The sequence below is a fragment of the Amphiprion ocellaris genome, chromosome 16 (assembly GCF_022539595.1).
Source record: "Amphiprion ocellaris isolate individual 3 ecotype Okinawa chromosome 16, ASM2253959v1, whole genome shotgun sequence".
Taxonomy (NCBI): domain Eukaryota; kingdom Metazoa; phylum Chordata; class Actinopteri; family Pomacentridae; genus Amphiprion; species Amphiprion ocellaris.
The window spans coordinates 24,194,946-24,483,303 of NC_072781.1; the positions used below are offsets into that span (position 1 = coordinate 24,194,946).

Consider the following 288,358-nt stretch of genomic DNA (forward strand, 5'->3'; position numbering starts at 1 on the left):
ACCAGCTAGAAAGGTTATGCTAACAGGGTTGCATGCATGTTGTGGGACACACGTTCCATGCATAATAATTATTATTTAAAATATTATATTAATTACATTTTTTTCCCACAGTTACAAGAGACATTAATGAAAAAACAAGACCAAAAAAAGGAGATTTAAATTTCAGTTAAACTGTTTTATTTAAGATTCAATTTGGTCGTTATCGGGATGGGACAAGAGAAAAATGGCATTTTAGGGGGAATTCCAGACCTATTCTGTATTTTTAAAAATATTTTCAAATTTTCTTTTCTCCTAGTTCTCATAGATTTAGTATCAGGACAAATAAATTTACACACCAACTGTATGTTTTAGTATTTCTTACATGAATTATTTGAAATTTGATGAGTGGGATGTAAAATGTCCTCCAATTCTGGAAAAACCCACACATTTTTAGTCAAGGGAATATGCTATGTCTGCAAACATGTTAAGTAGCATGTTAATAATAAAGTTTTGCAGGTGAAGTTGCACACACTGTAAGTGTCATGGAACCTACATACATTCAGCTGTTGATGCAGACAAGGCATAAATATGTTTACATGTTTGGTTGCTGCCAAATCTGTTTTACACTGCAAATATTGCAGCTAAGAGAAAACAGATTTGAAAATTAATTAGTCATTTTACAGAGAATAATCGATCCATAATTAGAATTTCCCTTTGATTTGGCCTAAAACAATAGTGAATTCAACAAATCCTTCATTATGGAACAATGTCAGATTGAAATGCACTTCTTGAGCATCACAACTGACTATATGAACTTTGAAGTTTAACAACTCTAATGGGAGGCTGTTGTGTTAGAAATAGGCAGTCGCACTTATTCTTTTAAATAAATGAATAAGCTTACGTCTTCCATCATTGACAGTACATTAAACCATCATAGATTGTTGTAGTCTTCATAGCTCTTCATTATAAGAGCTTGTTCCTCTTGGCTGAAGTAGGCAGCGTGTGATTGGTCCATTATGTGTGACTAAATAGTCAGTTCATTTGGAGCCTGTTGTGCTTAACAAAGACAGGTGATAGACTGGTTTACCACCATTGTGATACCTGTTATCTCTGACTGGGGTTTCACTGAGCCAGCTAACACAAAGAAAACCTGATTATGTTAAACTTGCTTCATAGGAGGGATCCCTCAGGTTGCAACTTCATGTTTGATGGACAGCTATAAGACTGGTATTGATGTTGTCATCTGTCTTTTGTCAAAGCATTTATCCTAACTGTTAAACAGTTCCTTTAATATAATAATCTTTAATTTGTCTACATTTAGAGCAAGAAAAATGGCATTAGTGCCTTTATGAGTCATACTGTCATTGTTTCTGTTCTCTTTTCTGTTTCTTCCTCTCCCTTTTGTCTCTTTTAACCTAGTTGTTTATCCTGCTTATGCATGCATGTACGGGTGTAGCCTGCGGTTCTTCTTTGCAGTCAGTCACCTGGCACACCGGAATTTCTTCCACTAATCACCTGCTGCAGTACATTAACTCCGGCTCATCACTCTGCTCCTCTTGAGATTGTTCTGCCTGTTACCTTGATACTATCATTGGCCAAACTCTGCCTATAGTATATGTTCTATGTGTTTTGCTCCATCCTCAGCTGTGACTTCCTCCAGTCTTCTCCAGTCATCCCCTTGCTGTTGTGCTCCCATTAAGCAAATCATCCAGATGGCACCTTCACCTCCTTCGTCTCACGATGGTCAGTCAGTCCAGGTTACACACCACACTCAGAGCACCAGCCATCAAATGTTATCCATTTCAAGACTCCCACGGCAGCAACTCATCAACAAGAGCCTCCTCACATGCAAGACCTATTAAACTTCATTTGGGTGCAGAAAAAACAAAACAATACATTATGATACCTAACGAAACTTAAAAGCATGCTATTAACTTTACAAAGGCATTCTTTCTGTCAGCGGCCTCAGGATCAGGGCCTCCTCAAGAGGGAACTGTGAGATCCCACACAGAAAAACAGCCTTTGGACAAAATTCTGGCATTCAAACACCTACACAAGGCTACATATACAGACAAACATTCACATTCGCATTCGCATCTACAGACAATTAAGAGTTACCAATTAACCTCAGCATGTTTTTGGACTGTGGGAGGAAGCCGGAGTACCCAGAAAAAACCCACGCATGCACAGGGAGAACATGCAAACTCCATGCAGAAAGATTAGGATGATGCAAACCAGGGATCTTCCAGCTGTAAGTCGAAACTGCTAACCACCAAGCCACTGTGCAGACCAGACAGGCAAGTATGTACTTTATGCAACATTGTGATGTTTCAACTGTGATATTATTATTGCTCGAGTAAAGTCATAGAATAAAAAAATACTGTAGCATGAGTTTTAATACTGTAACATTAAAACACATTGGGTAAATTGATAACAGCAGTTTTTACTCTACTTGAATGCGCTGTTGTTTCAATGACTGTTGTTTCAAATGTTTCACAGAAATAATGTTGACTTGACCTGACTTTCCCTGACATATTTGACTAGTCTGACAATGTTTTCCAGTTTTTTTGCCAAAACCAACTACTTGGAAAAGATGTGTGTTTTAATCAGGGCTATCTTACATGCAGGTCCATATAGTAATTAATAGAAATCATAACCCAACTGTAAAATACCTTAATAATTCAAATGTGCAGGATTGCAGAATGTCCATTTAGGAGACCACAAGCTCACACTGTCCTGAAAACACTACTCTGATTTTCTAGCAGATATGAAAGTTTCCTCAGACTTAAGCAGGAACTTTGACTTTACTCAGTTGAGCAAATCAACCAAGGAGAGTCATTTGAAATCATATTTGCTTTGTACTCGACACTGATTTCTCTCCCTTTGACTGAACACCTATTGACTTTGCAGGCCTCCGGTATGTGAAGCAGAGATGACCTATGACAGTGTCAGTATCATTTCTGCCTCAGCTAATTTTTCCCACTCTGTGGACCTTTCAGACATCAAAGCCATGACCCTCACTGTGTCTGTCTGGTCTGAGAGAGGAGGAAGGTGATGGAACTAAGAAAAAAGATTTTGGTGACTTGTTTTGATGACACTCATTCTGGGACCTTTCTTCATATGCCAGTCTGCCAAATGGCATTACACGTCTCTCTCTCGCAGTTTATTTGCCTGCTCTCTTATCTGGCACATGAAAGGCCCAGACAACCCCCCATCAGGAGACGAATGATAATTGTCAGCGCCTTTCCAGGAAAGCACAGGTAAGGGAAATAGACTGGCATTTATCTCCATTAGTTTGTTGGTCAAGCAGGAGAAGATGGAAGCAAGGCCACGGACAGCTGGAAACAATCTGATTATGCCACTCTTGGAGACCACAGGAGTATAAATCACAACCTCAGCAACTACATTTCTTTCATGAATAAAAAATGAAAAGCTGTGAAAGTTCAAATTCTTGCCTTCATCTGATATTCATTCTAAACTATTAGATTTCATGTTCAACACCAGAAGTTAATTATCCTGTGGAGGAAACTGGCATAATAGCAAAGTGAGACATAACTGAATGTCCTCATTAAGTCACACTTGTCTGTGGTAATCAGACCTCAGCCTTTACCTCTCTTGTAGTTATCTTAATCATGTTCCCCTGCCACACTTGCAGCCTATATAAATGCTAATTGCTCTTTTGTAATTGTACACAATGGCAAATGTTCCCTGCACATGTTAATAATATGCAACAGTCCCATGAAGCTGCAGCAACCTTTGCGATTGCACAGATAAATGACTTTGGTGTTAAACTGTTCATTTGCTGTAACCTTTTAACACTACGCTGAATCCGGGAACATGGCATTATGCTGTTCATTGGGTGTAATGTGACACTCTCGCGAACAGGCTTCCACTGGTGCTGCAGTGGCTTGACCTTTCCAAACCAGTCTCCAGGGGCATGTCTGTAAATGTCGGATCACTTCCTATTATGAGGAAAAAGTTATTCGTGTCTTACTTCTTGTTAGCCTGCTTTTGCATAGAGCAAGTTGACACTACATGCTAACATGGGGCAGAATTATGTGCACAAAGAGAATCCCATAAATCTGGTGGTACAATCTTTGTTGGATTTTCAGGTGTGGCCAAGGTTAAGTTTTAAGTGCAGTTGCCGTCCGTTGTATTGACATTCTATATCCATACCTAGAAAACTCTCTGTATATAATCTTTGCAGTTCTTTCACAGACTGGCTCTGACAGAGGGGTGTCAATCAATTTGTGGATGATTGTTTGGAATCCTTCAGTTTAGCATTTCACCATCTTGTTTTTTTGAAACCAGACATAACAAGCCAGAGGTAAATCTGACTGGAGAACCTGAGGACATTATGCACAGTGATACATTAGAGGCCTGTCAATCACAAAGCAGCCCCTCGCTTAAACATATCTGGGTTTATCGTCTAATTTACTTGAAAAGAAACCATGATCATGCTGTATTGAAGGAGATGTAACACTAGCAAATGAGACCATAAACTCATTAAAAAATGTTTACTGAGGTAACAGATGAGGTGAGAAGCAGGATCATTTACATATAGACTTTCATACAATGAGACTTCTTTTTGTAACCAGAGTATTTGCCCCTTGCTGGCCATTAGAAAGAGTGCAGATGTAATGTATTTTAATGCTGACTCAGATTAAACAAATGAATCGTGACAAATTAATTGGAGAGCTTTTGAGGTGCTGGTAGGCAGACTTCATTCTGGCAGTTTCCCTTCTTAAGACTAACAAAAATCAACTGCTTACTTTACATTTAACTTGAAGACACCATAGTGTGATGTGAGTGTGTTCATTTGTCTGTCTCTCTGTGTTGCCCTCCACCAGACTGGTTACCTGTCCAGGCAGCCCCTGCCCTCACCCTAAGTCTGATGGGATAGACCCGATGATCCAGCAGGGAGCTAATCACAGCACAGAGCTTAAATAGCTGGAGGTGAGGTGGAGAACAGGTGAGCTGATTGTCACACCTGACTTTCATTGCAGCAATCAGCAGTTCAGGCAGTGAGAGACAGAGAGAGAGAGAGAGCGAGACACAGAGGCAAGAGCGACAGGGAGAGAGATGACAGATACAGAGGAAGACAGACAGGTCAAAACAGACGTGGAAAAACGAGGAAGAAGGAAAGGGGGAGAAAGAGGGAGAAGGAACAGGGACAGAAGCAGAATCATAACACTAACATACTTATGCAAGGGTTTTCTAATCATCAATTAGTCTTTCAACTTGATTAGCTAACACAATGTAGCATTAGAACACAGGAGTGATGGTTGCTGGAAATGTTCCTCTGTACCTCTATGTAGATATTCCATCAAAAACAGCCATTTCCAACTAGAATAGTCATTTACCACATTAACAATGTCTGGACTGTATTTCTGATTCATTCAATGTTGTCTTTATTGAAACAAACTGCTTTTCCTTCAAAAATAAGGACATTTCTAAGTGACCCTAAACGTTTGAACGGTAGTGTACTTTATGCAACATTTTCCAGATTGACGCATTTGGTATCTTCAGAAACTTCAAGATATCCACCAGAATTTAAAACAAAGATCTATGCGTTTGAACAGAATTCAGCTGCACAGAATGATTTTGTAATGACGGACCCAAATGTGGATCAGTGAGGTATAAATGAATAGCAATGACCAAATGAGGTTAGTAAACATGACAGCAAAGGTGAAAACACTGATTAGATGAATGTTAGCTCCCAATGTGACTGTGAGAAGTATCTCAGTGTGGCTAAATGAGCATGGCCTGAGGTGAGGAGTGTGATGGAGCAGCTGGCTGTCTGTTGGGACCTTCAGCGCCGCTGGAAATCTAGACTGGATGCCCCTGATGCACGTCTCCGGCTGCAGACACTTCCAATAAAGTCGTCACTCCCCCACCGTCACCCATCCCCTCCCTCCCGTGTGCATGCTCACATGTGTGCTTGCTCATGCTTATGCACATGTACAACATGGATGTTTGCTTCACGTGTAAGCATATGGTGTACTTTGTGCTAAGACTGACATTTCTAGGTCTTGAAGTCAACTGAAAAATTATGCAACTTTTACAGGAAAGTTGAAAAGACTTTTCCTTAGGTCTTTCCTCAGAAACATTTATTTTTTCACGTTCCATTTGATATTCTGGCCACTATGAGCCATTTATTGTATAAACTATACTTATACAAAATTTAAATAATTGGTAGAACACAGGAAAAAAAACATAGAATTATCTTTGCCGGAGACATTTTTGCAGGAAATGAACAAAGCCCTTGATATTTGGAAGTAGATATACATTACTGTTTTAACATTAGTATGCTTGTGTTGATGTGTACGCACATATTTTTCATTTCATTATCAAAACTATGAAAATTCTTGATTTTCTTGATTGTGCATTTTTATTGTAATGAGTAAAATTTTACAGAAAACTGTCTTTCTGCACCTGTTTTGCTTGTTCCCTCCTTTTAACTCTCCAATAAAGGGAAAAGTAGAAGAACCATCATGAGAACATCATGTGACTTAAACAGGATCTCCATTGAAACCTCACAGATTCTTTGAGGGTTAGCAGCTCCCTAATGCTCCTTACAACAAGGTCACAAGTTTCCCCGTTCCTCCAACGAAGCGTGCTGCAAATTGAAGATCAAACGCAAATCATGTCAAAAGGGCAGTGGGAAGGGCGAGGCAGGCGAAGGTGGAGCTCCTGAAATGAGGCCAGTCTCAGCTGTTTGCCTGGAGACTTGTGAGGGCCAGGAAGATGTTGATCTGTCTGTGCTGAGAAAAACCATGTGTCACCTCACACACATAGCCCTCCTCCCCCTTCATCCCACTGTGGCCACATGGGGACCGGGTAGACATGATGTTCTTCACTTCTTTCCTCGGTATTACACAACGTGGCCCACTTTCCAGTCGTCCAAATAGGAAAAGGTCATTACTGGCAACAGGTTGTGTGCGAAGCAGAGTTCCTGAATGTGAAACATCAGATGGACAGAAAGCTGGAATTAATTTATGTCTTCATCTTATATCTTTTTAGATTTCGGTAAAGGAAAACATAAACAGTATTATACATCATTTTGTCAGTTACTGGTTAATTAATATTATTCATGCCATTAATATTGAAAGCATCTTCATAATATTTCTGGTCTCAAAAACCTGTGGTTCTATGTTCGGATCTACTTATCACTATGGGGCCTTTTCTTTGTGGAGTTTGCATGTTCTCATTGTGTCTTTGTGGGTTTCCTCTGGCTTCCTCCTACAGTTGAAAACATGCAAGGTATGTTAATTGGAGTTTTTCTTGTGTTTTTTTGTGATGAACTGGGGACCTGTCCAGGGTGTCCCCACCAAAAATCTGTGCATTTCCTGACTATTAGCATCGGGTAAAGCTCCATAAACAACAGATCCTACATTTCCCAGAATGCAACTCATTAGTCTTTTTCATTAGACCTCCTGTCATCAAGGGACTGGGTGCTGGAGTAAAGTAATATTGTGTCGGGGTATGAAAGTCAAACAAATTAGATAAAAATCTTGGAATGATTCAGGACTAGTCAATGATTTATGAAGTATAGCAAAATATTTACAGTACACCTCCCTCTACAGAGGCATAATAAGCTATGAGCTTATGTTTTTCACAGTGTTAAGACTGCTTTGCATTGTAATTAAAACAAATGTTTTGGCCTTCATCTTACTTAATAATAGTAAGTTAGAAATCATGACTGTTACCAACTAAGGTTAAGTCATTAGAAAAACCTGACAAAAATATGCTATAGTGATAAATACTGGTGTTTGAAGAAAAGGCCTCATCTCAAAATTTCACATTTCTAACACAAGAAATGTTACATGTATGACTACCATTTGTGTTACCAGTCATACATGTTATATACAGTTATATAAACAGAAGATATTTATTAGTAGTTGAGGCAAAATTGACTTATAATTGATAGGAGGCTATTATATTGATATTCCAAAATGAGCACTTTTAGTATTTATACAACAGTATACACATTTTCCTAAAATGTTATCAGATGTCCTCAAGTTGCTTCAGTTTTTTTTTTAAATGGAAAACAAAAGTTCACCAGACAGCATCCTGACAGAAAGAATAAATGACTGCAGTTCTTACAGTGTGCTGATATAGCTGAAAATAAGAACTGATGCAATGTTACATCATTACCTACATATATCAATCTTGTCTGATGCAATCTGAGAGAAATAGGACTATATACTTTGCATATTCATGTGACAATTCCATTTTATGGGTTGATGCACTTTTAATGCAGTTGTTATTCAGGAAAAGACAATGGTGCTACATCATTTTCCCAAATCCACTGTTGTGACCTCACTGAAACCCTGCAGTTTTTAGCAAATCATAACATGTGAAATATGTTAAACCAGTTTCCACATAGGCATTACTATTTACAAAAATACTTGAACTATACATTACCATGCTAAAGTTTTGGGTCACTTAGAAATGTCCCTATTTTTGAAAGAAAAGCAGTTTGTTTCAATGAAGATAACATGAAATTAATCAGAACTCCAGTCTAGACATTGTTAATGTGGTAAATGACTATTCTAGCTGGAAACGGATGATTTTTAATGGAATATCTACATAGAGGTACAGAGGAACATTTCCAGCAACCATCACTCCTGTGTTCTAACGGTACAATGTGTTAGCTAATTATGTTGGAAGGCTAATTGATGATTAGAAAACCCTTGTGCAAGTATGTTAGCGCATGAAAAAAAGTGTGAGTTTTCATGGAAAACATGAAATTGCCTGGGTGACCCCAAACTTTTGAGCGGTAGTGTAAGCATTTAAATTTAGGTAGTCCTTTCTCCTATTCTTTAAAAAGACTTGTTCCCTTGTTTTCTTTCTCTGTATCTCCATTCATGAACCAACAGGAACCGGTAAATGTTTTACTGTCACCCATTTAAAACAAGAAAACTGTAAACTACAAGCTGTATTATTAAGTGCCAAAGAAAACTCCATGATGAAAACACACCAAGTGCATATTATTGTTGCACCACCTTCCTGGGAAGAAGCTGCCTCAAAAAGCCTGGTTCTGAAACCCACAGTGTCATGGGCAGACATGTCTATATACAGTGTGAGAAGGAAGACTGAATCATTTCCCTCCAAAGAAGGATGCAATGGGCTGTTTAAAAAAATAACATGACCCCTATTCACTCTTCTGTAAAACCGCTGTAGGAGAATACAGATACATCAGCAGCCTAACAGATTGGTAGGATGGGCGAGTGTCCAAGTTTGGAGTTGAAGAGAACAGCTTAAAGGCTAATGAGCCAGTCAAGTGGAGATCCTCTAGAAAAATATGTCAGGAGCTGCTCTCATCTCGCCAATGTTCTTAACTGAACTATGGCTTAATTCCTCTTTAGAATCACAGACACTTCGTGGAATCTTCCGATGACTGAAGCAGAATAAACCTATTAACCTGTTGGACAACATGTGAAAAATACCACATCACTATGCTCAGCATCTATCAGATTCAGAAAAATCCATGTAAAAACACAGAGCGAGCACTCAGCTGTGTGAGACTTTATCCAAAATAAGCAAAGCAGAACATATAGAATCATTTGCTCACTGTTACACAAACACATTGGCAGGCTCATAGCGCCACTGATTTGTGATGGTTTTAATTGCATCAGTTTTTCTTAACATGTAGTTTTAAATAATAAATAATGAAAATATTTGGTCATGTATTAAAGAATTGCAACATCACTGTGAATCTTGCACTGATTAAAATGAAAAGCCCTGTTGGCCCCCATCTCACAGACAAATAAACAAGAATGATGTAAACTGTCCATAGTTCCTTCTGTCTGTTATGTGTGCACTCAGCAGAGGTTATAACCTGCTCTGGAGATCACAAGAGGAAGTCTACCAATTTAACTGACAGACAACACTTCAGCCTCTGACACATTTGAAGCCATTAGTGAAGTGCTGGGCTAGAATTAAGTGTGTGTTCATGCATGCACATGGATTTTGCATGAATACGTTGAATTACTCTTTCTCTTTCTTCTGTGTGACTTCCACACTGTGTCAGTGAGTTTGACCAGTAGGAGTATTCAGTGCTCTTCAACACATGACCTGGCAAAGGATAGAAAACCACTGCATTCTTAGAGTGAGCCACAGTCTGCAGTTATTTTTCTTTTTCTCTTTTATTGATCAGCAACCAACATGTAGTCTGCCATTTGTCTCTGCCATGAAGGTGTGTACCTACAAAATCTGACACAGAGAAATCTCTAAATCTCAATCAGCTTTAACACATTTGTTGTGAAATAAAATAACAGATATTGCATTAAGAGCTGCACGGTAGACAGCTTCCTTCCACAGTCCAAAAACATGCTGAGGTTAATTGGTAACTCTAAATTGTCCTTAGGTGTGAATGTGTGTGTGATTGTTTGTGCAGGTTGACAACGTAAAAAGCACTTCATCACAAACCTCACAACAAGGTTTAGGAGTTTAAGAGTAGTTGAACAGATACACACGAAATTAAATAAAAGCATTATATTTAATATTTTGTCAGAGGCCCAGTTCAGTCATTGACAGCCTGAAGTATTTGACCCACAGATATCAGCAGATGGTTCGTATTTTCGAGATTGTATTTCAAACAAGAAAAGAACTTAATTCCACAACTCCTTCAGGACTGCACAGCAAATCAAGACTGCTTTCCTTTTACTTGCTGTGCCGTCGTGGAGGGATTTTCTTCTTATCATCCAAAAGACGCATGCTCATCACTCTACCAGCTTTTTTTCCCCCTTTCCCACTTTTTCTGTGCTCACCAGTTTTTTTTTTTTGTTGTTTTTTTTAGATTGAACTGTTAAACTATTGATTTTGGCAGACCAACCACCTTTGATATCTCTCTGATGGATTTCTGCTTTTTTGGGGCTTCTTTCTGTCATCTTCACATGTATGATCACTTATCTTGTGAGACAGCTGGGTTCTTGCAAGATCACGAGAGAATCCATCTTGCCAGGTTTCAAGTTTTGTGCTTGTCAACCCACAGTGGTTCAGATCAATAGGTGTCCTGTGAAGAACTACTTGCAGTTGCGGGTTTTAGGTGCGTTGACACTTGAAGTTAGTCTGTCAGAGACAGTGAAAGATAAATACTTTGTCCAATCAAGATTAACAATTCAACACCTTTATTTATAACAAACACACATATATGTTATAAGGCACAGTGAAATGCATTTAGCACCTGAATGAAACAATGAGAAGAAGAGAAATAAAAACACACAAGAAATGGAGATTGAAATAAGCAATATATACATTTTATATATATATATATATATATATATATATATATATATATATATATATATATATATATATATATATACACACACACACATTTATACTACCAGTCAAAAGTTTGGACACACCTTCTCATTCAATGTTTTTTATTTATTTGTATTATGTTCTACATTGTAGATTAATACTGAAGATTGACATTTTTTTGTTTACACCGTAATTCCATATGTATTGTTTTCTAGTTTTGACATCTTCAGTATTAATCTACAATGTAGAAAACAATCAAATAAAAACCACTGAATGAGAAGGTGTGCCCAAACCTTTGACTGGTAGTGCATATAAAAGACAAAGAATAAACAGTATAGTGGATAGGATTTGCAGGTCGATTGTCAATCAATGCTTTCTTAGATGATTCCGTGTGACAAACCATCTGATGCATCAGATTTCATGTTTTTTCCTTTTACTCCTCACATTAACCAACAACTCAGCTTCAACTTTAACCACAACTCTCAGTCACTTCTGAGCCGCATGGGGGTTAATTCCTTAATGAGCTAATACTGGAACATCACACAACTGCCAAAAAACACTCATGTCAAGCCAAAGTTGAGACTTTGTACTTTAATGTAGTATCCATTTTTTATTTTTGCTAAAAGAGCCTGAGGACTGCACAGTGGCTTGGTGGTTAGCACTTTCACCCTGCAGCAAGAAGATCTCATGTCCCTGTTGCGGAGGGTGCAGAGGCTCAAGAGCAGGGAAATGAGACAGCAGACGAGCGACTCAATTTAAACAAGATTTTACTGTACAATGGCTAAACCAAAAACTACAACCAGAACTCTATTACCAGAAACGGAAGTAACTTAGAAGACACAGTAAGCGTAACAAAACAAGACTTTCTGGAGGGAAGGCGTAAACACTACATACAGAATAGTTAACCCACCCTTGATAACTCCAAGCAGGAAAACTACAAAACTTTAACTACTACACACAAATCACACAAATCACCCAAACTTTAATCCCAGAATCCCACTAAACAAGCAGGAACAACAACTATACAAAACAACAATGCTCTATTCTCTGATGCTGCTAGAACAAGAACTTAGCTGAATAGTCTCTCCTTGGTATGGAGTCGGAACCAATGATTCTTGTTCTAGGTGTTCGGCAGCAACAGTTGGAATCCTAGGCTGCAGGTAAGTGGACTGCGACAGTGGCTCCAGCTCCCAGTGGAATGGCTTTCCTGTAGTGGCGTGGCAGCAGCCAAAGTCCTCCTTAGTCTCTTGAGACTCCTTGGAGAAGGCCCCAGTCCTCATTGAGCCAGGAAGCCTCAGCCAGGTGGCTTTCCAACCAGAAGAGACGGTAAACAGAAGCAGGCAGGAGTCAATACTGCACAGAGAGAACAGGGTTAGATGCAGAACTAGGAAACGTAGTGGCTCAGACAGATCTAGTTGCAACACTAACTGTTAGTTAGGAAACAGTCCAGCACCAACTGACAAGATGAGTCACTCTTTATAGTGAGCCCAGCCAGCCTGATGAGCGACTCCCACCTGCACCCAATCAGCTGATTGGTAATCAGCCACACCTGCTGCCCACCACTGCCACACCTAGAGACAGAAAAAACAGACCGGAGGAGGAGAGAGCACTGCCACCTAATCACAGCCTCTGCCTGTGACTGTGACAGTCCCAGCCTTCCCATGATCTTTCTGGAGTTTGCATGTTCTCCCTGTGCATTCGCAGGTTTTCTCCAGATACTCCAGCTTCCTGCCACAGTCTAAAAACATACTGAGCTCTGAAACATGCTGAACTCTAAATTGCCTATACGTGTGAATGTGAGTGTGATTGTTTGTCTCTATATGTAGACCTGTGATAGACTGGTGACCTGTCCAGGGTGTCCCTTCCTTCACCCTAAGTCAGCTGATTGGGATCCAGCCCCCCGCAACCCTAATGAGGATTAAGCGGTGTATAGATAATGGATGGATGTACCAAAGATGTGCAACTGTCTAATTATATATGTTCTGGACTGAAATGTGGTGATGATGCATTACTTTGGTCAGTTATTTTAAGAAAAACTTGAAAAATGTGAAGCTATTCTGTAATGTCAATGCAATTTAATCTTGATTTTCCTGCCATGATCAAAAAAGATAAAATGCACAAAGTTTACTTTCTGTGAGGATACTAAGAGGAAGTTCTTGCCCATCATTAGAATTATATATTTCCTGATGAAAGACAATTACTGCCATGTTTAAAATCAATGTGTTGAAGAAAGAATTCAGTCCTCCGCTGAGACACTTGAAGGTGTGTGGAGGAACTCCTCAAACTGGGACTGTCTGATGAATACAGGCAGTGCACAGCAGCCTCATGTGAATTCATGAGTGCAAAGGAGAGGGAGTGATACTCCTCTCATGGTGACAGCTCTCCTGGACTGAATCACTAAATGGGCTGTGAGCAGCAACCTCAGGGGAGAGAGTCCACTGAAACACATCCACAGCTCCCAACAGAGGGTCACCTGGACGAGGAAATTCAATCTAAATCCTGACATTGTTTTATAGTAAAGCAAGGATAACAGGCAGTATAACTCTCTCATCTCAGTGTCAAACCAGACAGCCACACTTGTAAAGGAAAATCTCATGGGAACCATGGGAGAGAGATGGCGGCAGGGATTAATCGAGGTTCTGTATGAACACTTTTACGGCACCGAGTTTTCTGCTGTGGACCATCACCTGCTCTCCTTCTGTGTCCACATGCAAATGTCACCTGGCAAACAGGGCAGCATGTGATAAGTCAAAGTTACAACCTTGATTTATCGCTCTTTGTTTATGGAGATGAAGCAGCAGAATTTTCTTTTTTTTCCTTCCTATTTAATGAAAACCTGGTGCTGAGGCAAGCTCTTACACTGAAAGTTTGGTAAAATAAAGAAGACATCTTCCACCAGGATCAAATACGAGTTTACTGTATGTCGTAAAATGATGGAAGTGATTAATGATACATGATATATTTCACATCATGAACTGTTCAGGTACATTGATAAAGCCGCATTAAATGATATTTTGGGGGCAGAGGAACAAACTAATGACAATATGTCACATAGTATCACCATTTAGAGGTTGTATGTATGAGCAGAGATCTCCATTCACATAAATGCACTCCCCTCTAAAAGTATGTAGGAGAGTGCATTGGAACAGCAAGGCCAATTCCTTTATTTTTGCTGTAGATTGAAAACATTTGGGTTTGACATTAAACAATGAATTTGAGACAAGAAATCAACATTTCAGCTTTTATTTCTAGGTATTTACATCTGGATCTGATATACAACTTAGAAGATACCATTATTTGTAACAGAACACCAGTTTTTTAGGTGAGCAAAAGTATTGGAACAGATAGCCTTAAAATTATGGCTGGGGCTTTAACACGTGAATGTTGATTAATTAATGACAGAAAAAACAAGAAAAGCACTCAGAGAGCACAGTACTCCACCAAGGCTGTTCATTCCCCCATATGGCATTGTCAGAAATGCAGCATATTTTTTTGGTAGAAATGCAGCATTTTATTATTATTATTATTATTATTGATGATCAGATATCACGACAACATAGAATGTGTCCATTTAATATAGATGTACCCACAAACAAAATGACCTGAGCACAGGCATGTGTTATGCATGTGTACATTATGTACGGATACTGAATTGCATGACCTACATAAGTGTAAATTACTCTTACAAAGGTCTGTTGATCAGTTCATCACTTTTTACAAGGCTTTGTTTTGCTAGTGTTAAAATAACCGTTCCCTACATGCTTTTATTTTGAAGGCGTATTTTTTCACAGGAAGTGTTTATATAAGAAGTGGTTTCTTGACATGAAGAAGAAGCTGTCGAAAAGTCCGAAAATTCACGTAAGAATGAAAGGGAAACTCAGAAACACCCCCACAATTTAATCAATTGTTTCTTGTATAATTTCTGACGGATAAGTCCCGAAAAGTCAGTAGTAGTATGGTAATCATGTAATCATCATCAGACAGTTCACTTGTTGTCATGGTTAGGCTACAGTTACGCCATGCCGGCCGCTATCTCGCAATGGGAAATCCTTAACAAATCTGTGGAACCAGTCTATAAGCCGCATCACTGCCAAAATCTAATGAGGTGGTCCTTGTGTCATGTCTGACCTTCCCTGAAAGTTTCATCGAAATCTGTTTGTCCGTTTTTGAGTAATGTTGCACACAGATAGACAGATTCACAAACATATGCCGATCGTCACATGACTCCGCCGTTCCTTGACGGAGTAATAACAACGCATTAAAAACAATAACACATGAGCACATCCTTTCTTTCTCCAAAGTTTAGCGTTTCCATCACTTTGGTAAAGGTTCATCATTGTATAATCAGTCCATGAAACTTTGTCCCAGAAGTTTTGAGGCTCATTCTGTACTTTTTGGCAAATTCCAGCCTGGCCTCTCTGTTCTTCTTGCTAATGAGTGGTTTGCATCTTTTGATGTAGCCTCTGTACTTTTGTTCATGAAGTCTTCTGTCAACAGTAGATTGTGATATCTTCACTCCTGCCCTCTGGAAGTTCTTGCTGATGTCACTAACAGTTGTTTTAGGTTCTTTCTTTACAGCTCTCACAATGTTTCTGTCATCAACTGCTGCTGTTTTCCTTGGTCTCCCCGTTGAACGTCTGTTACTTAGTCCACCAGTGGTTTCTCTCTTCTTCAGGACATTCTAAATGGTTGTACTGGCTATGGCCAATGTTTGTGCAATGGCTCTGATTGATTTTTCATCTTCTCTCAGTTTCATTATTGCTTGTTTTTCACCCATAGACAGCTCTCTGGTTTTCATGTTGGTTACACCTCTAACTATAGATGCAGTCTGTACAGGCAAAACCCAAATCTGAAACTAAATGTAGACACTGAGACTATTTATTGTTTGAATAATCAGTGTAATAGGACACACCAGGGCAACAAAACACACCTGTCAGTCCCATGTTCCAATACTTTTGCTCACATGAAAAATGGGTGGGTTTAAACAAAAGGTGCCATCTTTTAAGTTGTGTATCAGATCCAGATGTAAATACCTGGAAAGAAAAGCTGAAATGTTGATCTTTTGTCTCATTCATTGTTTGATATGAAACTCAAATATTTTCAGTCTAAAGCAAAGATAAAGGAATTGGCCTCACTGTTCCAATACTTTTGGAGGAGAGTTTAGAAGAGATAGCAAAAATTCATTCATTTCGTTGCAAGAGGCCAGATGACTGCCAGTCCAGTATTAGCTAACCATTTAGCTCATTTAGGGACAAACTACAAAAGGACTAACTCAAACTAATGACATTTCTTTAAAATTAATTAAAACAATGATCAAATTGACATTGCCATCTATTAGGAAACCTAGGATCGTTAAAAAAAAAAACCACCTTAAGAAATATTTAAAAAGTACCTGGTTAAACATTGAAAAAATGCCAAAGTAGAGAAACATAAGTAATGTCACTTCATTAAAAAAGCTTAGAAGTTTACTAATTAAAGAAAATAAAAAGTCTCTGAAGCAGAAAAACAAAAGAGGAGCACCTTAAGTATTGAATCTCCTTCCAGTGCTGTTTGTTCTTGCTCCATCCCCAGTAACCTGAGGCCTAAATACAAAGCAGGATTTGAGGATATCAAGGTAACCTCAGGTTTAACCCTGAGTTTTCAGCGCTATGATGCTGCCTCTTATCAGGATATATCACCATAGTAACTTAGGCTTCCCACCTAACCTGAAGGTTATGTATGAGAAAATATGTGTGGAGAGTGAGAGGGTTTTTAGAGACTGTAAACCCCTATTCCCCCTGACAGATATGAAACATACAGATTCTCAGTGCAGGGAACGCTTGTCTTCTATATTTCTTTCCTGCTGCAAGAAATTTCTGTGCCATTTCATTGTTCTTTAGACTTTTGTACAGTGATGTAATCCTAAAACAGAGACTGATTAAAGCACTAAAGCCTTGTACTTATTGACCTATTAAGATTTGCAGTTAACCTTGTCAGCAGTTCAAATTATGTTTTCCTATTTTCTCTTTCCTTGCTCCTAAGAATGTTGAACACACAAGGGCAACAGCGGAATGAACAAGGCTAAAATTATCTTACAGACTATAAGATTTAAATGAAGTACACAATTATGGCCTAATAATAGTCAGATCTACTTGCAGTAATAGTGATAAGCCAGTTAACATATTAACACAGTCATTTTTATGACCAGCTTTCCTTCCTGGCTTTGATTGCAGCAGCTGAATTTTCAAATTCCTCATATATGTTTAGAATTATAGTTTGTTCTCTGAGAAATATGCAGCTCTGAATGTCTGTGATGGGACATCTGGTGCCAGTGCTGACCCTTTTATATGAACAGGCTTGTAGCTGGAGAAACACTGGGCTGACGAGTTGATAACTAGCATTGGGCGGTCCTCACGAGAGCCAGTTTTGTCGTAGGGCTTGATGGTTTTTGCGACTGCACTTGGGGATACATTCAACGTTTTTGCAAATTTCCAGGCTAGGAATAGGGCTGTCAACTGTGTACCAACCTGACTTCTGCACAACACAACTGATAGTCTCAACTCCATTAAGAAGGCAAGAAATTCCACAAATTACCCTTGACAAGGCACACCTGTGAAGTGAAAACCAACTTATCCAGAGAATGCCAAAAGTGTGCAAAGCAGTAATCAAAGCAAAGGGTGACTATTTTGAAGAATCTAAAATATAAAAACAGTTTTGACTTATTTCACACTTTTTTTTGTCTGTGTGCAGCAGCTCAGGGTTATTTTTTGAGTGAGATACACTGATGTACATGTGACATAACTTGCACTGTGCAGAGGATTATAGGTCAGAATGCCTATAAAAGCATTGCTGGCTTACATGCTGCAAAATCTAACCGGATGTAGGGATCCATCCTGGTGTTTCTGGCATGTTACCTTTGACATACAATGTATTGTGACATGCTAAATTGTATTCTGGCATATTACATACTATAATAGTATGGGCACTGGATTCCAACCACATACTCTTTTTCAGTTTGGCCTCCCCAGCTGCCTCATTGGCTCATTGTTGGGGATCACAGGCAGGTTAACATAAAATATTTGCATGAAAAAATACAAAGTAAACCACATAATGTGAGCAAAACAGCAAACAATAAGACACTACTGGACAAATTACATGAATATCCAAAAATAAACATCCATCAAATGACAGTAACAGCACAGACAGACTGTGTTTTCTCTCCAGCATTGTCGTCTGTGCATTTCTTATATTCAGTGTGATTCCTTTCTTCTAGCTGAGTTTCTGAAACAATAACAGCACAACATTGCAGAATTGTGTGAGTCATGTTTACACTGTCTCAGTCACAGCATTCAGAGCTTATTGCTCTCATTTAGAAAATCTGACCTGTGGATTAGCTAGGATATTGTCATAATACTGAGTTAGGTTGTAGCCTGCTCAGTGTGCTTACTGTGCATGCCCTCTGCTTGCACTGCTTGATTCAGGCTTATGGTAAATTCCACCTTATTAGAGTGATAATCTGAATCAAAATGAACCCCTGATATTTTTCTGCTGGACTTTTTTTTCAGAATTCTTATTAAGAGCTGTGTTTGGGAAGGGAATATTATGATATTGTTTACTGACAGCTTAAATATTTCTTTGTCTGGATATTTGTAAGCAAGCACTTATCAGCCACAGCATTAAAACCACTGACAGGTGAGGTGAGTAACAATGATTATGTCATTACAATGGGTAAAACAGCAGGTCTTGTGGGGTTTTCCTGGTATGCAGTTGTTAGTACCGATCAACAATGATCCAAGCATGGACGACCAGTGAACCGGCTACAGGGTCACTGATACACATAGGAAGTAAAGGTTGGCCTGTGTGGTGCAGTCTCACAGAAAAGCTACTGCAGTAGAAATTTGTCAGAGCCTTTAAAAAAATCCACCCGATTATACCATGTATCAGAACTGCTTTTTTATCACTCAGGGACACTGCGGAGTTATGTGATGATCAGCGTTGGTTTGTCTGTTAGCAACATTAGTCAAAAACAGACTAACAGATTTGGATGAAATTTTCAGGGAAGGTCAGAAATGACACAAGGACCAAGTGATAAAATTTTGGCAGTGATGCGGCTTATAGTCTGGAGCCACGGATTTGTTAATGATTACGCTATCATTGTGAGATAGCAGCATGGCGTCACTGTAACTATGACTACAAGTGAACGCTACGTCAGCTGCCTGCTGACGATCACATGATTGCGATCCTACTACAGATTGACCGCTGTGGACTTATTGGGACTTATCCAACGGAAATCACACAAGGAACAATTGGTTGCACTGTGGTCGTGTTTCTGAGTCCTATCAATTCCCGCCGCCCGCTACATATCTAGGTCATGCCATTCAGTATCCATACATAACGTACACACGCATAACACACGCCTGTGCTCAGCACAAGGTCATTTTGTTTGTGGGTACATCTATACTAAATGACCAGATTCTATGTTGCTGTGATTTCTGATCATCAATAACTATTAAACAAATGCTGCATTTCTACAAAAAAATGCTGCATTTCTGACAATGCCATATGGGGGAATGAACAGCCTTGGCGGAGTGCTGCGCTCTCTGACTGCTTTTCTACTTTACTTTGTTATACTTATTGTCTACTGACTGCCAACACATTTGTATTTGTATCTATATGTTACTGCTATGCAGTGAAACACTGAGTCAAATTCCTTGTATGTGAAAACCTACTTGTCAATAAAACCTTTGCAGTTCTGATTATGATTCGGATTCTGAACCAGAAACTGTAAAAACAGAAAGTATTGTTGGATTTTCAACTTTTGAATGTTTTTGGAGTGAATCATATGTGACCTGCATTTCTGATTATCCAAATCTAAGCTTAAAATTCTGATGTTTCATCAAAAACATTTTATTCCACATTAGTCTCATTTAAAAATTTGGAAAAAATAAAATGTTTCCACCAGATCCTGTAAAATACAAAAAGACTCAGGGTTTGTTGGTGCGACTGAGAATCTGATAATGATTCAGTTTTGTCCCACAGTCACATAACAAAAATTAAGAGACTTCTCAGGTACACTGTAAGCAGTGTTTGCTCAGACCAGATAGGACAAGAGTGAATGACAGGGGAAAAATGGATTAATGAAACAAATGCAAAATGTCTCATGGAAAATGATTTGCAGTGAAAAATAAGCCCCCAACGAGTGACTTAGTTACTCTGAGTTACTTTGACACCTACCACCAACTTAAGCATTGCTGCAGACCACATACATCCCTTCATGGCAGCAGTATTCCCAAAGAGCCATGGCCTTGCTCAGCAGGATACTGAACGCTGCCACACTGCAAACGTCATTCATTAATAGTTTGAGGAACATGACAAAGAGCTCAAGGTGTTGACTTGGCCTCATATTTCCTCAGATCTCATCTGAACAAGCATCTGTGGGATGTGCTGGAAAAAGGTCGAATCTATGGAGTCTCCACCTTTACCACCTTTACCAACTTTACTATTGTAAGAATTTTTTTTCTAAAAATGAAATAATAGCTCCTTCTGTTGTGGAATTAGAGTATTTTTAAATGTATTATTTCGAGATGGTAGCTGCTTTGGTTCTCTATCACAGCTGTGTTTGGGCCTCTGAATCTGTACGAGAAAATCTCATTTCCTACCTGAAGCTTCAATGCTCATTAAGAAGCTGACCTCATACAATTGCTGACTGTGCAGTATCGTGCAAAGGCGGTTTATGGATCTGTTGTCACTGACGACACATACCCTCCTGTGGTCATTACAGTAATTGCATAACAAAGCCACAGGGGTACAGAAACAAAGAAAGAGCTCACAATGAGGTGTATGGATTATCCTCCTGAGTGACCAGGATGTTGTTTCTGAAATTCGATGTTCACATCAATTTTCAGTGTTGCGAGTTCACAAGCCAACTGATATTTCAGACACAAGTAGCCTGAAGTTTACACCGATCAGCCACAACATTTTGACTACTGACAGGTGAAGTGAATAACATTGATCATCTTGTTATAATGCAATGTTCTGCTGGGAAACCTTGAGTCCTGACATTCATGTGGATCTACCAACCTCCTAAACATTGCAGGTTAAGCAACTGCCTCCCATGGCGACAGTTTCCACCCTCAGCAGGACAAAGCACCCCGACACACTGCAAAAACTGCTCAGGAGTGGCCCAGGGAACACGACAGAGCTAAACTGTTCACCCAGGTTCCACACTCCCCAGATCCAAATCTTACTGAGCATCTGTGGGATGTAACAGGATAAGCTTGATCTACGTTGGTCCCACCCTGCAACCCACAGGACCCACAGAATCCACTGCCACCATCCCAGCGCTACAGGACATCCCCAGAGGTCCTGTATCCATGCCCCACTGGGTCAGAGGAGTTTTAGCAGGATCAAGGAGACCTACACAATGTTAGGTAGGCAGTCATAATGTTATGCCTGATTGGTGTATCTATGTATATGGCTTGTTTGCTTGCAATCCAGTACAAAAATGTAGGCCAATTTGGCACTAATAACAAGCTGTGAATATGGTTAGTTTTAATGGCTAACATGTTAGTGAATTGGAACATTTGCATTAAATTGCCACCACCTGAGGAAGGTACATCTAATATTCACTCTATTTTAGCTCTGTTTTTGGTCTCAACCAGGCCCGGAGAGAATTTTCTGGCACTTTCTCTGATACATGGTGCTGTATGTTTTAGCTCGTCACGAACTCTGTCTGCTGTTTGGCTCTGGACAGGTAGTCTGTATTGGGGTTTCAGAGCTTTTCCCACTGAAAACAGCTGTCTACTGTGGCTAAAACTACATAACCAAAGCTGTGAGAGTGAACCAGCTCAGTAAAGCTGTGAGCTGGAAAACCCAATAAATGAGCCAAAAAAACACTTAAACGCTTCAGAGAGCTGAAGAGAGCTGCAGAGGTCAGGTGGAAATTCTCTGTGAGTTCCTCACCACCTGTGATCTCTTTCACATTTATATAGCAATGTGACTCGCCATTGAAAACAAAATATTCATTAAAGCCTCTTTAGGATTTTAAAAAATCTAAATTCACCAGTAGCTCCAACATTTATACCTACTTCTGCCTTAACACAGATCCTTTAAAGAAGGAGTGACTGCAAATATCCCAGAATATTTGCAACTAATTACTACAGAGGCGCAGAGAAGGTGGTGAGGGAGCTGTAATCTCCACCTGGCTGCTGAATGCATCAAAGTCAAGCAATACTTCAGTAGCAGTTTCACAGTAATGCATGCTTCAACTGGCTGTTCTCTTGTCTGCATTGTCCTTGAATTTATATGCTGACTGGCATAAATCAGGAGGTGAATCTGATTTCTGCTTCTGAGGTTCATCACAACAGAGTGATAAGCAGAGCTTTGAAGGACGACAATATGCTCTGGAACCGTTAAGGAAACTCATCACGTTATTTTTTTTCTTCTTTGACACCCATTTCTCTTTTTGTTGTTGTTATTGTATTAGCCTCTGTGTATCCTGAATGCATGCTTTGAGCAGCAGCTCCATTGGTAAGGTCAAGCAGGATCCTATTAAAATATTGCAGCTGATGGGATTATTTCAGTCGGTGTAAATTTCTCTTCAGGTTTGGATGGCTCACTGACAATGCGAGTCATTCACAGTGAGACTAGATGAAAAATAATAACTTCACTGTGGCACAAGAGGCTGAAAGGAAGCCAGGTCACTGTGTGGTTACAGTCTAATCCTGATTTAGTCCTCAAACCAATTTTGGATGTAAGAGCTGAGGCTAGTAATTGGTCTGAATGGTTGCACAGTCATTGTCTGTGAACAATACTTTCATTTGTTCCTACTTCTGTGTGGTTGGATGTTTACCTGTCTGACATGAAGGACTCGGTCATGGTCTAATTACAGTCTCCTGCTTTTCTGTTCTTTCACAGTGAGATCATACAATGAGGTATCAGCCTGAGCTCAATGGTAATGAGAACATCAAAAAAAGAGCCTCCTTGTGACAGGTTGTCATCATCTACTGACCGTTATCCCGGACACACACCCGCACACAAACCCCTTTGGGCCTGCTTCTATAATCAACCAACCACATTAGAGCTCATCACACTAACAAGGAAAACAATTAGCATAAATGGCTCCCTTGCATAATATTGATTTGTATTGTATGTATTATTGATAGCACAAAGCACAGTGACCTTTAACCACATAGATATTTGACATGGATGGATCTGGAAGGGTTTGAACAGTTTTTTGTTTTTTTTTCCTGCCACCTAATATGTCTTCATTTGAAGGCTGACACGAGTAGAGCAGTACTGTAAGACGCCGTGACATGTTGTGATGAAGGTAATTAATTACGGTGGTGATGGTAGGCAACCTGCCGCCAATATGCCTCCTCCTTGCTCTCCTCTCCTACCTGGAGAAAACATCCTCCTCCTCTCCCTCCGACTGTCCCCACCAGTTCATCTCTATTAGGGAGCAAATGAGCTGTCGAGCTGCCTGCAGAAGTGCTCCGACAAGCAAAGAATGATACTCAGTCCTCCTGAGAGGCCGCTGTCACCCCAGTATGGGCATCTACCTTCCACTCTCTGTGTAGAAGCTACTGATCGATCAAAAATCTAGACACTAATTGCTTCTTTAAAAGAAAAACTAAGCCTTTATAAGCCACTTAAAGTCATTGATTAAAAATTTAGTTCCGCCAACTTGCTCATTAGGAATGACTTGGGTAATAGAATTGGGCATTGCTCATGAAATATCCCTGTTGTCTGGGTAATTGTAAATTCTGACCCAGAAACAAAAGCTTGGAGAGCAGACAATGCTCCCAGGCCCGGTCACTCATTTGTCTTAATCCGGATAAACTTCTTATCCTTCATATGCCTTTATTTCTCTCACTTCTTATTTGCTCTGTCATCAATACAACAGCCAAAGCTGGCTGGCCGGCTGCCAAAGAGAGCAGGCATTGACACTCCGCCTCTGACAAATGTCCTCGAGAATAAAAAAAATGCTAAATGTTTTCAGGAAAGTGAAGAAAATCCAAGCTGCAGAGGCTGCTGAGACCTTCAGGCTACATCAGAGGCAGGAGAACCCTAGCAGGGCTGACCTTTGGGTGTCTGGACGATCAATCAGCATGACCCTGTGGGCGCTCCAGCTCTCCTACAGACCGGTCTGCACCCTTGATATCTGCCTAACAGGAAGCATTGCATTAATCTCAATGCTGACACTGGGTTTAAGAGCACCAGACACTGGGTGAAAACTCTCAGGTGCTCCAGCTTCACCTTCCGGCTGCTTACTTCAAATCACACTTCTGTTCGTCATCAAAGAACTCACCACCGTAAGCACAGAACTTGTTTTTCTGGATGTCAATACTCATGCAGTCTGTCATATCGACTGGCCAGCTTCTGTTCGATCAATAAAATCATCATAGACAAGAAATGTTTTTCTTCCCAACTGGGTTTGTTGAAACACTGCGACTAACGGAAAGGACACACACATCATTTGTTGGAAATCACTGACAAATGAACTTTCAGAATACTCTAAACCATGCTTTTTTCAAGGCATTAACATTTTAGGAAAAGGTTAATGTTTCGTGATCGACTGATATTTCATTTCAATGCTCAACAGTCAAAAAGAGCTACATTGAATCACCCTGAGCCCACCCACCTGGGCGGATGGGGGTGGGGGGGGGACACGTGCTGTGATCATCCGCTGTCTTGTCGCTGTATAAACATTTAAATGGCCTGGTGTTAATCACAGTTGCTGATTACTGGCCTTCATCCACACAGGAGGTTTGACGTCAGAGCTTTTCCCACTTCATCCGTCTAGCTGTGTGTGATCTCGTCGGCACTGTAGCTTTATAGCATAACAACATCTAGAAACACGTCCGTACTCACTATTCATGTTGTGAAAATAACGCGATGATGTGGAAGTTGCTTGTAGAGATTAACCTAAAGAGAAATATCACCTAAATCTGTTGCTCCCTTCGGCTTGGTGCAGCTCTATAGTGAGTTTCACAGTGACTGTTCACCTGTCCAGTGGTGGAAAGTAACTATTCAAGTACTGTACTTCAGCATAGTTCTGAGGTTCTTGTATTTTTTAAAAAAATATTCTACTTTCTATTCCTCTACATTTGTCTGGCAACTTTAGTTACTTTTAAAACGAAGCTTTTACACAGTGGAAAATATAACAAGATTGCAGGCATGGATATAAATTTAACCCATGGTTTCTTGCAAAGAGCAGTGTGTGGGCTCATAATCCAGACATCCATGAGTTGTTGTCAAATAGTGGCACACATGGTTTCATTTAAATAAAGGTTAAATAGTTCAATATCTCACCAGAAATCAAAGATTACAGAAAAAGTCCAAAAACTTTTTTCCTCTTTCCTCTTCAATAATCATCAGACAATCCTTCAGATATATCTGTTGTCTGTGGATTTAAAACTTCTTCCACCACTGCCAGCACACAGCTTTACTGGTAAAGTTTAGTCTATTTCAGAGAATGGTTTGATAAACACTGTAAAACACATACCCTGCAGCAAACAGCACCACAGCTACTATTACCTCTTTTACATTTAGTTTTTTAATGGGGTTAACAAGCACTGTTTTAGGTGTATTTATATTTCCTCAGATGTAGAGATAAATTCCAGTGATAGTACAAACATGTGAAGCAGAAATAATCTTTTCTGAGCAAATATATTTACTCTACATACATTAAAGTTCAAAGGTTAAAAAAAAACTCAAATTAAAATTAATTACCTCAATGAAAAACGGAGCATAACCCATTTATATTTTATTAGGATTTTGATTAATTATAGTCACATAGAGACAGTCCCTCTGTCAAGAGTTTATCTACTTTTTATTACAATTTATTAGCAATTTGTTGTCTGCTTTTCCAATGAGTCACTTTTGACACATTTTCATTTTCGAAGCATCCATTACTGTGTTTGTAGTGTTAGTAACTAGACTGCTAAAAGAAACAGCATACTCTGGCAACAGACCCAAAAAATTCCTCAAACAGTGGTGGAAACCAAAAGAGGTAGTAAATACTGTATTCATATCCATCAGGTAGCCAGAAGCACACCTCCAAAATAATTTATAAAAGTAAATATGTGTGACTATTGAACACTATTACATCGTTGTAAGATGATAATATGTTGGTGTTGTATTTAAAGCTTGATCTCAAGTATCTATTTAATTAAGTCTGTGACAGTATCAGCTTCACTGGTCATTGAACACTGGACAGTTGATTTTACAAATTTCATCCCAAAAAAGTGACACCTCTGTGATTCCAGTTCTTCCAAAATTCAAGAGCTCTTCATTCCTCCTGCCACTATCATTAGAGCTGATAATAGTGTGCTCCTGAACCATTTAGGATTACAGCCTTGATACTATTGCACAGCACAGCAGACCTCCTTCCTGTCCAATAAAACCTAATGCGTGGCTCACATCATCTTATCTAAACACTGAACAAAGTTCACTTAAGGTTTAGAACTTGCCACATATGTTTTAGCAAATACCGACCATAGTGACCTTATTGATTTATTGTGTACTGGTGTTTCAGAGACTGCACATGACTGAAGAGCATAGTATCTGAGCATTCACTGGAATCCAATCAGTGGAGTCTATTGAAAATCTCTAATTTAAGTTATCAGGAAGACAATACTGAGTCCCATTTAGCTCTAAATCAGTCCAGTCTCTTTAGATCACTGTACCCAAGTCGCTCTATCTCTATACTCACTTTCTGTATGCCATCAGATCATAGTCCAGCTGTGTCTGCTAACTGTATGACTGTGCACTTGGATGAGTGTGAGTATGTGAACAACTGCGTTTGGATTACTCATGCTAGAGACATAAATCTGTTTAGACAGCCCAGCGGGTCTTGACTTCCTTTTAGAGACAAACATCAAGTCCCCTAAGATACAGTACCTATAAAAAGTACCATCTCAAGTGATTGTAGTATAAAGACATTTGCATCTGAACGTTCCAGCCACTGGTGAATCAGAACTTCCGGTTATAGCCACATCATGAAGACAAAAGAACACTCCCAGCAGCTCCATGAAAAGGTTATTGAAAAGCATATATCAGGGGATGGATACAAGAAACTTTCCAAGCTTTTCAATTTCTTCAAACTATCATTTAGAGTACAGTTTAATTCATAATTATGAAATGTAAGGAATATGGGACATGCAAAAATCTGTGCTCAAAACCTGAGAGACCTTGCAAGTAAGAGAGATTTTTCATACAACTGCTGCCCTGGTTCTTCTACAGTTAAAGTTTTTTGTTAGAGATGCAAAGAGACAGCAATTTTTGAAAAAATCTCATATTAAAACTCAACTAGGGTTCACCAGAAGGCCTGTGGGAGACCTGGAAATCAACTGGAAGAAGACTCTTTTGGTCTTTGATTCTTTGATGAGACCAAAATTTAGTTTTTGGCAATCAAACTAGATGTTATGCTAGGTGGATATCAAACACTGCACGTCATCACAAACAACTATCCCCACCACCAAGCATGGTGGTGGCAGCATCATGATGTGGGAATGTATCTCGTCAACAGGCCTGGGAAGTAAAAGCACCGTGACTTGGAAGAAGATAGTTTTTTTCTGCAAAACAATGAAGCAAACAACCAAAGCTACACAGAAATCTTTTCAAGACAACAGGGTGAATGTTGTGTTGTGACCCAAGTCACAGCCTAGACCTTAATCCCACTGAGAATTTTTATCTGGGCTTGAAAAAGGCGGTCAGTTTACAATCCCTGTGTAACCTGACAGTGTTGCAAAGAAGAATGAGGTAAAACTGCAGCATCCAGATGTGCAAGCCTGACTGAGACCTATCCATACAGACTCAGCTGCACAATTGCAGGCAAAGTAATGCTGTCTTGAATGGCTCGTTTTGTACTTTTCGTTATTTGACATTACTTTGAAGAAATCTCTTTCCACATTGACTTAAAAAGGACGTTTTTTGGGGGAAATTCTAGTCAAAACGGCATATTAAATTGACCATGTTTCAATGTTGGAAAGCAATTCAAGTGAAGTTTTATGGAAATCTTAGGGTAGAGACTTGAGTAAAAATTAGTGTTAGAGTTAGGGAAGTATTAGTTAGGATAAATCTGCAGGAAATTAATGCAAGTCAATGTAATGACTTCTGTAGCAACGGAAACATGACAGTGTGTGTGTGTGTGTGGGGGAGATCAAGTACAAGTTGATGTGGGATCTTTATAGCAGTGGCTCCTGCTGCAGATGAATACAGATTCTGACACTCACCAGACACCCATCAATCTACCTGACTGCATGTCTCATCCGGTCAGACTCACTGTCGCACTTATTCCAGGTTTTACTGTTTTGGCTGATAGCTACACGCTCAGCCATCCAGGTACACAATTGCTGTAGTAAGTCAGCTGGCTCATTTTTTCCTGTGTGCAGGGCTGAATAAGTGGTAGAAATTGGATGGAGCTATGTGCATATAGCAACATTGGGGCTGTAAAGCATCTCACTGTAACAGGTGCAACCTAACAGCAGAGTGAGGAGCTATCACTCAAGCACAGACTGCACAGCCAAGAGAAGATGTGTTATCAGGCAGCATGAGTGAAAATGGATGGACTATGAGTTGACCACAGAGATTAAATCTTCACCACATCCCGTTAACTCTTAGTCCAGTTTTTCAAGATGTTCCCAGCTGCTTCCAGAGTACTGTCTTGTTTGATGAAGCAAAAGTGGACATATTTACCCAACTACCAAACCCAGTCCAAAACCCTTTTCTATGTTTACATTTTTCAAATCAAATCAATTCTTCCCTCCAAGATTTGTCAGCTTTTGGCACCCGACTAAGATGAACAGATGCAAAACGAACCCCATTTTCTTCAAAGCGATTAGGTTGGTGCTGAGATGACCCACGCTCTAACAATGCACAAATATCTGTTAGAATTTACAGTCAACAACCATTCAAATAACCAGCTTTTATCAGACAGTTGGGTTTTCCAGAGGTGTATGATCCAGTGTTCGCTCAATACAAACATCTAGAGGAGTGCTGCTTCCTGGAAAACTGTTGAAAAGTACAATTGTAGAAAAGCAACAGTGGTAAACAGTAGGATTCTGGTTGTAGTTGTCTTTTGTAGGACCTTCATCACTTACATTTTGAGGGAAATGTTATTTTTTTCCCTGTAATCTAACAGTGTGACATAGCAGGAAAGCACATGTACTGTACAAACAAATATAATTCAGGAGGATTTTTTATTTCTCAAAATGTAATATAGAATGCAGTTTAGTCGTAGAGAGATTTATTTTGACGGGAGATACAGAGCTCTCACAGTCTTGGAAATGCATTTTGAATTTTCAACACACCTTTCATTCTCCATAGGTCCAAGAGACAACAGGCGATTGGTCGGCAAACCACAGGAGTGCACACAAACTAGCAAAGAGATACACAACAAGTGTATCAAGCACTGATATGAATTCAGTGACTGCAGTTCATCTGAAGACACAACTCATCGAGACCAAAAAAATATTGCTTGAATTAAACCTTAATGCTTGGAGCCAAACAATGCCTTTAGGAGCCAGAATAGAATGTATTCTATGTGCAGTATCAAGAGTCTACATGGAATTTTCACTCTGTGGTGCTTTAACGTCCTTCAGATTACTGTGAAATTGCTCACATGTACAGTGCCAGGAGATGAAACAATGTAAGTTGCTGTCAGTCAGTTGTAGCTCTTATTGAAGTCAGATTAAGATTTAAGCAGGGCAGCTACATTTCATCATTAAACTGCATTTGTAGACATACAGTATAGCAAATGAATAGTTAGCTACAATCATTTTATGATCACTTGTTGTGTTCATGGACAGCCACTTGATTATACACCGATCAGGCATAACATTATGACCACCTGCCTAACATCGTGTTGGACCCCTTACGTGGTCAAAAATGCTCTGAACCATTGGGCCTGGACAATAGGACCCATCAGGGTGTCTAATGAGGTCTGGCACCAGGACGATGGCAGTGGATCCTTTGGATACTCTGGGTTGTGCAGTGGGGCCTCTGGGACTCAAACTTGTTCCACTGCATCTTGTTGAAGCTTGATCAGAATGGGGGCTAGGAAGTTTGGAGGTCAAATCAACAGCTTTGGTGACTGTCATGTTCCCCAACATGTTCCTGCTTGTTTGATGTTTCTGTGATGTAGTGGGTGTATTTTCACTGGAAGGCTAGTGACATTTAGGATTGCCATTTGCATGAGGGAGTGTGTTTGTTCTAGGACAATGTTTATTTGGGTGTCTAAGTCTCATTAACATGGATGTCAAAATCCAAGGTTCTCCAGCAGAACTCCACATAGTACCAATATGATCAATGTTATTCACTTCACCCATTAGTGGTCATAATGTTGTGGCTGATCGGTGTATGTGCGCACTGATGAGTTTGAGCAGCTGGGATGCACCAGGGTTCAGGCAGCAAATGTGTGTGTTATCTCAGTAGCTCAAGGTTGTCGGCTTTCTTTTGATCTCACAGAGGAACTGATTCTAGTACAGATCTGTCAGGTCAGCTACAATATTTCCATCTGTTGTGTGAAATGCAGCCTTCAGACAATTCAGCCATATGAAGAAATCATGAATCAGATGCTGTTCCCCATCACAGAATAGCAGTATTGACAGCTACAATGCAATCCACAACAATATGACATCCAGCACACCTACAACAGCACTGTAGTTCATTCAGCATCATAAATAGCACATGCAGTACATCCAGAAATATGATGGATCGATTTCAGAACCTGAGCTAATTGCAATTGTCAATACCTCCAGTTTGTCACATGCTGTATACAGCTCGTTTGTCACTGGTGCTGAAAACACAAAGCAATAAACTGACCGTGCAGTCTTTGTAAAACCAGCATTCATGAGAAATTTAATGGGATCATCTTTCAAGATCCTCAGCTATCCGCTAAGGTATGGTTCTCTGCTGTCCAGCATCATCGAGCAAATAGGCAGCTTGAGAATTTGGCCAAAAACAATGTTTTTCTAAACTACGGTCACTCGAGGCCGAGATGTACCACCCAGCGCTTTCATTTCCCTCAAGACCCCCAAGTTATTGCCTGCTGATCTGTACTGTAATGCAGCTTCCACTCTCTGTTTTCCAAACTGACACTAAACATGAACATTAACAAAGTGAAAGACAAACATGTGTGTAGAAAGATATGAAAGTACAGAGGGAAGAGGTTTGTGAATGTCATTCACACAAATCCACAGAAGTGAGTACACTCCAAATGATTCAAAACTGTGTCCTATTACATACCTGCATTACCTCTGGAGAGGTGTTGATGTCTTTGCTGGAGGGGTAGTGTTGCTCTACTTTTCTCTTTAAAATACTACAAAGGTTCTAAGAAAAAGGTTTTACTGGCTTGACCTCAGGTGACAAACAGGTCATAGTTTCCATTTTGTTCTTCTTTAGAAACTGTGATTTTGGCAGTATGTCTTGGATTTTTATCATGCTGAAATATTTAGCTTCTGCCAAGCTTATGCAGGCTTGGAGTCATCTGATATGTCAGTGTTTTGGTACACTACCATTCAAAAGTTTGGGGTCATTTAGAAATGTCCTTACATAAAGCATATTTTTTTCAGTGAAAATAACATTAAATGAATCAGAAATACAGTCTAGACATTGTTAATGTGGTAAATGACTATTCTAGTTGGAAACGGCTTATAGGATAACGTTATTTCTTTTACACCGACAAATCAAAGATGGTTTTACCTTGCTGACATGTTTCAACTGCAACTGCAGTCTTCTTCAGAGCGTCATCTGACGTGTACTGATGTGTCCTTTTTTATCAGGTGACCGGTCTGACAGATCTGTCAGAATCTGTCAGATAGGCCACGCCCCCCGCCGTCCAGTGCTCTCTGGAGGATGGAGTCCCAGGTATTAGAGGGTGTAGGACCCCTCGTCCCGGTTCATGGAGCAGCTCACCCACTTTCTGATCTCGATGGCCTCCTTGATCCATCGTTTATGCTTGTTGGTCTCCGATGTTACAATACTCCCCCTGTCCCAGTCCATGATGTGGTTGTTTCTTTTGCAGTGATCCGTGATGGCTGATTTTTTGTTTTCTTGTTCGTCAGCACACGTCAGATGATGCTCTGAAGAAGACTGCAGTTGCAGTTGAAACATGTCAGCTAAGGTAAAACCATCTTATCTTTGATTTGTCGGTGTAAAAGAAATAACGTTATCCTATGATAGTCAACGACAAAATAAACATCATCCAAATATGGAAGCAGCTTATCTTTAATGGAATATCTCCATAGAGGTACAGAGGAACATTTCCAGCAACCATCACTCCTGTGTTCTAATGCTACATTGTGTTAGCTAATGGTGTTGAAAGGCTCATTGATGATTAGAAAACCCTTGTGCAATTATGTTAGTACATGAATAAAAGTGTGAGGCTATAAATGTCTTCTCCAACACGTTTTACTCTCATGCAGCCTCACATCCTCACACTCCCTCCTCTGTGCTTCACTGTCAGGACTATGCATTACTGTGGTAGTCCTGACCAGGTTCATACCAAACATCTGAGTCAAAAAAATCTATCTTGGTCTTATCTGACCAAACAATGTGCTCCAGATATTCATCAGGCTTTTTCTACTGATAACCCATCTGTTATATCTAAAGCACTGTTTTTCAGAGATATGTTGTGCAAGTAGTGCACTGTCTGTGCCATCATGTTAGGAGGATGGCTACTGCACCTCTGATTAGTAATACTATGACTGATTCTATACCTTCTGATTACTGCTGCTACTGTGCTTATGCTGATTCCTAGTTAGTCACTGATCTTCCAGTAGTACAGGTTTTTCAGTTCCTCAAGCAATTTTTTTTTTTCCACATGGAGCCATGATGATGCAGATTAACACAGTCCATAGGTCCAAAACTGAGAAAGTCGTACTTTTTCCAGCACATTTTCCAATTTTGTTCATGCAGTTTGGCTGATTGAAAATGACAGGCGGTACCCAGTTTTATTTCGGTGATCACAGGTGTATTCACTTTTATTGCAGTGAGTTTCTGCTCTGGGGCCTGTATTTTCAATATACTCTTTGTAGTCTGAAGTCTTTGTTTTTGATTGTTCCCAAGAGTGAATTCTCTGCTTGTCAATATAGAAATGATGCAGTTTTTAATAATTTGACATTGCAAATAATATTGCACATAGTTGTATTTGCTGTTGTTGTATATTGTACCTCAAGATTTACTGTAGTTTTACCCATAGACTGTATTTTTACCAGACTAATGTCAATGTAATGTCAATGTCAAACTTTGCTAAAATGAAAAAAAAAAAAACATGAGGTCACCCAGCAGTCACTGCAGCAGAAGGCAGAAACACACTGTGTGACTGATCTCACTTTACTACACAGACTGAGAGAAAAGTGGAACATCCAAAGGAAACCCAGGCAAACTGGAAATTGCAAGATGTTGGAAGAACATACTTACTGCATACAACAAACTCTGCCTGGTGCAGACAATGCACGTATTTAATCTTTAAAAAAAAAAAAAAAATACTGAATATAAGTGTTCCACATTCGTGTTGAACAAAGTGAGTTCAGGATCTTGCAATTTAGTACCTGTTTCTCTGAGATCCAGAATCAAATGCTTGCTGGTGAAAATATTTTCATTTACATATAACCACACAGCACAACCATTAGTAAGTTAAATTCTTAATGCCGTTCTGTGTGGAATATCTGAGTTACTGTGGTGACTTTCAAACAATCTTAGTAAAAATGTGTGGGTATTTTTTTCTTCACTCTCTCATCACTGCAGTCTGAAAATGTCATTTAAAAAAAAAATCCCCCCATAAAGTGTCTTTAATTTCACAACTTCTTATGGCTTCTACAGTGTGCATTTCTTCCATCCCACAAAGAAGTTAAGCTGTACACTAAATGTATGTGGACTGTTTTTCATGCAACTGTATCACCTAAAAGTCTTCAAGAATCTTTGTAGTCACTTTACACTCAGTAACTATAAGCTTCAAATTTGGATTATCTTAATATTGCATAACCTGAAATGTACTGTTCAGTCCATGATCCCAGCACACAAGCAGGATGTTTCTTGGAGCAGAGTTTCTTGGCCTTCTCCTGGATGCAGGTTGCCATCTAGTGGTGTTACTGGGTTCACTGGCCTCCTCGTGGGTTTAATGCTCCTTGGGGGAGAGAAGATTCAAATTACAGAGGAATTAACAGTACAGTTTTGATTAGATCATGGCCAAACACCCTGTGAAAAAATAAGAAAGAAAAAAAAAGATAAACATGAATACATTCAATGGATCCTAAAAGACATTTCAGAGTGGTCACACCCTTTTATTTACAACACCAAACACGTAACTATTGAAATTACTTTTAGCCCAACTTTCCTGCTATGATGTAATGCCAGCAAGATTATTGGAATTTGGCATGCAAAGATCACACAGTCATCTTCCTCTGGAGTTCCGTAAAGGAGAAATCTAGTGTGTTTTGATTGTAAAAAAAACAATTTGATTGTCAGTTTTTTATAGGTTTAGACAGAATTTGTACTTGTAAACTAAAACATCCTTTTTACACATAAATAGTTTGATAATCTCTGTGATACAAGAAATTTTAAAGGCAAAATCAGAGAGTTCTTGTTCTGTGTGGTAAATTCACATAAAACGTAAACAATATATTAATTTAGACATTAAAGAGCCTCTTTTTTAATCTCAGCTAGTTGGAAACAAATGTCTGGATTTTCTGGGTTTGTTGAGGATGACATAGAATTAACTCAGATTTTTCAAATGTCAAGCCAAAGAAATCACTTCATTCAAGACCAGAGCTGACAGCAAACGCCATGCTGACTTGGCTGGGAAGCTCCGGCACCTGATCGCTACTGGAAACAACCACGTCTGCCAGCCCTTGTCTCTGCACTCTTGGATAAGATGCTGGTACTTTCAGGCCTTCCTCTCATGGACCTCTTCGCAGCCTTTCTCTCATGGCACCGTCAGTTCGACCACAATTATCTTCTGGTCTTTAGTTGACCACAGCACAATGTCTGGCCGGAGGGTTGTTTGAACCACTTCCGGGAACTGCAACCTCCTGTCTACATCAACACTCATCTCCCAAGAGCTTGCAGTTTGAAGGGTGTTGGGCTTTGTTCTTGTGATCTTAATAGGTCTAGCTCCTTCCTTAAGGAAAGAGATCGCTCTCCTTATGACTGTGCCAGCTGACCTCTTCTTGCCTCTCTCCTGCTCTACAGTATCAGTGAGTGAGAGGAGAACTTTGTCGTGGCACCATCTATACCGCCCTTGGGTTAAAGCTATTTTGCACCCAGACAGTATGCGTGCCAGAGTCAGTCTGCTTCACTGCATCAGCAACATTGCCGCCATCTGTCAGTGACACGGTGAACCACTTCTGCAGTCACTTTATTGGATTGTCTTCAATGGATGGAATGACCTCGCCCTAAACTCGGAGACTGAACTTACTGGTAACTCTGCCCTTCTTAGTAATCAAGCGCCTGGACTTCCTGGCTTTGAACAGCATCCCTGCCCACGAAGCGACGCTGCCCAGAGTTTTCAATACCCATCTTGCTTGGACATGAGTCACTGTTGTTACTGTGATATCGTCCATGAAGTCTCGCAGCACTGGCTGGACAATGCCCAACTCGGATTTAGGGCCCCGGGTTATGCCCTCTGCTGCAGATATCAGTAGGTTCGTTCCCATAATGAACAAGATGAGGGAGATAGTACACCCTGTTGGAATCCCCTTTTTGGAGGTCCAGCCAACTGGTGGTAAAAAGGGCTGAATCTGAGTCTGAACCCAGCAAGATAGCTGGTGACCATGTCTTGGATCGCTACTGGGATGTAATAGTGGTCAAGCCCTTCTTGGATAAGGTCATGTGTGATTGACCCATAAGCATTGAAGTTATGTCCAAACTTTTGACTGGTAGTGTACCTGTTAATATACTCCTATACAAAATTAATACAGTTAAGCTTTAATCTTAATCCCATAACCTATATATATATATATATATATATATATATATATATATAGTATAGACACTGTATATTGCCATAGATGGCACAATTGATGAATTTACTCATGATTTAGTGATGGGGCCTTCTGTGTAAATAAGTAGCACCCATTAAAGCCCAGTGTTGTATTTTTGCAATATTGAAAGAAATCCCTCAACATCACATGTATTATACTTAAAAAAAAATTACTCGAGTTGTGTCACTAAACATCTTTAAATAAATGTTGCAATTTTGCAACCGTGGGTCTCAGACGATTAATCACTCACAATGAATTTTCAACAATTCTTGTAAGACCGCACCCATTTCCCACCAAAGCTCCATCAGATCTTTTGCTATTACTGTTGTTGCATGGATGCATAGTTTTTAATGAGAATTTTACAATTTTAGACTACTACACAGAAAAAAAAAATATTATGTATGTCGTAATACCGTTGGGCGCTAAAGTTGCACTTGATCCGTCAGCCATGTTTTTACGTCTGTTGCCAAGGGCAACTTAGGCAAAATTTAAATCGGCATATTCATGAAATCAGTTAAGCACACCATAAACATCCAAAAAGTGCAATATGCCATAAGCTGAAGAGAAATGCCTTGGGATGTCCACTTTCTAGAAAATGGAACCAGTCTAATTGAGGGGGAAACTAAACAAGACCTAATACTAAATATCCAGAACTACAAAGCCGAAACAAAAACCAGCTACACTCTACATAGGAATACAAAGAAAGCCCTAAACTGAATAACAAAACTAAATCAACAAATGGTGTACTTACAGCAGGGAACAAAATTAAAGGGGCAAGGTAGGCAGACATGAGGAATCCAGGAGCTGATGGGGAAACAAGACAGATAGGCAGCAGATTGAGGACAGGGAGGGGACTGGTAGGTATCCAGGATGAGGGAAGACTAGAGTCCAGGTGGGGTTATGAAAGACTGGAGTAAAGCTAGGATCAGCAGAAAAACTGAGTCCATGAGGGGATCCGAGACTGGAGGAAAGCAGGGATGTGACAGTCAATGGTCCAGGGGGGAGTGAGTGACTGAACTGTGCTTATATAGGAGGAGGTGTGATTGTGAACAGGTGAGTTGGGTCAGCTGATTGCTGTAGCTCAATCTCATAGGTGTAATCAACAGAGTGCAGGCAGGTGAGTGAGAGACAAGTCAGGCAGGCATAAAGACACAGAGACCAACAGATGCAGACAGGGGGAGCCAGAGGGACAAGACAAGGAGAGAGAGAAAACATGGGAAGAGTTAGGGAGAGATATAGGAGAGACAGAGAGAGAGACAAGGAAGAGACAGAGACAGGAAGAAAGGAGAAAGGAGGGAGAAGGAAGTAGAGGAACAGGGTCTGGAGCAGGGATCATAACAATCCAGGTATTACAGTGGCCAGTTCAATCCCCGGACATGAGCCCCATTGAAAATCTGTGGTGGATCATCAAAAGGTCTGTTTCAAAGTGTAAACCAAAGAATTTAGAAGAATTAAAAGCAGTAATTCAAGAAGAATGGGCCAACAGTGTGAAAGGCTCATGGGGAACATGCCAGCCAGGATTAGAGCTCTACTGCATGTTAATGACAGGATGGACACATTCTCTGTTATTTGTTGACTCTGACACTGACAATGTTGAGAAGTGACATGTTGAAACTGTCAAGAATTTAGTTTTGTTTGTTTTTCTTGTGAATAATAAACAACAAAAATCATTTGTATTTGTGTCTATCTAATGCAGCCACACCTTTTGAAACACAAAGAACATTTTCCCACAAATATTTCATGACAATATTTGAGATTGTGTAAAATTTTAAGGGTGTCCGAAAACTTTTTTCCACCAATGTATATATGAAATACGAAAATAGTAAGGCCACTAAGAGCAACCAAAAGCCATTTAAAACATGTGCATCTTAAGTTTTCCTAAAAAGTATAGACAGAGGAGGGACATTTAATTGAATAAGGAGCTTTGGAGCTTGGAGCCGCTATTTGCTACAGCCTTGATAGTGGATCAGTTAAACTTAGTTGTTCTGAGGACCTAAACCAGCTGGAGCTACAGCAGGACCACAGGTTTTTAATGGAATATCTACATAGAGGTACAGAGGAACATTTCCAGCAACCATCACTCCTGTGTTCTAATGCTACATTGTGTTAGCTAATGGTGTTGAAAGGCTAATTGATGATTAGAAAACCCTTCTACAATTGTGTTAGCACATGAATAAAAGTGTGAGTTTTCATGGAAAACATTAAATTGTCTGGGTGACCTCAAACTTTTGAACAGTAGTGTATTTCAGTGATGTGTCAAAGGTGATGATAAGATTCCTGACATGAAGGTTTGCTGTCGGTGGCTTTATAAAAGGCTGATCGCTGCTTCACTAGTTTTTCCAAGAGGAGCTACACACATAATTTAATAACTCATGTTGTTTCCAAACACCAAGGGAAATATTATTACCACACAGAGATTGTGTCTTTCGAATTTTTCAAGTGGTTTCAGTTTAAAGCACTAGAGGGCGCTGCTGGCCAAATTATGCAGCTGTTCATGCTGATTTCCTGACTTTAATCAAGTTTGGAGGAGGGTCTCTGTCCTGTTTCTTCCATTAGACTTTCCCTGTGTGCTTAGAGCCCTGAAATAGCATTAAAACAGCTGTGAAAATATGTGATGTGCTGAGTGATCACATTTTGGTTTTGTTTTTTTTTCTTTTATCTTTAACTTTTACTAATTTAATTGCCACGTATTCTGCTCTTTGAACTGCATTCATGTGTCCATATTTACTGTCCGTGACCACATGAATAATTGAAAGTGCAGAGAGACAGTGACAGGCGCTGAAGCAGCTGAACGCACCGGTGACTGGACACATCCAGGCCTTCACTGACTCCAACAAGCGTCTTTTTGTCCAGACATCTGCTTATCTCCGCCGCTGCTGCTCTGTCAATTCCCATTTGTGTGGAGGTTACACTCAGATAAGATTATCTTTTCGCTGTTTATGAACCTATTTCCTTTGGATGGAGGGACAAAGGGCTGCGGTTCGCGCCATCAGCGGGCCAACGAGCCTTTATTCAAAACCACAATAGAATTTACTTCATAAATCAGCCTCAGACTGTCAGTGGTGAGCAACAGGTCTCACTGCAAATTTAATTACGAGTAATAAAGTCAAATGAACCTATTGAATTTATTGTAAAGACATGTTTAATTCCATAAATGCCGCCATTTGTTTATTCTTCTTATTTGACGCAGTGTGGCTCTGATTTTATCCTCTTAATGCTGCTGTTCAGTCGTAGAGAAATAAATGTTAGGCTCCTTTCACTGGTTTCATAAATTTCCCAATAATTATCAGCGCAGATTTTTACCTTCCATTCCTGTAGATAGGGGCCACGTCCATGTCTGTAACAAATCTGAGTTTAAGAGTTTAAACTTTGAATTACCCTTAAATTTAGGAGATAAAAAAATTCCTTCATTATGTTAAATTGCGATTATGGTTTTTACGGTGACGGGCTGTTTGGCAGCTCTCGGCTTTGGCTGCAGATGAGCTGGAAAAAGTGCCAATCTTTCCGTCATTGATCTCCCTGCGGGTCAGGCCCCAAATACTTTATTTAACTCACTGATAAATTACGAAATACTAAAGGCACCGACTGAGCAACGCTGTGCTGAATAAAGTTACAGGATTTTTTTATTTTTTCCCCAATATTACGCAATGATCATTTTGGAAAGAGCTTAAAACAAGATAATAAAATGAATGTATACAATCAGAGGAGAATATACGCATATAAATCAGAAACAGAGGAGCCATTTGCAGGATTAGAAGCCGTGTGCGGCCCTGCAGCATCCCTTCAACATCAAGAAATACAGGCAAAATTGTGAATCACCTCGCGTTTGAAAGCCTTTTAAAATCCACAATCTTCCCCCGGTGCGCAAATGGGCAGCAAGGTGCATTTGCTGAAGCCTTTCAAATGCTAACGTGGCCATATTTCACTCTTACAACCTCCTCACATCTCCATAAAATATTACAGCACTCAGAGTGATGACTGGAGCCCGCAGACGGATTTTTTCTTTTTTTTTTCCTGTTTCTCACACACACTTTCACCATAATAACGCAGTTTGTCTGGAAAACACCAGATTATCTGAGTCAGATTAGAGTTCATGCTTTAATGACACACTTCGGTTACATCTCAAATTCCAGGGGCTGTTTCTCTCATTCAGAGCTCTCAAATAGCAAATAACCAACATTAAATGATGCTGATGTTAGAGACTAAAGTGGGAGAAACAGTAATCTTTTACGAAGGCAGCGCTGGAATAACTCATTTTATTCCTTGAAAGTACCATCTGAAAATACAGAAATAATAAGACCTGCTGACTTCCTGAAAAATCCTAATAATCACAAATGTCAACGAAAAACAAATTGGAAATACAAAATAAAGTCGAATCGAGTTATTTTTTTTTATTCGAGATTAAAATGTCATATTCGATCTGCGTCAAATTCAGCAGAAATACGCAGAATCTCTCCTCTGACGCTGTTTAATACACTCACAGTGTTTCAATGTAAATGTATATTCTTTGTCAAATGTGGAAACAATGATTTCCACAGTGTGAAACGCATCATTAACAGCAGCGCTAAAGATCTTAATAGAGTGGGGCTGCTGGTGCGTTCACGGTCTCATCAGACACCAGGGTTTCTGCAACGTTAAATCATTTATTTCAGCCTGGTGCAACATTTAAGTAATTTCAGCTTCAGTGCATAAAAGTCTAAAAATCAGATGTGGTCATTAATATTGTAAGATTTAGCACAAATCTGAAGAAAAAATAAAAACGCTAGCATTTGGAGCCGCCTTCCTCACCCAGCCGCTCTAGCATGCATAGTAATATTAATAACTCAAGCTGTTCTAACACGTCTCCTATCACCATCATCTTACAGAAACACAGTCAGTCCTAATCAGCGCTGAGGAGCGTAGTTCTTAAGAACCTTTGCTGGAGTGCAATATTTCCGACAGTACGTCAATGCAGCACCCGTCCGGCAGAGACGCACATGTGAAGCAGCGGAGCTCGCGTCTCGTCCAATCAGAATGCAGCTTCACTCAGCTCTGTCCAATGGGAGCAGCGCGCCCGCAGGTGGCTGCGCTGTTATCAGAGAGTCCCGTTTCCCTCCCAGCAGAGCGCCAGTGAATTTATGGACGGACCAGCAACCCTTAATGGTTCCCATCAGAACCACTAAAACCGTCATCAGACCGGCGAGGATCCTACGGCGGCCGCATGCAGCTGACCCTCCCCAAACACTCAGCGGAGACACTGTGACCGAGCTCCCAGGAGAGAACAAGTTCGGCTTTTACTCAAGTTTCTCCACTCCGCTCGTCCAGCTCCTCCGGGATACTTTTGTTCCTGACTCTTCCTCTCGTTTCACTTCCACTAGTTCATCTCCAGTTTTTATTCGAGCGAGTTTGGCGGTTCATGATCACAAATGTTAGCGGTCGGGCAGATGGAGGCTAACCGGCAGAGTGCTTTCGTCCTGGGCAGCACCCCGCTGGCGGCCCTGCACAACATGACCGAGATGAAGACGTCCCTGTTCCCGTACGCGCTGCAGCAGAGCCCGGCCGGCTTCAAGGCGCCTCCGCTCTCCAACCTGAACTCCCAGCTCTCCGGGGGGACCCCGCACGGAATAAGCGACATCCTGGGGAGACCCATCACCACCGCCGGGCAGCTGCTGTCCGGGTTTCCGCGGATAAACGGCCTGGCTACCACCGCGGCCGCTGCGGCGGCGGGGATGTACTTCAGCCCGGCGGTGTCTCGGTACCCGAAGCCCCTGGCCGAGCTGCCGGGGAGGGCGCCCATCTTCTGGCCCGGGGTGATGCAGGGGTCTCCGTGGAGGGACCCGCGGGTTCCTTGTCCAAGTAAGTCGTGCGTGTTTGGAGTTAGTTTGTGCAAGTTCGAAAATCCAAGGCTGCTCTGTGAGGCTGCTGATTTTAGACTTTATTCAGGCCAGTAAGAGAGAGGCCTGCAGCTGTAAACACAACTAAACATACACGGCGTTTTACACAACCAGGACAACAAATCTAGATTCTTCTCTTATTATAGATGCTGCGCTAAAGAGCTCCAAATATTGAAGGTTCTATGGTGACCATAAAAGTATATTAGAGTTGCTCAAACAGAACATTTACTATGTACACCATGCCTGCCCTAACTTTTAAACTGTGAGAATAATAATGATATTAAAAGCATTAATTGTGAATAGTTGGTCAGTGAACGCCTCATGAAGCTCAGATGAATAAGAGGAATTATTATTTGAGCCTCATTTAGACTCAGATGTGTTACAGAAGCTTCACATTTAAAATAGTTTGATCAGGATCTGTCGCCCACATTTAAATTCTTTCTGTCCGTAACTTTGCGTCCTTGTGTTGTTTCTCCAGCTCAGGCAAACCTAATGGTGGACAAGGACGGCAAGAAGAAACACTCCAGACCGACTTTTTCAGGACAGCAAATTTTTGCACTGGAGAAAACTTTCGAACAGACAAAATACCTGGCCGGTCCAGAGAGAGCCCGGCTGGCCTACTCTTTAGGAATGACCGAGAGTCAAGTCAAGGTAAAGAGTTCAGATTTTTGGTAAATGTGGAACACCTTATTTGGCCCACTGGTTTATTATTATTATTATTATTATTATTATTATTATTATTATTATTATTATTATTATTATTATAGTAGTTTCTAATGTTATTTATTCTGTACATCAGTGATTATGTCGACCAGATCTCCTCAGTTTGACTCCGTGGATCATTTCAGTTTCTCCTCTCCGGACCTGTTGAGCATCTGTGCGCTTCTCTTTCAACAGGTTTGGTTCCAGAACAGAAGAACCAAATGGCGGAAGAGACACGCAGCAGAAATGGCCTCGGCCAAGAAGAAGCACGACTCTGAGACGGAGAAAATGAAGGAGAGCTCGGACAACGAGGACGACGACGAGTACAACAAACCACTGGACCCAAATTCAGACGACGAGAAAATCACGAGACTGTTGAAAAAGCACAAGGCCACCAACCTGGCGCTGATCAGCCCCTGCAGTAACAGCTCGGACACCTTGTGATGCCCACAGCTGGGGGGCAAAGTCGGGGGGACCGGAGGGTCCAAGAGACAGAGACTTGTCGCACTCTTTCTGACCCCATTTCCACCTGACACCACCGACATGCGTCTGAGGGGAATCGCATTTTGCTCAGACGAATGCGTAAAAACCAAGCGTGCGCCAAGACGCACGGAGGACTCGCTCAGCAAAACGTGGCCAGAGACGCATTTGATTGCATCCAAAGCCACATGCAGACTCTGTGAACACGGAGCTATAACTCCTGTCAGAACTGGACTTCAAGAAGACTCACAATGACGAGCTTATGCCAGTTGAAAGGACAATTAATTTTGTGGAAGGAAATAGTTTTGGCGACGCAAATCGGTTTTTACGCATACAAAGTGGAGTTTTAACAAGAGGTGTAAATGTAAACAAAATATTATATACACACAGTCCGGATCAGTGTTGACCTCATCAGCGTGACTTATTACTTTTAGGCCACAAGTAAAGCTGAGTTCATCCAGTATAATTCATGACACTTGTTACATTATTTTCCGTTAACAGCCAGACACCTTTAGAAGTAAAGGAAGGTATTCCTTTACTCTGACTGAGATCCACTGAATATTTTTTTTATTAATTTGAGATATATATATTTTTTAGTATTTATAATAATATCATTTAAAGATAAATGCTCATTCTTTTTTATTTTAAAGTGAACACACGTTTCAGATAATTCAGCGCTATTGCGATTTGATTTGTTTAAACAAAAGCAGACATTTGTTTAATGGTTTTAAAAGGTGACTCGAAGTTTTTAATGATACATTGTGAGCCAACACTGATCCGGATCCCAGACGCATGTTTCACTCGGCAGGTGTAAACGGGGCCTGTGATGCTTCTAAAGCTCACTTTAACCAGGGTATCCACTGTCCTACAAGGCAGGAGAATAAAACGTTCTGGAGTGGGCGCAGGTTGGACATGAGGAGATGATTCGTTCTGTAGCCTGCAGATGAGGTTGTATATATTTTTTACTGAATAAATTATGTTGTGTGAAGCAGTGGAAACGTGGCAGCCCTGACGCGCTTATCCCCCTCAGATATACCTGCTGCTTCCTTTTCATTCCTGCAGCGTCACGTCGCCTCTTTTTTTTTCTTCACCCCTTTTCTTGAATTCTCCACACCGGCACACAAATGTATAGACGCAAGAAAAAAAATATGCTGTAAATAATCACTGTTTAAAAAAGAAAAGAAAAGCAGCTTGTTTTAACGACATCACTTTGCTTTGGTTTCATTTGGAAGATTGTTTTACCTCATCACGCAGCGGAATAGAAAACTGGAGCTTTGTTTCTGTTTGATCTAAAGAGAGTATTATTGCTTCCCTGAAGGTTATTGGAAGAAAAAAAACTTTGTATTATGAATAAATTATTTAACAAGCATTTTAGTTTTATTATGTTTTTTTTTTGTTTTGTTTTAATGTATGGGCTTATTATAAATTAAAGATACATTCATGACTATCGCTAATTGAATTTCGTTACTGGCAACAAGGATACTTTCAGAAGATTCATTAATATTATATTATTATTATTATTATTATTATATCATTAATAGAGCATCTCTTAATATTATTAAGACTTTTATATGAAATATCAAATGATACGTATCAAAAACAAAGTTATTACTTTTTAAATTTAGGTTCAACTATGACTTTGTTTTCGAATAATTACGTCTATAAATGAATTAAGATTTTATAGAGCAATATATAACTATATTTTAGGAAAACGACGAATGTTAAATATTTATTGTAGCATTTATTGTTTTAGAATATTATACTCTTTATTATAATTTAACAGACTGCTGTATAGTACAGGTTCACATTTCACAACAAATCTAATTGTAAATAAGTGAGTAAAACCAAACTATCAAATTTAAGGGCATGTTTATTGCTTTATTATTATTATTATTATTATTATTATTATTATTATTATTATGTGCTTTTCAACTTAGAAAATTGCACTACAAATGTAGTCAGTGGGTGCATGATTTCTTCAGTTAATTATTTTGCCAATATATGCATTAATGTGGTGTTGCTCAATGATTTCAATAGACAGAAAGTAATAATTTAGGGGTTCTACTGCTTAATGTTTGGTGCATAAACCTGGATGTGGAGCTGGTGATTAGCAGTGCGCCCCCTGTGTCTGTGAGGCGGTACTACACTTGCTGTTAGTCCTCCCTGTAGTCCCAGTCAGCCAATCAGAAATCAGTAGTCATTAAACTCAAATCCCACTGTGAAGTCTTTGATAATCCTTGCATGAAGCGAACACCTGCCGCCGTTTAAAAAAGGCTCTGGAGGAGGAAATAAATACAAATGTAGGGCTGATGGAGGCCGCAGTGATGGAGGAGTTCCTGAAGATGCAGAACAAAATGAGGAAAGCACTTAATAATGCATTCATTTGGATTTTTGTTGTATTTTAACTTTAATCTTCGCGTAACAAAAGTCGTCTTCATTCAAATTACTACGAGGAGAATTGTTAAATTCCCAGAAAGGTTTAATATTTATGTTTAAGGGAGTCAAAATGTCAAACTTTCTTCGTGCCCTTTTTAAATGCTAGTTAAATTTGAATTTATTTGAAATATTTCTGCTGTGATTGTTGCTCTTGCCTGGATTCGTGCTCGTACCTGGGCTTTAAATTGCACTATATATATATATATATATATATATATATATATATATATATATATATATATATATATATATATATATTTATTTATTTATTTTTTTTTTTAAACTTTCGCAGAAAGTGATGGTGTATTTAAACCAGGCTATGGGAATATTGGGAAATATGGTCAAACTACAGTCGATATTACCCAACAGAAAGCCAGAGGAGAGTCAGTTTTGTGGTGAGCGTGTTTAGGCCCATGCGGAACATTTCTTCCTCCTGGTAAAACTTGTGTGTTCATACGGGGAGGATCCCGCGGCAGGAAAACCGATCAAAACGTGTTTATTCAGAGATGAAATCAGACAGAATGAGGACAGAACAGCGGTTGAGCTCTAATGGTTTTTATTGCTTGAGAACTGCATCACGTACAGTAGAGGCCAGGCCGTCCAGAGGGCTAGAATAAAATCTCTATCTGCTTTATAAGATGGAGTGAAGATAAAAACTGCGGCTTATACTCCTACAGTATACTCACAACGAGCAGCGGGAACAAAAACAAGCAGGGCTTCTCTCTTTGTTTTTTTGTTTTTACACTTTTTGCCTACGAACCAAATCACACAAGACGACATAAATTCTGCAGCAGGCACAAAATCTTTTCCACTTGCGGTGATTTAGATGAAAAATAAAATAGAATAAAATCGCGGAGGATCAATGTGACGGCTTCACACTGTCTGAAATCTGTAGTGTAGTAAATGAAATCGATGGGAAAGAAACGCTGGCATCTTTAATGCTCCAATTGTTTGCAATGAAAGCTGCTGAAGGCTACATTTAGAACAAATAAAAACACTCTCCCTGCCCTGTCCCCGCGTTTAGAGTTTCTCTTTTTTAAAACATTTCAAAATCAACACCTCTTACCATCTGACTTAAGTATTTTAGACTCTTACACACTGTCTGTGTAGGATACTTGGCACCATAATGCAGTAACAAAAATAGACAAAAAAAATAAAAGAAACAGTTTACATTTTAAGGACACCCAAGCCTATCTAAAATATCACATTCAGAACCATAATATTATAGAAATAAGTTAGAGTAAGAATAATAATGACATAATGTGAGAGTGCTATATAGGAAACATTATCTTATATACTTGCATGGTCTATGGCACTGCTTAAAACATTCTTGGATAGGCGATAAATCACTGAACAGTTTCTCTGCTTCTCTCTCCTTATTCAAAGGTCACTGTGGCTGCAGGAACACAGACCCAGTCTCTCCGAGTCTGCACACACTTCAGCATAAACATTTTGGTAAGAATTATAAATTATCTCTTTAAAAAGTACAGCATATAAAATGAGACTCAACTGATGTGTCAGGCATGGCCGTGTGTTGTGCACACAACAACAACAACAACTCAAAAACAAAATGAAACAAACCAAAAATTACATATATATATATATATATATATATATATATATATATATATATATATATATATATATATATATATATATATATATATATATATATATGTATATATATATATATATATATATATATATATATATATATATATATATATATATATATATATATATATAGTTGAAATAAAGTCAGAAGTTTCTATCTATTCCAACAAAGGGACCACAAAGTTTGGTCAGAAAAGAGAACAGCACTAAAACCATCAACAACTCTATGTTATACTGTCCAATTTACAAATAAACCTAACAATATAGATATACAACTTTTTTTGCATTGCACTTTTCTTTTTTTAAAACACCTTACATACTGTATGGAAAGTAGCTTCTATACATAGAGGCATACCTAAAAATGGCAAGTACGGTGTCTAAAAGGATGTAGTAGGACTGATTTCAATTAGAGTTTTGGCAATGTGGCTGTGGCATGGAAAAGAGTCGTCCGTCCGTCCGTCCGTCCTGTTTTTTCTTCTCTGGGGAATGGGGTTGCATGGCAACGGTGAGGTCAGCGATGTGTGTCTTGTCTGGAGCCGGGCCCTCGGGTGCTCGTCCACATCTCAAAAAGTGTTTTATGGAGAGAAAACGGCTGTGTTTTCATATGGATGAGGTGTCCGGACAACTGCAACTGGTCAGCACTACTGAAAAAGTTTGTCTTCAGTGTACGCTTGTGCAAAGTGTGTGTGTGTCTGTGTGTGTGTGAGTGTGTTTGTGCAAATGTGTCTGTGTGTGGTGTTTGTTTCTCTTGTGTTCTCACAGAGGCGCTTCACGGAATATGTTCTCCCCCCTTTGGCAAGACTTCCCTGCGGAGGAAAACAAAATAAGAAGTTTTACTCCTTAACCGCATCTCGACGTTTCAATCAAAGAAATATGATCTGAGCCTGTTCTGGTTACAGTTAAGCTACAAGATGTCAGTAGTTTGTCAGTAAATGTCTTAAAATGTCTCAAGCATTTTAAGCAATCGGCAAACAGTTTCTTCACTCAGGATGTTTTATTTGTTTGGAATAAAACTCTTCAAACAGGCACGTTGGCCCGGTGAAATGTAATGAAAAATCAAGCAAATCAAAGCAAACAGTGGCAACAATGGGAAGAAATATAATAAAGAAAAAAATAATATTTACCACGACATCACTGCACCACACAACACTTGTGCTTATTTGCATTAGGTTTACCTGCCCCCGCTGTTATTCGGAAGGACAGGAAGACAGGCTGGCAGGGGGACAGAGACAAAGAAACCACGGTGAGTAAAAATCAGGTCGAACACTTTCTCTTAGTCCACACTCGTCTCCTCTGAGCACCCATGACACGCAGGTTAAACTCACATACCAGCGCGGTGCATTTTTGGGCCTGCCTGCTAACTACCCTGGATATTTCTTAAACATAGGCAGCTGTGATCGCAGCAGTGCTGTGTGTTTTGGAGCTGAGGCTGCTGCAGTAACTGTCCGAGTGCTCAGGTCACCTCACACACACACACACCACTTTCTCTGTCACACTGTGTAATGATGAAAGACCTGACTTCAGGCGCCTCTCTTTCACTGGAGGACCTCCTGTCTGACACGGCACAGACTGAAGCGACAGTGTTAAACACTTTCTATACAGTCACTTCTACAAAAAAACAAGAAAAAAAGCCCTGACCTCTCCCAGTTTTTTAAGTTTCCTACAAGAAGTTTTTCCTTAAGAGGTTGTTTTGGAATAAAGCTGCTTGCAGGTGAACATTTCTCTGTCTGTCTGGCAAATTGTCTAAAACCGTGTTTCCATAAAGTCTTTTTATCCACATTTTGAAGTTTTCACATTAGAAAAAAAATTATTGGAAATAGTAAAATTTGAAAAGAAATATCTTAAGTTTCACAAATAAGTTGTTATGCTTGTTTGAGATGCTTTTTGGGAGTTGTTTTAATTTAGAATGATGGACATAAATGATTAAAAAAAGGAAATTAATGCATATAATGTAAGAATACGCTACCGTTCAAAAGTTTGGGGTCCCTCAGACAATTTCATGTTTTCCATGAAAACTCACACTTTTATTCATGTGCTAACATAACTGCACAAGGGTTTTCTAATCATCAGTTATTAGCCTTTCAGCATGATGAGCTAACACAATGTAGCATTAGAACACAGAAGTGATGGTTGCTGGAAATGTTTCTCTATGTATGTAATGTACCCCTATGTAGATACTCCACTAAAATCAGCCATTTCCAGCTAGAATAGTCATTTACCACATTAAAAATGTCTAGACTATATTTCTGATTCATTTAATGTTGTCTTCATTGACAAAAATTGTTTTTCTTTCAAAAATAAGGACACTTCTAAGTGACCCCAAACTTTGGAACGCGAGTGTAAGCATCTTTTTGGAGCAGGTGTTTCCACTTTTTTCATTGTATTGACCTTTAAACAGCAGGAAATATGGCCGATACCAGCTGACATGAAGGACGAATGACAGTTTTCCTGATTGAAAACAATTCCTGGAGACTTCTCTCCATTTTTCTCTCAGAGGCCAATTTTCTTCTTCTTCTTCTTCTTTGAAGATTTTTAGCAACTGGCTCACAACTGGTCTTGTGTCCAGCATCTTCTACTGTGTTTTTACATCCAAGTGTAATACAGGATATTATATAGTGCCACCTCCTGAGACAACGCAGCCTCCTTTATTCACTCATCTGTTATTAAATTCACCTGACAAATACATGGAAGCACAATTTACACTCTTCCATTTAAATCTGAGGTATCATTTTCCATTAAGATGGAAACAAAGTGTAATGAGTTGACAGTTCTGTCTAAATAAATCAAGAAGATGTCAGTAGAGGTAAAAGGAACGAAGCTTGAGAGTTACCATGACAACACTCCAAATGGCAGTGAGGCTTTTAGAAAGCGAGGTGTTAATACATTAAGTAAAAAGATACACACTACAGTTTATTCACACAAAAGTACGTTGAATGAAAGTTAACATACTGAGTATTTACAACACAGTATGGAACGCTGCTTTCAGTTTCTTCCAGTTTGTCACGTGTAATGTAGCTTATATCGCCACCCTCTAACAATATTACATGGGTCATTCCAAAATTAGAGGACATTTTACATCCCACCCATCAAATTTCAAATAATCCATGTACAAAATACTAAAACATGCAGTTGTTGTGTAAATTTACTTGTCCTGAGACCAAATCTAAAAAACTAGGAGAAAAGAATGTTTGAAAATATTTTCAAAAAATACCAAATATGTCTGGAGTTTCCCGTAAAATTAGTTTTTCTCTTGTCCCACCCCCCCCGATGACCAAATTGAATCTCAAATAAAACAGTTTGAAATTTAAACCTCCTTTTTTGGTATTATTTTTTTCATTAATGTCTCTTGTAATTGGGAGAACATTTTTTTAATCAACATAATATTATAAATAATAATTATTATGCATGGAAATGTGTCCCACAACAACCCTGTTAGCATAGCCTTTTTAACTGGTAGAAAAAGAAGAACACAGTGAATCACATGATGCGCTGGAATTAACATCATCTAACAGTTTTCCAAAAGAATGAGTAGAGCAAAGCTATGTCCTCTCTTCTATATTTCATATTTTCATAACATTGTCAGCCTTGACTGAATGTCTCACTCCACCTCATACTATCAGGATAAGACAAATTCTTTTTACTGTTTTCCATCAGTAAGTTTGTCCTCTTGGTCAGCAGTAACATCTAGCTAAATATCTAGCTTCTACTCCTGAGAAAAAGCTAACATTAGCTTTAGCTACCCTGTTACTGTGATTAGAGTAGGGTTAGCAGACAACAAATAAAACATGAAAGAAAACTTGTCCCATTGATGTGTAAGCTGAGCCAATCACGCCTCTGATAGTTTATTAGCTATTATTGATGAATATGTAGCAGAAAATTGTAAAAGAGAAGGTTTATTTTACAAAAATGTTAAAGCCCAATTGTTCTCCAATTCTGGAATGACCCACACAGCTTAGTTTATTTGCTCCAAAGCAGTAAAGGAAAGCAAGCCTTCGCATTTTACTTTTTAAAATTCTTTTTGTGACATTTCAAAAGTTTCCTTCAAATTCATTTGACAGTAGTCGGAAACACGGTTTGAAATCAGGGAGTTAATTATGAAATGTGTTGATAATTGAGGACAATTCAAAGCAAATATGGCAATAAAATCAGTGTAGATGTAAGCCAGCAGAGCACTGACTAGTGTTCTAGTACATATGCAGTGAGACAAACAGTACAGTGATTGTTACAGAGGCTGAATCAGACTCCAACTAAACCACATATTATAGCCTTTAATCATCTATCAGCTCATATAGTTGTAACATGTTTATATGCCCCAAACCCATTTCACCTCCACACTCTGATTCACAGAATATCAATTTCAATCACATCACAGCACAATGACACACAGTGAGGTTGTGGGCAGAGCCCCTGTTGTTACCTTGTGGTCCCCCATGCAGACATTGGGCCCAATGTTATCATAGACTATAGACTTCTCCTCATTTTCAGGCTGCAGAGACACAAAATCAAACGTTGTGTGATGGAAACGTGAACAACAGTTGTATTTGTTGCATGAAAGGAGCGTTGGACATCGTGCTGCAGGGTTACACCATAAAAACACACAGGATGCAGCGTCAGCAGTACAGTGTTTGTGTTTACATGGTACAATCATTACAGGCTCGTGTCACGTTTTATGACACGGTCATGGACGAGCAATCAAAGCAGCAGCTTCATTAAACGCAATTAGCAGGATCATGTTGTTGGTCTCAAAATAAAAGTCACCTAGAATCGTAAAACGGGGAGATTAAAGAACGTCTATATAACCAGCCACAGCAGCAGCTTCACTTTTTGTGTGCGGTTGTGAAATTAACAGTCAGGACAATGACACTTTGTTTAGGTGCCGATAAAGTCCTTATTATTTTACCAATAATGTCACTCTTTGTAGTTAATCTGTCATCTGGATAAGATTTCTGGTCAAGATACTGTATACACTATGACCTGTTCAGTCTGAGTCATGGTGGAAGTATTAGGAAAGGAGTAAGGAAGACAAATTTAAAGTGAAAACTTAATGTAACTGCTAAGTAAGTTAGATTTTACTCAGCACTTTAGATTTACCTCAGGAACAGCCATTAGTGAAATTGAGCCAATTTATAGTTACAAAAAGGAAACACAGTGACCGACAGAAAGTGAAAAAACTGACTTTTCTAAATCATGTTACACAACCATTTAAACAAACTGGAGTTCTCATCTGGAAACAAGTCAGGAAACAGACATTTGTTTTCCTTCAAAGTTAACTTAGGACAGATTCTCCCAGCAGCACCTCGAGGATCTCTGCAGTTGTAACTTCAAACTTGTGCACGGTGCAGTGGAGAGAAATGAAAAGCAGGAGTCATTTACACTCGCACTGGAATCTGAGAGCACCTGTCAGAGAGAATCGCGTTTCACAATCACTTTCTGCACACAAAGAAGCCGTTTCCCCACTCATACATGGATCTGCACACCGAAGTATAAATCACACTTGTCTGGTTGAACTAAAGACTTTTTAAACAGCCCCCCACTCCCACCCCACACACACACACACACACACACACACACACACATACAGAGAGAGGTGATGGGTGCTACCAGTTGTGACTTGGTGAGCTGCTTCAGAAGAAAGAGACAGAGGGGTTGAGAATGAACCATAAAGCGAAATCCAAATTAACTTCAGACCAATCCTGCAGTGGAGCGGGGTCAGCACACGGTGTGCCTCCACCTCACTACCTTTTCAAGCGGGCCACGCACTGCCACCTCTCTATTTGTCTGGCAGCCGGCCCCGTGCCGCTGCCTCCCACAGCCCGAGATACATTCATCAAACACACACTTGATAATTTACAAAGGCAGCATAAAATTGTGGATTTTCGGGCTGCATAATCTTTAGACAGATAAACAAATTACCCGGGGCCCTCCGGCAGAGAGGGAGCGCTCGCTCGACTAAACATTCATTACCGGCGCTCCCGGAGCTGGTGCCGCGGCGTACAGCCAGCGGGTAACCTTTGGCGTGTTAGGGCTCGGCAAGCAGAAAATAACATGATGGCGAGTTAACCGACCGTGCCATGATAGATGACGCCTCACGCCGGGCTGTTTACAGGCCCATGTCTCAACAATCTGTAATGCTCAGAGCCAGAGAGTGTGTGCTCAGTGAATCATCAGCCAATCTGTGAACACACTAACTGTTCCACTCTGTCCCTGCATTACAAGCAATTAGCCGGCGCTTGAGGGGAAGAGAAGCAAACAACAAACCAGCTGCGTGTGTGAATCACCTTTTACATAATTCTGACACATTAAGTGGGTGAAACAAACATTTTAAAATGCTTTACAGGCTCACTGTTTTTAACAACTCACTGTAATGCAGTGAGCAGAGTTATTGTTCCAGTCCAGTCCTTGTGATGCTTCGGTCAGTAAAGAAGAAAGATCAGGAAGGAATTTCTCATTTATCAAGGACAAAAGAAAAGCAAACTTCCCAAGCAGCCCCCCCTGCTGTGGACTGGTACTGTACAATACACTGCTGCATCCCTCTCACACACATTAACAGATGAAAGCCTGGGTGTTCCAGCACTGAAAAGACTCAGGCCTCTAAAGACAAAGTTGAGATTCCTGAGTTCAGGGATCTAAAATGCTAAAATCAGAAATCATGCTGGTGGTGATAGCAGCCCTGCAACTCAAAGAATGTTGTCTTACAGAAATGAGGGGTAAAAAAAATCTGGGAAAACACTGCTTGGCTGTGTGGCGGATCTTTAAGTAATCCAGCAAACAAATTAGTGAGTCAAGAGTGAACAGACTGCAGCATCGGCTGTAGGAGGAGGAGAAGGAGAGGGGCATAGAAGTGGCAGATTGGCTGGCGTTTATAATGCTGGGATGGATTTGAAGCCGGGCGGGGGCCAGCAGGGTTCGACTCTCGGGAGGACGAAGACAGATCTGTGGCTTTATGAAGAAGATGGGGCCCATTGGAACTCTATAAGTGCCAGGCTATATATACTGTCTGGGTGGACCCATGGCTTAGCGCTGCAAATTAACATTCAAAGACACCTCATCCTTCCATCTGTGAAGTGACAGAGGAGGGGAGGGTAGATCAAAGATGATGGAGTTGTAGAAATAAGATGAGGCATTCATAAAAAAGCTTGCATTTTAGTTGAGGGAAGAGTGGTGATGTTTTGGTTAAATATGACGGAATCTGGCTTCACAGTAAAATTGGATAAAGTCAGCAGGAGTTTTGCTCACCTTCAAGACCAGGTCCCTGGCAAAGGGAGACATGAGGATTCGGTCACACCAGGCAGGGCATCTGGTGTTCATGTACTCCTTCCCCTGACTGCTGTCTTCACTGTACGGATAACTGAGGAGACACACAGGCAAAACAGAAAAGCTCACATGACAAATATTCATGTATATTCAAGTGGTATCCAAGATATACTGGATTTTATTTCTAAGTGAAGTGATGCACAAGGGAGCCAATAAGGAAACCAATAAAAATGATGAATCAACAGGGCTTCAGAGGAGCAATAAATACGAGATGTTATCTGAGAGACAGAGATCAAGATGTTTTCCCCAGAAAACAGGAGGTCCATTAGTATGACCAATCATCTGAGTAATCTCTTGAATCAACACACATGGATGGCTCAATCAAAGCAATCCTTCTCTGCCAACTGTACAGGTTGTGTGTGTTTGAGCGAGAGAGAGGGAAAATAAAAAAGTACGAATGAAAGCGATTTAGGCGGAGCGGGCCAGAGGGAGACTCAGTTGCCCATATGTATAGCTGCATCCCTACACGGTCATCAAAAACAGATTAGGTGCCGCGGCAAATGGCCAAGAGAGATTGTATCTTGGAACAGCAGGGAACAATCGCATGATTTAAGCAGCGGCAGGGCTGGACTCGGGCGGGGAGCCATCGAGCTGATACAGATTTACATTGTTGAGAATTCAATTTGCCCCTTCGGCTCATCAAACTGCTTCAGATTTACACGCCACCAATCCAATTTGTTTGTCGGCGCTCATCAGGATGTAAGATCGGGCTTACATACTGTAATACCAATCCAATTTGCTCCTTCAGTGCCACGCGTGCTAACCGTAGCATTACACAAAGTGCCTCTTCTCTGAGGATGGTGATATCCTAATGATAAAATAAACACACATACTGGGCTTTTGATTCATCACACTTGCCAAGCTCTGATAGCTTAATTGGACTTTGTGCTAAAGCAGAATATGCATCTGATTGTGGTTCCCTTCAGGTTTTTTTTTGCATTCAGAACACTCTGTAATTGTAAGTGTTACAACTACTGTTACTACTAGAGATACTAACATTATGCTCATTTTAATACTAGTTAGAGAATGGTAGTTTCGCCTGTTAGCAATGGATGTAATTTCAACCAATAATTTCATCTTCTCTAATGAGACCTGGAAAATGCAGAGCCCACTGTTTTCAGGTCTCACTTTGATGGCAAAGAACACAAGAATGCTGCTTTTTTTTTTTTTTTTTAACAATTTTATATGAGCAGAACATTTGGGGGATCAGGGGATCATCAGAGTGATCTTGAAGGGAACATGAATTGAGGAGTCATCCTCTGGGAAACATGAATGTAAGAATGTCTTTTCTGGGGAGAAGGGGGACTTTTAACTTCAATTCTGTGCTGGTGGTAGAGGAACGAGAGGATCGTCTGAGGACTATGAATGCATGTACAAAATGTCATGGTAGCTCATCTCATAATTGTCAAGGTATTTTATTTAAAGGACCTGTTTGTTGGATTTAGTGCCACCAAGCGGTGGGAGAGCAGATTGCAAAAGAATACCCCTTACCTCACTCTTCTCCTCCCAGCATACAGAAGAGTTAAGATGAAAGAAAAAAAAAAAGAAAGCCCTTCTCTAGAGTCCCTGTTTGGTTTGTCTGTTTTGAGCTAAGATGGTAGATGGTGGTGCAACATGGAGAAGTCGTTGAGAGAGGACCTGCATCCTTCAGTAGATATAAAGGGTTCAATCCTTCAGGTTCTTATTTTTATGTGAATAATGAAAACATTACTCTGCCATGGAACGTAGCAGAGTTATATTACTGTTCAAAACTTTGGGGTAACTTGGAAATGTCCTTATTTTTGAAAGAAAAGCACTTTTTTTCAATGAAGATAACATTTAATGAATCAGAAATACAGTCCAGACATTGTTAATGTGGTAAATGACTATTCTAGCTTGAAATAGTTGATTTTTAATGGAATATCTCCATAGGGGTACCGAGTCTCATTTCCAGCAACCATCACTCCTGTGTTCTAATGCTACATTGTGTTAGCTAATCGTGCTGAAAGGCTAGTTGATGATCAGAAAACCCTTGTGCAATTATGTTAGCACATGAATAAAAGTGTGAGTTTTCATGGAAAACATGAAATTGTCAGTGACCCCAAACTTTTGAACGGTAGCGTATGTAACGAGTGGGGTTGGTTTGTCCATCTGTCTGTCTGTTCACATTACCTAATAATAATAATAATAATAATAATAATAATAATAATAATAATAATAATAATAATAATAATAATAATAATAATAATAATAATAATAATAATAAATTAACAATAAATTTATTTATAAAGCGCTTTCAGTCAAAAATGATATTACTCACTCAAAAACGGACTAATGGATTTGGATGAAATTTTCAGGGGAGGTCAGAAATGACACAAGGACAAGTGATTAGATTTTGGCAGTGATGCGGCTTTTAGTCTGGATCCATGGATTTGTTAAAGATTCCTGTATTGCTAGATAACAGCACGATGTAACTATGACTGCAAGTGAACACTACGTCAGCTGCGATCACATCATTGCGATCCTACTACAAATAACCGCTGCAATAACCGGTCGGAAATTATACGACTGAGCTTTTCTTGTTCTGAATATTACATTACATTTCTAGACTGGCGAGCTGTTCAGGGTGAACTCTGTCTCTTTGCCCTATATCAGCTCCAGCCACCCCGCAACCCTACAACCACTCCTCCAAAGCTCTCTGCAGCTCAAGCACACCAGCTCAACTATAACTCTGCTGAAACACTGTAAAATGATTCTACACCACACAATAATAAGTTGCAATATAGGAGTAACTCAGTCACACTTGTTCTAACCAGAAACTGATTCGCTAGCTGACAGGATTGGTTCCTTGGGTTTGTTTTGTATCTGTGTATTTGAGACATCAGTACACTGCATTTTCAAGGTGGAAAAGCTCAGCCATCATGTTTACTGCTCATTTCGATCCTGATATGTCCTTCGCCATACAAAAAACACCATGAAGTTAATTCTTAATTAAAAAGGCGTCATGTCGTCCTCCTCTACTTGAAAACATTACATTCAACAGAAGCAGCAACAGTCAGTCAGCATTTTGTATAAGGGAATAAACAAGTGATATTTACTACCAGTGCAAATTACAATAGTTTTCTGTGACTGGCCAGTTGAAGCTGCTGCAGCTCATTAATCATCAAACATTAGGATACTAGTTATCTCCTCTGCTGCCATCTATTTGACTGTCTTGATCAGTCCTCTGGTATTCCTTAGTGGACCAACTTGTGTTAGACTGTGTCGTTATGTATTGATAGATGTGTGGTGCAGGCAGTTATGTTGTGTACGTAAATTCTATATAGATACATCATTTTATTCTATTTTTCAGTTCCTTTTCCACATCAGGCCATGCAAAATAAACAAATAATGAACACTGCTCCGGTCAAATATGCACATAAAATGAGAGACTTATGTTGATTATTAGTTGGTTTTATTGTGAATTAATCACTGGAATGTAAATCTGCTTGTTTTTTAACCTGTCAATCAGTACAGTTCTTGATCAAATTTGCCCTACGGTGCTTGAATATGATATGAAGATTGGAGCTGTAACTAATGTTTGTTTTAATAATCAATTAATCAATAATTAAAAAAAATACTCAGACTGATTATCAGAATAGTTGACAACAAATCAATTAATCCATTACTATTTATTAATGAAGCCCAATGAAGATAGCAATACCTGTACTGAAACTCTACAGTGGTTTTATTCAGTAGGAAAATGAAATCCGTGGCATTAATCCTCAGCCACACACATTCACAGAAAAAGAGATGTGATGGCTTCATACCAGTGATACAGTAAGCATTTTTGTAAATCCTAGACATGTGTGTGGGTGTTTTTGTGCATGGGGTTAAGGCTGGGGCATGAGGTGGCCTGACTCATGCACCACTACACACAGAGCCCGCCCCCCCACCAGGTGTACAAACAGACCTGCAGAGAGCTACTTAAAGAAGTTCCCTGCCTCCAATTAGCATTAATAGCACTTAAACCATGGGGGAAATGCATGGGGTTTTGGTATGCTAATCAAAGGGCTAAAGCAGTGATCCTGGGATAAAAGAGAGCATGAAGAATAGGATGAGTGAAACAGAGATGGACAGGCAGGCAGAGGAGAGGGGATAAAGACGGATCAGACAGAACGAGGCAAAGTGAGGGTGGAAAAGAGCAAAGTCTTCAAAGGGCTTGGAGAGCTGCTCGACTTCAGGGTGGCCTGAATGCTGCTGCTTCCTGAGGGATGGTCCCGGCCTTAAACAGCCCGCTGAACAATCCTCCTATCTGAGACTCTGTTATAGCTTTATTGACTAACAAGCCAGGGGTCATTTTGGTGTTAAAAAAGATTGAGAGAAAATCAAGTTTTCCCCCTCACCTCCTTCAAACAATGAACTCCCTCTTGATAGCAAACTTCCCTGGGCACTTTGACAACAAAACTTTGCTATCGTTCAGTCATTTTTGATGACAGCCTGCCATTGTAAAAGCTGATTAAAAATACTCAACAATGGTCATTAAAGTGCCATTCTGCGTCCCTGTGTGTGCGCAGGTATAAGTTGTTCCTTTTACTGTTTTACCGCACCCTTCATTGGGTCCAATAGAGATAACAAGTCTTAATGCAACAGCAAACAGTCGAATGGTGCGCTGGGGCCAAAGTGATTAATGTGTCCGATTAGCGAGCTCACAAACTTATCTGGGAAGGTAAACGGTCGAAGAGGGCGTGTGGGCTGGAGGCCGTCAGCTCATATCAGACACTCATTGCCCGCAGAAAGACTAATTACACTAATTAATGAGCTGAACTGATAACTACAACAATTGTGTGTCTGGATCGGAGGGGGTGTTGCACTTCAAGGAATCCACACATAGAAAACGAACATGGAAACAGCCACAGACGTGGTTTTTTACCAACTCTGGCCCTAGGGCTAATACTACCAACAGAGAGGTGTAAAGGAAAAAAGAATGACTACAAACTTTGGATATGTATGACCTTCAGTTGGGTCAAACGTAATAAATAGATCAACAGTTACAATATAAGGTCGTGTCTCAGGAGTAGAATAATTTGTTGGTGGTAATGTAAGTATAGATGAAATGGCTGACATACTGCCACTTTATTCTCACCTGAATGCTAATAACACAAATTTGTTCTGCTACAGTTTAAGATTTCTTGCAAGTGATTAGGAATTACATTAGGAATATACATCTCTCGTCCTGCACTACAGCACCACAGGGAAATTGTTTTAATTTTAATTGGCAGTACTCAAAATCTAAGTTCATTTAGTAATGTGTATAGTTTGTTGAGCTTAAAGCGATTTCAAAATATAATCAGCAAAAATGCAATAGCTTTGGATGTGTTTTCTACCTAAAAGTAAAAGGGTGAACAGTTTGTCCTCACTGTGGGGTTCATGAGTGTTTATCAGCTAATACAATGTCGCAATATGCATTGAATTGTGTATTTTGCCAAATTCAATCCGTTGAAACACCATTGAACACTGTGTCCTAAATCCACACTGCATACTAATACTGTGCAGGTTTTGAGGATGTGATACATTAACTCTGCAAAAGTGACAATATCAAGTGACAGACAGCATGCAAAAAAACCCCCAAAAAAACCAAATACAATAAATTTATGTGTGTTATTGATGGGCACTATTCTCTTGCAATGCTATGCACAATGACTAGAATAGAGAGGCTGCTAAGACGCAACGAAATTAATAAAAGCTAACTGTTAAAGAACACCTCAGAAAAAAAACAAAACAAAACACTACATTGTTGTAAAAATGCTTTGTTGTTTCTTGTTAAGTCTAACTGGCAAGGGCATCCTAAACTCACAGCCTGACTGTCATGACAATTCTTGCCATCCTTTTTTGAAGTTATCTTTGTGTTGCATGCTTAATTATTTAACTAAAAAATTCAAATCAGTATAATACAAAGATTAATATACAGTATAAAATGTGTATACTCAGCATGTATTATGAAAGTATGACATAGGCTGTTTAAAGGGGAGCCATGATGCTTTTCCGAATTTTCTGTCACATGCGTAGTACTACAATGTCAGATGTTCATATTAAACATGGCCAAAGTTTCAAATAATGAGGTAAATGTTGTTTACATTGCCTTTTTATACTTTTGTGAGAGGCAGATCTATTTTTTCATATAATCATCTGTCACAGTTTTGGCACACTCACAAAGAACTGGCAGTGCTGCTCACAAGTGCTGCCACTCAACGGGCTTCCAGGAATTGCCCCATCAGATGAAACTATGGACTGTATAAACAGATGGATTCAGCCACAGTGACGTCACCCATTGATTTGTGGACTAACATTAGGAAACCTTGAGTTTAGCATTTGGCTGTCACCATCTTGAGCTTTAAAAGTGCATGTGACAACTGAGGAGTAGTGACCGGGCAGCACAAGTTAGCCCCATCCTAAAACATAAAATGCCTCATCATCTATTTTACTATAAATAGTAACATAATTTACAGAATGAACATGGTGCTGTAATGAAGGAGACTAGAAACTAGTGGTCAACCATAAACTCATTGGGAAAATGATCACTGAAGTAAGAAGTCCAGTGAGAAGTATGCTCATTTTCCCATAGATTTCTATACAATCAGACTTTTTTTTTCAACCAGGAGTGTTACCCCCTGCTGGCCATTAGAAAGAATGCAGGTTTAAAGGTTTGTTTCAGACACAGGATGAAGAGAGGGTTAGTTTAAGACATATAAGGATCTTTTAAATCATGCAAAACTATTCTAAAGAAGTCCAAAAATAATAATAATATATATATATATATATATATATATATATATATATATATATATATATATATATATATATATATATATATATATAAGCATAATACATCCCCTTTGGCTACAGTTGCACATATGCAAGTGTGATAGCTAAAAAGACCAGCACAGTGCTGCCTGTGCCTCTAAATATACTGTACACTCAAGAGGCTAAGGCTTAAAGGTGACACTACTTTATTTATTTATTTATTGTACAAACTGGACGTTAATAATAACAAAGGGCTGAAGTGAAAAAGTTACAGGGGAAAAGTTTAGGATATCTCACTGAAATCAGTGCTGGATAATGACGCAGACACTAGAGACAGTCTGAAGTATTTGTCCTGGTTATTGCTGTCTACATTTTTACTGTAATCACATTTAGTGTAAAGCTGAGGTAAGAATACAATTTAGTTCATGTCAATCCACTCTTTTGTGTTGCTGACCACTTCACAGATGATACATGTGCCTTCGGTCACATATCGAAACCCTCTAGCAGTCATGGAGAGCCCATTCATTCATGCTTGTTCTGGGGTTTAATGTTTGACTTGGCTGCTGGCACATTACTCATATGTGTCGCGGCCAATGTCAGCTTGTTTGTCTAGCAACAGTAAAAACTGGCGAGGTGAGCAGAGGCCCAACCTATGGTGTGTCACTCAGCCTCACCCAAGGGAGGGAGAGGCCACACTACATGTATTACTGTATTATACAGATTACAAATCTGTCATTTGTACAACACCATAACGCTGAATTGATAAGGTTTTTCTAAACATTAAAACAATGATTAAAGTTCTAGATACCATTTAGAAAGATAAAATACTGTGCATGAATCCTGTATTTTGTTTTGTTGGCATGCCGGACCAGGTACATGTTTCCACAGGACTGGACACTCCATGGATTGCTAAATGCCAGACTTCTTTGTCCCACGTTCTCTTATCTCCAAATCAAAAGCTATTACCTTGTTCTACATAATGACAAATAAGTGACAGGCCAAACAGTGGTGGATTCACTTACTCAGTATATAATGAGGGCAATATAAACTTGGGAATATAGGTAGAACAGGAAGCTAAAGATAAGAGTTATCGTATCAGCAACATGAGGTCAAGGGTGCTAAAGAGCATCATGGGATGCTGGAGTGGCCACTGGCGAACTGGGATTGGCTAAAAAGTAAAAAACTGCGGGTTTCGAGTGACTTGCTGCCTCTACAGCTATGTTTGTTTGCCGTTGTCAGGGGAGGCTTGGCAAAACACAACACATGCACACACACACAGATTCAAAAAGATCAGCCAAATGCTATCAATAAAGCTGAATGTTTGCTTCAGTTTGTAGAGCTGGGAGGCTCGCAGGCACAACATTGGCATAGCGCAGTACAAACAGAGTGAAATGCCATCAGCAGCTCATGGTGTACAGCCTGCTGGGGTTCGACTATGACAAGCTCTGGCCTTAGCTGCTCTAACTAAAGACAAGAAGATGCAGATGGCATCCATTTACTCATCTCTATGTAAGACTGTTTTTAACAAAACCTACTCAGTGGCATTGTGTCAGACAAGAGGCAACAATACATGACAGTGGACAATCTTCAGCTATTATCGCCACAGTGGCCCCTCATCATTTTCACTGGCTCTCTAGTAGTTAGAATGATGGATGCGCTGCTGCTTGTAAAACAATGTTCCTGTTCAGTAGATCAGCCTGTAATGCTGGGTCCTGTGGCAGCGCTCAGCCAACACAAGCTGCACACTTACAGCGGCTCGGACACAGTGCTTTAACCAAACATTGTCATTCAACTAAATCTGTGGTGCTCCTTAAATGGAGTCACGTGCCTCTGCTGCAGTATAGCATGGCTGTTCACAGAGCTGAGAACAAGAGGCCTCCTTCATATATGATGCAAACAGAAGGGATGTAGAACTAACGTATTCACAATCAAATACACACACAGAGAGGGTGAGATCATTCGTACAGGCCTTGAGAGCACAAGGGTGGAGTGAAGAGTGCTGTTCACAGAACAAGGACAGTGACTTTATCCATCAATGTGTGCACTTCCTATGAGCTCACAAGGAGTCTCAAGGAATTCTCTGCTGTTCTGACAATTCACTCATATGTTCTTATTAGCAGTTATTGAGGAACTGGCAGGTAGCCATTTGTGTCACTTGACTAAAATCTTCTCTCAACTGAAGGGCAAAGTCATTCTGCCTGGCATCAGCTTTCAATCCTCCCCCTTCCTCTTTCATGAGCATGTGAATGTTGCAGAGTTTCTCAGCAGGCAAGTCACTTTTTGGCTTGTCCTCACAGACCTGCAGCTTGGTAAAATTTACGCTAACATGCCAAGATCAGCTCCAGGATGCTTCCAAAAGAGAGGAAACACAACTGTTTATCAGTTTCTGCCTCCTAACAGGCCTCATCTCCTGACCACTGTGCCACACTCTGCTCCTCTGCTTCTGTCTAGACTTGACAAACACAAGCACCCAGGACTGAAGCCATCCCATTCCCTGTAACACCTTCAGCTATCATCCATCCATTACCTATGCACCGCTTAATCCTCATAAGGGTCGTAGGGGGGCTGGAGCCTGTTCCAGCTGACTTAGGGTGAAGGCAGGAGACACCCTGGACAGGTCACCAGTCTGTCACAGGACTACATATGAGGACAAACAATCACACTCACACCTCAGCATGTTTTTGGACTGTGTGTGGGAGGAAGCTGGAGTACCCGGAGAAAACCCATGCATGCACAGGAATGCAGAAAGGTCGCAGGTCCAGGCCGGGATGCGAACCGGGGACCTTCTAGCTGCAAGGCAACAGTGCCAACCACCTTCCAGCTAGGTCTCTCTATATGGATTTAAAGAGTGGTCCAGATAGGTATTGAAATAAACAACGTTTCTGTAATTATTTATATTCAACGTTAAAAATTCAGAAGGTCCAATGCTCAAATTATACTTTGTGTCCATGTAGCTACAAGAGAGAGCATGACGTAAGGTGGCAGGTTAATAATAAACTCACTTTATTGATCTGTTTTTGTTGATTTAAGAGGTTTGATAGGGCTATTTATTTTTATTCATGACAGCAGTATTGTTCTAGGGATGACAATATGACTGTTCAGTCCACAACCACAGTCTAGACTCAAATATCCTAATGACTAGGGTGCTTTGCCTTTACGTTTTATACAAATATTCATCCCTGATAGGATAAATCAAGCTGACTTTTCTCTAGTGCTACATCAGGTCACACTTGGCCAGCATATAGAAAATCTGTTAGCATGCTAACATGCTCAATAGAAGAGGCCCATGTGCAATTTCTCTATGGACTGCAAACTGCAGCCAGAAAAAAATATTACATTCTGTGTCAGTAAGCATCTGGGATGATCCGACATTCATGTGGAGGATCATCAATGGTTATGAAAGGTGGTTCCCTGCCACGGGGAGGAGAAACAGCAGTTTTCACAGTGGAAGAGCCGCAGCTTCCAGAACTGGATAAGACATGTCAGGTCAGGAGTGCACCAGGAGCTTGTTCAATATTTTCCCCAACATCCCCGTGGTTGTGCACTGGGATTTAGTCCCTGAGGGTTGGACTGTCAATGCAGAGTTCTTTTGTAACATCCTAAGATGTCATTACACCACTAATGTGCTTCTTCAGTCTAACGTGTCAGATTGTTAAAACACTGCAACAGCAGTTGAAGGATGAAGGACAATGACTATGATTTCCCTGCTCAATCGCCTTTCCAAAGACCCATAATTAGTGTAAACATGTGCTGATAGAAATCAGCAGTGCTTTTAGTAATATTATAGTAAAAAAAAAATAAAAATAATACATTTTATTTATAGGTGCCTTTCAAAATGCCCAAGGACACTGTACAAAGCAAACAAAGTTAAAACACATTCACATTAACATTACAAAACAAAAATAGATTCATATAATAAAAATGTATTATTAATACTAACTGTATATGATTAGTACCCTTGTGTTGTTTACCGTAAGTATTTGTACCTTGGCTCTGCTCTCCCTCTTTAGACTCATGATATACCAGCTATCATTTCTACTTCTGTCTTTTCCTATCTATCCTCCCACCAGCTTCCACACCATTTTCTTGCTTTGAAATCACGCATGATTTGTCCATTGATAGAGTTGTGCCGCTGCTCTGATGTCACTCAAAATCCCACTCAAAGCCCATTCCCAGTAACCATGTTACAGGCAGAATACATTCTCCCTCTGCTCCTTCACTATTCACTGAATTTCTTCTAGAAGCTGGGGTCCCGATTCAATTTTTGCATCGATCTCGTGCAAAAAAACTGTAACAAAATCAGATCAGAGGAGTACTAAAAGCTTTCTCCTAAATCAATCAAAATACATGAATAAGTTACTGGTGCCATAGCATGTTTTAGGGGATATTACCTTAGTTATGCCATTTCAAATATGAAATCAAAAGTACCATAATCTATAGTAAAACCTGCCATTATTTTAATTGATGGTCGTACTGCAGCCTATGCAAAGATCGTGGCATGATGGCTGGCTGTAGTCTCATATATTACAAGAGTGTCTAAATAAATGATTAGTTTATGATTAACCGACTAATTCTCTCTCAGATCACTGGTTAGGAAAACTACTAAGCATACACAGGTTTCTGTATGAACGTGTAGCAGCCTATCAGTGCACAGCAGCCGACTGGCTCCAGGTCCAACTGTGGCAAGGCCTGGGCAAATTCCTCACCCCAGTGTCCAAGTACTTAGACGTGTCACGACCAACTTTGACAGATGACTTCTTGAAAGTAAAGAGATATGCATTTTACAGCTTGAAGCTAAAGGGGAGAATTCATGAATGTATGTACGGGGACAGAGATGAATGTCTGCCAACACTGGACGTCCATTCTGAAACTGAAAGGCAGCTGCTGGCCGAGGATGCTTCAGCTGTTGTTACTGCTGCAGAAAGCTGCAGATATTATTTAGTAAGTTAGTGCTGCTGCTACAAACAGCACGTTCATCAGTCACTTTATTATCCAATCCTTAGTTCACTCTTGACAGCATGTCTCATTTTGTGACAACTTCTTATCTACCATCAGGCAACAGACAGAATTAACTTGCAGATTAAATGTTTGTGACTCATATTGATTTATAGATTGGAACTGAAGTGAGCCGTGCATGTGCATGTGCGTGTGTGTGTGTGTGTGTGTGTGTGTGTGTGTGTGTGTGTGTGTGTGTGTGTGTGTGTGTGTGTGTGTGTGTGTGAGTCGGTGAGGGTGTGTTCTGATGGCCTGCATTAAAAAGAGTAATAACCTCACAGATGGCGAGGGGCCGGTCTGGAGCAGGCTATGAGATGGAGAACAATCGTTGAGGCTTGATTGCTCAAGGAGCACAAGGCAGACCTGACAGGGGGAGGGGCACCAGGATGTGTGTGTGTGTGTGTGTAGGTGTGTGTGTGTGTGTGTGTGTGTGTGTGTGTGTGTGAGAGAGAGAGAGAAGTGGGTGGAGGGGGTTGTTTAAGTTTAACTAGACCACTGCTACCCTTTACAAGGCTGACAATGATGTGGTTTGTCGCACACACAGAGTAGATCAAATCAAATTTCATATGCTGCTCCCAGGTTTCATCTATTTGATTCATCATCACCTCAAGTATGTGGAAATCATTTGTATTCTTCCACAGCAGCACATTCATTCCTCCCTGTGGAGAGATGATTCAGTATTATATGGATAGGTGCAAAAGTCAGCCAGTGTAAAAGGACAATAAATCCACCTGTCACTTATGCAAAGTGATGTAAATGGGGTCCCTGATTAAGACACAGAGTCATTTAAAAAACAGGGACTGGCAGAACCTTGACACACTCAGTCTCCAGCTCTCATCTTTACACATGTACGCTCACACTCAAAGCCACTCACACATACACACGTTCTTTGATAGTTCTATGTATCTCAAGCCCTTACACACACACACACACACACACACACACACACACGCACACACCAAATCCCCCGCCGCCCTGCGCCTGCCACTAGAGCAGTTTATCAAGTAATTATTGTTTGATTACAGCGTTTCATTATCTGCACTGATTGAGTCACAACCGACGGCAAAGGTCAAGCGCCATTAACGCGCTGCTCCCGAAACATATTTCCACGCCGGCCGCGTGTTTGCCCTCCCTCTCCTGTGAAAGGGCTAATTGCAAATGCATTTGTTTGAGGAAGAGGAGAGGAGACCACCCGCTCCGATCTCCCTCAAGTCCCACTGAGACAGAAATATCAACGCTGCCCACAGCCTCACACAGGGACACACACACAGCACACACACACATTTATACGCAGATACACATGGGAGCAGTTTGGGAGCGTATGCAATCATACTTAACAAGTGATAGCCATCAAACACAGATCCACCAGCTTTCATAAAACCATTTTGGACAATAAGCTGGTGATTGACTACTTCTGCTTTTACAGATTAATAATGAGTCCTTGTGGCCAAGATCTGGGCAGCAACATCACTGCATTTACCAACATGTGAGAGCACGATGTAGATAAAAGCCTGAGCCTGAGGGTTCGCACTTTTAGCAGTAGTTGTCTTTCATCTGCCATTTTGTCATTGTCAAGTGAAAACAATGCCTCTATCTGAAATTGGGAATTTTGGACTGTCTGATCAAGTCTTCCTTTATAATTTGAGAAAACTGTTGTAAAAACCCCAACAGAGCTGAGAAGTATTTTTCTTGCCTCAAAAAAAAAAAAAAGACCTTTTAAACATACACACTTATCATAGTAAAGCAAACACTTATTACCCTGTCTGTTATGACTGTTGAGACCGACTTGGTTATATGAAATCCATTATTCTTTTAGTCCTCATTTTTGCGTGTTTTAGTGCAGACTGGAATAACAATTAATAACTGGGATTATAACTTTGGCATCATTGCTTCTCAACAGATAATTCTAAATTTCAGTGGTCAATCTCCAGTCTTTAATCAAAGTGCCTGAAAGTTTAGGTTTAGCGAATATTATTCTCCATTGAAAATCAAGTTGTTTTTTTTTATTTAAACTTGTAAACACATCAATATAGTGTTTTTTATATGGTACAAAACATAATCATATGTGAAGTAAGCTGTCAATGTCATGGCTGAACATTTCCATCTTGAAACTGTAGTTTACGATTACACGGATTTCAATTTAGAGGATTTCAGACAAAAACCTAACAAAGCAATCGTGCCAAATTGCAGGGTGGGGCTTCCTGTATCATTATTCTTCTTCAGAATTGGATTCTGATTCGAACATGCAGGGGTGAGTGGAGAGAGGGCAGGAACTATATAGATTTATGTGCAAGCGAGAGGATGAGATGGTGTAAAGGTACATCCAAGTCATTTTAAGGTATGAAAGGATTATTAATAGGGGAAAAAGTCTTAGTTTTTAGGTGTCCAGTCAACAAAAGGGGAGGGACTTAAAAGACCATTTAAATCTCAGTTGTGGCACAATACACCATCAGTAAGACCTATCATGTAACAAGTAAAACAAACACGAAAGTCCACAATTCATCATACTAATCTACAGTCACACTTGCAATTATGTGAGGCTATTATTCTCATTGTAAAGACAACACATACATTTCTAGTGTGACTGTCATTATGGTGTTTTTAGTGTAAATCAAAAGGTATCAAAGAATGTTGTGTGTGTGTTCCATACCTGGGTGGGAAAGAGATCTCCAATTCATGCAGTCGATCCTTGAACACCGACAGCTCTTTGTCAAACTCTAAAAGCTGTGGAAAGCAAAAAGAAAAAAAAGATGTATATGAGGAAACAGAAAATCATTCAAAACCACTCCTTTTTTATTATTTATTCTGATCCATCATTTATACACCACGTAATCCTCATTAGGGTTGCAGGGGGCTGGAGTCTATCCCAGCTGACTTGGGGTGAAGGCAGGGGACACCTGGACAGGTCACCAGTACACATACAGACAAACAATCACACTCACAATCACACCTACGGACAATTACAAGTGATCAATTAACCTCAGCATATCTTTGGACTGTGAGGAAGCTGGAGTATAAAGAGAAAACTCACAGGAAGAACATGCAAATTCCACACAGAAAGATCCCAGGAAGGTGGGGACGCGAACCGGGGATCTTCAAGCTGCCAGGCGAAAGTGCTAACCACCAAGCCCTACCATTTTCCAGTTTTCTGTAATTTATGTTAATTTAGCTTTTACATTACTATCTAAAAGCTGCTCAACACAATCAGTGTTCTACTGTAGGACCACATTTCTGATCACAGATAATTTGAGATTTGTCTAAAGAAAAATATGCATTATTGTAGTCACCATAAAGACACAACAAAACACTCACGTCTCTTTGGATTCTGTCAGTGGGATTTAATTTCTTATATGAACTGAACCTAGAGGTCAGTGCTTGAACAAGAATCTCTCAGATCTCGTCTCAGTGAGGTGGGGACAAGAATGAGCCCAAAGACAGCTGATAAAGATAGAAGAGCAGGATCCCATCTTCAGGCTTTTTCTGTTACATCAATACACCCTACACCAGTGAAATATTGACAACAGATGACCAGTTGTGTGTGTGTGTGTCACTAGCCCTGTCCTGCTGGGGTCTATCTCTCCACACTGACAGTACATCCACACACTCTTCATCAATCATGTCTCCTCCCCCAGCTGTACTCACTCACCAGAGTGTACACACACATTTCCCCCAATTTCCCCCCTTTCACAAAACCCATAAATCATTAGTGAAAAGTGCAATTAGCGGCTCCTTGTACACATTAATTATCTGGGAGATGAACAGGTAGCTAGGGCACCTGCATGACTGCCTCCCTGAGAGACTGACAGCGACGTTTCCCAGCAACCCCTGGAGGACCTCGCACTAGCCCCACCCTTCCCTTCCAGACAAGAAGACATGGAGATGGAGCTGAGACATGTTTGTTTAGTGGTAAATTGGGCTATTGTACATGTTTCAAACACCGGGCTACAATTATGGCCTGATGAAGACCTCATCCACGACGGTATGAGCCCGACAGCAGCTCTATAGGCTGCCTGACGTTAATGACATTACATTGGTGTATTACATGCAGCAGTATGTTGATAGGTACATAATGAAATATCAACGGAGATGACGTGGTGCACATGGGTAACATTTGGAAGGACGTCCTCACAAAGTGGAGGCACAGAGGAGTGAGCTGGATGTCATGGGTATTATTATATCAGCACAAGGTAACTACTGTCTTCCATCTACGCTGACATATTTATGTTGTGCATGTGTGACCGTCTATGCATTGTCTGTCGTCACGTCACTGCTGAGCACACATTTATAAATAAGTCCAGTATGTGGCTCCTATGGGTTTGTGTGTATGTGTGATTATGTGCCAGTGGTGTAGAACAGTGGCCATTACTTGAGGCAGAGGGGCCTCCCAGGCAGAGTCTCAGAGGTTCAGGAGGGTAGATGTGCAGCATTCATCAAACTCACAGTGCCGGGGTCACAGGAGAGACTCACCCACTGTGGATGAGGGATGGCAGAGCAGGGGATGCAACCCCACGCTGCACCGTACACCCCATCTCACCATCCAACCCACTCATACCTTCTTCTGCTGAGTGTTTTACAGCCTGAACAATGCTGGAATTTTGAAGTTGATAAAAATATTCAGAATTGAGAGTCTGAAGGTTGTCTGTTCATAAATTTGCGTAAGTGTGCTTGAATAAAAGTTCCCCAAATCACAGCAGGACAGAGACGCTAATGTGAGCATAAACTCTGATATATTAGTACAAAATCTGAGAGATTATATCGCTAAGACAGGCGCATACTGGCCATCGAGAAACCGGCCTACAAGAGGGTCCAATCCGGCCCGTAGGATGACTTTGCAAAGCGTAAAAAGTTACAGAGAAGACATTACCTGCAAACTGTAAATTTATAAAACTGTAAATTCTAAATACTTTATAAACCTTGGCAAGTTACTTTGATCATAAAGTCAAATACTAAATCGTTCAGTTCCAGATACCTGTGGCTAAATGTTTTGTACCTTTGTAGACACACTGTCATCTGTAAGTTGTAATGTGTAAATGACAAACTGAGGCATAATATTGTTGAAATTGAATTTTTTTTAAAAATTTGTTTTCTTCAGAAATTTCAAGTTGTTCACTGCCACTGCATCACTTTTGCAATGCTTTGTTCCTTTGTTCTGTGCTGCCACTTGCAGTTTTTTGTAAATATTATTGTGTCTTATACTCCACTATGTAGTTCTTTTTTTATTCCTTAACTTATTTATTTTGTATGTTTAAAAGAAAGAAAGTAAACCAGAATTTCATTGTACACTGTGTGTGACAGTAAAGCTTTTTTCAAATCTTATCTTAAAAGACAGTTCATCAAATGTGAACATTTTCAGAATACACTTTTCTTGCACTAAAACAAAGGAAAAAATTAGTCGTGGTTATTTATTTATAGGTTATTATGCCGTGATTTTACTGGTCCAGCCCACTTGAGTTCAAACTGGGCTATATGTGGCCCCTGACCTAAAACGAGTTTGACACCCCTGACCTTTATGATCATATACAGATATTCAATAGGTCATCTTAGCCACAATCCATCATAGCAGCTATCAGTTGCCATCACAATTGAAAATATCTGCTACTTAACAGTTATTTTCTAATACTTGCTAAATGTTTTCAGTAATCATGCTGAAACGTGCTTAGAAGCCCTGGATGTGCTAAGGAGGAACTGAACAAAGAAAAGGCTTTGCTGGCTGGTGGCACAAAGTGTGCTAAGCTGTAACAGGTTTATAAAGCTGTCTGCAGGTGATGAGGACAGTGGCAGAAACATCAGAGAGGTGTGATTAAGAGCTGTGTCATGCTTACATGCTCTGTGCTGTGAATGGGCTAAACAAAGGGACTAAATGTTTTCAATAACTTTGGAGTTTCAATGCTGGAGTCCTGATGCAATTTAGAATTTTTGCCATCTAGTACATTTTTGTCGAACGAAAACAATACAAATGAACAGGTGGGGGTGTTTTTAACTAAAGATGTGTTCTTTACAAACACTCTGTCATTTGAGTTTGGTGTTACAAATTGGGTTTGTTGTTGACAGTCCATTGCAGTGCTGTGCTAGGACTAAAAAACGGTGTGTAATTGGACAATTGCATTTCTTAAACACATTTTAATATCTGTTTGCGCAGTACTTTGGTGGTTAGCACTTTGGCCTTGCAACTAGAAGATCCCCAGTTCGCGTCCCTACCCTCCCGGGAATCTATCTGTCTGGAATTTGCATGTTCTCCCTGTGCATGCGTGAGTTTTCTCCGTGTACTCCGGCTTCCTCCCACAGTCCAAAAACATGCTGAGGTTAACTGGCGATTCTAAATGGTCTGTAGGTGTGATCATTTGTGTCTATATGCAGCCCTGTGATAGACTGGAAACCTGTCCAGGGTGTCCCCTGCCTTCACCTTAAGTCAGCTGGGATAGACTCCAGCCCCCCTGTGACCCATTTTAATATCTATTTCAGCACATTTTTGAGGAAGAGAAGCTCAAATGTGAAGAAAAATAGGAAAGAAAGTGAAAGTGTATGTGTGGCCATACATGCTACTGATATGATGGAGAGTGCTCAAATCATGTATATGTCCACAGGTGTGACTGTGTTTGTTCCAGGGAAGAGTGTGATAGTTTAAATAAGGAGATGAGCAACATATGGCTGTGTGTATCCACAGAGTCTGGTCCTTGACTGAATGTTGAGTAATTCATCCAGGTGAACGGAAAACCCTGCAGCCACAAATTTCACACTACATTTCATCCCAGGTCAATTAAGCATAATGCTCTGCTGCTCTGCTAGGTCAGTGGTTTAGGGAAAAAAAAAAAACAACAAAAAAAACTACTTATATGGGTTCAAGGCCTCATGACATTATAAAGCTAGCAGTAGTTTGTCAACCAGAAATGACCTTGGGAGTTGTGGAGGAGGTGGTGCGAGATGATGCCACTCCGGCAATATCACAGAGGGAAAAAGATGAAGAAGTGTCTGGATAAAACTACCCTGTCATGGGCTCTAATTTCTCACTTTGCTTGGATGATCAGCACGCTCCTAAATCAGACTGGTGCTGATAGTTAGGAGGCAGGAAGTGGAGAGGGGTAAAAAGAGGGAATGCGGCGTCTTCGGCCTCCGACTGTCCCTCTCAGCATGCTGGCCGCTTGTCCACCACCTGTAATTGTGCTTTGATTTACGCATTGTCAAATATCCCCTGTGACAACACCTGCTGCCATTAAAAGCCATCAATAAATGTTGGGGTGAAAGGTCATTTAATTTGATTTTTACACCTCACACTTGGCTTTCATTGCAGGGGTCATATTTTTCCTTCTTTTTATGAGGTCTTCATTATTTTGTGTGGAAAAGCGGTAAACTGTCACTGACGGGGGGATGGACGATTGGTACTGAGAGGAGGCCAGCCCAAACAAAACACAAGGCTGCAGTTCACTGCAAACTCTTACTGAATAACTTTAGAGAAATGTATTCTGATAAAATGCTCAGTTAATGGTACAGTTTTGTCTTTATTTCCTTTCAGGAGCATCGCTACAAGAGCATTTAATGGCAGCAGTACATAAGGTTCGTTGTACTTGAGAGCTATCTATTGTGATAAGGCTAAGTAAGCAGTCAATACTTGCCTGAAGCATTCAGAACAGAGGTGAGCTAAATCAAAAGACATACCCAATGCAGCATCAGTTTATATAAATCCTTTAAGGTCAGATTTCATTTAGCAGGGCTTCTGTATCGCTGCTTAAGAGCTCTGACAGGTGAAATATGAAAGAACTTTGGGCTGGGGCAGCATTGGTTCTTTGTTTTTTTTTATGTCCCTCTCATGTTTAAAATGTCTTGGGCCTTTTGAGTAATGCTGAGGACTACGCTGCCAGCATGACAAGGAGAGGCATGCCAGACAGAAAGGTTCATCACTTGCTAGAGCTAGTACACAAACACACCCTCCTCTCCTGGTCCCCCATCTGCCGACACCACACTGATAAAGTTACAATAAAGAGATACTGAAACAAAATCAATAGGGATGGAGGAGGGAGGCTGCCCTGCGTGTGTGTGTGTGTGTATGTCAGGAAAGGAAGAAACTGTGTGAATCTCCTGATACACAAACATTCACAGTATGCATGCGTGCACAAACACACACACACACACACACACACACACACACACACACACACACACACACACACACACACACACACACACACACACACACACACACACACACACACACACACACACACACACACACACACACACACACACACACACACACACCATGCTCCTCCCATCTCTCCACCGGTGCAAGGCCCCATGGTGCCCCTTGATGCCACGAGCGCCCGGAAAATTTAATCTTCCCAAATACTCATCAGGGCTCTCCATCGTCCAGACGTGACAGCGCCGGGGATAATTAATTATACAATTTCGATGGGAATATCGACTAAACAAAACTATTAATCATAGCAAAAGTCAATAGGCATGGACACATTCAATCATGTCCCGGCCAATGATTACTCCTCTCAAAATACAATAATTATTTTCAAGAGCTGCCTCGAATTAAATTTCTGTCAAGCTGGTACAAGTCTTGCAGTTGATGAAGGATGCAATGGATTTTTTTTTTTCTCTCTCCCCTTCCCCAGTGTAGGAGTGTGAGGAGGGACATTTATCCTTTTGGAAAGGTAGTTTGTTTTATAAGGATCATAACATGGTGTGTTTAACTAGACCATGACCATCAGATTATCTCTGATGTCCCCATTATGTCATCCATCTTGTCTGGCTTGGTGAGGAGGTGGTGGGAGGAGGGAGGCAACGAGGGTGAGGGGGTACCTCAGCCTCCCACTGCTACTGTCTCACAGAGAGGCTCCCACACATTTCTGCTGATCAAATTCAATCAATATCTGCTGGCACATATTGACCTCGCATATTGTAAACCGAAGACAGCGAGCCTCCAGAATGGCATCTTTGGTTAATCAGCTGAATTATATTTTTCTGCTTTTTTGTACAAAGCTTGTTAATATGCTTTTACAGAGAAATAGATAAATAAAACGATATTTAATCAGGACTTTTGTTAAAAATTTTACATTAGCGGTTCCAGTTGACTATAAAGTTCATACAAATGAAGCTGTGTGATCAAGCCTCACAAAACCTGCAGAACATAATTATTAATTCCTTTCCAGATCCTTCAGACCATTGTATAGTTAAGTAGCTAAAGGTTTTGTAACAGAAGCATCATGTAGCTTCATTGCAGTTGTAGATAAAGCTCACTGACCTGTAATGTCAATAATATGCAGCCCTGTCTCCTAAAAATTACATTCTTTTACAACTAAACTGCATTCTCAATTAACTTTTGAGTGAAATGTGTTTTTTTTTTTTTTTTTAATGTGGATTATATTTGTTTGGGATATATGACATGGAGAGGGATTTGTCACTCTGGCCACCAACAAAATGGAGGAGAAGCTTCTAACGTTCTCTGAAAGGTTCATATTTTAACCCAAACTGTGCTATTTTCTAAAGCCAAACAAATAGTTTTGCTATTAACATTGGCTTTGTGGCTCCTTCAAACTGGAAGCTTTTCCTACTTATCTTTTAAGGAGAAAATATGTTTGTTTCAAACTGAAATTAAAAAAATAAATGAGATTGCAGTGTAGTTTCACAGACACAGAGAGAGGACTGTGTACGCTAAGACACTTTCGAATAGTACAAAAACACATTTTCCCTCTCAATTTAAGAGATAAATAAAAATAAAGTAGAAAAAGAAAGGAGACAAAGTTATGGAATGAGACCCTCCCTCCTGGTTTAGGGCCAAATTAATGGAATTGAGAAAAAGTCTTTTAAGGACACCTTTGTATAATTGAAAAAATACTTTACACCAACTGTGTTGCAGATAAATGCCACTCAAAAATGCAAAAATACTCGGTGGCCTAATCTCATTTCTGAGCATGCAAACACAGCTCCAATCATAAACAGTTCAATACAAACTTCACAAAGAAATAAATGCAACATCACCTATAAACACAGTTTATCAATTGACACTGAGTCATGTGGTATATTGTTACACCCTAGTCAATACAAATGTATGAGTAAACTATTTCTGATAGCCTGATTTATATTCTGGCATAAAACACGTCTTTACTTTGCTCGAAAATACAAATGATCTAGAATTAAAAGACATTACAGTACAAATCCAAAGCAGGTTGAGAAAGAAGAATACTTATTTATTACGCAGAACGTCTATTATATCTTTACATCATATATCCAACCACATTAATAAACTCTGGACTGCTAGTCTGCTGCTTCACAGTTCATTCTGTTGATGTATAGGTGTGTGCGTCCTTCACACGGATTTTAACAAGGTCCAACTTTGAACTACTTAATGTAATATACAGCCATATAAAAGTGAAGTGTGTACCTGGTGCTTTTCTTCTGCAGACACAACACTCACCTCATCTACACTCGAGTCTCGTTTAGAAGTTATGCCAAAGACATTTGGTCCCTCGAGTGAGGATAAAGACGGTGTTTGTTGGGTCAAAGTGATGCGAGGGCACCAGTCAGCATCTGCATGACTCAGGTCAGCAGTTTCAAAGGCCTTGTTCGTACAAGTGTTTATTAGAGCCTTTCTGTACCTACTATGGAGATATGATAAGCCATCAAAGCAGCATTTGTAGCTGCAATGCATATTTCATATTCTCTTAGGCTTTGTTCATTTCACAGATAATCAATGTGCAATGTTGTAAATGGCAGACACTTTTATTTTATACTGGAAAATGAAAGTCTATGGAGTTGACAAAAGAAATTAAATTTAGAATAAACAACTACAAGAGGAGAAGTGAGAGAGTAGATGGCTATATAAAGGGTTAAGAAGTAAAGGGGAGACTTACTGAGGTCCCATTGTTTTCCCGGAAAACGTCCTGGTTGACATAATTAAAAAGCTTCTTTTCAAGTTGAAGAACAACCTAAATCAGTGCAAAGAGAGAAATGGTACTCTGATTAATAGCAAGACTAATGTGAACTGCATTTAGTAATTAGAGAACTAATGAAAAGCAGTGAGCTGCAGTGGCAGCCAGCGCTGTTATTTCTAGATGCATCTCAGAGGCTTCACATGATTTTATTTTTCATTTTAAACTCCGTCTGTAATACCTCTGATCAGATATATGACAAATACAGAAAATAATCTGTGTTTAAAGCCTCAATTATAAGGTCCAGAAGTATTATTTTCAACATTAAATACAGATCCATCATCATGGCCCTATGGAAGCATGGTCACACCATTGTTTACAATGGCTGTGTTTTGCAAGGAAATCAATTCATTTCAGTGAAACTGCAGCAATGATCAGATCTGATGCACACATTTGCACCACTGACCAGCGGCAAGTCAAATCACAATCCTGACCTTTAAAGGAGCGGCCATGGTAGTTTTTCTGCTGTGTTTATATTTGTTTAACATTTCTCTGAGTGAGTCAGAGAATCAACTTTTACACAAAAGGCAAGTTTTTTAATGAGGCAGAAGTCAAAGGTGAAGATCAGGCTTGAATACACCATACATATAGATACATTTTGGGCCTTAAGACACGTGTTAAGATTAGAATTTGGCAAAAGGATTTAAGAATAATAGTGGTTTAAATTTGGACTAAAAAGCTATGTTTATTTCTTTGTAATAAAAATGTTTTTGTAATAACTCAGACAAGCATTAATGCAGAACAGCTTACCTTTCGGTCATTGTCACTTTCTCGGAATATTAGCTTGTCAACTTCATTGGTGTCGGCAGCTCTGACTGTCTGCATGGTGGCAGTAGAGCAGAGACTCTGCAGGTGAGAGAAGACAGTGAAAGACCATGAAAATACAGAGAGCAAAGGTCTAACTCCTACAAATATATGCTGAGAGTTCACAAGGTCCAAGAAAAACAAATGCACTAAAATGGAAATAATATATGAATTAATATGTATTTTATTGTCACCCACATATCTGGATGTGCTTTGTACAGTAGATTATAAGAGTATAATGCAAAATCATGCATTACACTGTGCCGCATCTGAATGGGTTTTTAAAGACCATCCCACAAACTACCACCTCACTGTCCCTTTTCTTTATCTGGGTCTATGTACTGACCCCCATGGACTGTGTGCATGGTTAAATTCCTCTTTGTGGACTCTCTTAACAATTAGTTAAACATTCGGCCATCTGTGTTTGAAGACAGTTGAATGAGGAAATCCCTCAGCCAGTGGTTCCCATACCACACACCAGAGACTGAGTGACCTGATTGAAATTCAAAGCACAGATTAGATAATCGGGTCAAGCCAATATAGCGAGCCGAAAAAGGCCCTTTAGACTGAAATGTCACAAATCAGTCCTGCTTCGGCCACGAAGAAATGGCACACCAGATTAGAACAAACACCATGCCCTGAAAGAAAGTGGAACAACTCCTTGCAGCCCCCCCTAAACAGCCTCAACCCCATTCCTTCATGCTTACCCCCACTCCCCAAAAGCAACTTTCTAAAGCCCTAACAAATCGCTCCATCTTTCACTCATTTAGGCCATCCAAATGCAGGGTCAATATGGTCCCCTGGCAGCCAAATGCTAATGCGCTTAAGTGCGCTTAAGCAGCTTTGTGCAATGAATAGGCCAAAGAAGGAGCTAGTGAGAGGGGCAAGAGATACTTTCCCTGTCAAAAAGTCATTGTAGCCACAGAGAGCAAAGACGATCACAAAAAGTCATTTTTGCTATCTCTGATGAGTGCCAAAAGCACCAAACGTGGTACACTTTACATGCAATATAACTGTATGGTCTTGTTCATTTGAGACATACGTAGCAAAAACTCACAACCTTTCCAGGTTAAGATATAGCAAATGTTATGAGTTTAACAGTATCTAAAATGTACTGTTTAAGTGTTTTTTAGACGCCTTGCAGCCTTGTAATTCTTCTAATCAAGCGCCCTTCTGTTGTCTGCTTTGCAAATCCAAAAGTCAGTCAAGCAGAAATCCCTGCTTATTTCACAGTTAACACTGAAGCCAGAAGCTCACGCTGCTCACTGGCACAATGAGCATCAATATTTAAAGGACAGAAGTAGCCTCTCCATTCATGTTCAAATCATTCTGATAATCCAGTAAGGAGGCTTGATTATTTCAAGGATCGAAATCCAGCAACTAATGAATACACTCCCCTGCAAAAGTATTGGAACAGTAAGGCCAGTTCCTTTATTTTTGCTGTAGACTGAAAACATTTGGGTTTGACATCAAACGATGAATATGAGACAAGAGATCAACATTTCATCTTTTATTTCCAGGTATTTACATGTGGATCTGACACACAACTTAGAACAAAACATTATTTGTAATGGAACACCACATTTTTAGGTGAGCAAAAGTGTTGGAAAAGATAGACTTAAAATAGATTAAAGTGAAAAGACTTAATATTTAGTTGCAGATCCTTTGCTTGCAATAACTGCATCAAGCCTCTGACCCACTGACATCACTAAACTTTTGTATTCTTCCTTTGTGATGCTTTTCCAGGCTTTCACCACAGCCTCTTTCAGTTCTTGTTTGTTTTGGGGGGTTGCTCCCTTCAGTCTCCTCTTTAGCAGGTAAAATGCAGCTCTAAAGGATTGAAGTCTGGAGATCTAAAACCTTCCACTTCTTGCCCCTGATGAACTCCTTTGTTGTTTTAGGTCATTATCTTGCTGTACAGTGAAGGATCTCCCAATCAGTTTGGTTGCATCGTTCTTTAGATTGTCAGATAAAATATTTCTGTAGATTTCTGAGTTCATTTTGCTGCTGCCATCATGTGTTACATCATCAATGTAGATGAATGAGCCCATCCCAGAAGAAGCCATGCAAGCCCAAACCATGACATTACCTCCACTGTGTTTCAGAGATGAGCTTGTATGTTTGGGATCATGAGCAGATCCTTTCGTTCTCCAAATTTTAGCCTTTCCATCATTTTGGTAAAAGGTTCATCTTTGTATCATCAGTCCATAAAATTTTGTCCTAGAATTTTTGAGGCTCATTTTGTACTTTTTGGATAATTCTAAAAAGCCTTCCTATTCTTCTTGCTAATGAGTGGTTTGCATCTTTTGATGTAGCCTCTGTACTTTTGTTCATGAAGTCTTCTGTCAACAGTAGATTGTGATATCTTCACTCCTGCACTCTGGAAGTTCTTGCTGATGTCCCTAACAGTTGTTTTAGGTTCTTTCTTTACAGCTCTCACAATGTTTCTGTCGTCAACTGCTGCTGTTTTCTTTGGTCTACCCATTGGACGTCTGTTACTTAGTCCACCAGTGGTTTCTCTCTTCCTCATGACATTCCAAATGGTTGTACTGGCTATGGCCAATGTTTGTGCAATGGCTCTGATTGATTTTCTATCTTCTGTCAGCCTCATAATTGCTTGTTTTTCACCCATAGACAGCTCTCTGGTTTTCATGTTGGTTACACCTCTAACTATAGATGCAGTCTGCACAGTAAAAACTCAAATCTGAAACTAAATGTAGACACTGAGACTATTTATTGTTTGAATAATCATTGTAATAGGACACACCAGGGCAACAAAACACACCTGTCAGTCACATGTTCCAATACTTTTGTTCACATGAAAAATGGGTGGGTTCAAACAAAAGGCGCCATCTTCTAAGTTATGTATTGGATCCAGATGTAAATACCTGGAAAGAAAAACTGAAATGTTGATCTTTTGTCTCATATTCATCGTTTGATGTGAAACCCAAATGTTTTCAGTCTAGAGCAAAAATGAAGTAATTGGCCTCACTGTTGCAGTACTTTTGGAGCGGAATGTATGTCCGCTACATTTGGCTGCGCTTACAGCTACATTAGTAAGTAAGTACATGCAAATGCATGTGGGTATGAACAGATAGGAGATGATATGTGTAGGCTTCTGTATAGAAAACAGTGCAATGGGTGACCTGGTGGTCATATGGTTAGGGTGCATGACACATGAACACAAATGGGATCAGCAGTGAGTCCTTGGTTTGATTCCTGGGCAGCCCAGACATTTACTGGAGACCATCCCTTGCTCTCTTTCCCCATATTTCTTGACTCTCTTCACTGTCACTATCTAATAAAGGCAGAAAAAAAATCTAAAAAAGAAGAAGTAGAATGGAATGATGTAATTGCCATTGAGATAATTGTTCTACAGGTTTTGTATCATGCAAGCTTATACCTTGTGCCAAGAGTGTCACTGCAAGGGATGTTCAATTAGAGAAAAAAAGGCAATTAGCTAATGTGGCCGTTTTTGTGGAAAAAAATCTTTTCCTAGAATGATTACACTTCACATTCCTGGGTGAAAAAAATAATTTTCAATTCAAGGAAACCCACGATTCCAAGTTGCATATTTTGGAGTCAGCCTGTTGAAATAACAACACACCAGCTGCAGGCACCTCATTCATTCATTATGTATTTTAGATGAACTCCAATCCTAACTGAATAGAATACAACATGTTTAATAATTTCAACAAATTTAAGTCAGGTCAGCAGATCAGCCCTGGTGCAGGCTGTCCTTTAAAGTATCTTACGGTGGACATTTGCATACTGCTGGATGCTGACGTGAGTGATTGATCCATTCCTATGTTCATTGACTGAACAATCAGTATGTCAGTGCAATCGGTGGTGGCTGATTGCACTCGATTGATCTCAGCTCTCCAACTGTCGGCTTCAGTGAAAAACATCCCACTCACTGAACACACACAGAGCCTCCAAGAGTCCTTGCTCATCCCTGTGTATCTGTCAAAAGACCTGCACACCAAACACTGACATGGGCAAAATGAGAACCTCATGTTGTCACTTAAGACCAGATCAGTGCACCGATGTGTCCTTCCTGCTTCCAGCAGAGACCAGGTGCTTGTGTAGAATCTCTGAACAGTTATCTGTCTTCAAAGTTGCTCCTCTCTAAGCACATTATTTACAAACACAGTCTCACTGACCACCCTAAATGACATTACAGTAATTCCTGTGGTTGCAATTGGCTCCTTATTTGATACATGCCAATTAGTCTGCAGAAGGCAAATGAAGTCAGGCAGTGGGAAAAAATTAACAGACAGCTGTCAGGAAAAGCAGCTGTAGTCCAGAAGACAGTAGGGATGTCTTCACTCCTGTGGCCTCTTCAAACTGATCCTGCAAAGTGACTTGGCATTACATCTCTGCATTATGGGTCACAGGTCAGCACTGAGTGTTTGTAGAGGGCCAGGGGCCAGGGGGCTGGGATGAGAGGTTGCCGAGGAAGGCGCTGGCTTTGTGTATCAATGGAGGATAATCTCATGACTGTCGAAGGAGGAAGCGGCTGTTTAAAGGAGCTCTCTATTCCAGCTGCTCTCCTTAGAAGAGAGGTTAAAGCAATCTGTCCCACTTCAAAGACCAAAGACACACATGCACATTCAGCCTTCTGTCTATGGCCCTGCCAACAGATGGAGGCAATCCACTGTGCCCAGCAGAAACACTGAGGAACCCACACACAACACAACGGGATTCGTGACAATGCATATTGCACAGGGGGGTGTCAACTTTTGGGGAATAGAAGAATAATGGGAGGTGGACACAGAAGAGAACATTTAATTAAAGTTACACTACATTGGGTTAAAAGACAATAAAAATAATTAAATTAAAGAAAAACAATAAAATCTTCATTGTTTATTCTTGTTAACACAAACTAAACCATATACATTTTCCTGCCCCAGTAAGGCTAATTTATAGATGCCGATGTATATTTGTATAAGTCATTTTTCAGTAGATTGTAAATGATTTCACAGTGTATGCTCTGTAGCACATTTACTACAGCAACTTCAGCCCCTAGATAACTTACCATCCAGTGAGCTAGTCTTAGTTTATCAGTACAAACAGGAGAAGTTTGTGACATAACAAGGTATCAGCAAAAGCGCAATTCATTTAAACCCTTCTGGGTTTTATATTCCACCTCCATCACCCCAATCCGATGCAATGATTCACACCACTCACTAAACTGTCATTTCACCAATGTAATAACCCACTGAGTGCATTTAGAACTTGGTGATTAAACTTCAATTAGGTAGAGAAAGTATGAGACTATGTGCCAGAGGAGACAGAGGATGAGTGGACAATGAGCTGACTATTCATTCTTCGTTACCAGAGGCAGGGGACAGGGGCTTACCTCTGTGTCAGCAGGGCACTGGCTTTGTCAGAATGCACCATTATTTTCTTGCTGCCACGCAAAGCGAGGCTGCCAGCTGAGTTAAGGTGTGCCAGCAGGGCTGGCAGGTTCAGCGTGAATTGCATAGCACTCCGATCACTTTTATTCAACTCGCCACCATTCATCATGCCCATCCTGCATGCATGATTGCGACATCTGCCCGAACAGGGTAGAAAGGGGCATCCAAAGTAGGCAACAACAAATTCGGCTTCCTGCTTTGCTGCCAGCTATTACGCAGGAAAGCCAGTAAATCAGCTGTGACCCTCCCCACCCCATCTGACTGGACACAAGCCAGAGTTATCCACTCCTCTCTCCCTGTGGCCGGCTAATTTAATGCCTCCAAACACAGTGGATTCATCATTGACATAGACACACACACAGCGGGGATGGGGATTCAGCATGCAGGAGAGTGGACACATTATCACCCACAAAGTTAGACTGTGAGTGACCCACTGGTCAGCAGCTGACCCCAGTAAACCTGGCCTGAGTCCCCCTTAACAGCACATACAAACTCTCACCCCCTCCCATGAACTCGATGAGCTGTGTGAGAACTGACGTCGAGGGCTGATGGCAGTGTGTGCGTCGTAGGAGGTCTCCTAACCTGACACGCCCTCACCGAAAACGAGCTTGGAGAGGTAAGAGGGCGTGCGAGGTAGCGATAATGTGCCCTATTTATCTTGTGCATTATAACATCTGGGAAACTTCTCTAAAAACAATGGCACGCATTGAGAGCTGCCATTCTGACTTTACCTTCAGAAACCAGCCAAAAGCATTTGTCCCCTCGCAATGGATAATGGACAGGCCACAAATCATTCAGGACAACAGGACGGAGGGGTGTGTGTGTGTGTGTGAGAGAGAAACTGAATGTATGTGTATGTTTTGTGTGAGAGTGTTAGTGTGTGTGTGTGTGTGTTCCCCCCTGGTATTTAACTTCTCTGCTGGCCCATTCTGCAGGGCCCCGCAGGACAAATTGCCCTGCATGGTTGTCTTTGAGAGGCAGTGCAGCGCGCAGAGAAAGGGACAGAGCTGAAACACAGGGAACAGGCCTATAAAAATTCATCACTTTGACCCCTGTGACCTCCCACTCCTGGGGGGTTACACACACACACACACACACACACACACACACAGATGCACGAGCACGCACACACACACACACACACACACACACACACACACACACACACACACACACACACACACACACACACACACACACACACACACACACACAGACACACACAGATGCACGAGCACGCACTTGCCCACCCACCAAAGCTCATAATCAGAGCTGGGACCAGTTATTCAGAAATGATCTCCAACCATTTTAAGTTTCAAACTAGCAGAAACGCACAGTAAGTTAAACAAGACAGCTTGAGCTACAGAAATATACTAAGCCTCCTGATCTCTCTGATTCCTTCTCTCACACATGCACACTCACAGCAGACACAATAGCCATGGAAAAGCTTTCTGCACAGGAAAAGGCCACCAGATGCTTCATTGTGACTGTGTCTCTGTGTAAAGTAGTGGCAGTAAAAGGAGGGTGGGCTCTAACTGAGGCATATTAGTCCCACTAAGAGGAGGACATTGTCTCAGGAAAGGCTCTTGACACATTACTGCCACCTGTACAAAGAAAACCTAATGAGAGATTTAATCTGAAAAACCTCCCCTGCCACTTTTAGTCAGCACTTTGAAACCAACCACGGCAGATGTCTGCAAGACTGTTTAACGTACCAGCTTTCCTTAACCTCTCAATAAGGCCATGCATACTTAAATTGTTCAATAGCCATTCATTTGAATGTTGTTAGCTGCGGTTGTTATGTTTCCAAAAGGGAGCTTTGTGATCTGAAGGAGTAGCCAGCAGCACGACGGCCATTCATGTTTTCTTTTGAAGGCCTCAGACTTTAAGAGAGCATTTATCCTGTTAATGAGAAAACAAATTCACATCCAACCGTGAAGCAATAATTGTAGCACATTTAAATATAGCCAACAGCAGTGCCATTGATAAGAGTATAAACACTTACTAAGCACCTGAAAAACGTTGCACTCTCATTTAATTTACCTATTCCACCGCAGCTCTAACTGGGAATCAATTAAAGGAAACAGGCGGCGAGGTAATTTGTCGTTGCTGAGTCAATTACAAAATATCGAAGATCCAATCAGTGATTGGTGATTAGTGATGCTCCAGTAAGAATGCAGCGCATGTTGAGTTCATTACTCTGGTATTCAATAAAATCAGGTCCAACCAATTAAAGAAAGTCTAATTCTGTACTCTTAAAAGGGGCTGTTGCTTGGTTAGCACTACAAATAGGCACTATATATACAACTCTTAGACACTGTAGAAAATGCAGATTAAGAATCTTTGTATTAACGCTAATTTCACGGATGGAATATGTTACACAGGTGTACAATAATAAAGAGCTTTTACTTTTCTTCTCTGTAGCAACTGTTGAGCTACAGAGCAGTTGATGGCTTTTTCAGGCAGGCAGGTGACCAGCTTTCTTCCTCCCAGTGTGCACTGGGAGGAGAAGACCCTGATGAGGCACAAAACCCTCCTCACACACAAAGAACATTGATTCATTTGGAGCACCACCCTTTAATTTGTTTGCACCATTTCATCTAAATGATGTGCTTGTCCGCCAGGGTGAGAGAGAGAGAGAGAGAGAGAGAGAGAGAGAGAGAGAGAGAGAGAGAGAGAGAGAGAGAGAGAGAGAGAGAGAGAGAGAGAGAGAGAGAGAGAGAGAGAGAGAGAGAGAGAGAGAGAGAGGTGTAATTCAGCCAAGCAAAGGGGGAAAAGGAAGGTACTGAGGGGGGAGGATGAGGGGTCTTGACACCCCACCACAGGGCGCTAGGCAACCATCTAGTGGGTGGGCTTTGTGATACATTTTACCAATTTTTCATGCCCATCCCTCTTGATGTGACCCCACTCAGGGCCTTTTATGCCCCTGACAGCTCTGCGCAGGAAAACATGCTGCCACTCTGATAGCATGAAATCGGGAACAAAGACCCCCAGGGAGAGGAGAAGGGGGCCACCGAGGCACGCTGTGCTCCGGTCCCGCCTGGCTCTGGACACAAACAGATGTTAGGCCAGCCCCGGCTCTCACTGTCCCCTGAAAGAGGAGGCCCTGTCAGAGAAATGGGCCTGAAATGCATTGTTTCGGGTCTTCTCTAAGACAAAAACTGGAGCCACTCCTTCTAAAAGGGTCCGGCAATATGGTCGTCACAGATATATCACACAAGGGAGAGAAAAGCCCATGAATTCTAAATGCGGCAGTTAATGGGCCCTCTTAAATATGATGGGATATTTGTGTGTGGTTGTGAATGGAGCCCAGTGACTTTTAATGTCAGTGGGCAGAGTTGTTTAAAAGCTCATGGTGCCAACACCGGGTTTACAGCTGTGTTACAATGAGCCCTTCTGTAGGAACACCACTCTGCTGCTGACAGTAAAGATTCACACTGGGAAACCTGAGGCCAAGTTGTTTCAATAATCCTTCTGCTGGCTTCTTTAACAACAGCACAACATTTTATCATCACTCATCCTTTTTGAGTTTGCAGTGGAATGAGCCAAAGCAACCAAGTACCACGAGTTAAACTGTTGCCTGATTAGAATAGGAACAGTGACTGACTTGTTGAGCAGGCTGTGTATTCAGCCATGTGCAGCCATTCTTATACAAACTGCATATGCATTAGAGCAAACTATTATGATTAAAATGCCAGAAGCGTAATAGAAATGGTGTGGGTGTGCATGCTTGTGCACAATCCCCAGAGACACCATGTGTTATCTAAGCAACTACTCCATCCTTCAGAGAGAAAAAAAACTATTATTGTGCTCTGTTTTACAAAGGCTGAGGACTGCATTAGTCAAAAATAGACTGACATCATACAAGTTGGACACTATGTGCCAGGCACAAAGAGATCCCTATCCTTCACAGTTTATGCCGCATTTCATCTGGACTAAATAATAGCATCACTGTTAGCTGCTGCTGATCCTCCCTATGATTTCAAAGCTGGGGTCCATTCTGACCAACATAAGACAAGACAAACCATCAATAAATTGTCCAATTCTGGAATGATCCATAGATCATAAAAAAACATGTCACAGATGAGTAGTTCCAGGATCAAACAGGTCAAAAACTTAAAATTCTACAGTTCTCTCTGTTTTTACAGGTTCTGGCTCTGATTTTTAAAAAAGCAATTTTCATGATTTTCTTCTTAAATAACGTTCCCTTCAAACCTACCAGTGAATCTGGAGCTATGAGGGTTAAATCTGCATCATTTAGTGCTTTTCCTTGCTGAATGTCCACAGGTTCTAAACACATCGAGAGGTTCTGACTAAAACACTGCATATAATCTGTTTTAGAGAAATAGTTCAATTCAATTCAATTCAATTTTATTTATATAGTGCCAATTACAGTCACATTGTCTCAAGACGCTTTACAGAACCCATATGCCTGACTCCAAGAGCAAGCCAAAAGGCGACAGTGGCAAGGAAAACACCCTTTTAACAGGAAAAAACTGATTTTTGTAAGAATGTTGCACCCTGACATAGACCTAACATCTGTCCTGCTTTTTAAGGACCTTCTAAAGATGATTTCATGCAACAAACATTTAGGTGATAATTACTTGATTAGTCAAGCTACAGAAACTTTTGGTTAATGATTAATCATATATTTCTTTTTCTTAAATTTCTAAAACTTTAAGTTCTATAATCTATTGATCTTATATGATTATAAATTTATTATTTCTGGCTTGGGTTATTTATTTGGACAAATAAGCAATTAAAAAATGTGAACCTGGGTTTGTATATTTGTGACAATTTTTTAAATCACATTTTATAAAATAAACAATTAGCCCAGTCAAGAAAATAATCAACCGATGAATTGACAATGATGAGAAATTTTACTTGTATTAGTAATTTGATGACATGTGCCGCAAACTGCTATTAGACATATTTAGGAATTTATGGAAGAAGAGAAATTGAAAAGATGACAGGACTAAGTGAAATAAAAGATAAATGATGACAGAAAGAGTGAGTGAATGCTTGGGAGAGAGAGGGAGACCCACTTGGAAATAAGAGCATTAAGAGCATTTTGAGCTAGGAAGTTGTATGTAGGAACTTTTATGTACAATATTTATGGAATTACTTTGCCAATTACCCACTAGGCTTTCAATAGAGCTTCAATACCCAATAATCAAATGAAACAAAGAAAAGTAACTTCGTACAAATGCATCACAACACAATAGATCCATAAACATGGTATAAATGTCTCCTCATACACTACCGTTCAAAATTTTGGGGTCACTCAGGCAATTTTATGTTTTCCATGAAAATTCACACTTTTATTCATGTGCTAACATAATTGCATAAGGGTTTTCTAATCATCAATTAGCCTTTCAACACCATTAGCTAACACAATGTAGCATTAGAACACAGGAGTGATGGTTGCTGGAAATGTTCCTCTGTACCCCTATGGAGATATTCTATTAAAAAAATCAGTAGTTTCCAGCTAGAATAGTCATTTACCACATTAACACTGTCTAGACTATCTTTCTGATTCATTTAATGTTATCTTCATTGAAAAAAATGCTTTTCTTTAAAAAATAAGGACATTTCTAAGTGACCCCAAACTTTTGAACGGTAGCGTACATCTAATGTACCTGAACAACATAAATGATAGTTTGGGCCACTCAAACTGCTCAATTGAGTAAACTAGGAGTAAAAAGAGGCATCTGAACCACAGCTCCAGCTGGAGAAGACAGCAGCAGTGGGGCACTGAGGGGTAACTCAGGTTACATCCCTGACCGAGACCAACCCCAGGAGCCTGCGAGGCAACATCCCCTCCCAGGCCCTGCTGGTGCCAGGCTCTGCGCTCATCCTTGGCTTGGCTTGTCACACCATCCCACCGTTGGCATGGTGTTCCCAGCTGCCAGTCACAGTGCACCCCCTCCCCTTCGCAAGCACACAATAGCAATAGCATGGCTGGCGCCGGGCTCAAACGGCCTGTTGTTAATGAGCAGGACCAACAGAAGCCACTGCTTGTTCTTCATTTGCCAGCGTTTTAATTATATGGACAGCGCTCCCATCAAAGCTGCATCGCTCAAGTTACGCCCTCATAGCTGAACTCCTTTTTCCTCTGTGTCTTCAGCGCTGTATTCATTAGCATCGAAAGCAAACACAGAGACGAGAGAGAGAACAGGGGCTGTTGTCTAGAGGGAATAGTCTCCCTCTATATCCAGATGGGTTATCAGTGATATAATGGGCCCTCATTGTGATAGATTGGGCTCTTGTAGGCAGATAATATGTCTTTATTGTATTGTAAGGAAATATCACCACAGGCTTCACCTGTGGGGACATAAACAGGCGGAGATCACATAGCAGGTGCTAATAACTCTGTTTTGGCTGCATGATGCAGTAAATGGATTGGTTTTACTGCATCAGGACAATTAAGACAGTGTTAGGAGGGTTGTCTTTCACGGAAAAGAATATTGATTTAGTAGACTCCCACAAACCATATAAAGGATTTGTCAATACTATTTGGCTTGGCAATAATATAGCCAAAACAACACTCCTCTTAGTAAATTGCTAACAAGTCTGTCCTGTAGAGTTATGGTATAAAACTGTCAAATTAACAGTAATAAGCTTTCTTTTTTTTTCCTTTTTTTTAACAAACTACACAAGGGTTGGCGCATGTATGCCTGTGAGTACATCTGTGTCTCCGGATGTACATGCATGAGTGTATCTGGGAAGCTGAGGGCAGCCAAGGAGGGTCACAGTCCCCAGTGTCAGGGGTTTCACAGAACAGAGGCCCAATCAGTGCTGGCCCGCTGGTTAATGGATGGATGGCCCCAAAATTAATTAGCCTGACTAATGTAGTGTACACTTAATTACACTGGCCGCCTTTTGATTTATAGCTGGCCAGATACACACATGATAGTCAAAGTCGGGCTAAAAAGGGAAAATTATTTAGCCTTTACGAGTGCAAATTATTTACCAAGACTAGGTTCAGTAGCTGGGACAATGGCCATCAACTACCTGATGAACTGCTGCTGGTTTCAACTGGAGTCTGCAGATTACATGCACATACAACAGGTTTAGTTTCCTTCCATTATTGAAATGGTGACATCTAATGTATGTAATCATGAATAAAAAATAAATAAATGTGGTACCCTTGAATGAAAACTCACTTGTGTAAAATCTTGCATGTACAAGCTGCGATAAGAAAACAGATCTTTGTCTAATGTCTTCCAAAAACCTGCTTGCTGTTATTACTATTCTATCCATGGCTGTATGCACTGAGTGATTCCACTGTGTGAAAAATGAATGATCTATCATGCTGCTGTGTCATTACTAGGCATTTTACAGCATTCATTGGGAGCGGGCATAGTCTAGGACCCCACCTTTAATTTCATGCTGCTCAAGCGAGAGAAAGGACACAGGACAAAGGAAGGAAGATTGATGCCCAGACCAGCCCTGTTCACTTCCTGCAGACGCAGACAGGGGGTGCTAATCCGACTCTCTATCCAGTCAATGAGAGGCCAGCTAGTCTAATGAAATCTGTCCATGTAGCAGCAGATCAGGCCCAATTAAAACAGCCCCACACCATGTCACGGGGACAGTAGATCAAGTCAGCAATTAACCTTCCCGTTGGCCTCTATCAATCCTTAAATTGGAGCAGCCCGGCCAGCAGCACACAATCTCTGCAGATATTAAATTTACATTCTATTAAGTTTAATTAGGAGGGATTTTAAATATACTAGGAGTCCAGGCACAGAGCCCTAAGCCTGTCATCGACACTGCTGATTCATGGCCACACGCCACCTCCAGGGACACACACACACTTTAACACATGTGACTATGCACCTTTTACCACCTTCTGACTGAAGAGTAGAACCGAGCAAAACCTGTATTTGCAATAGGTGTGAACGGGTCAACTAGGGTTATGCGACATGGCTTCCTGATCTAAATATAGGGGCTGACACTGCTTAGCTGTGGTTGGAAAGGCTGAACATCGGTTTCCAGAAGAAGGCTTTTAGGGGTTACAACAGGGTATTGCTACTTTAAACATGACACATATTGACTTAAATCATAAGGATTTCTGATCATTACTGTCCGCTCCAACCCTGTTCAATTCTAGCCACAGCAGTGCTTTGCTGTCTATCTACCTGCCCCAACACAGTGGTTAAAGTTCATCTTAAGACATAAACTGGAAAAGGGCTTATTAAATGCCTTTATAAAAACAAAAGACAGCGTCAGTTGAGTATGAGGCAGGGGGAAATAAAAGTGTATAAAATGTAGATCAATAATAACAACAGCCTCTCAAATATCTGCTTGAAATTTTATCCAGGACCTGTGTCATAATGATGATGCTCACTGCCCACTCCGTCTCTGTTACAGTATTATAGTCTGTACAGGATCTTGATCCCATTGCAGCAATGAAACACTGACCTTCATCTAAAGCTGCAGCGGTTTGCTTATCAATTGTAAACAGAAAATCTTTGTGTTCTGGACTGTGGGTCGAACAACACAAGAAACTGGAAACATCACCTTGGACTCAGAGGATTTTTAACAGACACGTTTGATTATGTATTTGTGACATTTTCGTGACAAAATGTTTAGCTGAGTCAAGAAAATAATCTGTGAATTGATCGAAAGTCAAAATATTGATTGTTTGTCGTCGAGGCTGACTGATATGTGCTTTTCCGGGCTCAGCTATTAGTAATAAAAAAAGATATTTACCAGTATTTCTAACTGATATTCAGTTACAATCAGTATGCTTTACTGGCATGAATATCATGTTATCAATATTCCCCAAGCATGAAATATGGTGTGAATAATATAATAATAATTAAGAAGAACAAAATACAATTTATCAAGTAGATTTACAGTTACAGTAAAGGTGAAAAATCTTGGGAGTCAAAATTCTGAATAAAACAATTAAAAGAGAACTTTTCAACATTTAACCTTCAGTTTTGAAAGGCTATTCTGATGTTAAACCAGTCAGATAGTGCTGTGGGTGGGAGTGGTGGCTACACAAAAAGAGGCTCGATCAGAGTCAAAGTAAATTAAATTTATTTGATTGGGAATCGATTCAAAAACATGAAAAATCGAATAATCGGCCAAACCACTAAGTCTCTAGTTAGTTTCAGTCCAACTTAAATCCTGCTCATACAGGATTCTTTCTGCCAGTTAAAATAATTACAAGCCATTAAGTTGCACTTAGAAAACCTCCTTTCACCAGACTCCACATATTAAATCTACTGTTAAACCAGCACTGTTGACAGGCTGTTTCACTCCAAAAAAAAAAAAAAAGTTTGGTAATTTCAAGTTCAGACTCACACATAATTTCATAACGTAACTTCCTTCTCAGTCACACTTCAGACCTGCTTGTTCACATAAAGCACACAGGTGGTCTTTGGGATGCCAACTGTCTAACAGAGGGCCTTCCTTGAAAACATGAGAATCAGGTCTCAGCTGCAACACATTGGGGTCTGAATGTATTTGCTAGTCTGTAACATGGGCAGCATCTTTAGTCTGCTTAGCATGACTGACTTGAATGTGGCTTAAACACGAGTGTTCAATTAAATCTTGATTAAAAGACATCACACATGCAAGATAAGTGGGCCGTGAGGTTTTGTATGTAAGACAAAATCTTCAAAACCCCTCCTTTGAGGTTTCCTGTTTTATCAGCACTGATGCAAAGCATGATCAAGCCAAAGCATGATCAGACCCATGGGAGAGGAGGGAGAAGGTTGGTGGGGACTGGACCACCTCCAGGCTGCTCAGCCCTAGCATTAGTCTCCACGTGGCTGTGTCTTTTGTCCGCCAGTCAAAGGGCCGCTGAATGGGGGTCAATTGAAACCAATTCCCTCTGTCGGACACAATTAATGGGGTTGCCTGGGCTGTGCAGAAGGGGGGCAGATGCAGGCCTTTGGTTACTGATCCTGCCGCACAAGCATGCCAGGAATTTGCCACCTGGAATTTGTCCTGCGACAATAACAAACCCACTCTCTTCCGAACCCACCTCCTTTTCTGTGCACACACGGATACATCCTAAAATACCCCCTGTCCCATCCACCCACCCACTGGACAGCATGGGTGACATGGGAGTGGCTAGTGGTTGTCCACAGTCTAGTCACCCACAATGGACTAGAGACAGAGAAGAAGAGAAGTGGTGTAGCGTGCAGCTGTAGAGAAATGTACTGGAGTATTTTCTGATCCAGTGATTCTCAAAGTGAGGCCTAGGGAGCCACATGGGTGCCTGAGAGTTGTCTCTTGTGTTCAACAAACTGAAAAGGCAAGTAGTTCAATTTAATGATTATTTCACCCATTTTGTACAGCAAAATTCTTCTTCAGAGCTCTTTTTGTGGGCATTTCTATCAATTGAAAAAGGAGAGAATTGTAAGAAAAGCAAAAAAATGAGACTCTCAGGCAGTGAGAAAGAGAGCCAGCGTCTCTGTGTCCGAATCAATCTTCGGATAAGTATGGACGATCGATCCACCACCAGCCCATCTACAGTTAAGCACTTCAGTAGATGTGCACTAATTGTGCTGCTGACATTAATTGTCATTAAAGGGCTTAAAACGGCCTGCTGGCTGTGAGTTACATCCTGCGTGAAGTTTGCAACCCATTTGTTTATTGGTGACATCACAGCTCTCTCTGCCGCTAACACACAGGTCACTGTTAAATCAGGCAGGTTGGTTTATATGAAGCAGCCCTGTCCCTTTAATAACACATTTCACAAAGATGACATCATCAGCCACTTTTGTTGTCCCCATCAAACAGTCGGTATGCTTGAGGAACCTTCATTAAGCTGGAGTTAAAATGTCTAGGTGAGTGTGTGTTTATGTGTGGTTTATGCTTTAGCCCTAACTTCCTGAGGGGGAGGTCTAACCCCACCCCACCCCCCTCCCCCCTGCTGCACCGCAGCCCCACCCCTCTAACCAGAGTGTATCAATCAGATTCATTTGGCCTAACAAATTGTTTGTGTGTGTGTATTTGTGTGTTCGCTCTAGATGTGAATGTGTAAGTGAATGGGGCCAAGGTGCATAAGAAAGGAGCAGAGAGGGGGCAGAGATGGACACACACCGATGCAAGCCTAACACATCCCTGGAAAAGGGGTCGCGACCCCTACTGCACTCAAACAGCATTTCAGAGTGGTAGAGACATGGAGAGGGTGAGAGCTGACCTACCACAGAGCAGCAGGGACAAGACAGGAACATGAGCACACAGTTATCTAGATTAGCTAAACAGTGGGACACAGAGAGGCTCTGGATCATCTCATCTGATGTTGTTTTAGCTCTTTAGCTTAATGGATCCAGATTCCCTGCCAATTTTGGCATGGACAATGCAGTTCTCTTATATATTTTACAGTACAGAACAAGGCGTCTTATCATTGCTGTGCTGTTCAAATATGCAACGGTCTACGTCTGATATAAAACCAATATGGTGACCTAAATGTGTGCCAGGTGACATTTAATTGCAGAAACTGACTTCTGAATAGCCTCAGTGTTTGCACATCTGCTGTTGCAAATTCTGTACTTGTATTTATTATCTCCAAAGCGATGCATGCTCACATGACCACCGGGTTAATGTGATCTAATTACAGCACCAAAATCAAATGTCCTGCACAAACTTTGAGGCAATTAATCAATGCTCCTGATAGATTGCTAAGGAAAAACATGTGATAAGCATCCCACTTAGCTGGCCCTTCTAGGGAGAGGAGATGGTGATTTACTGTCTCCCTTGTGGCCGGATGGCTAAACTACAAAATCTTTCTTCTTGTGTGCCACACAGAGTGAAGTCCTTCCTAAGTCATTTGAGCATTTGAGCCCTCCATTCAGAAAGCTTTCCCTCCTCTTCCCTCTCCCCTGAATGGGGCTCTGGTTGAAATGAACAATGCCCACACCTAGAACAGGCCCACTGATTCGAGGACCATTGTGCTGGAGAGGATCGCCCAACAAGTGTCTCTCCCACTCTGTTATCACAGGACATCACTGTCTGCATGGGCTTTTATGACTTGTTATGCCACTAAACCCCCCATCTCCTCATGGAGAATGCTGAATGACTGCACTACCTCAGCTCACACCGGCCTCATTTGCACCAAGAGAAGGAGGAGAAGGAGAAAGAAAGAGGGGAGGGAGCCAGAGAGGAAGGGAGAGGGAAAGAGCAGTGAATGGCACCATAACATAACAATGCACTTGGAGGCTCAGTTGGCAAACACAGCTGGGCCAGCCATAGTGAAGCCTTTAATGAGTCATAACTCTAAAGAGACAGTGGGCTACTAAAACCACTTTTACGATATTCTCTAATATACACCAATGCAAGTGCACACACAACACTTTATATTAGCATGCATTTGATAGTACTTAACCACGTATGTACTTATGCATACAATTGTGGACATGCTGTACACAAAAACACTCACCTCAATTACTTGCTTCGAGTCCAACCTGAAGTTAAAGTCCCCAAAGACAAAATATGGCAACTTCTCATGCCGCTGGTCCGTGATCCTGCAAAACATTACAACCGCTCATCAGTGACGATATTTTAAACAACCCTCACAACCTCCACGATGGAAGCTGGCAGCCTGAATGCACAAGAAAACACCCGACAATATCTTCATAATAAACGGAAAATATTCTGAAAACCTCCATCTTGACAAGCAGGCTCCTGTGGTTGACTTTTCTAATTGCCATCTGACCTCAGGGTGTTTAGTTCACAGCACCACCTGGTGGTTTGAGCACTTTGATTGGAAGGTGTACACCTTGACAGAGCTTGCTGAACTTAGAAAACCAAATTTTTTACAAAACTTTTTGACCTGATGCAAATTTTTGGTACATTAGTTTTACAGCATTTACAAATTATTATGGATGGGAGTGACAGACATGGAAAATGATAAAAGCATATCATCTGAAACACACAAGAAGATATACAGGTCTTGCTTTCTTGAAGGATTCAACATGTTTCCAGTTTTCTATGTGCAGCTACCAACATAAAAACAATAGTAAGAGAGATATATAGAGCTACGGCACCATCCCTGTGCCAAGCTATGTTCATGTTCTGTCTGCTGTACATTTCTGAGTACATGCTAGGGCTCTGAATAAACATGCTTTAGGTTGGTAATTCTCAGCTGACACCGCATTTAGATGACTAAATCTTGATAATTCTCTTTGACAATCTGCTTTGAAGGCAAAGAAAATTCACTTTGCTGAACTGATCAAAGGGAGAATAAACTAGCTCAGACCGTGTTCATTTATAAAGCGCCGAATGATTTAGGTCTGATCAGAACTCAGTTATGAACATTCCAGTTCTCTAAGTTTATCGGAGACAGACCTGTTTAGCGTCCCCAGACATAAAACTAAACATGGAACAGCAGTAGTTTTTACACTCCATGTGTCTGGAACAAATTCAGAGAAAGCTTGAGGTATGCTTCGTGTATTAGTTCTTAAGTTTGGGATGAATTATTCATAACTTGCATGGCACTATAGTTTTTAATTCTCCTGTTTAACCATCTTATTCTATTTGAGTTTATTTTTTTCTTTATAAAACCATTTTAGTGTGTCTTGTTTCTTTGATATGTTGTCCTAAAATCTATTTGTGTCATCTAAAGCATTTGGTATGTCACTGTGTTGAAAGCGGTGCTGCAACTGTGGATTAAATTGTCCACTGCTTTCTCGATTCATCGGTTTTGGTCATTAAAATGTCGCAAAATTGAGAAAAATGTCAATTCCTAAAGCCCACGATGACATTCTGAAATGTCTTGTTTTGTCCATAACGTAAAAACATCTCATTTTACTGTCATAGATAAGCTAAGAAATTCTGCTTCTGTTGGCCTATCTAAAATGACTTGTATTTATGCTGTTTTGATGCCTTTTAAGAGTCTTTAAAATCCTGCATATTTTATTGACAATTATGGTCCAAGTGTTTTAATGCACTAAATACACTGCTTTTTAATGTCAGACGATTCATAGAGTACAGATCCTCTATGACATGGACTCCTTCCAAATCAGAACTTGACCACAGCTCCAGCATCACAGTGCTTTAAAAAAATGCACCTAAGCGACATATAATTAACTCCTATGCCTCATCACCTACTTAAAAGTGTCTCTTCTACAGAGCAGATATAGGAAATTAAGGTGGATGTAGTGCAGGCTCTTGTGTAATTAATGATTCAGGATGCTTGGCTCGCTATCGCCACTAATCGTGTGGATAAATCTCAGCGCGGACTTCCCAGGCACAGATAACAATATATTTATGAGGCCGTAAAGAGAGAAGAAGGCTTTTCTTAGCGGTGGGTCTCAGTCTGACTGCCTGTCGTAAAGCATAGCCACTTCTTCTCTATGAGGCAGGGAGGCAAAGGTGACTGGAGTGAGGAGGTGGAGAACACAGCTATCATATTAAATACAGAGTGTGGAAATTGACATTTCTTTAAACAGAAACTACAGTGTCTTTTTATTCCATAGGTTTCACAGCTGGGGTACACCTGGCCAATATGAATTATTTTTTTGCCAAAGACTTATTGTTATTGATTCACTCACAATCAAAACATTGTTGGGAAAAGCACAGTATCATTGGAATGACACTATCTCAAAAAGGCTGTTCTCCCACATTTAAAAGGTGGGGCTGTATGTTGAGTATAGAGGTATAAATTGTAGGCGTGTCTATGAATGTTTTTCCACCTGATGAAATATATGTCAGACTGACCCTTGCAGACTTTAAGGCTACAGGGACACTAAAAATAAGGTACTGGTGGCATGAACTTTCATTACAGCAAAAGATGGCATCACTTCAGTTTTATTTTGGGATCCACTATTCTGCAAATGACACAAATACATCTCTGGTAATTGATTAAACCCATAAGAACTTATCTCTGTGTATCATATTTACATATTTAGAAGCATTTATCAATGAAGATAATCCCTTCAATACATAAAATGCCTTAGATGTATCTCATGCTTCCCCCCTAGGTGCACCTTAAATACACCAGCTCACCTATGACTCTTCTCAAATACGACAAAAGCACTCTGTGCTACACAAAAGCAAGTTGCATTATTGGAGTATTTCAGCCATACATGTGGAAACTCGAAACTGACTCTGAAGAAGAATACTGATATTGAAAATCTCACTCTACACCGATAGGATCTGTTCGTTAGGTTTGTTACATACACTACCGTTCAAAAGTTTGAGGTCACCCAGGCAATTTCATGTTTTCCATGAAAACTCATACTTTTGTTCATGTGCTAACATAACTGCGCAAGAGTTTTTAGATCATCAATTAGCGTTTCAACACAATTAGCTAACAAAATGTACCATTAGAACGCAGGAGTCATGGTTGCTTTAAATGTTCCTCTGTACCCCTATGTAGATATTCCATTAAAAATCAGCTAGAATAGTCATTTACCACATTAACAATGTCTAGACTGTATTTCTGATTCATTTAATGTTACCTTCATTAAAAAAAAAAAAAGCTTTTCTTTCAAAAATAAGGACATTTCTAAATGACCCCAAACTTTTAAACGGTAGTGTATGAAACCCTGGAAGTCTGAAGTGACAATGTTCAGCCACGGTGTTGGCCAGTTATTGTACTCATGATGCGTTTACCAGCACATAAAAAACACCTTATGAACATGTTAATGAGGTAAAAAAAAAAAAACAAAAAAAACGATTTTCACAGAAGGAGGTCTATAAGATTCTTGATCATAGTGCTCTAGAGTGTGTGTGTGTGTGGGCAGTAAGTCATTAATAAAACTGGAACTGATGTCATCAATGACTAAACATCCTGGCGCTAAGACACTCACCTCTATTTAAAACAGGGTTAGTGGTCAGTTTATCCTGTTGGTCTGAATGGAGGGCAGTAAAATGGCTGAACACAGGCATCAATGCAGCTCTTACAAGCGTGAGAACTCATGTTTTCCTTGTTCTAATAGAGAATTTACCCCATCTACTGCTGCTAGTGAAGAATACAAGCCAAACATAAAATTATTTAAGTTCAAACTTTGAATCTGTAGTAATCTGAACACGTGCCAATCATACAATGACTCAAAAATAAGGAGATGAGAGTGAGGCAGTCATCCTTAAACAAGAATGGATAAAGTGAGACAGGGTGGTAAGGAGAAAGAGAGTGAATGTGTGTTTCTCCAGAGTCCGAGGTCTTTCTCCTGCTAACAGCCATGTGTAATACCCGCAGCCTGGCTGTTTTGTCTGTTGCTCCAAGGTATCAGCCACAGGTCAGAAGGTAACACTCTGTTTACACGATCATTTCCTAAAGCACTCATGGTGACCCGCTGATGTGAAAGTTGACTTTTTTCTTGGCCTTTGTGGGGAGAACGAAGAACTGCAACATTAGCTACAGCTGCTGGGCGTGAAAGGGCCTGAGGGTGGGGGGTCCCGAGCTTGGTGTGGGGGCCCCCCCTCGCTGACCCTCACCCTTGGCGGGGGCCCCATTAGCCTCGTCATCACAGTTCATTCAGGCAAACTGTAACAGTGTCAGTGACATTCTCCCACAAAGACACACTCCTTTACACAGTCTATAAACATGCTTTCTCCTGGCCAATTCATCGCGCAGTGACACCCCTGAAAGAGTCTCTTCACATGGGCCGTTTTCACTGAGGTTTGGGCTGGGGGGCTTCGTCAGGCCTTCCTAGGGCCCACACAAAGACAGGGGTCAGACGCTAATTTATAACATGGCCACGGACTCTGCTCCCAGGCTCCTTAAACCACCAGCATAAAGCAACCATCTCGCATTCTCTCTATCAGACTCTGCTCCTCTTTCACTTACAAACATACCATCATTGAATAATCTTGCAATAAAGCAAGTGCACACAAAAATTAAAACATTCTTGCATCCAAGACACATTCGGTATCTTAATTTCACAGACAACACGTCTACTACCATGTATACACAAACAGCACTCGCCTGCATTTGAATCCGTCCCTTGTACACCAGTTTCAATCGCTCACTGACTCCTTGCCAGATTATACACTGTGATTGACAGCTAAACTGAGCCATAATAGACAGTCTATATGGGATTATGAGGGTGCAACTGGGGGCCATGTCACGATTATATTGACAAGATGACTTACTATAAGTTGGCCAGTCAGATTCAACTTTGCACACAATAGCTGGGCTGAGCACAGTCATCCATTGTAAGTAAATGTTGAGAATTTGGGAGAATGTTAACATTGTGAAGAATGTGCTGGTGACTTCTTCCTGAATAGGCCAAGGGTGGCCCCTGACAGGACCTTTGACACTGCAGGACAGCCTTACCCTGGTCCCCCTGTTAGCACCCTATCGCCTTAGTAACGCCCACCCCAACAAGAACACTATGCAGGAGAGATGTGGTGTTGAGGGGGTGCAAAGGTGTTGCAGCGGTCACACAGAGGTTAAGGAGTGAGTCTGCTTGAGCCAATAGCGCTGTCAAAATGTACACAAGATGAAGACGACACCTGGGTGTCCCTAAAGTCTGGACACATAGGCTAAATTACAGATTTTCAAGAAATTATAGTTTTTAACACTATTTTCAACATAAAACTTTTTAAAAATATATTGAATTTAATATATATTTGATAATTAATCAAATATATATTTAATATAGGGCTGCACAGTGGCTCGGCGGTTAGCACTTTCCCCTTACAGCTAGCAGATTCCTGGTTTGCGTCCCAGCCTTCCTGGGATCTTTCTGCATGGAGTTTGCATGTTTCATACATGAGTTCTCTCCGGGTACTCCGGCTTTCTCCCACAGTCCAAAAACGCTGAGGTTAACTGGTAATTCTAAATCGTCCGTAGGTGTGAATGTGAGTGTGATTGCTTCTGTATGTGTAGCCCCATGATAGACTGGTGACCTGTCCAGGGTGTTTCCTGCCTTCACCCTAAGTCAGCTTAGATAGGCTCCAACATGCCGTGACCGTAATGAGGATTAAGCGGTGTATAGATAATGGATGGATATTTAATATAATAGCCATATTTGATCTGTGGAGGCAAAAAAAAATATGAGATTTCCTGTGTGTCTGCCACAAAGGTGTCTGCTGATTATTTTTTGTCAGAAAAAATTTTGTGAAGCGGTATACAATATCTAGAAGTGAATCTTAGACCACTTCAACATGAGACTGGAAAGCAAATTCGGTCCCAGGAACCAGGACTATTAGGGCTCCCAAAAGCCACAGGCATAATGAATTATTTAAATAAAAAGTGTCTCATCAAATTATAGCAAGCTACATGAATTAGTTTGATGTGAAGTTAGGTTTAAGTTGTGGTTACAAGCTGTGTTTCTACACCGTATTTTTTGCAAATATTGCATGAGAAAAAGTCATTTAAAAATGGCAGAATTTAAGAATAACATTCCTAATTTCAAGTTGTTTTTTTTTTTTTTTTGAAAAAGAGCCAATGTCTACAATGGGAGAGAAATACCTTTTTCATATAAGCTCTGACATAACAAGCATTGGACTCGCATGACTGATCAGCTATTTAAGTGTACTTCAGTGTCCTAGTTTCCAGACAGTGTGAAATTTGTCAATATCAGCTGACATTGAAAATATAACTGAAATTTTTCAGACTTTCCATTCTTTGCTTATAAATGAACAAAGTTTTGTTTTTTTTCTTCCCCTTTCAGACATTTCTAAGCAGTTGGCAAACAACTCATTTTGTTTCAGGCTTGTTTTTCTCTGTCATTTTATAGCCATGTGTTACGTGTGTGACACTACACAGTCTAAGTGATTGAAGCAGTTAACAGAAACAAGACAAATTCACAATTTGTTTTGCCTTTTTTTTTTTTTTTTTTAAACAAAATCCTGAATTTTTACTTTACATTCAGTTGACAGTTGTTTGGAATTATGACTACTGTTCCAGGTGTGTGTGTGTGTGTGTGTGTGTGTGTGTGTGTGTGTGTGTGTGTGTGAGTGAGAGAGAGAGAGAGAGAGAGAGAGAGAGACAGAGAAATAAACAGGTTCACTATGAGCATAGGGACACCACTGGGGCAGATTAACCTCTGCTCCTGCAGGCCTCCCAGGGTGAGAAGGCAGCACAGAATCACACTGTGACACTACACCCACCCACAACTACACACACACACACACACACACACACACACACACACACACACACACACACACACACACACAAGAGAAATCTTATTATAATGGTTATATTGTACAGTATATTTGTGTGTCACTGCTGAATGCACAAGCACACAGTGTGGGGACTGTGCTTGTCATGTAGATATCACACACAAACTGACAGGAAGAATGGGAGTTTATTTGTGTTCCATGTTATGACATGGAAGTGGCGTTGAGAAATATGATTAGCATAATACACCCATGGACATGCGCACGCACGCACACACACACACACACACACACACACACACACACACACACACACACACACACACACACACACACACACACACACACACACACACACACACACACACACACACACACACACACACACACACACACACACACACAACTCTCGTTAATAAATTCATTCGGGCTTTATGGAGGATCTCCCTGCGATTATCCGTCGTCCCTCTTGCAGCTCAACATGTCTATTGGCTGGAAACTAGCCGGCCTTTCTCTGCTCTTTCAGCCTGTTGTTCTGGGAAAAGCCTAAAGGGAAACATTTAGATTGGAGGGCTCTTTGAGACGCTCTGACAGTTGACTGATGACCCTCCATAAAATGACAAAGCATCACTGTGTGGTGGCCAGTGCGGCCCACTGCCTCCCCATGGGAAACTAATTGCTTTGAATTGTTAACGGCAACATTATTTTTCTGCCAATCATTGCTTTTCAATGCCCCGAAAATGAGCATGAAACAAGTCCTTTCAGCGAACAAAACAGTTAAATGTCCCCAATGTTGATCAAATTAACTTCAGCACTGTGACAATGGACTATATTTGTGTGAAAATAATGGCATGCCACAAAAGACGCCTTTATGCCAGGATTTCACAGTTGTAATGTAAAACTGTTCTCCCCTGAACCGGACCAGCCACTCTGAATGGGGGTTGGAAAAAGAAACAAACTCCAATTCACAAAAGGGATTTTTTTAAGGAAGAGGGGAAAAAACCTGTTGGTTTTATCTCATGCTATCATTTCAGAGGCTCATTTAGCAGCCACGTTTTCCATCCTCTACAGAGCATCACTGTCATTACATCAGGGCAGAAATGAGCAGTTAAGCTGGATTTTCACTGTATACACATGGCCATCATCTTGTCTCCTTACAGCTATTCCTTAAAACTTGAACCATTTTTTAAAAACATTCAGTCGACAAACACAGAAACAATTAAACTTTAACATCATTAGAAAACAATGATCTCCCTACATAAAGGGTAGCTGAGTCTACAAGGTAAATACTGCTCAGTGCAGCCTGGAACGCAAATGTGCACTTTCAAAGGACAGGAAAACAAGCAAGGGATGCATTTCAAGCAGAGCTTTGCTTTTCTCTCATGGAAGTGGCCCACACATCAGCGCAGGCTATAGAGCAGTGCTTTTTTGATGTGACTCAATAGTGAGGTCTGGCTAGCTAAACGCTGTTCCTTCTCAGCATTGTTCCCCCGAGGCCTTGAAGCACTTTGGAGATAAACACTGTTTAGCAGTTAAAAGGGCCACAGAGGAAAAGGCTTATCAGATGTGTTCTCAATGGGCTGTAAGCTGTATTATTAGGCCTGGGCCCCAGATAAGGTGGAGGCAGAAGTTTGATGCCCAGCAGCAGAGCTCTGTCTCCAGCACCGTCCTGTGATCAGGCTCCTGTGCCGGCTGCCTCATGGATCTCAGCTGGTGGTGTGTTCAGCAGAACCCCCTCGCCGTGAGCTGCTCTCCCATCCCGCAATGAGAGATTAGAGCTCAGAGAGAGAGACGGAGCAGCGAGAAGAGGGAAGGAGGGGGAGTTTGGCTTTAGATATTCCCCCTGTCCCCTTTCCTGCTCTGCTTCTGGGGGTAGGAGTCAGAGTTAGGACAATAGCCAAAAAGATGGTTCCCAACCAGCCGCTGAATGGGAACACTGTTGGTGGTAGCGCTTCATTCAAAGCCTGGCCCGGGCACATTGTCCTCCCAGATCGGCAGAGGAGAATGGAGTTTGCTGGTGGCTGCCAAAAGGTTAGCAGCCTCTGTGAAAGGACCGACCCATTATTCACTGCCCTTTACAGAGCCCAAGCACCCTTTGTGCTCCTCCTCCCTTCCCTCTGCACCGCCAGCTTTTTCTCACTCCGGTGCTCCGGATCTGCGCCCGACGGCTTCCCCCAAAGTGAGCGAGTGAGGCGCGATGCCCCCAGTATTCCACCCCCGTGCCCCTAGCAAGGAATACCAGGAGAGCTGGAACATATAACAACCTGCCCACCACCACCTTGCCTCAACACCGCTTACCCCTCGTCCCCACCCCGACCCAAAAGAGAACCTTTAAATGATATGGCCCAGAAGTAACTACACAGTTACCATCCACAACACAAGAGGATTTAGAAGGAGGGAGCGTGGAAACTGCCACTCAGCCAACACCATTTCAATTCAGCACCCTCAGCCACCCAAGTACAACTCTAAGACAGGGGGACCATTAAAAATAAATCTACTGAAAAAGCATGAAAGCAGAGGAGATACAAAGAAAACGCTTAAATACAAGCAACAACAGAGGTCCCTTTGAAACGTAATTGTGTCAGTAAATCCAGGTAGTTACGATGTAATAAAAACTGCAAAAGCTGCTGTATACCTAAAAACCTCCCACTGCCCTGTCCAACTGCAGGCAAACTATTCCTCTGCCAAATCAAGAATGAGGTAAAAAATAACCTGGAAAATACGGCTCATAATTCAGGCACAGCAGAGCACCTGGTGCTAATGTATGCCACATATATATATATATATATATATATATATATATATATATATATATATATATATATATATATATATATATATATATATATATATATATATATATATATATATATATATATACACACACACACACACACGTGTAGTTATTCAAAGTGGAGTGCAGGGGAGTGGTGTCGAGCATTCTTATGCCATTTGAATGGGAGGTCACCAGCTGTGAGGCTTTTATTCTGTGTTAGCATGGCCAGGTAGTGAGCAGAGGTTGTACTGTGCACTCTATTATCCCACTGCACTGCAAATGGATATCCCATAAATCACATTAGCGTGGCCTATGGACGGGTAGCCTCGAAATGTTTGTATATAGACTGGCTTTTCTCAGCTCAGTTAAGAAACCTTTACACTTACTGGGTTATTCCAGAATTGGAGGACATTTTATGTCTCACTCTCAAATTTCATATAATCCATGTACAAAATACAAAAACATGCAGTTGTTATGTAAATGTACTTGTCCTAAGACCAAATCTAAAAAGAACTAGGAGAAAAGAATGTTTGACAATATTTTTAAAAACACAAAAGGTCATCATTGTAACTGAAATTGTTCTCAACTGATCTTACCTGGTAACATAAAGAATTAAAAAATAAAAAAAAATTGAAAATGAAAATGAAAAAAAAAAATTAACAAAGTAAGTCTGGTGTACCCCCTAAAATGCCATTTTTCTCTTGTCCCATCCCCCTGATGACCAAATGATCAAATAAAACAGTTACAATAAAACCTAGACCTCCTTTTTTGCTATTAATTTTTTCATTGATGTCTCTTGTAATTGTGAGAACATTTTTTAAATCAACATAATATTTCAAATAATAATTATTATGCATGGAACGAGTGTTCCACAACAACCCTGTTACCTTTTCAGCTGATAGAAGAAGAAGAACACAGTGAATCACATGATACGCTGGAATTAACATTATCAAACAGTTTTCCAAAAAAAATGGGGAGAGCAAAGCTATGTCCTCTCTTCTATTTTTCATATTTTCATAACATTGTCAGTCTTGATCGAATGTCTCACTCCACCTCATGCAACTTGTTACGCATATTATCAGGATAAGACAAATTCTTTTTGCTGTTTTCCATCAGTAAGTTTGTCCTCTTGGTCAGCAGTAACATCTAGCTAAATATCTAGTTTCTACTCCTGAGAAAAAGCTAACGTTAGCATGGATTAACAACCCTGTTACTGTGATTAGAGTAGGGTTAGCAAACAACAAATAAAACATGGAATAAAAATGGTACCATTGATGTGGAAGCTGAGTCAATCAAGCCTTTGATAGTTTATTACCTATTATTGATGATATGGAGCAGAAAATTGCAAATTGGTTGTGGGACAATGATGAAGATGAAAGTGGGATTACACCACAAAGAAAAACAAAACTGAAAATGTTAGAAAGTAAGAAAAAGTTAGAAAGAGGGACAGAAAAAGAACAGATAACAGAGACTTGGGAGTTCACAGAGCGTGTAGTGAGTAAGACCCCCTACTTCTGCAGACAGATGTAATCCCACCAAAACCTTCTCGGCTGTACCTCTGCTCAAGCTCACAATAAGCCTCCATTACAATATCAATACAGGTTTTGCCATGCCACAGAGAACTGGGATTTGTGACTAGTATCTACTGCCTCTTTATAGATATACAAATCGCATTCTTTACAGACACAAAAAACAGCTTGGTATTCAATATTTCTCCCCAAAATGTATCTGTTTTTATTTACTCCTGGTTCTTTTAGTCTATACAAATTTTATCTGACGAAGATGAGAAATAATTGGATTCTTTATTGAGTTTTATTCTGTCACTGAAGTTTTGGCTTCTCTTGATAAGAATAAAGGAGTTTTTGGTGTGCAAAAACTTTACAGTAATTTTTGTTATACTAATTGTACATAGCTTGATTCGGGTATATGGTAAATATTGTTAGGCAGGTGAATGTTAAATATTATTGCTGAACCCTCTGAACCCTGAAACTTGCCAGCAAGATTGAAAGTTGCGCCATTTTTTAAAAATATAAATATAAATCATCAAAGTTACATCATTTATCAAAGCCAAACACTAAAAACAAAACAAAAAAATCATGAGTGTGGCATGCTGTTTCTTTGGGACAGTAAACCAAATCTAAACCTAAAATCATGATAATAAATTAAAATCTTCTTCATTTAAATATTCACACCAAAAAAAATACAATAAATAAATAATAATAATAATAATAATAATAATACTACTAATAATAATAATAATAATAATAATAATAATAATAATAATAATAATAATAATAATAATAATAATAATAATAGTTTGTACAAGAGTCAGTAAAAAGCTACTTTAAAAATAGATACTGAAAGAAAATCAACTTTCTTTTTTATGATTTAGTGCATTATTGCCTCATTATATTGCACATAGACTTCTCTCTACTTCTAGTTATGGTTGTGTTGTTTTCATGCTTTAAGTTTTAACTTCTTCCTAAGTTTTAACTTCTTTCCACTCCCTTTCAAACATGTTGAAGTTTTGTTTTCCTCTCATTCTCCTTATATAAGAAGCACGATGGACTATTTTAGTTGTTCCTTATGAATCATCCGTTGTATGTTATCACATTACATGTTCAAAATAAATGAAATGAAATGAAATGAAAAATGACAATGGGCCCACAGTGAGTAAAAATGTGACAGGAACAAAAAAAGTCAAGAAACTGTTTGGGGTTATATATAGAATGACTTTGCCTCTTTATAGTCATGCAGCAATGGCATTTGTTGGTAAGGTGTGTTGATCTTAGAAAGAATATAGTGGACAGATGAATATGTCATAGGAGAAGAGCTGGTGTCCAGCATGTACCTGTCTAAAACGTATCCCAGGGCCTTCTGCCTGGTCCCAGAGTAGACTGAGGGGCTTTTCTCCCAGGCCACAAGGTTGGAAGCATCGTGGAAAAGGTGGATGTTGACCAGATCAAAGGCACTGTGAAGAAAGAGCACACTGTGAGTGAGCTTCTTCATCCACAACATCAAATACACAGCACAGTAATAGCCATGTGAGGTTTAATTCAAAGTAACAAAACTGTTATTCCCAGTCAGCTACTGAAATATGTACACTACCGTTCAAAAGTCTGGGGTCACCCAGACAATTTCATGTTTTCCATGAAAACTCACACTTTTATTCATGTGCTAACATAACTGCACAAGGGTTTTGTAATCATCAATTAGTCTTTCAAAACAATTAGCTAACACAATATGCCATTAGAACACAGGAGTGATGGTTGCTGGAAATGTTCCTCTGTACCTCTATGGAGATATTCCATTAAAAATCAGCTGTTTCCAGCTAGAACAGTCATTTACCACATTAACAATGTCTGAACTGTATTTCTGATTCATTTAATGTTATCTTCATTGACAAAAAATGTTTTTCTTTCAAAAATAAGGGCATTTCTAAGTGACCCCAAACTTTTGAACGGTAGTGTAAAATATCATCGTCTGTCCTGGCAGAGTAAAAAATGACATGCATCAGATAAATGGAGCAACTTCTTCATCTGGACCTTCGATCGCAGCATACTGGTTAAGATACCACTGCAAACACTAATCTGCTTTCTTTTACTTTGTCCTGTTGGGGAGAAGGAGGGCAGCTCAGTGTACAGTGATGAACACCTCCCTGCAGATCCTATCAGTCTGGGGTGTTTTGTTAGCACGGTGCTTACAGTGCGACCCAGAGGAATTGATCTTATCTCATGGGATTTACTCCACAGTGACATCCTGAACGAATGAATACATGAATGACTTTGACTATCTCTGACTATCCCATCTCTGGTCTGATCTTCTATTCTTCACCAGCCTCTCTCTCCCTGCCGCTCTTGTCAAACGTCATGCCCCTATTAAATGCTTACCGTTTCAGCTCTTTAGTTCTCATGTCATCCCTCTATTAGATTACAATCCCCGTCTTCCACCCCCAACTCCCAACCCCCCAACACTGGAAGCAGCGTTTGTATTCAACCCATACAGGTTCAATTGTATGTAATGTTTTTTGTCATCTGTCATATGCAACTGCTTGACTAACGTGATTACGTCTAATCAAATCCCTGCCTGCTGCTGCGGCACGCTGTCCGGAGAGGCTTCGGCTGTGGAAGTCACTCTGTGTGTCTGTGCTGTCAGTGATAAGTTCACGGCAGCTCGAGGGTGAAGTCAGACATGACTGACGTGGTTAGATCTTCATCTCTAATCACATTGATATAGTTGTAATGATTCAAGGTTGAATGGTGATGAGGTGGGATGTGTCATTGTAGGGGCCTATTAATAAGACTCACCAGTCAGCCAGGGCCCATCGAGTTCTGATGAATCCCTTTCTGGACCACTTGCACTGCAGAACAGAGAAACTCAATTTAGCATAACAATGGTAGAATTTGACATTGCTAAGGATTTACCACGAGGCAAATCAAAGCTAGAATGTCAAATGTTTCACATTCAAGTCACAAAGTCTATCATCTGGGAGCAAATTTAATTTTTTTCAGCACTATCAAAAACTGTTCAGTTCTATTTAGACCCTAATTGTAGAATTAAAAAAAAAACAAAACAAAAAAATGTTTATATACAGTTTTCAAATTCCTCAAAAAAGGCTGGTGAGATTATTTTTTTGTTTTACTTCAGCTTGAATTTGAAGCGACTTCTAATTCACAACCATTCACCATTAAATTTACAGGATTGAACACCAAAAGAATGTAAAGAATTGTTCTAAATTAAACAAATATAAAATCGTAAAACAGTGACAGTGACAAGTCACAATATTAAATGTTGTTTAAAGCTTTTATCATCCATTAATAACATTAAGATAATATTCAAATGTATACAATAATTATAATAATGCTCCCAAAATTTACAATTGAGATGACTCGTAAATTAGGTTAAATTACAATTTTAAGTAAAATTGAAAATTTGACTGCAGAACAATTATTTGTAATTAATATTTATCTTAACAGTGTGATGGAACTGCTGCTACAGAAGTGAAGATTTTAAGATTAATCCATCCACCTTATAACTGCAGGGTAACAACAATATAGTGATAAATAATTTGAGGAACATTTCTGTTAAAAAAAAAGTCTATTTCCAGGATCTCATTTATGAGGACTTGCTGCTTTCACTTATATTGTGTCTGAATCTAATGAAACAAAAAATCATTAGCTGCAGCCCTCACCTATGAACACATTCCTGACAGCAGTTTCATAAAACTGCAGCTTTATTTTTCAGACACTTCATAAGTTACTTACTGTTATTGTCAGTTGGTTTGTAACATGTTTAAATGTTTAATGAATGACTTCAGTAACAGAACCTACAGTCTATAGAGGGGAAAGCTTTTAAGATTTAAAATGTATTTAAATAGCACATATTATTCCAGAGAGAATTCAAACTAAACATGTATGTTACAGCATGTGTATAGACATGCATGTGAATGTGGACAACCAAACAGATTCACCAAGCCTACACTTTAAATGCAATAAAACCAGTCAAACGCATAGAAAAACAGTAAGGCACCGAGTCTGCTTTTGAACACTGTTAACATTGGAGCTAATGCAATCTGGCACAGTATTTCAGCAGCTGGACCAGAAAAACTAAAAGCTGCTTTATCAGCCTTTGTTTCAACTCTGCTGGCCTGAGCTTTAAGACTTCTGATAGGTTCATACTGAGTGAGCTTTAGAGCAAAGCCATTCAGGGCTTTATCGACCACAAGTTAAAAACAGGAGTTGATCACATTTGTCCTTCCTTGTTTGGAGTCTACTCACAGTCTTTTTGGGTAGAACAGTGAGGGAGTAATTGCAGTAGAAATAAATGCATCTATCAGGTTTTCTGCATCTGCCTGCAGCTAAAGGCTAAGCAGTCTCTCTATATTTTTTCAGTCATTAAAAGCAGTTTTCCATAGCAGGATTGCTGCATGATGTTAGGTCTGAATCAGTTATGACACTAGAGCAGGGGTGTCAAACATACGGACCGTGGGCCAAAAGCGCCACGTCAGAAGGTCCTATCTGGCCCATGGGATGACTTTGCAAAGTGCAAAAAATTATAGAGAAAACATTAACTGCAAGTTGTAAAACTGTAAAATTAAAATCATTTGTAGACCTACTATATCATTCAGTTCCAGTAACCTGTGACTAAATGTTGTGTTGTAATGCGTGAATGATAAACTGAGGCATAATATTGTTGAAACTGCACTTATAATTCTTAAGAAATTTCAGATTGTTCATAATGTTTTGTAAAAAGACAGCCCATTAACCTCTTGACAACTGAATTTATTTGCAATTATATATATCTATATATATCTATATATATATATCTATCTCTATCTCTCTCTCTCTCTCGCTCTATATATATCTATATCTATATCTATATCTATATATATTGATTGTTAATTTGTCTATTACATATAGAACAGATATATAATAATAATAACAGATATATAATAATTAGGTCCCACTCTGACCGGTCCTATGAGAAACCAGTGCTTGCAAAAGGTTCTGAGGTATGTACTCAATATGCACAAACTGGCATTTGGGGAATGGATATGCTATCTCAGCTGCAGTCTGAATGAAAGTGGTACGATGTGAATTTGCAACGATCGGTATCAAAGGGTTAAAAATGAACATTTTGAAAATTGTACTTTTTTTGCACTAAAACAAAGGGGAAAAACTTGGACTTGTCGCTATTTATAGGCTATTATGCTGTGACTTCACCGGTCTGGCCTACCTGAGATCAAATTGGACTGTATGTGCCGTGGGTTCGACACCCCGGCACTAGAGGTCAAGAATCTGTAAAAATGATCATATTTGTGATTATGTTACCCCATAATGCGATTGTGATATGAGTCACAATTTTAGTGAGAATGGCCATTTTTTCCCATTCTCACTGGAAAAAAAAAATATGATGATGTGATTTTTGCTCCCTTCTCCACCAAACAAGCAAGCGTATCCTTCTGGGGCATCTCTGTAGGACCACAGCGCTTCATTTAAAGCAACACATTTTACCGTTTGGACACTACATTTGGACATTTTGCAATTTTAAAAATATTTCAATTAATTGTACAGCCCCAGATAGCAGTGCTGACATTTCTGACCTGTGCAACACTTGTCAGGTCAAAAGAGGCTTGAAGAGGTCAGTGAGATCACTCAGTATAAACATCTAGTATCTGCTGTTTGATCACATCCCACCAGCTTTGAGCTAATTATCCAATCACAAGCCCAAAGATCTTCCTCAAACAGCACATGATTCACCATGAAGCTGGTTATTAAATGAGAGACAAATTGGTGTTGTGAGTGTTCCCATTCTGAATAGATAAATAAGTCTCTTTCCCGCAACCTCTCTCTTTTTCTGTCTATCTCCCTCTGATACCCCTAATGGGGAGTTAACTGCGGTGATGAATAAACTAATTATGGGCCAGGTCACATAATTACAAATTGACTAATTTTATTTAAAAAACTCAGATGCAAATTAAAGGGCTAAGAGGTATTTGATTGCGCCTCACATCCTTCAATCTGCATTAGTACAAGATTAACTGTATCAAATTGAATTACATTAGCATACTTGAATTAATCCATACTGCCTCAGCAGGATGTATGGGCCCAATTATAACTCGCTGCCCCAATATTGTGACTTTGAAAGGAGCAAATGGAATTAGATATGAGTGTCACACTGGAGCAAAACAGATTGAACATACACTTGAGAAATCTGTTTTTTAAGCTAAATGAATATATTAAAAAAGATAAACACAAGCAATAAGGCTCGAGTAACTAAATCCAGGAATCACACACAGAATGTACATGTGGTTTGAAAGACACATTACTTTGTTGCATGAAAAATCCATTAGTGTGCTGCTCGTGTTTGTCAACGTAAAGTTGAGGAAAGAAAGTCTTACGAGAGGATGAGGAGGGACAAGATGAAGAGTGGGTTGGCGGGAGTGGAGGGGGGGAGTTGCTCAGTACCCGTACGAGCTCTGACTGCCGCCAGAGACGTTTAATCTCGATTTAATTTAAAGAGCCATTAACTACAATCGCAGCATTAAAATCCATCACTTTCTTGACACCCGGCCCCAGATTGCCCCATTTCCTCCACATATGACTGATTGACCCCCTGCTTCATCGCTTGCTTATAAACACGCTCACAACACACACGCACACACACACACACACACACACACACACACACACACACACACACACACACACACACACACACACACACACACACACACACACACACACACACACACACACACACACACACACACACACACACACACACACACACACACACACACACACGGGGCAAACACACAGACGACCGTCACAGCAAAGCGGCGCATGCATCCACGTATTCGAACAAAGTGAAAACAAGAGCATCTCCGTCTATTTATTTCACCCAATTTAAGTGCTTTTGTTTGGTAACGTGAGTCGAGTTAAGATGATTATCTCACGCAATCAATCAAAGTGCAGAAGAAGAGGAGTGTCCTTCTCTATTGGTTGACATGATGACATTATGATTTGGTTGCTACAGCTGATACTGGAGCGGAGATGATGACACAGATGCTGTCCAGCCCCATTTAATCTCCTGCTGAAACATCATCCTCATCACCACTCCCCTCCGTCCCTTTATCACACACACATAACGCAAAAAAAAAACCACCCTGACGTTTTTAACATTTAAGAGTTCAGCCAATACACTTGCTGTGTTGCTGTTATTTCTGAATGGAAGGCATTTTGGATGAAACGGATAGGTCACATGTAATAATATCATATATCAGGTGTGGTGGCTATAAAGAGTCAGTGGGGGGGAGGGGTGATGGTTGGAGTCGAGGGGCAACGGTAGAAGGTCAGAAAGGCTCGGGGTGACATTGGCTGACCTTCCACAGGTCACCGATGGCGTCTCCGCCCATGACAGTGATGAACGGCGGCTCCACACGGGGTCACTTCCATGGATGCTGGGCAATATAAGGACTGACCGCTACATGCACACACACGCACACGCATGCACAGAGGCGATGATAGACAACAAAAAAATTTTAAAAAAAGATGAGTGGAGGAAAAGTCAAACCCATCAGATGCACTTGCAACTACTACATAAAACTCCCCAGCTGTGTCCAATGGAAAACTACACTCCTATAAAATGTCAGACGTGACACGACACATACACACACACACACTCAGATACAATCACACTCCAAGCTCTTGACCAAAACACCCTCCTGCCACTGTTTCTCGGTCCATCCCGTTTGATTCTCTGACCTTTCTTATATTTCAGCTCAAAGTCCGACCCCCATAAATAATATTATGGCGGGGTGATGCTCAGGAGGGGGGGTGATAGAAGAGCCCAGGACAGGGAGGGGGGGGTTAGACAAAAGCCCTGTGACAGAAATGCACTGTGAGTAATAAGTAATACACACAAACGCTGATTGATTTGAGCCCCAGTAGACAGTCACATTTATCTTTATTCCATCATCCAAGGGGGCCATCAAATAACAGCAGGCCTCGCTTACATGAGTGTGTGTGTGTGGGTGTGTGTGTGTGTGTGTGTGTGTGTGCGTGTGTGTGTGTGTGTGTGTGTGTGTGTAGGGGCTGGCTGGATAAAGACGTAACACAAGCACAGAGAGCAGTCACTGTCCTTGTCATGATGCAGGAATGCCATGAGCTCTAAAAATTCACACAGTAAACCAAACAAGCTGAGAGGAAAATGATGCAGCCCAAAAAGGATTTCCGTAGTAGCTACGAAATCAGTTTTCTGAGCCTTCTGTATACCCAAAAAATGAGCGAAGAAAGCCTTCATTTCGCTTTCATTTCAACATTAGCCCCTCGTTTATGAGCTCCTTGCAGTCTCATGGATCACGCCTGTCTCAGAAAACAGCATCTGTGTCACAGGTGTCTTGTCTGGTGATAAATGCAGATAGCTTTTTACAAGCAATGCCAGTTTAAATGACTTCATCTCCTTAACGTACGCATCACGTCGATGAATTACGTGTGCCGTTTAAATCATAAGGAGAAAAACATGAAGGAAGTTAACTTTCATCAGGGGCAGAACTTGAAAGTAATCACAGCCCCGTATCAGAGCTTACTACAGGGGGCACTAAAAGGCTATGAAAAGTCAATGCTTTTATGGACACGCTCATGGTGCCAAACAACAAATACAAACTCATATGGATGTTGATCTACAGCCTGTCTGCTATTTTCTTCCTTCCTCTTTCTTTTTTTTTTCCTACGGTTGTGTAAAACAATCAATACCAAGGGCACATTAAGGTCTGGGTCGTATACTTTATTTATATAAGGCAATGACAAATCCTTATGATGCAATGGTTTTGGGAGGCATGTATTGCTGTGCCAAACAAATAAATATATTAATTCCCACTGGGGAGGTGGAGAGATTGACGGAACAACGGGAAACGACAAGCCGCCAAATCCATCACGGCGACCTTTCAAAAGGAATGCGCCCACAATTTTGTCCACTTCCTTCTTATTCAGCATTTCAATTAATGTCCCTGCTTCTCTCCCCTTCACTTACAGCTATAACTCAAGGTAGGATTATGGAAAGAACTGGGGTTTTGCATATGGAGAGCTTGTCACTTAAATCAGAATCAAACTAGGAGGAGAAACGGCCACAAGCAGAGACTGTGAATGTAAGTAATTTACCCCAATATTTTATTTCATGCCACTGAGTTTAGTCACTTTTAAAAGCTGAAATAGAAAGTCAACGTGATTTAGGTAAAACAAATAAATACTATTATTCCGGAAAACAGTCTTGCTTGGTTCAATTTATAATTGCTTCTCTTTTCGCACTAGCTGGACATTAAAAGTCCCATATTGAGCCCTTTTTGGGAAATTAATGAAAGTCTTACACATCTCTAACATTTTTATTTACAGTTTTAGCTTTTAGTACTGTAAACATGTTTGATTTTACTATGACTTTATAACCCCCTAGTTTTAGTCCTGACAGAGGGCTGTTTCACTGTCTATAGGGTTAAATACAGCTTAACGGCTACTGTTCAAGCTTCCTTCAGGAAGAAAACTCTCTCTGCATCTGTGACTGACAGTGTGGAGCTGACAAAAGTGAATGTGAGGGTAAAACTACAGCATTTTGTCACTTCGAGCCTTCTGTCTGAACAACCATTTACACGGAGATACAGGTGAATTCACAGCATGGTCATTATGTTTGGTTTCTGAGCATGGTGACTTGGTCTTCTTTCTTGGTCTGGTCAAAAGTAACTGTTAGTTAAGATGTAGTCTTCATTTGCGTCAGTAGTTCCACACTCATTCAATTGTCTTGACAACAGAAAGACGAACATGTTTTGTACTAAAATACAGTATATGTGGTATATGTGAGCACAGACAGCAGGAGAGAAGCAAACAGGATTGACACCAGCTAAATGCAGGTTGCACTGGAGTCGCCCAGTTCCTGTTCATTTGTTTCAAATCTGTCTTATAATTTCCAACACCCCTGAATGTCTTTACAATCTTCACAGTTTCCACAGAGCTCTGACCTGTGAACATACGATCAAATCTAATTTTAACTTTAGCACCATTAGCTGCACAATGTGATAACACTAAGGGTTCGTGTGGCCAACAGCAGAGCAATTGTGTGTTTTGCTCATTGATAAGACTTTTCAGAGTTAGCAGCAGCAGCTCTAGAAAGTAAATATATCTGGTGGTCTGCAAAGCAAGCAGTGGGCAGTGAGGGGTCAAGATTATGCTATTTTTTAGCTGGACAACTACTACCCAGTTTCTACATAAAACAGGGTTTCTGCAGATATCAACCAGTCAAATTTAATGCTTTTTAATACCATCTTAATGCTATACTGCAAAAATTTTAATGCCACGACTGTGAACTCAACGAATTACACGGGTTCATTTTTTTTGTTTTTTTAGTAAAAGATGATTTTTATATGAAAACTGTCCCTACATTTCACTATTTCTGAATCCAGAAACCACCCCTGACCACCAATAGGCTGTAGTCATTCTCTGAAATGCACGTTTTCTAGCCATTTTTGCTGGAATTTGCATTTCCCCATTTCCCAGCTCTCCTCCACCTGGTCCAGCCTGCCGGCCACTTTAAAAACATGCAGTTTTTAGCAATTGTACCCAACCGGCTGGAATAATTATCACAACGGTTCGGCATGTTTACACAAATACACATATCTGACGAATTGCAGTCTATAATTATATATTATTATTGTCAAATATTTTCTTGAAAACTGCAGAAAGAATTTTTAATGCCACTAAGAATCAAATTTAATGATTTTTAATTCCACTTAAGGCCTTAATTTTTGCAAAATCAACTTAATGACTATTAATGCTTTTTAATGCCCTGCAGAAACCCTGTAAAAACTGGATTAAATTATTACTATTATTAAAGGTTGGGGGCATTGTGTTCTTGAGGGCATAGAGTAATGGCAGTAGTAAGCTACTTCATATTATTACAGTGTTTATTTTTATACCTCCATGTTTATAAAGTACACAAACCACAATATAATGGATTTAGCACACACTAAGCTGAAACAATAAGTCTGTTAACTGATGAGTCGACTGACACACAAAAAAAGTGCTTTTCTCTGCTTTATATTCTTGTAAAGTCTGAGCTGTTGATGACAAACTGACTAATCTCAGAAAAAATTTGGCAGCTGAATGGATAATTAAACCAGATGCGAAGACACTTGCGAGGGTTTGCGAATTGTGAACTCTGATTCATGAGTCTAAAGTCTCACACAGCACTCAAGTGCACTGAGATGTAGTGAATGACATCTTGTTTCTCTGTCCTAAACACACAGCTCTCCCACCATGATGTCATCACCAGTGACACTTTATTAATGGGAGACTGTAAAGGTAAGACACACGCAGGGAAAACACACATCTGTCTCTGTGTCCACCTGAGCTGTGTGCTGTCACTGTCTAACCTTCCTCAGAGGATTCTGGCTGACAACCTGGATGATTTTTAAATGCACTGTATTAGTACTGCAAATTAGCTATGTGAGGATGTAAACAAGATGCCTGCCCTCTGTGTCCTTTTTGATGACTTTTCATGATGCGCTTTGAGTATCCTTCCACACTTGTTACAACAATTGCTCTACATATCTAAGGCGGTGTGATCCAAAACTGAGCAGCGGGTTTTGGACTGTGTGCGGCATCCTGTCCGGTCCAAGATCCCCATGTAATAGGATTCCTCAAAGCTGCAGATGGATGGCAAATCTAGGCGGTTTCATCTACTAAAAGAGGGCATAAATCACTAGCGGAGGAAGCGGGGACGAGGCAGGGGTTATCACCAGTCTGCCTCCCTCATGAGAGCTTTGCATTAAAGCATTAGTGAAATTAATTCATCTTTCATAAGAGGTTTGAGCAGTATCTGTGATCTATGATAACAACCAATTTCTCACTACGGAGGGGCCGTCGGAGGTGGGAGGGAGGGAGGCAGGAGAGGGAAAAAAAATACTCTGCGACCCTGATAGACTACACAAATCTGCTCTTTTTAAATGGGCTAACATTATCTGGAGTGCTGCTCTCTGGAGCATCATCCCAGATTCATATCCCAGCCGGGAAAGAGGCATAAATCACCGGGCAAAACTTTTCTCATCTGCCCCACCACCACCACACACACCTCCTTTCTCTCTACATCACTCGCCTCATCCTTCTCACGGTACGCTGTGCCAGGTTTGTTTTGTGGTTTTCTTTGCTTGTCCTGTTAAATGCAGAACAATGCTTTGCTGTAATCATTTTAAATGGCTTTGCACCTCAATCAGTGTAATTGGTTTTAGATCATCTCTGGAATGGGAAAGTGGGAAACCTGAAGCTGTTTGGGTGTGTGTGTGTGTGTATGCATATGTTTGTGTGTATATCTACGGTGGCTCAGAGAGGTGGGGGTCCTGCAGTGTGTGAAAGAGACGGAAATTGGGGGGAAGTGTGTGAAAGGGCCGTATCCATCTGTTTTGCATATATTTGCGAAGGCGGCCGTCGGAGCATGGTTGACAGATGAGTGGGGAGTGCGGGGATGACACACGGGCGGTCGTGCTCTTTATTACTATATCAGCACAGCTATGCTCAGCACTCAGCTCCCCCTCTGACGGCACACCACGCCGAAACCAGAAAACCGAACACAGCGGAGTGAGCAGAGAATTGCTCCGCGGGACACGGGAAACACAACGAGGACGTTCTTTCGAGATTTGAATCCGTTGGACTGATTTGTCTTCAGATCAGCCATGTGTCAGCTGGATTTCCCTGAAGTAGAAAATAAATGTGACCATAAAGGAAAAGAAAATATAGATACAAAGAAAATGAAATGGGTTTGAGAAGGCAATGAAAAAGAAATGTCCTTTTTTAAATACAGATTATTGAAGTTTGGCATTGTGGATATCTAAAATAACAAAATACGACTTTATAGTTGTGGCATTTTGCATATGATTTCCACTTATTATATGTAATATTAAATGATATGCATGGTAGAAAGTTAAAAAGACACTTATTTCCAATATATCGGTAATTATTTTTTCATTTTAGAGCTTCGTCAAAGTCACGTCACATGTCCTCCTTTCACTGTGATGATAGTCAGTACACATCTCAGCTGTCACTCATCACTCAAGTGTGTTTATTACAAAACCCACCTCAGGAAAGTAGTCCTGTGGAAACTTCTCCTTCTCCAGCGAAGGTGTGCTTTCTAGTGTCTCTGAGCAGGTTTCCTTCCCCACCACTTTCTTAAATTTCTTAGCTGAAGAGGAGATGGAAGGGATTGAGAGAGGAGGGAAGGGGGTGGGGTGACAGAGACAACAAGAGGAAGAAAAACAGACATTGTTACAACCACAGAAGGTTAATTTTTGGAGACCCCATGTGTGAGTCTGAATCTTTTAATTGCACTGACAGCTGCAGCCACTTCCTCAGACAACTGCCCCACCTGCTGGTCAGAGAGAGGAACATCTGCATTCAGCACAAGAAACAAGTGGGACATGTAAAATAAAGAAGATGTGCCTGTCTTTGATCCCACTGGAATATTGCTGTGGATTATACAGATTGTGTGTTCAAGTAACATTCTCCTATTGTGTGTACTTTGTACATCATCTAAGGCAGGGGTGTCAAACTCATTTTAGTTCAGGGGCCACATACAGTCCAATTCGATCTGAAGTGGGCCGAACCAGTAAAATCACTGCCAAAAAACCTATAAATAACCACAACTCCAAATTTTTTTCGATGTCTTAGTGCAAAAAAGCACAGCTCTGAAAATATCAACATTTAATGAACTACCTTTTTAGAAAGCATTATGAACAGACTGAAATTTCCTACGAAAAATAAGTGGAATTTCAACAACGTTATGCCTCATTTTAACATTTACATATTACAAGTAACAGATCACAGAGTTTCTACGAAGGCACAAACCATTTAGTGTCCGGTATCTGGAATTGAATGATATCGTAGATGTATAAAGTATTTTAAATTTACAGTTTTACAAATTTACAATTTGCAGTTAATGTCTTCTCTGTGATTTTTACACTTTAAAGTCATCCAACGGGTCGGATTGGACCCTCTGGTGGGCCGCTTTTATGTTTGAAACACCTCATCTATGGCATGCAGTGGATCTTCATATAAAAATAATCTGAAGACTTGACATGATCAGATTGGTTGGATATTTCAATCTAGGTGTTGATACGGTCATGATGTCATTACAACAATCTGTTGCAGCCCCCCAGATTATCACCAGTTGCCCCCCACAAACATTTAAATAACTCATTCTTGGCAGCAACGTGTATGAGCTTCAATATGGACTCTGTGCTCACACTGACAGTTCAGGCAGTTTCATTTAAATAGCCTGAAATCACTCCGACAATATCATATCAGACCTATATTAACACAGAGATTGCAATTTGGAACCAATCAGATCATTTTAAATCTTAAGTTTTTGTTTTATTTACAGATCTGCTCATTTAAAAAAAATGTTTTTGAATGATTTTATTATTTGCATTTTGCATTAAAACGTATGAGAAAAAAGTTAAAGTGGATATGGTGAAGGTTGAGAATACCGCATTTTATGCCTTAGGAGGAGAAATGTGAAATTATGAAAAGACATACTTTGCTTTGATTCCAATTTTGTTCAAAACACTGTGAGTGTTTCGGCGAACGCTGCGTGGTTATGCCTCTCATGTCCATTCAGTTTCAATCTTTGCAAGGAGCCTAGTGTTTCACAGTTCTCAGAAATCTCTGTGAACCCTTAGATACATAAGTGGGTCACAATGACCTGGTGAGGTCATTTTCTTGCAATATCTTTGTAATGAAAAGCTTTTATCATTTCATTTTTCAAGCTATTTTTGATATCATTCCATTTAATTTTTTGAGCTACCGTTTATACTTTTAAAGAAATTGCAATGTTTGTATTACAACTCCAAGTTCTTTATCACTGATAATATCATACAAGAGGTGATGCACAAACTTGGAGGGACGGAGAGTAGCAATTGCTAGAGGAAAAGAGTGGAAAAATGTCTACAAAATAGATGTTGACATTCTTCTATTGCTGTTCTGTGTAATATTCTTCTTTTTCAATCATCAAAATGTTCAAAATCTGTTATAAAATGAAAAATAAGCATATTTCAAACATGAAATCATTCTTGTGTGGACAAAAATATAATACAAAAAATAAAAAAAAACAATTATTCTTAACCAAAATGACAAAAATGGCATAAAAACACATTGATTCTTATACAGGTCATTTTTGACCCACTTATGGGAAAATGTAGGGTCCAATCAGTCATGCATCTAAGGGTTAATAAGTATCCAACTAGTCTTTTTACAGAAAACATGTTGACCTGCCATAGCAGAAAAAGAACAGATGTAGGCTACATAATAAAATGAAAGTTGTTTGAATTCCATTTAGCTGCTTCATTTATGGTATTGTGTAAATATCTGCTGTGGGAAAGAACCAACCGAGTACACAGTAGGTGCAGCAGGTCATGTGATTATGATTTTAAATCCAATCTAAAAAGTACGTGTATGTGGAGAGTGGTCTTCTCCCCTGTCGACCCGTCCCCTGCCTTCGCCCTGTCCTTCACTGGGGGTAACTGGTGCTAATGCTGACTTGGGTCTAATAGGAAGCGAGACGCCTCCACATCTATATCCCTTCTTTAATTAGCGTGGTCGCTGGACCCCGGGGCCCTCTGACACCGCAGGCTGATGAGACTGCTGTAACTGTCCAATAACTTGCCGCACACCATTACTGTAGGCCCGAAATCGTATGAATTAAATCCTAATATTAATAAGCATTACCATTCTGTCCCGCTCCTTTTACATTATTCTCAAAGCCAATCTTAGCGCCTGGTTTTGATGGAAGCAGGAATAGCCTGTGTGTGATATAGTTGTGTGTGATATGCAGGGGTGGGATAACGGGCCATGATATGAGGATTTCATTTCAGGACAGTTGTGATGATGTATATGCGTGTTGGATAGAGGAGGGAGGGTCTTACCTTTGAAATCAAACTGGTGGATGTTTTTCAAAGACTCGTGGATAAAGTAGAAACTTCCAAGAGCCTGCAAGAAGAGAAGACTCTGAGATTTTTGTGGCATTTTTATTACACTTTTGTATTTATTGAATAGATCTGAATCTTTTATTTCACAGATGAAGATGAAAACCTGTTCAGTAGCTATGTTTTCTTACATTAGTTTCAAAGACCCCTGTGCAAAAGCTTTTCAGTGACCTGATGTGAAAACGCCCGACTAATAAACTGGATTGAAAGTGAAGCCAACACAGCATCTTGCACACTCTACGGCACACTCCACAAACACTACACACCATCAGCTACACAACAACAGGTGCACCGTGCTCTCAGTACAGTACGCTCAGCGCACTCTCCTATTCTGGAGTCTTCTAATGTGACGAGTCAACAATTTGAGCTTTCAAAGGACACATTCAGATGGACTTTTCAATGAGCAAAGATCAACTTCAATAGGCTTAAAATCTTAATTTTCCCTGTGAACAATCAGAAAACTTTCCCAGTCAGTGGACAAGCCAATCAAAGTCTGTGGGAAGAAGTGAGAGTCGTGCAGAGGGGGATTTGATGCGGTTCACAGTCCACTACACTGCTTTCTGTTGGCCTCTTTACATTTAGGGCAAATGGAGCTCAAGCTCAATCCCCTGTGTCTTTGAGATAGCAGACCTTTGGCTCAGGATAATTCTGAGTCTCCTTTCTCCACTCAAAGAGAGAGGCGGAAGGTGGCGAGTAACTTTTCCGATAAGGACCAGAGCGACCAAATTAAAATATGAGTGAGTCGAGTGAGGTAAGAAATACAGTGACAAAGTTGGAAGATAAGAGGAAAAGGAAAGCTCAGGTACAGTAAATGAGAGATGAGTGATGTGGATGCAAGGCTGTGATGAAAAGAAGGAGGAGACAACAGGAGGGAAAAAAGGCTTGAGGCATGAAGGAGGATTTAGTCTTTTCCTACATTTTCCTATTGAGGCCGGGTGCAGACACCTCTCCTTCCGACATGCTGGGTGAGAGTTTGGGCCCGGCCCGGCCTCTGCATTATTTATGAGCACCGGCACATCTTGAGATTAAACATTTGCTGATTTGTCAAAAGCACAAACATGAGGTCCTGCCCATCTCCTTGACATATAAGTTCAGCAGACAGAAAACACTGTCGCACATTTAATTGATGAGAACCGCGGCGGGGGTTCGGGTCACCAGCCGCTCCCCTCCCTCCGTCATTCCCTCTCCTGCTCCGACGGAGGACGGAGGGAAGGGAGGGTGAGGAGGAGGGGGGGTGCATATGAGAGGGGACGGCGTTGGGCGAAGGCAGGACTCAAGGTCACAGCTTCCCATTGCGAAGAGGACGGCTTCCAGGAAGACCCTCTACGCTTATTTGTGCTCACTTGTCTTTATGTTCTCTTTCACCTCAGAGTGCCAACGACAGACTTGCAGACAGAGATGGATCGGAAAACATGGCCGGGGACGGAAAACTGGGCTATTTGTCAAAATGTGCCACTATGCTAACTGCTGCTGTTTGAGTGAATATTTCAGCGGGTAGTGAAGTTAAAATGAACATTTTGAAATATCATTACGCTATGGAGGAAAGAAGGGTGTATGTTTCTTTTTATTTTAAATTAAACTGGAGACTTGTGCATTTTTGCCAAGTCAAAGTACTGCTACCACTTAATCAACAGAAAATGAATGGACAAAAAATGTGTGTGATTAATGTTTAAGCCATGAAGGAAAATTATCTAAAAGATTCAAATTCAAACATGAGTATTTTTCCTATTCTGTGCCTTACAGCAGAGTAAACTGAATGTGATTGATAATCAGATACAAGCATTTTACAAATGATCAGAATCCTTTTGTATTTCACCAATTCCCAATAATTCATTCAAAAATGCACTATAAAGGTTGAACAATTAATTGTTTTAAAATTTAAATAATGAAATTCCAAATTGCAAGGGTGTTAAGAATGTAGAAAAGCCTACATTATGCATCATGCCTGATCCAGGGTTTAAAGTGTTTTAATAAATTCCTGCAGTTTTCCTTATGTCAGAGTAACACTTTTGACTGTATCTAACATGCAAATGACAAATTAAATATTTTAAGTGTGTTACAAAGTGAATACTGAGGTAAGATTCCACTTATGAGAATAAAAATCCTATTACAAATCAAACTGTAAAAATCACAGCTACATATTTTCAAAAAAAAGTGTAGTCCTACACACTATTTTGGCCTTTCTCTGTTGTCCTCTGCTACACGTCACCAGTAACAGCCGATCAACAACAACAACTAAATGTTGAAAAGATCTGTTTTAATTCAACAAATGGCATTTCAACAAAGTTTTGTCGTTGAGTTTATGTTATTCTAAATTTTGACACAAAGATTTTCATTTTTACTGCAGGTGTATATTAGATGCAAATATCAGGTATTGGTCTCTTCATTGATAATAATCAGTATTGATGCTGAAAAAAAAATCGGTTGACCCTTGCTGCCAATTAAATAAAACAATTATATAGAGATTCCACCACAGGCTCTGGAAAATTGTGACATTCAATTTCTTTTCTGATTTACCTAAAACAATGTATTTACTAACCTAATAATAGCCACTAAAAAAATAATAAGTGGATGATTAAAACATTGATTTTCATTTGAAACATTGTCCCTCTATAGGCCTTCAATGACTATGACTACTAAAAACAAAATTAATATGACATCAAACAAATCCTCATGAATCAATTATCAAATAAATGATAAACAACTATGCTTAAGTGGCTATCCATGTAATCGCAAAAATCTACTTAACCCTCCACCCTAATAAATATTCATTTGACACTGGGGTTCAGAGCCCAGCAGCTGCTGCTCTCTCTCCTCTCCTCTGCCTCCCTCCTGCACTCTTCATGAAGAAGCTATTATATTAGCAGGGCGCAATTAATCCATTTGTCTCTTTACATGACAGGCTCAAAATATTCATTAGGGTTGGACTGCGCTGACAGGCCATGCTTATCTTTTACCAGTAGCTTTACAATGGCCTTTGTCAAACGTATGTTTGTCACGTCCCTCTTTATTGATTAGCTGCCAGATTCACTTGAAATAATTAAAAGTATATTTTACATATTTATAAACCCCACTGCCACAGCGGCTACTTAATTTTCCATTAGTAAAATGCAGTCTATTAAGTGCACCATGAGGGCCGCAGGGGAGGTAAGGGGAAATGAGTAATCACTATAATTGTAGACAGAAAGACAATAACCGCGCCATAAAAGCTGGGGTTTTATGACTCATTCTGGCAATGCTATCTCTTATCACAAGTCATATTGGCTACGCCGCTCACAGATAAGGGCACACTGACACAACGGCGGCTGTGCTCGCTCTCCATGTGCATATGTGTGTGTGCAGCTGACATTTCCAAAACCCCAGCAGATACGGGCTGAACAAGTCCCAATAGACTGGCTGCTGGAAAATAGAGACTTGAGAGCTGCAGTACATAGCCTGCATACTTTGCTCCGCTGAATGCTTTATCGATACCGAGGGCTGCAAAAATTAGTTCTGGCCGACGAAGAGAAGCAGGAATTCTGTGACCCGTGAATAGATTTTCTGCGTTTAATGTGAAAAATGAGCCATAAAGCAAACATAAAAGTAATAATTTTTCTTCAAGGTCTCACCTCCAATCTGTGCTAAGGGAGAGTGGCCAGTCCCAGGAGAGCTGACACATACACACTCCAGTGTCATCACAGTGTCACTGTACAGCTTCAGAGGGTAATGTTCTGCCATCGCACGGACACCACTGCAGCCTTATGGGTTTGTGGAGCATAGCGATGAGAACATGTGTCCAGTGAAGGTTTTTATAGAAAAATACACGACAGAATAAAAAAAAGTCGCCTCAGCAAGGGAAGTTCACGTAAATAATGCCAGTTGTAACAGAGCATGGCTGACTAGATTAGGCTGTATACTACTCCGGCCTAGAATTCAATACAGAACTTGTTCTTTCACTGCTTTTAAATGTTCAACAGCGCAATGCCTTTTGAGTTGAAATTACAGATTGTTGGGGTAAAACAAGTTAGGACCTCCCCATCACACCTAGGGATGATACTTGTTCAGAAAAAGGGCAGGATACCACTGTTACGGTCCTTTTATATTTTAACATGGATCAGTGTAAGAAATAAGAAGGCTTAAGTTCGCCTCGGTGGTTAGCACTGTTGCCTTGCAGCTAGAAGATCCCCATCCAACAATATGCTGAGGTTAATTGATAATTATAAATTCTAAAGCCAGGGTATCCCCTACCTTCACCCTTAGTCAGCTGGGATAGCCCCCTCGACCTAAATGAGGATTAAGAGGTGTATAGATAATGGATGGATGGAAGTTGCAGTAGGCACAAATTTGGAAAATAGATCAACAAAAACACCACATCTACCACACTGTGGACTTTGTTGCCATCTCTTCTGATTATTTGGCTGAAATCTGCTAGATTTTCTAAAGCCTGAGAACAGAGCCAGGAAGATATGCAGAAGTAGAGTTTCCTCTTAAACCTTTTGAAAATTAAGTTCAAAGATTAGTATAGATTTTTTCCTCAATGATACAAAAATATTGCCAATTTCAGCTTTAACTGAGCCCATAACATTGCTATTATCTATTTTTCCTCCTTACTGTATGTTTCGATGTATAGTACCCCCACTTACTCTTTTAATCTGTATGTAAATCTTGCTTTCTGATCTTTATCACTGCTGTCTCATTTCTGAATTAAACACCTGTGGAAACATCCAAGATTAATTATAGTTTGTACCTATACTGATAAGATTATATTAAATGTATATATAAATGAAAAGGATGATGTTGACCAAAAACAGGTCCTACAGACTTTGTTGCCACCACACAAAGCAAAACAACTAATTTGTTTCACTGTTTAATTCAGTACCATAATGAGTGCAACCAAAGAAAAAAATATTTCAGATGCCTTTGCCAGGGCTACACCATACAAGAAATGTTCTAATCCTTTTTTTCACCTTTTTCTTTCTTTCTCTTTTCTAAATAGAGTAATAAACAGAGTATACAAGTAATCTGGCTACATTTCTGTACTTTTTTTCATATCATAAAAAGAACCTGTAGGGCAAGCACATCACGAGTTAAGCTAGATTTCCTTATCTTTCTGTCTGATAGGCTGAATGCTGGTGTTCCTATAAAGCCAAACTACCAAGGTCCCAGACCTCAGTAATAACTGAAAAATAATCCAGAGGTTGTAATAAACCGTAATTCTCCTTTAACAGTACCTCCAATAAAGTGATGCTTGCACTGTAATCAGGGTTATCTCTGTGTAGAGGCTACGAGCTTGTTACAGCCGCCTCAGAGAAATATCTCCTCAGGGTTTTCTGCTGCATTTTGCCTTCTAGTCAGAAGAGACAAAATGGGCTGTTTTCCAGTTTATATCTCATTGCTCAGAAATCCCTGGGGTCTCCTCATCTGTCAAATCACGAGTGATACCACACTTCCACATGGAGCTGCACACAGAAACATAAAACCAAAACACACACAAGCGCGGTCTTATCGGAAAGGTCAATCAGATATGCTGTCATGAAGAAATGGTGTTGCGATACATCAGGCACACATGCTATGTCAAAACAGCTTAGAGGAAGAGGCACAGACATAAGCTCTGACTAATAGATGCATAATATCCTCATTAGTCACTAAAGACCAGCAGTCATACATGACTAAATTCTAAACATACTCCAAATCAAAGTGTAAAAGGCGAATCCGTCAGCAGACAATAGAACAGCATGCTATGTGCTCTGACAATCCACATATCTATTTCAAGATCAGCCCTCAATGTCCCAGCAAGGGACCCATTGATATACAGCGTCCGGGGCTAAAAGAGCACCTTCACGGGAGCGTCGCTGCACAAACAGCCTGTTTGTCATCCCCTGGAAGAAAAACACCTCGGCACAAAAGTGAGCAGCATCAATAGAGATGGCTTGCTTTTTCAGCCCAGAGATACAGATGGAGAAGCCTTAGTATTTTCTACCTCTCCTGAGCCCACCACCCACCCCGGGCTGCCATATGTGTTTGCCAAGGCCCTCTCCCAGTGCCATTGATTGAGTATTCAGAGTATTGAGCCACCGTGTCTATTATTCATCGGCTGCCTGGAAGGCCTGACTGGATACACAGACAAAACTCTCATTAAAACTTCCTCTGTCACTTCCTGTGATTTGAAAGCGGCCTGGGTGTTGGAGCCATCCGTCACGTCCTGAAGGAGCCCTTGTCTCTGGGGCGTGTGTGTGTGTGTGTGTGTGTGTGTGTGTGTGTGTGTGTGTGTGTGTGTGTGTGTGTGTGTGTGTGTGTGTGTGTGCGTGTGTGCGTGTGTGTGTGTGTGTGTGTTGAGGCCTTAGGTAAGGGACAGGGGGAAAGAATCAGGGTGTTCAAAGATATACCAAGAGGAAACATGTTCATGTAAATTTACTCACTTATTTCACAGTAATTAAGATTTAAGTTAAGCTTACTCTTCTTAATGCTCTTCCACTTCCCCCATGAGACATCATGTGCAAACCTTGCTAGAAAATTGGTTTACATGGCAAAGCAGGACTAGTATTGATCCCTCGCAATTAAAACAGGAACTGCAGAGCCTCCATTCTGATCCAGGCAGGCCACCTGAACCTCATTTTTACTGGCTACAGCAAATAAGACTGACCTGCAGCATTAAAATATGGTCAGATGAGCCCATTTATACTAATGTTTAGCTCACAAATCCATCAGGAGTCTTCCAGCCAGATTAGCAGCCTGTAATGTCAACTAAATCAAATTTGATATATAAATCAAATCATTGAGTTAAATTATTTTTTGGCCCAATAAAGCGGCTCAATACAAAGTCAGCAGATCAGATCAGATTGTTTCCATGAACTGTTATGGAGAAATGAAACGAGGCTGCACAGCGTTATCCAAAGGTGGTGGTATATGTTACACATGGCTGTAATAAAGAAGAAGCTGGAGACAAAATCAAAACTGTGTTCACAAACATTTTCCTTTTACTTAACAATGTATTACAGCTTTTCCTCACAAAGTATGTGCTGCCTCATGTAGTATGCACACAATTAAGGCATGCTATTTTGTTGTAACATTGCACCATAAGATGTGAGCAGGGCCACACAGGGGCTCAGTGGTTAACACCATTGCTTCGCAGCTCGAAGATCCCCAGTTCGCGTCTCGGCCTGGGCCTGGGATCTTACTGTGTGGAATTTGCATGTTCTCCCTGTGCATGTGTGGGTCCGGCCTCCCACAGTCCAAAAACGTGGCCCAGGCCGGGACGCGAATTGGGGATCTTCTAGCTGCAAGGTGAAAAAGTGCTAACTACCAAGTCACTGTGCAGCAGTCCAAAAACATGCTGAGGTTAATTGGTAACTCTAAACTGTCCGTAGGTGTGAATGTGAGTGTGATTGTTTGTCTCTATGTGTAGTCCTGTGATAGACTGGTGACCTGTCCAGGGTGTCTCCTGCTTTCACCCTAAGTCAGCTCGGAATGACTATAGCCCCCCCAACGACCCAAATGAGGACTAAGCAGTGTATAGATAATGGATGGAAGATATGAGCAGTCTGTAGTGCCAATGGAGTTGTCGTCTGTCTCTACACTCTTTCTTTATACTTGTGTGAGACACAATGATGTGTATTGATGCAACTGCACACAGGATTATGGGTCAGAATGGCCAGAAAAACATGCTGACACGCATACTGAAAGATCCAACCTCATGTAGTATGATACCATGGTATTTTTGGCACACTGCATTTTAAATACTATGTATTGGGAAACGCCAAACATACCTCAGTTGTTTGCAAACCAATACAAAGAAGAAATAAACTTTGTCCAAAAACAGAAGTTTTATTATTGTTTATAATCAGTAAAGTTATTATTTAATGGCTAGTGTTGGACATGTTTTGTGCTGTCTGGAGATGAAGACACTGAAAGAAGCAGAAACAGCTGATAAACTATGTGAGCTAAATGTCCACAGTGTCAAAATTAATTTTTAAAAAAAAAAGTTTCTATCACTTTGTGCTTAATAATTTTGTCTTCAAAAAGTCAAACACCACCATGCAAGAGAAAAAAAAATTTCTCGAGCATTGTCATTTCCATTGACTTTTTCAAATGCAAGAATTGAAAATGTGCAAAAAATACGACATGGACACACAACACACCAATGTCTGTACCAAACTGTATAATGATTCATTCAACAGACAGGAAGACATTTCACTCTCAGCCACACGTCAACCTGTAAGTCCTCAAGATTCCTCGTCAGGGGAGCATGAATACAATTTCATGGCAGTCCATTCAATAATTGTTGAGACATTTCACTAAAGGCCAAAAAAAGAAACCGTCATGGAGTAGTTCTAGGAAAAGTTTGGGAAATCACCAAAATCAGTAGGCTTCTTCCTCTATCAAGGTCTGTATGAAATTTCACGGCAATCCAGTTGTTAGGACATTTCAGTCTGGACACTAGTGCTGGACAGATCACTATATTGGCTGTATTTCCCAAACCTAAGGTCCATTCAGTGTTTCATTGCCTGTCTATTTCAAGTAAACCCCAAGTGCTGCATGGATCAGCTATGATACCTGTATTTCAGCTCTGGTGACTCTCAGGGCTTTTGGCAGAGCGTTTCCGGGCTTCCACTTCATTATTCTAAAATCTCCCAGAATGCAGAGCAACGCACGCTCATGATTGATCTCGAAACCACTGATTTTATTTTCTTTTGAGGAAAATATTATGGATGGGTCTAAACAAGGCATAATTGGCCAAACCCACGGCAGCGCCTGACCTGCCAACAATCCAGACCCACTCCCAAGGTTGGCTGCCTCCCTGGGAAATATTGTGCATTAATTTCATTTAGTCTCCCCTCCAACATTCAATGGTAGAAGTTAATTAAATTGCTTGTCCATTGTGTTCATCCACTTACAAAGTTAATGATATTGTGCCGGGGAATTAAAGAGCGTTTTATAAAGCGCACGGGATGGGAGCTGGCAGGCACTACATTGCCCAGTTGAACCCTGTCAGTCGGCGGGCTTCTGGACCCCCTAATTAGCGGTGAAATGGATGCTTCCATCTGCCAATTTCCTGCCACGCTCATCAGTCGTGCAGTCGCTCCTCTAACCTGCCCGACAGAGGGGTCTAAAGCAATAAAACCATCATAGCAATGACATTCAACAAAAAAAGAAAAGTGAATACGCGTGTACATGATATGACTCAGACTTTAAAAGAGCTTCTTTACAATTCGACTTTTTTTTCGCTCTAGACCACATCACTGGCTTCTTCGGCATAATCCTGATGGAAGAGTTTGATAATTTTGTTAAAAATGTTCGATACACACAGTAATAGCACCTCGTTTCTATTTTCAGAGCAGTCTGAATATATGTCTTCTGATAAAGCAATAAGAACGAAAAGTGGTGGCGCACATTTTGATGTATGCTTACAGGAAAGGTACCTCACTCCTGTATTAATTGAAGGAAAAAAAATTCATTTCAAAGCATCATTTTTGCCCGGTTCCCAATTTCCAGTAAGGCAGTACTGCCCTGTTTACTAGAGAGAATGATTAATGCTCATATATATTCCAGCTGCGTATTTACTAATACCATGTTGCTACTTCAGCAGCTTTTAACGAGGACATAAAAACAGAGGATCAAAGTAAATGGGATTACACCTGTGGGGCCTGGGCCACTGGTGACCTCTTGATGAGGCTGGGCAAAATCATCCCATGCATGGCAGAACAGTGTGTATAAATTCATGTTTAAATAAATTAAATGGAGGCATGGAGAGGGCATTTTGTTTGCAACTTGACACAGGTGCAGCTAAATATGAAATGCAGCCTCAGAAGCAGAAAACTGACAAATAGTACATCCATCCATCATCTATACACTGCTTAATCCTCATTAGGGTTGCGGGAGGCTGGAGTCTATCCAGATGACTTAGCATGAAGGAAGGGGACACCCTGGACAAATCACCAGTCTATTATAGGGCTCCATATAGGGACAATCACATTCACATTCACACCTACAGACAGTTTAGAGTTACCAATTAACCTCAGCATGTTTTTGGACTATGGGAGGAAGCCGGAGAACCCGGAGAAAACCCACACATACACAGGGAGAACATGCAAACTCCATGCAGAAAGATCCTGGGAAGCCAGGGATTTTCCCTAAAAAAAGCATCAAAAACAGTCACATGACATGCCTATTTTTCTAATGAGAAGTTCAAAAGCCAAAAGCTTTACAAATCTGTATAACACTGAGACCAAGCAAACTGGAAAAAATTATTAGGATTAAATAATCTGTGTAATTTTTTAACTGTCATCACAGGTTTGTTGTTTTTCTTTTACATGTTTCTCCAACTGAATATTCTTTTTGGTCAAAGCGGAGTGCCCGGCACAAAAGTCAAGCATGGTCAGAGAGAATCTGAAAGTCCTGTCACTGTACCAGAAGACAACTGAAGATCATTTAAATGGATAATCTTTTCTTAGCCTGCAGAGCAGGAAAATAACATGCAAGGTCCAGCAGTTTGTTAATTTCACCTCATCTTAATTCAGCGATACTTATATTTTCAAGTGGCTCACCAGGACATTGTATGCTCATTATGCATATAACAGTGAAGGTTTTAATCTAACTAAAGAGCAACATCACAGTCTGCTCTCATGCTGTGGTGAGTTGACGTTGGCTAGAGCAGTTTACCAAAGCAAGCAGAGCACTTCCAAGGTCACCAGCCCTCATGATTTACATAAAGTTCAGATAAGACTGCTCTGTAATTTCATAACTTTAATAAAGCTCAGGTCAAAACACTGCAGCGGATAATTTAATCAAGATGCAAGCACAACTAGCACTAAAACAGAATGTAACATTCATTCAGCAATTTATGTGGGACTAATACACTTCAAAAGGGACATTTTGTAATGTCTGTCCCTATTAACAATGTCAGTTTCTAAACTCTAAGTGTATCATACATCTGCAGCTGGGCATGAAAAGACTTTTTTCTTATGCTTGGCACACAATCTTCAAACAAACTGTTGATCTTAGAGGTCAGCATAAATAGCCTGCTTCTTTAAATAACTCTGCTGTCTGGGCTTGACAAAATCATCAGTTTAAAAGGGGATATGAAGTTGATGAATATTTGCTTTATTAGATTGTTCCTAAAAGTGAAAAATCAAAGTCTGAACAATTGAGCTATCCATTAGTAATTAAAGTGACATTACCTCCTCTCTATTTTCTCAGCCCACTGCTTGGTTGCCAGAGCCATTATTCAATTGTTTCGGATGCCGGGGGATACAACGTCTTTAATATACTTATGCTCATTAATGTAAATCATATTTGGCTATGGATGTCCAATAATCAAAAAGAATATTTCAACTTGTAATTCCCCGTCTATAAAAAGTATTCCCATTAGGGGAAGAGACCCATGCAAATGACAGGTCTTTGAGCTCATTGATTTTTTTTTTTTCATCTCTGCATTTTGGAAAGGCTGCTAATGTTGTCATGGACTGTTCATCAATCTATATTTTTATCTGATTCAATATTGCGCCTATTCATGTGGTCTCATTTGTGAAAGAGCTGATTAAATTAGGATCATACAGGCTGTAGGGAGACTGGAAGCAATGTAATTTTAACTGATTACTGAAGTTAAATGACGACTGGAAAGTAGTTTGAAAAGTTTATTTTTAATACTGATTGAACGCACAACTTGTTTACTTGCCTTGAATTAATGATTTTTTTTTTCTTTAGACATTTGTTGAGGTAAAACACATGTGCATGCACATATGGTGACTATATAGGATACAGTGACTGGTGACACAAGCAACTTTTGATGTCAAATAATCAGTATTGAGCAAGCTGAACTCCCCCAGAGGATGCTGGGATAGCTGTCAGAGCTGTGATGTCAGCTGGAAAAGTAATCAGTCAGCTTGTGTCCAGTGGTGGTGTTGATTCTGTCCCACGCTGCCTGTGGCTCGCTCATGTGGCCTTGTAATGACAAAGTGGCATCCTTGGCTGCCCAATGAGAAACAGCTCTATTGCAGAGTCCCATAGTGAAATATATTAGTTTGCTGCATCTTAGTGGCATTACTTTGTCACTTGTGAGAAGAACTTATCAGGAAGGTCCCCATTTTTCTGCATCAAGCGCCCTTCCTCCACCCTTAGTACAAACACAACTCTTCCTAAATGGAGGCGACATCGTCTAGATCATAAGCCATTCCGTGAAACATCTATAAAATATGACAGCTTCCACAGCACAGGGACAATCGATGGTGGTCTACAGTGTCTCCTATCGCCCAGAGACTGGAGAACAGCTCTCTGAAGCTCAGGCCGAGTAGTCAACCCCATCAGAAGAGAAGGTTCAGTTTTGGGGTCGCGTTCAGAAAAATCATTTTTTCCCCCCTGGGATGTAAAAAAAAATAAGCAGCTTTCTGTCTGTGTGCTGTCTGGGTATGAAGCAGAGGCGTTCTCGGAGCACAACAGTGACCACGAGACCGTGAAGCTTTAGAGGAGTCTGCAAAAAACACACGCAGCAGCTCTTCTCAGGCTAAGACGCCCGTCCGGTGGCTCTTTGTGGCCTGCTTTGTCTTTATGTAAAAACCAATGCTCTCCAATGATGTGTTATGTAAAATTCCCAGAGGCTTGATTTAAATGGCTGGATATCCTCCATGCTAGCTTAGTTATACTCCAGTGCATCGCCCCTAAGAGCACATGGACGCTGCATGAAAAGCAAATGTAAATGCAGCCTCAGCTTCTCAGATAACAAGAAATTATGTCATGGGTTTTTTTTCGTCTTATTGTATTATTATAATAATAAATAAAAAAGAAGACTTTTCTTGCGCAGATGTTTCTTTAATCCATACAATCGCAGCATCCGGACTTTCCCGTGGCCCCTCTTAAAAGACAGCTTTAAGATGTGAGGGAGCAGAGGTCTTGTGCCAGGGGCAAGAGTGGCAGCAAACCCACGTCTGCTCTCCTGTAAATATCACACCCACAGAAATGTGGGAAGAAAAGAGGATTTGGAGGGGCCCATGCAGGTCTGCAGCAAGTCTCCTGGGTCACCCCTTTGAGGGCTCCACAGATGACCAGGTGGTACTGTATTGTTTATCATTAGGCCACATGGAAGCAGAGCACAATACATAGAGTACAGTGCATCTGTTACATCTGAGAACAAATCCGAGTCAGTACTAGACTTGTGTTTGGTTTTTCAGGTAACATCGTGAGGATATATTTGTGTAGGTGAATTACATAACTACATTAACTAATCTTGTAGAACTGTAAAATACTATTTCACAAAACTGCTTTTACACAGTATCCCTGTTTAGTGAAACAAGATATGGGACATCTAACCCACAGAACTCAAAACGGATCACATGTGGGATCATTTTAGTCCCAAGTTCAAACTGTTTTTATAGACGGATTCAACAAGTAGCCATAGATGAACCTGCATTTTGCTTTGTATTATTTTTTGAGTATTGTAAAGGGCTGGGCAACAACACAATCTTTAATTTCAGTCAATATTCATACATTTTAATGACCTATTTTTAATAAAGCTTAGCAGAAAAAGGTTAATTTGAATTTACCCACCTTGCCTTGAATTTTTGCCACTTTAGCCTATTTATCAGGCTACAAGATAGGAAAACCTCACACATGGAGGGTGATCAGGGTAAAGCAGCTGCACAGTGCTGAGGTTAAGGTTCCTGGTTGCTGGCCTGGACCGAGTATAAAGGCTTCGTTCTTAAAGTGTGACTGGCTGTTTATGATCTGGAGAGGGAGGAAGCTTTGGGTGTGTTCATGCAAATGTGCTGCAAAGTTTGCATGCTGGATATTAAAGTGAAACAATCACACAGGAATATTGTGTTGTTTAGGAAGTGTTGTCCTGTTAAGTTGTGTATACTCAAACTAGTTTGGGATATAAATGCTGTCACTGCCACATGATAAAAAAGTAAAGACGTGATTGTCTGAAGAAGTTGTCTCAGTTACATTATATTTAACCACCTAGCTCTCAGCTACATTTCAAAATAATGACTCTACCTGAAATATAGAGTTTACCCCTGGCTCTGATAGTCAGTCAGCTGTTCCAACACACTACTGCCCCAAAGCGTTGTGCCACCAATACAACCCATCAGTGGGTATTCTAGGCTATTAGGACATCTACACACTTATCCATACATTTCTATAAGCTCCAAATTTATTTGAAATTCGCAGATTTATGTTCCTAAAAACTCATATCTACAGATAAATTTAACAAAGAGAAGATTTAGATCTTTGTAGCTAAGTGATCTGAGGAAGGCTTTATTTCCATTCGACCAAAAACTGCTTTGAAAAGTGTTTTTTTTTCTTCTCAGAAATGTAATTAGGCTGTTAAAATTAAGGGCTTGAATTTAACGGAACGAGCATAACATCTAATCTAATTAGACGTGTCTTTAATGAGTTGGTAATTAGCTACAGCATGGTGCACACAGGGTGCTATTGTGGCCTGAACTTGTGCAAGGATCCTGTTGACTGGGGCACCCTTTGTGTTAGATTAGTTCCCACTTGGGAAACATTATTCCATGAAATATGGTTATGCTTCACTTTATGTCTTTATGAGACACCATTTGGACATGTTCTGGAGGTCAAGCAGAGGTTCTGACTGCTCATTTGGGTCACTGTATAACTTTCAAAGGAAAATTGTTTTACCTGATCAAAGTTCTAAGTGTTACACTAAGTCAAAGGTTCTGTTGATCCCCAGAAGACTGTGTGGTTGAGATTCAAGTTTTAAAAGAATTCTCATTAAGTTAAATGTGGCTATCAAGCTGGTGTCAAGACAACAAACCAAATCACATATAATATAAAAGAAGGCCAACAATCCTAACCAACATTGGGGTGAGTGAGTTTAGCCAATAAAAGGGCCTATATATTTGCTTGGTCAATCATAGGAGATGCATTTTGGTGTGCGTATGAAACAGTATGGAGACAATACATCATAAGCGACTGCATGCTCCGCCCTCAAACAAATGCACACTAAGTTTCATCAGAAAGAGTCTGGTGGTCCCACAGTTGTTTGTTGCCTTTCTGTTTGCCCAGCACCGCCCCTCATCAGCTGAAGCCCGTCTACCTCTGACCTCCAGAACCTTAGAATGACTGCATTAATTTTCCTGACAAAAATCAATCGGCCAAGGAGAAAGGCCCTCGTTATTACACCAAGCAGGACACACCCTCTGACTGAGAGTGTGCGGCTGTTTTTATAGGTAATAGTTTAACAGAGGGTGGTGGCTAGGGGACAAAGAGATTGCTCATTTCCCCTGACCCCGCAGATGAGTCATTCCAAATAAACTTACACATGTCCTATTTAATATCATTAGAAAATGAGGACAATTTGGGGCTTATTTTATGTGAAATTGTTCTCTGTTAATCACAAGGGGAAAGCATATGAGAGCAATTTGTTTGAAAAGATGTCATTGGAGTGTTGAGGTTGGAAAAAGAAAATAATGCATTCAGTCAAGGCCAAAAGAGGGCATATGACTGCAAATTCCCAGCCATGTGGCTGTTTCATTTTTGTTCATCTATTTATATGCTGGCTAAGCGAACAGTTGCAAACATTCTCTAAAATCAGATTACTAAATTATAGGCCCTAAAATTAACTGGCTGTTTCAGTCGAGAGCTTCAGCTTCCTTTTTCCTAATGAAGAGCAAGTGAAAAATGATTCAATAAAGCAACAAATAGGCTTTATGAGCTATTAATATGTAGTATATAACATAAACATGACAACAATATTGGCTACACATTTAAAGATCTAAATAAACTGTCCACAGTGAGCAGAGTATAGAGTTATGACAGTTAAAGAGGAGAGGCAGGCACTGCATGTAGAGCTTGTGCCATTACTCTGACAGCAAACGGGGGATCATGAGCCCAGGGAGGGAGTTGGAGTGACTGAGTGTGCGTTTAAAATGGCCTATGTGTTTAAAATGTGCTGCACAATACCTGCTAATTCTGTTAAGTGCTGCTGTGGTGTGGGCTGTGTGGTTATGGGTTGATGTAAATGGACGGCTGGTTGACTAAACAATGCAATAGCATTAGAATAAGGTGATTGGATGACAGAGTGGAATAGAAGGCCCAAGCCCAGCCACCTCAGGCTTTGCCAAGTCCATTACATGTATTGGAGACATCTAGAAATCCGTCATGGGGAGTCGTCAGCCAAGACAGAGAAGAGGTTGTTGTTTTGTTTGGCCTTCATCGTCAAGATGGCTTCCACTCCACGACATCCAGGTGTAGGTAATGCAATCAACTGAGGACCTCACAAACAGTACCCCCCTTTTTCAATCTGCACTGAGACCTTTGGACGTTTAAGAAAATGCTGGTAAACTGGCTCAAGGGCAAGCACAGACTTCAGTTCTGTTTTGATTTATGCAACAAAGCCATCACTGTCTAAGACTCCAAGACGTTTACCTGTTTACATAATTCATTTCTCAAGCTGCAGACGTCACAAAGTGAAGAACAACAAGAAACTTATATAGGAAGAGGAGAGCTAGCAATGTGGACTCAACTGAATACAGCTGCAACAACAGGTTACAGCATAGTATGTAAAAGTTGATAGATAAGCCACAGCAATCGGTACAGTACAGTACAGTGCAAATAATTTAGACACTTTTGATTTTTACGTTCTTGTCCATCACACTAGGGCTGTAGTTCCAGGTCAGCTGGCTGATTTGTTGGTCAACATGCTCATATCTGACCATATTCCCATTGGTCTAAAAACTGCTGGCTGAATTCTGGCTGATGTAGAACTTTGAATTTCTCAACAACACTACCACACTACAACTCTATATTTGTCCCCCTCGACTATAGGCACATATGGGGGAAAATGTTCAATGATACTGTGATGTAAATTCAGCATCAAAGCAGCAACAATTTCAACAATATCCTCCTTTTTACAATTCCGTTTAATAACAATATCTGACTTTTGAAAAATAATGACGACATGCCATCTTTAATTACTGACTGTGGTACCTTTCACACACAAAAAATCTTTCAAAAATAGTAGCCCTCTCTCACAGTCAAGCACCAAATTAAGTCAAAATTGCACTGAGTAAAAAAAATATACACATTTTTAGGGTGAATATTTCATGTCAGGCACAGCAATGTAATATTATTACTTCCTATGTCTGCTTAGAGCCCCAGCTTTATTCTTATCGGGCCCTCACTCCAAGAGCCAGTCATTAAAAGCACTTATGTGGAATGTGATTGTTTAAGCATGTTCACTGGAGACAGGTGTCAAGAGGTTGTTCCTACAGCTTTAACTACTCCACAGCACAGTGCTTACCACAGGAGCCACGGGCTTTCTTCGAAACGGGGAGAAATTGCTTGGATTTAATGTAACGATTGCCCCCTGATATTAACCAGCTGTGCGTGACACCGAGCCCAAGCAAGGAGATCAATTCCCCAGGAATGTGTCGTCTAAATCAGACAGGCCGGCGAGCCAGGATGAGAGGGAGGATCACGGACTGACACTTTCCACCACTGGGGGGATGTTTGGATTAGAAGCGTATGGCTCACTGTGGGTTTCTCACCCCTGCTCCCTCACTGCCCCCCAACACCCCCTCGTGCTCGTCCCTCCTTCTGTACATGATACCTGGTGTGGGGCAAGATGATCCCGGAGGAGGGAGGGGACATATATCTATCTATATCTGTATCTATATATCTATATCTATGTATATATATATATATATATATATATATATATATATATATATATATATATATATATATATATATATATATATATATATACACAGACACACTTAGGCAGGAGAAAGGTCAGGTGGGCTGAATGTGGTAGGCAAACAGGCAGTGAGGGTCTGGGGGGCCTGGGGATGAATCACAGGAGAATTGGTGCATGGCAGTGAATGAATAACCCGCCATGGCTCCCCAAACCCCATTATTTCCCTCCTTCTCCAGCGGGGCCTGAAATTCATGTCTGCGCATGCTGCCAGTTCATTAGGGGGAGGATGTCATTCCTCTTCTGGCTGCGGCAGGACAGGCCAGGCAGGCCCCAGGAGGACCCAGCCCTGTTTAATTCCACATCAACCGCTCCACTGAGGGTCTTAATCTCTGCTTGTGTGATCAATACTATATCAGTGTAAATTAAAATGACAATTTTAAAGTAATTAAACCTGTTAATGCTCGATTCAAATGTCATTATTTGCCAGAGGAGAAGCTGAGGGTGGAGAGGTGTGGGTAATGTGTGTCTATGTGAGGGGGGAGGTTTTCTTTTTCTTTTTTGGGGGATGAGAGGGCTAAATTACGAGCCACGTCCGCTGTGACAGGTAAACCGCTTTAACTGGCCCTGCCCAATGTTGCCGCCGCAGCCAAAGAGGGCTTAACAAAAGCAGATTAACTCACAACCCATGCCAGCCCAGAGACCTCTCCAATTTCAGAGGAGGATAACCCAATTGCTGAAATCTGATTTGTACAACCAAACCCAATTATGGCCATATTAGATGAGAAGTGGCAGGGAGAGAACGCTTGCTGAGGGAGGCAGGAAAAATAGAGCCGGTGGAAGGGGTGGGAGAGGGTGCAGGGGAAAAAGAAACGTTACACAATAAAAATGCACTTAACTATAGAATGAAGCCCAGCAGTAATTGTGTGATTCGATTATTTTTGTCTCCCTCCTCACTCCGCTTTTGAAAGGCTATTTAGAGTCATTGTTAGAGTGAAATAAATGGGAGGCAGCGTTAACCTTGTCCCTGTGTGTGTGTGTGCGTGTTTGTGTGTCATGTCTCATGCGAAGTGAGGTGATGTGTAAGTGAAAAGGAAATGAAATGATCACATTGTTGGTTGTTATTATGACAGGCTCACAGCCCATAGCCGCCGACCCTCCACTTCTCTTAGGCCAGACTCACCAATTACACCCAATCACTCTGGTTAGGGGCCACACTAGACCCAACTACCACATTTCCTACTGCAAACCCTGCCTTGCTAAGACAGAGCCTAACATCGTTAAGAATCAGAGCTGCACTTTCCACCTCTAGTTGCATCACTTTCTTCTTGGTCCCTAAAATATGCAGTTGCTCCAAATTACAGTAAAACTCACAAGCTGTCACAGCTGACTAGAGCCTGGCCAGCTTGTTGACCTTAAGATTTTATCACCAGATTTAAGCCTATCACAGATATATCAATATCAGCATATATATTTCCAGAGATGAAAGCTTATTCTAAAACAACATAATGCAGATAAAGAGGTTTGGGATAAGTCAAAGACCTAGTGTCATTACATATTTTGTCCAGTAGAGATTGCCAGACTCCACTGGCATCTATCTCAGCTGATTTGTGGTGAAGGCAGGGGACACCCTGGACAGGTCACCAGTCTATCACAGGGTAAGGAACAACTCTGCAGAGTAAAGTTCATAGCTGGTTGGATCGTGTAGACACAACATGGTTTGGTGAAGAGGACGTATGGCATTTTGCTATTGACTCCACTTATGGTATTCCCAATACTGGAAATGTTTCACTTTGTAAGATCTTTATCAGCATCAGCCCTAAAAATCTAGTATCAGTCAGACCCTTCTGCTGACGGTCAGTCAAACTAGTTCAGGACTGAGGCAGTCAACTGAAGCAGCTAACAGAATTTCCCTCTGCCATAATGCCCATATCTCACAATTAGCAGCTAACAAGTCACGCGCTGACAAAACAAGAGAAGTGATTAAAAGTGAGCCTTTAGCACAGGGGCGTAGATCGGTCATGGAAGTGTCCGTCACGGCTCAGCTCATTTGGCAAAAAAAGCAAACAGCTGTCACAAGACAGAATGATTCTGCAATGCGGCTGTCACTGCTGTTGAACCACCTCAGTGACAGTTGGAGGAAATCGCCTGAAGCTGCAATTATTTGACAGCACCACAGCAAATGTCCCACAGTGGTGTGATAGCTTCAGATGAATGATAAAAATTGTCTGAGTGCTAATAATTATTAATTAATACGCACTGTCTTTATCTGGCATGATAGGTATTTACAATGTAGGTGTAGGTTTGAAAACATTTAATCAACCATCCGAAGGCAACTACTGAAAATTTCAAGCCAATTTTCTCTGAATGAAGTGAAAAGTGAAGTGAAATGAATGATGAACATCATTACACCGAAATTTAACTGACTTTGCCACAAAGTCTTTAATAGTACAGCACAAACCCTGAGCCGTATCCTCAGTGATGTGGCTCCATGAATTATTAAACATATGCCAATAGTGAACAGATAGAAAGCATCCCCATTGAAAACAACGGCAACTTGTGGGTATTTAATTAGCAGAGTGGGTGCCACTATGCATCCCTGATCATGCAGGATAAAGGACACCCAGGGGCTGTTCAGAGGACTGGAGAAAATCTTGACAATGTATTGGTTTGCATCCAAGCTGTCCGATCCATCATGCTGTCTGTTGACTGGTGTTTGCAGCACCAGCCCTTATTAATTATCAGCTCATTTGGAGAGGAGGGGGTGTCAAGGGTGGAGTGTGGGTGGTAGGCGGGAGGTCCTCTTTGATCAATGTAAGCAATCGTTTCAAGAGAAGTCCACTGAGGGTGATTAGGGTCAATTTAGCCTGGCACACAGGATGAGTGGATGCACCTGGGATAGATGTGTGGGAGGCGAGTGTGTTAGCTGTGGACAGTTGATCAGAATCACTGCAGCCTATTGGCAAGCCTTGGTGATAACACTGGTGATTGGTTTTCAGCCTGCAAGCACACGGTCAAGTCATGTATGTGGATCTCTCAAAAGACAAGTTTGGTTATCATGTCACCAGCACTAGTCTCAACACATCAACACTCAAACAAGGATGTTAGCATGCATTGAGATGCCCTCCGAGACAATATAATTAAAGACAATTTTAGAAAAAACAGTCCATGGAAGCTTTAATACTAAAAGTATGAGTAGGAGGAGGACAGTAGGAATTTACTGAGGTTTGCTGAATCAAGATACAGATGCATTATATGAGCCACAAAAGCAGCTACTACATATCCCACTGGTATGTCAGAATTTTTTCCTAGGTGATCCTGGCAGTATTTACTACATGTAAACTGGGCGACGGTCATTGAGCATCACAGAAAATTTTGTCATGGTGCCCCTTCACTAGCCAAACCCTCATAATGCTCTCCACTTGCCAACATGAACCTGCCCTTCTCCTCTGGTTGCTATGGTATTAGTCATCTTACCTTGTATACCTCTACTCAAAACCACCTTTGTGGTAGTTCCTGCTACAGTAGGTGTCTCCGAGTACACTTTCTGCCATGATGACACACACAGACTCACAAAGCAAAAACAATACTCGCCACATTATCACAGCTGGTAATGCTGCTAATACTGAGTAAACTATAGAATAAACAAACCTACAGTAAGCAAAGCATTTAAAACTTGACTACCAATTCAGTGTATCCAAATATGCAAAATACACTACCAGTCAAAAGTTTGGACACACCTTCTTGTTAAATGGTTTCTATTGAATTATTTTATACATTGTAGCTTAATACGGAGGACATCAAAACTATAAAAGAACACATATGGTATTATGTTGTAAACAAAAAAGTGTTCATCTTCAGTATTAATCTACAATGTAGAAAATAATACAAATAAATAAAAAGCATTGAATGAGAAGGTGTGTCCAAACTTTAACTAGTAGTGGGTATAATAATGTAACAGTTTGAAAAATGGGAGCAGTGAGCGAGTAAAAAGATTGCATACAGGATTACTTGTGATTCTTTTACTGGTATTGCTTCTTTAACTGAAGATCAGAATATTTTATCTAATAGCAATATAGTGCAATAGGGGACCACTGCAGTAACTATGTTAAGTATACATTTGCATGGTCTAGTGTATGATGCATGTTACCGTGCAGATTTTTGAAGAGTGAAGTGCGTAGGGTGGGTGGGAGTCTCTTTTTTTCTATGTGGAGAGTGGAGCTGTGAGAGCTGTGAGGGCTCTCAATAGACAGAGGATTATGGAAATCAAAGCTGAGAGATTAGCTAATGGGAATATAATGGCCACTGACTGCCTGGGTCAGCTGGGCCATGCAAATGAAGCAACTATAGCTGGTGGCGGAGGAAGAATCGATACGTATGGACAAAGTGCTGCACGGAGATAGCCCTATATCAGAAACGCTACTCAGACATATATGTGTTTGCAGCCTAATACACACAGAGTGAGGGCCTGAAGCCAGCAGACAGAAGTGAGCTTTCAGCAAGAGGACCCGGCTCAAGTGGGGAAGAGGAGATATCGCCAGCTCCAGCCCCGCTCCCTCTCACTGATGTCAACAAGCAGCATGTGATTCTCCCCAACGCCTGGCTCTCATCCCCACTGACACAGCACTGAGATGCAGATACTGGTCCAGCCCCACTCTACACGCTCCATCAAATATCTATTCATCCCTTGGCCAAAAAAACAGAACAAACGTCCTTGTAAACAATCAATAGTGCTGCAACCAGGACAGCCAAGTATTACGACAGCATTTAGACACACTAAGTAGTTTATTTTCCTACAGACTCTGGACAATCTGACATCCGCCATTTAGGGTGTGCGGATATTAACCTTCTTCGGATGTATGAGGTAAAGTGGGTGTCGTAAAATGCAATTGAGTGGGACACATGACAGCTTTCATCATCAAACCAAATGGAACATCGCCTCTCTTATATATCAGAATACCAATTTTGAGCATGTCAGAAAAATTTCAATTTCAGGTGGGAGCGGCGGGACTCCGGCTCCCCGTGCCTGGCCTCTCGCCTCTCATTTTCATTCCTGCCCGCTCGGCACAGCCATTCATCAGGACTCGGGCAGAGGACACCTCCCGCCTGCTCACAAATGCATGGAGCAGGCAATAAAATTAACCTTGTGGCAATTGTTTTCCCACCCGTTTGATGGCCCCGTGTCAGCTCATCTGTTATGGCGGGAAGGAATAAAAAAGTCAAGCTCAGATGTGCAAAAAATTATGACTTGTCGAAGGGAGGGGGTTGTTACCTGAATGGAGCCAAGCTAATGCCAGATTATGGAGTCAAAACCCAATCAATCAGTGTTAGAGAGTATGTGAAAAGATGGTTGCTTGTTGATTTGTGTCTGGGAACAATAAAGAGCACTAAGAGCCTGGTAGGTGGGTATTATGAAGACTACCGAGCAACAAGATAGTGTGATATTTTTTACAGTTCAGCTAGCCCCCATCCCTGACCTGGCCCTTTCACTGGGCGGGCCAGGACAAGACGGAGGAGGGAGGAGGGTAAATGCGGGAGCGAGGGGGATAAAAATCCTTCAGAGGGTGTTTATTTGCTCTCAACACCTCCTAAGCGATCAATATTTTTAATTTGGGTCCGAGTTATTATTTTTCACATCACTGCGCCGGGGAGCAGAGTAAAGTGGCTCATATTTTAGCACTAAAAAGATCGATATGACAGGCTCACCTTCACTCTGCCCCCTCGGTGGCTGGGGGCCGCACATCATAATGGCCGGTGGCGAGGTACACCCGGCCCGCCTCATGCTGGAATCACATCATTATCTGAGGCTGGAGACACCCTCGGCACCACAACACCCCACCCGCCACTACAGGACAACAACACCTCCACCTCGAACACAACTGATTTACTCTCTGCGGCGAGACATCGTGCAAACACACACACACACACACACACACACACACACAAACACAGGTGGACACTTCATCAGAGCACCGTTTATGAGGAGAAGTTGTGTGTGGGAGCAGCCAAGTGCAGCGATGATCTAGGAGGGCAAAGGCTCAGTCGTCCAGATTTGACTCCTTGTAATAAATGCATCAATTTCTCCACCTCTTTACACAATCCATTAATTATATCTACATTTTCAGTCAAAATATTTTCACAGAGGGAATGCCCACTCTCTCTGCCCCATAACTCACATCTGATGGCAGATTCATTGATTGTCGCTCAACACATGTCCAGAGTGTGTTTATTTTAACCTGCGTGCTTGCGTGTGTGTTTATTTGGCTTTGTCACTATATGTGTGCGTGTGTGTGTGTATATGCATTTATGTCTGCCCTGAGAGTATGAGTAATGGCCGTGGAGAGTTATGGCCTGGCGATATTACCGAACTGACATCTACTCCATTCAAGTGGCCTCAGTCGGTGCCGTACTTCTCACCATATTGAAATAAAGCTCTCTTAGATTTAGTTTGCAATATTTTAACCTGCTTATGCGCCTGCTGCTGTCTTTTTAAACACGGAGTTGAGAGGCAGAGGAGGAGGAGGTGGAGGATGGCTGCTGCTGCTAGTTAACCTCTGTGTGTAAAACCAACAAACTGTACACCGAGACCCTTCCTCTATGACCCCACTTTCTCTGGAAAGTATATAATCTCTATATGCAACCTGGTTTTGTTTCATCATAAAAAGGCAGAGCAGGGGGGTGATATAGGATGCAGTTAAAAAAGAAGGGCAATAAAGGCGAGTGACACGCATTTCTGGGCCATACTGTAAACACACTCACGCTGAAACCCTGTCAGCACAGAGGGACACCAAGTGTTCATAAATTCCTGGCCGAGCAGAGCAGTACTGATGATTGTATTACAGCACGCTGCCTGGAGAAGAATTAAACACTCACCTCTGGAGCAGAGTGAGGCTGAGCTGCTGGCAGCTACTGACAGACCTGTTCTACTGACCAGAAATCACAACGCAACTTTGTTCGGAAAGGAAAAAGACTTCGGCAGACCCAATTAATAACTGAATTTAAAGCCTTAATATTTACAGTAAGAGATTTTAGGTGAGGATTCTGTGTATTTCTCAGAGACTCATATGGTTGTTGCTGGGGTCAAACCAGCAACTTCTTTTTTTTCTTTTTACTTAACCTTTAGATGCACAACTGATTGGACCCTACACTCTGTAGTGGGTCAAAAATGTAATGTAAATTGTAATATTGTTTATGTTTTTGTCCACACAAGAATGATTTCGTGTTTGAAATATGTTTATTTTTCTCTTCATAACAGATGTTGAACATTTTGATAATTGAAAAATAAGAATATTACACAGAACAGCAATAGAAGAATGTCGATATGCATTTTGTTGACATTTTTCCACTCTTTTCCTCCAGCTGTTGCTGCTCCTCATCCCTCCAAGTTTGTGCACTGCATCACCTCTTGTATGTTATCATCAGTGACAAAGAGCTTAGGGTAGCAATACAAATATTACAATTTCTTGTAAAATTTCAAAAGTATAAAAGATAACTTAAAAATTTAAATGGTGTAATGTCAAAAACATGTTTTGGGAGGAATATCTGGAATATTAAATGATAAAAACTTTTCATCACAAACACATTGCAAGAAAACTACCTCACCGGGTCATTTTTGATTCACTTATGCATCTAAGGGTTAACATAATTTGCCTTTCCTGCATGAGACTGCACCTTTTTCTCATTAAACAACATATCTGTATCTCAATTACTACTGTCAGTCAGTTAGTTTATAATTGTGTGTCATACCAAACACATCATTCCACATGGAAATCGAAGGCTTAGTAAACATCAAAAAATATATAACAAGGCAAAACCCAGAAGAAAAACATTTATCAAATTAAATCTGTAACGTTTGAAATGACATATTTATGTGAGGAAACTTTTAATTAATTATGTAGACAGAAAAAGAAAAGAGACGTTATCTGAAGTTAGGTTTCCAAGAAGAATTAGCTTTTGTCTGACTAAAAAAAAGGATTGCACAACTCCCAAAAAGTGATTTTTGTGTTTCTTCTACAATTGCTTGCCTGTTTACCACTTTTTGTTGCTGTATTTCTTATTTTTGATTTCTTCAAGTGCAATTTAGAAAATAAATTAGACTCCATACAATTTTGAAATTTGACCTAGGATTCTCAGTGCATGTCATCCTGTCCTTAGCAGAGCTTATTCACTGTAAATATACACTACCAGTCAAAAGTTTGGACGCATCCTCTCATTTAATGCTTTTTATTTAATTGTTTTATACATTGTAGATTAATACTGAAGGCATCAAAAACATAAAAAAATACATATGGAATTATGTTGTAAACAGAAAAGTGTTAATCTTCAGCATTAATCTACAATGTAGAAAATTTTAGAAAATATTTTGCCTTTATGATGTGAAGTGCAAGTTATTTCACATTTAACTAATAAACTGAATCACTGACCATCACATGCAGCTTAACAGCTGTAGCTCCTTTACATCAAACACTGGAATACGCTGAATGCAGTCACATCACTTGGAGTTAACAACAGGCATTACCTGCTCTTCACTGAAGGTCTGTTATTATTTGAGTACACTCAAACACAAGATACTGACTCTGTTAGACTAAGAAGCTTCCTTTGAACTTCCAGTACAGCGTTTTGAATCCATGGCAGAAAGTGGGCACACAGAACATTTAAACACCGTCTACTATGATGAAGACATTTGAAGGTACGTACACACACATGTGCATGCATACGCACACAACCAGAGGAGACAGCGGTATCCTGTCAAGGCACAGAGCCTGATTTATCCTCTGTCGCTGCTCTCATTCCTGTCCTGCAGACCACAGACATGAGGGATGCCTTTAATTTCCCATTAAAATGCCCTGGAACAACTGAGGGCTGAGGAGGCACCACGCGCCGCTGTGTGTCACTGTCTGTGTATGTGGATAGCTTGATTAGAATTGTGTGACAGTGGTAGGTGTGTGTTTGTGCATGTGGATTTGCAGCCGTTTCTGTTAAGTTGTACAGACACCACAGTACAAGTGTGTGTCAGGAAGCAAGAACATTAGCGCACATCACTCCACATGACACGGCTGCAGCTCCAGGGCCAGGCCCACGATAAATATTAATGGCCAAGAACAAGTGGATTGGGAGTTGAGTTATCAGGGCGGGCCTTCCTAATTGACATTTTACCTGCTGTATACCTTAACAGGGCTGTAAAACACCAGGCCTGGGCTCGGCCGTAGGGGGGAACATGTCAGTCAAGCTCTTCCCCATTACTGCTGCCTTCCTCTGGGAAGAAAAGAGGAGCTGCGGCTCGCCTGAGCTTCTCATTGTTCAGATTCAACATCAAGGTGTGATATGTGGCATTTTATCATCCAGATATTATTATAGTTTCTTGTGGAGAAATTGTGACACAGTAAAGAGACAAGGCCACAGCCTCATTAAACCTCTATGTGGCATTTTGGGTTGTATAGCAGCAGTTTGGATTAGGGGGGAAATCTATTAGATTTTACCGAATTATAAAAGTAATAATAATCATTTAAAAACTGCTTAAAAAATACTGCAAAATTTCTTCAGGTCAATTTTCTGACTAATTTCAAACTTTTAAAAACTTAATGGGGAACTTAATGGGGAACCATTTCTTCATGATTTCAAGAGACGCCAAGGTCCGCTGTTAAATAGACACTTTCAAATTAAATAAGTGTCATCAATGTCAATTGATGGAATTTCACCACTAAATAATCTGCTTATTATTTACTTGAGCAACTGATGTTTCTAATTTACTCCATACAATGTCAAAAAAAAAAACATTTAACAACTTCCCAAAGCAAAAGTTGAATTTTCCAACTGCTTGTTTTATCCATCCAAAAAACATGTGAACAGGTGTGAATTATTGGCAGAGCCATTAAATTGATAATCAAGTTAACAATAAATCATTTTTTTCATTCACACATTTACCAATCACATTCCCGTCTTCCACAGACAGAAATGCAGTTTAAACACACTGTCACACTGGACAAGCATGTAAACAATCTCACTGGCCTTTACCAGACACTGACGACATCACGAGACTCCCACATCCAGAACACTCTAAGATACTTAACACACACATACATACTCGAGTGCATACAAAAAACAACACACACTTATACAAATTGGAATCTCTGGACCCAGAAAAGTGTTCCCACTCACATTATCTGAAAATTGACAGGTGGGGCAGACAACAAACAATTATCCCCGGAGCACAGCAGGAGGTGAAGAAAATCGAAGATAGAGAAAACAAATATGGGTGATGTCATCAAAGCTAAATGGCAAGTCCTGTGTGAGAAAGACTGGAGAGTCTCTTCATATTTACTGTTGCCAGGATTTCAATATTAACATCATAGAAAGCACATCAGATGTTTCTCTTTCCACTGACTGATTCACAAAGACGAGCACAAACTGCCATCTCTATTTGATGAAAATGAAAATTCAACAAAAAAAAAGTTAATCTGTAGACAAACACTATTAAATAAACAGTTCATAATGCCGAGATATTAGCGGCGCTTATATGAAATGGCAGATAATTATATTTTCGAAAGGCCAATGTTTGTAATATTTTTTTGAAAAGAGCAAATGTGACTCAGTGGGTACTGTGATTTATGAGTGTTGTGGAGGTGCAGTGTAGCGTGGTGATAACAGCAAAAACATTGAGGAGAACCAAGATAGACACTATTCAGTGTTTTGAGACAAACTGGAGCCGCAGTCCATATCTAGACAACATCGATATGTTATTCTATAGTCCTTCACATAATCTCCTGGGAATGTAGAGATGATTATCTGATATTCCTGAAGTCTGTCCATTGAGTACCTGACATAAACATTTAAAACCATGTTTCCCTGTAATCCACAGCATGGTTTAAGAGAACAAATCCTTTACAACCACTATCAGGTTTGAGCTTTTGGCTCCACCAAGAGGCACATACAAAACAGCTGTACTTACTACTGTTGATGTACTGTCCATTGGACACATATAGTAAGTGTATGAAACAGGTAATTCACCAAAAGCAGATACAATATCACAGATTTCCATATTTTATTTACAGGTATTGTTCAATTACTGGTGTGACAGTAGTACCTTCTACCTGATTGAGCATCACATAGTGGCACATTTTACAAAATGGGCCAAACATATTACTCATTGTTTCTTTATTCAAATGTACATCATTAAGGTTAATTAAGGTGGCTTCAAATTAATGTCTAGGAAACCCATGTTTTAATCAACTCGGTTACTCAAGATTGAACTTATTTCCAAATATCTACTGCCACCCTGTGGCCATCTGTTTTTACTGCATTTCAAAGGAAACCAGCATTGCTACAGAGGTGCCTCGGCCTGCACAACATTGTCGAGACATAAATAGATGAGTTTGTTTGGTACACACTGCAGCATCTTTTTTTTATATATATATTTGTCTCAGTAGAAAAGAAATGCAAAAATAACCATTCCCACTAAAATCATGACTATGTGATTATTTTTTTTATATTTTTTTGTGCAATTTTTTAACCCTAGTCCACACAATACCTCTCTATGCACAGTACAGGAACAGAATCCCATTCAAAATCTATACTATTGTTTATTTGCATCAAGCATCACTTATTAAATAAGTATTTTGGTAAAGTCTGCAGTTTCACTGCAAAAAAAGCTCAGGTTTCCAAATGAGGTATTTATCATCATTTCAATTCATCTAAACCAGACAACGCTGACCACAGACTCCAGCCGTATGTGACACCTACACAGAACATACATGCACATATTGCAGTCTGGTTTAGAGATTATGTCCTTTCTTCATAAACTGAACACTGCAATGTCAACCACAGAGGTAAACGCAACCACAGTGTCCCAATTTAAGAGCTCTAATCGCAAAATGACATGTAAGATGACACATAGTAACTGTTGCTGTCTGCTAGATTTCCTTTTCAGTGGCATTACAGTTCAGAGAAACGGGGGTCTAAAAAAACTGTACTATTCAGCATTACAGTGTAACAATTTGTGAAAACGGTACAACTTCCACCACTACAAGCAGCCTAACTCATACTACAGCTAAAGGTTAAACGTGTGGTCGACATGCTTCAAGCAAGGACAATGCCAAATTTTTTTGTGAAAAAGGAAATTTCTTCACTCATTAAATGTACTTCTATGTGTAGAAAATTTTCAGGCCTCAAATGGTTTGAAGGCAAACTTCCACTTTGACAGCACTGTTTGCTATAACTAGCCTGAGGCGTTCTGTGCTCTATAGACTGACAGGACAAAAAGGAACTTCTAACACAAAACTAAGTGTGCTGATTATATTTCCACTTTTGACTGATTAAGTAAAAATCTGGGTTTTTAAAATTAGATCTCAAAAGAAAACAAATGAATCAATCTTGAATTGAATCACCAATTTGAAGAATGAGCTTGAATGTTGAGCCAGGTAATTATTGCTAACTCAACACGTCAGCTTGGAAGAAAATTACAAATTCTCAGAGTTGACAGTATATTTAGCAGCACTTACTGTGAAATGCTCCTGGGATTTGTAGTTCTCATCGAGGTAGACGCGGGCTCTGCTGTACTCCTTCATGGCATCACTGGACAGCAGCTCTCTGACGGAAAGAACACGCATGAATATTTCATGTAACATCAATCAAATCCAAAAGAATCCAGGTATTCTTCTAAACTAATCCAATAGAAGGCAGTTCTAACAGTCAAACTGTACACTGACGTACAGCTTCGATGTGACCAGTGGGGGGAGTAGTCCGCTCAGTTTAAAACAGACTACTCCCTCGTTCCACAAGCCAATAAATGGGTGTTCCCTTATCAAACAAGCTGTTTTCCTATCATCCACACTATGAGCACAATACTTACTTCACAAAACTATCCACATGTGACATGGATGCCTCATAGTTTTTCCCACCGACCTCTTGACAGTGCACTGCCACGAAGTGAGGCTTGTGTGACTGTACTGTCTGTAATGGAAGAGAGGAAAAAACATCAAAAAGCAGGGAAAGAGACAAACAGTTCCACTTTGCTTTGTTGCTTCAGTGCATCCATAACGGCCATAATAACACTGCAGTACGTCCATTTGCTCATCACAAACAAAACTAAAGTTCAATTATTCAGCCAAGCACGAAACCTATATGAGTTGGGCACCTAGGCCTCCACAATTCTTCCTAACTCGACTCTGTGACACGCTACTATATTTGCACAAGACAAAGTGCCTTGCTAATGTAGGCAGAAGGCACTTAGTGAGCTTGTTCCACAAGCACAACGTCGGCTCCTCTTCATCTACAATCAGGGATGTGTCTGCAGCACTCTGTGTATGTACAGCAGGGTGTGACAAATGCTCACACGTCACCATTAGTGCTGACACTTCACTCAGTATAGCAAGAACAAGTCCACTGTTCCCGGGACATGTCAGGGGTGCTTATTAAAGTGTGGGCAAGACTCCAGCAAATGGAAAAAAATAATAAAATGTATTGAAATTTCACATAAACCCGTGTGCATGTTATGTAATTCATAGAAATCGGTCTTTATACATGTAAGGTGAAAGAGTTAACATCCAGCTCCTGCAAGCACGCTCACCCAGAGTCATATGACCTTATGTCGCTTTCCTTCAACATTCCCTCTTACACATAGTGAGGTGTTTGTGAGCACCCTGTCAGAGGTGCTCAGAGTGGCTGACTTCTAATGGAAAATCAATACCACAGAGTGATTTACAGCACTCACAAGCACTCACAGGGTCGGGCCTATGGATGGCAGTCAGAGGCGATGCATCAATGTCACAGGCAGTGAGGAGGGGCTACAAATGGTCCCTGGACCCACAAGGAGCCCTGCTACTTCACCAGCGTCCCACCTCAGCGTTGCATTATGCTCACTACAGGCCCAATCAAATAAAAGTAATGTATGGCAGTAACGCTATGGATTTTCCATCAACCTATGGCTTGTCACTTAGCTCGATGACCCTGGAGCGCGGACCTACAGCAGCTCAAACTTGGAAAGATTAGTGCACCTATCAGCTCATGATGGAAAAGGTCACACTCTCAAGGAGGCTGCTACTAATGTCAGGCTCAAATGTGACATGTGGGGCGTGTGTATATGTGTGTGTGTGTGTGTGTGTGTGTGTGTGTGTGTGTGTGTGTGTGTGTGTGTGTGTGTGTGTGTATGTGCGATCACGCTCACATGCACATGCTTGTGTTCATCGACTGCATTCTATTTATCTTTCCAGGCCATGAATTCCTGTTTAAGTTGGCAAACTGACAGACTGCATCTGGTAATTTTATTACCAGAATCACCAGTGCCATCCACTCAAACAGCCTTAACCAGTGACCATATGAAGAACAAAGCCGAGGAGCATGCAGTTCAATGTACACTGTTGACATTTGAATTGAGTAGTGAGCAACATATTGACATGCCAAATACCGCATCTATAAAAAATGATTTTATGATGCATAACAACAGTGGAGGCCTCTCTAAACAACCCTCAGACAGTGACAGCTGCTGTGGCAGGAGTGAGAAAGGCCTGTCTGGCTGAGCTGACACGAGTAACAAGAGCACTGCCATATGGGACCATTTCTCAACCTCACAAGGATGTCAGGCGCTGATGTGGTTGATATGGAGGTGTGTCCTCTCATCCTCTTTCCCTTTTCTCTATGACCTGATCCTTGAAATCCAAGGAGGTTCCCAACAACTTGCAACTTGCAATTCTTCTTTATCCCAAAGAATTAAAACTGATGTTGATAAAGTTCATTTCCATCTTCACAAACTGGCATGGTGAAAAGCGGCATGACACAACATATCATCTATTAGACAAAGAGGGCCTTTGAGGAGAGGTAATCAGAGGAGTCTGAGTCCTAATTCATGGTTCCTATTTGAACAGCGGAAATAATCTGATGAATAAGGGGAGCTGGTGGGCTGACATAAAACCAGGAATGTTTGTTTAACTGTCTGACTCTGCAAAACACACTTTAAACCACACTCAACATGTGAAATATTGGGCTTCCAAATGAAATGTAGATTTTATTAAGTTATCTTTATTAGAAGATTGAATCAAAATATGATCCAACACATTCCTGTCAATAGAGGATTTAAGGAGTCATAACATAATTGCAAAGTGGTCTTTAAGCAAAACATCTAATCAATGAACGATGTGATGTCCTTTAGCACTGTGTCTTTATAGATCACAAGACTGGATGTGGGGACTTGACACAATCACTGGCCTGTGACGATCCAGGGAAGTTTCCAATGCAAATGGGCTGAGGGATTTTTCAATTCGGTGTGGTGAAATGCAAAGCGCTGTTTAAACTACTGCAGGAGCAAAGGCAGAATCTCATTTAGGCCAGTCTACTGCACACACATATGGGGCAGGCAAATGACCCCGATTTGCTTACGTGCAAATGACAGAAATCCTGAGACAAGGTAAATCCTAATACAAGATTTGATTGGATTCAAAGCATTTGGAAATGATTGGATTCCAAGCACCTGGAAATGTCTCAGTCATTGTATCAATATGTCAGATTTTTTACAAATAGTTTAAAGTTATTAGTGTTATTCTCACTTCACTTTGATTTATAGAGTCCAACACAATTCTAAACCTAAATCCAGGGCCTAAGACTTCACAGACAGCTTTGTCCATTAAATACCATTCTTGTACATTATGATCCCAACAAGTATGGAAGTTGTTTTGTTTTTGAAGTGAGAGAATAATTTAACCCCACTAATGCATTTGTGTTCTTTGCAGTAGTTTGCAGGCTGATGGTCATACGAACACGAGGAGAAAAATCTGAATGACTAAATCATTTTGTTCTATTAAGTTTTACATGTACGAGTAAGCGCTGGTTGCCAGATGAAAAAATGTTTCTTTGAACCATTAAAACCTGATGTTCAGAGGCAGATTCCTGTAAATGCCCCACAGTTGCATTCTTACTTCTCTCTTTGAAATGACGCCTGTATTTGCAGATCTCTTTCGATTGTTGTCACCTGCCAAAATACACTGAAATAAACGAGCTAACACTGCAGAGTTTGTCTAAACTGCTCCAAACATGCTTGGTACGAAGAAACCCTGTTCAGGAACACAAAGCGCAAAGCAAGTCAAATGCTAAGTGAGCTACATAACAAATATGAGAAACAAATCAAATAGGGGAAGAGAGTGAGCATCGTTAGCAGGTTGTGCATAGCTAATGTAAACATGCCTTAGAACTATAGGCGCAATAAGATAAATAATTTTCTTTCTTCAAGGAATTCTGAAGAGCTGAGAGAAACAAGATACAACATCTACGGCATACTGCACAGACATATATTAAGATATTTAGCGCAGGTACCAACAGGCAACCTTTTCTGTAGGCGCAGCTCTCCAACAGCCAGAGCAACGGCTTTATTGTGTATTTTCCAAGATTTTGCATTGAACTCAAGTGTGATTAGTTTTGATACATAAAATAAGAAAGCTCTTTCTTTACAAGCCTGTTAGTCAGCAACAGGTGACCAAGTGTGGAATGGAGTTGCCTTGGAGCAGCAATGCATGCAGCATTTTCCAGAGTATACAGAATGAATTGGCAAATCCACTTTTCAGTTTCTTCAATCGTTTCCTCACAACAAGATGGTCCTATATGTTTGAGGTGTTGATTCTGTTCACTGGGTGTGAGACCAAAGTTTTCCTGTGTCAAACAGCCTTTGGATTCTTGCCAAGTCAACTCAAATCAGAAGTCTTGTCACTACGCTGCATTAAACACACAATGTGCTTTTCTTTATCATATCCCGTGAGGTTTTTCAGTGAAAAACATCTCATTTTTTTCAGACTTCTGACCAAACAGCAGGCTAACCAATTGATCAGAAGATACAAGGAGTGTATTGTGTGTGCAGACAGATCATAGTTAACTCTGCTGGTTGTTCCCAGCCACACAGAGTTCAGAGTCTGATGCTTCTTTCCATGACGTCAGCCGGCAGCAGCACAGAGCTGGCATGAGGCTACAGGCCTGCCTGGTTCACACAGGGGCACACCTATTTTTCCCTCTTTTTTGCCACACACACACATTAGCAGACGTGACACCTTCATCTAGAGCACACAAGCCTGCTGCACAGTGCAAACAGAATCCCTCAACAGCTGTAACTAGGACGTGCTTCTCCACGCACACACACACACAGACATGCGTTACGCTCATGATATCCAACAACGTCAGGGTTAAACAAAACACGCAAGCTGGAATCACCTGGCAAACAACGTGTTTTGGCATGTCAGTGGCAGTAATAATTACGAGGAGGAATGGGGCACAGTTAACAAAGACTCAGAGACTTGCAGAGGCCAAGCAGCTGAGCAGATACTTATCTGTCCTTTCTAACTTCTAGCTAGCTGTACAGTTTCCAAAGAGGGGGCATTCTTTTGGCATACTCATATCCTTTAAATAGATTTCAATTCATTGGCTCGAGAGCAATCATAAAAATTGGTGAAACTGGAAATCAGGAACATCCTAAACCAGTTTCAAAGATGCCCGACAGCCAGTTGAGGTATATTTTAATTGGATTCAGTGGTAGATTGGGCCCAAAGCAATTCAGATTTGTCTGGTGTAACCAATCAACATCCAGGTACACTACCTCACCTGTTTTTTTGAGCATGCAGGAAAGTACCACCAAATCTAGAACTGTTTCTGCAAACCAGTAGGTTTGTCGTTTCTTAATTGTCGCTGAGCAACTAATAATTCAGACATTTCTCACATGTACAACAATACACCTCTGAAGCGCTACTTTAAAACTTTTACTTACGTACAGCTCTTATTTTTTTTCAGAGAGGCTATAAAAATCCATTGCAAACATTTTGTCTAGAACAGCCTCATTCCTCTGTGTGTGGGAGAAGACAGTGGAGAACTATATATATATATATATATATATATATATTTATATAATACACTTTAAGAAACTGGTATGCTGTGAAATGGGCTTTATTTTCTTCATACAGATATATTTCCTTCAAGTCTTTTTACTTTAGTTCCAAAACTGTGTTTACCAAAAAATGGCTGCAGCTATAGTGCCGTTACATTGGTGTTCTTAAGGGGTTGTTTATACTTTTATTTTAAATATTCACAATAACTGCAGATAGTAGTTTGCTTTATTACTTCAGTATCAATGCAGACACAGGTAGTTCCTCAGATGGCGAGGCAAAAATATGAGCCATTTTATAGCCGCAATTGTGATTTCATCACTGTGTACATTATTGTGTGTCATAATTCAAATCAAGTGGTAATGCACAGGGTGTTGTGGTTGAGTGGCTGCTGTGAGCTGGTCAGATACCATCGCTACAACTAGAAACATGAAAAAGACACAGGGCGTCCTCCTTTGGATATGACCACAGTGACTGAGTGAATGAGCAAGTATTGAATTTTTAGGCTAGAAACTAGTTAGCCTTCGTTGCTAGCTTCCACTTTCAGAGTAAAATACGAACTTATAAATAGCTAAAGGTCCCATTCAGTGAAAATAAGCTTTATTAGGTTTGGTGTCTTTTATGAACTTGAAGTTATAAAATAAAAGCTGTAAAATTTAAGAAGACTACTGCCATTCTACAACCACAGCTAATGGAGCCGAGATTACCTTTAACTTTGATCATATACTCACAGGTCAGAGTTCTGTGAAGATGTAAAGCTGAAGGACATTCAGAGATGAAGGAAATTTCAAATGTGATGTAAAACCAATAAAGACTGAGTGGGTTACTATATTTTCATTCTGTTTTTGCTTCACTGAAACTCAGCCATGTCAGCCCTTTGTATCTGTTTGCTTTTCTCCTGCTCTCTGTGCTCATGTGTGCTGCATTTAATTACAGCTAAATTCCCCCAAAAATCGGTTCTCATTTACATATTCTTCTGTTTCTCTGGAATGAGAATGAAATACTGAAATCCAGCCTATTAAAACTAGATGTTAACCAGAAGTCACTTCAGAGTCATTTTCAAGCTGCTGCTGCACTGTAAAAATATTAATTTTATAACCGCAACATCTTCTGACAGACTCATCATACAGAAAGGTTAGAGACACGCTGACAAGTCTGTGATATTATCATGTAAATGATATGCTCAGAAAGAAAATTAGAAGCGATAAAAAGTCCTAGTCTCAAACACTCTATGCAGTCAATTGTGCTGCTTTGCTCTTTCCATCAACAATGCATAGACAGTCTTCTTCCTGAAGGAGGCAGAACAGCAGCAGTTTATCTGCATTTAGCCCACTTAGAACAAAAACCCGGCGTTACACAGTCATCGTAAAATTAACCATCTCTACAGTAGGGTACAACTGAAAATGTGAAACTACAATTTGGTATATTCTTCACCACAAAAGTGACAATAAGTCAGTGTCCATATTCAAGGTAGACCTAACGAAAATGCTTTGTTTGGTACCGAAGTCTAAATACTGGATGGAGGGTGGGAACATTTTTTAAATCAACATAATATTTTAAATAACAATTACTATGCATGGAACGTGTCCCACAACAACCCTGTTAGCATAACCTTTTTAGCTGGCAGAAGAAGAGAACAGTGAATCACATGATACGCTGGAATTAACATCATCAAACAGTTTTTCAAAAGAATGGATAGAGCAAAGCGATGTCCTCTCTTCTATTTTTCAGATTTTCATAACATTGTCAGCCTTAATAGAATGTGTCACTCTACCTCATATTATCAGGATAAGACAAATTCTTTTTACTTTTTTCTTTACTGTTTTCCATCAGTAAGTTTGTCCTCTTGGTCAGCAGTAACATCTAGCTAAATATCTAGTTTCTACTCCTGAGAAAAAGCTAACATTAGCATGGATTAGCAACCCCGTTACTGTGATTAGAGTAGGGTTAGCAAACAACTAATAAAACAGAGAATAGAAATGGTACCATTGATGTGTAAGCTGAGGCAATCAAGCCTTTGATAGTTTATTACCTATTATTGATGAATATGTGGCAGAAAATTATAAAAGACAAGGTTTATTTTTCAAAAAGTTTGAAGCCCAAATGTCCTCCAATTCTGGGATGACCCTTCACTGTATGACTGTGTTTGTTTCCCTTTCTGCAGTAGATTTATATCAGGAGCATGTAAAACAAAAACTATGCTTGATTTCTGCCCACAAAAGCTCAGTTCCTCAAAAATACTACATTATGAATGAAGTGTAGAGAAAAAAAAATGCAGCATCCTAGAATAGAAGCAGTCTCTGTCGGTGTAAAGCAGTGTGGGAGTCTGTTTGATTCCAAGCTTTCTAAATAGTTAATGAATAGAGGTAGAAATCACAAAGTAACTCACGGTATAATACCATCACAATGTTTTGTCCTTGGGAACAATGCTATCACAGAAGAGTGATTTGGTGATAGATTGGAAGACATTCATGTACAACACATCACAGTATCTGTTTAACTGAAGAAGAAAAAATACCTTTGTGATTACCATTGGTGGTGTCAGTATATGTGTGTGAGAGAGAGTTTCTTTTTTTTCACTGTAGGTTATTTAGCTTCTATTCATTCTACTCCTGTTTATCTGACGAATGCAACCTTGAGGAGTTATTGGTTGTAATTTAAATTGGTTGCAGAAGAGCGCCTGCGTGTTCTAATACAAATATTGGTATTTGGCGCTAGCGTAAAGATAATGTATCGCAACAGGAAGTGATACAACACATTGATATTTTGTTCCAGCCCTATTTACAATTACTTTAAGGGCTAATACTGCTTTGTATCTATGGCTTAAAAATGCAAAAATCAAAAAAGTCTACTGATAACTCCACCAAGGTTCAGGATTGTGGGGTCACGCCTGGAAAATAACTGTCTGGGTCACATGTAGCCATTCCAGGACACTTCTTCACAATAAAACTGTGACTGGAAAACTGCTCAAAGTCAAACCATTCCCTGATGAGAAAATCATCCGACGTAGCCTCACTTCACCCTCTACAGACTGAGAGAAAAAGAAAACTCTCTCTCACCTATAGGATCACAGCTTGGTGTCGTTTGTGTTGTATAGGTGTTGGACCTGTGTGCTGCCAAGGCAGGTTTCTCCTCCCGTTTAGCCTCACTAGCTGGATCAGTGGCACCATCATCAGACTACAGATGCTCATGGCTCTACCACCCCATCGCTGGCACTGACACACCACTATCACTAACACACAAATCAATACTAGACTATTGAGGCTGACAGCAATGTTGAGTAATGCTGGAAGAATTGCTCAATTCCAACCATCCTTACTGATGAATTTAGAGATTGCTAATTTCATTCTCTGCTTCTTCTTCTCTTTCTTCCTCAGTGTGATTCTCTTTGGCTGTCTTTCATTATCTGTCCTCTATAGTTTCTGTCTGACTTTCCTTTTGTCTCACCATATCTGTTCATTTATCAAGTGCTGTCACATTGACTTTGACTGCTTTGTTTCAACTTTCAAGCAGAAGATTTATTTCTGAAGTGACACCGTTGGACAGAAATTGGAATTCTTCTCACTTTCTGTGTAAAGAAATGTAACATGTTTCTTTTTTAAAAAATACATTTGTGGGAACAGTGTTTCAGCTTCGGGCCTCGGTGGGCATTTCCCTTCGAAGCGGTTTACTGACATTTGAAAGTCGCTGTTGCTTTAAGACTTTTCAGAATTTAGTCATTTTCAGAAGTGCACTACAGGCTAGAGAACATCCTGTAGCCCAGAAAAACATTTTTAGCATTTTACGCTATGTTCAACATGTGAAAGGATCAATTGTGCTATGTTACCAACCTTCCACTTGGAAGCCTAAAACACAGTTTTGGTTTCCCACAAATAAGTGAACATAATCAAGTGTGATATTGACTTTTAAAATGTTCTCCTCATGGAAATCAAACCAAGTCATCAAATCAAGCTTTTCCAAAACTAATAGCCAGCCACTAGGGAGTGATCATGATGTTTTGTGGAACTGTCATGTCAATTCATAAGCCTAACCCTAACCTCTGCATGAAGCATGAAGAGCAAGAAGAAGAACCTCGCTAATATTGGGTCACTGAATGCTTGTCCTCTCTAAGCATCAACTCCGATATCTAGGACAGGAAACAACTCTTTACTGTGTGATATTGCACAACATGAAGATGAAATCAGTGCTGTTTACATGACAAAGTGCGACAACAATATTTAGTCCCTAAGAACAATGAATAACCACAATAATCATTATTATTTTGGTCATAATCAGTGCAGTCCTACTTAAAAAACAGGAGATCTGACCAAAGGAAAGTGCCCACTCAGCCAAAAAGCTTTTAGCTTTGGTGTCTTCAAAGATTATAAGCTCACAACACAAAGAGTAATATCTGATTACTGGGGCTGGGCATGTTAACGGGTTATTAACGTGTCTACACAGTAATTAACTAACACTGATGATTATTTGATCGCGCGCTGTTATTATTGTGAAAGTCCATTGCTCACTGGTTCTGAATACACAGACAGACTAATCATGGGTAACAGGAGGGCTGGATGTTGATCAGTACTTGGGATGGGCGTCATCACGTCTCAAACAAGCTAACAGTGGAGGGAGGCTTCAGCATACTGGTTGGATGCAGCGTGTGGGAGAAATAGAGATGAACTAAAACCAGACCGATTAGTTTTGTCGAAGATGTCGGTCCGAGGAACGTTCTTAGGATTGCAACAAATGACGGCACATATGAGCCTCAACCTGCATCAATAGCGGGTAACCCATACACAGGGGCTATAGTCCCCGACGCATAGACTGTTTCTGCTGCTCCCTGATAAAAGAAAAATGTTTCTGCTGGTACCTGCTCAGAAACTTAATAGGAATACAGATGTATAAATGTTAGCTTGCTGTTGCTGGGAAGGTTCCTGTTATGTTATGATCGTGGCTCTGGACTCTGAGGGTAACTTGTTTTTCTATAACAAACCAGATAAAACGTTAATGCCCTTGCAGTGGCAAATAGCTTTGGTTTTATTTGATTTGATTACATTAATATTTAAGTTGAGATCTCCAAGAAATGTTTTAACTGCTGCTGTGTAAATTGAAGACTGCTGTTAAAAAGCATTTTATTTGTTTAAAGTGTTTGCAAACCAAATGTTACTGTATTTTTGTTCATATAGCAGTACTTTAAAAATAAAAGTAGTACTTTTAAATTCATTATTTAGTTTTATGTATAACAATGCGATTAATCACAGAACATCATGCACTTAAGAATTTGAATGGTTGCCTAGCACGACTGATTATATTTGTAGCTACAGGTGTTCTGTCAGCAGTTTTAACTTTTTTTTTTCTCGTGGTCATGGGGAAAATGCACTAACCATGTTAGCATTAGCACCGCTCCCCACAACATTTGCTCACTAGCCAGTTTGTTCACTTTTGTTCATGCTGAGTCACTAGCAGCTCCGTCACACGAGTTTGATTTACACCATACAAAGAAGTGGTTCTGGCGAATATCATCAGTGCCTATTTTATGAGGTCCATATAATAATGTGTGATACAAATCACCAGGATACCTATAAGAGGATTCACTAAGTAACATAGGGAAGGCTTGAATAAAAGTTACTAATGAGCATCAACAATGTTCATCTGACTATGTGTTTAGTGGAAATAGTGGAACTGATTTTCAACGTATTATTATGTCTGCTGGAAGCTATTGCAACAAAAGCTACTTTATTTATTAATCAGCAACAAAACACATTCACTGACATCAATATAACATGAAAGCATTAGATTTTGCCAAAAAGCTCAGCTTTAGTACTACCAATATTGGCAAACTAATGTAAAGGTTCCTATCACAGCAAAAAATAAATTAATTTTAAAAACAAAATACAATTTTGACCAAACAAGTAAAAGACATAATAGGATATAAAATTTGATCTCTAAGTAATAATGAAGTTTAAATTTCACCTAACTGCTCCTTTGTGTATGTATATATATATATATATATATATATATATATATATATATATATATATATATATATATATATATGCACCCTGGAAGCAATACTTTAATGAAAACATTATGCACAACATATTTGTATTCTCAATTTACCTTTTCTCAAAGCACACTGAAAACATGTGGCCACTACAAAACTATCTGTGTATGTCTCATTTTCTCTGTGTTTCTCTGTCTGCCACTTTCAGCAGCACTTTCAGACAGCAGTTAAGCAGTAAAGCTGCCTCACTTCCCTTAACCGAGTGGAAAGAGTTGTGGTTAGTCAGGGGTTCCTATGTAGATGAAAAGGTAAGATATGAAACATGACTGAGCTCGAGCTTTTGCTTTTTGAATAAACAATACAATTAGAGGGTGAGAATAAGGTGAATATGACCACAGCAGCCTAGTCCAACATTAGCGTTTAAAAAAATAAAAATAAAAAAGAAGTGTACTGAACTGTTTGACCAAGAATCAAACAGAACTAGAGTTAGACGCTATAGCTATAGGAAACATGTGCCTTCACTCTGCTTAATCTACAGCTGAAAAGAAAATCACATGGGCTTCGTCAGGATTCATCACTGTCCCATGATGAACCCTGAAGCTATAGAAACATTTGGCAGGCCAACAGCTTGTCACTGTACTACTACTATAGCTAAATAGGAGAGAATGAGTTAGAGAAAATAAGTGGACTACTAGACTATATTGAATAAAGTAATAACTTGTATTTATTTTACACAATTTATGGCATGTCAAAGGAAATTCTGGTTATGACTATATTAACAAACAGCCCAGTTTAGAAACAATAAAGTACATATTGCACTTTAAGACAGAGTTCTAAAGACTGTAGGAGTTTCACGTGTACGCTACCGTAAATCACAGGTCTCTCTTTAACTAAATATGTTAAGCAGCGTTCAGCGGCACTAAGCTAGTGGAGAATCTAAGACCTGCAGGCAGGCTAGCAGTGCATCCGGCAACAGCAGTGACTCAAACCCAACCAATACATTATCAAAATAAAATCAGAACATATCTGAGCCTGGATTGAGTATCGCTTACCTGGTAAAACTCCCTCAGCCATGTTTTCTGTAGATTTTCAGGCTGGAAAGAGAAAAAAAAGAAAGGCTGTTAGTGACAAGACACATATCACATATTGCACATAGGTGGGGTGAGGTAGTGAGGAATTATTGCACAGAAAATATTGTTTACATTTTTGTTTTTGCCTTCAGTCTCACTGTGGCAGGGAAAGTAGAAAGCTAATATAGAAAATACAGCTAAGTGCAGATTGAATCAGCTTAAAAAATGTTAATGCTTACACTGTGACATGTAAACTTTTGATTGTTTCTGCTTATTGTGCTCTTTGCAAGGTGATATTTGTACCTGCTTGAAGACTGCTTCATAATAACTGTAACTATGCAACACCACACCACAGTCACCTCAAGCTGTCGTTTTTGTAGTACGAGAAGCCCTTGCAAGAGAAATTATTATTTTCAGTGTAGGAGTGTAAGTAAAATAAGTTGTAAAAATAAAATTGCTATATCTGTATTTCAGTGTGAGAAGATCTCTTTGATATTTCATCTTTTATTTGCTCCTCTTTTTTTTCATGTTTTATTGATACATTGTGAATAATTATTAGGCTTCCACTAAATAACTTTGTGTTTCTGGCGTCTCAGTCAACAAACGACGATGACAGCTCCGTATTTAATAATTCAAGATAACGCAAATTAGAATAAAAGCAGGATTTGGATTCAGTAAAATCCTATCAAACCCTAACCTGAGACGTGCATACTCTTTGACATTATGTACAACTATGCACTTATATTCAGGCATCTACTGATACGCTGCTTCACTCCCATTTTTCTCTCGGAATCACAAATCTTAGCTCCCAGAGCATCAACATGACTCTAACCATCCTTTCTTTTTCTCACCTCTTTTTACTCTGCCTATATCTGTCATTCTCTTGCTCTCTCTCCTCCACTTTAAAAGGCTATTCCCAGACCTGAACTTCACTTGGTTTGTGCAGTGGAAACAGAGACAGGGCCCTGGGCAGTCTACCATTTAAGGAGACATCTCCTCATGTCGATAACTAGGTCTGATGAACGTCTTTGTGTGTGTCTGTGTGTGTGTGTGTGTGTGTGTGTGTGTGTGTTCCAGGGAGTTTGTCCTATCAAGACTGGTCTATAATAAGAATACACAAGGGATCTGCAGGCTCTGTCGGTAGCCGTAGCAAAGCCCTCATATATTAGAGAAGTAGGTGCTTTGTCCATGGATGGCATTGAGGCACGAGGCACAATCAAATACCTCATCCCTATAATACCTTTACTGAAAACCTTATTACATACTGACAAATAATGGCAATATTTTGAATAAGACACACTTTCAATCTAATATTTTTCAATTTCGGTGTAGGCACACACACAGAAAATGTGCTGTAAAGTAATGTAATCTTCATGTTTGTTAAGTTCTAACTCAACGCAATGGGTAACACAGTTGAGAAGATTCAAGAAGAAAATTAGCTTAGCAGTAAGACGGATGGCAGGAGGAAGCAGCTACCCTGGCAATGCCCACAGTTTAAAAATACTTCTAATGCTGTTTGTTTAATCCATATAAACAACTGTGTAAAAGTGTCAATTTGTGAGTTTACAGGAATAACAAACTGTAAACATTCCTTGCCAAACAACAGTTTATTCATCTACCCAGCACAACTGTACACAACATCTCCAGCTACAGCAGCAGATTTCCTGGTAATTTCACTGTGACTCTGGGAAGTCACTGCACCTGGCCGTGGGCTGCTAGGAAACACTTGGACTGTTAATTATTTGGCTTCAGAAGGATTCAGAGGTAGTACATAAATAAACCCAGGGTAGCTGTTAGCCCCTGAGTCCAGTCTTCATGCTACACTAAACTAACTCTCTCCATCTGCGCTTAACACACAATCATGAAGACCGGTATCAATCTCCTCATCTAACTCTGGGATAGCAAAGATAATACATCCAAAATAGAGATATTACTGTTATATGGTTATTCGATTTGGGCTGCACAGTGGCTTGGTGGTTTGCACTTTTGCCATACAGCTATAAGATCCCCAGCTTGCATCCCAGACTTTCTTTCTACATGGAGTTTGCATGTTCTCCCTGTGCATGTGTGGGTTTTCTCCGGGTTCTCCAGCTTCCTCCCACAGTCCAAAAACATGCTGAGGTTAATTGGTAACTCTTAATTGTTCGTAGGTGTGAATGTGATGTGATTGTTTGTCTCTATATGTAGCCCTATGACAGACTGGTGATCTGTCCAGGGTGTCCCGTGTCTTCACCCCAAGTCAGCTGGGAAAGATTCCAGCCCTCCACGACCCTAATGAGGATTAAGCGGAGTATAGATGATGGATGGATTATTCAATTCATTATCCGTTATAGTTTAATCAGTTGAAAGGAACATGCATGTCAGCATGTGCTATAGCCTTGCTGTAGGACAGGGATATACCATCCAGGTGGAGCCTGATGGGAGTCACAAGTGCTGATCCCAGGAAAGGGTTCAAAAATCGAGTGCACCTCCCTGTTGTTGATGAACCATGTAGCATGAAGTTATGAAGAAGGTGTCTGGCGACTGTTTGGTCTATCTAATGGTAATGCAAAACTAGCAACTTTAGCAAGTTTTAAAATTTAACGCAGATTGACTTCTGTCAGCAGAAAAATAGTTGCTCCTGAACACTGCTAATGATCAGGAGCAGCTGGACTCTGATCACGTGCTTCCAATTACATTCAAACAAAAGAGATGAATTTTATTGTTTGATTTTAACTGGAAAGCACTTTGGTCACCTTGAGTGTTGTAAAGTGCTCTATAAATAAATCTTGATTGATTGATTGACTGATGAAGTGCTTTTGCGACACTCTGCTCTGAGAATAAAACAAAATATAAAACGTTTTCGAGGTGGCATTAAATACTGACAGGTTTCTTGGACTTGTTGCTTCAACTGTATGTGTGGACATCTGTTCCAGTTAAGCAGCTGTTTTCAGCAGCTGGATGACCATTACCTATCATAAACAAGCCAGTGCATCATACAGATCAGACATGAGGATTATTTTGAGACTAATAATGTGACAGGGTTTTTACTTCAGACGGCTGCAGCTCATTTGATGCATTTAACACATAACATAAACCATAACCATTTTATTTGGAATATGGAAAAGTATGTACTGTATTTCAGAAATTTTAACATTTAATTGATTATTGATTGCTAATGTGGTGAAGTGCCAGTGAAGGAAATTGTTTCAAGTTTTCCTTCCTAATCCAAAACACTTAACATCACACGAGATAAAAATTCCAGAAATTTGATATAGGGAAAGAAGCCCATCATTTTTGAGATGTCCTACATATGCGCATTAAAAATAGTTCACCTGTACTTTCTACAAATCTACTACTAACACACTAACAGGTTAATGAATTGGGTCAGGAGCTTACCCTCTGATATATGCTGACATTTCCAAGGGCACCTAAATGTCTCTCTGTGTGTGTGTGTGTGTGTGTGTGTGTGTGTGTGTGTGTGTGTGTGTGTGTGTGTGTGTGTGTGTGTGTGTGTGTGTGTGTGTGTGTGTGTGTGTGTGTGAGTGTGTGTGTGTCTCAGCCAGATCAGACAGAGCATAGGTCTATATAAGGACATAAGCAGTGGACCTTGTCATCAGTCACATGGAGGAAGAGAAAAAGAGAGTGAGACGGAGACAGGCACACTGAGGAACAGTAAAGTTCAAACCAGAAAGTTGCCACCCGACCATCCTGGTAATGTTGCAAAGTGTCAAATACAGTCACAAGTTTGTGTGTCTCCAGTTTGAATCCTAATCCTGTGAAATGTCGGATCCCAGTGATAGTACCATCCAGAAACATGACAGCCCTTGACGAATCACCCAGATATTTTTAGCTCTTTCCATTGGTTGTTTCTCACAGGACCACTACTGGCTGCGTTCTCTGCAATTTCAAAAGTTGCCTGTGTTCACACTCAAATCACACAGACACTCAAGCGGCTACACAAAAGCAGTGAAGATAAACTCTCAAAATTCTCTCTGCAAGTGTATGAGGATTTTGCATGAAGAAAAACATGCATGATATGCAGGTGACTATGATAACGAGACAATAAAGCCATACTGTTGACAGTTTTATAAACACGTCAAGGATTGTGTCAGGGGAATATGTGTCCTAGATCAACTTGGTGTGGGGAGAAAACAGCTACATCCAGAGCTTTTCTAGAGCACTCAAATTTAGGCTGAGCCTCTAGCTGTGATGTGCAGTGGAGATGTGTGATGGTTCGATGGAACAGATGTTGGCCTTGCCAGGGTGACTCAGAGGAGGGCCAGTGGGCCCTCGGAGGCCTGAGCTCTGGAGAGAAAGTGGGCTATTAGCAGAAAGAAAGTGAGGACGAACCAAGTCTATATCTGTAGCCTCGGCACCTCCCCACCCACCTTCCACTTAACAGAAGTTAATTTGCAGTTAATTGGAAAGTGGGGCTATACAGGCAGAGAGGTAAAAATAAACCCATACCCTCCCTAGCCTCTCCTCCATGTACACCTCCTCTTCCTCCACCGGCACTTCGTTCACTTAGTTCTCTCCACCTCCTCTCTCTTCTTTGCCCGTGCCTCTGTTTTCTTAGTGAATGGCCTACTTTTCAGACAGCGTGGGGAACTAAGAGACTCTGCTTGGGTTTTTAGTGCAAATCCATTTAACATCCCAAACTTCAAAGAAGGTAGATTTGAAAACCTTGCCATCTTGCCAAGCCCATCAACAAATAATGGGAAAACAAAACCTTCCCACTGTCCCATTAGTCTATGGATAAACCGTGAAGAAAAGAGTAGAAGAGAAGAAAAGAGTAAGCACCAAAGCCCTATCTAGCTTTTTCATCTTTATGTTTTTTCTCATGTACATTGCATTGTCACTACAGTGAAAAACAGTGGGGGCTGCACAGTGGCTCGGTGGTTAGCACTGTCACCTCACTGCTCGAAGATCCCCGCTTAGCGTCCCAGCCTGTGATCTTTCTGCATGGAGTTTGCATGTTTCTCCCTGTGCATGCGTGGGTTTTCTCCAGGTACTCCGGCTTCCTCCCACAGTCCAAAAACATGCTGAGGTTAATTGAGGATTCTAAATTGTCTGTAGGTGTGAATGTGAGTGTGATAGTTTGTCTCTATATGTAGTCCTGTGATAGACTGGTGACCTGTCCAGGTGTCCCTTGCCTTCACCCTAAGTCAGCTGGGATAGACTCCAGCACCCAATGACCCTAATGAGGATTAAGCGGTGTAAAGATAATGGATGGATGGGAAACAGTGGACAGAAATCTGACTTTCAGTGTGACAAAATATATTATTATCTTTCATTTCACTTTGATCCGACAGTAAAATCTCAATATGTTTTGCTATCTGCTCTTCCTTTAATGAGGATAAAATCACAACACTTCTTCGGGTACTGAGTGTAGGCATGACTATCTTGTGACAAGACATTTGCCGATTGCAAATGCCCAATCTTGGAACTGAACAAACAGCATGCAAAGCACTGGCTGGGCATGCTGGAGATGGAAAATGCAGTGTCACAGTGAAATTCTACAAGGTAAAAGCTCTTGGACTGATAATTCCAAATGTTAAAATGGTGCTAGACAAAATTATGGAGTAGAAGTATAGCCAGATATTATTTTTGTTCACCAAAATGACAAAAAAAAAGATTTCTCAAGTACTTTTTATTTTTACTTGCAGTTTCTATTAGAACTACCTTCTACAGCATAAAATCTACGAAGAGTGGCATCCAAATGACAACATGAGGCTGCAACCGAAAGCATCCTTTGTGCATGTCTCTAATTGTCTGTATGTGCACAAAGTCAATTTTAGTGTAAGATGTGTTGATCTCTACAAAAAGAAAATAAGGCTTTATCTCACTGGATTATACTCACAAAATAACTATAAATTAGCAGGAATGTCATCAGTTTAGAATCTGTACTATAAATCCTTACAAAGTGACCATGAATGTCCTCTTCTCTCATTAAATTTGGTATGTGTGCGTGCCTTTGTTTGGTAAAAACTGCACCCTGAAGCTGGAGGTCACAACCTTCAGTCTTCCTCAGTGTCAGAGGTCGTGACCTGAAGACTACAAACTGTTCTTTCCTTTGCAGTTCCTCAGTGAGGCATTCTTTGACTTATACTGCAGCCACATTCTTGACCCCAATTCAGCAATAAAGAAGACTGTTTAAACCAAGACTGGCAGGGAAACTACGTCAAAGCCGGTCCTATTTAAGACCCCTGTGGCGATCTGCTGGGAACACATGGCCACCACATGAGTTTCATCCTTTTTTCCACCTACTCTTCATGCTCCAAGTTATCCTCATGCTGTTTTCTCTTGGCCTCTATTTCATCTGCCATGTCATTATTTCATTAGGTCTTGCTGAATACTACGTTTGCCCATCCCTCCATCTTCACTGGCTGTTATTCTGCTTCATTCTTCTCACCAGATCCCATTCCCAACAAGCACTCATGTTCTCAGACCAGACTGGCATGAGGTAAGAGAAGTATATTTAAAAAGAACAGCTCTTCACTGCAGCTTGCAACCTCTATAATTGAAAAGAAGAGACTGGAGATGAGGAGTCTTAAAAAAGCAATGGTTGCTTGGTTACACCTGGCACTAATACCAGACACGCACAGGTCTACCACAGAAAAAAGCTACACCTGAGGTGCAACTTACAAACCAAAATACAGTATGTGACTAATGTGACTCTCTCTCTCACCATAACCGTCTCTGACACACATGCAGGTGAACCTCAGTCTAAAGGAAATGACTGGAACAAAATAACCATGACAACATGTGCTCCGTTTCCTTGATGGACATCTTAACATGTAACATACGTGAAAGACGTGGAAAAACTTGAGTTCCAGATGAAGACTGTTGCTGTCTGAGTGAAAGCTGATGATGGCTACTGTACAAAATAATACTAATTCTATACATCATACAGCAACAAGGAGGAAAATACAAGTCAATGTAAAATTCTCCATTTTTTGGATTAAAAGGGCTCCCCACCAGTTTCACTCATGAGATTCTTTTTAATGGTCCCCAGAAGGATTACTTATCCTTTGAAAACAGCTGTGTAATGTCATGGGAGGCTCTGGAGGAGTTTTGTAAGCCTGAGGAGCTCACCCTAATGAAGCCATCAGGGGTTCAGTCAGTTTCAATTTGGAGATGACAAAGTCTCTGCATCGCAAGCCAAGGGAAAAGAGTTGGAAATACGTGGGATTTCACCAGGCAGGAAGGGTTTAAGGAGAGATGTTTTTTAATTGGAACATGGGATGTGTAGGATCCTGTGTTTTTGGAGCTTACCCCAGCTCATACTGATTCTGTTCATATTTTACTCTGCCTTTTGTAAGTCCCATGAGTAATACGAATACTAAACTGCTGGAGTAACGTTTACAGTCTACATGGACATCCCCCAGTCCGACGTGCATGTGCCTGCTCTGGTTGCTGTGCTACAGCCACATACAGTAACAGGAACCTACTTTGTGTCTTCTTTGTCTATATCTTTTCTTTTTTTTTTAAAAAATTGACAACTAAATTAAGCATTTAGCTGTGTACTTTCCGTAGCTCCATAAAATTCTGCTCCTGCACCTTTTAATGTCAGGCTTTTAAAGCCAGCAGAGAAGTTCTTAAAACTCTGCATTGTAACACTACAGCATGCATCATGAGCACAAATAGCAAATATTCCTGGCATGGAACAATTAATATTGAGGCAGTAGCATATCCTTTATAAAAAATTAATATGATGGGAATACTGACTACGGATCGACTGATATAGATTTTTCCAGGGTCGATATCGATATTGATCATTAGTTATCAACAAGACTGATAACGGATACTTTAAATCAATATACTTATGCAGTATAAATGAATATTCTACAGCCAAATACTACTCGAGATGTGTAACCACTGTGGGTGTGACATCGGTCGAGACCGCTAAATGTTGACTATGGACAGAGATGCACTTGAATTACAGCCAGCAGCACATTTTTAAGTTAATTTATTTTACCGATGACCAAATACTGATAATCGGATAAATGTTGAATATCTGACTCAGTAACGGGCCAGGTCGATAATCAGTCAACCACAACTGCCCATTTTCCCAACAAGCAGAGACTTTACCATTACATTCACAGGATTGTGAATTGCGTTTGTGTCCAGCTGATGAATGTCTGATATTCACTCCCCTTTTAGCTCAGTTTTGTTCTCCACTGCTTCCATTAAAAGGGGCAAACATCTAGCTCTAGGTGCTAAATGCTTCATTATGTCCACCAGCTAGATGGTAACTTTTTCTTCAGTGCTTGGAAGGTTGTTTATTATGAGTTTATCCGAGCTTTGTCACATACTTCGTCAGTAGGGTTTCCTTAAAATCTGTGAAAAGTACATATTGAGTAAATCATGTGCAATTTGAGTAAACAAGCCATGGACACGGCATGATAAGTACAAATGGATCCCTTTTTTCAGATCACAACCACCTAATTTGTCATGCAAACAAGACAATAAATCAGTGACAGCTTCTACAGCTTCTGCAAACCACAGCTCACAAAGCAAAGAGGTTTCAAAGAGAATGCTTTTACTGCTTTGAACATGTTCCACATTGAACTGAAGAGGAGTATTAGTTCTTACTAATAGGACTTCATTTCCTCATATCCAACACAAACAACCTAATTAATAACAACAAAAAAGTTGAAATGCGCAGCAGTAGAAGTGGGCACATGAAAGATGCCTTTCACGCCAAAGTCTTGTTTTTTCCGACCCCCGTGGCAAAGCTCCTTGTGCATGGACAGCTTGTGTGTGTTGACAGACTGTTTGAAAGGAGGTTATTGGCTTTCAGGGGAACGGGCAGCGGACTAAAAATACCCTGGCTAGATGGAGGCCCTTGACTGAGGGAGGGGATCTGAGGAAGGAGAGCAGCTGGAGAGTCGGCAGCCGATTCAGTTGACTGGCTGGCCCGGCGTCCTTCAACAGGTTGCCGCCGATGCCACTTTCCCTAACAATTCCAATTCACAGTGGCTCTGTGGAGGTCGGATGACGCCGGTGTGTCCCCTCAGTGTTTTATGTAACTCCACATCAAAGAGGCTCATTATGGAATTAATTAAAGCAAACCCACACTGAAACACCAAATTAGACCTCGACTGGCCCCTGAGAGATGTCTTCGTCCTTCTAGAAAATAAGGAATAGAAGTACGGAGGAGGTAAGGAGGAACGTTAATGCATCATTATGTTTGAAACAAAGAGCCTGTTGGCTCATTACATAATAAAGAAATAGACAATCAAACTAGTGTGGAGTGTTTTTTGTCACACAGCTACCTCCGTCACTGTTTGTGCATACAAATGGGTGCAACATGATAAATTCTATTGAAGAAAATTGTTAAATAATGTCCCCCATTTGACCATTCTGTCTTGCTTCTTTCCATAGACAAACAATTTTCAGATAACTGACAAAACAAACTTATGCCGCACAATATTACGAGTTATTATAAACAGCTGGTGGCGCTAATTCTCTTGCTGATCAAAGATAAACCATCATGTAATGAAGACAAAGATTAACACCGTCACACATCGAAGTGATAAACAAAGGTGTGAAAATGTGATGGGAAAATGCTGTTTGTTTCATGTGTTTATTGGACACTGCAGTCTCCACATAGCACCGCACAGACCTGTCTGATATTTGTATCTGCCATTATTTGAAGTCTTTGCAGTGGAGGAGAAGCTTCAGTAATGTTTAATCATAGGCTTCATGTACGTCATTCACTGATGCTGTTTGTCACATTTTATTTTTAGCAATGAGATCTTTTTACCTCAGGCAGCAGTGAAAAGAAAAAGACTGCAAAATTTCAACTTTATTTCATTCTTTTTGTCATTTTAGATGTGGTCAGATGTTACTGAAATCAAACTGGTTTATCTGAGGCATACCTGAGGGTTAGACATGTCAGTCAGTTTTCAGAAAACTAAAAAAATGTCTGTCCTTCACCTCACGATGCTGGTAATTAAACGTTATCTAATTCCATTACAGTGTGATGGATATAGTACAATGACATCTCCAGGACACCCTAAAAGATCAACTTAACAGCCCCTGAAAATCTTGCTCTTGCCGTCTCACATTCCTGCAGGGATGTAGAAATTAACTTCATGGTATGTCAATTCATTTAACATCACTTTTAAATGTGGTTATTGATACATAAGCTACACCCAGTGGTAAAACTGTCAACCAGATTGGGTACTGACACCCTTCTTAAGCCTGGTGATAAGTCTCCCAACAGGAATTTAAAGACTAAATACATCTGCCTGCTCTGGATAGTTGGCCACATAAGGCCACAATGCCATTTTGAATTTAATATTTCAGCAGTTACAGTTTAAAAATTTGAGTGTGGGCACTACCTGCGCATTGTTAAGTCTGATGCCTTTTTTATTTATTTTTTTTATTTTATTTTTTTAAAGAAAGCAACTACCGCTAAGTAAGAACTGAAGTGTTTGTTTCGGTTTCTGGTAAGTTCTGTTTTAAAAGTTAAACTGCTATTTTTACACGTGTATTGTGTCTTGCTCTCCGGATCATGAATTCCCCAGGATGCTTTTCTGCTTTTTCGTCAATAGATCCTGGGGAAGCATTAAGTGTAGAGAACAGATGCCTGAGTGTTTGACTCTAATTCATGTTAAAAGCTTTTTTTGCTACTATTCAGCAGATGGCACATTTTATACTAAATAACAATGAAGAGTGGCAGGAAGGATCAGAGCATGAGCTGTCAGTGTTGGTACTATTGTTGTACCTGCAACAAGAGATACAGACACTGTTGTAGCTCAATGGGCATGTAAACTACTATTGTAGTATTCCTACAAATGGACATGCTGCCACCCCTTTTACTGTGAATCAACACAGCAATCAGCTGGGATTTGTGTAGATCAAGTGTCATCAGAAAACAGGAAATTACAGCACTCAGAGCAACCACAGCTGTGCGGTTTGAAAGCCTTTTCCTCACTGCATCAGACTGCAGCACACACTTACAACACCATTCAAAACCTTGCACACCTAGATGGATGGAAACAGTATCTGTTGAGGGATTGAGGGAAACTGCACAGTAATAGCCCATGTGTCTGGGCCTAATGAGCTGTCGTGTTTCTTCCAATAAATTATCTAACCACATATTTCTCTCAAGGATGACAGAATCTTTGTGGAAAATCGCAGTTTGAGATTCATATCTAAAGGCAGATCTTTTCAAAAGAATCAAGGACGTGTTTCATTATCCTGGAAATGGCATTTCAACATAAGACTCGGCATTCAAAGGTGCTGCATTGTGCAATAAACACGAGGCCTGAAGCGAGCTCGGCAACTGACAGAGCAATGCTACTATCTGAACAGTGTGAGCTCTCCCACTCACACCTCTGCCATGTGTTACTCAACACAGACAGCGAGTTCCCTACAACAATATGATGCACAGAGCTACTGTACTGCACTCAAATACCTCTTACTGAGAAGTCATAAAGAGGAACCTTGAATATCAGGCAATTTCCAGTGAAAGACCGCAAGAAAGGCATGTGTGACAAAGCATTTTTACATGTTACTCTTAGACTTACGTATAAACAGGTTGTCAGTATCAGGCTAAAGATGATATATTTATAACTTTGAAGCAACATGGCAGCAAGGAAATCCTTATTCAGGTTTACTGGGCTTAGATTTAAGTTAGATGTGGTTAAAGTGTAAAGATTTAATTACATAATCTATATGATGCTCCTTTAAAATGATGCAAAATGTGTTTATCAGACAAATCAGTCCACTGATCTGGTAGCAGAGCAGCAGAGTAAAACTGCAGCGTTTGCATGTTAGTGCTTCATTTTTCATGTTGCATTTATGTCATGTCATACCCAGCAGCACTCTGTGATAATGCATACACCAAGGTGCTGTGAAGAATCCAACACAGAAATGCACAGACGCTCCAAACAGCTGGCCTTCAGGGATTAAAGTGGTGGAGAAGTATTAAATGCACTCACCTACTGAAAAGAATGCACAGATTCAAGCATTAACCCTGCAAACCTCCAAACCCACGGGTGGTTTTGAAAGGCTTCTTTTCTTTTTTTAAATCACAAAAATCACACCAAAAATGAAGTGAAAATTGTGATATTTCAATAAAAACATTCCTTATTTTACATGTCTTGTGAAAAAGTCACAAAACACTTTATAATCATAGTCAATATCATCAATTAAACTCATTCTGTGCTCCTACTACTACTTCATTAATGAAATTATGGTGGCATGGCTCAAAAATGGTATAGAGAGCAACAAGTTTTAAGAAGGTTTTTGAGTTGATGCGAGTTTGAGTGAAAAACGGCTAGTTCATTGAGGTCGTAAAAATGTAAATAGAATTAGTCAAATAGTTTATTAATAGAAGGCGGAGCTCCATTTTTTCCAATACTGTTCACACCTGTGGGCACATGGGAAAATGTTGTACATGCTGATTTCAGGTGTTTTAAAATTTTGTGCTACAAACAACCAAAGAAATTCTACTTTCGTTTTCGATTAATGGCATTATAACTGTGTCATATCGCACAAAATACATTTCTGAGTTCTGTCTACTTGTAGCCAGGGTTGTGTTGGTTCCATAAATGTGTAGAATTTGTACTGCTGTAAAAAAAAAAAAAAAAAAAAAAAAAAAGTAAAATAATTTTTTAAAAAAGAGCCCACAGAGTGCAAAAATGTGTCAAACACACCCAACATCTGCTTGAGGTTCAGAGGGTTAATATTAATAATCTGAAACAATAAATGCGTACTTTCACACAGCCAAAGTAAGTGTGTGTGTTTAAAGGTCAGGCACATGCAGCCCACAAAAACTAGAGCATGTCTTCACAAGAAGCCTAAAGTAATCAACTGGGGATTTGTCAAGCCCTTGGGGATTGTCACGAAGCCACTTAAAGTAATACTCAACAAAGAATTTATATTATTATGACTGATAGGTAAGAGCACAAAGTAGTTGTACTTTTCCTCTCGAAAGAAAAGAAGTGCCACGTTTAGACGATTAAAGTGCATTTTTACGTATGTATCACAACATTCACGTTATCCAAATAAAGTACCACTGTTGCGTAATCAATCTCCCTACTGTCTGCTCATATCTTCATCATTGTTCCTGACAGTCGTATTTTAGCCACAATATGGCAAAAATAATATATTCCCATTATCGACACAATGTAAATATGTTAGAACATTCTAGCAGAGTGTGAAAGCTTTTTCAAGGGAATCTATGAATCACCAAATGTGTTCTAGGAAAGCCCTGCTTCTCCGTGTGTCCGTGTGTGAAAGGCGTGCGACAGAATAACACACCATCACAGAGAGAGGGAGGGTGTGTTTGGTGTTTTAGGTGCCACCTAGACCCACCCCTCTGTAATTACACGTCACAAATCAAGCAAAGATAAAGACTATCCGTACTGTGAGGGTGCCCCTTTGACGGACTCCGAGGCTTGTTCGCATTCAGCTGCCTGTGATTAGAGCGCTGAAGGCTGCTGCAATCACACTGTTTCTCATACAGTTATTATTATTATACAGCGACAGTGCCTGTTCTGGTGAGAGAAACGTTAATTTCCTAACTCAATATGTTTTCCCGACGTTCATTTCTCCAGTCTTGGGTGGTGTCCTGTATTGCTTTTATGGACCTAATAAAGACATAAAAACGCAGTTACCCATGAAGATAAGCAGTTTTCACACCACATCCTCACTCAAGACAAGCTGATGGTGGTGTGGCAGGTGTAGTTTCTATGTTCGATGCTTGTGCTGAGAAACAAAGGTCAGTGTGCTGCTCTGAGTAAGGCCAAAGCTGCTACACGTCCTTGTGCCTATTCAGAGTGCAGGGCAAAGTTTATTGTGGGCCACTGCAAGTAAATGACATCATCCTGAAGCTACGGGAAATCTGTCTTTCACAACACAAACATGACAATGGAAATGACAGAGAGCAAATGACGCTGGTGGAGCTTTGAATTCATGGAAATTTCATTCTTTCCTAATAATTTTCCAGACTTTGTCCTTCACACGAAACAATAAAGCCACCCTGACCTAATTAGTTCATCTCATAATATAAATGTGGTTCTAATTGCTGGGCGAACAGGTCAAAAATCCAACTGTATCTGGGTCACTGAAAGAAAATGAATCTTTTCCTTCTCTCCCTAAGCGAGGCTCTTTTAGACTTCCAGGGAACCAACTCATTAAGGGAAAAAGACTGAAGTTGTGCTAAAAAGAATCCGCATCTGAATGAGTGCAACCTCTCTGGAAAAGAAATGAAAACTTTTACAAGTGCCAGACACTTTCTTGGAGAATCAAACAATGTTCCACATGGCATCAGTAATTTAAAGATCTAATAAAATGCTGCTCAGGCCTGGTTACTGTCTCTGTAAGTGGAATATCGTCTTCACTCAAACAATAGCCTCGAGCGAAAGGGCGTGGAAGCATTAAGCTCTACTGGAAATTGTAAAAATGTTTTTTCTACAAAATCAAGAAAAGATCCGTCGAGAAGTCACTAAAAAAAAGTGGGAGGATTTCTTGTTGATCTGAGCTGAAAATTCATTCCACCTGAGATTCAAAGCAAAGTCAGATGCAGCGCTGAAGGTTAATCCTCATGTTTACACTGTTCCCGTCAGAATATTTCAACAGAAGGAGCAGAGAGTAGCGCCACAGTACATCACATTATCAGGAGGCCTAACAAAGAGTTCAGCTGCAAAGTACTCATGATGCACAGTCTTTTCAACCCTCAACCACAAATAACGTTTAGTCTTATTCCCAAGAACTGCTGGAAATTATCCAGAAATGTATTCACTCATCCGGCTACTCTACTCATTTATGATTGTACTACGCTGGGGTTATCCAAATCGTTTCTGAGAATGAAACATAAACATGCTCACTTGGAGGTGTTTCAGCAGAGTTGAGGTTCTGGCACAACTTAACATTTTGCGCTTAAAGTAAGGGAGAGGCTGAGACAGATCAAAAATCCAGCACCACCTGTTGTGTTGAGAGTAATGTTATTATGAGGCCAACACATTTTATCTTGATTCATTATGACTTTAATGCAGATAGCTGGCCAAAACACCCAAATCCATCAATTAATCAAATACATGTCAACTATTAACTTAATCAACACTATTCTGATGATCAAATAATCAGTTTGAGAAATTATTTAAGGTATTATATGAAATACACATAGAATATTTTTGGCTAAAAGAGATTTGAGTATGTCATCTTGAGGTTTGAGAAACATTGATCAACATTTTTTATTATTTTCTGACAATATATGGAGCAACAAACTAATAGAAAAAAAAATTAAACCAATCACTAGTTGCAGCTCTATTTACAAATTTATACTACAAATTTAGAACCACTGGGGACACACAAATCCCAATCATGTTATGTTTTTCTCTGGAAAGGCAGAAATTCACATTTGGAATAAATGAAGTCAAAAGTTCCAATGATTATTTGCTCCACCAACAAACATGAAATCAAGTGGCATGACAATTCTCACATCACAGTCAAGCATACATTGTTTATCAACAAAAAGAGCTTGTCTCTGGTTGAAGGTTCTCAAATTTAAGGATCTGTTGCATTACTCAGGTTTCTATCACTGTAAACTGAGTATGTATGTGTGGCGTTCAGACTGTTGGTCAGATTGACTTGCACACCTTAAGTTCAGCTTGCAACACTTGAAAACATGTACTTTGCCAAAAAAAAAAAAGGATCAGTCTTCATGGAAAAGGTTTTTTGTCAAAGAAATCTGAGGATGTCATATCTGGTTCCGTAAAAACGTAATGATTATTATTATTTTATGAACCCAATAATTCATCAAGAAAAAATCTAAATGTACAGATGCAACTATTAGTCGTGGCCCTAAACATCTTTTGTCCATTTATTGATAAGCATGAGCAGCTGTATGGGACATTGTTCTATGCTCTCAATGCTTCTAGCACAGCACAGCTCTGTTAAATTTCTAAATACCAATTACAACAAAGTCCACCTTCTAAAATGCATTCCAATCATTTCTTATCTACAAATATCTCCCTCAATATAAAGGAGCAACAGAATGAGCAACACATTTAACAGTCACTACATGCTACAAATAAGTATCACAACACCATATTACTACAAAGCTTCTCAGTTCCATCCACTAAAAGTCAAGTGGTTTAGCAACTGGTGAGGTGCTCTCTGCTCAGATGGCCTGAGGACATCTTGAGGGACACTACCAAACTGGTTCTGCTCACACTTTTAAAAAGGAGGATTCAATCTGCGAAAAGGACATACTTAGAAACGTATGCATAATTTAGCGATGGAAGAAAGCGAGTGTGAGAGAATTAGGCTGTCACAGATTGAACATAAAAAGCCTGCTCTACTTTCTCGAGCTTTGAAAAGTCACTCAGATGTTTTCCATCTCTCGAGGCATCTGCACGGAAATTTTTGATAAGGATGCGGAGTGTTTTTTTTTTCGTTTGAATGTGCATGCGAGGTCTAAAAGTCTGACACTGATCCTGACATTGACTCTGGGGTTTGTTTCTTAGTGCCGGGAAACATTACCAATATTGATGCCATGAAACCAACAATATGGACTATTTTTAAGCTGAATTTCAGGAGCTACAAAAAGAGACAAATGTCACAGAACTGTAAAGCACAGCCTAATAAAAGCCTTTAGTATGTTTATATGAATAACTGATCATTAGGCTGTTATCTGAATATGTCAATCATTTCATCTCCTGCGAGCAAGAAAACAATTATTACACATCTGACATGAACTGCAATGACTGTATGTTTAGTCATGGACAAAAGTATTGGCACCCCTGGAATTTTTGCAGAAAATACACCATTTCTCCCAGAAATTGTTGCAATTACAAATGTTTTTGGTATACATCTGTTTATTTCCTTGATACGCATTGGAAAAACACAAAAAAGCAGAAGAAAAAAGCCAAAATTGACATAATTTTACACAAAACTCAAAAAATGGGCTGGACAAAATTGTTGGCACCCTTTTAAAACTGTGGGTAAATCATTTTATTTCAAGCATGTGAAGTAACAGGAGCTGGCAATATAGAAATCACACCTGAAGCCAGATAGAATGTAGAAAAGTTGACTCAACCTTTGAGTTGTGTGCCTATGTGTGTCACACCAAGCATGGAGAAGAGAAAGAAGAACCGAGAAGTGTCTGAGGACTTAAGAAGCAAAACTGTGGAAAAATATGAACAATCTCAAGGTTACAAGACCATCTCCAGAAACCTTGAAGTTTCCTTGTCCACTGTGTGTAATATAATCAAGAAGTGTATAACCCATGGAACTGTGGCTCATTTCCCTGGACGGGGATGGAAGAGAAAAATTTACGAAAGAATGCAACGCAGGATAGTTCAAATGGTGGATAAATATCCTCAGTCAACTTCCACACAAATTCAGGCTGTCCTGCAGACTCAGGGTGCAAAAGTGTCAGCTCAGACCATACATCATCATCTGAATGAGAAGAAGCGCTATGGCAGGAGACCGAGGAGAATCCCACTGTTGACAAAGAGACATAAAAAAGCCAGACTGGAGTTTGAGGCCTACAAAGAAAAGAGCACAGTACTTACAGTCAAACATGGTGGAGGTTCAAAGATGTTTTGGGGTTGTTTTGCTGCCTCTGGCACTGGGTGCTATGACGGTGTACAAGGAATCATGAAACCTACAGACTATCAAAATATTTGGGGCCGCAATGCAGGGCCTAGTGTCAGAAAGCTGAGTCTGCATCAGAGGTCATGGGTGTTCCAGCAGGACAATGACTCGAAACATACCTCAAATAGCACCAAGAAACGGTTGGAGACAAAGCACTGGAGAATTCTGAAGTGGCCAGCAATGAGTCCAGATCTAGATCCCATTGAACACCTACGCAGAGATCTCAAAATTGCTGTTGCAAGAAGGCACCCTTCAAATCTGAGAGACCTGGAGCAGTTTGCAAAAGAAGAGCGGTCCAAAATTCCATTTGACAGGTGTAAGAAGCTTGTTGATGGTTATAGGAAATGACTGGTTTCAGTCATTTCTTCCAAAGGGTGTGCAACCAAATATTGAGTTGAGGGTGCCAACAATTTTGTCCGGCCCATTTTTTGAGTTTTGTGTAAAATTATGTCAATTTTGACTTTTTTCTTCTGCTTTTTTTGTGTTTTTCCAATGCACATCAAGGAAATAAACATGTCTATACCAAAAACATTTGTAACTGCAATAATTTCTGGGAGAAATGATGCATTTTCTGAAAAAATTCCAGGGGTGCCAATACTTTTTGTCCATGACTGTATCTGTCTGCAGTTTTTGTTGTCCAAAAGTGAGCCTGGAGGCATACACATGACGTTCAGGTTAAGTATATTTAAACAACTATAAGTCAGTGTGTGACAGGTTAGTCAGTATGACAGAGTGCAAGCTATTTAGTATAATTTTGCAGTGTTAAACAAGATAATAGTGTAGCGTGGTGTTTGGAGTTGACAGTTCAGTATATCAGGGGTTTAGTTGTTGACAATAGTAAGTGGTAGTCGTAAACGACAGTCCTATGAGGAGAAATAACGAATAATTTATAAACTCTTTCTCTAAGAATGGCATGACCCATATTCTAATCCTGAATTAGTATGTAAATGACAGCATTATGGACAAAATGAGCTCAGCAGATAAATCCACAGAAGGTGATGATAATCTCTGGCTTAGTGGTGGAAAAGAGGGCATAATCATCCTGTAATCGCTTTCTGTGAGAGAATAACATGTGATTACAACTGTAATAGAAATATCCCAATGTGTGTGTGTGTGTGTGTGTGCAGCATGAGTGTGTGATTTGTCATGTACCTGAGGTTTCAACATGTTCTGAGGTGTCACACAAATCAACCCGATTTCTCTGGTAAATGAAGTCATTGTGAACTACTATCTAGAAAGGAAGCAACAGGAAATGGTAGGTGGAGGAGGAGACAATGTCTACAGTACAAATTGTGTTTCCTTCAGGTGGAGACACATGCACTTCTCCTTCCTGTACAAGAATCACACTGTTCTTGTGATAGTGTTACTGTACTACTGTCGTTTTTTTCTGTTTCTGTTGGGGTCATCAGACTGTCTTTACACCCTCAGTCTCAGCTGTTTTTTTCCTTTCTGTCCATACTATCCTCTGCCTCCTTGGTTGCATTTTTTTTTTTTTTTTTTGGTCTTTCCCGCTTGCCGTTGTCTGTTCTTATCTTGTGGCGTTCTCCTGCACACAGCATCCTGTTTGCACTGGGGCAGGACAAACATTGTCTCTGTGTGACGCCGAAGACATTTCACAGGCTATCACGTTTTCAGCATGGGCTCAATATCTCTATAATTGGGTTCTTCCTGCTGTGGGAGTGAGAGAGAATGAGAAAGGAAAGAAAAAAAGAGGGGGAGGAGAAAGAGTGAGCGACTGGTAAGAGGGGGTTCTCAGAGGGGCCAGTCTGCATTTCCACCAGGACTCCATTAAAATGTCTCCGAGAAGCCCCACAACTATTCTTTCTGTCACTGTGCACTATGTAGAGCAGAAAGATCAACATGGGGATCCATGTCACACAAAAATAGGTTAAATCCATCATAGTTCATCAGGCAAGGCCAAAATGGGACAAACCAGGCTCTCCCCCGCACTTCCAACAGAAAACACATCCAAAATATGTCCAAATCAAGAATATATCTCCCAAGTAGTCCTCTCTGCGCTGACCTTCGCTGAGTGCCAAAAAAGCAGACTTCCAAAATAAACAGTAGAGAGGGCGCTGGGTTTCCACAACACGGAGCCTGGGCCCAGACCTCGACCAGACCCAGAGTGGATGAGTCACAGCTCAGAAACACCACAACAGTTCTCAGTGGTCAAAACCCATACCAGAGAAAGATGTTGGACACACGACAAGCTTGTTAAAGATGGTTGTGCATCTCCTGAAATAGCTGAAATGCATAAGTGAATGCCCAAGATTGATCTAGAACCTGTATGTAAGAGTTTATAAGGTGATATTGGTGAGTATTTCCCAATGGCTTGGCCCTGTAGCTGAACTCTTTTCTCTAGTTTCAGCTCTTGTCTTGTATAAAACCTTCCACCCTACTCCCCCCTTTCCATTTGCTTTCCAAGACATCACAATGCAAATTGAGGACCCCCACACACCCAAACAGGATGAGTTAAACTGGCCCCCTGTTAGACACATTTGATCTCTTGACATACTACTGATCTGAACCCAGCCCTGCAAGGTCCATTTATCATCTTCCTTCTTTGGCAATTATTGTTCAGTCTTTTTCTTGACACACTTAAATAATTTCTCAATTCAGTTTCGCAACTTTCTCTGAAACTGAAGCAGCAGTTGGGTAAGTGATGAGGCTAGCCCACATTTCAGAGGACATTTCAAGTGTGTCATATATTTGGCAGCATGTTGAGTTACTAACTTATATTAGAGTTATGAAACTAGCCTACCGACCATGTAGGTCATCAGAATGACAGAAAAAGAGGGGAGAGTATGAGAGAACATCATTGCCAGGCCACGACACTAAAGAAGTGTCGTGGCCTGGCAATGATGTTCATGACACAAGAAATGTGTCACTCGCTTTAGCCATTCTCACATATTTTTCTTTGCACAGTCAAGTCATAAGTTGTTTGATATTTGACACATGGTCTACTGGGACATTAACTTGTCTCGATCTGTTTGAAAAACAAATAATGAGCCACTACCATGTTAGCAGCTCTGTGAAATTGTAATTGAGCCAAATGCTAACTTCACCACAGTCACATGGAAAATCAAAAATCAAAAGAATTCATCCTCTGAGGACCCTAAATCTATGTACCAAAATATTTGGAAGTACATCTGGATGTTAAAGTATTAGATAAACATTACTTTAGTTCAAGTATTTCACTGAATAGATCAAGGTTGGTTTCTATTTCTGGTGCTACAGAGAAGGTCAAGTGTTCACCACAGTCATTCACTAGGAACCATAGAACATTTCATGACAATCCATCCAAGATTGCAGAGGCGGTGGGTCGACGGCCCACCTGACAGCGCCAACTATGGACCCGTGTTGCAAGTGCTGCTAGAAATCGGTTACCAATACAGATTAGGACTGAGCAAATAATTGAACATTATTCTCAATTTTGGCTTCCCACAATAAAATTAACATAACTGACTGCGGAACAGATGTTTAAAATGCTCATAGAAACCACTGCACACAAAAAACAGCCCACATGAACAGAATCCTTTGGTTTCAACGTGGTTAAATCTGAAATTACATCTTATTTCACTCATTTCAAAGTCATTTTTGGGGAAACTAAAGGCTTGTTTGTGCACAGTCACTTAGATAGAGTCTACCACAGTCTGCATGTGAGTTGTTTATGAATCAATAATCTGTAGTGTCTATCAATAAGCAGATGTTCAGCAAGCGAGTCATTTTGGGTATAATTTAATGTATATTTATTCCTGGAGATATACTAAATTCAGATGAGGAAGAATTTTATTTGAAGTCTTAAATTGATGCATATTATTGCACATTAGCAGGAATTAAGCACAGGAAGTGTGCTTTTTTAAAAGTGAAAATACCATAAAAATATTTTGTCCCTAAAGTCAATGAACAATCAAAAATCTGAATGTTGCTCAAAATAATCGTGTGTATCATTTTGGACATAATCTTGCAAGCCTAAACTCTCAAGACCAAGAATTGCTCCAGTATTAAAAGCAATTGCTGTCTATGTTGTATGTTTTGCACAAACCTGTGTCTTTTTAGTCGTCTTCACTGTAACACCATGAGTAATTTGAGTACTCATACATCTAGCTAGGTGCTGAAAAATACATCTAAACCAAGAATGGAGTGACCCTCATACACATATACTGCTAGATCATATAGATGAGTGGGAGCTGTGACGTGGGTAGCCAATGAAAACAACAATGTTCACCTGAACAACGGCAAGCAAGCTTTCAGGCAAAGCAGACTGCAAAAACTGAATCCTGACCTGCCTGAGTTCTATTCCTATCCCCAAAATGATTCACTGTTTTCAGGCATTAATTCTCTGCATCCTGGCCCTCGTCGTCTGTCGGGTTACATGTCCCATCAGACTGCACAAAACACCTCATCTGTTTTATAGATGCAACCACCCGGGTTGCTATTTACTTCAGTCTGGTCCCATTCATCATCTAATATACCTAATCATGTCTCGTGGTCAGTTCTGTCACTCTGCTGACCTTCGAGCAGAATACAAACATACATTAATATAAGATGAAATAGGGAAACACACGCACACGCACACACGCACACACACACACACACGCACACATGCACACAGCACACACACGCACACACACGCACACACACACAGGATAAGGAGTGTAGACGAGTCATCATGAGAAATGTGTAAACAGGAATTGAGAGACAAAGTTCTATGTAATCTCTCTGTTCCAGATGCAAAGTCCATACAAACACACAAACAGCTTTAGCCTAGACACACACTGGTGTCTCTAACAAAACTGAACCATTTTAGCAAAAACAACTCAAACAGCCTACAGCGAAGAAACTCCACTGAGTCACACAGACCGCTGCAAAACACTGCATCTAAACTCACCTTCACTTCCACTGAGGTGAAATGGATGTAGTTTAGGGCACATGCAAAAACACAGGCTGTGCAGGCTGGTGTACACATGCACACACAAAAAGCTACAATTTCGGCCGTAGAGCCATTATTTTAAGACTCCTAAGACTGTTTCACACATTAACTCTGCAGCCAAGAGTCATTTTGCAAACCAAAGTGTGATAAACACAAGTGTTTGAAGCTCTTCACAAAACTCATGAATGACAAAGTTCATGGAAATCCAATAACCACAACTACAAAAGGAAGACAGCATCAGATCATTTCCTCTAATGTAATGCTCATTTGATCACGTCTTCTTTCTACTAATGGCATGCATCACACCAGCATACAAAATGCTGAACCCTTTGATCAGTAGTTCAGCTCACAGAGGCTAAATATATAAATCTGTTGAAATATTTCACAAGTTCAGTTTTTTAAACTCTGACAAGCACATCTGTAACATTGACCAAAAAACAAACATCATGACCTCTGACAGTACCAGAGCCAATCAGTGTTTTACTCTTACAGCCTGCCTTTAAAGTCCAAAACCCACTGACAGGTTTGAAAGACATGTTTTCTTTCCTAAAATAACTTTTGGCATCATTTCATCATTTTATTATACATGTCTCATTCAAAAATTTGACCGTTTACACCACATTCTGTAAAAAAGAAAAAAAAAATTCTACAAAAAAAGTCATTGTACTCAGTGATGTAACAGACCATTGCTGATCCATGATCTCTTTGCATCCTCACCACTGGTTCGACAAGCATGTGAACCGTGTATTAATTGCAAACTTTAGCAAAAATCTCTAGCCAATGCCCAATCTTGTAATTTCAAATTAAATTTCATGAAATTTGCCCAAGACATTTTTTGTGCAATCCTGCTGACTGAATAATTCTCTACATCTCAATGTGGAGATGCAGGGAGAAGATACAAAGCAGTTGTGTGTTCACATAAACAGCACGTGATAAAAGCAGTTGACAGTAACAGTCGTGGCAGGATTTATCTGTCCATATTTGTTTGTCCGTGCCTTAAAAGCTGTGACATTATTGAAACTGTGAGTTTTGTGATTGGCTGCACTCCTAATTGTACTCCCCACCAGGTATCTACTGCATAATTATCACACAGATTTGGTATGAAATACACCGTGTCCCAAAAATTCATCAGCAGGTAGCTCAAGCCCTTGGCAGAAGTATCCCCTGGGTGCAGAAGTGGTGGCAAAGGAACAACAAAGGAGGATCCTTCAAAGACTTGCCTCGCTCAGGACGTCCATCTGGCCTAAGTGCAAGAGCCAATGATCTGCTGAGAAAGGTCGAGGGTTAAAGACACCAGTCATGCCGGCGACTCAGTCAGAGGCTGAAAAATCTTGGAGAAGGTGTTTCTAAGAGCTATGTGCATCATTATTTAACAGAAACACTGGTGCTGAAAGCTTACAAGAGGTAACGTATCCCAACGACTCAACAAACTGCAAAAGGAGAAGAGACTGACTTTCACAAAGAAGTACATAACTCTGACTCCAAAAGACTGGGATAACTGGATTTTCTCTGATGAATGCCCTCTCTACTTATTTCCAACACCCAACAGCCAGAATGACCATATCCATACAGATGATTGTGTTAAAGTACCATCTTCCGAGCAAGTGAAATTCAGTGGCCATAGTATGGTTTGGAGGGCTATGCCCGCTTCAGGTCTCTCAGAGCTGCACATGGTGCCTCAAGGTACCACTGTTAATGCACAATATTATACCAACCACTTTCTAGAAAAGGTACTACTTCCAGTTTTGGAAAGGAGGAAAAAATTGTGGCCTGTAACAGAATAGAAAATGCTAAACGGATGTTCGGGAATTGGTATTTATGCAACATGGTGCCCCTGCTCACACTGCCTGTATGACTCAGCAATGGTGTTCTGAGCATCTACCTGACTTTCTGAACGGAGGGATGGCCACCAAACTCCCCTGACCTCAACCCAATCAAGCACTGTTGGGGAATCCTGAACAGTCGCATCTTTACCAGTCCACCACCATTAAACAGCTCAACTCTAGGGCTGTGTGGGAGTGTGGGAAAATAGAACCATCCACACTCACGAACCTCATACATTTCATGCCTGAAAGACTGACAGTCATGATCAAAGTGAAAGGTGGAAATACTGGTTAATGAATAAATTGATTGGATTGCATATTCAGTCTTTCAGCTTTCTTTTTCTAGAGAGAACAAACTTTTGGGACACAGTCTACACTGGAATTGTCAAGGACCAAGACAGCTCATCAGTTAATCTGAGAAGCTGCACAGCGTCACTACAGACTCTGCTACTTATTCTTGTAACCAAAAAGTATGAAGCAGAAAACATAGTGGACAGGAAAGGCCAGAGCCAGACCAGCATCGCCGGCCACCTATCTTCTTAAGTGTCCCTTAACACACCACTTTAGCTCTGTCAGCAGCCAATCAGATAAGACACTCACTGTGCCTGTCATGTCTCATTGTTACTGTGTTTGGATCCATGTGAGCAAACACGTACTCTGTATGTGAGCACAAAGGAAAAAGCAAAAGTGCCTCAGTCAAGATCAACACCCTGTGCACTGGACTTACTTCTGAGAATGCAAACACAGTAGTTTTCACACCACTTATGCTCCACTTCTTTTTTTATTGTACAGAGAGAGTAAAATGAGCAGACATATTTAAACAGGAAACATACGCCGGAGCTTCCCAGTGTGACTGCAATCGTCTGTTTCTCACCACTAAGAGTTTCCACTGTTAGAGGTTGGTGGTTCAGCATTTTGCTCAACGGCAATTCGAAAGTAAATATCAGAGTGCAACCTTGAGTGACGGCCTAAAAGGCAGACAACTGCACTTATACATTAGACAGTAAAATGGACTAATGCTGCTACTCAATAGTAGCACTGTGGCGAACAACTTGTGGTTTTGAGACCTTGTATCTTATATATAGCTGTATTATAAAAGACAGGTGCATTTCTAGGACAAACTCAACCATGTTGCTGTAGTTACTCAAATGAACTTAAGTAATATACCTGTGGTCTTCTGATTACTACAACAGTAGACATAGTCAATTGCAACAGAGGAGAACTACGTCCAACAACCAAACTAAGCCAAGGGTGTAAGGGTCACAGCACTCTGCCGATAAAATAGACTAATGTTCCTAGAATTTATATCTGTCCATCTCCTGATATAAAGATAATAAAGATATGCCACATGCACAAGCACCCAGGCAATAAGTTTTTATTCATTTTACAAGACAGGAGAGCATACCAGATGCCAAACTCCGTAAACTCTCATTGTTTGACAATTTTATGTCTACTGGACAGCTTTAAGCAGCCGAAGAACAGTTTTTTTTTTCCTGACATCAATGGAATGTTTCCATAACACAACTAACACACTAAGAAGGCTTTTGGATATTTAAAATTTTTACTTATACAATTTAACAAGGTTTCCATCTGTCATACGGACAGAGCAAATACCTATAAAAGCTAAATGAGGAACATTAGCAGGTGGATAAATGTACTGCATTTCCAGTAGGCATTTGTCTTCCCTTTCTAACTAGCCTCTCACAGGGCAAATTGAGTAATAAAAACCTGTGAAGCGGGCAAGGTAGAGACAGTACCATCTGTTCAGGGGGTATGTGGACAGGCATCCCGGAGATGGGCTATCCCCTGGAGCTGAGAAACAAACGGACACTCATCTGCAAGCCTGCATGTGTTGACAGGCTGCCGGCAAATGGCCAGGAGAACCCTTCAGTCGAGTGTGAATGTGTGTGAGTACAAGTGCGAAGACTTCTTTCTTTTATCTGTGGCCTGTCAAACCAATGACCACTTAAACTGCTCTTTCACTGTCCACCCTCCTGCTCAAATCCATGTTACAAATAACTCTTTACTCTTTTGTCTCTTTTGTCAGTGAAGCCCACTGAACCATCTGAAAAATAGATCTAATTGATGCCTTTTAAATAAATCTTCAAAAAAATACAGCACAATTTAAACTGTACTCTTGAGGGCACTTTGCCACAAAGAGACACAAGCAGCACTATTTAGACAAGTCAAATCACAGCTTAACCCTCTTAGAACTATAGGAACATTCTGTGGCGATACAATAAAAAAATAATAGGATGTCTAAGTCAAAAAATATGTTTTTGGTTTGTGTCTATATATAGCTGTCATAGAGGCAGCAGAGGTGGTGGAGAGAAGAGGGAGGGTCTGCATTGTTCGAGCTGTCCACAGTGGAAACTTTCCTGTTGGTAGTGGAAGACCAAGTGATAACCCTCTGCAAAGGCCACGGAGATAAGGCAGTGAGAGGGACCACACACACAAAAGCAACACGCACACACACACACAAACACATATGTGCTGGAAAACTGGCAAAGCCCCCCGTGACCATTTTAAAAGGGGAAATCAGCAGGGAGTGGTCAAACTAACAGCCAAGCAAAAAGCAGCACACATCTGCAGCTAATCCTGCTTTTTAGATTAGATTAGCTAAGATTTATGAGCAGCATTACTGACATAAATACAATGTTCTGTCTCAGCTGCATGTAACACTTTTTATCATTTTATTAGCTCTTCTACCAATATATCGAAAATTATTCCTATATATGGTGCTTTCTAGCATTTAACTTCTGCTATCTGTTGTTAGTGCACACATTAACCTATTAGTGAATACATTTTGAAATGTTACAGCAGGAAAAATAGAAGAATAAATCATGTCTGGATTCCATTTAGTTTCAAGGATCTGGTGTTGTTCATGTCGGTTTTCAATGTCACTGTCATGGGGCGCTTGCACAGAACAGACCCACTGCTGATGTTATTAGCAACACTTTCCTCCCATGAAAATTCAAAGTGAAGTCCAGTAATTGTTCATTAAGTTAATATGTTGTCAAAATGCTAGTAGCTTTTAGCAATAGATTTCAAACAAGAATTAAAAAAGTCACAGTGGTTTTCACTTTGATGCACTGTATTTGTGCCGTCCTGAGGTGTAGCAATTACACACTGCAACTACAACAAGAGAAACAATTCCCCTTACAACGCAACCTTAAATGTGGACTATGAATGCAAAGGCTTAGTGAACAGACATTCTGAACAGACACTTCCCAAAATTTAAAACACAGTTCCAAACCAAAAAAGAGGCCCTAATAGATTACAAACTATTTAATCTCCTGCATTGCATTGACGCCTGCTATTTTACAGCATACAGGCAATTGTTTAGAATGAACTGTGATGTAGTCATCTTCAAGTATTTGTCTAAAAATACATGAATAACTATAACTATTAAGTTGGAGTAGGCAGTATCTTATGCCAACATAGGTCAAAAATTCCCTGCAAATCTTTTATTAAATTCTACTTTGAGCAGTCTGAGAGGAGAGTAGATTTCTGCTCCTCCTCCTGGGTCTACTTATTAGAACTTCTCCTACGAAGCATCTTATAGCTCTTTAAGTACAGATCATTCAAAAGGGATTTGGAATCCATTAGAAAAATCATTAAAACATGCTGAGTTTTCAGGTTTATTATTGACTCAGAAAAAGAATTTTGACAGAAATTTCTTGACTCAAGGTTTACTTGCTGGATTTCTTCCAGAGCTTTCATGTACGTCTCATAGCCTTCATCTGTAAACGGAATGCGCTCAGCTGTAAAGGAGAATAAATAGGTATTTATAACAGAGATGCACGATTTGGGATTTTTGCCGATATTTGATATGCAAATACTTTCCAAATGATTTTGGCCGACCGCCCATACTGATACATGCACATATTTTTTCCACCTAATTGCAGAAAACATTAGATCTCTGCTGTAGTGGCATTAACATATTATTATGCCCACTCTTGATCATGATGGCCCGCTGGCAGATGCAGGCATAATGCTCTATGAATGTGCAGATTCACTGGGCAAAATAAGACCTACTTCAGCTTACATGTAAAACATGCCACATTCATGTGTATCAAACATCTTTAAACTAAACTGTAAACTTTTACAAAGATGATGTTGCAGTCATTGCGCACACTAATTTACAGAAATAAATACGTAACTCAGAAATATAAAAAGTGGCTGGTTAAAAATTTCTAAATAATATTTCGAATTCATGTAAATGACAGTATATCATTTTGTGAATAACACAGCGTTATATTATAGATGCTTCACTGGAGAGAGGTTTTAGTTGTTGTATTCACTGAACCATACTTAAAATGACCTTATATGCGTCTATACCTACATTTCAGTGTGTTATTTGTCTAAAAGATGCCTATAATGCTAAATAGGTGGTATTCAAGAAAAATGTGTTGCATTTATTGGTGCAGAAAAAAAATGTTTGTCATTGTGGTTTTTGACTAATAATCCGACAAAGGTAGATTTCACTCTTTTTGAAAACAATATCAATCTGATGTTCTGTAATTTTGACAAGCACTGTGATATATTCAAGGTCGGCAACTGTACTGGCCCTTTCATTTTCTCCAGAAGTGAGGCTGAGAGTGGGAGGACTAATGATGCAGTAATTAAAGCAGGCGCCAAGCTCCAACACCACAGCAGCTTACTGAGGAGTAACGCCTAATGCCACCCCCCTCTGCAGCTGGCCCTCTATGTTTGCATCCAAGGGAAGGAAACAACATGAGCGTTTTGGACGCAGCACAACAACTGACCAGGCAAAAGTCACAAAACAAACATATCAGTGCACTTGATATACACATCTGCAGTCAGTGCTACACGCTGTTTTCTCTTGTGTAAAAAAAGTTGAAACACTTTGGAGTGCCATGTGACATATAACAGCAGCCATCAAGCTATTTCAGTAGAGACGGAGTGCCAGCAGCAAGTGCGTATTAGTGTGCTTATGTGTATTATGTATTGCACTATCAGCGTAGATCTTGGCTTGCCTTAAATGGGAGCCAGAGCATGTCAAACAGTCAAATACTGATGTTCATTGGAACAGAGTTTTCCATTATGGCTTTGCAAGTTGTTGAGAGGAAGCAGACACAGTTCTGAGTGATGGAAGATACACCTTTTAGTACTGTAATGCTCTGACTGATGCATGAAGATGCTTATTATTCAAAAGGATATGCTTGATCCAATCATAGCTGATATTTATAGAAGCACAAAGTACAGTTTTACCATCCAGGTGCTCTGACCAGCAGCAGGACTCCAGAGCAGGAAATCCTAAAGAGCCAGAGGCTGGAGGAAGAGCATAGTCCCTGTACCAGGCCCTGCTTAATGACTTGGCCAGACCAACTTGTCCTTTTTAGAGTGGGGGCCATGGTGTAAAAAAAAACAATGGCTTTTACTGAGACATATTCACCCACCGACTGTATGTGGACCAGAGACAATGAGCACCCTCCATCAAAGGCTTAGGGTTAAATAAACACCCGTCCTGCTGGGAATGTGGGATTGATTGTGTATGGGAAAAAGATAAAGGGAAGTGGTGAGAGGAGAAGTCTCTGCAGGGGATAAAAGGGAGTGAGAAATACAAGCCAGCTGGAGAGCCTTGTTTCACAGTAACTGCTAAGAATGTATACATAAGGAGGGACAACAACACATGAAAGCCTTTCAGTGAAAGTTTGCTAATAAACATCAACAATATCCAAGTGTCCAAACTTTACATCTTCTTCAAACATGCAGTCCAAGTTCATTACAGCAAATCTCTGAACTTTACAGAGTAGGAGCTCACATGTGACATTAATCATATGCCCTTCAGCTGTATGAGCAAACACATTTTTTGTAAGCTGTGGCTATGGAAGAAGAGACTAATAATGAAAGGGTTGCATTAGCAAAGAGAGTGACTAAGAACTAACACAGCAAGATGACATGACTTATTGATGATAATGTCACTAAGATAACATTAAATGCAAAGATAACTGTGATTACAATATGGCTGCAGATCAACATACGGTCAGCATTGAACACAGGCACTGATACATGCATAATGGTAAGGTAGATGAGGTGCTGTAGGAATAAACCAAGCTTAAAGGAATATTGCAGCATTTTGGTAAACGCAGTTGGTAGATGAGAGGATAAAAATGATTCTCATGCTAAAATACCTCATGCTAAATATGAAGTTCCAAGCAAGAGCTGGTTAGCTTAACTTAACATAAAGACATGGAAATTAGGAAACAACTAGCTCAACTGTGTTACATACACTCCTGAACAAAATCTTGAGACCAGTCTTGAGACCAGTGTTTTGTGCTGGTGGATCATAACTAGGTTGTTAACTAGAGCTTGAGAACGCAAAAAGAAGAAACAGAAGCAAGAGACAAAAAAAACAGAGAGCAGACAATTTATTGAAAACTGCATTTAAACTCAGACAGGCTGTTCATCAGCTGATCAAAAGTTTGTGACCATAGCCTTTAAAAGGCAGCATCTGCACAAAAATCTGGTTTTCATGTCATTTTCTGTCAAGTATTCACACTGTCATGACCTCCTGATGGCAAAGGCAAAAATTCTTTCTGTCTTTGAACATGGTAGGACTGTTGAGCTGCACAAGCAAGGCCTCGCAACGCACTGCTGAGGTTGGATGCAGCAAGACAGTGATTTTCTTAAAAGGTCCTGAGGGTTATGGGACAAAAAAGTCAAGTGGTAGACACCAAAAAATTTCACCTGTGGTGACTCGGAGGATCCGATAGGCTGTCCATGAAGACACAGGCCGATCCTCAGCCTCAACCGAAATTATACCCTTACTGATGCTGACTGTAGCCCAAGAAGCATGAGACAACATCTGCAAAAGAAGGACTCAAAGAACAAAAAACGTCTTAAGAGGTCACACTTACTCCCACACCACAAACTGCTGATGGTTTCCAATGTCACTGGTATGACAAGGAGAACCCATTAGAGATGTTTTCTACACGGCACAGTGGGGGAGACTATATCATGAGCTTTTTCCTTCAATGGAACAATGGCACTGGAGGTTGTACAGGGGCGTCAAACAGCGGCTAGCTATGTGGAGACGTTGCAGCGGGCATCCCTCATGACTGAGGGCCTCGTCCGTGTAGCAATGACTCAGTCTTTTAACAGGACAACACTGCAGTTCACAGCACTGGCCCGACGAAGGACTTCTTCCCGGAGAATGACGTCGCTCTTTTGGACCATCCTGCATGCTCCCCTGATCTAAATTCCATTGAGAACATTTGAGGATGGGTGGCAAGGGAAGTTTACAAAAACAAACGTCAGTTCCAGACCGTGGATGCCTTTTGTGAAGCAATTTACACCACATGGAGCAACGTTCCAACTAGCCTCCTGGAAACACTCACATCAAACATGCCTAAACTAATTTTTGAAGTGATCAACAAAAACTGTGGTGCTCCTCACTACTGAGTCCTTTTTTGACATTTTTAATTCTGTTTTGGGTTTTTTTTTTTTGACTAGGTCTTAAAATTTTGATCAGAGTATAAACCGCCTGTTTATTTAAATGCAGTTTTCAACAAATTGCCTACTCTCTCTTTAATCCTCTTGCTCCTGTTTCTTTTTTTTGCATTTTGAAGCTCTACTTACAACCTGGTTAAGATCCACCAGCACAAATTGTGAGTACTTGGAATTTTTTTCTCTGATCTTAAGATTTTGTTCAGGAGTGTGATTCAGAAGTTATCAGCCAGTGAAACAGCCCAATATCACTGCTGATCAGTCCCATACAGGTGTGCCAGAAGGGCCTCTAACTTTTATTTCACTCAGGAGTCTGTCATTACTCATTTAATGGCTCCATTACCACCCTTTTTAATGGTGGTTTAGCTGTGATTTTGCACCCACAAAGAAAAACAAAAGTCCACATTTGAAGACTGAAGTGGAAGGAGAAGTCTACTGCTATCCATCCAAGAAGTTTGAGCTCAAGTCCTTTCTCAGACAATTCCTACAGTATTATTTTTATATTGCTTTCAGTTACTGACTTTCAGTCAGTGTTTGGTTAAGCGAAGGCACCAAAGCTACCCACACATGTTTAGAGAAGGATCATGGTTTGAGTTAAAATGCATCTTGTCGCTACATTTACCACATGTCACAAAGCTCCATTTTGTACATTTCTGTGGTGACAAGTCCACTTATTTACTTATTCACAGAACCTAAAGAGTTTGGCAACACTATCAGGGGGTAATTTGTGTTTATTAATTATCTCAATGGATGATAACATACCTCCGGAGTATAATGGAAGGTGGAGGAGATATCTACTGACCCATATGTATGAAAATGATATGCACTGATAACAGGCCAGTTAATGGTCTGATAATGTCTGAATCAGGAGGCAGTGTGCAAAGGTTAAAAATGAAAAAAGAAAACACCTACAAACAACACACAAGAGCCAAGGCATAAATGACAAAAGGTGCAGGCTTTGCTTGTTGGGACATGAAATTACATTCCAACAAGTTCAGTTTGTGTCAAAACAGATGCAAAATGCTAATTCTGTACAGCAGCTTAGACCAACTTTACAACTCTGGATATTTACTACATCTAATTATTCTTTGTTTCACTATGATGCCAGAGAGGTAAACAGCAGAAATAAAGCCTTAATGCTTTGCTACATGACATTGTGTTGCATAGAGGCAAAAGCTGTGGATCAACTTTTTTACCAGATGACCCTGCATGTATTTACTCAGGCCTTCTGCTGCACCTCCGCTGACCTGCCATACTGGCCTCATTCAAATGAATTGGAGGGCTCTGTTTTTCCACACATAACTAAGTCCAGTGTGAACATGGTAGATTTTTTTATTTTTGCAACAGGCTGGGGCTAGTTGTTCACTTCGATTTCTAGCCTCAATGCTACGTTAATTGTGTTGTAGCTTTAGCTTGACATTCAGATTACAGAAACAAGAAAGCACACTGCCAAAATGAAAGTTAAATTAGAATCAAAAAGCACAAACATCAAATCATTCAAATTATTATTAAATTAGGGCAGATGTTGAATTAAAAGTGAAGTACTGCTGAGCCAATGATAAAATCTGAAAAAACCCTCAGAGCTGTTCCTTCCAGTCCTATCCAAACTGTGATACATATGATGTGTGTGTCCAATATATCATTGAATGCATCCCTTTTTAAATGTAAGCCTGCAGCTGCTGGTGATAAGAATGGCTTGGTGTTACGTGGAGCAGAGTAGGGAGGACAAGGCAATTTCAAGTCCTGCTTTTCACCACAGCACAAGCAGGCTGTGAGCCACAGCTCTTATATTTCAGAAGGTTGGCTTCTGTGGTGATAGAAGAGGTATGAGCTCTTCTGTAATCATTCAGTTTGTGCGTCTCCCGCAGCAGACATAACTGCTGGGAGAAAACACAGCAGGACAGAGAAAAGCATGGGCCTGTCTTGGAGTGAGTGTGTGTCTATAACAAAAACAGAAAGTGTGTGTAGAACTTCTTCGTAAGTGAAGTGGATATGGATCATAGATAAAACATAAGTGGAGAGAAGGCCTGCTGTTGCTAAGCGAGCTCCGTAAAACACACACTTTGGATTTACAAGATGAAACTGAGCCAAATTCCTTTGATACACACCGCTGACGCAAGCTAAAAGACTGAACATAAACTGTGCACACAATTCTAGGTATAAATACCAACAGGTTCATGACATGCTGGTAAAAACATAAAACTCTTTCTGTTGTATAGTTTATACAACATTCTCTAACCCTTGAAAACAAATGTAGCTCAAAACATGCGTTTAATCTTACTGACCATAGAACATCCAAACTGCAGCTAAACCCACATGGTCTCCCTAAAGCAGAGAGTTTAATCATACAGTAAGAAGTAAGCAAGAAGCTGTGAACTTTCCGACCACATCAATACGTTAACAAAGGAAAAACATCACTATTCTCGTCAAATATCAAACAAACTACAAAGAGCAGCTTGAGAAGAGACTTCACTAAAGTCCACATGTGCTGGCATTAAAAGTTTTCTGCTAACTTGTGTAGAATCAAACACCAACTTAACCCTCTGAATCCTAAGCAGGTTCTGGGCGTTTCAGTTGCTCCTTTCACCATGCTGAATGTATCTTTAAACAACCCGCTCCTCTGTATATGGTTTTTGACCATGGCTGCATTTATTTTAGTGACTGTTTTCTATCTGCTCCATGTAAATACAGTTCAGCTAAACAGTCCCTGTCATGGCTCCTTAGTTGCGTAAATGGACTATAACATTTTTAGCTTTTTTATAGGATCTGGTGCAAATGTCTCATTCTTTGACGATGTTAAAATGAGACATTAAGTCATTCTGATGAAATATCCCAATAAGGTTACTTTTTTCAACTGCAATCAAGGAATGAATGAAAGTTGAAAACAATTCTCTCTGTTTTTACAGATTGTGGCTCTAATAATTGGTGCCATTTTGGTAATTATTTAAAAGGAAACATGCCAGTGCATTTTACAATTGGCTTTAGGACAGAGTCCAGGTTTGAAATTTCCTTCCGTCTGACTTTTGCCCTTGTGACATCTAATGACAGGAGGAAAACACTTTCATTCCCCAATGTGAAATGTTTTTAGGCCTCATGCATGCTAGCATTGGTGTTCTCTAAGTGGGACCAACTCCTTTTCCCTCTACACGAGGGAGCATACGATCATCAAAACACGAGAACTTTTTAATTCATATTTCTATATAACAGCTTTTAGAACCATTTGGCAGTCAGTTTATCCGCTTCACAATCATTTACCCCCAGTGTATACAGATTTCACTTCAGCGTGTGCAAGGAAAATTCCATTCATCTTCATTTTACCAGAGCAGCAGTAGATCCCTCTTAGACAATTATCTCAAAAGCCCAGCAAATAAAGCCGACGCTATCTCTATCACTAGCTGTCACTACATGCAAGGGAGATTTTTGAACTTGGAAGAATCATGCCCTTAAGATTAAGACTGTGTTTTATCTATGCCGAAGACAAATACTGACAGATAGCAATCTAAACTTAAGTGCTCAAATCAGACACCATGTTACGGTAACAGATGTGCATCGCTATACCTGTACGCACAAACTTTGATAAGATCCAGCTTTTCGTTTTAACCCTCTCTACTGATAAAAAGGAATAAAATTCACATTAACTGAACACATAACTCACATCCTCCACCACAATAACTTATCAGTCAGGCACGTCCAGACATGGAGACAGTTTGGTAATCCTGCTGGGTGCAGAGACAGTGAGACCTCACTCAGGCAACTCCTCCTGGAAAATCAGGTTGGGCTGCAAACACTAATTCTTTTCATTACTGCTTAATCTGCGGATTATTTCTTGATTAATCGATTCACTGTTTTGTCTCTAAAAAGTCAGAAAACAGTCAAAGTTAACATTTTGAAATCTCTTTTCTGTCCAACAGACAGTCCAGAACCCCACTGTGTTCAGCTGAAAACCATGTATGGGAAAAAAAATGCTCACGTTTGCAAAGAAGGAAGCAGCACATTTTTGAATAAAATGACCAAAAAAAATTAATCTAACGTGTATATTTAGCAGCACAGAGCATTTCGTTTTAACCCATTTACTCTAATAACCTGATTTCGTGTTAATGTATGTAAAAGTCATAAACTGGTTTCAGTACCCCAGTTTTTGGCTCATACGTGAGAAACAAAGCAAATTCTCACTCCCTCCAGTACAGAACCACCTGGCTCGGAAGCCTTTGACACTTTCTGTGGTCACAAGGTCTGTGAAACTAAGACTGACACCACAGTATGCTTTGATGGAAACAGCGAGTGGCAGAAAGCAGTAAATTAAATCATAGGCATAATAAACATTTTACTGCTTTTAAAAGCCTCCCTTCTTTTGGCATCTCAGATTAACAAGCTTTGTTAAATACTGTGGCTGGTTAACAGTTCTGCTCTTGCACTTAAAGGAAAGATCCAAGGTGACAAAAATAAAAGCCTCAGATTAAACTGACCCAAGAAAATCATCATTTTTTTGTGCTGCTGTATGTGGAGTTTCAGGGGGACTGAACTGTCATCTCTTCAGAGGATTTTATGAATGAGTCCTTGGCCTCATCAGCGGGATGGGCAGGGGGCTGTCCCCTCTCTGGCTTTCCCACCCTGGATAATTATGGGTTTTGGAGTGAACCCAAACTTCCCTTGCTCCACGTCGACACTCCCGCCCTTATCCCGGTTCCTTATCTGGATCCATTGGGGCCTGGCTGTTCATTGTCCTGCTCTGCTCACACACACATTATCAAATCCTCCTGAGCGGGGTCAATGGACTCTGGAGAAAGTTGGCAATGTGGAGCCACAGTAAAGTCCCTGTCTTATGTTATATATTGCTGAGAGTTGATATCTGGATTCACATATATGCCTGCGATGCATCACTTCCCCTTAGGGACCCCAACTATAAACTCTCCTGACTGGTTCAGGGAGCGACTGCTTATTTTGCCTGGTGAGAACAAGCTGAGGCCAGTTGGGTGGGGACAGATCGTTCTTCATATCAGCAATACGATCATCTACACACCTCTGCTGTTTGGACCTGAAGGACTCCTCCTGTGTTCTGGGCCACGGTGACCTGACTCAGCACCTGGGAGATACAGCTCAGAAAAATAGCCTGATAAGACAAGGAGATGCATGCAAACAGTAGGTGCAGGGGTACAATGATCTACCTTCAGTAACCCACTGCCAGGTCTGAAACTGTTTTAGAAGACAAACCGCTGCTCTAATTTTAACACAAAACATAAGGTTGTTCTTAGGCTGGGAACTCTGGAACTTCCTAATTTGGGTAAGGATTCGGGATGAATCACACGGAACATCTACAGTATGACCTCAGTTCTGTTCTGTTTTGGAAATGCAAGCAACCAAATCAACAGCTCAAAAACAGTAACATGTCAGACCTCAAGCAATTTGTGTCAAGTCAGAGAGCAACTTGACAAAGGAGAACAATGAAGCAAAGGCACGTGTACGTTTGATACTATAAAGGACCAACATGCGTAGTAAACTAGGTCACCTCAAAATTGGGATTTGCTTTAATGCACTGTACTGCATCATTCTGAGAAGACACTGACATAATTGTGGTGGAAAAAAAAGAGTAAAAACATTTGTCAGTATAATATAATGGAATACAACAGCCCCATGAACTACATTACTTTCAGCTAGCTGTACCTAATACATGATATATCGTTTCAGCATCTACATCACATCACATGCAGTGCAATGTAAAGTGAGATAAATTAACTCAAACACATTACGCTACAACTTTCTTCCATGATTAACCTACAACAGAAGTCTGTCTGATAGAACATAAATTACTTTGATTTAGTGATTCTTGGAAATATACTCAAGTTTTTTTGTGTTTTTTTTTTTTTAATCTAGGCTGCACATGTACACAGCAAAAGGAGTGAGGAACAGGAGATAAATACCAAAAAAGAAGATCTGGTGGCAAAAAGAAATGCAACATCAGTCAGACGGAAATATTTCACCAATAGATAGGATGATGCTGACCAAAAATGGGCAGTCTGTTGGCAATGTTTTGCAACTACTACCAATACACTTGGCAACACGGCTGATTAAAATCAGCACCACAAAGCTCTGTGTGACAGTGCAAAGTCAGACCTGAACAGTATCCAAAGCAATAAACTGTCAGTGGTACATTATGTGAGAAAGGTTACCAACAGCAGAGAGAATCACTGATGCGATGACTTTTCAGCTTGTGAAAGACATGATACCAATTAACACAGTTACCAAAGAGGGTTCTCAAAGCATGACCAAGTCACTTAGCAAGTGGTGTACAATATCATCATATATCTATTTTTCACAAGTTGCCATCCCAGCCCTGTATGAAAACTGCAAGGCACAAGTTGAAACTGAGCTCTCTAAGTCTTACTGTTCACATCATGAATGAGGTACTTCACCTGATAAGCTGCTGTTTGCAAACTGCATTTTTTCTGGACAATAATACAAGTGAGAATATCACAGCGGGACTGAGAGAAGTGTTGGTTGTCTGGGGCCTTGATGACAGAAGTCAAGTCTGTGTAACGTGAGACAGTACAGTGACCACGTTGAAGGCTGCTGAACAAGTGGACCAGACTGCACTACTTTGGCCACGGCTGCATCTTGCAGTTGGTAAGTTAAATCAATGCCATATTTACAAATGTGTTTTTCTTATCACAGTACATTCATTCATTATCTATACACCGCTTAATCCTCATTAGTTTCACAGGGGGGCTGGAGTCTATCCCAGCTGACTTAAGGTGAAGGCAGGGGACACCCTGTCTATTACAGGACTACATATAGAGACAAACAATCACACTCACATTCATACCTACGGACAATTTAGAATAACCAATTAACCTGAGCATGTTTTTGGACTGTGGGAGGAAGCCAAACAACCTGGAGAAAACCCACACATGCACAGGGAGAACATGCAAACTCCATACAGAAAGATCCCAAGCCTTCTTCGAGTGGTGAGGCAACAGTGCTAACCACCGACCACTGTGCAGCCCCCACTGTTTTTCACTGCAAACTCCACACAGAAAGATCCCGGGAAGGCTGGGACATGAACCAGGGATCTTCTAGCTGCAAGGCGACAGTGCTAACCACCGAGCCACTGTGCAGTCCCTGCCACAGAATATAATGCAAAAAAATGGTGCAGGCATTGACTCCTGTGTCAAAACTGTGGGCAAAATTCTTCCGTAGATCAGTTTATTCTCTGACGCAGGAATGATGAATACAACTGCAGAGGCCAACACAGCTAATAAGCTACATTAGTTTCCCACAATTAGGACTCTGAGTGGGTCAGCAATAAGTCCAGAATTCCCACAACTACTACTCTGTGGAATCATTCTTTTCAAATCGTGTGGTTTCCCAAACATAAATTCAGACGAATACTAAAAATAAGAACTTTGCGAAATAGCTAATATCAGTAGTGACATCAAGCCGCTTTACGTTATAGCCAACCTGTTGACTGACATCCAGCAGCAACACCGATCGGTTGCAACAAGTCACAGAGGTTAGAAAGCATTCCATCATGAAAATGACCGGCTATGTGAAGAAACAAAGAAAAACCCAGAAGGCTGGGAGATGCCAACAATGGGGATTATTGCTTTTAAAATGAAGATAAAAACATCCTAGAGAGCTTCAACTTTCACCCTCTAGTGACATGCTGGAGCAGTTGGGGGAGGCTTAACTCTGTGCAGAGCAGCCTCCAGCTGCAGGATTTCACTTTAAGACCTGTACACCATCTCAGTCTGCTGCAGCAACATCTTTCCAACTCCAAAATGAAGTTTAATGCTAAACGATCTACACGCAAAAGCAATTGACTTTCAAAATATACAACAGACTTTTTACTATGTAGTGCTGACAGCACACTGCAACATTCTCATCACATTCGTCAAAACATTTTTATATTCTTATGTCCAGAGGTGCTGTTTTTTAATGAAAGGTTTCACTACAGCTTGTCAATCCAACACACATACTGCTAATAATTCTGCAATATCACTGAATTTTTGTACCATCTATCGTTATTATCATCTCCAATTTTTGCAGTGTTCTTAATGTTACAGACTGAGGGATATTTTTGCCGACAACCAAATGAAATACAAATTTATTCAGGTTTTTCTTCTGTGAATAGAAACTTAAGAAGTTGCCATAGTGCATTTCTAACAGTTAAATACCATCAGATACTTTCAAACATATATTAGTCATTATTATATATGTATTTCCTTCTGTAGAAGGCTACATATAGTGAGGAATAAGTTCTACAAAAAAAAACTAATTCTGAGTTTTCTGCTGGTGGCAACTTCCAGCTCTTTTCAACATCTTTCCCTTTTGAAATTCTAATTCCGTGTTATGACAGGATGGAGGAGGGCAGAGCAGGGAGAACACCAAAATAGCATCATCTGATCTTTCTTTCATAAACTTTTCCACTCCTGAAGCAACACACTGGAGCAGACTTTGGCAGAGGAAGAAACGCAAAATCGAGCTGTCAGATGAAGTGTTTAGTCACAGTTTCAGCTGTTGAGCTCTTCTGTATAAAACCTCAACTCAGGAAAATACAAAAATGACAAAACATGAGGAGCTGGACATAAAGTAAAGACATCATATTGAGAATTAATCCATTTTGGCATTGTTAGCCTCCTCCATTTCAACCTCATATTAACACTCTGCTATGTCTGGAGTCACACATTTGCACTACTAGTGCCAAAACTAAAAATACACAGTATGAATGCTCAATTACATTATTCAGCGAGGGAATTCACTACCATCCACCATGTGACTAAAAGCTATATTTATTTACAGGGGTCTGTAGTGGCTGCTGTAACGTCCTCACATGCTCAAAAAGAAAATGCATTGTAACCACACTGCTCCTTTCCGCTATTAAGATGCAGAGATCGTGTTGGGTAATGACAGAGACTATTCAGAAACCACACAAATACTTAGGGTTTAATAGTCATTGAAAATACTGGCAGATATGTATGCATAGCTTCTTTGTTAGAGGATGCAGTGAGCCAGGTATTTCTTCCAGCTCTGTTCCATTTTCGGTGCTGTAAATATGCCAAGATAGTGGGGTCCGGGCTGTGATAGGCTGAGCTAATGAGCTGTCACTGGACAGCAGTGGAAAGAAGAGGGTCAGAAGCAGAGAGACATGATGAAAAATAAGTTGGAAGACCAAACCACCCAGGGGGGCTATTCATAGCAATTTATTGCATCACCATATGGTCATCTGGGCTTGGCAAACAAGAGATGTGTATGTAATCAAAAACCGAGTGGTTGTAATCAAATGAAAACCACAGCCAGTGGCCAGAGTTTCCTGCAATGAAAGCACTTGACGAGAATGTAGGGACCGTCATTAGGGTAGTGTGAACGGAGAGGAGTCTGCCCCCAAAACACTCAAAAGCACAGCAACAACAGCCTTACATCCTCAGCAAGGAAATCGAGCAGAACGGTTGGCATCTGTTTGTCAGGCTTTAATCATTTGGCTCAATTCAACTGAGTTTTCCATTGGAAAATCTCCAAAAGTCATGATATGATCTCTCAATTACTGTCAGCCAGATTCAGTTACCAGCAGAGATCAAATAATGGTTAAGGACACTCAAATCACACCTACAGTGTGTTTTCTCTGAACCACAGAGGAGGAGTTTATTTTGTTACTTTTTCTTGGTTTTAAGCAGCACAAATGCAAGCAAACCAGCACTGAGTCTAAACAGAAGAGGCAGCCTGGCCAGCAAGTCAGCAGCAGCCCTGGTGTCTCAGGCACAGTGTTGAGCTGTAGGTCAGCCTCGTTTTGGAAGAGCTCAGAGCCCAAAAGACAATCAGTGTAGTTGGACGCATGAAACGCAGGAAAGTAGAATTGAAGCATAAAACATGCTACAGTTACAACAAGAGCGAGTGTTTCTGTGAATTGCGCATGAAACAAGATGACTAAAAAAATCTGGCTGAAATTCTTTCATTACAGACACAGCTGAAGATTTTTTACATGCTGCCACATAGTAGCAGTTTAATTTAAGGTTTAATCAACTGGTATCCAATTCTAATAACTTAAGTAAAGCAAGACAGACAAATCCGCTTTGGCTTATTTACTCATTCAGGCCACGTAAGTCAAATACAAATACAAGTGTCAGCACTTGAGTATTCTGTGAAGTTAGGTTCTTCATCCATGAATTTAAACATCCACATTTTCCGTTGTAAAGTCATATCCTGTAACTTGTATGTTGATAAAGTAGATAACCTTCACGCTTGACAAACTATACCTCCGTCCTCCTTCAAAACAGAACTCATGCCTCAGGCGTCACCGTGCAGTTATTTGGTGACACCCAAGACTAGCCAGCATTGGTGTCCACCTGTTCAAACAAACCAATACGGAAAAAAAAGCACTCCAGAACTCTCCAAACATGACAGTCCAACTGGAGTTATGCTCAGACTCCTCCATCATTAACTTCAGTCTATTCTTCAGGTTAGTGCAACACCTGGCTCAGAAAACTAACATCATATATTCTTTCATCCATATATTCAGTATAATACCAACTCTCCTTTAGTCTGTTTTTATTGTAGAGGCCATTAGCTGACATAACAGTGTCATTAATCGGCCTCCTCTATGCTTAATTATGTACCACAGGGTGACAGAGTCACCCTGTGGTACAGGAATCCAGTAGGACCCATGGGACCCCTGCAGTGCTTCACCGCTGTGTCTTCAGGATGGAAACAATTTATAACACCAAGCCTGGGGAGGAGAGATCCTGTATAATTCATGTGATAGCGTCAACATCCGGCAGCAAATTAATATGCTCAAGGTCAACATGTCTCATTATTTGGTTGAGAAACATTAAGCAAATTTGCTCCAAAGGAAGCAAGCAGGTACAGGGGATAGAGGCCTCGATAGTGCACCATCTAGCAACAGCTTTGCATGAAAAATCCCCACAACAGAGCGAAGCCGAGAGGAATGGGATCAGGGCACGACTGAAGGGAATGAATACATCTGAAGCAGAAAGAACAGGAAGAAAAATTCATTTAAGTGTCACGCTGTGTGTGGTGATTCAAATGTACAACACTGTCAACAACACTGATATCCAACAGGTACTAAGTGGTTTCTTGCTCCTCTACTTTAACCAAGTTAAAACACTACATTGCCATGTTCGCCGTAATGAGTTAACTTACAGCAAAGGCAAGGAAGCAAACAGACCTTTTACCTTAGAAACACAAAAATGACCACGTGACACCGAACAAAAGACAAATAAAGGTTGAATCTTGACAGTCAGGAGAAGAGTGTTTGCTCTCATAATTAGATTCACAGATGACGGCTCAGAGGGCCAACAATAGAAAATGGTTTGAGACTGAGGATGGTTGGCTTTTGCTTTAGTTAAAACAATAACTGATGATGAGAGTCTGAGAAAATTCAAATGGACTTAATGGCACGCTGAGGCTGACCGGTAAAACAGCTGTTTCGACATCAAGGCATCGGTTTAGTGACTGTACATGTGCCATATGAATGGATTTAGAAAAACAGCACAGTTGATTAGAATTTATCATCCACATGAACAAGTAACAGGTTACAATGTGAGCAACAGACCCAAATGAACCCCCATCACACCAATAGGCTGTCAACGACCTCTCCAGAGCCACTGAAGAGGGTGGACAGTGGCCACCCGGCAGACTGTCAGCAGCATGTCTCAGGAGTGTAATTAAAATATACTAACAGCTAGTCCTAGTACTATGAAAACAGCAAACTGACTCAAAACAATATAGAAAATGTGCCACCTAATAGCCAATTCGTGCAGCCCATGTGCCCGCAAGTATCCGTGGGATGTTATTTCATCATCCACCTAAGTCCGCTAGAGCCCACACAGACTCCTCTGCGGATATCCGTGTGCAGCCCAAAATTTGTAACTGTGCAGATTGTATGCATAGCAAGTGCTGACTGCACACACACCAGGAAAACAAATGGTGCTTAAAACAAATGTTTGTTTAAGTGCAGAGAGATTCTCCATCATCCACGCCTGTATAATAAATTACTCAAAGAGTTGCCATTGAAGCAGTTGCTGCTGAACTTTAGAGGTGCTTTGATTTGTACATGCTTTCCATCAACAGTGTTCAAACTCAGTGGGAAGTTTTAAATTCTCCAGAAATCCTGTGCTGTGTGCACCCGCTGTCCTCAGCACACTTCAGGAGTAATCACACTGACACAGTGCTACAGTCCAATCTGTAGCCAGCTGTTATATCCTATAGACACTGCAGTCACAGTCGGCCTTTCAGAAACATCCACAACAGTCGTGTGTGTGTCTGTGTTCGATATACACTACTGTTCAAAAGTTTGAGGTCACTTAGAAATGCCTTTATTTTTGAAAGAAAGGCATTTTTTTCAATGAAGATAACATTATATTAATCAGAAATAAAGTCCAGACATTATGTGGTAAATGACTATTCCAGCTGGAAATGGATGATTTCTAATGGAATATCTACATAGGAGTACAGAGGAACATTTCCAGCAACCATCACTCCTGTGTTCTAATGCTATATTGTGTTAGCTAATGGTGTTCAAAGGCTAATTAATGATTAGAAAATGCTTGTGCAGTTATGTTAGCACATGAATAAAAGTGTGAGTTTTCATGGAAAGCATGAAACTGCCTGGGTGACCCCAAATTTTCTAACAGCAGTCTAAGGATCGGTCATCCTACTGTATTAGGAATAGAGCCACATGTGTGCGCACCGTCTGCTTTTGAAGTCATGCGGAAATCATGAATTAGCCTTAAGACTGTAGCAGTGTAATTTATTAAATGGTAAAAGAATATGTTTTACTTTTTAAAAATTCAGCTTTTCAGTTGTAAAATGATGATTGTGGAATTTCTGCTTCCAATATGCGCACAGCCTCGCTTTAAATCCAAAGCACCCATAGTACGGCAAAAACTAGTTTTACCACAGCTTTGTGTTAGCCTGACAAATTCTATCTGCATCATTCTCGTCGAATCATATGAACTTGACAATTCCCACAAGCATAAAAACATACCATAGCACTGCCAACATCAGCTGATTATATTGATCACTTCTCTCCATCTGTCCACAGTCGTCTTATTTTGTTTATCCTCTTGTCCTTCACATTCAGTCCACTAGGAAAAACAATCTGCGTATATCTCACATCAGAGACTTTAATCAATACTTGCAGAGTGGCATGCCTTGTTCAAGCACACCACAGCTGCATGATGAAGCTGTTAGAGTTGAGTTTACATTTGTAATTGTAGTAAACACCAGAGAATGCAGTCATTAAATCTAAGAAGCAAAGCAAAGTTTCAAGAAGAATATTTTCCATCTCAATATAAAACTCTAAAGCGTCAGACACATTTTACATTCTATCGTAGAGGATCAAGGTCAGACTGTGTTGCCTGACACACAATATACAACAGGCCTAAAAATGGAAACAGCATTAAAAACCATCCACAAAGCCTTCATTCAACCTACAGACTCATCGTAAGGGGTGCCAGCTATACTCTGCCTTATACATGACCAGCACACACACCCATGGTAGGAAACATTCTTGAATGTGAATTTTGGCTCAGTCTGTTGGAAGTCTGGTGGAGGGAGAAAAAAAATCCACAAGACACCCAAAGCATGGTGCTTGTGAGAGGCAGGCTATTTATAGGCTTACTCGAGTGAGGGAGACGGCTCTTCCCTCATGTTTGGGATCAGCACTTCACACGGGTGAGAGGAGGAAGTGGGGGGACTCTCTATTGACACAACACTGAAAGCGACACAAAGTGTTTGAAGTTGAAGCATTTAATTGTAACAATTACACTTCCCACTATAATTTGGTGCCATCGGGTGCCAAGTTGCAGCCCTATGCAGGCAAAGGTAACACGTAAATACATGATAACAGCCAGAGATGTCATTAAACTTACAGGGACATTCCTTAAGAGACCTGACACACCCATTTTTACACAGAGCACGGTTTTGCTTTCCTAATTATAGCCAGCATGTGACTTTATCTAGAATTAATAAAGGAACACTGCTTGTGTTAGCATGCTGGTGATGCTGGCAGTGTTGTCTCCATTAAGTTTTGTTCATTGAGATGCAGCAGAACAGAGCGGATATGAATGAACAAGGTGTAAAACATCAGCAAGCCTAAAGGGGATGTATGCAAGAGGTAGCTCCAGTGATGCGGAGGTAAACAAAATACTCCACTTGTTATTTAGCAGAGGGCAAGAGAGCAATATCAGCAATGTGTTTCTAAGAAATCAAACAAACCTCATATAGCATGCATAAGTTTGGGTTAACCTGCTGTGATGCACACGAACAGCCTAACATGTGAGTGGAGGTACTCTGATTACCTGGATCATGACTATTCTGGTCATGGCAACACCACAGCAGTGACAGGCTACAGGTGATAGGCATCTTATCATTGTCATTGACACAGAACAGGCAGGAGATCTTAAAGAAAAAGTGGGTCAGTGCATCCGTAGAGCACAGAGCCAATGACAGACAGCATGTGTGTTCTGGCTCTCACAGGCCCATGTGTTTACAGGAGCTGTTTAGACGACCTGGCACACGAGTCGTGACCAGCTGAGACGGTGTGTAGCATAGCATGAAGACGGAGGGGACTGTATGAGAGAAAACACAGCAGTGGTGTGTGGAGACAGCGGTGACAGACAGTTTATCAGTGGACAAACTCACATCCTCGAACAGGGATCCAACGTTGGCTGTAACCAGCAGTATCCCAGTGCCTTGCGCTGCTGTCAGCTTCCCTGCCATAATTCTCTCTCGCAGGTCGGTCGGGGACTTGTACAGCGGACTTTAAAGGTAAAAACGTTAAGAGAAACAAACGTAAATGTAAAAGAAAGGCCAGCGAATGTCTCACGAAACTGGTTAAAACACGGGGAATTTGAAGCCGGGGTTGAGGCGGCTTGGCTGGAGCATATTTTTTTCAGCGGTGGCTGTGCATCTACCAGGAGTTGCTTTGCAGTGGAGGGTCCGGCGGTGGCGGCGGTTAGCTTCTCGGGCTACTTTTTCACGTTCAGAGCCATCGTAAAAGTTTCCGTTTTTAATCCATGGCGAGTGCTGGAGGGCTCTGCTTCATTCCAGCGACGGCTGCTCGCCTGGCTTTTTGTGCAGTGTGGAAGTCTCCCTCCTTACAGCAGGACGCTCCGCCAGGACCAGCTCCTTCACCGCTCACACGATAGGCTGGAGCCGCCGCGATATGACGTCACCGCGCCAATGGAAACACGGCGCTGCCTTAAAGGGCCAGAGCACCGTAAACGCCGCAGCCCCTGCGGCTCACACCGCTGCGTCCATTATCGGACAGCACGGGGCTATCCCACACCCACCGTGGGTCTCTCTCACTTTCTCCTCCTGTGTTGTTCGTAACCATGACTGCAAATTTAATTTCTTTTCAAATCAGATAACTGGCTTATGTTTGTGCCACTTCCACTTTATTCTAGGGCATATTTACAGCCTCTGGGACAGTCCAACATTACCTAAACAGCAGCACATCACCCAGGCTGTGGCTCACTTACATGGACTTCAAGTTAATTACAGAATTGAGTTAGTTGAGAATTGTGCTGTTTGTTAAGAAACAGATAATAAACAATAGATTACAGATGTGTGGTCTCTGCTTTCTGCCCCAAGGCCTCTTAAGCCATCTTCACAGTTACTCCTCTCGGCTTCACATTCACGCCTCAAAACCAAAGGTGACAAGGCTTTTTTGGTCACCATAACACTTCTGTGCCACTATTAGCAATTTCAAATCTCAATCAAAGGCTCACCTATTGCCCCTTGCTTTTAGTTCTTCTTGAAACTGCTCTCGTTGACTGCCTGACTTCACTGGCTTTTCTCTTGTACTCTGTTGCTATTGTAGGTTGTCTTCTTCATCCTGTCTAAGGTGTCAGTCATTGTCATTTCCTCCTACAGTTAAATTTGTCATCGCATGTCACTTTGTGTGTTTTCTCTTCTGTAGTTTGAACTTTGTCCTCTCTGTCCCCTGTCTCTTTCTGTACGTCCCTCAGGTGTTTCTGGCTTTGGAGCTGTACAGGTCTAATCTACAGTCTACCTGTCCAGTTGATTTGGCCCGTGTTTATATTGTCTTGCTTGTTGTCTGTTTGTCTCTGCTTTCCTTTTCGCTCCCCCTTTAACCCTCACCCCAACCAGTCGAGGCAGATGGCCAGCCTCCCTCAGACTGGTTCTGCTGAAGGTCTCTTTGTGTTACAGGGGAGTTGTTCCTCTCCACTTTATATAATAAATATGCAAAATATTACATAAGAAAATGCATTAATTATTACAAAATAAAACATAAGACCAAACATTCCACATGAAATAATAATAATAATAATAATAATAATAATAATAATAATAATAATAATAATAATAATAATAATAATAATAATAATAAAAAACGAGGCTAACTGTAGCTTACATCCAGTGAGACAGACTATTGTAGGGGTTGATAGAGTGATTTATATTTTTAAAAAACAACAAGATTAAAATTGTACTTTTAATGAGCAACATCAAGGTACAGAGACATGCCTAGAATAATGCAACACCCTAGTTAAGGCAGTGTATTGCTGTCACATTAGAAAGAATGACAGATCTGTATTGTATTATTTTTCAAGATATGTTCACGTTATTTCAACACAACAGAAATTTAATCAAGCCAGAGCATTTCTTCTCACAGTAGCAAAATGATAATGAGGTGCATTCAGACCATTCTCCAGCACTGACATAGTGCTGTAGAGACAGTCGTCTCCACAGCTGATCAATGAGAAATCATGGCTACCTCCAGAGAATCAAACTAATTTCTCTGTATAGTCAGACTATTCTTTACAGAAACATGACAGCGCTGGAGAATGGTCTGACTGCAACTCATTATCATTCTACTACTGGTGGGAAAATGCTCTGGCTTTTTTAAAAAATATTTCTTTAAGCCAATCACAATTGTATTGGACACAGCTAAGCCAAAGATGTGACTTTGAGTTTCCCTTAAAATACTGACAGGGGAATTGTTTTGGTGGAACATTTGCATACAGGGAGGTGAGGAATGTGATTAAAATGAATAATTCACAAAAGAAAAACTAAACAAGACTTCCTTACTACATGGCCCAAATCCTGTGCAAAACTTGCCAATTTTAGAATGGTGATTGCTCTTCAGATGATGTTATTGTAACCCATAGCTACAGGGATTTTGGAATTGGTCACAGCTGAAGATGCAAGAAACATGTGTTAATTGCATGTCACAAACAACACGCTTATATCCAAAGTCTCATGCCTCATGCATTTTAAAATCCTTCTTTGTGTTCACTTACTTCCTCATAACATTTTCCACTGTGACAGTACAGAATGTCACCATTTCTGCACCCAGGCATGGCATGAAATAGAAGTCCATCAAATCGTGTAAACAAACCTTATCCCTTATATTGTCCTTTCACCACAAACAAGAGGGTCTTGTTCAAGAAGTTCACATCACCACTAAATAAATAGCATATTATTATAAAAACGACAGTTTATTGCTCTATGAAAAGCTTGTACGTCATAATAATGTAAGAATATCTTGTTACTCCACCAAGGAACGTGGCAGTTATGTGACGCTCGGTGTTGGTTTGTCTGTCTGTTTGTCTGTCTGTTAGTAACATTACTCAAAAACGGGCTAACGGACTTGGATAAAATTTTCAGGGAAGATCAGAAATTACACAAGGACCAAATGATAAGATTTTGACAGTGATGCGGCTGATAGTCTGGATCCACGGATTTGCTAAAGATTTCTGGATCATTGCAAGATAGCGACACGGCATCACTGTAACTATGACGTGAGCTGCCTGCTGACGATCACATGATTGTGATCCTACTACAAACCGACTGCTGTGGACTTATCAGGACTTATCTGTCGGAAATTATGCACGGAACAATTGATTAAATTGTGGGGGTGTTTCTGGGTCCCATCAATTCCCACCACCCGCTACATATTTAGGTCACGTGACTTCGTATCCGTTCATAAAGTACACATGCATAACACATGTGTCCTTTATGAACACATGCATAACACATGGCTGTGCTCAGCATAAGGTCATTTTGTTTGTGGGTACATCTATGTTAAATGGCCACATTTTATGTTGTGGTGATTTCTGATCATCAATAACAAGTAAACAAATGCTGCATTTATACAAAAAAATGCTGTATTTCTACAAAAAAAAATGTTGCATTTCTGACAATACCATATGGCTGAATGAACAGTCTTGATCAAGGATTGCGCTCTCTGGATGCTTTTCTTGTTATTAAAGTGACACTGATCTGTTTTTCTTTTTCTTGCTGGCAGCAGTAAAATTCCATACCTATTTATTGTATGTTTGTCCACAAATGTGATTGATGGCTTTAGCTCATGTCATGTTCCAAGAAGAAACAAATGTTGCAGAGCACGTGTACTCAAAATTTCAGCCTAAATAAGTATGTCCACTGGCTACATATCACTGTCACCACAGCTGAATCAATGATGGATTCCTTTTGGCAAAGATGGGTGGGAGGACATGATGCTTGCCTCACTACTACTGTGGCCAGCTCAGGCATGTCGGACTAGTCACAAAATGTACACCTGGTGTAATTAACGTGTTACTGGCAGCCATCTCTGCTTACGTTTACTGTTAAGGAATTTTCACTATGAAGAGAACTAGGCAAGTTGTGGGAGAGAGACACAGAACACACCTAACAGTCTGGGGTTGGATTTTTTACATGTTGGTATCTGCTATGTTTTTTTTTGGCTGATATTTCATCACGATATCCATGTGTGGCCTAGAGTGTGAAAACAAAATAGACACATCTGGAGGTGCCTCCAGTGACAGCAGACTACTTCATCCATGATACTGAGACCTAACACCTAACAATACCAAACAAGTCTATTTGAAACTGCTTTTAAATTGCATTAGTATTAAATTAATCAATCACACTGTGTTTTTTTAAGTCGAGACTTTGACAGAAACACAACAACATCATTTTCAAGGGGACATATGTGGATTTCTGCCCCTGTATTTTCAGGGATTTCATTGAAGTATATTTCAGAGTTGTTTTTTTATCTTTATTTATCTCATGCAGTCCAGTAGCTCCAGGCTCTTTAAGGCCCCCCTTCCTAAAACCCCACTTTCTTTTCATTGGCCGGCTTCCGGAAGCCTGGTGCTTGTGAGCGCAACTTCAGCCTCTTGTTAGTGTGGAGTTGCCCACTGTAAACCTACAAAATAACATTATTTCTTGTTCTTGGTCAAAAATAGTAACTTCTCAAATCCATTCATATATGTTTGAACCTGAGAGTCCAAGAACATCCACAACAACAAAGATCACAGCAGGATAACAGGATTCTGTTTGGTAAATGTTATGCTCATTATTTGTATATTTTGTAACATAGTAGTAGTTCTGGTCTTTAATCAAAAACAACATCAAAAAAACTTCTATATATGCCCTGGTAATAGATGTAAGTGTAGGAAATGAGCAAAAATGCCAACTGAAGTAGAAAATGTCTGCTGTCAGGCAGTACTACAGTTAACGTAGCTAGCAAACTGTATCTCCCTGCTCCGTTGGTGATTTGCATGCTGGAGTTTATTAAATCCTATAAGTAGACTGTTTTGCAAGATGTACACTATCGTTCAAGAGTTTGAGGTCACTACAACATTAACATTAAATTAATAAGAAATCCAGTCTAGACATTTTTAATGTGGTAAATGACTATTCTAGCTGGAAACAGCTGATTTTTAATGGAATATCTCCATAGGGGTACAGAGGAACATTTCCAGCAACCATCACTCCCGTGTTCTAATGCTACATTGTGTTAGCTAATGGTGTTGAAAGGCTAATTGATGATTAGAAATCCCTTGTGCAATTATGTTAGCACATGAATAAAAGTGTCAGCTTTCATGGAAATCATGCAATTGCCTGGGTGACCCCAAACCTTTGAATGGTAGTGTACACAAATTTACCAAGAGGACCATAGTTTAAATATGAAGGCATGCTGTGCCTGCAGCAGAACATGAAAAATAAAGAAAAACATTATATGTCCCCTTTAGCTTCCATGCCAGATAACTTTAAAAGTTGCTTCCAGTGATTTTTGACCACTACGGAACAAAAAGACAAAATAAACACATAGCAGTAAATCTTTACAACATATTATGTTCTTATATAATTTTCAATTTCTAAATGAATTAGGCATCTGAAATAATCCATGACTGCTTTTGGTTGTGAAACTTCAACATCCGAACAGAGAGATGAAAACTGCGAGAAGCTGTAGTTTGAGATGTGATTCTTTAGCAGTCAGTAGTAACTGACACTCTGTCAGACTATAGAGATGAAATTGCTAATATTAAAATGTGTTGTGTTGTCCATCTTTAATACCTGTCTTTGACCTGTGTACTACCAGAACGCTTTCTATCAGGACATATATGGTAATTTGCTGAGTTTATATAAAGCTTGCTTGCAAGATGACAACAAAACCTTTGCGCTGAATGACATGGAGTGAACAAATGAAATAAGTGGTAATGTAGCTTGTTTCAGTGTATTCATAAGTGTAGCCATACAATATAGGATTTTTGAGATCAAAATGGTGTGACCTTTATAACTGCCTTGAAAATAACCTCTAGAACTGTTGCATTCCTAACAGCAGATAGCTACCACATAAGTCTATGTAACTGGGCTCAGTCAGCAGTCATTAACAGAAGGCTAAAATGGTTCTAGCCTATCATGTCCCAACATGTTGTACTACACAATTCAAGCTATAATTGCTCTTTCCATTACATGCATGATTCTTCCACAGACCTAAATACAATTTGCCAAATGTGGATACGCACTCTTTGATCTACGGATTTCCTGTTTAGGTTTTGGCAAGAAGAGCTTGGAAAATTTCATGTTAAAAGACTGGAAACCAAATCAGTGAGCGTAACTGGATTTTGCCAAGGGTGCTCAGAAACACAGCCAAGCCCACATGCATGGATTATTGTGAATGAGAATAGCTGACGCTGACTTTTTTCCTGGCATCACAAAACCTGTTTGTTGACAACATATTGCTCATCCAGCAATAGCTTACCTGTTTAGGACTGAGCGGGAAAAACTCAAGTAACCCCAAGTGATGTTTGAGTGCTACCTTAGGCTGTGTAGTACACCTGATTGGGGTAAACAGGTCGAATTGATTATGTACAACACGATGCACTGGGATGACAGTTGTGGTCATCTGCCAGATTCTGGGAAGAAAAAATGATCAGTGCTGTTGCTTTTTGTCACCTTTTAACTTGTGAACCCTAACATCTGGCAGAAACACAGCGTGACTTGTCTGCGTCATTTCACAGATCATCATCTATTAATTACACACATGCTTTTCATGCAGCATGATGTGATCTCCCTTGATGAATTTGAGGGAGCCCAGGACCATAAATAGCCCACTCCAGTCAAAGGTAGTTTGAGGTCAACAGCTTAGAACAGGCATATGACACGCCGGATCACAGCGCAATGAGCTTCTGCTTCCAAGAGGATGGATGGAGTAACAAAATAAGAGTGAGAGCTAACTTCATTGATAGGTTGGATAGATGTTTAAGCCTCAAAAATGTTGCTGTTTGAATTTTGTGTGAATTGTTCTGGATAAAACCATATTTAGTGAGTGCCCCCCTGTGCAGACATGATACAAGGAAACGGTGGCAATCTCAAATGACTAAAGCATGGCTCATACTGTTATTATGTTAACAGCATCAGGGTAGTGTGTGTCTGTGTGTGTGTGTGTGTGTGTGTGTGTGTGTGTGTGTGTGTGTGTGTGTGTGTGTGTGCGTGTGTGTGTTTGTTTGGGGAGGGGGACCACAGTCATGGCTCACTAAGAGTCTTTGAAGAGAGCTGAGAGATTATCGCCAAAATGCAAGTGCTCACAGCTGTGTCTGGCATGACAGAGTGTCTTTGTATGCGTGTGTGTGTGTGTGTGTGTGTGTGTGTGTGTGTGTGTGTGTGTGTGTGTGTGTGTGTGTGTGCGCGTGTGTGTGTGTATGACTTCTGTGTCATGTTTTAGTTTGCATGAATGTATGTTTATTTATATGTTGTCTCACCATGTTCTGTATGCGTGAACACGATATGCTGCAGAATATCCATTATCAGTCATTCAGACACAGAAGAGGATAATGATAACATTCAAGGGAAAGAAATCAGTGCCAGTTCTATTGTGTGTGTAGTCTGGTGTGTGTACGCATCCAGAGCTTTAATTAAAAATGGATAAGACAACCTCTGAAAACAATCCAAACTCAATGTTATCTCCTTTTCAGAATATTATACCCAGAGCTCTGTAATTGCATGGACTGTACTTGAACATTCTTAGTCTGACTGACTAATGTTTATCATAAGTTCAAATTTTGTTCCTGTATATGTATACACTAAGTCAGACTGGGTTTGGATGACTGAGAGTTAATAGTTTTACTCAGAGGGAGGCCTAAAGAAGACAAAGCTAAAAATAATACCATTAGCACTGTCCTTAATAGGCAGAAGAAGGAGAGAGAGAGGATGAAGAAGGCAGAAGAGCAAGGAGAGGACAATGACGTTGGTGCCTCACTTCAAACGGAACTCAGAAAGCTCAGCATTAAATAGCAAAAGAAACCAATCAGCACCAGTAAACCACTAAAGCTTGTGAGACGACCATTTTAAAACTTGTCAGCTACAACATGCTAGTACCAGCACACGTGCCAAAAACTGCAGTTCCTTCAATGGCCAGTGAAGGCAGACTCCAAAAGAAAATCAATTTCCATTGACCCCATGTTAAAATGTCCAGCTTTACAGCAGTAAAAACATGTTTACAGACTGGGACAAAGGAATAATTCCAATCTCTACATCTTATTTACTCGTTCATTACAACTTTACAAGAAGGGAGTATTTATGTCATTAACCCCTTCAAATTGTATTTAGGCTTAAAGTTATGCATAATTAAGGATGTGGCCACTTTGAGTGACAGTTGGGTGCCGTCATAAGACAGCATACTACATACTGAAATTTGTTCTCAACCACCTTGTAGCTTTTGAACGCAAATGTGAAAAGTGGCACTCACAACATAACATTAGTTTGTCAAGGTTTTATCTGGTAACATGACTGGACAGTGTTGTGAATCTGGAAGCTTGAAATAATTAGGTTTCAATTTGAGAATAAATAGAATCACACACACCCTACTTTTTAGACTCCTTAAGGTATCGGGTAGTTTCAAGTTGAAAGGCTCAAGACTGAATGGCATCAAAAGCTATTGATTTTCTGGTCCACATCATGTTGCCAGTGTTTTTTGATATTTGAGTTGAGTTTGATACAAGTTATCAATTTTGTGAACAGATTCTGACTTGAGCTCGAGTCATGTAGACATTTGAAATGATCAGTCACCTTTAAAACAAGAAAAGCACTCAATGCGTAGTACTCTGCCGAGGTTGCTCAGTCGTTGTATGGTTTCCGACAGCTGAAATCTTAAAAAAATTTGTGGCAGAAATCACAGCACTATAGAATGCAGCCATTTACTGTTACGATTTCTAGAGGCTCAGGTGCAGTAAATGAGACAGCAGACCATTTCAACAATTAAGAAAAAGGTTTATTTTACAGATATTCAAAAACAGAAGTACAAACTAGACAGGAAGACTACAACCGGAAATATTCAAACTAAATTGGAACAAAGGCTATACTGAACTCTTCAGGACTCCTATGGGAAAGGAGGTATCATTACAAAAAATAACCAGTTCTAACTCAGGGTAGGTAAGACCTAGGGAAGAAAGAGAAATACTAGGAAACCTTGGAGAATACTCGACTCAGAACTATCAATCAAATCCTGGTATAAGGAATTACTTTAGCTACTAGAACACAGAGTTAACCAGAATATTCTGAATACTACGCAAAACTTAAATACAAAATAGCGAAGCGAGAACAGAAACTCGAACTAAACTAGACTACTGGAATAAACAGATGCTCGAACTGGGGGTCTTAACTGTAGCAGAGAGTGACAGGTTCCTCCAGGAAGGGAATTGCTGGACAGGGGTTTTGGTCGTGGTTAGAGGCTGACGGTTTGAGAACCCTGGGTGTGTGTGGAGAGAGAGACTGCAGCGACGAGTTGATATGGATGGATGCCAGAGGTGGTTTGCTGTTCAGGTGAGTAGATCCTTGACGGTGGACTGAGCAACTGAGAACACAATTCTGCAGAGGACTGGAGATGACCAACATAGGAACCAGGAGGAACGGAACAGGAGCAGGTGGATCCAATGCGGGAACAGAGGGAAAAACAGCCAAGATTACCAGAGGTTCAAGTGAGTAAATACGGAGGCTGGCATGACATGCAACGAGCTGATTACTGGTTTGTTTCACGATCCAGCACTGAGAGGTGAGTGGCGTCAGGTTATATTGCTGTGAGACTGGAGTCTGATTGGTTGCTTTCCACCCACTCCTGCCAGTTGATGATGATTATGGATTGGAGACACCTGCGGCTGCAGTCTCAACCGCACACACCTAGAGAGAGAGAGAAAAGGGCAGAGGAAAAGGGAAGAAAGCACTATCTGGGCCCAGCAGCCGCAGGCCTGACATTTACTATAGATATACCCACAAACAAAATGACCTTGCGCTGAGCAGAGGCATGTGTTATGTATGTGTAAGTTATGTACGGATACTGAATTGCGCGACCTAAATATGTAGCGGGCAGCGGGAATTGACGGGACTCGGAAACACCCCTACAATATAATTAATTGTTCCTTGTATAATTTCTGATGGATAAGTCCTGATAAGTCCTCAGCAGGTAGCTGACATAGTGTTCACTTGTAGTCATAGTTACAGTGCCGCTGTGCCGCTCTCTCGCAGTGATACAGAAATCTTTAACAAATCCATGGATCCAGACTATAAGCCACCTCACTGCCAAAATCTAATCAGTTGGTCATTGTGGGGCTGCACAGTGGTGTAGTGGTTAGCACTTTCGCCTTGCAGCGAGAAGATCCCTGGTTCGCGTCCCGGCTTTCCCGGGATCTTTCTGCATGGAGTTTGCATGTTCTCCCTGTGCATGTGTGGGTTTTCTCTGGCTTCCTCCCACAGTCCAAAAATATGCTGAGGTTAATTGATCATTCTAAATTGCCCGTAGGTGTGAATGTGAGAGTGATTGTTTGTCTATATATGTAGCCCTGCGACAGACTGGTGACCTGTCTAGGGTGTCCCCTGCCTTCACCCGAGTCAGCTGGGATAGACTCCAGCCCCCCCCGCGACCCTAATGAGGATTAAGTGGTGTATAGATAATGGATGGATGGTTGGTCATTGTGTCATTTCTGACCTTCCCTGAAAATTTCATCCAAATCCCTTAGTCCATTTTTGAGTAATGTTGCTAACAGACAGATAGACGGACAAGCTATGCCGATCATCACCCAACTCCGCCACGTTCCTTGGCAGAGTAATAAAGCACGAAACACTGACAGGTTGCTTGGTAATTTTGTCTGTTGCAAGAAACATAAAGGCTGAATTTGTCTATCATTTCTCAGACAGAAATAAAAGAGCATCAGCGTATTTATAGTACGACAGTGAACACAAAAGTCTTTTTCCATTGACTTAAAAATAGTTTGGCAAGTTTGACCTATGGGGTTTTTCTTGACCAAAACAGAAACTGTCAGTCTACATTCCATATATTTACAAAAGAGCTTCTACACACTGGAACCCCATTACCCACAAAGACCTGAAGTCCCTATTTTAGACCCTATTTATGTAACACACCAACATGCCACATTAATAAGGCAGTAGTCAGCTTTCACCTAAAATGACATTTTGTTTCTGTTAAAATTAATAAACATGTCAGTAAATAACTAGACTAATAGTATGTAATTATGATAAGTATTCTTATTCAGTTTCTCACCAAGAATTTGACAAGAACCACTTTCATTTCTGTATGCTGAAAATGTAGCTTGAGCCAGACACCAGCTAGCTTAGCTTAGGTTAGCTTAGAGGCTGGGAGCAGGGGACCTAGCTCTGCCCAAAGAAAGTAGCGAAACAAGTCTGAATTGACTTCTGGATTTCAAAAATCAAGATGTTATTATCTCATTTGCCCCTAAACCCCAAATATTAGAATATCAAGCTGGTTTTTACTGGGGATTAAGTTAATCTCAACTTTACAGTGATGGCAAAACTCCAAAAATGTCCCTGTTCCCAGTCAGCAAACAGTAATATTACTATCCTCTATAACCCCACAGACTATATGTAAAAGATGGATGTAGTGATAGCCACATCACCCACCTGTCAATCACAAGGTAGTTCCTACAAAAACACCCTGCTTCATCATCTATTTTCCTCTCGGTTGGACAAAAATGACAAATTAAATACCATTCTGTATTGAAGGAGACATTTAACTAGCAACTGGCATGACAAAGTTATGATGAAGGTGTTTACTGCAGTAACAGATCAAGTGAGAGGTGTAGTAATTTTCTCATAGATCAAATTTCTTTTTGCAATCAGACATGTCACCCCCTGGTGGCTGGTAGGAAGAATGCAGCTTTAAAGCACCAACATTGGCTGCACTTTTCTGACCTGGAAATAAACATATGTTTTCTGTGTGTGTGGATTATATCATCCGTAATGTGTTAATTTGTGAAAGTTTGTGACGCAAACTTAAACCAGTAATCTCTGCCTCTACTTTATAATCCTAGCAGAGACATGACAACAGCATCCATATTATCTCCTAATCTAATCCTTGGTAGGACGTAAGCGAGTACATTTCCCAATACGTCCAATTAGTCCTTCAAAGCAATTTCAGATAAAACATGAATTCCCTGGATACTGTATCCCAGTTGCTCCCATATTCCCATATTGCTCTGTGGGATTGTTTCTGCTCAGGTTTGCTTGCCTTCAACACTCAGTGCTAATCAAACAGCTCGAAGTTAGAAACAGTGGAAATGGTCCTAAAAATAACCAGACAAATATGTGTGGAGGTCTGTGTGCAAACAGATAACAACACAGGTAATGCGTTCCATGAGGGTCAGTAAATACTACACCGCTAGCTCCAGGCAGGATATCCCACAGGGGGAGCGTAAGGAGGGGGTAATAAAATGTATGTGTGTGTTTGTGGGTTTTGTCCACTGCTGATAAAGAAGTTCTACACACTGGCCTGCAGCCCCTCCTTCTGCACTCTGGGTAATGGAAAAAATTATGTTGGAATTCCAGACTGCAAGCAAGTATGTGCACTTTGACCCCCATCTCTCTACTGCTTAAATTTGCTTATCTAAAAATAGGCAAACCTGGAAATAATCAGGCTTTCTCATGTCTCCAAAGGAGCAAGGATTCAGCCATGTAATGATGTATTAAGACGCGGTCAACATGAAGTTTTATCTGCAGCTGCACTCGGGCATCCATCATGTAGAGCTGATGTATGTATCCCAAGAGAGTGTGCTTAGTTAGCATGGGAATTTAGCATGAGAAAACGCTTTCTTTAGCGGAGGGGAGGTCTGTGCGCAGTTTTGTGCTGGAGACATAGGGAGTGGATGCAATGTTATCTCTGAGTCATTCCTGGGACAGTTTATGTCTCCCTCACATATTTCCATATGATTTGAATAAAATGATTTTCCTACAGGACATTGAAATTGTTTGAACAAAACTTTAATATGTTTTGCTTAGACGACCATAATTTGTATTACCAGAGGACATAGCTCATTTGCATAGAGTAACAAAGCCACACTGCATCACGCAGAAGTATGCTAAGTATACACAAGTGTGTGCAAACTTGAAATGTTCAGTTTAAACACACTGATGTATCATCACTTGTACTGTTAGCAAATGTTTGCTTAGTTACACACCCAGCAGTTATGGAGCAACACTCATTTTTGAGTTGTGCTTCTGACAACCTGCTGAATGCAACAGTATTCACTTTCTTTTAGTTCTGTTTTCTAGTCTGAGCCAAAATAGTAAAGCTGAGTGATGACCAGAGCTCAGTTCACTATAAACTCACTGTAAAACTTTGTTAAGCTGTGGGAAGCTGCAGATTCAGGTGTTAACTCTGTAGGTTCACTGTATACACTGATGAGCCACAACATTATGACGACTGACAGGTGAAATGACAAACATTAATCATCTTTTTATTATGTAACATTCTGCTGGGAAACCTTGAGTCCTAACATTCAAGTGGATGTTTGACATGTACCACCCAAGCATTCCAACAACCAGACACCTCCCATGGCAACAGCAGTCCTTGATGCCAGTTTCCACCTCCAGCAGGACAATGCACCCCAACACACCTCAAGAACTGCTCAGCAGTGGCCTGGGGAACATGACAGAGCTAAGATGTTCACCTGGGTTCCACATTCCCCAGATCCAAATCTTATTGAGCATCTGTGGGATGTAACAGGATAAGTCTGATCTAGGTAGGCCCCACCCTGCAACCCACAGGACCCACAGAATTCACTGCCACCATCCTGGTGCCACAGGACATCCCCAGAGGTCCTGTGTCCATGCCCTCAGAGGAGTTTTTGCAGCATCAGGGGGACCAACATAATGTTAGGCAGGCGGTCATAATGTTAAGCGTGATCGGTGTACATAATCTGTAGCAGTTGCCGACATAGTAGTCCACGTGGTCCACATAGGGGCATTTTCTTGTACAACAATGTGCTTTGAGGGTCTTCATCAGCACATGACACAGTTGTCATTAGAACATCAGCCACATGAAGTGCTTGAAACTCCAGAAAGAGCTAATAAGTGGAGATTGAGGGTTTTTCACTTAAGCAGTAAGATGTTCACGAGTGAAATAGACAAAACTTCAAGCTTCTGCAGCCTCACCAGTCTGTTACATTGAAGTGTTTACTATATCAAATGCGTTATATGCTGCGCATTATCTGTGTTAAAGTGAAGGATGGAGCAATGTCTCCTGAATGTAGCACACAGCTCAGTATGAGTCTGTCTAATAACTTGAGAGTTGATGAAAGTAGCCATTGTAACATTTACTCAGTATTTTACACAAGTTCTTTAATAAATGTTGTTGAAGCCTTCATCACACGAACATTAAAGCCAGAACAAATTGTGAATGTCAGCTATTTGCGTTCATTTTTTCTGGTGTGGCCTTGTGCAAGGCAAAGGAGCTGAAATGTACATTGCTGTAAATGACTGTGAATCCAACATACAGAGATGTAAGAGAGAACCACAACAATGATGCAATGTTAATATGAAATTCAGTGTCCACACATCATTTTTTCATAAGAACTGCAGCTTGAAATTAAATAAGTAACTCATTCTTCATTTATGAGTGTGAGGAATCATGTTAATGCAGTCCTGCAGTTTATATATGAAAGCAAACTGAGAAACTGTATCTTTATTATCTGTCATCCTAATGTGTAATATGCATAACCCTCACATATTTCAGATTTAATTACTATATAAATCATTCAATTCCATTTTTCAGAGACAAGTGAAAATCTGTTTTTTTTTTTTTATGTCATTAGCATGTCCATATGTTGTGTTTTTTTTTCTGCTGGGAGACATATAATGACAAAAATAAGTGGTCAGCATCATGACTGAGTATTTCCATCTTGAAACTGGACGTACTGAGGAGAGCCTCATACGTTTGGATTCAGATTTCAAGGGTTTCACAAAGAACAAACTCAAGGAACTAATGCTGGCAGCTTGTAGAGTGGAATTTTCTGAGTTATTATTCTTTGTTTCTGGTTCAAACATATGTGGATGAATTTGTCCAGCATTATAACTTCCGACTGTGCAGATAGTGTCAGGTACTGTATAAATCTACACATTCCATAGGAGGCCCTGTTACATCTAAGCCATTTTAAGGCAGTAAGGGAACATTTTCATGGAGAATATACTTTTAAATATTTAACTTTGATAGACAGCAACATTTTCAAAGGTTTAATTAATGACCAGAGAATCTTTATTTTGATTTGTTAAGAAAATGTTAAATCTTTTCTGTATCTTTACATTCAGATCTAATTCTGATTGGTCTTTTCTGTTTAGGTGACTGGGTTCCTTAACAGTGGACCTAATAGAGACTGTGAAAGTCAAGAAGAATCATCACAAACTGGTGTTACACAGTTTCAAATATGAATAACTAATATCAGTGCACACCATAAAAACAGTTTGCAAAGTAAATAACCAAAAAACGCAAAATTGCTTCATTTAAAGTCACTTAGCCATCATGTTAGCCTTTGTCTTTGCTGTTAATTTGCACCTAAATGATTGTTTTTGTCACAAAAATTAGCTCTGCAGCATCAACATAGGTTTTTTAAAACAGGTGACTGCCCACAGGAGAGCACTTTTATAGTGTGAGTAAAAAAAATATGTTGAGATCAATGCATAGAATGTAGACTAGCTGAGCAGAAATAAAAGCTACATTCTGAAAATGTGAACTTTCTTAAATTATCTTAAATAGCTGCTTGAGAATAAAGCTCCTTTACTCACCCATCATTTTCTTCTGCTATTGAATACAATAGTGAACAGTGGATAAAATATGTAGGACTTTTTAATCTTTGTCTCTTAAATCTGGATCAATAATGATTTTTAAAAGGAGAAGCTATACATGGACTCATCCATGTATAGTTATTTGGTGTTGTAAATGAATTTGTAGGATGAATTCAATTTTTGGGATAGTGAACCTGAATGCATGATGCCCCTGGATATACCCAGCTGTTAAACGTTCCATGTTCACCAGCTAGCTTTGTCTGCTTGCCATCTGGAGACTTTGTCAATAGCTTTACATTTAAGGCAGCTGTCTGAGGCTGGAAACAACACTGCTGAGATGGGTGCTAGTCGATAATTCTGCATTAACAAAGTCTAAATCATTTTGTTGAATGTAAAAGTGTTGCTTAAGGTGATGACCTACTTACCTCACATGTTTTATCAGTTTTATCAATGAACTTTGTGGCAGTTCAAGCTATGCAAAGGAAGTTTGGTGTAGAGTTATACTACTGCACATACCCATTGATCTTATCCCAGTATACACTGGCTTACCAGCGTGGTACAAATGGGTAAAACAAAAACATATGTTATTAAGCACCTTTAGCTCTTTGGCTCTTACTTCTCCACATCACTCATGCCTTCATTCAAATGTATTAGTATATAATTGCAATGTGGATTCTGTTTGAAGTCTTTTCTTGCCAAATGGATTTCATTACATGCTCACATATGAACTGGAAGACTTTTTCAGGGAACAGGAAATGCGATAACAACTTCAAGCTGTTCTGCAGCAATGGAGGTTGATCAAGCCTTGAAACTTGGTGCTACCAAATCTTACAGGTGTCCCAACTTTTCTTGATTATGTACAACCCCCTCTATCTGCATAAAAGTAGTGTTGGAACACACTGTGGCACCATACCCTCCAGAGCATTATTTAGCAGTTTTGTACAGCAGAAGTAGCATGTTGCTATAAAAATGGTGAGAATTTGTAAAGAAAGTCAAGGTGCCAATGAGTACAGCTTTCTTCACCATCAGAAGGCAGTGGGGGAAACTCTGACAGGAAGAGGTCTGGAAGACCCAAAACCACAACAGAAGACAAGTTTCTGAGAGTCAATAGCTTGGTGATAGGCACAGCTTAATAGTGGTCGTAATAAGAAGTCTCAGTTTCAACTATAAAGAGAAGACTTGGAGTTGCAGGTTTGACAGGTCCAGGTGCAGCAAGAAAGCCATTGCTAAGACATCAGAATAAGAAAAAGAAGCTTGCATGTACCATGAAACACCGCCAATGGACTACTGAAGACTAGACGAAGGTATTATGGACTGATGAATCAAAATTTGAAATCTTGGTTCATCATGCCAGATTATTGTATGCCATATCATAGGTGAAAGGATGGTTCCTCAGTGTGTGACATCAACTGTCCAACATGGAGGAGGAAGTGTGATGGTCTGGGGCTATTTTGCTGGATCCAGGGTTGGTGACTTGTACAGAGTGAGAGGAACCCTGAACCAAAACAGCTACCACAGCATTCTGTAGCGCCATGCAGTACCATCTGATATGTTTCTAGTTGGTCAGGGGTTCATCCTACAGTAAGATAATGACCCAAAACATAAGTCTAAGCTATGCCAGAACTACCTTAGGAAGCTTGAAAACATGGAGTGGCCACCACAGTCGCCAGACTTAAACCCCATGGAGATGGTTTGGGATGAACTGGACAGACGAGTGAAAGCAAAGCAACCTACAAGTGCCAGATTTTTTTAAAAGCCTCATTTGTTTATTTGCTCTATGCTTTCACTTCAGATTATAATGAGACATTAATATGCATAATTTCCAATATTTTTTATTATTATTTTTTTTTTTAAATTGGGGTGTTCTAAATTTTTGACCAGTAGTGTATATGTATATATATGTATAAAATACTTGAAAAAAAGGTTGTACAAACACACATTTGGCGTTAACATAGGGATTTTGTGTGTGTGTGTGTGTGTGTGTGTGTGTGTGTTTATTTAATAAAGAAACAAATGTAATGTGAAGGATTAAAAGTACCCAGATGGGTCAATGTATATTTGAGGAATTTTTGAAGTCCATGGGATATATCTTGCAGACATTTTTATTAAAGTTAAAAAAAAATGTTTTTTTAATGTTCATTATGATCATGTCTTTACAAATTCCATAATTATTTCTTATGGAAACAATCACTTATTAATAAAAAAAATACTGGATATCACTAAAATGTCAACTAAATAACCATCCAAATTTAATAACAACCACCTTCTAATTAGGTAAACAATAATAAAATGAGCTTATTGAAAGAATGTTTTGATTGTGTTTTTATTAAGTTGAGATAATCACGACAGATATTTATTTTTTGACAAAATATCAAATTTTATATGGAAAATAACAAATTGTATCTGTGTCTGAGAAAACACTTTCAACTAAATTCCCCGTTACAAAAACACCTCTCAAGGAAGTGTGTTAATTCCAGATCACATGACCTGCTCCACATGATGTCATTTCCTCCTGAAAAAAAGACTGGTGAGACTCCAAGACTTTCTGAGTTATTTAATATAAAATAGTGTGTGAGTCAAGTGTGGATTTATCTCATGTCAACAGGTTTACTACAATAACTTTATAAATAACTTTAAATTTCAATTATATTTGCATATATAAGATTTTAGAAGAATATTTCTCTAAAAATGCCATGTGGTGTTTGGTTATAGGCGGCCATGTTGATTTTAGGCCTGCAAACAGCAAAAATGTCAACTATGATACCTGTCAACTATGTTACAAAAAGTTCCTCAATTATCTATTGACCCCCATATAATCTTCTTCACTCATGTAACTAATTGGCCGGATCATATTATAATACACTGAAACGTGGGAGCCACTGTACCCATCACAAAACCCCAGCACAAACTGGACGTACAGGGGGTTTTCAGTTAACCCTGTCACATTAGTTCAGTTGGGTCACAACACGAAATTAGCTTTTTTTTCCACTGCCAGGACTGTGTCCTTAAATCTCTGGCATATTTCTCCTCCTGCCTCTCTTGGCCAGATTGGATCCCACTGTGAGGAAGCCTGTTTTTGAGCTCCCACTGGGTGCTTTATAATATCGCCCCATACCAAATTATCCTCCTTACCAATTAATTTGGAGCACGTTATTCTGCTGGGACCAGGGTCAGTTATTTTCTGAAAGAGGCCTGAAAGATGGCCTAAATCCTTTTTAGTTTAAAGGGGACTGACTGGTACAGCTGTCCCTCCTCCAGCACTTTGCTCATACTATTTTCAGAGCGTTTTAAAATGACGCAACTTTAAACTGAAGAAATAGATCAAATTAAACAAGTTAAAAGTGAATTAAAGGATTTTGTGGAAATTTTGGGGGCAGTAGACTGTAAACACAATAAGTGGCATATTAGCAGATGTTTAAGAGACATAAACTTGCTTTTCTGCTGTTTGCTACAGCTTTAAAGTTGCAATAATCAACAGTTCTATATTAAAAGGGATTCAAATTACATGTGCAATGTGAAAGGGGATTGTTGTAATGATGAAACCTCCTCATACTGTCAACCAGCTTTATAATCTTTCACCTCATTGTGTACACTACCTGCTGAACACCAAACACCAGACAAAAGGCAGTTTTCCACTGTAGGAAATTAAATTTCAACTTCAGGTGGCCTCTACCTTGGTGAACCTTTTTCTAACTGCTGGAACTGCCCTGTAGAACGTCTTTCATGGCCATTTTTGTTGACAAAATTAAATGGTTACTACATGGTAAGATTTACCTAGCAGCCCTCAAAAGCTGCTGAGTGCGTTCAGATGCTGGTTGGTTAAACTTGGAGAAGACAGATGATGATTTTTTACCTTGGAGAGGACAACAAACACCATTTCCTTCAGCCCTCCCGATGTCCTTGTCCACTAGTCATCTTCATTGTAGCATCACCATCAACAGCATTAAACTCCCTATACAGGTTAACATATAAGTCCTCTATTGTTTTATTATTCCACCAAGGAGACAGAGCTTAGGGGGAGTTATATGATGACTGGCATTGGTTTGTCTGTCTATCTGTCTGTCTGTCTGTTAGCAACATTACTCAAAAACAGACAAACATTTGGATGAAATTTCCAGGGAAGGTCAGAAATGACACAAGGACTAATTGATTAAATTTTGGCAGTGATGCGGCTTACAGTCTGGATCCACAATTTTTTTTTTTTTTATTTAAGATTTCAGCCGTCGGAAATGATACAATGACTGAGCAGCCTTGGCAGAGTACTGCACTCTCTGAGTACTTTTCTAGTTTCCTATGTGCTCATAGAGCTGAAGTTATGTGCAGTATTTGACCTAATTTGGATGCATTTGGAGACAGTAAGGCTTAAAGTTCATATTAGAGAGTGGTTTCTGTAAATCAGGAGTATTTAACTAAAATTCAAAGAGATCCAGTCAGAGAAAATGTATTAAAGCAAAGGTCCGGAACATCATAAAGTCTAACTTCAATTAGTGCGTTATATGATGATGTAATCTAGAAGTTTTATTAGAGTGTGCATGTAATCAATAACTGACCATCAAATCAAATAAATTCAGTACGGTTCAAAAACATTTTGACATTTATTAACAAATAACTTTTGAAATAACTGTACATCTTAAAATTAAGTGCAGAATTTGAAAAAATAATGACTGAACAACCCAAACCAGCTTATATACATCTTTAACAATACCTAAATCTCAAAAAATGTAAACAATTGAACACTTTTACATTTTTTTCCTGTCTTGTTACTCCCCTTATATCCCTGCTGCTTCATGGGAGAACTGAGCTGCAGTTTGCTCTGCCAGTATTGTTTGAATTGTGTATTTTGAATTGTGGTCTGAAATGTGTCAGGGTCGTTGTCAAACACATTTGGAGCTCATTGGTCAGTCTGGAACCATATTCAGTTTTGATTATGTTCATAGTTGAGAAAGGTGCCTCCAGCTGTATGTAGAGCCAAACATGGTCAACATGTGCAGGACTATTTCCCTCTCTGTGTCGCTTTATTCATTCTCCTTTTTTGTCTGTCCCTCACCTCTCAACTGTTTTCTGAATGCAGAGCTGTGATGTTTAGCAGCTGCAATGCAGAGGCTTCTCTCCTCTGTTGTTGACACTGTTCTTGTGAAATTAGCGGCAGTGATATCTGATTTGCATAAACGGACCAGTGCAAAACCGGTGGATTGTGTTTAGGCTAAATCTGAAGAAATTCTGAATTATAGCAAAAATCATTCTTTAATGTTTGATGGCATTCCAGTATATACAAGCTCTAAAATTTGAGATTGTGGTATGACGTTTTGTAGAGAAGCAGTCTGTATTACTGATGAAATTCCACAAATGCTGCCTGAAATATATTCAGAATGGAATGTAAAATAATTGTAGATGGTGTAAAAACAAACTAAAGAACTTTTTTCAAACAAACTTTTGAATTGACAGTCCTGTCTTGGATGATTTATGCTCGCTGGAACGTGTGCAGACTGAACTTACTAGAAGAAAAAAGAAGTTGTTCTCTGTTTGCTAATGATATTACAGCATGCATTGATGAGGAATTCATTAAAAATTTGTGTAAACCTTAGTATGCTTTAGTCTAGAGCAGGGGTTCCCAAAGTGGGGGTCATGACCCAAAACTTAGGTGATGCTTACATTCTACACATTTCATTATTGAATCAATGAATTCATTGTTGATCTTGTTATTTACTTTGTTTGCCTTACTGTTGCAACAAATATCACACCCACATCAGTGCATGATACGACAAACTAGTAGATCAGAGATGATGAGTTAAAAGATGGGAAGGGTTATGAAACAGCATCTGTCCATAACTTGCAGTGTTACTACATCATTACTGTGCAGCTTTACTGCTGCAGATCCTCCTTCAGACATATGCAATGAAACATGCAACAAAGCTGAGTGCGTCCATGTGAGTATCACTAAAATCTGTTGTACAGTTACTGGGTTCTTTTAAGCCTAAGTGTTTATTCACTACTTTATGGAAGCCAAAACGTAACCTAAATGCAGCATTCTACATGGAAATGCCAGTTAAGCGTATTTGTATGAATAAGGTTATAAAAGAATGTTGACACCACAGCCTCCCTCAAAAAACGGTACCATGTACAATAGCAGGTATATCCACTGTTCCCTCAGTTATTGGGAGTATGGCTCCTACTACAGGTTACCAAAAAACTGTCACATCTCTTTCTGATGCAATATCAACCATCCAAAGCAGTGAATTGTGAATTTTGTGTACATTTTAGAACTGTACAGTATCAGTTTTTCTACATACACAATAGTCTGTGCAATATCAGTATTTTCCTCTACTTTAGATAGATAGATAGATAGATAGATAGATAGATAGATAGATAGATAGATAGATAGATAGATAGATAGATAGATAGATAGATAGATAGACAGACAGACAGACAGACAGACAGACAGACAGACAGACAGACAGACAGACAGATAGTTAGATAGATAGATAGATAGATAGATAGATACTTTATTAATCCTAAGGGAAATTCAAGTGTTCAGCAGCTTACATACAACAACACAAATAAAAAGACAGAAGAGACAGGTTAGTAACATTAACATTAAAGGTTAGTATATACGCTGACAAAAACTTGCTGTACAATTACATTAAAAGCACTTCTAATTTTAAAATCTATAGAACACCAAATGTAATAAAAATTCAATCAACAATATTTACACATTTCAAGGCACAGTGGTTTAAAGTGACTTAAAGTGACTGACAGGTAGGAGGAAAACAGGTTTATCAAACCACTTAAGGTGCATAGACATTCTATAATAATCACATTGGTCCTAATGGACCAATATGTGCAAAATAGATCAAATCTGCTCACTGCTAATACTTAAATATCAGTATTTATACTCATGAAAGAATGTGCAATATTGTCACCTGTACATCCAGAAGAATATGAACAATCTAGTACTAATCTAACCCTAATGCAAGTTTGGGATTAAAGATGTGTGACCAGCAACCAGTGAATGTAAAATGTGGCTGTATTCAGATGACAAAAGAAAGATTCGCTTTGATTTAGCTGTTTGTGTGATGGATGCTGGCTGTCAGTTCAGGCTGTAGTCACACACTTGAATGTCCACAACTCCAACATTTTAAATGGCTTCTAAGTGTTTCAGGAAGCTCTGGATGTCTGACAGTTGCAATCTGGTAATTGCATTAAAGCAAAGAATGAAAAGCAACTTTATGTTCATCAGTGGATAATAAACAGATATGACAAATAAAAGTAGAAATGACACATAAATGTTCAACATGAAAAAGTTCATTTCATGTTGAAGAAATCTGGAGTCATTTTGGACCAGTTTCAAGTAATTACGGACAATTATTGGGTCATTATTTTTAATTTAATTTTTTAAGTATTTGTTACCTGAGACAAGTTTTAAGACATTGTGATTCATTTCAGACACATTTTGAGTCATTTTGGACAGTTTTAAAACCATTTCATACAGTATTTGTTATGTTGCACCATTTTTTTTGCATCCTTCTGGACAGGTTTATGTCATTTAGGAACATATTTGTCATTTTGAAAATGTTACAATTCCAAGTCATTGTTCTTTTTCTTTTTTTTTTTTGTTTAGTTTCATTTTTTTTTTTAGGTTTTTATATTCAAGAGGGGGATAGAGAAAGTGGGAAGGATAGAAAGGAAAGATAGAGAGGTGTGAGAAGATAGAGGGGTGAGATAGAGAGGGGTGAGAAGATAGAGGGGTGAGATAGAGAGAGGTGAGAAGATAGAGAGAGGTGAGGGCAGAAGCAGGAGTGAGAGCAGTGGGGAAAAAGGGTGAGGAGAAGGAGAGAAAGGAGGAGACATTATGGTGGCTGTCAGCTTATAACCAGCTGCCTCATTTCTTCTTGTGCCACCAGCTCCAGCCACCTTTCTTCCTTTCAGTCTTGTCATCTTTGTCTTTGTGTTCTTTGTTCTTTGTCTTGTCTTTTTGCTCTGCTCTCTGCTCTCCATCTTTGCTTGGGTTCTGCTCAATGGTTGGTCCAGGCTTCTTGGTCCTTCTCAGGAAGCTGAAGCATCCCATCTTCCTTTTCATCAAGGACTCCTGCATGGCTTCATTCTCCTCCTGCAGCTCGTTTTGTTTGTTCAGGAGGTGGACCTTTTCTTGCTGCAGCGTGATCTTCTGCTGCTGTAGGTCCAGTCTCTCTGCAGCCTCTTTGCTATGTTCCTCCTGAAATGCTCAGAGGAGCGCAGAGAGACCAGCCACCGAAGCCTGCAGTCGAAGGATTTCTTCTTGCTGCAGCTGGCTAGACTTGGTGTTGTTGTTGTTCTTTTCAGCTTCTAGTGCAGCTTCAACCTGGACTTTATCAGCCATGAGCAGTCTGAACTTTTTGTCCACTCCCTCTTTGGTCTTCAGCAGCACATCTCTTTCCAGCAAGAGGTCCTCCTTCTCCTCCAGGATCTGGCTACTTTCTTGCTGCAGCTGTTGGTTTTCCTCCAGAAGGGCCTCCTTTTCTGACAGGAGTGTCTGATGATCCACCTGAAGGTTTATGATCTTCAGCTGAAGTAGCTGTTGCTGGTCTGCTGCCTCTTTTCTGGCTTGGTCCAGATGTGCTTGGAGCTCTACGTGTCTGGAGAATCTCTGCAGACATTCCCTTCTCTCCAGGGTTCTTACCTGGTCTCTCTGGGTCTGCAGCTCCTGTTGGCTGGTCCTGAGTTGAGAGGAAAGACTCTGGTTGTTCCTCTGGAGTCTGGAGATTTCTCTCTCATACAGGAGTTGGTCTTGCTGCAACTTCATGTTCCTCTCTTGCAGCTGTTTAATCCTTTCCTTCAGTGTTTCAGTTTCATCTTTCTGTGACTGGTTATCAGTCCGAGATGAAACTTCTAAAGTTCTCTGTTGCTGAGTGGTGGCGGCGCCCTGCACAGAGTGGGATGGAGCTCTGCATGCAGCGCTGGACATCCTTCTGCTGCCTCTTTCAGTGCGTTGGTCCATTGTAGTCAGGTAGTGTTCAAGTGTTTTAGTCCTCAGTGCTTGAGAAAAGTGCTCAGTTGTGCTCTGGGAAGCTCTTGGAATCACTGTGATTGTCTGAAGAAAGACGACAGATTTATATGTTTCAGAATATGACGTATTAACTGACGTCCTGATGTGCTGTGACATCATAATGTGGTGTGACATGTCGGCCTTCGATGCTGTTGCTCGGCAACAGGACACACACTGTAGAACGTTCTCCAACGTTCTCCAACTGTAGCACTTGGTTAGCTCTAAGCTAATTGTCGAAAAAAAAAAACGTCTTCTAAACAAGCAATAACCCGATCGTCACCTCTTTCCGTAGGTTTGGGTGATTTATTTCAATCATACAGATCTGACAAGATTTTCTTTATTGTCTTAATAAATCAATAAGTCATAAAGCGCATTTCGATCAATGCTCTGTTGACATATTTTTAACGGTTTTGATGTTCCGTAAGCTAATGTTATTGTCCTCCACGTTACACTCCTCTGGTAAAATAAATGAACGAATCCCGTTCATTTTTTGTCTGCGCCGTTTCTTATCCAAAGTATAAACGCTACAGCACACTGATGAAGGTTTATATAGCAGGAGTCTTTATTACGGGTTTACGTCAGGTAAAAACTCGTTCCTAATTGGTCTGTGTGTTTCCTGAGCTGATAACTAGTAAACACTGGGAACGCTGTGCCGGTAAAACAGAAGCGACCGGTCAAATTTAAAATCCCGTTACAATTTATTGATTACAGGTCCGGTCCGTATAAGACGGCGTCTGGGTCCGGATCCGGACCGCGGTCCGCCAGTTTGTGACCCCTGCTGTAAATGTTCACTTCACCTTGCACCTGCCCAGAGTTCCTGCGGCAGAAATTCACCTAATGTTCGCAACAAATGGTGCTGCTGGTGAATCCAGTGGAGCATCTAGCAGTTACAGAGCCAGACATTATCTCTAAGGGTTGAAAGAGACCAAAAACAGAGCTAAAAGTAGAATAAATATTTACTCTTTGTGAGATGGCAGAAATACAATTCGTAGTGATTTCTAATGTTGCTCCTACTCAGCTGAAATGTGCATCTAGAGACAGTTTGCCAACATGCTCAACACAAAAGGTTCATGAGGTGATAATGTGAGTGTCTGCAAAACACAATATCAAAGGACAATATCAGAAACTCATGTTTTCTTTCTTACATGTTTTCTAACTGGCCACTCTATTGGGAAAAACTCTGGCTAGTTTTCATTTAGCTTTACTCACACCATGTTGCATGATCCTTCTGGGGTCATTTGAAAAGTTAGGTACTTTTTCACAATTACAACTAAACATGAAACTCTCTTCTCTTCTCTTCTCTTCTCTTCTCTTCTCTTCTCTTCTCTTCTCTTCTCTTCTCTTCTCTTCTCTTCTCTTCTCTTCTCTTCTCTTCTCTTCTCTTCTCTTCTCTTCTGTAACACTGATATATCTCATTAAACCTAATTCTGTCAGTCTTCTAACCAACATTTGCCTTTCCAGGATGTTTCTGTCCATCTCACCTCTCATCTGCCACCTAGAGGTGAACCACAAAGCAAACACAAAGTTCCATCCTGTGTCTTACTTTTACTAAGTAGCAAAACGTGGTGAATGACGATATCTTCTGTCACAAAGCACCTTTGTGTTAAAAGCAGGCTAAATGGGGTCTACTCAGAAATACTTGTGCGTCACAGGCCTTCACCCTACTAAAAACAACAAACCGTTTTAGCATTAGCAGCCATCCAAAAACACAGGAGGTTATCCTGCTCAGGGCCAGGATCACCTCGCCCACTCATTCCTCCATTCATTTAAACCATAACTGTCGATGTGTCAAGCGAACGACCCCGTGATTCAGGCTTCTTGTAACGAGACAACTGTACTAAATATAAACCGCAGGGATTAGGCCCGTTTTTTTTTGCTGCTTGTCAAACACAAAGCTCCTGAAGGTGCTGAAAACAGGCCTGTGTGTATCTAGGAAACGGCTGCTGCCAAAAAGGGAAACAAACCACGCTCTGTGCTGCTCTCCAGAGCCTTATGTAAATGTCCCGGCTGAGAGGGGCTTAATTGACATCAACTGGTGGCCCCGGCTGGACTGAAAATGATGATGATGATTTTCCACCTTATGACCAACAGATGTTTGCTTTGTAGATCATAACTGGCCTTCTTTGTGTGACTAGTTTATGCAGGCTTTGGCACTGGGGAAACGTTGTGTAGACTATTTACCAAGAATGTGCATTTTAAACTAAGTTATACTGTAAGTTGCGCCTTATCATCCGGAGAAGGATGATGAGATTACTTACCTCTCTTTAGAAAGACAGAAGCACTACAGAAAAACAGCATACTGATGCTATATTAATTTTAAAAAGCTGATGTTTGTATTCTTCCTTTCTTCCAGGAGATGGCAGCAGAGAATAGTGTGATTTACAACATGACGTAGCATTGACCTAAATCGAAAATCAGCATTTTTCATACTGAAAAAGAAAAAAGAACAAATAAAATGTGTCATGAGAAAAGTGATAATTAGACATGGCAATTGCATGGTACTTACTTGGTAATTACTTTAGTGTTTTAGTGATGATGAAGGACATTCTTTTTTCAGAATCAGTGAATCATGTTCATCTTGAACAGTTTACAGAAAGACCTTTCCAGAAAAGATGTGTTGATTTTTATTTACACCAAACTCAAATAAAATTTAAATTACCCTTTCCATTAAATAAATTGAGAAAACCAGCAAAAGCACACAAAAAACACAAATAAAATCAATCTATGAGATATTTTCACAGGGCTGCACAGTGGCCTGGTGGTTAGCACTTTCGCCTTGCAGCTGGAAGATCCCTGGTTTGTGTCTCAGCCTGCCTGGGATCTTTCTGCATGGAGTTTGCATGTTCTCTCTGTGCATGTGTGGGTTTTCTCCGGGTACTCCAGCTTCCTCCCACAGTCCAAAAACATGCTGAGGTTAATTGGTAACTCTAAATTGTCTGTAGGTGTGAATGTGAGTGTGATAGTTTGTCTGTATATGTAGCCCTGTGATAGACTGGTGACCTGTCCAGGGTGTCCCTGCCTTCACACTAAGTCAGCTGGGATAGACTCCGACCCTCCGCGACCTCAATGAGGATTAAGCGGTGTGTAGATAATGGATGAATGGATATTTTCACAATATATTAGTAACTGATTACATTTTTAAAAAATGTAAATTAGAAAGACCATACTCCACAGCAATGCCCTCACAGTCAGATTCAAAACATTCTCTGGCATTAATCAATCAGTAGCATCAGGTTTTGGCTCACTCTGTAAGACAACAAACAATTCTTGAAGCCTGTAAATGCATGTCCTAACCTGCTGCTGTAGGAATGACCTGTTTCCAAACACACACAACCAAAGACACTCAAAAACTTTTTTTCCCAGAAAGGAGAGACAGAAACACAAAAGAGTTTCTTTCTTACTGTTCCAATACTGAGGCAGGTTAACTAGTGTATGACAACATTTGTGTGTGTAATTAATTATCTTGTTCATCCTATCTATCCAGCCACAACTGTCTTTAAACTCCAACAAAGTCACTCTTTCTCATCCAGCTGTGACTGACAAATATCCTTGCTTATACTGAATGACATACACTGCCATTCAAAAATGTGGGCTCACCCAGACAAAGACAATTTCATGTTTTCTGTGAAATCTCACACTCATATTTAACATTATATCTACGTGCTAACATAAATGCACAAGGGTTTTCTAATCATCAGTTAGCCTTTCAACACCATTAGCTAACACAATGTAGCATTAGAACACAGGAGTGATGGTTGCTGGAAATGTTCCTCTGTATCCCTATGGAGATATTCCATTAAAAATCAGCCGTTTCCAGCTAGAATAGTCATTTACCACATTCACAATGTCTGAACTGTATTTCTGATTCATTTAATGCTATCTTCATTGAAAAAAATGCTTTTCTTCAAAAAAAATAAGGACATTTCAAAGTGACCCCAAACTTTTGACTGGTAGTGTACATCAATCAGCCACAGCATTAAACTCTGACACATTAGGTGAATAAAATTGATCATCTCATTATAGTTCATTGTTCTGCTGGGAAACCTTGGGTTCTGACATTTATGTGGATGTTACTTTGACAGGTACTACCCACATAAACATCAGGCAGCTTTCCACTGCAGGAACTCAGGGTAGGTGTGAGGCGGTGCAAACATTTACAGGAATATCCCGCTAATCAGCCTTTCATTTTTCATTGCAGTGTACAATCAAACATCTTTGACTGCTATATAAACTGCAAATGTGGCAAAAAAAAAATGAAAAATGGCTGAAGGACATAAATCTACCACTATAAGTGTATGGAAAAAATAGAGAGAATTTGTTATGCTAGCCTCTCTGGTGAATGTTATGCTGATGACAGCAATGTAAGAAGACTGCTACTCAGCCAGGACAGAAAAATGGTCATTAGAAGAGTATCAGAACTTTATTGATCCCACAGTGGGAACTGCCTTTAAGGACAGCAGGAACATAGATGGTATGATGATTAGTGCAATTATGTTAACACATAAATATAATGCTAAATATGAGTGGGAGTTTTCACAGAAAACATGAAGTTGTCTGGGTGATCCCAAACTTTTGAATGGCAGTGTATATCGTTCAGTACAAGCAAGGATATTTGTCAGTCACAGCTGGATGAGAAAGAGTGACTTTGTTGGAGTTTAGAGACAATTGTGGCTGGATAGATAGAATGAAAAAGAGAATTAAATATTACACTTAATTTGAATTTGGCTTGAAGTTCACAAACAACATCAATCTTTAAAAAAAAAAAAAAAACAACTAGGGTCAAGGTTTGCAAGTAAATTATGACAATTTAAGAAAGGGAAAAGTCATTTTAATTCAAACATAGGAGACAAGATGGAAAACAAGGTGGACAATACCATACATTTACACAAATGTTGTCATACACAGCAACAGCCTCCAAAGTCAGCAAGAGAAACAAACAATCAGCACTTTAAAAACTCTAAAAAAATCTGATTTAGTCTTGTGCACAATAGCACTCTTTAACCTTTGCTGTTGCCTGATCATGTCAACAAGGATTCAGTAGTCATTTACCGCTATACCTCTATACTACCACTGGGGGGCAGTAGTGGACTGATTTAGCCTCGATTCATCAGTTAATGATGGACCTGTGGTTTGTTGTGAAGACATTCATTTAGTTGGATGTTACTGTGTTTGTTGTTTGTACTGATTGGATTCAGCCAGTCCACCATTATCTGACCTTGTCATCCTACAGTCAAAACAGAGGCAGTCACTCAGCTGGAAATCATTCACCCTTCAGTTAAATCCAAAATATTCTCAGCACACCTTCAGAGTCTTGAGTGAAATTTTGATTCATTGTAACTTAAACAGCTAGTGAAGGCCATCAGCGCAGAGTTGAGGGTGAAGTCGCTGTGGAGGTGTGTGGTTAATACCCACACCGACCAGCAGCTCATTATCCAGTCCAGATGAGGGGGCACGATACCGTCCTGAGTGACAGGTTTGTGGCAGCTGTGTGGTGAGGGAGCCCCTCACCCCCGCCGCCTCCCACCCCTCATCTCCGAGTGTCCATTCACAGAGGGAGGTGTTTGTTACTGTGTGACAGCTGTCACAGCCCCTCTCACCCTCACCCCTTCCTCCAGCACAGCTTTCCACATCATTACCTCTCCACATAACCTGCTGGCTGTGCCTTCAAACCTGAGGCTTGTCGATAAAAGAGGAAATCACTGCATATGAGGAAGGAATTCAAAGCAGTTATGAAAGTCGTTCAATTTAGGATTAATTCTAAGCAATTAAATGAAGCTTTCAAATCGTAACACTTTAAAGGACTAAACAAAAAATAGGCATCAGCATAAACCTTAATGGGCACCGAAGACAAAGGAAAAAAGCGACAACTGCAGAAGTTCAAGCTTTTCCGAAGGAAAATCCAAGAAACAAAATTCCACATTGCACACGCACTTAGTTTGATGGACAGATGACATTTTGGAAGAGCACTACAAAAAGACAGCAGGAACAAGCACTTAGCATCAAAAATGCATCAAGAAAAACCACTAGGAGTGCAGCCAAACTTTACAACAAATCGATGGGGTTGTGGTCTTCTTTACCAAGCATACTTGCCTACAGAGATCTTAATAATAAAATTTATTAATATCACCATATTATTTTAGCATGTAAGCGTGCTAATATGACATAGCCACTTTGACGTCACCAACTGGGTGGAGGACTGCTAATGTGATGCCTCGAATTTGTCTGTCATCATTTTGGTGTTTTAGGACCAAATGTAACGAATCAGGAGTAAATCTGACTGAGAACTCCAGGAGACTACATGCTCTCATACGGTAGCAAGCTGTCAATCACAAGGAACCCCGCCATAAAACATGCACTCCTTTATTGTCTGTTTTCCTGTAAATGGGACCATGATTTACAAACTAAACATCATGCTGTTGTAAAGGGAACTTGACACTAGCTATTGAGACCATAAACTCATCAGGAAAGTGTTTACTGTTACATTTCAGGTGAGAAGTAGGACACAATCCGGCTTCTTTTTGCAACCAGAACAGTCCCCCAGTGCTGGCTATTAGAAATACTGCAGGTTTAAGGCACATGAGCATTGACTTCTTCTCTTAGACCCGCAATCTCCATCTGTCTTCAAAATAGCACTAGACACAAAGTAAAGCTATTTAAAGATATTTGCCCAAATCAAAAATTCAACCTGATGACACTAAAAAGTCAGAGGATTAGCAAATTTCTTTTAGTTCATCCCAGGAGGGACCAAATTTTGTGCCAATCTATCCAATAATTGTTGTGGCCTTTTTACTTTTAACAGTAATGTCAGCCTCATTCAGTCACAAGAACCATTTAAAAAATAGTCTGTCAATCCATCCAGTACATTCGTTGAAATTCTATCTTTGTCTGTATCAAATAAACCCAGAAATGTCAACATCATGGTTACTCTAAAGAGAAAAATCAGAGGATAATCATAATTAGACGGATTTATTCTCTGGGAGCATAAATGTTGAATACAAAATTCATGGGAATCCATTCAATAGCTGTTGAGATATTTCAGTCTTGACTGGAGTGGTGGTATCCCTATAGAGACAATCTACAAGCATAGCTACTGGGGAAAATCCTTGTTACTCCAGGTTATCCTTATTTCTTTAATGACTTTTCATTATTTCTGGACTTTTCTTGTGAAGTGGAAATTTTTTACCAAGAAACTTAGTTCTCCGGGCTCCACTCCGTCTCCAGACTCTGCCCATGATAGCTAGAGTCAGAGGTTAGAGGTCATAAATGGACATTGCTTCATTAAAAAAGGGTCACATGCTTTAGGCTTATGTTGACCTATCGTGGCCATTTTAGACAGCTGAACAGTTAAATGCTATTTTTTTAATATAATTTTTCATCCTGATATCTTGTCTAAAGGTGGATTAATCTGCATTTAAATGGAGATATGTGATATAAAAACATTCACAAAGACGACAAAGATGAAGCAGTGATTTGATGTTGAAAAAGTTGTTGTTGTTGAGCCATGGGGTTCTAAAGTAGGCAGATGTGGTTTTTTATTACAGGATGAGTCAGAGCCATAAACATGACAGTTCCACTACAGTGTGACTATATTTCATACCACAGCTATTCGGGGTTGGACAATAATAGTCTTTGCTGTTATTAAAAGCTGAATGTCTTCCCATTACCGTCATACATCTTAATGTGATGACCATACCACAGCTGGATTTTGAAACATTAGACCATGTTCACTTCATCTGGACTGATTCTAATGTGGCAACTTGCTTCAGTTCTCTAAAAATGTTAGACTTCACATACTGGTTCAGGATCCAGCGTGTTCTGAATTGAAGAAAACATACTAAACAGGATCACATCATACAGTACCTGCATTAGAAGGTTAATTTCAACTATTGGTATTGGCTTTCAATCATCCTCATTATGATGTCAGTGTGGTTTAATCTTTAATTCTAAAGAACTCAGCAGACATTCTGTACAGGAATAAACGCCTCCACCCAAGGCTATAAGTGCTGCGTGGGATTCTTTCCTGTAAATGTACAATGACTTTCTTACAGCCAGAGCAGACCACTCCTGTACTGTGCTCACTTACTGAACCATAAAATGCAGAGCAAACTAATATAATAGAGATTATGAATCGCTGCATGAGTTCCTGATTCAACACAGCAGAGAAGGTAATTTAATCAGATATTAAATCCTCTTCTTCAATAAGCTAATGCATCTCTTTCAAATTCAGCTATACACTGCCTCTAAAAAGTGTTCACCCCCCTTGGATGTCTCACCCTTTTGCTGCTTTTATACATGAAATCGTGGTCAATATAATTTTGCTTTTTTGACAAGAATTTGCAGAAAAAAACTCTTTAATGTCCTAGCGAAAACAGATTTTTACAAAATCACCTCAATCAATTACCAGGAGATGGCTACAGAAAGAATTCCAACTCACTGAACATCCCACAGAGTTCAGTTAAATCCATCATTAAGAAATAGAAGGAGTATGGCACTGGTTTAAACCTGCTTAGAGCTAGCCGTCCTGACAAACTGAATGAGCGAGCAAGACGAAGACTTGTGAAGGGGGGCCACCAAGACACCTACGACCACTCTGAAGGAGTTAAAAGCTCAGATGGAAGACACTGCACATACAAATCAGTTGCCTAGGTTCTTCACCAGACAAAGCTGTATGGAACAGTGGCAAAGAAAAAGCCACTGAAAAAGGCTCATATGAAATCTCCCCTGGAGTCTGCCCAAAGGCATGTGGGACACTCCAAAGTCAACTGGAAGAAGGTTCTTTGATCTCATGACACCAAACACTGCACATCACAACAAACATACCATCTCCAGCATGGTGGTGGAAGACCACCTTATTTATTATTTAATGTGTAAAAGCAGCAATGGGTGAAACATCCAAGGGGGTGAATACTTTCTGTTGGCACTGTACACTGTCCATCCAAAAAAAAAATTGCACACTAATATTTTGTTGGAAATTGAAGACTTTTTTTTCTGATCAGCCTCACTGATCAGTGATTTTCTTAGAGCTACACAGTTGTTTAGTCCCAAAATCCTGGAGTTCCCTTGGCATTGTGTGTGTGGAAATGCTCTTACTTTCACTGTTAAACATAGCTGTGAATTCTACTGTTGATTTCAGATGATATAATTTCACCAAATGTTTAAGGGAGCTCCGATCACAATCATCCAAGAGTCTGTTCCAGCCACATTTCTTCCTCGAAGATGATAGTTCTCCACTATCCTTCCAGGTTTTAATAATGTGTTGGATGGTTCTTAACCTGATTTTAGTAGTTTCAGAAATCTCCTTAGTTGTTTTCTTTGCTAGATGCAGGCCAATAATTTGACCCTTTTGAGACAGATTAACATCTTTTCCATGACCACAGGATATGTCTTCCACCGTGGTAGTTTAAGAAATGATAAGCTCCTCACTGCATCAGCTAGGGTTAAATAACTTGTTTCCAGCTGAAACATATTAATCACTGCAGTAATTATCCAATGGAAAGCTGTTACCTGTTTGCTTAGTTAAATCCAGGAGGCGACTTTTTTTGGACAGGCAGTGTATGCGCTCTATATGAACAAATTTAGTGCATTGTAACAATAAAATTATTTCCCTTTTCCTCACACCCCAATCAGGTTTTATTGTCCTTATAAAGGGAAATCTGAGGATTTTATGGGTTGTTGATGAGAGATTTTTTCGTTGAGTAAAACAATCCCAAATGGTACACAGCAACTGAGCCTGTCTGTTAGATGAGTCACACCTTGAGCCACAATTTCAGGCAGAAGGTTAATCCAATGAAGGTAATGACCCAGTACCACCGCCCTGCTGATTCATGCCCTGCTTCCCTCAAAGTCCAAGGCACTGTCACCTAATGCCACACCTCATAAGACTGTATGAACAGACTGTGAGTGACAGATTACCAGTCCTCTAAAATTGAAAATGACTGTGGATTCTTCTTTGAAGAGGCAGAAAGAAGCTATTAAGCACAAAATTTAATCAAACATTACATCTGCACATGTAGAAATCACAAGGTTTTAATTTCTTATAGCGAATGTTGTGGTGAATGTTGGTTTGTGTTGGAAAATGAAAAGAAATCCCCAAGAACATGTGTAGAGATAAATGAGAAACTGTATAGGGTAATGTTTTTTTCCAACAGAACTTTAAATTAGCTGTAGTTACCTTTTATTTGAGTAGAACACGCAAAGTTTTCCGTGCCACCATAGCAATAGTCTTTTAACAATGTCAAAATCACAAAGGATTCCGTTTGATCGTCTAAGAATATGGAAAAAAATCACTGGAACAGGCTTTTGTTGCTTCATAAAGACCAGTAAAACAAATCGTAAATAAGAAATTAAATGAGTTAGTGAAAATAAGCTAGGCCAGACGAGACATCATGACTTGGGCTCTCCATTACTAAAGAACTTTAAATAAACAAAACCTTGGACATTTAGACCTTAGATGTGCTCTAATTCACTTTTATGTGAGTAGCATTTATCACCTGTGACTGAAAAGTAAAAGCACCACAGGAATGTTTGGTTGTTTTCATTGCACAACACTAGACTGAATGTTAATTACATCAATAGCCTCAACATTAAAAAAACCTGCCTAGCATTATGTATGCCTTCCTTGTGCTGCCAAAGCAACTATGACCCATTAGGGGAAGAACGCAGGACCTGTAGGGTGTTTGGCACTGAGAGGTTGGCAGCTGATTTGTTAGTTCCTGGTGGGGTGGGGCCTCCATGAATCAGGATGTTTTGGCACATGTTTTGCACACTGTACAAAAAAGATGGTGATAGCCCCCACGTCTTAAAAGTGAAGCCAACAAGGAAGGGCTTTAAACCGGCATTCTTTCTAATGACCAGCAGGGGGCGACTCCTCTAGTTTGAAAAAGAAGTTTATTGGAAAGAAGTCTATGAGAAAATTATTCTACTTCCTACTTAATCTGTTACCTCACCAAACATTTTCCTTATCAAATTATGGTCTTAATCTTTAGTTTCGGCTTTCCTCCAATGCAGCATGATGTCTATTTTGTAAAATAAGGTTCTATTTAGTGCAAAATAGACAATAAAGCAAGATTTTGACCGTTATGAATAGTTGAAGCCTTGGACTAAGGTCTTTTCTGAGCAGTTTTTGTGGTGTGGTGGAGTGTCATTACCATCGGGGGGTTTGATACGTGTCAACATCCACATGAATGCCAGGATCCAAGATTTCCCATCAGAACATTGCATTGTAATGAGGTGATTAATGTTACTCACTTCCCTTTCCACCGGTTGGTGTACTTTACCTAGATTCTGCTAGTAAAAGTTGATTCTCCCAGATAGCAGATGGTGCAAGAGACGTGCAGACGGACACGATTTATTTGAGGGCTGAGATTGTGACTGGGTTGTCTTTGATGCTGCTTCTCATTTTCTTTGCCTTTGTACCTCATGCTTTTGCCTTTTCTGTATAATTCCACTCCGCATGACTCACTGAGCTCGAGTCCGTCCTGCTCTGATTCACTCCAAAAGCTTGCGCCACTGTTATCTAGATCCTGAATAACTTTAGGATTACAAGCTCATGATCACCTGGTGCACATGATGCAGGTGTGTCATTGAATGTTCAGTTACGTATGTCCTTGCGTGTGTACGTGTGTGTGTGTGTGTGCGTGTGTGTGTGTGTGTGTTATGAGAGTGGCAGTCTGTGCACCAGGGGGTATTACATTAAGATATTCTGTTTCACCGCAGCTGTAGGGAAAACACTGATGATAATTAATTCAGATCTGCTATCAAATTAAACACAGATTGCACCAGATTTAATTAGGGGGTTATTAATTGCCTCTCCGATTAAGGGCGAATGAAAGATACATTCATTCTGGTGGATTCAGTTAGGCATTTGATGTATAATGTTACTGGATGGCTTCAGCAGGAAAGCAGTGCCGTGCTCTTTTCTGTCAGAGACAGCCATTGATTTCTTCCCTGCTGATAACTGTGTGTGTGTGTGTGTGTGTGTGTGTGTGTGTGTGTGTGTGTGTGTGTGTGTGTGTGTGTGTGTGTGTGTGTGTGTGTGTGTGTGTGCGTGTGTGTGTGTGTGTGTGAGTCACTCCCCTCTGTGGGCTGGGACTGTCGATGAGATGAGTGGAAAACCTGTCAGAGAGTGAGGTGGCAGTTAGATACCACCATGGCCAGAGGGAATTGTGGGTGAGAAGTGTGTTGCGTCTCTGCTGGACTTTGCCAACGCCCTTCAGCATTAAGGATGAATGGGACAAGCGAGCCTCTGTTTCATTAGGCTCTGCTGATGACTTTTAGCACAGATTTGTTGCTTCCCCTGAGTTTACAACAGGCTTTCTGTCCATATTTTAAGGCAGCATCCACACTTACATGTTTTCTTTTTAAAATGCAGGATTCCTGCTACATTTACAGCTAATGTCTACACTATTTTGGCATTTTAGAACCCCTTAAACAGAGATTTTCAGATACATTGCTGATCTATTTTAGCTTGAAAGCTGCATGGTTGGTCTGGACAGGCGGAGAATTAGACTTGAGACGACACAGACAACCATGTTCGTTTTCTGACAGTAAAAATCTGTCACCAGGTTAATTCACCGATTTGTCACATTCCTATGTGAGCCTAAACTACCAGTGGTTCATTTAACATTGGATTACATGAGTGGCTGATGTTGTTGTTTATATACTGGCAGCATTTGCACATTTAAGGACATTTCTGGTCTTACTTTTCATCATTGGAGCTTGTTCAAGCCTCCTGCTTCATATTTGCTCCGGAACCCAAAGACATTAATGGTCATGGTATCTCTGTTTCTGATCCTAGAATGCTTTCTTTCTACATCTTTTTTAAAAATACATATATATTTATTACATTTTTTGTATGAATGTACACACATGTGTTTAATAAACAAGGATTACTAAATTATGCAATTATTTTTAACCATAATGTGGCACATGCATGTTAAACAAAATATGTGTATAGAAAAGAAAAAGAATGGCAAACAAACATCTTCTCAAATATGTAAATACACTACAGTACTTTATACAGAACAGTAGATAGTTTTGTCATTTCTCTCATTCTGGCAATTCTGTGAGGTTTACATCACAAATATTTATTCCACCTTGTCACTGTCATCTGCTGAATTTGTAGATTTCACAACAGCAATAAAGGGTCCCCACACTTTGTCAAACAAATCCTGTGTCCTTTCTCATACATATGTCACTCTCTCTAGAAGAAAGGTTATTAACATTTGCCTCAGTTAGTGTACCAAACCTGGTATGCAAGTTTTTTCCAGAAGAGTGCGAGTAATTTTTTAGCATGCATGAGGCTCAAATCTATTATTATACGCTGACTCTTGGTGTATTTATGTTGCTTTGGATAAAGTCCCAAAATAAAGAAAACAGGATTCACTGAGATAGTTTTAGAAATAATGTTTTCTATTGTTTCTTTAACCTCTCCCCAGAATTTTTTAACCTTGGAGCAGTCCTACATACAATGAAGAAAGGTTCTCTTTTCCTCATTACATTTTACACATAAATCAGGAATTGTACTTATTTAGTTAACTAAATAAGTACAATTTATAAGCTATATAATACATGTATTATATTATATATATAATAATATATATATATAATATACACTACCTTTCAAAAGTTTGGGATCACTGTGAAATGTCCTTGTTTTTGAAAGAAAAGCTGTTTTCTTTTTCAATGAAGATAACATTAAACGAATCATAAATCCAGTCTAGACATTGTTAATGTCATAAATGACTATTCTAGCTGGAAACAGCTGATTTTTAATGGAATATCTCCATAGGGGTACAGAGGAACATTTCCAGCAACCATCACTCCTGTGTTCTAATGCTACATTGTGTTAGCTAATGATGTTGAAAGGCTAACTGATGATTAGAAAACCCTTGTGCAATTATGTTAGCACATAAATAAAAGTGAGAATTTTCATGGAAAACTTGAAATTGCCTGGGCGACCCCAAACTTTTGAACAGTAGTGTACATATATGGTCTCATTACTTATTTGTACTGTAACAGTTTAAATTAGGTATTGATTCTTACTTCATCTTACTGTTAAACCACCTGAATAATACTTCGTAAGCCCTCCTGCATGGACACTGCACCTGTGAGGGTGTCCTGCGGTGTTTGGCACATGGGGCATTGGCATCGGATCCTTTGGGTTACTGGGTGGGGCCTCTGTGGATTAGGCTCCTTCTGGTAAATCCCGCAGATACTTGATCCGGTTGGGATCTGGGGAGTTTGTTGGTCAGTCAACTTCTTGGATGCTTTGTCGTGTTCACTGAGTCATTTATGAGCAGATTTTATTGTGTGGTGAGCACATTGTTCTGCTGGAGTCTGCTGCTATTGGGGAGTGCTGTTGCCATGGAGGGTGTGCTTGATCTGTAACAATGTTTAGGCGGGTGGTACATGTCAAATTAACATCCACAAGAAGGCTGATCCACGGTTTCCCAATAGAATATGGCATTGTAACAAGATGATCAGTGCTTTTGATCTGTCATTGGTGTTACTGTTGTTGCTGGTCAATGTGTAAAGCAATTGTATGTGACTCGATGCTAATGTGTCATTTAATAGGATTATATGCATTTTGTGGGTTTTTCAAAATGACTTTTTTATTTAGTTGAATGGAACTTTTTACTTCTAAAGCAGTGCTAATAAGCCTTTCACTCATCCAATCTAACTATACTTTCCCAAAGAATTTTATATCTAAAAATGTAAAAGTACCTTTTTAAATTGCTCATCAATGCATTAGTTCCCGTTTTTAAAAAACTACTGTCAACTCCTGTCTGACCTTCGTCCAAAATGACTGTAAATATTCCACAGAAGGCTCCAAAGGGAATTGAAACCCCCAACATGAACTTGATCTGACACCCCGAGGCACAAAGCAGCAATTACAGACACAAATTACTCCTGTTATCATGAAAGTACTCCTCGCGTTTCCTTCGCCTGGAATCATGTTGATGTTTCACTCAAATGAGAGTCTTTGATGAGACAGTGATACTGAGCCCTCTTTAAAATGCCTGTGTGTTTTACACGGACAGGACGAGATAATGACTGTGCAGCTATGGCTACGAACACATGAACACATTGGCATTTCCTCCCTCTGAGAACACAGCCCGCAATCAGGCCCTGAAACACTGACTCATCAAGACACATACTGTAACGGGGGGAGAGAACGAGAGCGAAAGGAGAAAAACCAGAACTTGTCATTTGTTTCATGCGTTTATCATGTCGTTGGTGTCAGGTGTTACCTTAATGAGAGCGTGCAGAACTTTACAAAGGATTTCATGTGGTCTCTGGTGCAGATGTCAGTGTGCTTTTCCAGCTGTGGGATTGAATATGAAGTGAGAGTTGTGGAATGACATGAGTAGCTTCTTTTACCCAGTGAGGAGAGGGCGGAGGCGTGCAGAAGAGCTGTGGTTACTCTTCTCTGGAGCAACATTTGATGCTGATCTGCCATACAAGGCCAAAGAATGTCAACTATGAGGGAGGGCATGGAGTGTAGAAAGAAAACTCTGCTGCCTTCGTATCTCAAGATGCACGCATTTACTTCGCACACACACGCACACACTCACACACACACAGAAATATTGAAGAATCAACAGTTCCCAGGCCTCAGGAGGTAGAAGCTATGCAAACTCAGCTGCTTTGACTTACAGTAAGAAAGTAAGCTCCTTGGCTAAACCACAATCTGAACACAGATCTGTTTTCTCTTCTTGCAGAGAGCTGAGCTAAGACCATTTGCACAGACTCCAAAGGGCTAGAGGTAAAAACATTGATTCTTGCACCATGTTTTTGCCCAAAATGCCAAAAAAAAAATGCTGCTTAATCTCATTTTCACTCACTGCTTGGTTGGGTTGTCTCCTTGGTTGAGTTTAGGGAAAGACTCTATTTAGGATGTTCCCACATTTTCATAGGTCTAACAAAGTACCCTGTGAGTTGAAAAATGATGCTGAAGGGCACAGATTGTATTTAACTATGGTGCCAAGGGATCATGTCTGAGAACAGGCTTAGAAAGCTGACAGAGGTGTAGGATTGTAAACGCATAATAAGAGCTTGATCATACTGGCATTTACAAAAGCAAACCCCAAGACAGAAAGCTGTTAATTCCAAAGGAAATGATCAGTAGATCAGATGTGAGGTAAATTTGCTCAGCACTCTGTCCAGCCAGTGCTGACCTGTGAGGGAACTAGGACAGGCTGAAACAACATAGTTGCATCAGTATTGTGGTGAAAAAAGAGTGAGTGGTACTTCTCTTTAACTGAAGCCTTTTCGCACACGTTATTAGGAAACTGCTGTTGCTGCATTCGTTTCTTTCATTCAGGTTGGTAAAGGGCTCATTTTCCTGTACTGATCCCAGACAGCATCTGTTGTTTAAACAAAACCTTTATGGGAACGGTTTTAGAGTGTGGCGTATTGTGTGTAACAGGTCACCTAATACTACTATGACCAAAATGAATGCAGCATTGTTGTGTTTCATTTCTGTTTCCTCAAGTTGTTGTCAGACAGGTTCAAACACAGACCAGTGTTCACAGGCTCATTGTTAAAAAGGTGTTAGTCACTCTAATTCAGAATGTTAATGAAGGAAAACATTTTTGCCAGAGTTTTTCAGATCTCACCGTGATCTGGTGATGAGGGAAGAGAAATTGTTTTATGTCAGAATTCTCCAAAGTGTTTCTTCTGCTCAAAGTTGTTCAGTTTGGCCTCACGGTTAAGGGGCTGGTACTGATTGAATTAGCAGACATTTCTGAGGCTAAATCGGAAAAAATAAGAGCTTTAGGCTGAAGAATTACACTCCAATTAAAACGTTACTCTAAACTCAGTCAGGTAATTTCAGTTGTTAATGATAACTGTGTAACAACTATCTATCATACAATCAACAACACAGGGCACAGTAGCCATCTACACAATCTAATCTTGCTTTAAGAAAGAGATTTCAGTGCTGCTGACTTGATACCATAAATGTGGTACAAACAGGCGCTTCGGTGACAGAAAACCATTTTGAACAAACAGCACACAACAACAGCACAAAATGAAACCCTGTCTTTGGTTAGATAAAACCAAAGTTAACTAGTCTGGATCAGATGTTGTTTGGTTTGTTGGGTGTGGCTACATGAATGCAAAATATGTAGAAGGCAAGACATTCATAGATGTATAGATGATGAAAAAAGAATAAAACAATGAACTCAGTCTCAACAAGGTTGGCAGGAGAGGGATTTTCCAATATGATAATGAGTCCACTGCATCAATCACACGAGAGTTTTTAATGAAGAAAAAACACTGAAAACTGTAATCTGGCCATAAATGTTGCCTGACTTCAATCCAACAGAACACTTTTGGGGTATTTTAAAGTGGAGGGTAGTGCAGCAACCCCCACCCCTGGATCCACTGATTTGTTAAAGATTTATGTGTCAATGCGAGATAGTTGCACAGCGTCACTGTAACTCTGACGACAAGTGAACAGTACATCAGCTGCCTGCTGATGATCACATGATTGCGATCCTACTACAGATCAACCGCTGTGGACTTATCGGGACTTATTCCTTTGAAATCATACGACTGAGCAGCCTTGGCAGAGTACTGTGCTCTCTGAGTGCTTTTCTTGTTATTCTTGGGCTAAAAATCTATACAAATAAATCTCCATTTCAAGAGGAGGGTGCATTACTGGAAAAGGAGTGTTGATGTTTACGTAGTTAGCAAGTGCCAGCTTAATGTACCTCTGATCCAGCTGCCCTCCTGACAGGGCTTCCATCCATCCATCCATTATCTAAACACCACTTAATCCTCATTAGGGTCGCGGGGGTTGGAGTCTATCCCAGCTGACTTAGGGTGAAGGCAGGGGACACCCTGGACAGGTCACCAGTCTATCACAGGACTACACAGAGAAAATCACACTCACATTCACGCCTATGGACAATTTAGAGTTACCAATTAACCTCAGCACTGCAGGAGGAAGCCAGAGAACCTGGAGAAAAAACCCATGCATGCACAGGGAGAACATACAAACTCCATGCAGAAAGATCCCAGGAAGGCAAACTGAGGATCTTCTAGCTGCAAAGCGAAAGTGCTAACCACCTAGCCACTGTGCAGCCTTGACAGAGCTTGCAGTCATAAGATATATTTGTACATTTAGACTTTTGTATATTGTAAATTAAAGACTCCCTCTTATGAAAATCACGTTTTTCACCTTGTTAATACGTCCATATGGTGTTTTTATGTGCTGAAGACACAACATAAGGAAAATAAGCATTTAAGGCTATGCTTGAGCATTTGCACCTTGAAGATCCAGTGTACTACACATATCTCAAAAGCATCGATTGACAGACTTTTGGAATAAACCGAAGATCCTACTTCTGTCAACAGGGTGGGGCTTTCAGGATCAAGTTTCAGTTTTCCATGGTATACTACCAGTCAGACGTTTGAACACCTTCTCATTGTGTTGCTTTTTATTAATTTCTATTATTTTCTACGTTGTAGAGTAATACTGAAGGTTAACTTATTTTTGTTTACAGCATAATTCCGTATGTATTCTTTTCTAGTTTCGATGTCTTCACTATTAATCTACAACGTATAAAATCATTAAATAAAAACCACTGAATGAGAAGATGTCCAAACTTTTGACTGTTAGTGTAGCACTGAGTAGTTTTTCAGTGTGAAGCAGAGTCGTAGGTGAACTGGTGTGCTCAAGTTTCAGTGAGTCGTAAGGTTGGGTGGAGGAAGAGACAGTGACTGGTGTAAAGTTACATCTCAGCCATTTTGGGGCAGGAAGGGATTATTTTCATGGAAAAAATGCTTAATGTGTCACGGTGAACCACAAAGATGAGTCGAAGGGGTTAAATCAATGACAAGACACAAACTTTAACATCAAGGAACTAAATAAAATGCAAAAAAATGCAATACTGAGCTCTTATGATTGCAACCATACGGAATAAAGTTGCTTTATTGCATTACATTATAAAAATGTGTTCACATTACACAACAGGAACTTTAGAAACCAGTTAGTTATTACACAGTGGAGCCTACTGTCTTTACAAAGCAATGATGGCAATCTAGAAATGGGTTATTAAAGTCAAGTAGCCTAATCAAATAAGGTCACAATCCTAAACTTATTGATCATTCTACACAGTACATTAGAATCAAACAATCAAGTCATATTTGAGCAAGGAAAGGTGGAATTTTTGGAGCAAGGTTCAAACAAACACACTGCCTCTGTTTCTTTGGCACTAATAAACATTTTCTTGTTGGTCACCACACACCCAGACATAACTGTGATTATCAATGAGGTCACGAGAAGATCATTTGTTTGTGGGAATCCATTGATGAATGAAACGTGTGATTGATGTTACACGTAAGTAAAGGCAGCATATGGTCAATCCAGACTGTGGCCATTTTCATATTAACACCTGTAGCAGCTCAGTCTCAGCCCATTATAAAAAGGCTGCTAATCCACTGGATCCTGTTAAACTCACACTCACACACCCACACTCCCCCAACCCCCTTCCAAGTTAATTAGATTGCAGTCAGTTTAGAGGAGAGAGTTTTGGGAGTCATCTGGAGCTTCCAGTAAGCGCCCGTTGTGGTGCTGCAATGTTAATAGTCCTGGATTAGAGAGACAATGGAGGTGTTGCTGGGATCAAGCTGTGAGGAGGCAGGGTTCACAGATGGGATCGGCATAGCTGCAGGGCCGTGCTGCACACACACACACAATCACAAACACACACCAGGGACACAGAAAGTCAACGCAACTATGTAAAAAATCGACAATGGTGCACATGTCTACATAGACACACACAAAAGCTTATTACACGCACACGCTGCTGCTTTCACATTTACTTTTCACACATTTGCTCCACCGTTAAGAATCACATTATCAGATTGCAGAGTTACAGATGAAACTATTCTAACCTCAAACACACACACATACTGCACACACAAACACGTTACCTAATCCATTTTTTACAGACGCCACCTCCATTGTCAAGAATCGCATTGTGGCATTGCGCAATCACAGACAAAAGCATTTCTGATTTAAGATCCTTTATTTGAGTTCCAATCGCTAATCCGCACAGTTTACAGACGAGAACAGGATCTGTGTGTGCGTTTGACTCACTGTGTGTGAGTCCATGATCTTGGAATGCCCTTTTCCATTGTGCCAGATGCTTTTGATGTTGGCAACACGCTGTGGTTGAAAATAATCGACAGATAAAGAAGGACTAGAGCGGCCAGAGGGCACACACGGATTGGAGGGTAACTCTGAAAAGCCAAATGGAAAGAGATTCTAGTAGAGAAGCTATGCACTAAATGCCAACACATGCAAGGAATGCTGGACTGTGGACAGAGTCACTATCACAGAAATGAGAGACAAAGGATGGTTGCATGTTGAGATATTAACACACCCTGATCACAGTGTGTGCCAAGAAACACCCCCAACACCCCACCCCGACTCTCAATGCACACAACAGCTTCCCACGCATAGCTGACTAATATGTGTCAACCTGCTACAATCTAGTCATAGCTCCCCAGAGAATAGTTTGATTGGCACACACACTCTAAAAGGCAGGGTGAGAATAAAAATTAAATGTCACCCTGCTAATATGGCGGGTGAATACATAATCTGATGCAGATGGGGGTTAAAATGTATTTATAGATGATCCTCAGGGGTTTTATTAGCTGACATTACCAGCTGGGTTATGTTTGGTTCAGCACAAAATAGATAATAGATAATAAATATAAATAATTTAGCAAACACAGGGGTGTGGTAGATGCAGCTTCTCCTTGAATTTCCTGTTCTGCAAACAGACTCACATGATGTTTGAGTTGGTGTCCTAAAGCTGATGATGCCGTATCAGTTACTTACTGTATGTGTTGTTTGTCTGGGGACAAACAGCAATAAACTTTAATTCAGTGTGAAACTGAAAATCGGATTATGCAATAATCTGATTCATCCTCAGACTGCAGATAAACAGCTTTATATTCTCAACATAGCAGGATTTTGAACATCTGCTGGGAACATGAAAAGCATCATGTACAATCTGGTGACTCATGTATTTGCAGCGTCAGTGTCTTCTGTAATGCTTTTTCTATATGGCTACCAACTGGTAGCAGCATATAGGGAATCAGGGTGTAGCACATTCGGAAAGACATGTTACCAACCATATATTCAATTACTAAAATAATCAATAGCTGCAGCCCTGAATTAGACTGTAAGTGCTTTTTAATTACACAGTACATATATTCAATAATTACAAGGAACAGGGAAGCCTCTGTGTACTTACACAACAGCTATGTCATGAATGTGGCACTGGGCTTTTCTCTAACATCAGTTTTGATCATCAAATACTACACTACTATTCTCTAGTAAGTGAAATTTAAAGATCCTAAAATGGCTTTTTGAAGCTTAAGTACATTATAATTCAATAAGAAGAAATCACAATGGAATATCATTGGCACCAAGACCTTGTTTTATCCATTTTACTTATAAAATGGCATTACTTGCATTCTAACTGGTAGTAAGTTCTAAAACCTGAAGCTGTTGCAATCTCTTTTCACATCCATTGTGTCTTAAGTCCTAATACGCAATCTGTGATCCAGTGCTTCTGTGTCTTCAGGTCAAATATGACTCATTAATGCATCTCATTACTCATCTTTTCAAAAAACTTCCAGCCTACTTCTATCACCTTCTGCTGTAGCAAACAAAGCAGCTTATTATCGTAGCCTTCAAGAAACAAATCATACATACACACCTTAAAATAGGAAGATTTTACACAACAAAAGCTTCTCCTTCACTCATGCCTGTTCTCTAACATTTTAACATTTAAAAGGCAGCGAGCTACCCATTAATCCATTATGGCCTTTTACTCTACTTTTCATCTGCACTTTCTTAATGGCATAAATGAGAACTCTTGATATGTGCAGCTGCCCCAGTGGGCTGGTATGTAATCATTAATCAGCCTTGTCCAAATTATCCTGTCATCTTGTTTTTCACACAGACGCCACAGACTCGCTTCCTTCCTTTGGTGACACCGACACACCAGAGGTTTAAAACCCTTGAGGATGTTTCGCCTGGCTGTGGTTTCAGTAAAGAACACCAGTACAGTCAGAGGACAATGGAGGAGGTGGTAAACAGGAGGCTGAGAAAGAAGAGAAAGAGAAGGCCACATGGGAACACACGTAAGGCCAAGAATGGGCTAATCCTTTTGGGAAATGTCAAACAAATCAACATGATGAGTATGGCTTCTGATTATTTATTTAAGTCCACATCTTTAAAGCTAAAGCCATGACGAGGTGCTGAGGAATTGCTCATGATTTCTCCATGTTTTATCTCTCTGCATGAATATGAATGCCCATCCCCCTTTTAGTTCCTGCAGTGAAAGCAGGCAGGCTGGTAAAGTTGGGGGCAGGGCGGCTCTCTCTCCCTTCCTTTCTGTCTCTAGAGCCCGTTGACAGCTGCTCAGGGAGGCCTGGGGCTGCTGCTTATGGCTGAGCCGAGCCACAGCCGCATCCTGGAAGACTCAGCGAAGAAGCCATTCAAGCTCACGGCCTCAAACTGGAGCAACCCGAAATAAAAACGGCCTTGACAAAGAAGACCTGATGTGTGCTCAGTGTGTTTACTTGTGTTAATATTTGAGGAAACCCGGCGTGTCTGACGGGGAAGGACGGAAGCATGACACACGAATGCGCCACTGTTCAAAGGTTTAAAGTCCATCATAAGTGACGGCCGCTTCCTGCCGGGATCCACACTGTGATTACTCAGGTCTCATGGCTTGACCCACAGGCAGTCACGAAAATTGTCAAGAACCACACCCTTGTCCTTGAGTAATGTATCTATTCTCTTCCTGGAATTGCATAAGGCAAGTCTGGGAAAGGCTGCATACTTGGCAAACCATATGCTGGGAGAAATTCAAAAGTTGCATAATGTAGTTATTGTTAAGGAACATCTAAATCCTGGAATGTCCTTTACCAAGAAATAGAATCACTTTAATAGCCAGCGGGGAGACACAAGTTTCAATACTTATTCTCAACTCGCTAAGCTATAAATGCACAAAAGAAGGACAGAAAATGATCAATATAAACAGCATTTATTGTCCTTAATACTTTATAAATGCAGAGAGAGAAGGGGAAGCAAGCTGCTACTGAATGTAAATAAGATACCGAAGTGGTTAAACCCCAAATGATTAGCCAGGATCAATAAAAACGACTCAATTTCAAAAGCCTGGCCAGCAAACTTAGGCTGTCAATACAGATGACAACGGTGAGAAATGACTCTGAGGCATCAAGGACAAAGGAGGTGACAGCTCTCCTCTGCACAGCCCTGGAGACACGCCAAGGCCTGTTTTTGAAGCCACCATGCTCTTTGCCTAGCAACTCCACGGACAGGTGGAGAGCGTCACATAAACACAGACACGTCGGGCTACATGCTTCTCATTTTTACCATGACTGTAACGCATGGAGGAGTTTATTTTCACACATCTGAAGAGCAAAGGTGTGTTCAGAGGTAGAAAACAAAAAAGGAAAAAAAAAGAAAACAACTTCCTTATAAGTAGCATTGTGTTTTTTATTGGTCTAATAAGTCCAACTTACTGCTCTGTTGGTACCAAGACTATGGAAGTCTATTTACAACAACAAGAAATAAAAATGTTCATGGTAAACCCAAACTACAAAATGAAAAGCTACAAATAAGATATTTATCCTGATAAAATTCAGAATTTGACCTTTACCTTGTTGTACTTTTGCATTACTAGCTTACTAGTTTTTATTTCTATCCATTATTTTTTATTGCTTAACTAATAATCGTCTGTTACTTTTTTCACTACGCAAATTTTTACTTTTGAATTGACTAATAACTTGAGATCAACATCTTGACTTTTTTTTGCTCATAATTTTGAATTTTTTCTCTCAGTTTTGATTTACCGGGAGCTTTTTTAAAATTTTTGATGTGATTTGGTAAAGAGTTAGTTTATAATTTTAGTTTTAGTAAGTTAGTATATATGAATACTGTGAATGAACATCTCTGGGAACTCCTTCAAGACTGCTGGAAAACCTTTTCAGGTGATCACCTCATGAACCTCATCGAGAGAATGTCAACAGCGTGCAAAGCCGTAATCAAAGCAAAGGGTGGCTATTTTGAAGAATCTAAAATATAAAACGTGCTTTGACTTATTTCACACTTTTTTCTCTACTGCATAATTCCATATGTGTTCATTCATAGTTCTGATGCCTTCAGTGAGAATCTACAATGTAAATTGTCATGAAAATAAAGAAAAAACATGAAATGAGAAGGTGTGTCCAAACTTTTGACTGCTAGTGTATATATTATTTATCTTAAGGGTATCATGAATACGTTTTTTCCATCTACTTTTCCCTTTTCTTGGCTGACATGGCCCTCCATACTTGGTTATATCCGCTTCTACAGTTTCTTGACCACTGACTAACCAGAGCCTCTCCAGTTTTAGCTAAATTCCCGGGGACGATTACATTGACATCCGCATCATGTTACTCGTTACACAGGACCACCCAATATGTGTAATCTGGGGCAGCAGACATGTTGTCTGAAGAGAGGCAGGTTTGCTTTCTTAGCCTTGGGTCTAAGTTCTGTGTCTGTTCCTGTGAGCATCTCCTCATACAGAGCTCAGGCAGGCCAGGCTCCCTCTAAAGTTAATTACGGCCACAGCTTGCATAGAGGCATATCATTAGCAGTAATTGCACACAGCATCCCACTGCCATGTGCCTCCCTTTTTTTTTTGTCCCAGATTTGCGCTGCGCTGATCCATGAAGGAGCACATGCGGATCGGAACGTGGTGCATAGAGGAAGGAGTGATGCAACTCCAGATCTGTGTGTGCGAACACGTGTTCACATCTGTCACTGAGAGGAAATCAGGGTCTAAGTCTGGGACAGGGTTTCAAAGAAGCTGGGGTAAAAATGGCACATGTAGATGAATGGTGCAGTTCCATGTCAACTCCAGGAAATACAGGGATTACTGAGAGCCAGAGCATGTTTGTTGTGTAAGCAAGCGCTTGTGCATAGGTGTATGTGTTTTCATATCAACAGCGGGACTGTTGTTCCCTCCTGCTCGGTTGTAGAACTCGTTGGAACATGCTGAACTATGCACAGTACAAGCTGAAATCCGAATGCAATTAGTTTGTTTCATCTCAGTTGGTGAAGGCAGATGGCTGTGGCCCACTTTGGAGAAATTCACTTGTAAAGCAGGATGGTGCAGTACGCCACCGCACTCCACCTGTATGGTGACAGAGTTCTGGGCTTACATAATACCTAACGGGCCTCTGGTGCAGTATTACACAGGATTCTTCACCATGGCACTAAAATGACGAGTCACCGCTGCTTAAAAGATGCAGGGAGCTAGGAAATGAGGGCGCTGTGGCTTACTTGGTTAAAGCACCAAAACAGGAGATCCTGGGTTTGAATTCCCCCCAAAAATGCTTCCCAATACAGAAATAAGACTAATGTTACAAATTTACCACAAAAATTTAAATATCTAGGCAACAGCCGACAATATTATATATTATGCAAATTTACCAAACGTTCTGATTGCTTGACTCAGCAGTTATTGCTGAAATTTGGTACATGTCAACAAGCACACGTCTCACTAATAAATCCAGGACTTTCCGTATCCATGTGTGCGTATGTGTGTCTGTTCTTTGCATATCTCAACAACAGTATATTCAACCTACTTTAAACTTGGCGGTTTCATCACTGGGGATTCAAGGATGTGCATTCTTAAATGTGAAGTCATTTAAATGAGTGGTTCCCCAGAAACATGAAAAGTGAAAAGACAAACACTGAGTGGCAGTCAGTGATTATAACAGGGCTGTGGTGATTCAGCAGCCTTATTCGCAGTATCGATTTTTATCAAGCATGCATTTAAAAAACGGCTGCAAAACTTCAAAGCATCAGCTCCCTCGTAGTGGAAGCGGCAGCTCCCAAAGCTTGCACATTATACTGTAACATTAACAGCTCAGTTTGACTGTCTGGAATTAGAATTACTGATGTCAAAGACCTGATGTTGACTGCTTGTAATAACACTGTGACTAGTCATGTTTTTATTCCAGATAACTATAACATCATCCTGACTAGTTAAAATGGATATTGGATATTGATCCAGCACAGCATTTGAACAGTGTTAGCAGAAGTAATAGCAGCTGCGGTGGTAGATAAGATTGTTAGAAAATGCTGTGAAAAAGAAAGAGCTCATCAACCAGGAGTTGATGACAACCAGAGCTTCAGTCATAAGAGACTTTATGATAGAAATTTACGACAACTTCAGCCTCAGGTTTTCTGACATGGCATTAAATACGGCCATATATGGTTACGGTTGCAGTGCCATAGTATGCTTGAAAAGCAAACCGCCTCCGACTTGTTGTAGATTCTGGCATTGCTACGCATATCTGTAACATCATTCTGCCTCATCAGAGCTGTAGTTCAAGATACAGTGGTATGTAAAAGTTTGGGCACCCCTGATAATTTTCAAGATTTTCCTTTATAAATCACTGGTTGTTCGGATCAGCAATTTCAGTTAAATATATCATATAGCAGACGAACACAGTGATATTTGAGAAGTGAAATGAAGTTTATAGGATTTACAGAAAGTGTGCAATAATTTTTTGAACAAAAGTAGGCAGGTGCATAAATTTGGGCACCCTTGTTTTATTGATTTGAATACCTTTAGCACTAATTATTGGAACACAAAATTTGTTTGGTAAGCTCATTGACCCTTGACCTACATACACAGGTGAAGCCAATGAAGAGAAACGGTATTTAAGGTGGCCAGCTGCAAGCTGTTCTCTTTGCATCTTCTCTGAAGAGTGGCAACATGGGAGCCTCAAAACAACTGTCAAATGACCTGAAAGCAAAGATTGTTCAACATCATGGTTTAGGGGAAGGATACAAAAAGCTAGCTCAGAGATTTCAGCTGTCAGTTTCCACTGTGAGGAACATAGTGAGGAAATGGAAGACCACAGGCACAGTTCTAGTTAAGGCCCGGAGTGGCAGGCCAAGAAAAATCTCAGATAAGCAGAGGTGAAGGATGGTGAGAACAGTCAAACTCAACCCACAGACCAGCTCCAAAGACCTACAACATGATCTTGCTGCAGATGGTGTCACTGTGCATCGTTCAACTATTCAGTGCACTTTGCACAAGGGGATGCTGTATGGGAGAGTAATGCGGAAGAAGCCTTTTCTGTGCACATGCCACAAACAGAGTCGCTTCAGGTATGCTAAAGCACATTTGGACAGCTTCATTTTGGAATAAGGTGCTGTGGACTGATGAAACTAAAATTGAGTTATTTGGACATAACAAGGGGCGTTATGCATGGCGGATGAAGAACACAGCATTCCAAGACAAACACTTGCTACCCACAGTAAAATTTGGTGGTGGTTCCATCATGCTGTGGGGCTGTGTGGCCAGTGCAGGTACTGGTAATCTCGTTAAAGTTGAAGGTCGCATGGATTCCAGTCAGTATCAGCAGATTCTTGCGAACGATGTTCAAGAATCAGTGACAAAGTTGAAGTTGCGCCGGGGCTGGATACTTCAACAAGACAATGACCCTAAACACTGTTCAAATTCTACTAAGGCATTCATGCAGAGCAACAAGTACAACATTGTGGAATGGCCATCTCAGTCCCCAGACCTGAATATTATTGAAAATCTGTGGTGTGATTTAAAGCGGGCTGTCCATGCTCGGAAACCATCAAACCTGACTGAACTGGAGATGTTTTGTAAAGAACAATGGTCAAAAATACCTTCAACCAGAATCCAGACCCTCATTGGAAGCTATAGGAAGCGTTTAGAGGCTGTTATTTCTGCAAAAGGAGGATCTACTAAATATTGATGTAATTTTTCTGTTGGGGTGCCCAAATTTATGCACCTGCCTACTTTTGTTTAAATAATTATTGCAGACTTTCTGTAAATCCTATAAACTTCATTTCACTTCTCAAATATCACTGTGTTCGTCTGCTATATGATATTTTTAACTGACATTGCTGATCTGAACAACCAGTGATTTATAAAGGAAAATCTTGAAAATTATCAGGGGTGCCCAAACTTTTACATACCACTGTATCTGCAAATAGATTCTGGCTAGGCACAAGTCCAGTTAAAGGTACCTACGATATTATTTGACTTCAAACTTAATTAAGGATATCTAAAAAGAACGATGTAGGTATTTCAAATTGAAAGAAATGAAAGATATCTTGACTAGAATTATGACTAGTCAGCATTAAACTGTAGATATCTGAAACTGGAATGACAACCAGTCATACTTCAGCTGCAGACATCTGTGAACTATGTGTATCTGCTACCGTAATGTCGATATCTGTAATGTAAATAGTCATGAAAATAAAGAAAAAAACATTAAATGAGAATGTGTGTCCAAACTTTTGACTGGTAGTGTACATGAACTATAAAAGTGACATCATTTGTCCTGGAAAACAACGAGGACATCTGGAATATGAAGAACTGAATTACAGATATTTGAAATGTCTATCTAGTCTAGCCATTAAATGTTAAAATGTCTTTCCATATGTGTCACTATTTTAGACAGAGACCCAACATTGTGTTGCTCTGTAAGCACTGCAAACTGGAAAAGGCTGATCACACCGACACAACAGTTGTGCATGAACTGAAAGAATCCCAGAGTGCTTTGTGGAGACTGCAGGGACAGATAGCAACATCCTGTTAACTCTTCGTTCTTGGTCAAGTATGACTTAGACTGAGAATTACCATAATTAACACACGGTACATTTTCTGTTCATACGATCACTTAAAATTGGTTTTGTAAGTGTTTCTTTATCACCTTAATATATAAAGCCATTGATGATAGCATAATGTTAACACCACGGCACATCTAACATCGATGTTTCTCAGTTTATATTTTCCTTTGACTTTAATGGCCATGAATCAGTGAGAAAACAATTTAAACCAATGTTCGTTTGAGTTATTTTCCTTGCCCCACACTGATGCAATAATACGTTTGCCAGTGATTATCTCACATATTACTGCATCGATGAAGTGAGTGCTGTCATAACCATTCTAAGAGAAGAGCTTCAATAAAATCAGTGATTGTCCTCTTCAGGAAAAGGGCTGCTATTCGATTAATTAACAGGCAGCTTTCTTTTGACTGTTTACAAGAACAACCCATTATTGGCCCTTTCAGTCTTTCTGTGTCCATTGCAATGTGGGATCTGACAGCTTCGGCCAAAATATTGACTCTTAGTGCTCTAAAACAACGACAAATAGTAGTTACTGGACAAAACTAATAATTTTACGCTGTTGATGGTGATGTTTAAGAGGAAGCTAGTCTATGAGGACATCGGGAGGGCAAAAAAAAAAAATGGTGCTTGTTGTTTAATCAATCAGCATTGACCTTCTCAGAGTTAAACCAGTCAGTGTTAAGACTTGCACAGCAGTATTTTTCACCAAGGAGTAGGTGCTTTCAGGTAAATATGTACTTTTTTCCCCACTGAAAATTGTCTTAAATGATTTTCGACAGGGGCAGTTCCTACATTTGGAACACACATAAAGGTTTGGTGCAGTGGAAAACATCGCCATGTGCCCTTTTTAATTTGAGGTCCAGCATTGTTCTGATTAGGCATCTGACAAATAGAATCTACTAATATTATCAACATTATTATCATAGCACAGCAGAAACATGGTAATCAGAAATAAACAAATAATCTTTACTGTAATTGACAAATTAGTCAACTAATCAACATATCAAGACAAAGAAAATAATTGTTAGGTGCAGCAATGGACTATAGAGCTGCTTATACCCAGTGAGGCATCAGTTGATTTTAATGTTAACATTTTAGCAAAAAGAGCGTGTTGAATGTGAAGTACAAATTTTGGATGAGCAGTTGGTCATTGGTGGCTAAGTTTCAATCTCAAAAGGTTTGTTTTAAACAGGCGCTGCCCTTGTAATATACATGGTAACCTGAACCCTGATTAGTCAGAGGATGAGTAACAATGAGTTGAAAACCACAGTAACAATTTGCATTCTCAGTCATGTTCATTAGTTTTAAATGTTCTCTGGAAACTGTTTTCTAACTTAATTGTGGTTTTGTGCAGCTTGCAGCATTTCTGTAAATGGCTGTTTCGTTATGTTGCACGTGTTTGTCGTCTGCTTTCTTTACTTTACTTTTCGGATTGGATAAAGTGCTTGTGTTCCTAAATACCCAAACACTGATGAATAAAATAAAGAGACTTTCTTTCCAAATCATTTCAGATAATATTTGAACATTTATGACAAAATGACATTTTCCTCTTTCTAGCCAAGAGATCCACAGTGGAAGGCGATGTTGGCTCCACTTCAATAAAAACTGCTCCCACCGTGACAAAACTCTCACAGTGGCTACTGCTGCTCTGCCTGCACGTCTCCCAGCAAACACTGATTTTTTTGTTTCACACATCTACTGCGGAAGCCTGCGTGTTTATTTGTGTGACGCCACAACTAGGATCAGAAAATGCGGTCTGCCTCCATGCATTCGTCACCCCTGTTTCACCTGCACACTGTCGTGGATCGACACTCAGCGACAACCACTGAGCCGAATGCAGCCTCAGATGGCGAGGACTTGCCTGCGGGAAGAAAGGACCCAACACAAACTAGAAAAGCCAACACAGATGCCACAGCTACAACAAACACAGAGAAAACCATATGGGTTCCTCAGAACTGTAAATTTCTGAGGTTACCCTCTAACTGTACATTGCTAAATGATAAAATGAGTGATTTTCAGTCATTAATGTATGATTTGTTTTTGTAAAACAATAGCAGCTTTTGACATCCAAGTTGCAATAGTGGAGCAGCCTCAGTGGGCATTCAAAAACTAGTGGGCAGTGATCCATAAGTGTGATCCTTTCATGGGCATACTCACTGATTTTCACGCTGAAGAGTGGGAAGCACTCACCACATGATTTATTGCCTCCAAAAACAAAGGAAAATGTCATTAAAAAAAAAAAAACAACTCAGTGTGTAGTCAGACATGTTTATATTCTAAGGAAAAAGGGTCACAAACAATTCCTATCATTAACCTAAAGGAATAGTTTGACATTTTAGCAAAACATGTAGTTGGTTTCTTGCAAATTGTAGACAAAGAGATCGACACCAATCACAGTTGTAAGGTAAAAATGACGTTACACAGACACGGCTACCATTAGCATGGCTGAAAGGCTCGGGGGAGGGAAAAATAACCAGCCCGGCTCTGTCTAAACATAGAAAGTTCACCTGTAAGAACCTCTACTTATAAGGCTCACAAATTAAAATACATTTTATTTGTTTAGGCTGTGGGTGGTGCATTGGTTTGCATTGTCACCTTACAGCAAAAAGATTTGAATCTGGCCTTTCCGACTGGTGTTTGCATATTCTCCAGATTAATGGATACCCAAAGTCAACATGGATAGGCTTCAGTCCCCTGACACCTCCAACAGGATGAAGCTGTTGTAGCTAATAGATGGATAGATATTAAATGAGTTTAAAATCTAAAATATGAATTACCACCAGCGGCTACTTAGCTGGACTGCACAGTGGTGTAGTGGTTAGCACTTTGCCCTTGCAGCTAGAAGGTCCCTGGTTCGCGTCCCTGCGTTTCCGGGATCTTTCTGCATGGAGTTTGCATGTTCTCCCTGTGCATGCGTGGGTTTTCTCCAGGTTCTCCAGCTTCCTCCCACAGTCCAAAAACATGCTCAGGTTAATGTGTGACTCTAAACTGTAGGTGTGAATGCGAGTGTGATTGATTGTCTCTACATGTAGGACTGTGATAGACTGGTCACCTGTCCTAGGTGTCCCTTGCCTTCACCCTAAAGTCAGCTGGGATAGACTCCAGCCCTCCACGATCCTAATGAGGATTAAGCGGTGTATAGATACTAGATGGATAGCTACTTAGCTTAGCACACGCACAGCTTAAACAAACAAGATGTCATCAATTGCATTTTTTACATGATCTTGTCTTGGTCTCAGTCAAAGAGATCGCTGGATATGATTTCAAGACCACAAATATATGGATACTACAAAATAGCCTGTGTGTTCAATTGATTCATTTGTTCACATCTTTACTGTAACTGGATGTAAAATGTCTTCAAATACAACCAATGACTTACTTCTAATGTGATCTTTGTCTTCCTGTTACCAGCTGCCACCTCTCACCCTTCTTCACAAGCACTCCAAGAAAGTGAATGCAGGAGACAAAGAGAGGAAGCTGTGGCTGTCTGACAAGTCGTTTTAAAAATAAAACTAGACTGTGTATGCATTTCAGATATCTATAATTAATTTCCTCATAGTCAAAAGGAGTATTTCAGATATCTATGTCATCATTCTTCCTGGGACAAATTATGTCCCTTTTATTATTTTATGTGTATGTTTCTCATAGCTTTACATACAGTTCATCGCTAGCTGTATTTCCAGTTTTAGATAGCCACAGTTTAATTCTGACTGGTCATAGTACTTCATTAGATCATATTGTCCTTTGTAGATACAGTAAAGTAAGTTTGAACTAGCCAAAGTGATGTTATCATGTTGTTGCATGATTATGACACTTGAAAATACATATATTTCTGACAATTATGTGAATTTTGTATTCTTTAAAAGATTATTTGCCTCCTTTTCAGAAGCATGTTTAGGGAAATTTGCAAGAAAATACTTGATTACCTCATAAGAATTGACAGTGTAATGCATTTTTTATATAACAGAAAGCATTTTGATAAAGTTTAAAGTTGAGGAACAGTGATTCTCCAAAACACCTTTAGAAGTACTGAACTTTCCATGGCCTTTAACATCCAAACTGTTCTATTTCTAGAGTATTCATTTAATCCCACCCGCCCTTCTTTGTCCTCTTCCTGTTGAATGAGTCAGTTTGCTTTGCTTCGGTCAGCTTTCGTCAAGGGAAAACAGAGAGCAGATTTATGAAATGTCTGGCACTAGACATAGCCATGTCAGAGGTATGAAATGGGAGCAGGTGTGGGGGGAAGCGAGATGTGCAGCTGAGCCTCTATGGTAAAATGATCTGATCAGGAGATAGGCAGATGAGGGTCACCTCACCTTGCTCAACCTATCCACTGAGCTGCACACACTAGTTATGTAACAGACACACTTAGCTGTTCATATTTATGACACAGAGGTTACAAACCAACTTGCATGACATGGCCACAGCTGAGGACATTGAACTAATGACTTTTAATTTTCCACTAACCTGGAAAATCCTGCCATTCCCTCAAACCTGATACTAGTCTCCATTTACTATTACAGTTTCAAAGGATTTTAAATGATTCCTGCGTCAAGTAAGAAAAGCAGTAGCACCATTTTTAGCAGGACAAGCCTGAATATAAATAACTGAATGACACGTTGTAATGTTTGGTCACAGAAGAATCAGTGCGCAAATGGTTGAGTTACAATCTGAAACAGTGTGTCGTGTTTAAATTAACTGTCAGGTGAATCTGAAGCAAACTTTTCAAAAGTTGGAAAAAGTACAAAAGAAAATGTGAACCAGATGAGTGTCTATCAACTGCTGTAGTGCAAGTGTCATCAGAAGGTGGGGCTACATGTTACATTACACACGGCTGTAATAAACGGAGTACAACAAATCTCACACAAAACCAGATGGTTACTAAGTACTGAAAAAACCCTGAAGGAGAAACAAGCACAGTTTAGAAATCGTAGGGAATTGTATTCAGTTGGCAAAGTTGTAGTTCTTTCTTGTCAGCTGGTATTAGACACACTTCATGCTGTTCGGTGACGAAGAAAACCCAAAAAGTTGAGTTAAATGTTTGCTTCTGCAGAACTTACTATAAAAAAAGTTCTTTTGAAGTCAAAAAACACCTGAAGTAAGTAAAAAAACATTTTTTTAAAACAGTTTCGAGCACAATACTTCAAAATGTGCATGAAATTAGGTATAGACTCAAGGCCAGAGTCAAGGGTCATGTTGAGGTTGATGGTTTGGAAAAATTAAAACACAAAACTATACACATTAAAGGACTGGTCCGGCTCTGTCTAAAGGAGGATACATTCTCTTACAAATAGCTTTGAAGCACACTAATTAGCATATTATACCTTGTCTGTTTAAACCATATTGAAAAACTAGCTGTTTTTGGCTATGTCCAGTGTTTTTGCTAGGCTAAGCTAACTAGCTGCTGACTGGGCTGAAGCTGTATAATTACTGGACATGAAAGTGGTAATAATCTTATTTCACGCAGTGTCAAACTATCTATTTAAATATGTAAACCTGACAAGTTAAATGCAGAGGAAATAAGGAAAATACAGTTATTATTAAAGAATCCAGGGGAAAATTTCAGTAAAACCCTTTTCTATTCCTTAGGAAATTTAAAATGCTAATTAGCAATGTAGCAGTCAATAAGATGTGCTAGTGAGGCTCCTAGGGTGTTATGAAAGTTATACATTTAATTCACATTCCCTTTTCAAATACCTTGGTGCACCGTGAAACAGTATATAGAGGTTTGGAAGAATTAATTAATCTTTTCTCATTAACTTAACTTTCAACATCAAGTTAATTAAACTTCAAATTTCTACTTATATTGTCTAAGAATTTATAGTCTCCAAATTAAAGTCTTGTGCCTAATGCACAGGCCCTTCAACTCATCAAATTAAGTAAAAAAAAAAAAAACAAAAAACAAGCACACCGAATTAGCACACTTCCCAGCATGAATTATCTGCTAGTTAAAACTCTGCAGACTTTTCTTTGTTGTAATTTGACTGAAGTAGGCATGATGGAAACCTGCTGTGTATCTGAAATGCATGTTAAGATGCATCACAGTTGTTTCTTTTCTTAATCATGAAACCTATATGAACCAGGATGAAGCTTATCAGATTCAGTACCTACTATTGTACTGCTGACTCTGTTGCAACGACCTCTTCATGAGTAAATGTGACTTGAAAGAAAATCTGTCCCACATCAACAGTTGTGTAAACTTTGAAAATGTATAAGTTCTGTGAGATGACATTAAGGACCAACCCAGCACTTTAGTACTGCATTTCCATAAAGACAGAGTTTGTGAGAGAAATATTAAAACAAAATGGGTGAAACTGACACTGAGCCTGCCTTTAGTATCTAACAAGATTCAGAAATCTTGATCTTACGTTTCCCACAATGCATCTTTAACTGGCTATTCCTGCTTGAAAAGGACCTAAGTTTTAAGAATACTTGTTTAAAATTTGACACATCTGAAATCTAAACAGTCTCAATGGTGTTTTCATGACACAATCGGGGATATTTTTTTTCATATTTGAAATGCAAATTAACATCAGAGAAGACACTGTGAAAAACGCTCCTTTACCAGCCTTCAAACTATCATATGTCACAGGTGTTGGTTTTCTTTCTCTCTTCATCAATTCTATCATACCACAATAACACAAGCCCTTCTGATCATCAATGACCGATCCACAACAGCACAAGTATTGCTTGTATATTTTATTTTATGTACAGTACATGTAAAAAAGAAAAAAAAAGTAGCCAAAAACATTGACCAATGTGGGAAACAGTAGACAGCCATGTTGCTCATACGCGGGAAAATCCTGACGACCGTTTCCCCTCTCAGGCATACATACATATAGACTCTTGCACTGCTCGTTGTATAAGGCTGCCTGGAAACTAGCTGCGCTTGACAATAAACAGTCAAACCGCAGATGATCAAAATGGGAAGAGTGCATTACATGCTCCCCTAATAAACACACCTCTCTCACCGACAGAGAGCCTGTTTTGAGCCTCCATCTGAACAAAGGGTTTCCAGACGGGCAGAAAGGAGACGGGCTGGTTGGCTGAGCGTGACTGTGTGCAATCTTCGGTTAAGTTTTTAATACAGACCAGGCTGCTCTTGACAGCCTGGTCTCTTGCCTTCGCTGGCTCCCCCTCCCCTTAATCCAACAGTGCTGCTTTCAACATAAAGGTCACTAAAGGTCAGCGTTGCAGTCCGTGTTTGCCTGATGACTCAATATAACTGAAGGCTCCAACCAGTAGCAAGCAAGCTTTTTCTTCAGCACAGTCAGCAGTTGAATTCACAGTATTCTTACAGCATGATATTTTTCCTCCCATAGTCACTCATAAAGCTTTAACTGATAATGCATAGGGGGCTTTGACACACTTGTTCACCCATGTTTCTCCAGTGGCAATGTTAATTTTTGTAGCGTGTAAGCTGAGAGAGAAATGCACCCAAAATGGGAGAATACAGTGTACACAACCATCTGTGTCTGGTGTCCCCAAAGTCGTACAATAAAATAAAATAAAAAAAGATTTTTTTTTTAATTATTAGTTTTTATCTCCAAGGCCATGGATAGTCAACCACAAAGACTTCTGAACTCCCCTGTTGCCTATCAGAGCTGTATGTCGCAATAGTGTTTCAGACAGCAGGCCACCAAGGTACAGATAAAGTGCTTTTTTCTTAAATGTGATACTTTAAATAATTAAATGTAAAAATGGTTCTCAGGGAAAAAAAAAATAAATGAAAGAGCTGGAGGGGGAAGCACGCCGACATGACACTCCTGAAGTTAAAAATGAAATGGAAGAGAGACACAACGTGATTCTGGAGAGGAATAGAGTTCAGTATAATTACATCCACAAATCCAACTAATGTCGCAGAAGGCTACGGGGATGGAACACCGATCGCTAGAAGAGCTGGAACAGTCACTACTGTCTCTGGATGGAGCCGTTCACATTTTCAGAATTAAGAGGATTCAGGGTAAGACTTCTTAAACTGGTGGTAAAAGGTCTCATGTCCAAAGGAGAAAGGGAGGAGGGGTCCTATGAAGATGCCACCGGCTCCCTCTGGCTGGACCTCGCAGCGAACACATCGGTGGCAAAGACCGAGATAATGACAGCAGCAGACTAGGAGGTTTTTGCAAGACTGTAGTAGAAAGATGAACTTACTGGATCATAATAAACCTTTACAGACAATAAATACATTCAGGTCCTTGTAGTGTTGTTATTCGGCTCTACTGAAATATGATTAAATCTAGAAAATAAAAAAAAAGGAGGAATAGTTTAGTTCATAGTAGACCATGAGATGCCTGGCCTTTTTTTTTTGCTCCCTTATCCAGTCTCAACAACACTCCACCTTGGCGGCCATTTTCCACCAGCCTTGTGAAAAAGAACAGGAAAAAAAAAAAACGGCATATAAATAGTAGCCGTGGCAACCGCACGTACTCCCTCCTGGGTCTTGATGACAGAGTCTGAGAATTCAGCAAAACCTCCGAGACCTCTCTTCGGTCCTCAGCCTCTACACAAGAGAGAAAAAGAAGAAGGGGAGAAGAAAGAGCACAAAGTAAAGACAATGAGCAAACAAGGCAGGTCATATATCCGGTGAAGGGAATTTTAAACTGAGAGTACAAGTGGGGGAGCTGTTCTCAACATGTCACGTTAGTCATCTCAACATTAAGGAGCAGTGTAAAGTGAACGTCAGCTACTTTCCAGTCATGGAGCTGACAGAGCGAGAAAAGCGCTTCCTTTATGAGGTCTGGAAAAAAGCACCAAATACAGACTTAACCCCTTACTGTTTAGTCTCGGCTCCAATCGACCTTTTTTTTGGCTGCTGAGCCCATAACAGGGTAAACACAACGGCTGGAAAATGCCTGCCTGCCGCTTCTATCACTCAAAGACAATATTTAACATTTGTGTGAAAGACCTGCTGCTTGGCTACCCACGGTCAACGCACCCAGAAACCCAGAGAATGAGTTCAAGCATAGCCAGAGCATGATGGACTTGTGCCTAATGCACAGGCCCTTCAACTCATCAAATTAAGTAAAAAAAAAAAGCATGTTTTGGACGCGTAACAGAAAACGTATGTTTATGCACTCAAATTGCTTTCATTGTACTAAGCAGTACTGTGTGTTCGGTGCGAGTCCCTTGCTGAAATGAGCTATTTTAACAAGCCGTTCTTGTTGACAGTCAGCAGTACAGCCTGTGCCTTCATTAAAGCTGGTATTAATGTTTGCTTTGCAGCTTTGAACACAGCACCTGTTTCATGACATGAATGTAGCAGAACTCTTGAGGCTGGCACAGCACAACTGATGATGTTTGTTTAATGAACAGGTTGGCTTAGAATCCTGTTCACTCAGTTTCTTATTTCCTCAAAGTGCAACAAGAGCATCACCAAATCACATATTTTTAACAAATCTGAGGGCAGGATTGAGCAATATGCCCTGAAATGTGGATTACTGGGATTACAAGTAGGGTGAAATTTGTGTTTGAGGGTATGGAGTCGCATTAACAAGTGTTTGTGGAACAGACTGCTCCGTTCTATTTCTTGGATAGGCATTTGTCCTGTTGTATGAGATTGCAGCCTTTCAGGTTGTGGGAAAAAAGCACATATTGTAACATGAGCCCTTGTTGCCGTTTTTTAAATTTATAAATTTAAATGTTTTCTTTTGAGCTGTAGCTACTAATTATTTTCACCCTCAACCAATCTGCTAATGGTTTTCATCATTTATTGTTTTGTATGTTAGAATTTCTTTGCCAAATACAGACAGGTGACAAATTTGAAGAAAAACCATTATCATGTGTTTTAGTAAGACGTTGGGCCACTGAATACCAGAGCAGCATCAATGTGCCGTTGCATGGACTCTGCAAGTGTCTAGAACTCTGCTGGAGGGATGAAAACCTGTTCACTCATATGGTGTTTTGATGATGCAGAGAGTGCTGTTTAACAGGTTGGTCTAAAATCTGCCCCTGATGTTCATCTGTGTTGAGATCTGGTGACTGTAAAGGCCATAACTTATGATTCATGTCATTTTTAGACTCATCAAAGCATTCAGTGACCCTTGCTCCCTATGGAGGGGAATTAGCTTCCTGTAAGAGCCCACTAGAATCAGGTTTGAACTGTTTCATCATGGCATAAAGGTGATCACTCAGAACAACTTTGTATATATTGCAGTGATTCTTCCATTGAGGGAGGCAAACCATGCCAGAAAAGTGCCCCCCACAGCACAACAGAGCCACTGGATTCCCTTACTGTAGGAGACAGTGGTTTAGATATTTCCTTTAATTTGTCACCCTTCTGTATCCACTAACTAGTATTTAGATCATTTTCGAGCATGTCATGGACTTCCTCACCCAGAACAAAAATTATGTGGAACTTGAGTTGAGATATTTTTATGTCAAATGATTTTTGAAACTCATGTCCAACCAACAGTGAATAAAAAGCTCAAAGCTATTCCATATGTGATGGTATAAAAAAACAAACAGAAAATGACTAATTCTTCACATGTGAAAAGCTGAATATTGCTTCTTGATAGGTTGATAAATTACTTCAATTCTCCAAACTACTGCTCATACTATAACTGGTCAACTGACTAATCGCTGCAGCTCTAATCCTGTCTCATGTGAAGTGTGTGCCCATGACCAACATGGCAGCTTCTCGGCATACCAGCTCTTACTCATCTTCACCAGCTCTTTGCTGCACTTTTTCCCACATTTGTTCTAACTGAGTCAGACTGGTCTCTCGTGGTTAATCACACTGCTTAAATCTACAAGTCGGCACATTGATGACTGGACTTTGAGTACCTGAATGAGCCAACTCAAAAGGACGCAGGCTGACTGACAGTGACAGACTGTACTTTAGATAGGATTTGTTGTCTTTTCAGATTTAACACACTGACATGACTGGAATAAGGCAGATGACACATTATAATGTATGTATAATGTACACTTTCAATAAACAGCCCAGGTCTATATAAAAGCTTGAATACAACAAGGTGAGCAAAGAGTAGATGTTGTAGAATAACTGCTATGGACTAACCTACGTGTCGCAGTGGGATAACAGCGATGTAATCTCTGGACCCATGTGACCCACAGCCTTGGCTGCCTCTAGGATGGCTCTCCGGTACATCCCTTTCTTCTTACGGTTGAAGCGGGACCTGAAGAGCTCTCTGAAGGGCGACAGTTTGGCAACAGATAGCTGGGAGGTGGTGGGTGAACCGAACCACGCCACCTTCGCTTGGGGCCACTGGGCCTCGCAACTGGCCGTCTCCTGCTTGCGGGTGCCACTGATGCTGAGGACGCGTGCGGGCCACCAGGGGAAGCCGTGGATCTTCCCCCACACAATGTCACCCACCGCCACAGCGTGACCCTCCTCCGTTACGCACTTTGTCATGCTGCGGGTGTGAAGCCGCACCGTGAGTGGCGGCACAGTCTTGCAGTCATCCCGTGAAGGTACAGAAGATGAGGTTACAGAGAGGTCCTCGCCGGGTGCCAGGTCGCACAGCTCAGGTGAGGTGCCATCAGAGCTGAAGGACTTGGACTCGTCTAGACTGTCACTGCTGCAGACTGACAAGCTAGAAGAATCCGCTTTACGCTTTCGGAAATTGATGAGAAGTGTGAGGTCGCTGTGGCCACGCTCTGCCTCCTCTCCAGAGCTCCCTGACCACAACTCCAAAGAGTTCTTGCCTTCTCCTGAGTCGTCAGAGTGGGGGAGGCACGGACCGGGCGCTCTGGGGCTTCGTCTCCTAGTGCCCCCGACAAGTTCTGCCTCATACTCAACCATGCTCTCCTCACCCTCCCTCTGAGGGGGTCTCAAGCGGATCTTTGGAGAAGTTGAGTCCTGACCCACGGTCGCAAAAGGCCTAGTTAGTTTGAGTTTGGGAATGGACACAGTGAGGCCAGACCTTGTGGCATCCAGAATGTGCCGCTGTTCCTTGGTGGGATCAGAAGGTGTCTTGCCATTTTCTCCTACACCATTCTGCACCAGCTGTTTGGGGCAGAATGGCTTAACTGAACCGTGGACTCGTGAGGGGATCTTCATGACCTCCCCCTTGCCCTGTGGAGTGCTATAGGAGATCTTTATGACAGGACTGTGGGGAATAACATCACCTCCAGGGTATTTCTCCCCTTCAGCCTCACCCCTTTTGTCCTTTCTGAGGCGCTTACTGTCAAGGCTGGTGCCATTTTCCCGCCTTTTAGTGTCCTTAGTTGCAACTACATCCTCTTTTCTTGACAGCTTAGAAGATGAGTCCTTGTCATCGCCATCATCATCACTCTGTAGCGAATTCTCTTTTCTAGAAGTCTTGGTGTTGCTCATGCCATCTTTGCTGTCCTCGTCACTATTAAGTGTGTTTTTGCACTTTTCACATAGTACCTGACGTGGCCGCAGACGGATAGTACTCATGGTCATACGGCCAGGCTCTCGCGTCCGTCTCTTCTTTCTCTTGATTGGTCGTGGAGGAGGCTGAGGTACCCATTGGCTGTAGGTGTGGCGCACCCATAAGGGCTGAGGGAAGGGGGCTCCTTCAAAATAAGGAGGATAAGGAGTCTGTCCAGCTGGCACTGGTGTGGGTACAGGGCAGGATGGAGGTGCAGTAGGTATGCTGCATTCAGGGAGAGTGTTTTCATCCTTTGGTCTGTGTGAAGCCTGGCTGGGAGAACTGGGAACCGGCTCCTCACTCAGAAGTTCTGTGACTTCACAAGCTGGTTTAGATATTGGGCAGTCCCCGAGTTTTGCTGTGAAGTCTGGTAGACAAAATAGCCCAGTCCTGAAATGAATGAGAGAGAAAAAGAAACCAACAATTAATAAGCATGGATTTCAATTAGCCTTTTTCATGTAAGCAAAGCAGTCATGTTACACATTACAAGAATTTCATCCTTGAGCAATCTCCTTTGCACAAATGACAATGTAATGCCATTCTTGTATTTCACCCTGTCAGATAACTTGAGGCCAGTGGGAGAGCACAAATCAAATACCTTCCTGTTTCAAATGAGAAAAGAGCACCCAAAGCTTTTCACAATTACTTCTATAAATAGCCCACTATAGGCTTTAAGGAAAAAAACCTATTTTGCCCTTTTAGTTTTACTTGAATAGGACACACTGATGCCACTCTGCCTATCACCTGTATGCTGAAAGTTCTTTATGTGTGGGGGCTGGGACTTGTGGAAGCAGCCAAGCTTGCCAAGGTTATCTGTCCTTTTGCCTTAGGCCACAAAAGCAGAGCAATAGTATCACTGACTTTTTCTGAGTGATTTTATGTGTTCTTTTTCATTCTCTGGGATCAGCCAACATGTCCAGTGAAGGCCCAACTGCCAAGAAGTCTTTGAAAGGTGGCTGGCAGGCAACAGTAACATGGCTGTGCTGCTTTAGTCAGAAGACAGCAGACAAAGAGACTACAGGATGCCCAGGATCCCCCCCTCCCCAACATCTGACTGAACAAAAACAATCCCATGAATCACTCGGGATTCAGAGATGTAGGGAAGGAGCCAGGAGATTTCGGTTTGTTTTTGCATCCATGTCTACTCGGGCCTTATATGTGGTGAGATTATTAATTAGCGCACATTTGGGAGGACATTTTTCCTCCCCAAGAGAAGTAGCTGGCAGGCATCTGTGAATGAAAGTCTCTTGGTGAAGCTTGTCCCTCTCACCTTTAAATATGCGCCCCTAAAGCTGGTGAATATCAGCCTTCACTGTGATTGACACAGCACAAATAGTGCTGCCTGTGACAGGAACATGCAATGCTAGTTAAGCACAGTACAAGGACGCAGAATATGACCAGTCACACTGCACCACCCTGTTGCCATTTGATGTTGTGTACAGTGTAACTAGATGAAGGAGATCTGCCTGAATGATAGGATTAGACAATGACATAAACAAAGCTGTGGGAGACAATGATGGGAAATGTATTGCTATGAGCTGAAAAGGAAGAAGTAGTCAATTTTGTTAGTGACAAGGCCTGAAATATAGGCCTATTTTAAGTTATTCCAAGGCCAGCCTTTTCCCATTTGGGTGGGTTATTTTCAGGAGAGCTTGGGCTCTCGCATGAAAAACCATCTAAGCATACTAAGGGGCAAAGCTGGTCAGATTCTGATTCTGCTAGTCTATAAATAGTCTAAAGCCAGTGGCTTTTAAGGTGCACAGCACCAGGAGCTACACAAGGCTTACACATGTGACACACACCAAGAGGGCCAGATAAGACATGGCACTGATACATGTCAAATTATACTTGGATGGTTTGAACAGTGTTGTGCTTACTGTAAAGAGAGGGCCTTTTTTGAACACGAGACAGTCATCAGATCTGATCAAAATAGGTTTAGATAAAAAGCATCCTAGTTGTGATTCATCAACTCCCATTAATGTAATTTTCCATTGTTTCTACAGATAAGAAGTGATTGGTTATAAAAGGGCTACTTGTCAAAGGAGCAATGATATTTCCTATTATTTTGGCAAAATATGACTTAAGAAAACGAGTGCACATCTATTTGTACATAAAAACATCAAAATATAACTGTTTTACAAAATATTGTTGAGTCAAGGCCTACCCACTTTTACTGAATACGTTTTAGCTGTCCTGTATAAGATTAGGCTAACAATAAGCTATAGATGAACCCACTGACAGTAGCTATTGTTCAACAGAAGTCATTAACAATCTCTGAAGGCTGGACAACTATGTTGACAGACAGTTTTTCACCATGATAAAATAACGTATTTCATCATGTCATTGTGAGCTAAAATGGTATCAGTTTGCCATTAGCCGGCAAGCTAGCCGATAGCTACCTTGTCAGCTACAATAACCTATAAGTCTTTTGTATGAGGGCCCAGTATGCTAACAGCTAGCTCCCAAGCTCGCTTCGACTTAGCATCAAAGGTACATTAGCCGTTAGCAGAGTTTAGCAAATTAATTTTAGACAAGAATATATGGAGAAAATCAAGAAAATACGACTCACTTTTTGTTGCAATCCAGCAATATCCCCGTGTAGCTCCTTTCTCGGTAGGTCAGCGTCACCACCAGTGTATCGTTAACTACTTGATCGATAGTGACAGGTACCCGAGAGCCGGCCCGCAGCTCCTCGGCCACAGCCTCCATGTTTCCCGGGGTGAATTGTCCGGCTCGGCGGTGCTCGATCCCGGCCAAGGGAGCCACGGTCGCGTCGGCCAAAGATCCGTCTCCCCTTCGCTATTGGAGCAGGAGGCTACACCAGGGCATAAAATGACGCCATCACCCCCACCAAGTCAATTACAACAGTACTGCCACCGCTGACATCACGCTCTCTGTGCTACAGGAGCAAAAAATCTCCCAAGACAAGGCCTACCCTTTCTCTGTCTCTCTGCCTGCATGATGCCATTCATTACTACGGATTTATGTCTTAGGAATGCCTCACTTTTCCCAGCGAGAAGTCTAATGGCGTTAGGGTTAAAACATATACTGCCATTACCCTGGAAAACTCATCAAATATAAATGCGTTATCAAATAACTTGTAAGCGACACGGCGGTAAAATTTGATGGGATGGAAAAAAAAACTGTATTTCAGCATTCACCTAAATATATATCCTCACCAAACTACAATTATATATACTTATACAAGAGTATCGATTGTAGTGTTCGGCATTAAAATGGACTTTAAATTCTTAACTTTGAAGCTACACTTGAAATGTGAGAATCAAACCAATTAAACTTAAATGATTCTAAAGGTAGAGTTTACCTTTAATAATTTCTTATGTATTCAAAAAAAATATTCTTTTCTTTTAAAGCTAGTTTAATCCACATTGTGTGGTGGTAATTCATTTTTTGTAATAACTGACAGACTGATTCTTATTTTAATAATAATAATAACTTTATTTGTATAGCACCTTTCAGAAGAACATTCACAATTTGTTCTCTCTGCTGAGCCAATGATACTTTTGACTAAATAGCTTCATTTCACAATAAGTAAATGTGCATCAGCGTCACATTTATTTTGTATATAGGGAGATAGTACAGTTTAATAAGTTACCTAACATGGGTTTCTCGATTAATGGAGAGGGTGTCTTGCTGAAGTCCAAAGAAATTAGAAAGAATAAAAGAAGCAATAGAATGTAATATTTCTAAACACCTTGTTGCTCATGAGGAGAAGTGAGATATTTATTTTTAAGATATGAGCATTACAAATGCCGTTCATGAGGGATTAATCCTTTGAATTAATTTTGAGTCCAATACCACAAAACTCAAACAGCAGGTGTGTAATCCTTGTCACTTATCGAGAAAACTCGGCCAGGTTCCTCCAGTGTAGATGATGAAAGATTTTTTGTGATCTTTTCCCTGATTTCTCTTCCTCTCTAGAAGCTGCATCTGCAGCTTCCTCATCTGTCAGTCAGGAAAGGAAAAAAAAACAAAACTAATTTAGATCAATAACCTGTAAATTTAATACAGATGGGTTGTGTGAATAGTGAATAACGAATTACGAGTCTGACCTCTTCTACATCCTCCTCTGCCGCTGCCATCTGCTCCGTCGATGTGCCCCTGGGATTCCTTCGTCTCTCCTGTATCTTCTCGACCTGGGCACGGATTTGCCGCTCCAGCTCCTGGGCTGATCTAAAGGGCAACACAGGTCAGAGGTCAAAATTTCTAATCAGGAGACTCGATATTTAGACGCTCAGGTATGGCCTGTGGCATTACAGGCTATATGGATGGTGGACAGATGTGCCTGTGACTAATTGTTAAGATTTACTTTATCAGTTATTTCATTTATTCTGTCAGTAGACAAGCTGTGCTATCTAATCAGGTTCATCAGGTTTTTCAAAGACATAATGTTGTTCAAGAAGAACAAAGGAAACTGCTGGTTCTGTCATGTGTGCATTGTCTCTCTTTGTCCACTAGGTGTCTCTAGCTTTTCACTTTCAGGAGACTCACAGTTGTAAACAGTAAATAATATCCAGTGGGTATTTTTATGCCTACGAGAATGTCCCATGCAATTTTTATGAGGTACAATGATGGAATAAATATAAATACAAAGCATTATGCCTCTCTGAGTGCCCATCACACATGCAGTGTCAGAGCTGATAGGCAAATGAAACTTTACTGGTCAGTGAAGCAGGCCTGCTTCTGGTTCTACTTCTGACTAAGGTTTCAGGATATTGTGGATGTGCGCTACTTTTTTGGACTGCATCTGACAGTATTTTGGTCACACAGAGCTCCACTTCACCTGTCCTCTTTGTACTGTGTCACGTCTGTGCCACTCCTGTTGTCCAAACCGGGCTTTGAATTTGCATCTGCTTCCTGTAACAGAGTGAGGAGGTGTTTGTATCATGTACAACAGTATATTGTTCTAAATTTCTTATCTGCATAAAGGATGATACAACTGCTGCAACACATCCTGCAAAGCAATAACCTGTGGCTACAGTTGCAAAGCTGGAATATAACAGCCTCACTGTGCTGGCTGGTTTGTACCGTTCCAGTGTATATTTAAACTGACGTTACTGGTTGTATGCAAACATTATGGGCTCCTCTTCAGCAATATGCATCCAAATATAGGTGACAGTCAGATTACTGAAAAACCATCCATCTACATGTCTGCATGTATATTGTAGCATTGATAGCTATGTGTTGCTGCTGTGCTACCACTGATGCAGCACGCTCCATCACAGAAACTGCAGTCTATCAATCTGCCTCATCAAATACTCTGGCTCTGGTTGTGCTGCTGCCTGAAAACCCATTCACGAGATTCACAATGATTTATCTCATGCTAATTTCAGATTTATAGTTTCAGTGCTCAAGCCAATGTGACAGAGGTGGTCCTCTACTGCCCCCTGGTGGTTGGCAGGTTGACAGTAATTAAAGTGATTTATCCCACACATACCTCTTGCTTTCTTTGTCTTTCCCGCTCCTTCTGTTTATACTCAGATATTTTCTTCTCCTGTGCGATTTTGGCTTGTGTATGCCACTTTTGAAGAGCCTCTTGATTTCTATGGGAGAGTTGGATAACAATGCACAGTCATAAATCTATGCCAAGAAACGGTTCCTGGGTTATTGTTTCAAAATGGCAAGGGGGGTCTGTAAACATTGATCTCTCCTCCTAGCTTTACATAGTAGACATGATATTGATCTGTGACCATCGGTTACTTGGGTCAGATTTATACTATATTGTCCTACTTTATGAAACAACATTCAGTCACCTGTCCTGGCCTCATGCATATTCCGCACAATTATTCCAGTATGACTTCATGGATAACATGTAGTAGTACAGAGATTAAAGTACAACACTACATGGTGCAGAGGCTGAAATCAGCTTACTTTCTTCTATGCTCGAGAATCGCCTGATTCTCTTTCAGCTCATTTATTGCAGCCTGTCTCCTCTCTTCCGGCCTCTTCCAGTGCTGAGTGTCAGACAGGGCGAGCTCAGGAATTATGCCGGCCTTGGTAGTTGTCCTTTTTCTGACAAATAAATGGAGACAAAATGCTTTATTTTTATTGCTCCTCTGAGTTCTGAGTCTCAGCGGAGACAGCATGGGAGATTTTTATCACTCGGTCTCTTCTCTGGAGAATGTCATTAAAAAGTGTTTTGCCATCATCTTCCAGGGTACTATGCCATACATACTGCTCTCCAGCACAACTCCACACTTCAGCACTAAAGTTATCTATTGCAACAAAACAAATGGACTTGCTCTTTCTTTCTACTGGATGGCTGATAACACTATCACTGCATTCGATATATATCTGAAGCAGTGAAAGTGATTTATGCCCAGCAGTTATTTGCTACCTGGAAAAAAGTAAAACCTGTACAAAAACAAAGTTAGGAGCAATTAAACACCTCGTACTTTTCATTGCCAAGCTGCTTTTCCCCCTTTTAAAGAAATAGTTGAAGATTCTGCAAAAGTTTTATCCTTGTCTAATATTTGTCCAATGTACACTACCATTCAAAAGTTTGGGGCCACCCAGGCAATTTCATGTTTTCCATGAAAACTCACACTTTTATTCATGTGCTAACATAATTGCACAAAGGTTTTCTAATTATAAATTAGCCTTTCAACATGATTAGCTAACACAATGTAGCATTAGAACACAGGAGTGATGGTTGCTGGAAATGTTCCTCTGTACCTCTATGGAGATATTCTATTAAAAATCAGCTGTTTCCAGCTAGAATAGTCATTTACCACATTAACAATGTCTAGACTGTATTTCTGATTCATTAAATGTTATCATCATTGAAATAAACTGCCTTTCTTTCAAAAATAAGGACATTTCTAAGTGACCCCAAACTTTTGAATGGTAATGTATGTTAGGACAAAATTGCCAAGCAATTAGCTTGGTGTGGCATAAAGTCCGGAAACAGTTCACCTGACAATATCCAGCAGTAAGAAACCACCAGCCAGCACCTCTGAAGCTCATTAGTCAACATGTAACTGGAGTGTACAGGGTTTTTCCTGGCACAGATTGGGCCTTTGGGTGGTGACGACACATGACTGTAAACGTGATTGGTCCACGCACTCATACGACACAAATCAATGCATTTTTCTGCTATTTTTGACAAGCTGATAAACACAACTGTCTACTGTCTGTGTAGATTCTCAGTCATCCTGGTGATGGTGATCCTAGGAGTTGCAATCAACGGCAACCAGACCTTTCTTTTAGGTTCTTGAAGACGTTTCACCTCTTATCCAAGAGGCTTCTTCATTTCTTACTGACTTGGAGATTCAGAATTTAACAGTCACTCCATCCCTAATGGTTTACTGAACTATTAGACATGTGAGCTGGAGTAACTATAACATTTTGAAATTCCCCATCAGTCAGTTAGATGTGAAGTTGAGAGGTGAAGCATCCTCAAGAACCTAAAAGAGAAGTCCAGTTGCTTTCTACTGAAGCTCCCCGGATAACTGTCTACTCTGTTTGAGTAAATTACACCCTAATGACAAAACGGATTTCTTTGAGGGATAACAAAATTTCATCTATGCAGGAAGAACGCTGTTACAAAAAGACAATTTGTCCTTTTACTGGAGGTAATGTGTGACTATTTCTTGGAGTCAAGATTTCAGACAAACAGCTAAGACTGTAGGAAGTTCGTAGTCTCAGCCAAGAGATATTCTGGAACAAATAAACAAGATGTAATTAGTTTAATCAGTTAATTAGTGAGCTGTAGCGTAGGTGGAAGGCTGGTATTTCATGGTAGTGGATCAGCTAAGCCAAACTGTCTCCTTAGCTGTAGCGTCACATGTAGTGTACAGATACTAGACAGGACGTCTTCTATAACTCTTCAGAAGAAAAAAAATAAGCATAAATCCCAAACTGTCAATGTATTTATTTAACGGAGGAAAAGCATCTTCTCATTTTCACTGTAGCTACCTGTTATTCCTTGCACCCAGTCACCTTTACTTACTTTTTGGTGGTAGGAAGAGGTTGTGACTTTGGACCCAGCTCAGCTTTGTCCAGCAGGGTCAGCTTATGTTTGAGTTCCATGAACTTCTGGAGCTCGTCCTCCTCCACAGCTTCATCTTGCTCCTCCATACTGGACCCCGGTAGCTCTGACAGCTGGAGCTTCTCCACTATTGGCAACTCTAGCAATGACACAACCATGGCAGGTACAACTGTGATGTGAAGGGAGAAAATACTGGCAAAAATCATTGCTGCTTACAGATACTGTGGCTGCAAGAAGTGCATGATGATAATTGGTTGAAACTGAGTTTTTTTAAACTCCCAACTGCAACAAATATTTACCAATCATTTCTAAACAAATTGACAAATAACGGTAGGTAAACCATTCCCTTCTAGGCATCTGTGTGGAATGCAGAGAAGAATGTGTTACCTGCAAGTTTATACTGAATTACTAAAATAGTTTTACCCACTGTATAATTACACTCCAACAGCTAAATATTCCATTTTTATTCCAGCTGAAAAAGATTGATTACAAAGCAGTATGTAAATGAATGGTGTATATTCAGTTCTGCTAGACTCATATTCTGTGGCAATTAAATAAAAGGAGATTTCCCTGTGAAGACCAAAGCCCTGCCTTTGTTAATAACCTTGTAGGCAGAGAGATAAATCGTGTGATTGAGGGGTCTGGCTCTGCTCATTGTGCAACAGCAGCCTCTCCTGTGGAGGGCTGTCTTGGGCTTCTCACAGTGATTACCTCCAGACAGTGCTTAGTGACAGAGAGCTCCTGTTTAGAACCCACAGGTTATCGATCATTTTCATCTGGCTAAAAATATTACAGAGCTGGAACAGTGTGTGTGTGTGTGTGTTGGGGGGGGGTGTCAGCTGAGTGGCACGCGCTGTCTCCAAGGGAACAGAAGTCAAATCAGGAAAGAGGTACCGGGACAAGGAGCTATTTTTGTGTCCAGCCGTCCTATCTTTGACAAAAAGAGCAGATGGCTAGGGTGCACGTGCATGCACCATGCTGCTGTGTTGTTTAGACTTTTAGTGCCTTTTATTCACCTCCAGGGGTCTTTGTGCTAACTGGTCGCTTAGCCATAGTACTCCTCAGGTAATGAAGGATGGACTGTAGTCCCTGGTGTACGATGTCTTGTGGAGGAAAACGGATGGGGCAGTCCCTCAGATTCAGACCTTTGAGGGTAATTACATTCCCTGGAAAACAAAGGCAAATAATGAGTTGTTTATAGCAGCTTACAATCTTACTATAAATTAATCAGGATATGAGCTGATACATCCTGATTAATTTACACTGAATGAGGAAGAAGCTTACATCCTGTATATTTCGTAACTACCAATATTAATTTACATAGAAGCAACAGCACAGTAGCAGTGACGAGCTTAGAGGTACGCAAAAGATTTGAAACCATCAACTACTAACAATTGCTATTTATACATGTAATTCAGATCTAAATATGTTGTATTTGAGACTTATTGACAATGACGAAACAGAAAATTTAACTTTGTTTAAGGAGTGACGTTCCTGAATCTGCATCTGAATTCCTGGTGGAGGTCACTGAAGTCGACTCACCTAGCTCTGGTGGCAGTTCTGAGAGAGGATTCCCTTCGAGCAGGAGTGTTTTCAGAGACCTACAGGAATAAAAAAAATCACAAATCATGAGTCAATCGAAAGGGGCAAGCCTTGATTGAAAAGCCGATTTTTGTCGTAACCTGAACACTGGAGTAAATTGTAGAAGATATACCGAGTACAAATACCCAGGAATGCTTATATTTACTTTGATTCTGATTTGCCACACTTAGTTCTACATTTGTATACTTGTGTATTTATTTTTGAAGACCCTCAACATATGGTGATAGCTTTAAAAATAGAAAGACACGTCAAAAATTGTCCTGAAACTTGACAAAGAAACATACTAGAGTCCCATGGTAACTGAGGGATGTGGAATCAGTCGAAATTCATTTCAAACAGCATACCTGTGTGAGCCAATTTCAGCAGGAAGCGACACAATTTGGTTTTTTCTGAGGTCCAGCCATTGCAGGTTTGGCAAGCTGATGAACATCGAATCTGGGATACTGGAGATCTGGTTGCCTTCGAGACTTAGATGCTAAAAATGACACACTGAGCAATTAGAATGAATAAATACGACAGCAGAAAACATTATGCGACAGTATAAGAATTTATCCTAATATACTGATTTATGTTAGTTTGAAAGCACTGCAGCATACAGTATGAAGCTGAGTGGGTGAAGTTGAACAATTGTACAGTCCAGACTGACCTTTAGTGTGGTATTTTTCAAAATACTGTCTGGAACTTGTTTGAGATTAGATCTGCTCAGACATAATGTCTCTGTTGAATAACATTCAGTTGGCCCCTGTGGCTCAACATCTTCACATGACGGAACGTAAGGAGGCTGTGATTCCACAACACTATTTCCAAAGACAAAGCCTTGCTGCACATCATAAACCTTTTCCTCTTTCTCTGGGGAGGTCACTGTAGAAGCGATGCTGGGATGTTTTGCTGTGGTACTCAGACTCATTGTTCAGGAGGTTCAAGTGTCAGTCACATTTTTCTTCCTGTGTCTGAAAACAAGAATTTGGCACAAAATTCACATTGAATGGAGACGTTTTATCTAACGAGGCATATTTTCATGTCTTATTTATCACCCATTGTC

At 40.2% G+C, this 288,358-nt stretch overlaps 4 protein-coding genes and 2 long non-coding RNA genes across 9 annotated transcripts in view; 2 read left to right on the forward strand and 4 right to left on the reverse strand.

Moving 5' to 3' along the window:
• Window positions 1-32,444: 32,444 nt before the first annotated feature.
• LOC129350852 (uncharacterized) lies at window positions 32,445-37,268 on the reverse strand. The gene is made up of 2 exons (XR_008604408.1): window positions 36,967-37,268; window positions 32,445-34,360 (listed from the first exon to the last, which is right to left on the reverse strand). It is a non-coding gene; the product is annotated as an uncharacterized LOC129350852 (long non-coding RNA).
• Window positions 37,269-41,308: 4,040 nt separating this feature from the next.
• Window positions 41,309-44,639, forward strand: nkx6.2 (NK6 homeobox 2). The gene is made up of 3 exons (XM_023284897.3): window positions 41,309-42,050; window positions 42,567-42,739; window positions 42,986-44,639. The coding sequence occupies exons 1-3, from the start codon at window positions 41,621-41,623 to the stop codon at window positions 43,232-43,234; spliced, it is 852 nt and encodes a 283-aa protein (XP_023140665.1). The 5' UTR covers window positions 41,309-41,620; the 3' UTR covers window positions 43,235-44,639.
• A 2,816-nt stretch (window positions 44,640-47,455) lies between these two features.
• On the reverse strand, window positions 47,456-212,400 carry LOC111565432 (inositol polyphosphate-5-phosphatase A). Of its 2 annotated transcripts, XM_055018715.1 has the most exons (17): window positions 212,176-212,400; window positions 211,904-212,021; window positions 165,401-165,442; window positions 153,361-153,461; window positions 153,011-153,098; window positions 122,822-122,885; window positions 119,981-120,084; window positions 109,671-109,723; window positions 108,215-108,334; window positions 95,953-96,037; window positions 78,073-78,168; window positions 77,245-77,319; window positions 69,042-69,115; window positions 54,557-54,668; window positions 51,738-51,806; window positions 48,496-48,532; window positions 47,456-48,126 (listed from the first exon to the last, which is right to left on the reverse strand). In XM_055018715.1, exons 2-17 carry the CDS (start codon window positions 211,979-211,981, stop codon window positions 48,077-48,079), a joined length of 1,248 nt encoding a protein of 415 aa, XP_054874690.1. In that variant the 5' UTR covers window positions 211,982-212,021; window positions 212,176-212,400; the 3' UTR covers window positions 47,456-48,076. The 2 variants fall into 2 exon arrangements, with proteins under 2 accessions (XP_054874690.1, XP_054874691.1); XM_055018716.1 differs by having other exon boundaries at window positions 48,445-48,532; window positions 211,904-212,399.
• Window positions 212,401-252,128: 39,728 nt separating this feature from the next.
• Window positions 252,129-260,853, forward strand: LOC118470867 (uncharacterized). 2 transcript variants are annotated; one of them, XR_004848041.2, is made up of 4 exons: window positions 252,129-252,243; window positions 252,344-252,387; window positions 258,611-258,848; window positions 258,980-260,853. It is a non-coding gene; the product is annotated as an uncharacterized LOC118470867 (long non-coding RNA). The 2 variants fall into 2 exon arrangements; XR_004848042.2 differs by having other exon boundaries at window positions 258,611-258,791.
• An 11,178-nt stretch (window positions 260,854-272,031) lies between these two features.
• pwwp2b (PWWP domain containing 2B) lies at window positions 272,032-280,566 on the reverse strand. Its single transcript, XM_023278379.3, has 3 exons — window positions 280,273-280,566; window positions 276,365-278,093; window positions 272,032-273,847 (listed from the first exon to the last, which is right to left on the reverse strand). The coding sequence occupies exons 1-2, from the start codon at window positions 280,410-280,412 to the stop codon at window positions 276,365-276,367; spliced, it is 1,869 nt and encodes a 622-aa protein (XP_023134147.1). The 5' UTR covers window positions 280,413-280,566; the 3' UTR covers window positions 272,032-273,847.
• Window positions 280,567-280,795: 229 nt separating this feature from the next.
• Window positions 280,796-288,358, reverse strand: part of LOC111574002 (leucine-rich repeat-containing protein 27) — an 8,929-nt gene continuing 1,366 nt past the window's right edge. For both annotated transcript variants that reach the window (XM_023278377.3, XM_023278376.3), the window contains exons 2-11: window positions 287,963-288,266; window positions 287,661-287,791; window positions 287,257-287,315; window positions 286,731-286,880; window positions 285,676-285,853; window positions 283,596-283,736; window positions 283,162-283,267; window positions 282,508-282,581; window positions 281,777-281,897; window positions 280,796-281,669 (exon numbers count right to left, since the gene is read on the reverse strand). In XM_023278377.3, coding sequence (XP_023134145.2) covers window positions 281,556-281,669; window positions 281,777-281,897; window positions 282,508-282,581; window positions 283,162-283,267; window positions 283,596-283,736; window positions 285,676-285,853; window positions 286,731-286,880; window positions 287,257-287,315; window positions 287,661-287,791; window positions 287,963-288,223 — 1,335 coding nt within the window. In that variant the 5' untranslated portion in view covers window positions 288,224-288,266 and the 3' untranslated portion in view covers window positions 280,796-281,555. The remainder of the gene's footprint in view (window positions 281,670-281,776; window positions 281,898-282,507; window positions 282,582-283,161; window positions 283,268-283,595; window positions 283,737-285,675; window positions 285,854-286,730; window positions 286,881-287,256; window positions 287,316-287,660; window positions 287,792-287,962; window positions 288,267-288,358) is intronic.

Excerpts from the sequence above, each read along its gene's own strand:
- LOC111565432 (XM_055018715.1), bottom strand. The coding sequence starts at position 211,981 with ATGGCAGGGAAGCTGACAGCAGCGCAAGGCACTGGGATACTGCTGGTT. Across the intron at positions 165,443-211,903 it reads TTGGATCCCTGTTCGAGGAT|CCTGAAAATCTACAGAAAAC; the intron begins GTGAGTTTGTCC and ends TTCTCTTTCCAG. Across the intron at positions 120,085-122,821 it reads CCACCAGTTTGATTTCAAAG|CTAAGAAATTTAAGAAAGTG; the intron begins GTAAGACCCTCC and ends TCTCCTCTTCAG.
- nkx6.2 (XM_023284897.3), top strand. The coding sequence starts at position 41,621 with ATGTTAGCGGTCGGGCAGATGGAGGCTAACCGGCAGAGTGCTTTCGTC. Across the intron at positions 42,051-42,566 it reads CCCGCGGGTTCCTTGTCCAA|CTCAGGCAAACCTAATGGTG; the intron begins GTAAGTCGTGCG and ends TTGTTTCTCCAG. Across the intron at positions 42,740-42,985 it reads TGACCGAGAGTCAAGTCAAG|GTTTGGTTCCAGAACAGAAG; the intron begins GTAAAGAGTTCA and ends CTCTTTCAACAG.
- pwwp2b (XM_023278379.3), bottom strand. The coding sequence starts at position 280,412 with ATGGAGGCTGTGGCCGAGGAGCTGCGGGCCGGCTCTCGGGTACCTGTC. Across the intron at positions 278,094-280,272 it reads TTGCTGGATTGCAACAAAAA|GACTGGGCTATTTTGTCTAC; the intron begins GTGAGTCGTATT and ends CATTCATTTCAG.